The sequence below is a fragment of the Podarcis raffonei genome, chromosome 2 (assembly GCF_027172205.1).
Source record: "Podarcis raffonei isolate rPodRaf1 chromosome 2, rPodRaf1.pri, whole genome shotgun sequence".
Classification (NCBI taxonomy): domain Eukaryota; kingdom Metazoa; phylum Chordata; class Lepidosauria; order Squamata; family Lacertidae; genus Podarcis; species Podarcis raffonei.
Genome location: NC_070603.1, coordinates 125,354,024 through 125,634,246, shown reverse-complemented (window position 1 = coordinate 125,634,246; position 280,223 = coordinate 125,354,024). Strand labels below are relative to the sequence as shown.

At 47.6% G+C, this 280,223-nt stretch overlaps 10 protein-coding genes and 1 long non-coding RNA gene across 32 annotated transcripts in view; 5 read left to right on the top strand and 6 right to left on the bottom strand.

Moving 5' to 3' along the window:
- COL11A2 (collagen type XI alpha 2 chain) overlaps positions 1-42,905 on the top strand; it is a 93,611-nt gene extending 50,706 nt beyond the window's left edge. For all 6 annotated transcript variants that reach the window (XM_053378715.1, XM_053378718.1, XM_053378717.1 and 3 more), the window contains 45 exons: positions 312-365; positions 1,403-1,447; positions 2,135-2,188; positions 3,579-3,623; positions 4,275-4,328; positions 5,463-5,507; positions 6,505-6,558; positions 6,659-6,766; positions 7,079-7,132; positions 7,885-7,938; positions 8,690-8,734; positions 9,475-9,528; positions 9,832-9,876; positions 10,815-10,868; positions 10,968-11,021; positions 12,709-12,762; positions 13,822-13,929; positions 16,214-16,303; positions 18,586-18,639; positions 19,222-19,329; positions 19,730-19,837; positions 19,931-19,984; positions 20,086-20,139; positions 20,568-20,675; positions 20,946-20,999; positions 22,060-22,113; positions 22,231-22,284; positions 22,944-22,997; positions 24,699-24,806; positions 25,515-25,568; positions 25,664-25,717; positions 25,956-26,009; positions 26,171-26,224; positions 30,184-30,291; positions 31,550-31,603; positions 31,773-31,826; positions 33,409-33,516; positions 34,231-34,284; positions 35,069-35,104; positions 35,220-35,273; positions 36,672-36,939; positions 37,768-37,880; positions 38,140-38,208; positions 40,330-40,572; positions 42,409-42,905. In XM_053378715.1, the coding sequence (XP_053234690.1) occupies positions 312-365; positions 1,403-1,447; positions 2,135-2,188; positions 3,579-3,623; positions 4,275-4,328; positions 5,463-5,507; positions 6,505-6,558; positions 6,659-6,766; positions 7,079-7,132; positions 7,885-7,938; positions 8,690-8,734; positions 9,475-9,528; positions 9,832-9,876; positions 10,815-10,868; positions 10,968-11,021; positions 12,709-12,762; positions 13,822-13,929; positions 16,214-16,303; positions 18,586-18,639; positions 19,222-19,329; positions 19,730-19,837; positions 19,931-19,984; positions 20,086-20,139; positions 20,568-20,675; positions 20,946-20,999; positions 22,060-22,113; positions 22,231-22,284; positions 22,944-22,997; positions 24,699-24,806; positions 25,515-25,568; positions 25,664-25,717; positions 25,956-26,009; positions 26,171-26,224; positions 30,184-30,291; positions 31,550-31,603; positions 31,773-31,826; positions 33,409-33,516; positions 34,231-34,284; positions 35,069-35,104; positions 35,220-35,273; positions 36,672-36,939; positions 37,768-37,880; positions 38,140-38,208; positions 40,330-40,572; positions 42,409-42,555 (3,405 nt within the window). In that variant the 3' untranslated portion in view covers positions 42,556-42,905. The remainder of the gene's footprint in view (positions 1-311; positions 366-1,402; positions 1,448-2,134; positions 2,189-3,578; positions 3,624-4,274; positions 4,329-5,462; positions 5,508-6,504; positions 6,559-6,658; positions 6,767-7,078; positions 7,133-7,884; positions 7,939-8,689; positions 8,735-9,474; positions 9,529-9,831; positions 9,877-10,814; positions 10,869-10,967; positions 11,022-12,708; positions 12,763-13,821; positions 13,930-16,213; positions 16,304-18,585; positions 18,640-19,221; positions 19,330-19,729; positions 19,838-19,930; positions 19,985-20,085; positions 20,140-20,567; positions 20,676-20,945; positions 21,000-22,059; positions 22,114-22,230; positions 22,285-22,943; positions 22,998-24,698; positions 24,807-25,514; positions 25,569-25,663; positions 25,718-25,955; positions 26,010-26,170; positions 26,225-30,183; positions 30,292-31,549; positions 31,604-31,772; positions 31,827-33,408; positions 33,517-34,230; positions 34,285-35,068; positions 35,105-35,219; positions 35,274-36,671; positions 36,940-37,767; positions 37,881-38,139; positions 38,209-40,329; positions 40,573-42,408) is intronic.
- A 4,053-nt stretch (positions 42,906-46,958) lies between these two features.
- On the bottom strand, positions 46,959-70,171 carry VPS52 (VPS52 subunit of GARP complex). The gene is made up of 20 exons (XM_053378721.1): positions 69,717-70,171; positions 67,952-68,033; positions 64,016-64,068; positions 63,852-63,927; positions 63,534-63,601; positions 61,466-61,641; positions 61,035-61,185; positions 59,702-59,802; positions 58,859-58,991; positions 57,896-57,953; positions 56,468-56,601; positions 55,086-55,241; positions 53,967-54,085; positions 53,449-53,572; positions 52,120-52,215; positions 51,644-51,751; positions 49,559-49,624; positions 49,145-49,256; positions 47,858-47,976; positions 46,959-47,162 (listed from the first exon to the last, which is right to left on the bottom strand). Exons 1-20 carry the CDS (start codon positions 69,744-69,746, stop codon positions 47,016-47,018), a joined length of 2,109 nt encoding a protein of 702 aa, XP_053234696.1. The 5' UTR covers positions 69,747-70,171; the 3' UTR covers positions 46,959-47,015.
- Positions 70,172-70,296: 125 nt separating this feature from the next.
- Positions 70,297-74,654, top strand: RPS18 (ribosomal protein S18). Its single transcript, XM_053378723.1, has 6 exons — positions 70,297-70,461; positions 71,940-72,038; positions 72,539-72,625; positions 73,180-73,281; positions 74,168-74,259; positions 74,537-74,654. Exons 1-6 carry the CDS (start codon positions 70,312-70,314, stop codon positions 74,610-74,612), a joined length of 606 nt encoding a protein of 201 aa, XP_053234698.1. The 5' UTR covers positions 70,297-70,311; the 3' UTR covers positions 74,613-74,654.
- A 12,588-nt stretch (positions 74,655-87,242) lies between these two features.
- LOC128409351 (zinc finger protein 883-like) lies at positions 87,243-149,174 on the bottom strand. 7 transcript variants are annotated; one of them, XM_053379733.1, is made up of 7 exons: positions 149,104-149,174; positions 103,620-103,676; positions 93,523-93,972; positions 93,246-93,327; positions 92,704-92,783; positions 90,984-91,110; positions 87,243-88,928 (listed from the first exon to the last, which is right to left on the bottom strand). In XM_053379733.1, the coding sequence occupies exons 3-7, from the start codon at positions 93,934-93,936 to the stop codon at positions 87,601-87,603; spliced, it is 2,031 nt and encodes a 676-aa protein (XP_053235708.1). In that variant the 5' UTR covers positions 93,937-93,972; positions 103,620-103,676; positions 149,104-149,174; the 3' UTR covers positions 87,243-87,600. The 7 variants fall into 7 exon arrangements, with proteins under 7 accessions (XP_053235708.1, XP_053235709.1, XP_053235706.1 ...); XM_053379734.1 differs by lacking the exon at positions 149,104-149,174 and adding an exon at positions 120,804-120,882; XM_053379731.1 differs by lacking the exon at positions 149,104-149,174 and adding an exon at positions 104,885-104,997.
- LOC128409343 (zinc finger protein 501-like) lies at positions 98,006-145,932 on the bottom strand. 8 transcript variants are annotated; one of them, XM_053379710.1, is made up of 7 exons: positions 120,804-120,894; positions 118,163-118,668; positions 117,371-117,452; positions 117,019-117,101; positions 115,280-115,406; positions 113,883-114,779; positions 98,006-99,509 (listed from the first exon to the last, which is right to left on the bottom strand). In XM_053379710.1, exons 2-7 carry the CDS (start codon positions 118,574-118,576, stop codon positions 98,407-98,409), a joined length of 2,706 nt encoding a protein of 901 aa, XP_053235685.1. In that variant the 5' UTR covers positions 118,577-118,668; positions 120,804-120,894; the 3' UTR covers positions 98,006-98,406. The 8 variants fall into 8 exon arrangements, with proteins under 8 accessions (XP_053235685.1, XP_053235679.1, XP_053235683.1 ...); XM_053379704.1 differs by lacking the exons at positions 113,883-114,779; positions 115,280-115,406; positions 117,019-117,101; ... (1 more) ...; positions 118,163-118,668; positions 120,804-120,894 and adding exons at positions 101,957-102,083; positions 102,365-102,444; positions 102,913-102,994; positions 103,190-103,613 and having other exon boundaries at positions 98,006-99,650; XM_053379705.1 differs by lacking the exons at positions 98,006-99,509; positions 115,280-115,406; positions 117,019-117,101; ... (1 more) ...; positions 118,163-118,668; positions 120,804-120,894 and adding exons at positions 134,022-134,148; positions 134,432-134,511; positions 134,756-134,837; positions 135,038-135,468 and having other exon boundaries at positions 113,859-114,779.
- Positions 149,175-153,191: 4,017 nt separating the features above from the next.
- On the top strand, positions 153,192-201,591 carry LOC128409501 (zinc finger protein 91-like). Its single transcript, XM_053380026.1, has 4 exons — positions 153,192-153,287; positions 155,747-155,920; positions 174,711-176,199; positions 200,447-201,591. The coding sequence occupies exons 1-4, from the start codon at positions 153,203-153,205 to the stop codon at positions 201,417-201,419; spliced, it is 2,721 nt and encodes a 906-aa protein (XP_053236001.1). The 5' UTR covers positions 153,192-153,202; the 3' UTR covers positions 201,420-201,591.
- Positions 163,548-210,056, bottom strand: LOC128409515 (uncharacterized). Its single transcript, XR_008329238.1, has 3 exons — positions 209,718-210,056; positions 169,744-172,850; positions 163,548-164,246 (listed from the first exon to the last, which is right to left on the bottom strand). It is a non-coding gene; the product is annotated as an uncharacterized LOC128409515 (long non-coding RNA).
- Positions 195,940-222,977, top strand: LOC128409383 (zinc finger protein OZF-like). Of its 2 annotated transcripts, none has more exons than XM_053379813.1 (3): positions 195,940-195,969; positions 209,119-209,292; positions 221,179-222,977. In XM_053379813.1, the coding sequence occupies exons 2-3, from the start codon at positions 209,160-209,162 to the stop codon at positions 222,630-222,632; spliced, it is 1,587 nt and encodes a 528-aa protein (XP_053235788.1). In that variant the 5' UTR covers positions 195,940-195,969; positions 209,119-209,159; the 3' UTR covers positions 222,633-222,977. The 2 variants fall into 2 exon arrangements, with proteins under 2 accessions (XP_053235788.1, XP_053235787.1); XM_053379812.1 differs by lacking the exon at positions 195,940-195,969 and adding an exon at positions 206,195-206,346.
- A 15,799-nt stretch (positions 222,978-238,776) lies between these two features.
- Positions 238,777-257,571, top strand: RGL2 (ral guanine nucleotide dissociation stimulator like 2). 2 transcript variants are annotated; one of them, XM_053379698.1, is made up of 18 exons: positions 238,777-239,026; positions 239,356-239,506; positions 240,781-240,879; positions 241,283-241,518; positions 241,808-241,867; positions 244,334-244,619; positions 245,620-245,835; positions 247,009-247,112; positions 247,569-247,653; positions 249,722-249,799; positions 249,913-249,987; positions 250,500-250,532; positions 250,651-250,772; positions 252,248-252,340; positions 252,785-252,914; positions 253,708-253,953; positions 255,766-255,880; positions 257,022-257,571. In XM_053379698.1, the coding sequence occupies exons 2-18, from the start codon at positions 239,387-239,389 to the stop codon at positions 257,219-257,221; spliced, it is 2,298 nt and encodes a 765-aa protein (XP_053235673.1). In that variant the 5' UTR covers positions 238,777-239,026; positions 239,356-239,386; the 3' UTR covers positions 257,222-257,571. The 2 variants fall into 2 exon arrangements, with proteins under 2 accessions (XP_053235673.1, XP_053235674.1); XM_053379699.1 differs by lacking the exons at positions 238,777-239,026; positions 239,356-239,506 and adding an exon at positions 240,399-240,516.
- A 2,822-nt stretch (positions 257,572-260,393) lies between these two features.
- On the bottom strand, positions 260,394-264,815 carry PFDN6 (prefoldin subunit 6). Of its 2 annotated transcripts, none has more exons than XM_053380011.1 (5): positions 264,710-264,815; positions 264,041-264,153; positions 262,431-262,501; positions 262,221-262,345; positions 260,394-260,619 (listed from the first exon to the last, which is right to left on the bottom strand). In XM_053380011.1, the coding sequence occupies exons 2-5, from the start codon at positions 264,102-264,104 to the stop codon at positions 260,499-260,501; spliced, it is 381 nt and encodes a 126-aa protein (XP_053235986.1). In that variant the 5' UTR covers positions 264,105-264,153; positions 264,710-264,815; the 3' UTR covers positions 260,394-260,498. The 2 variants fall into 2 exon arrangements, with proteins under 2 accessions (XP_053235986.1, XP_053235985.1); XM_053380010.1 differs by having other exon boundaries at positions 264,041-264,225; positions 264,710-264,796.
- A 7,627-nt stretch (positions 264,816-272,442) lies between these two features.
- On the bottom strand, positions 272,443-277,355 carry LOC128409409 (zinc finger protein 420-like). The gene is made up of 3 exons (XM_053379880.1): positions 276,036-277,355; positions 275,895-275,928; positions 272,443-274,005 (listed from the first exon to the last, which is right to left on the bottom strand). Exon 3 carries the CDS (start codon positions 273,815-273,817, stop codon positions 272,480-272,482), a length of 1,338 nt encoding a protein of 445 aa, XP_053235855.1. The 5' UTR covers positions 273,818-274,005; positions 275,895-275,928; positions 276,036-277,355; the 3' UTR covers positions 272,443-272,479.
- Positions 277,356-280,223: the final 2,868 nt, after the last annotated feature.

The following is a 280,223-nucleotide window of genomic DNA, read 5'->3' as shown; positions in this document are numbered from 1 at the left end:
CCAAAGGCCTGGTGGAACAGCTCCGTCTTGCAGGCCCTGTGGAAAGATGTCAAGTCCCGCAGGGCCCTAGTCTCTTGTGACAGAGCGTTCCACTAGATCGGGGCCATAGCCGAAAAGGCCCTGTCTCTGGTTGAGGCCAGCCTGACCTCCTTGTGGTCTGGGACCTCCAAGATGTTTTTGTTTGAAGACCATAAGGTCCTCCGTGGGACATACCAGGAGAGGCGGTCCCGTAGGTACGAGGGTCCTGGGCCATGATGCTCCCCAGTTTTGGACTGTGACAATCTGACTCTGAATCTCTTGTTTTTGACCAGGGACCTCAAGGGGAGCCGGGACCCCCTGGCCAGCAGGGGACACCAGGGACGCAGGTGAGTGAACACGTCAGAGGACCCCCGCTGGATCCGTCCCCAACATCCTCCTTCCTGCTCACCCCCACGGCATGAAGTCCGCAGGCTGACTGGAATGGGGAGATAGAATGCCGCTGAATGGGGAGGTTCTGTACGGCGGCCATCAGGACTGGCTCACAGGCCCCTTTCCCCTCCAGACGCATCGCTTTAAGGAGAAGCTCCAGCCGCCGTTCCTCAACCTGGTGCCCTCCAGATGTGTCAGACTACGATTCCCATCAGCCCCACAGGGTGTAGGGAATGGTGGGAATTGCAGTCCAGGACCTCAGGTTGGGAAAAGCCAATACCAAACACTGCTAGATAGATTCCTAGCCAACCTCGTTTTAGGGGGTTGGACTAGATGACTCCGGGGTCCCTTCCAACGCTATGATTCCTGTGTTTGGTTCAGTCTTTGGCCTAAGATCTGCTCTCGTCCGTTTAATATCAGATATGTCCTCTACTGAATGGATTTTTGGAGCTGGGAGACGGCAGAGGGACTGGCTCCTTCCGCTCCCCATCTGTGGAATGTTTTTGTGGGTTCAAAAAGTAGAGGGAAGCAACATTTGCAAGCTTATCTCTCTATTCAAGAACGGACAACTTCCAAGAAGTGCTCCTTCGAAGCTGCAGCTTGTCTGCTTCTCTGAAAACGGGCCGATTCTCTTTGCTTCAGATGGAAAGGGGAGACAAAAAGGCATCAAATTGGGAGAATTTGCCCGGGAAATAGAAATTCTTCCCGGGTTTGGTGTGGGACCTTTTTGACCGTCTCCAGAAATGTCTCTAGAGGAGGCCTCCGGCCAACAACTGTGAGAGCAGGATGAGACCCTTGGGCCCGATCCCGCAGGTTCTCCTGACCTTCTGGTCCCAAAGGAAGGACCCCGAGCGAGGAAGGGTGCGAAGGGCCGCCAGAGAGAACTGGGAGAGTGGACGTTTTTGTCCTCAGTTGGGGGGCTCAGGAGGGCACCTCCAGGAAGTGGGCTGGGAAGACCCCCTTCACCTGACATTCTCCTCTTTCTTCTTCTCAGGGATTGCCGGGACCTCAAGGTGCAATGGGACCTCACGGGGAGAAGGTGAGCTGCGAGGGGACCCCTGGCTTGCTGACCAAGAGGGGCAGATGCGCCGAACCCCAAAGCAGGGAGGCGGCCACTGGGTTAGGTTGGGTGGGGTTGGCTTTTAGGGTTGGGTTGGGTTTCAGGGTTGGGTTTTAGGGTTGGGTTGGGTTTTTATGGTTGGGTTTTAGGGTTGGGTCAGGGACGCGGGTGGCACTGTGGGTAAAAGCCTCAGCGCCTAGGGCTTGCCGATCGAAAGGTCGGCGGTTCGAATCCCCGCGGCGGGGTGCGCTCCCGTTGTTCGGTCCCAGCGCCTGCCAACCTAGCAGTTCGAAAGCACCACCGGGTGCAAGTAGATAAATAGGGACCGCTTACTGGCGGGAAGGTAAACGGCGTTTCCATGTGCTGCGCTGGCTCGCCAGATGCAGCTTTGTCACGCTGGCCACGTGACCCGGAAGTGTCTCCGGACAGCGCTGGCCCCCGGCCTCTTGAGTGAGATGGGCGCACAACCCCAGAGTCTGTCAAGACTGGCCCGTACGGGCAGGGGTACCTTTACCTTTACCTTTAGGGTTGGGTTGGGTTTTAGGGTTGGGTTGGGTTTTAGGGTTGGGTTGGGTTTTTATGGTTGGGTTTTAGGGTTGGTTTGGAATGGAATGGGTTTTAGGGTTGGGGTGACCATTCTTGGGCTCACGGGATTTTCTCCTTCAGGGCCCCAGAGGGAAACCTGGACTTCCAGGGATGCCTGGTTCCGACGGCCCGCCTGTAAGTACCCGCCCCTCACCACTGCCTCAGGTCTCCCGTGGCTCAGTGGCCCCCAACAAAGACGGGAGCCATGTTTAACAGGAAGTAGCTGGTGGCCGTGTCCTCTACCCTTCTTGGAGTCCCCACTGAAGAGAGAACGCTGAGAAGCCACTGTTTCTGTCAAGGGGAGGACAATGTTAACATGATTATGGTGGGGTTTTCCTAGTTGCCATGCTGGACGCCAGTCCCCGCACCAACACCTTCACCCACCCATGGTCATGACTCTGCAACCATGTTGCAGCAGTTTCGTGGTCAGCCTACCCAGCAAGGCAAGTGGGTTGGGGGCCCTTGCAAAAAAGATCAGGCATCCATAGGGCCCCTGAGATCCCCCCAAAGGGTGGCCCTTCTGTCCTGGTCTTGTCGGCACCACAAAGTGTCACAGATCAGCCTCCCACAGGTTAAACTGTGAAATGTTGGCATGACGGCCACTTTTGGGGCCCACAGGGGGCAGTTTCAAACAGGAAGTGTGCTCTTTGCATTCGCTGGTAGCCATGTTAAACAGGAAGGCAGCCATATTAGACAGGAAGTGAGTTGATGTGGCAGCCTTGTTAAACAGGAAGTGAGTTGATGTGGCAGCCTTGTTAAACAGGAAGTGAGTTGATGTGGCAGCCTTGTTAAACAGGAAGTGAGTTGATGTGGCAGCCTTGTTAAACAGGAAGTGAGTTGATGTGGCAGCCTTGTTAAACAGGAAGTGAGTTGATGTGTGCAGCCTTGTTAAACAGGAAGTGAGTTGATGTGGCAGCCTTGTTAAACAGGAAGTGAGTTGATGTGGCAGCCTTGTTAAACAGGAAGTGAGTTGATGTGGCAGCCTTGTTAAACAGGAAGTGAGTTGATGTGGCAGCCTTGTTAAACAGGAAGTGAGTTGATGTGGCAGCCATATTAGACAGGAAGTGAACTACGGTCAGTAGTAGTAGTAGTAGTAGTAGTTGTTGTTATTATTATTATTTCAATTTACATACGGTAGCACACTTGATCCCAGGGTGGTGTACAACATTCAGGACATAATTTATGCAGTATAATAATAAAAACACAATACAGAGCATAATGATACAATAATCGTCATCATTCCACCCCCCACATTTTACATAGCCTGCTAGTCATATTAGACAGGAAGTCAGCTGGTGCCCCATCCTTTGTGCCTCCTCCTGGCATTTTCCAGCTGAACCATGTCCCCAAACGGCTTTCCCCTGGCCCTGGGCAAAGACGGCCTTGGCAGACTGGCATGGAGATTTGCCCTCTCCCCACACAGTGGGATTCGAAAAGGAGGCAGCGATCCAAGTCCCGTGGATTATTAACTCAACTCCTTCTTGCTCTCTCTCTCCTTCCTTTCACCCCAATCCCTTTCTCTTAGGGCCACCCTGGCAAAGAGGGGCACCCAGGCACCAAAGGAAACCAGGTGAGAAGGGGCAGCCCTATGCCCAGCACGTGGCAGCAGTCTAACCAGGGGGGGATGGGGGAAGTATGGAGTGGCGCCGTGAGGCTCTCCCTGCCCACGAACAGCCGTAGGCGGCAGGTCACCCGGCATGGGAAACGGTTTCTCTGAGCCACTGACATCGTGTGGGTCTCTGCTGACAGCAGTGTGGGTCTTCAAGAGGGAGAACAAGCCTTCCCAGGGTGGGCAGGCAGCTCAGTTTCCAGACCATAAGTGAAAAAATATCCCAGGGAGAGCAAAGTACATAAAAAAAAGATGCTTTTATTTTTGCACTCCTGCTATGCCCTTTCCAGACACTAGGTGGCAGGAGGAATCGACACAGACAGCAGCACCTCCTTTTCCATCCAGCAGGAGGCAGTGCAGTCTCACGCATACAAAGACATGCAGCGCACTGTTAACCTGTGGAACTCCCTCCCACCGGAGGTGGTGATTGACTGCAGCCAACCTAGACAGCCTCAAAACAGGATTAGGCAAATTCACAGAGGAGGAGAGGGCTCTTGATGGCTACTAGCTGGAATGCCTGTTGCTTGAATCCAGAATTTGGGGGGGGGGGTTCCTCCTTGTGATTTCTCCTCTGACCGGCTCCTCCTCTCTCTCTCTGTTCTCCCCTTCCAGGGCCCATCTGGTCCTCAGGGGCCAGTTGGCTACCCAGGGCCTCGCGGGGCGAAGGTAAGCAAGCGCCTGATTGGCTCGCGGGACTTGGCAGGGCCGGATTTCCCACTGTCCTTTGCTTCCGAGGCGCAGGGCTGGCCTTTCCATTTGGAGAAGGGGAGAAGGACGGCCCCTTGGGGAGCCTTAGAGAAGTTGGAAGGGGCCCCTGGGGGTCATCTAGCCCAACCCCTGAAGCCACCCTTGCAGCCTAGGACCCACGTACCTACGGGACCGCCTCTCCCAGTCTGTCCCGCGGAGGACCTTAAGGGCCACAAATGACAACATTTTGGAGGTCCCAGGTCGCAAAGTGGTTAGGTTGGTCTCAACCAGGGCCAGGGCCTTTTCAGTACTGGCCCCAATGTGGTGGAACACTCTGTCCCAAGAGACTAGGGCCCTGCGGGACTTGACATCTTTCTGCAGGGCCTGCAAGACAGAGCTGTTCCGCCTGGTCTTTGGTTTGGACTCAGTCTGACCCTTATGTTTCCCTCCCCTTACGGTTTTGATCTATCGGCTACTTTTAAAATGAGGCTGCATTTTAAATTGAATTTTAACCTGTATTTTTCCTATTATGTTTTTACTGTAATTTTACTGCTGTTAGCTACCCTGAGCCCGGCTCTGGCCGGGGCGGGGAGGGTATAAATAAAATTTATTATATTATTATTATTATATAAGGCGGCATATGCAGTCGGAATGAAATAAATCGAGAGAACCCTTCCCTCGCTCCTGTGCCACAATTTGTATTTTTCTGCAAATATTTCCCCTGCGATCTTCAGATGGTGGGTGGTATTACAAATCTAATAAATAATAGTAATAAGAAGGGTTGCACACCTTGTAAGCGTCCTGGGAAACCGGGGCGGTGGGGGATTTTTTTTTGCATGAGAGAATGGTGGCCATTTTGGGTGCTGTGATCTCGCACCACAATCTTACCCCCCAAAAGTCTCTTTGGTGGTGGTGGTGGGGACATGATTGCACACAAATCACACAAGTTAATTTGGGTGCGTGGCCCGGAAGACACGTGTCTCGGTTTTGGGCCTGGACCTGTTGGGTAGGAGAGACAGGACGGGTATGGCTGGGGCGGGGGGAGGTGGGAGCCTGGAATATAAGACACACCACGGATAATGTCTCCCCCAAAACCCCTCTCTCTCCTCGTAGGGAATGGATGGCATTCGAGGCTTCAACGGCCACAAAGGCGAAAAGGTCGGTTCTTGGGAAGGGAAGTGGCAGTTCAGAAAACAGCAGTGACAACCCCCAAAATCCACATTTCTGTTCAGCTACGGAGAAAGCATGGAATCCCATAACTGTAGGGTTTGGAGGGACCCCCAGGGGTCATCTAGTCCAACCCCCCACAATTGCAGCGAAGGAATCGCCGGTGGCCATTCTTGTAAACAAATAAATCTGCCCTTTTTCCCTTATGGGGTATCCAAGAGCCCATATAGAGTCCTTAAGTGGGTTCCCTATTGGTAGGAGAAAATAACAGAGGCCAACTAGAAAATATTGAGAAGCAAAGCAGCTATTGATCTGTTGCAACGGGGTCCTCACTCACCACACACAGGAGGCAGGAGGAACCTAGAACAGTGGTGTGCAAGCCCTTCTATAGACATTTTAAATTCCCTGCCCTGGAGCTGAAGACCCCCCCCTCCATATATCATACATATATCACAGAAGGAGTGTAACCTAAGACCACCCCCCAGATACATCATACCTACATCACAGAAAAGGCGGTCTACAGCAGAAATCTGAGTGCTTTGTTTACCTCCTGTCTGCCAGGTTACCTGTTTAATGGTCACTTGACTGGATACCCTGGGGAGCCTGGCCAGTCTTTTGCAATGATAAATACTTAGTTCCTAAGCCAGGTCACAGGCTCACCCTATTCAAACACAGACAGACATACCCTTAAGACAGGATTTGTGAAGGAAAAGACAATGGGGAGGCTTTTCCATTTTCCTTTGACCTTGCAGACAAAACATTTGCTCAGTTTGGGAATCAAAAATGGTTTCAGGTCGGTCTTCCTGTGCTGATCTATGTACATGCTTGGTTGGTACATATATGAACATTATCATATATTTAAGACCTCAAAATTCCTACCACACCATCCAACTTGCGGGTGGGGAAAGAGCCTGGGGTCCCTTTGGGGTTCTGAGTCTGGGGGGTCCTGAATCCCTCTTAATGCCACTCCCCCCTTTATTTTCTGCAGGGGGAAGAAGGATTTCCTGGTTTCAAGGGCGACATGGGCGTGAAAGGTGACCGGGTAAGTAAGATAAGCCCCCTCCCCACTTGCACCCACAGCCCCCTCCCCTGTTCCCTCTTCCTGCCTCATTCTCTCTCTCTCTCTCTCCCCCCACGATCAGGGTGAAGTCGGCGTCCCAGGATCCCGAGGCGAAGACGGCCCCGAAGGCCCTAAGGGCCGCACTGGGCCCCACGGGGACCCAGGTCCCATTGGGCTCGTCGGAGAAAAGGTGCGGATTCCGGGTTGGGGGGTGGTGGAGATAAAACCGTAGAGTTGGAGGGCCCCACAGCGGTCATCTAGTCCAACCCCAGGTGGAGGTGGACTGGTCTCACTGTGGTTTTATATATCACTGGGAGCCGTCTGGCAGGGAAACCCAGTCAGATGGGTGGGGTACAATTATTATTATTATTATTATTATTATTATTATTATTATTATTATTAGTTCATCTGGTTTTACTCCTTTTCAGAGTTTCAGGGCATCCTCCCTGGGGGTATAAGGTCTCCTCGATCACTTTATTTTTTACGTCTCTCTTTCTTGCAGGGGAAACTGGGCGTTCCGGGTCTCCCTGGGTATCCCGGCCGACAAGGACCAAAGGTCAGTCAGTATTCCTCCAAATTGGGGACTTGACCTGCCTTACTGTTCAGGGAAGCTTTTAATGTGTGACATTTTAGTGTATTTTTAATCTTTGTTGGAAGCCGCCCAGAGTGGCTGGAGAACCCTAGCCAGATGGGTGGGGTACAAATAAATTATTATTATTATTATTATTATTATTATTATTATTATTATTATTACTACTACTACTACTACTACTAATACTGACTCTGGTTACTTTTGCTCTTGCACCCCCCCAAAAAATATCTTTTCACCAGTGTGTTTCCTTCAGCAAATAACGGCCATAAATCAATTGTGAACATGGAAAACCCCAAATATCCGCAATATTCGGCCATATTCCCCAGATTCTCTGTAAAAAACGGAGCAATCGAAGGATGACGATTTGGGGGTCGTGGGAGCCATTTCCTTCCCCTGCAAAGAAGGGGGGATAATTTTTCCCTACGTGGATCTGTACCGGCCCCCTTGCGGCACCGGTACCCAACTCTGTACCCGCCTAATAATGGGGGTGGAACCGTCCCATCTCCTTGCAGGGAGAGAGGTTGTGTCCGTCCTCCTCCCGCCTCCTTCGTGGCCCCTGCACTCTCTGGGGCCCCCCACTCCGATTTTCATAAAATTGTAGCATTGGAAAGGACACCCTGATGCCATCTAGTCCAACCCCTTGCGATGTCCCGGCCGGTCCATTCCGAAAGCCCCCTCCTGCCTTGTCTTAACCGCCTCTTCCTCCTCCTCTTCAGGGCTCTCAAGGCTTTCCTGGCTTCCCCGGGACGAACGGCGAAAAGGGGGGACGGGTAAGTGGCCCCCTCCTCCTCGCGGAGCTCCCTTCTCTCCCAGCCCCCCCCCAAGCAACTTCTCTTTTGGGTGGGCGGTTTCGGAAAGACGTCGAATTCGTTAAACTAAATAGTTTCGAATCGATTGCTGCTGTTCTGAATTTTTTTTTTATATTATTTTTAAAAAAATTTATTAGATGTTACCCCCCCAAAAAAGAAAAAAATAAATAGAAGCAATACATAACCATACATAAAATCTACACAATTTTCCAGAACGCAGACTAGAAAAGAAGAAAGACGAAAAATAAAAGAAACCAACAAAAACGGAAAAGAACGAAGAGAAAAAATGCTTTTCATGATCAATGATTCCAAATTCACACTTCAAACATTATGATATATAAATCCTAGTTGAAATATTATAAAAGACATCCACCACTGTTCTGAATTTTATGGCAGCGGAGTCTTCCTTGGGGGGTTGTGCAGATGTCTGTTCCAAACAGTGCTTTTTCTAGGGTTAGGGGGAGCTGGGGGTGAGTCTATGGAATTTAGGGCCCCCCAAAAGTGAGTGACTGTTGTAAAGGAAGCCCGAGTTCCAATCCTGCCAAAAGGTGTTGGAGCAGCTGGGGGGGGGGAAACTAAGCCCCTTTTGCAGGATGAAGCCAAACTGTATTGATTAGTCGCACACCTAGAAGGAGGGAGAAGGAGGGGGCGGGGGGGGTTAAATGTTTGTGGGATCCTGCTGTGGATCATCTGCCTTTGTTCCTCCTTGCAGGGGATCTCTGGGAAGCTGGGACCCCGAGGCGAGAGAGGCCCCACGGTGAGTAGCCAAGGAGGAAGGTGGCGTGGGTCAAATCGGGTGGGGGGCAGTTTTTGCCTTCCTATTCACTATCCCCATTTCACTCCCCACATCTTAATGGACAGTTGGGGGTGGGGAGGCGGGACCCACACATACTGTCTTTCCCACCCATGGAAAGGGGTGCCAGGTCAGGATCACCCTAGACCCAAAATTCCAGGGCCCAAGCCTGAGATGTGGGGGGAGGTCCTGGTGATATGCTGGGGGGCAGATGGTGGACCCTAGTGGTTCTTCCTCTGTGTGTGCTCCCTCCTACTGGTGAGGCTTGGAGACGGAGGTTAATTAGGAGAGGGGAAGGGGGAGCGGAGGGGGGCAGAATCCCCTGAGAGCGTCTGCAATAATATTCAGAGACGGAGGTTAATTGGGAGAGGGGAAGTGGGAGCGGAGGGGGGCATAATCCCCTGAGATCATCTGCAATAATTTTCAGAGACAGAGGTTAGTTGGGAGAGCGGAGGAGGGGAGGGGAGGACCCCCCACCCAAGAGGATCTGCGATACTGGCAACCCCCGTATTAGGCGCCACTGATACATACGCGATCATGCGCTGAACCCGGAAATGACCGTAAGGAGGGCGGAACTGGATCCCCTCAGATGGGAGGGAGGCTGCGCTGGGATGAGTTGCCCCCTGGCTCTCCGGATCACTTACTTCTTCTCTCTCTCTCTCTCTCTCTCTCTCTCTCTCTCTCTCTGCCCCCTGTTCTTCTAGGGGCCACGAGGCCAGCGGGGGCCACGAGGGGCCACAGGGAAGTCTGGAGCAAAGGTTGGTTTATGGGATATGGGATATGGGGCTGCTCTCTCTTTGGACTCAGCTATACAGCTGCAAATATAACATTTTAAGTGTGTTTTAAGTGCATTATACAAATGTGACACTAGATGGCGATGTTGAGCTAACTGCAAGTTCAATATATATCTTAAAATGTTTTTTAGAATAGCATTTCCACAGCGTGTTTTATATATGTTTAGGTTCAGCCTCCCTTTCCAGGGGCCTCCTGGGTTCTCTCAGGGCTGGCAGGGGCCATTCTGTGTTTCTAAACAGCTTCCTTTTCATCTCATCCTCATGCAGGGCACATCGGGCAGCGAAGGACCAGCCGGGCCCCCCGGGGAACGGGTGAGTAAACAGGAAGGAAGACGGGGGGTGGTTAAGGAAAGATGGAGGAGGAGGAGGAGGAAGGAGCCCCCAGTGAGAATCTCAGGGAATTAAGAGAGCACCGAGGCTCAAATTTAAAAGCGCACGCCATGTGAACATCCAGTAGCAGGGAGTTCCAAAGGTCACAGCTGCCTTTCCTCAGGCATCGCTGCTCTGGAATCTGGGTGGTGATGGCGCATCCGGATCCAGCACAACATTTATTTATTTTATGTATTTGTTTTGTGACATTTATTTACTGCTTGACTGTAAACAAACAAACAAACAAACAGCAGCCTCAACATGGCTTGCAAAGAAAGAAGAAGATAGAAGAATAAAACTGTCAATGAGAAAAATTCACAGCAATAATTTAGGACAATAATTTAGTTAAACAAGCAGATTAAAACTCACACCACTTTCTAAGCCCCTAAGTATAAAGTTTTGAGCACGGCGAAGGCACCTGCCTGCTATCAAGTGTCAGGGAGTTCCCAAGGGCAGGCCCTGCTCGACTAAAATTTTGAAATTGCCAATGTTTTGTTACACGTTGCCGGTTGCTCTCTGGGTGCTGCTGCTACTTAGGGGTCGGTTTCCCCTGCGTCACCGTCTGCTTAGTCGGTAGAGCATGAGACTCTTAATCTCAGGGTTGTGGGTTCGAGAAACATGTTGGGCAAAAAGGATTCCTGCTTTTAAAATTATTCTTATATATCACATTTGTATACCGCCCTGTGCCCACAGGCCTCAGGGCGGTGACAACATAAAATCACAAAATCCAAAAAGACATAATAAAAAAACCAATAACCCCCCCTCTTACAGGGGGTTTGTCTAGATAACCCTTTGGGGTCCCAATGATTTTAGGAAGCCTTGCGGTTCCTCCTCCACCAGCTGCTTCTCAATGTTTCCTTCTCCTTCTGCGTCTTCCGCAGGGTCAACCGGGACCACAAGGACCAAACGGATTCCCTGGGCCAAAAGGACCTCCGGTGAGTTCCTGTTTATCTGCCACCCCACTCTGCCCACCCCCACCGGTCATTCCCCCCCCTCCGGCCACCCACTGACCCTCTTGTCTTCTTTGCCCACAGGGCCCCTCGGGGAAGGACGGTCTGCCCGGACACCCTGGCCAGCGGGGAGAAGTCGTGAGTTACTCTTTGCTTACTCTTTGCTTATTGCTCCTAGTACTCCTCCTCCCTCTCCTCTCCCCTGCTGACTGGACGACATCGCTGCAAGGCGGATCTGTTGGCTAGCCGAACTCCGAAGAGCAACATTCGTTTCCTTATGAAAGTTCAGCGGTATCTCGGTTTTCGAGCGTCTCGGAAGCCGAACATTTTGGTTTCCGAATGCCGAAAACCCGGAAGTACCATATTTTCCCCATTTTTGAATGTGCCTTCGAAGTCAAATGGCTTCTGCTGCATGTTTTTCAGTTTTCACCATTGAAATTGACGCTCTCCCTTTTCACCTCGGTTGTCGAACGTTTTGGAATCTGAACGGTCTTCCGGAACGGGTTACGTTTGACAACCAAGATAACCGCTGTAATTCCTACCATAGAACTAGTTCACAGCGGTTTGCAATTATATAAAGGTAAAAACCATTTAAAAAGTGAAAGCAAGCCAAAGAATTAAGAATAAACGCTAGCAAACCATCGCAGAAGGACCTATTCGTAATCACCTGGTGGAATCAAAAGGTTTCCAGCAGGCGTTGAAAAGCTGGTAGGTCTCCAGTGGCAGAGAGTTCCACAGGGCTGTGCCGATGACACCGAATCCTTGGCTTCTCATTGTGGTCAAATGAGCCTCACCAACTTGGGGAATGACCAACGGCACTCAGGAATTGAGCTGAGCTATAAAGGTTCAGACAATCCCTTAGGTGACCTAGATCCATTTGCTTCCTCAGGATTCCCCAACAGTTAAGACACTCAGAGTTGAGTGACTCTGAGTGTCTTTTTTTTTTTTTTTTTGCTTTTGCGCTCTGCACACACTCAGGGGTTTTCACGCATTTGACGGCTGGCCCTTGGTGTGTCGAAAACCCTGCTTTCCAACGGATCGCCCTCACTCCTCCATCGCATCTCATCCCACTTCTGACACCATTGTGGACACCAGGTCATTCAGGGGAAACAAGAGAGAGTCGTGTTATAAACAAAATCTGCCCCTTTTCCCTTATGGGGTATCCAAGAGCCCATATAGAGTCCATAAGTGGGTTCAGTATTGGTAGGAGAAAATAACAGAGGCCAACCAGAGAATATTGAGAAGCAAGGCAGCTAGTAAGCTTGATCTTTATTAAAGCTGTTTCAACAGGGTGCTCCCCTCACACACAGGAGGACAGAAGAGGACCCAGAACCAAGGTGTGCCCGCCCTTATAGACATTTTAAATTCCCTGCCCTGGAGCTCCAGACCAGCTCTCCATACATCATACCCACATCACAGAAAGGGCGGTCTACAGCAGAAATCTGAGTGCATTGTTTACCTCCTGTCTGGCAGGTTACTTGTTAATGCTCACTTGATTGGATACCCTGGGGAACCTGGCCAGTCTTTTGTAATGATAAATACTTAGTTCCTGAGCCAGGTCACAGGCTCACCCTATTCAAACACAGACAGACATACCCTTAAGACAGGATTTGTGAAGGGAAAGACAATGGGGAGGCTTTTACATTTTCCTTTGACTTTGCAGAGAAAACATTTGCTCAGTTTGGGAATAAAAAATGGTTTCAGGTCGGTCTTCCTGTGCTGATCTATGTATGTGCTTGGTTAGTACATTTATTATATATCTAAGACTTTAAAATTCTTATCACAGTTGTAACCTTCCCCCCCCCCTTTCTCTCCCTCACCACAGGGATTCCAAGGCAAGACCGGACCCCCTGGAGGACCGGGGGTTGTGGGCCCCCAGGTAAGGAGACGGGGGTGGCTCTGCTCCTCCCCAGCACCAGAGAGCAGCCAAAACACCAGACCCTGGGAGGGGACAGTCAGAAGATGGCAAGGGCGGGGCGTGTTCCGTTTTAATTACCTGTATTTTAACAGATTTTGGTATTTTGTGTTGTTTTAGTTCTGTTTAGAGTTTGATGACTTTAAAACAATTATATTTAATACCTTTCTAGTTTAATTTGATGTCTTTTTTATATAACTTTTTATTAGTTTTTTAACATACCCTTTTCAACAATAATTGAACATACTTTTACATCTTATTCAATTTTTTTGACTTCCATCAGTCCTGTCTGAAAATTTTCCAATCTAATCTCTCAGTATGCATTTCTTATTTTTCCTATTACATTTCAAACTCATAACCAATATCTCTATCTTTTTCTACTTTGTAACACTTTTTATATTTCTCCTTACAAAAACTTCTTGTAGTCCTACTAGCATAATTTGTTGATTACAGTTGCTCTTCAAATAATTCATATACTTCTTCCAATCTTCTGTAAATCTTTGGTCCTGCAGGTTTCGAATACTTCCTGTCATTTTGTCCAATTCTACGTAGTCCGTTAATTTTGTCTGCCATTCTTCTTTCTTCGGAATTTCTTCTTGCTTCCATTTCTGGGCTAACAAAACTCTCCCCAGATTAATTTGATGTCTTAATTGGTTGGAAGCCACTCAGAGGGGCAACCCAGTCAGATGGACAGAATATTATTATTAATATTAATGTTATTTTATCTGTGCAAGTTACATTGAGTCCTGGCTTGGGGAAAAGTCAGGATATAAAAGCAGCAGCAACAATAACAAATAAATCACTAATAATATAAATAATAATAAAATATGCAGGGTGGGGAAGGGCTTGCTTATGGGGGGGTCTCTCCTTGCTCAGGGGATTCAATCCTTGGAGGTTTTTAGGCAGAGCTTGGCTGGCCGCCTGTCATGGACACTTTGGCCTGAGATTCCTGCATTGCTGGGGTTGGTCTAGATGACTCTTGGGGTTCCCTCCACACCCTACAGCTCTCTGATTCCTTGGCAGGGCCCCGCAGGAGAAACAGGCCAGATGGGGGAGAGGGGCCACCCCGGCCCTCCTGGGCCTCCCGGAGAGCAGGGCCTGCCTGGACCCTCTGGGAAAGAAGGCACAAAGGTAAGCCCTGGGCAGGGGGAGTGGGGTCTGGGTGCGAGGGCAAGGGGGGCGGTTTTGGAGGGGGGTCATGGGCAGCCCAGCAGGGGGAGGCGGGGGTGAGGTTACGGGGAAAATCTAGGTGTGAGGCTGCTCAGTCACCCAGCTCATGGGGCAGAGCCCGCGGGTCCCTGCAGAATAATAATAATAATTTTTATTTATACCCCGCCCTCCCCAGCCCAGGGTCAGGGCGGCTAACAACCGATATAAAACAAATTGATTGAAATACAACTTAAAAAACAAGATTAAGCACAACATTAAAATGCAGCCTCATTTCAGTAGAAACTCAAATCAGAAACTTTTTGGGGAGGAAAACGTCAAGTCTTCACCAAGGCCAGCTATCCAGACTGGTCCTACGTGGGCCAGAAAAAATGCCAGGAATAAAGGAAGGAGTCCAGCCACCAAAGTTTATTGCGCAACAGGTTCAAAGAGGAATTTTGAACCCTGAGGATGGGGTGACAAAGACTTTTAAAACTTTCCCACCATATCCCAGAATACAGTTCGTACAGCATCATTGATGCATCATTGCTACATCACTGACATGTCGCAAAAGGGGAGGGGTAGACAGGGGTTAAAGGGACGCGGGTGGCGCTGTGGGTTAAACCACAGAGCCTAGGGCTTGCCGATCAGAAGGTCGGCGGTTCAAATCTCCGCGACGGTGCACTCCCGTTGCTCAGTCCCTGCTCCTGCCAACCTAGCAGTTCGAAAGCACGTCAAAGTGCAAGTAGATAAATAGGTACCACTGCAGCAGGAAGGTAAACGGCGTTTCCGTGCGCTGCTCTGGTTCGCCAGAAGTGGCTTAGTCATGCTGGCCACATGACCCGGAAGCTGTAAGCCGGCTCCCTCGGCCAATAAAGCGAAATGAGCGCCGCAACCCCAGAGTCGGCCACGACTGGACCTAATGGTCAGGGGTCACTTTACCTTTACCTAGACAGGGGTTACATAGTTTAACCTTAGCAAACCTGTCCGGGCAAGTCCTTGGTACAAGATTAGCATAAGCAGACATGTCAGGGCAAGACCCAGGTTTAAGATGAGCATAGGCAAACACCTCTGAAGTCCCACCACCCAAAGTACAATAGAACTTCCTTTGCGTGTCTGGACCCCTTGGCAAGTCTGGTGATGGGATTAGGCTTTCCTTGGCCAACAATCAGCTCAGCAATTGTCACCCCTGGGCACTTCCTGGGGTAGGAGGTGTGCATACAAGTCTTCATGCTTGGGGAAATGGCAGGGAAAAGACGCACCTAGTTTTTAGAGGGGGAAAGCAAGGGAAACAATTTCTGTGCAGAGCATGTAAGCAGCTCTCGCTTTTCTAGCTTTAAACTCTTCCGTCCCTCCTCCCGCTTCGCTGAGAAGCCAGCAGAGCAAGAGCAATAGGTGCGCGGCGCCTCTTCTTCTGGCTTCCCAGCAAAGCGGGATGAGGCACGGAAGGGAGCTCTTACAAGGGAGCGCTGAGCAGAGCCTGGCAGCAGCTCTTTCCGGCTTTTCCAGGAGGTGTGGGAAGGGACAGAGGGCAGCCCGTCAGTCCCTTCTCCCTCCTCGGGGAAAAGCCGCCAAGAGCCACGCGGAGCGTGTGTGTGGCTCTTGGGAGTTTTTCCGGGAGGTGGAAGAAGGGACTGACGGGATGGCCTCCCACCTGCATTCGCTCCATAAGACGCACACACACATTTCCCCTTACTTTTTAGGAGGGGAAAAGTGCATCTTATGGAGTGAAAAATACGGTATTTTTAAAGCCACGTAACTTCCCTGAGCTGTCAAGTCGAAAGGATACATTTATGCATAATATCTGTAACATTTAACAACTTTAAAGATGTGGGGCCCCCCTGTAATTTCCGTAACAGGGGCGAAACAGGCTCCCAAGCTCTCTAAGGGACCCGCTACCTTTCCCGGGGTGAAAACATCCAAAGCGGAACCCCTTTTTGGGGTTCCAAGTACTGCGCTAGTTAGGCTCAAAAGAGGAGGTTGGAAGCTCAAGCTGTGCTTGCAAAGGTCTAGAAAACTTCCTTGGAAATCCCCTTTACCCTCTAAGCCCCGCCCCTGGTATCACAGGCTCCGCCCCTTAGCACCCAGGCCCCACCCAGTGCGCCCCAGAATTCTGAGCCTCAGGATACCTGCCCCTCTTCCCCCTTTGAGGACCCTGCCATGATAGATTCAGGCCCCCCAGCCCAAGAAGAGGGAGGTCCGGGGTTTGGGGGACTCCGGCCAGGATTTTGGGGGGTCAACGTGTCCTTTGCCCCCCTCTATGTTTCAGGGCGACCCCGGCACCCCTGGAGGACCCGGCAAGGACGGCCCGGCTGGACTGCGAGGCTTCCCCGGAGAGCGCGGCCTGCCTGGAACTGCCGTACGTACTTGGGGGGGCTTCTTCCATGGGGTTGGCCTGGGAAACGTAGCCTGGGTGCGGGGGGGGGCACGGCGTTTTGCGGGGCAACAGTCGTGTCTGCTCTGAGGGCTGAGATTAAACTGCCAGGAGCTAAATGTAGGTAGAAAAATACTCAAATGCCACCACGCAGGGTGTAGCCAGGATTTTTGGGTTTTTTTGGTGGGGGGTAAGAACCTCATTTTTATTGATTTTGGGGGGGCAGCTGCCCCTCTCTGCCCCCTCTTGGCTACACCCACGGTGCAACAACACAAATCTAGTCAGTAAGAGCACAACAAGTTAAAAGTTAAAAACAAACCTGGGGGTCTTTTCGGGGGGGGGAGTCCTCTTCATTTGCCTGCGTGGGCCAGGCAGAATAGAAATAATTTCAGCAGGTCTGTGGAAGTTGGCATGGAAAGGGCCCCCTGATTCTCCAGTGGCAGAGAGTTCCGCAGGTTAAACACTTTCTGTTGGAGGAGATGCCAGGAAACAGGGACTTCTGTTCATATGTGGTGGGGATGCAAATATGTACAATTTTTTTTTGTGTGTGTGAAAGGGTGTTTAAGGAGATGACAAAAATCACTGGGTTAAAGCTGACCAAAAGTCCAGAGGTAGCGTTATTATCAATTTATGATGGGACAGAAGGTTCACAGGCTAGGAATTTATTGACAGCTGCACAAATTATTATAGCCAGGAAGTGGAAGGGGCAAGCGGAATATAAAATGGAAGAATGGTATAAAGAGGTCTGGGATATAGCTATTAATGATAAATTAACATGTGCCATTAAGGTAAGATGGGGAATACACAGGAGGAATGGTGTTGAGGAGATACGGAAGGTGTTTGCAGAATCTGTACTGTTAAAATGGAAAGTTCCGCATGCTACAATGACTTAGGGCCAGGCTGTCTGAAAAAACGTATTCCTTCTTATTAGGCTGCCCAGGTTTTGAGATCTTTTTTGGGGGGGCTTTTCTTGGTCCCACCACCCTCCCAGGAAGACTTGGGCAGGACAGGGCCTTCTTGGTGGTGGCTGCTCCCAAGCAACTTTGGAACTCCCTGCCTGGGGAACCCAGACTGGCTTCTGCCTTGTTGTTCTTCTGCTGGCAGCTGAAGGCTGTTTTATTCCCACACTTAAGGTGTGTTATTTTAGGGGCCCCCCAAAGCTTATGTTTTGCAAATTTCTTCAGTGAGGGGTCTTAAAAATATGTTTTGGGGTGTGAGGCATTCAAATCTGCTATTATTTTTGTGACTGGGGAACATTAGATGAAGAAGCCCATAAACTGCTTTTGGGAAACCAAAGAATTTAAATTTTACCTTCTGAAAATGTCAGGTGCTGCTAAATGATTATTATTTATATTATGTATTATTAAATACAAATATTAATATATAATATAACTGCAAGTGCCTGGCAATAATTTTTAATGATTTCTATTCAGTTTTACACACATTTTGCTCACCAAGCAAAACTGAGTCATATTAACTTCACCAAAATAGCTTCTGAATTCCCAAGTTCTGTTGCAACTTTTTAGCACCCCTCATTTTTTGAATGTGAGCATTGAAAAATTCACCACAGGCCTCTGGGAACTGGCTGGGCTTGTTTTCTGCTGTTTTTTTAGGAAAGCGTATTTCAACAATGCTGTGCTGTTTGTTTTCTTAGCAGGTTTGCTTTAATTCTATTAGAGTTTAAACGATTACCTTTTGTATGCTTTTAGCTTTTTGTATTTTACGTGCCTTGAGTCCCAAATAGAATTACTTTGGTTTATTTGGTTTATAATTATTGTCATTATTTGTTAAATTGCTTATACCCTTTTTAGATTCTTTTAGCTTCTTTACTGAAAAATAGAATTATATGGTTGCATCTCGGGGTTGCGGTTCATAGCAAAAAAAGACAAACTAAAACCCCACATTGCCGTCTTCAGCAGTGACTTCAGAACAGAGGGACACCCTGCCACTTGACCTTCACCTCCCGCGCCGCCTTGGCCCTGCTGCCGGCGCTGATCCTTCGTTTGCTCACCTGGCTGTTTATATTTTACTTAGCTGTGATTCCTGCTTCACAAGGGCGGGTTGGACTAGATGACCGCTAGGGTCCCTTCCAATTCTGCTTTTCTCTTATTCTGGCTTATTGCTGAGGTTGTGTAGCCTTTAGAAGTCTCTGCAGCACTTCAAATGAATAAAAGGGGGACGGAAGAAGGACTGGACAAGGGGTGGGTGTTTTGTGCTTGTGTGTCTACTTGTCGGCCTGCCTCAAACTCTTCCCTCCAACCTTGCAGGGCGGGCCTGGACTGAAAGGCAACGAGGGACCCGCTGGACCCCCAGGACCCGCCGTGAGTGTTTCCTCCCCCCCCCGGCCCTGACACACCGACCCAATGCACGCCCTGCAGCCACAACACTGCCCTTCTCCTTGGCACCTCCTGACGTGCCGATGGAGCTCTGTACATGCCCAAGAGACCACATTCACACCCATATCTATTAAGAATTTCAGTTCTTCCCCAGTTTCTCATCGCCCCCCCCCCAGTCTTCCATTCAGCTCTCCACATTTTGCAGCAATTTGTGTGCTTTTTTTAAAAAAAAAGCACAAAAGGTTATCATCAGAGGAATTTTTGTCGCCAGCCTTTTCCCCCCAGCCTACAGAAGAGCACCTGCAATTAAAATAGAGAATAAGGAAGCCCACCAAAACATTTCAATAGTGGAGAGTCAAAGCAGGAGGGGAGGGGAATTGCTGTCTAAATGGGTCTGTCGTCGTCTCCATGTTGGATCTCGCGTTTGGCAAGAGCCTGCGTCAGCTTTGAGCATCCCACTGTGCTGGGGTAGTGCAGTGTGGCTCCAGCAGAGGTGCTCTGGGTACGGGCCCCTTTTCTCCTGTACTCAGCCTCTCTTCAGGACACTCTTTTCATCTTGCCTTCCAGGGATCCCCAGGGGAAAGGGGGGGCCCAGGGCCAGGTGGCCCCATCGGACCCCCAGGAAGACCAGGCCCTCAAGGACCCGCTGGCTCGGCTGGGGAGAAAGGCGTGCCTGTGAGTAGGGGGGAAGGGGCAGGACTCATGGGTCTTTTCGGGAGGAAGGGAGGGTAGAGAAAAGGCAAGCAGAGCGGGGAGAGGGGCAGATGGTGGGGTATGGCAGGGGCCCCCCCAAGTTTTTCTGGAGGGAGGGGGAATGTAATAAGGACCCCTCAACACTCCCCGGATTCCTGGGTCATGTTGATTAGAATCCTAGAATTGTAGACTTGGAAGGGACCCCCAGGGGTCATCCAGCCCAACCCCCTTCAAGGCAAGAATTTGGTGGAAGAGACGCAGAAACTGCAAGTGGCGCTTGGGGTCAAGAACTCTGGGGCGCCCCAGGAAAGGGGGGTGGGTGGTTGAGATTCCGGGGTGAGTCTCGGGGGCCCTCCCCCTCACTTTTTCTTTTCTTCCCCAGGGCGAGAAAGGTCCCATTGGCCCCGCAGGCCGCGATGGCGTCCAGGGCCCCGTCGGGCTGCCTGGCCCCGCAGGGCCTCCGGGGGGCCCAGGTGAGGATGGCGACAAGGTAAGAGTCTGGAGCGCGGCATCTCCCCTGCCCGTTGCCCCGGCCTCTGGGCTGGGACTCCCCGGCTCACTCTCTCGTTCTCTCTCTCCGCAGGGCGAAGTGGGCGATCCCGGCCAGAAGGGAGGCAAAGGAGCGAAAGGGGAGCACGTAAGTCGGGGTCATCTTGAGACCTGTGGGGCAGGGCCACGAAATGCGTTGGGTGGGGCTCTCCATTCATGCCATTCGCCTCTTTCTCTTCCTCCCTGCAGGGGCCACCGGGACCCCCTGGGCCACTGGGTCCTCTCGGGCAACCAGGAGCCGCAGTAAGTCCTCAAGTTCATTTTACAACCTTGTGTCTGGTGTCATTCAGGAATTTTAAGAATGCCCCTCCCAAAAGACCCCCCCAAATCAGCACAGTTATGGTTGGTCATATTCAATATAGCGGCCAGTTTTAGCTGAACAGATGGTTGCCTCCAGCTAAATCTCCAAACTTTTGGGGGCAGCCACACAAGTTCAATAAGCTTCCCACCATACCCTGTCAAAAACATTTTTCAGAAGAGCAGTTTGCACAACCCGCTAAGGAAGAAGCAAGACGAAATTTGAAGAATTGGGTATCTTTCAGAAGAAAAGGAAACTGGTTTAGTTGAGAGTGATTTAGTTGTGATTCCTGCATTGTGTGTGTGTGTGGGGGGGTTCCAGCTTGGGTGACCCTTGGGTGCCCTTTCTATGATTCTTGTCTTTCCCCCTTCAGGGCGCAGACGGAGAGCCTGGAGCGAGGGGCCCCCAAGGCCACTTTGGCGCAAAGGGGGATGAGGGAACCCGAGGGTTTAATGGCCCCCCAGGGCCCATCGGCCTGCAGGTACGCCCAGGGACACCCTGAACGGAGGGTCACACCTCTCTTTCTCCAACCCTCCAACCTGCACCCAATTCCCCACTTGGTCATTCAGCTCCCTGGGTGGCCTTAGACCAGTCACTCTCTCCCCACCTAGCCTACCTCACAGGGCTGTTGTGGGGGTGAAACGGGGGGGGGGGGACACCATGTACTACCCCACCTCAAGCTCTGCAGAGGGATGAAGGCAGGAGAGAGATGTCATGATAAATAACCACGATTGCTCCTGCCTCTTGACAGGGTCTGCCTGGACCATCTGGGGAAAAGGGGGAGAACGGTGATGTGGGCCCCATGGTAAGTTTTTATCTGTTTACAATTTATCTGTAAATATTCAATAAACCATTTCCGCTCTTTTTTAAAAAGTTTGTAATCTTGATTTCTTATTCTTCCGGTAAGTTTTGCTATTTCTTCATAACCCGTAAGTTTTTGTATCCTGGGACTTCTTCTTCTTCTTTCAATTTCTGGGCAAGTAACATTCTTGCCACTGTAGTTGCATACATAAATAAGTTTCTCTACAATTTAGGTAGTTCTGTCCCTATACAGGCACCCCTAATGGTGGTGTTTTGGGGTTCCTTATTCTAACTGCACTGCAGGTTTCCCATTGGGGTACTTGGTTGGCAACTAACCCAGCTGCCAAGCCCTTCTCATCTTCCAGTGGAACCTCCAGGCCCAGAAGCAGTCTATCTCAACTCCTAGGTTCTTTGGAGCATTTGAGCACTATGAGGACAGGAAGGGGGCCTGATGTTTCCTCTTGGGCCTGATCCAGCTGATTTGGAGCTCTTCGGCTCTTTTTACGTACATATCTGCTGGACGGCTGGTTCGCTGCCTTGACCAGGCATGACTGACCTGTGGCCTGCAGGCCAGAGCTGCCCCATGGGAAGTGGCTTCCCAGCCGCTACAGCTTTACCCCCTGATCAGATGCGGACATAAAAGATCCCTCTGCCTGCTCTTGACCGATGCCCATGGCCATCTGCCAGGGATGCTTGAGATTCCTGCCTTGTGGGGGTGGACTAGATGACCCTCGGGTCCCTTTATCATGCTGTGGTTCTATGATCTTAGTATGAAGACCAGAAGGGTGAGATTGGGGACTAAGCCCTCTGCCTGCTCTTTAAGAGGTGAACCTGTGTGTCGCCCCTTTGAGTTTGGGAGCCTAAGAATAAGGGGGGGCATCTTTTTCTGAATATTATGAAAATGAAAACAACGGGCTCTCTTGCTCCCCTCCCTTTACTGCCTGTCAAAAGGAGAGTGTTTGCTAAGAGCAGCACATTGGTCCTTGAGTCCGACTTGAGCATCAATCACCCACAGAGCTACCCATTAGCTCGGGTGCTAATAATAAATACACTTCTCCATGCAGGGACCCCCAGGACCCCCCGGACCACGTGGCCCAGCCGGACCCTCTGGAGCAAATGTGAGTGTATTTCTCCTTCCACAACCCCCAACTGCTACACCACCACCGCCCGTTAACTGATATTCAGCATGGACTTCTAGTCTAACAATTTGGGGTCTCTTTTTCCTTCCCACACAGGGTCCCCAAGGCCCACCAGGCGGCGTAGGAAACCTTGGCCCCCCAGGACAGAAGGTGAGTGGCTGGGAGACAGGACTCCTGGGTCCTCTGGGGAGGTTAGTTGGGAGTGGGGCCTGGGAGCCAGTATCCCTGTGTGTTCTGAAAAGCAAATCTGGTTTCCCTGGAGCAAGAAGGGAACGAGGAGGAAGCAGCTGGAGGGAAAGACTCCTGGTTTCGGTTGTCTCTATACTAATGCACAGAGCATGGGAAATGAACAAGATGAACATCCAACTGTACGATCCTATGATGCAATGAGTAGGGTCTGTGTGTGTGTTTGGGGGTCTGGGGATGAGTGGGTATTGATCTCCTCTTCCTGGTTCTTGGTTCTCTGGATGGCGGATGAGCTGTGAGTCTCTCAAACGGACTCCCCCCCCACACCTTAGGGATCTCACTCCCCAGGTATTCATGATCCCCTCCGAAGCCCCCCAATTGCCCCCACTACCTAGTGAAAGTTCTCTTGAGCCTATTATATTATATTCACTGTTCCCAAGTCTATTTGCAGTGAGGGGCGTGTCCTGGAGAGAACCTCAGGGGCCAGGTTGAGAGGGCTGGAGGGCCTGAAATTCAGAATGAGTAGAAACACACACACTGGCTTGGAGTAAATGAAGAATGGAGGGTGGGAAGAGCTTTGGACCCACACCGACACAGCCCTCAATATCCTTCTGTCGTTTCAGGGTGAGGCAGGAGAGTCGGGAGGTCCTGGTGTCCCTGGAGAACCTGGTGGCAAGGTAAGAGGCCCCCTCCCCCTCCCTCCTTACCTGCCCCATCCACCACCTCTGCCACCACCATTGCGACACCTGTCCTGCCCAGCACCCCTGATGGGATTGATTGACAGGAGTGAAACCCGCGTCCCGGTGAGGGACAGGGGAGAAGAGTTTGATTCTCTCCCCATTTGAAGGCAAATCATTTCAGTTCGGACTCCCCAAAACCATACGAGGACCAAAGCGCAGAAGAAGCACCCTTTGAAATGTTGTGTTGCTTCCAATTGGAAGGGGGAGAAAATGCCATCATTATTAGAATAGCAAAGCAAGCTCTGTGAGTTTGTGGAAACGGCAAAATTGACGGCAATCGTTAGAGGCCATTCAAATCAGAGAATAATTAAAGAGTGGGATGGAGTGAAGGAATACATGAAAAAATATGGTTCCGGAACTGGAATATTAATAGATAATGTGTAAAACATTCAGGGGTAAGCAAGGAAATAATAAAAGAATCAATTGAATAATTATTAAACTAAAACAACACAACAAGATGGAAGAAGTTTTAAAAATATTGAGATCACACATGGGTGAAGGGGAGTGGGGAATTTATAAAAATATCTAATATAATATTTCTAATTGCGTTGCATCTATATATAGCAAAGGGAAGTCTCTAGCAATTAGGTGTATTTTAATCTAGTCAACTATGGAATAGGCTTAAGCTACAAAACGAATATGGATTTTGAAATTGATGTTTGTAATTCTTTTTTGGTTTTGGAATAAAGTTAAAAAAAAAGTAAAAAATGAAATGTTGTGTTGCAACAAGGTGCCCCAACTAACTCATCTACATGAGGGGGCAAAGATCAGTGCAAAACAACAGACAAAAACAGGCAATATTGAAGAAGAAAAAAGTCCAGTGGCACCTTAGAGACCAACTAAGTATGTTCTGGGTATAATCTTTCGTGTGCAGGCACACTTCTTCAGATACCATCTTCTTCAGATACCAACTGTACAGGCACACGAAAGCTTCTACCCAGAACATACTCAGTTCTGGGCAATTGTAGCAATTGCTACTGGGCAATTTTTTTATTTATTTTGACTGCATCAGACCAACATGGCTACCTAACTAGAATGGGCAATATTGTTATCAATCAGTTGAATTTGTGTCCTGCCCTTCCTCACTTTGTGCCGGAGGAAGTCACTTTGCCAAAATGTGTGGGTTAGGCACAAACAGCGTGCAAAAATGCCCGTGGGGGGAGAAATTTGTACTAAAATGCTGATGGGAAGGACTTTGAAAAAAAATAATAAATGTGGGGAAGCAGGCTAAAGATCGGAGAGACGGGAAAACTTGTACATTTGCCTGTCCCTCATCCAGGTTCACCGTACAGAACTTTAATGTCTGACATTTTCCCTCCCAGCCCCCCAAATCCTTCATGGCCCTCCATAGACGCTTCCTTCCCACAGATGCAAACGACCCACTGCCTAACCTCAGTGCGGCCACCTTTTCTCTCTGCCCCTATTCAAGACCCAAATTTAAGGGCTTGGTTGCTGGACAAGGCAAAACAAATCCTTCTGGTGTCTCCTGCAGTGGCCAATCCAGCCCCCCCCCTGCCCTCCCCAGGGACTGGAGTCCCCCTCCCTCCACACAGCCCCTGGCATTTGGAGGGTAGACTGCCCCTGGAGCTGGAAGTCCCATTGAGCCGTTCTGCCTCACCGCCATTCTTCTCCCTTCAGGGCCCACGGGGAGAAAGAGGAGAGAAAGGCGAGACTGGAGCTGCTGGCGTGGCCGGGCCCCCTGGCGGGAAGGGCCCCCCCGGAGACGACGGCCCCAAAGGGAACCCCGTAAGTGGTGCTGCGAGGGGCGAGTCCTGCCTTGCCGGGGGTTGGACTAGATGACCCTCAGGGTCCCTTCCGACTCTACAATTCTGTGATTATCTGTTTCTATCTCCACTTGATTTCATTCCATTCTTGGGCGGAAGTTCCTTAAAATCGGGAAGGGGGCTGTCATTGAATGGGATGGAAAAGGTAAAACGAAGCCATGTGTCTGTTGGGAAGGAAGAGCTGGGCAACCGGGAGGGAGGGAGGGCTTAATCTCTTTTTTTAATTAAATGTATCTTTATTAATTTAAAATAAATACATTTATGAGGAAACAGACGTACATACAAGTAAACAAACATACAATCAAACAAATAAATAACATGAAAAATCAAACAAACCACCACACTATAAGATACAAGATTAATATAATTATCATCCTATATACTCCTGATACTGAACACAATTATAAAACTTACAGAGAAGAAATTTAAAACTGACTTCCAATTAATCTCACTGTACTTTATCTATCCATTACTTTATACCGCACAGTTACATATTTCTTATATTGTATCTTTTTACCTCCCTACGAACTTATATTTATACAAGACAGGGATCAGTCTAATTCTGCCAATTCCTTTTATTCCATAGTTTTCCAAAGATTCTTTAAAGATTCCCCAATCCTTATAGACTTTTTGTTTTGGCTGGCCTAATCTCTGTCTCTCACTTTTTTAGGGTCCAGTCGGTTTCCCTGGAGATCCGGGACCCCCTGGCGAAATGGGACCTCGGGTGAGTCATGGGACCGCTTTCCCTAGCAGTCCCCACAGAAGGGCCAGGATCTGACCTGGGGGCTGACCGTGACTTTGTTCCTCTCTTGCCAACAGGGCCAAGACGGGGCCAAAGGCGACCGGGGAGAAGATGGAGAGCCGGGCGAGGCGGTAAGCGCTCTAGGTCTGGCCGGAAAAAGGTTCCAGGTCATCTTCTGCTGGGTTTGGTTCCAGACATGATGCCTCCTGCGAGTCCACCCTCCTCTTTCCCCAACGGCGAAGGGTCTCCATCACCTTCTTGGCTTCCCAAGATGCCCTTCTTCCAGAGTCGCCTTCCCCTTCTTTGTCTTCTTCCCAATTCCACTCTTCCCTGCCCAGCGTGACCCCCTTCGCTTTCTCCCCTTTCCAGGGCTCTCCAGGACCCACTGGTGAGAACGGACCCCCTGGCCCGCTTGGCAAGAGGGTGAGTGGAGAGGGAGGGGCCTCATCCTGGTTGACCCACGAGTCCAACCTCAAGAGGGTCCAGGCCCTTGGGCATTGGGGGCCAGAGAGAGAGGGGCCCCTGTGCCTGGGGGCTGGCTTGGCATCTCTCTGAGCCCAGTGCCTCCGCTCCTCTCTCCACAGGGTCCGGCTGGCACCCCAGGCCCCGAAGGACGCCAAGGGGAGAAAGGCGCCAAGGTGAGTTGCCTGGTCGCCAGGTAAATGGAAGGGGAAGCCAGACAGGCAGGTGGCTTGGCTACCCTAAAGAAGAAACTATGGGATATCAGAGGGGTACCCAAGAGCCCATATAGAGTCTTTACGTAGGTTCTCTATTGGTAGGAGGAAATAACAGAGGCCAACCAGAGAATATTGAGAAGCAAAGCAGCTCATAAGCCTGATCTTTATTGATCTGTTGCAACAGGGTGCTCCCCTCACACGCAGGAAAGAAGGAGGACCAGAACCAAGGTGTGCCTGCCCTTATATAGACATGTTAAATTCCCTACCCTGGAGCTCAAGACCACCCCCAAAAACATCATGCATACATCACAGAAGGAGTGTAACCCAAGACCACTCCCTCAGATACATCATACCTACATCACAGAAAGGGCGGTCTACAGCAGAAATCTGAGTGCGTTGTTTATCTCCTGTTGTTGTATGTTTCCTGTCTGGCAGGTGCTCTGTTAATGCTCACTTGATTGGATACCCTGGGGAGCCTGGCCAGTCTTGTAATGACAAATACTTAGTTCCTGACCCAGGTCACAGGCTCACACCCTATTCATATCTTAAATGTGCCCTTAAGACAGGATTTGTGAAGGGAAAGACAATGGGGAGGCTTTTCCATTTTCCTTTGATCTTGCAGAGAAAACATTTGGTCAGTTTGGGAATCAAAAATGGTTTCAGGTCGGTCTTCCTGTGCTGATCTATGCACGTGCTTGGTCGGTACATTTATGAACATTTAACATATATCTAAGACCTTAAAATTATTATCACAGGGCAGATTTTTGTTTACAACTCTGTGTGTGTGTGTGTGTGTGTGTGTGTGTGTGTGTGTGTGTGTTGGGGGCTTATACCTTTCTGTTTTCCATGAGCTCCTTTAATATTTGAATTTATTTGCCCTGCACTCTAAGGCCACAGGGCAGGGGTTAGAACAACTGAAATATATTTTTACTGCTCTTTCATTTTTTAAAAAACAGATTTAGTGTTGATTTCTGCATTGCATGACCCCTGTGGTTCCCCTCCAATTCTGCAGTTTTATGATTCGTAACCTCCCTCCCTCCAGGCAAATCCTACTCCCAAAACCCCTTCAAGGACTTGCATTTCCCCAGCCCACTCCACATCCCGGTCGCTCCTCTTTGGCACTCTGCAGGGCAGCACAATCCCAGTGCACGTCTACTCAGGAGTAAGCCCCGAGAGGCCCACGCAGAAGTATCGCATTTTTCGCTCTATAAGACGCACCAGACCACAAGACGCACCTAGTTTTTGGAGGATGGAAAAAAGAAAAAAAATATTCTGAATCTCAGAAGCCAGAACAGCAAGAGGGATCGCTGCGCAGTGAAAGCAGCGATTCCTCTTGCTGTTCTGGCTTCTGGGATAGCTGCGCAGCCTGCATTCGCTCCATAAGACGCACACACATTTCCCCTTACTTTTTAGGAGGGGAAAAGTGAGTCTTATAGAGCAAAAAGTACGCTAATTGCTAGCTGGCAGGATTGTGGCCTGAGGCTGGTCCTCCGCTTCCTCCTGCCCCGGAGGGATTTGTAGCTGGTTTAGGATGGATCTCCCAGCGGCAATTAAAAGAAGAAAACAAAACCCTGGGCTGTAATTTCAAAAGATTACGGGGCGATGGCTGCAAACCGCTTGGGGCTGCGAAAGAACAGAAATAAAATCCCCTGCGGAGATGAAGTTGGAGCCCTCCCTCGCTTAGGCCACCTTGATTATATATTTCATGGGAATGCAGGCTATAAATTCTCGAAACGGATAAACAGCAAAAGAGGGCTTGGAAACCGGGTGCTCTGGTTTTCTGAAATAGAACAACGAAGTTCTGGGATCTTTATCTAGCTGTTAGGACATCAATGCACCAACCTGCACACCTGACGCCATCGCTAAACAGCTGTGGGAGACGGAGGTGTTTTGCTCTTCCCAGAAAGCAGAACTCAAAAGCCCCACAAGGAGCAGTTAGCTGTGATTACACGGGGTTGGGATAGATGACTTTTGGGGTTCCCATTCCAGCCCTACAATTCCGGATCTTCCCTCTCAGGAGACAATTTTTTTTTTGTATATGTTGGAAGCTGCCCAGATTGGCTGGGGTAAAATCATTATCATTATCATTATCATATCTCAATCTGCAAGAGTGACAGTCCGTTTCCAGGAAAACGAGTTGCTTCAGGGACTTTGGTACAGTTTCTTAAAAAACAATTATCATTTGGTTTTACAAATTTGTTCACATTCAAAATCACAAATAATAAAAAATTACACAAGATTCTTCCGAATCTCTGGCCTTCCCTCCTCCCCTCCACGGGTTCTATAATTAACCTTTCCAACTGCATATTGTAAATCACTCTAGTTTGTCAGTTATCCATCATGTCCAAAGTCCATGTAACATTGCAAGAGTTATTTAAGACCTGCTATAGAGTCCAAATGCTTACAGTGGTCTCTCAAGTATAACAGCTTCGGCTGTTCTTTGTTGAAGTTTTGATCCTCCTAGTTTCTGATCTCCCCGGTCATTTTTGCCATCTCTGCATAGTCCAACAGCTTGGTCTGCCATTCCACGCTGGTGGAGATTGACTTGGGTGCAGTTTCAACAGGCTGGGACAGACCCCCCCTCCCACCATAATTTAGATTATTTCTAGATGAAACACAGCCTGGGGAGTTTGTGGCTTTGGAGGGAAGGGGTGTGTGTGTGTGTGTGTGTGTGTGCGCGCGCCTAATTTTCTCCCTGCTGGCTTTCCCCCATGCAAAACCCTCCCCCACCCCACCCAAAATCCCCGGCTGGGGAAACACAGCCAGATGGGTGGAGCGCAAATAATAACTTATTATTTTTATTTCACTGTTGGGGCTCATGCAGAACTGGCAGCGCCAAAACTCCACCCACCCTTTATTCCCTTTCCCACTTACAATAAAGTAGGACACCTCGCCCATCCACATCTTAATTCAAGGACTGTTGGGTGGGGTGGTTTTTTTGGTTTTTTATTGGTAAATATTTTCATTTCCTTTTATAAGTCGTATTAGAACAGATGAAAATCAAAAGATGGAAAATCTGAACTGTGAAATCGGGGGTTGGACTAGATGACCCTCAGGGTCCCTTCCGATGGCACGATTCTATGATTCTTTGATACTGCTGTTCGGGGAATGTATTATTTAGTTGTGAACTACTTTATTTATTTATTTACTTACTTACTTACTTACTTACTTACTTACTTACTTACTTACTTACAGTTAATAATAATAATTGGTATGCTGCCCTTCCTCCACAGATCTGAAGACGGTTCACAACATAAAAATGCAATATAAAAACCACAAAATACAGAATAAATCCTTCTTGCTGGTTATCCATTTGGGGGATCTGTTCAGCCACTGTAAGAATGGGCTGCCAGACTGTGTGAATGAATGAATTTTATTATTACGGTCACAGACCAGTTCCTGCTCACTTACAATATCAGGAAAATCATAAAACGCAACAGGAATACATTGAATTGCATTTGGGTATAACAGAGGCAATTCAGATATAGCGGCAGTTAAAAATCTATATTAAATCTTGATCATTAAAATATAACCTAAAATTGTCATTTAAAACCTTAGTCATTTTGGTAGTACAGCTTGTTCCCTGAGTTTTATGGCAGTCGCACAGAATTTGGCCACCCTTAGTGTGATCTCCAGATCCTTGTCCTCTACCAGGAGTTTTAGATATTGAAGTTTGGACACATTTGGAGATTTTGGTAGAACAGGAGTGATAAATACCGAGCGTATATTCCCGTAGAAACGGCAGCATGGAATAGCAAAAAGGAAAGCAACTGGGTTGTGCATCTGGGCAAATGCAAAAATATTCTGAAACAGAAGTGAGGGGGCGGGGATTGGCCGCTTTGTGGACTTGTCAAGTCAGAAGGGACCCTGAGGGTCATCCAGCCCAACCCCCTGTGACCTTCTTCCCCTTCCCTCTCTAGGGAGAGCCAGGAGCGCTGGGAGCCCCAGGGAAGACGGGGCCCGTGGGCCCTCAGGGACCCCCGGGGAAGCCAGGGACGGACGGACTGAGGGGCCTCCCTGGATCAGTGGTAAGGAGACCGACCCGGACGCCTGGGTTCTCTGGGAGGGGCCGGGCGTGCATGTGTGTGTCCACGGAATTCGGGCTCAGTTGGGGGCCCCTCGTGTGACACCAGGGGAGCCTCAAAGACCCCCAACAGTGGGGCAGGATTGGTATCTTGTGGTCCTCCAACCAAGTCCCGTTGCAGGACCCTGGAGAGTTTGTGGGGGGCGTATGGGGTGTCGGGGGAGGGGTGGGACCTCTGGTGGGGACACGTCTTCTCCTTCTGGGGTGGTTTGTCCACCTTTGGCCCCCACCTTTCACTCCTGGGAGACGTTGGCCTGGGGCAGGGGTCCCGATCCTGGGAAACGGTGAGGGGAGCTGAGGGGTCTCGGACCCTCAGAGTTAGGGGCTCTGGCTGGACCAAGTCCAACCTTCAAGAAGGCAGTGGTGGAGGAGGAAAGAAAATAACATGGTGGCAGGTTGTGAGGAGGTTTTTGTGATTATCAGGAAAGCCGATCCGAGAACCACCTCGTTTTTGTTTTTAATAATGCTGTATTGTTTTTAATATTCAGTTGGAAGCCACCCAGAGCGGCTGGGGAAACCCAGCCAGATGGGCGGGGTACAAATAATAAATTATTATTATTATTATTATGGAGGTGCCAAAATTATGGCTGAAGGTGGTCTCCATGGAGACTGTTACAGTCAATGCTTAGTCTACGGGGTATTTTTATGCTAGTGGATAATCCATTGGTTGTTGGATCGATTCTGATTTTCCTGAAATAAAGCAAAGACCAGAATGGAAGGTGGTTGAAATCTCTGCGCTTCACATGGTTGCTTCTAAAGGCTATAAATAAAGTATGTTCAATCAGGATAAAAAAGAGAAGGGAGTACAGTGGATGCTCAGGTTGTGAACGTGATCCGTGTGGGATGCACGTTTGCAACCTGCAGTGTTCGCAACCCGCAGCGGCACGCACATGCACGGTTGCGATTCAGCACTTCTGCGCATGCGCAACCACCGAAACCCGGAAGTTCCGATACCCTGCTGCAGCGGCCGTTGTGATTCTCTGGCAGTTGAAGTAGATGAGTGGGGGGATGCATTGCAGCAGGAAGGGGAGGGGCCAGGTGGGCGGGGCCAGAGCAAAAGTGGGCGGGGCACTGGGCACTTTGAAGGGTGGGGCTGCATGAGGCCACCGAGGGCCACCTAGAGAGGCTGGGAAGGGCTGCCTTTGGGCACTGAGTTTCCCACCCCGACTGAACGCTTTTGCCCCCCTCCCCGTCTCTTCTAGGGGGCACAGGGCAAGCCAGGAGCGACCGGCCAGGCTGGGCCCCCGGGACCAGTGGTGAGTGTCTGGGGTCTTCTCCATGGCCAGGGGGGTGGGGATGGTGGGTGGTGTGACAGCCTATGGGGAGAGAGCTAATGGTCCCAACCGTTGGGCCTCTTGCAGGGGGTTGAGCTGGATGACCTTTGGGTTCTTTTCTGACTCTACTATTCTGCGGTTCTTCCTGCAGGGCCCCCCCGGCTTGCCTGGGCTGAAAGGCGACTCTGGACCCAAAGGAGAGAAGGTAAGGCGAGGTTTCCCTCCTTGGATAGGGGGCAGTTGCTTCTCTGTTTGCCCCCAAGATGTCCATGCCACATCATCACTTTGGTCTCTTAAGTGGTGAACGTCAAACTCAGCCAATAGAAAAGAGACTGTTGGTCAGGGAGACCTCTGGCTAGGAAGCTTCCCCTCGGTGTTCGATGGGCAAAAATGGACAAATGCAGGCCCAGTTTAATCTGTGGAGAAATGTAGCTTGAGATGGGTGCTTTCCAGGTTTCTCTTGGGGGAGTGAAATTGACTAGACCACAAGTGGCTTGGGATAACCATAAGTTGCGGAAATTGGCTGGACCGTAAGTCACTTGGGATCCTCAGAAACTGACTAGGCTGCAGTTGCATGCTATCTGGAAATGAATTAGACCGTAAGTAACTTGAGATCTAGAAATTGACTAGACCGTAAATGACTTGGGATCTAGAAATTGTCTAGATAGTAAGTGACTTGAGATCTAGAGATTGACTAGACCGTAAGTGACTTGAGATCTAGAGATTGACTAGGCCCTAAGTGACTTGAGATCTAGAGATTGACTAGGCCCTAAGTGACTTGGGATCTAGAAATTGACTAGACCGTAAGTGACTTGGGATCTAGAAATTGACTAGACCGTAAGTGACTTGGGATCTAGAAATTGACTAGACCGTAAGTGACTTGGGATCTAGGAACTGACTAGACCGTAAGTGACTTGAGATCTAGAGATTGACTAGACCGTAAGTGACTTGGGATCTAGAAATTGACTAGACCGTAAGTGACTTGGGATCTAGAAATTGACTAGACCGTAAGTGACTTGGGATCTAGAAATTGACTAGACCGTAAGTGACTTGGGATCTAGAAATTGACTAGACCGTAAGTGACTTGGGATCTAGAAATTGACTAGACCGTAAGTGACTTGGGATCTAGAAATTGACTAGACCGTAAGTGACTTGAGATCTAGAGATTGACTAGACCGTAAGTGACTTGGGATCTAGAGATTGACTAGACCGTAAGTGACTTGGGATCTAGAGATTGACTAGACCGTAAGTGACTTGGGATCTAGAAATTGACTAGACCGTAAGTGACTTGGGATCTAGAAATTGACTAGACCGTAAGTGACTTGGGATCTAGAAATTGACTAGACCGTAAGGGACTTGAGATCTAGAGATTGACTAGACCGTAAGGGACTTGGGATCTAGAGATTGACTAGACCGTAAGTGACTTGGGATCTAGAGATTGACTAGACCGTAAGGGACTTGGGATCTAGAGATTGACTAGACCGTAAGTGACTTGGGATCTAGAAATTGACTAGACCGTAAGTGACTTGGGATCTAGAAATTGACTAGACCGTAAGTGACTTGGGATCTAGAAATTGACTAGACCGTAAGTGACTTGAGATCTAGAGATTGACTAGACCGTAAGTGACTTGAGATCTAGAGATTGACTAGACCCTCAGTGACTTGGGATCTAGAAATTGACTAGACCGTAAGTGACTTGAGATCTAGAGATTGACTAGACCCTCAGTGGTTTGTGAAGTGGTCCAGTCCATTCCCCCCCCTCCAGTAAGTGCCTCCTCCCCCCACAGGGACACCCTGGTCTCATTGGTCTGATCGGACCCCCGGGAGAGCAAGGGGAGAAGGGAGACCGAGGCCTGCCTGGCCCACAAGGCACCGCGGGGCAGAAAGGAGAAACGGTGAGTGTTTGGGGGCAGAGATGTGGGGCGGGCAGGATCCAAATAAAACCAGAACAAAAAATGGAGGACCCTAATCCCTGAGCCATCAGGAAAACACCAACACAGGATAAAGGAGAATTTGTGGCCAGGCCTCCATTCCGGGGACGTTGTCTGCCTGCCTGTCAAGGATTCTTTCGCTGGGATTTCTGCTCTGTGGGGGGTTGGACTAGATGACCCTCGGAGGCCCCTTCCAACTCTAGGATTACACAGAGAAACAACCCTCCGTCCTATGAGATATCGACATCCACTTGAGTCTTCCTCGGAACACACTTTTGCACCACCGCTTGTTTCTTTTTGCTGTTTAATTTGATTTATTTTTTAAATTCTGTATCCTTAGGGTGAGTGAAGGGTGGGCAGTGGATAAACGAACAGGGATAAAAATGCAGATAATTTGTCGTTGTTACCTGTCTGCAGGTTTTATTGCCTTTAAAGGTTTCTCAACGAATAAACAAGACCAAAATCTTCTAGTGAAGCCGATTCCGGTCGCCACAAAGAGGGAGAGAAGGGCAGGGGAGGGGACATGGGGGGGGGGGAGAAGCCGGGGGAGGGATCTTCTGTCACTATAGCATGGGGGGAAGGTTGCAGGCACCGGTGGGGGGCCAGTTAGGACTCCTGGGTTCCCAAGATGGCATGGTCTTGCCCGACTGACCCTTTCTCTCTCTGTTTCCCCCACAGGGAATCCCTGGTCCAACCGGCCCCCTCGGACCCGCAGGACCCCCTGGTCTCCCCGTAAGTGAGCCCCCCTTGCCCTCCCCACACCCCCTCCCTGTGTGGCACCTTCGAACACCTTTAAAAAAAATCATGCTTTTCAGATTTATACATTTCACAAATTTTTCAGTCATTCTGATGTTTCAAAACTTGACTTCCTTCCCCCTCTTTCTGTGGCTCCTTAAATTTATTTCTAATACCTTCTGCATATCCAAATTAACCAAATTTGCTCGTTTATTCGTCCAATTTAAATATATAACCCTTATAAAACCTCAGGTTTTATAACCCTGCCAATGGTTTTATCTGTAAATATTCAATAAACCATTTCCACTCTTTTATTAAAAAGTTTCGGTTTATTAAAAAGTTGTATCGGTTTCTTATTTTTGCGGTAAGTTCCGCCACTTCCGCATATTCTGTAAGTTTTTGTATCCGTTCTTCCTTTGCTGGGACTTCTTTCCGTTTTGTGGGCAAGTAACATATCTAATTGATTTTTTACTTTTATTGTTAATCATGTTTTTATATTGTATTTTATGCTGCTTTTATAATTAAGTATTTTAAAGTGTTTTAAATTTGTTGTTAGCCGCCCTGAACCTGGTTTTTGAACCAGGAAGGGCGGGGTATAAATAAAAAATTATTATTATTGTTATTATTGCCACAGTAGTCGTGTACATGAATAAGTTTCTATACGGTTTGGGTAGTTCTGTCCCTATAATTCCCAAAAGGAAAGCTTCTGGTATTTTTTACAAAGGTTATTTTGAATATCCTTTTTGTTTCATTATATATCATTTCCTCCTCTCTTCCTCAGGGTCCAGGCGGCCCCCCAGGTCCTAAAGGAGCCACGGTAAGAGCCTCCCCACACATTGAGCCCCCCCCCACCCGCTTGGGGGGAGAGGCGGGGCGAGGGCGTGCCCCTCTTTCCCTCGCGTACCACTGACATCGCCAACTTCCTTTTCTAGGGTCAAGCGGGACCCAAAGGTCAGCGCGGAGTCCCTGGTCCCCCTGGACGGCCGGTAAGAAAACCCCACACATTCCCTGCTTCCTCTGATGGTGTTTCCTGCTTGGCAGGGGGTTGGACTCGATGGCCCTTGTGGTCTCTTCCAACTCTATGATTCTGTGATTCTCCCCACACCCCAAGGTCTGCTCCTCCAGCTGGGAAAGCGAAACCCTCCTGACTTGAATGCCCTAGGAAACTGTGTTGTTGTTGTTGTTTTTAAAAAATTATATTCATGGTAAATATTCAGGCAGTAGCGCTCGATACTCTTAATCCCAGGGTTGTGGGTTTGAGTCCCATGTTGGGCAGAAGATGGGTTGGACTAGATGACCCTGGGGGTCCCTTCCAAACCTGTGATTCTCTGGTAATAATAAGAGCAGTGGACATGTTGGATTGGGTTCTGATAACTGGGATTTCCCCACCCAGCCACCCGCACGGCTGCCCTCTGCCTTCTTCAGGGCAGCCGAAAGGAAGCCCCTCTCCAGAGTTAGACTGTGGAACTCCTTGCCACCAGGGAAGTTTTTAATGTGTGACATTTTAATGTATTTTTAATCTTTGTTGGAACCCGCCCAGAGTGGCTGGGGAAACCCAGCCAGATGGACGGGGTACAAATAATAAATTATTATTATTATTATTATTATTATTATTATTATTATTATTACTGGGTGTGGGAATGTTCAGGGATACAGGAGAGGATATATTGTTCGATTATAGCCTTTCCAACTTGTGTTGGAATTTTAGCAGAGTAACATTCCCCATTTTTAAACTTACAGCAGATGCGTTTGCTCAGGCTCGCTAAAGCCTCTATAATAACTGTTCTGGTATTTCCCCCTTATTCCCTCATAAAAGAGAAGACACGACACAGTCTTCTATAAAAGTATAAAAAGGTTTACTCACACATCATTCTGTTCACAATAGGATCCCAGAAGGCAGACTTAGCTTAGAAAAGTAACATACACTTGGAAACTATTCCATAAGAAGACAGTCCCTTTGTCCTTTCTTGGCTGGAGGCCAAGAGAGCATCTTTGGCTAAGCAGATCTTGCTTCTTTGATGCATGTAGTCAAAAAGAGAGAGATGGTTTTGTGCTTTTGTTATTACCTGCACAGGTGAGGCCACGCCCACCTTTAGTCACATGCAGAGGAAGTCTGTCCCAGCCCAGAAGGAAACAGGAAGTTGAGCTGCTGGCTGGACAAACATTCCTCCCCATGTGTAAACATGTCCACTCTAGGAAGGTTGTACTTGACTGCTCTTGTGTTTCACATCCCACACTGAGAGGATTGGGCAAGTTCACGGCTGTGCTCTTGACTCGAAGGGGAACGTGGCCTGAATGGCGGCTGCCGGAAACCAACCGCAGGAGGGGAGAGAGGGCTCTTGAGTTCGAATTCTGACGGGTGGTTCTCACGTTCTCCCGGCCAGGGACCCCCTGGAGAGGTGATCCAGCCGCTGCCCATCCAGAGGCCCAAGAAGAACAAACGTTCGGTGGACGGCAGCCAGCTGGTGGCCGAGGAGCAGCCGCCGTCGGACGGAGCAGGCCAGGCGCCCTCGGAGGGCATGGAGGAGATCTACGGTTCCCTCAACTCCCTGCGGCAGGAGATTGAGCAGATGCGGAAGCCCCTGGGCACCCAGGAAAGCCCCGGGCGAACCTGCCAGGACCTGCTGCTCTGCCACCCGGACCTGCCTGATGGTGGGTTGGGGGGCTCAGGGTCCCCTGGAAGACAGGAGTAATAATAATAGTAATTTTATTCTTTACACCCCACCCATCTGGCTGGGTCAGGGTGGTGGTTGTCCAGCCGCACTTGAGTTCTTCTGCAACTCCCATGAAGCGCAAGGGATGTTGGGAGTTGTAGTCCAATGTCTACAGGTGGGCAAGGCCATTGCAAGGAGTCACAGAGGCCGCTGGGTGAGGCTTTCCGGCCCATCCTGCCCGAGCCACCAAAGCGGCAGCTGGGAGGTGCGATTCCTGTCTCGCAAGGAGGCAGGACAAAGAGCCTTGGGTAACTCGCATAAGTGAGCCCAGCTGCATCCTTTGGGATGAAGGCAGCCCAGGATTCCTAGCCTTGTTGATGCAAGGCGAGCGGCAAAGATAGAAAAGGGGAATTCTTGGAGGCAAAGATGATGAGAAAACCGCAGGAGGGATTTAAAATCTCAAAATGTGCAGCGGTTCAGTGTGGAAATACAGGCCCTTCCAAGTTCCTTTCAAAGTTCCCCTCTTCCCTAAGCGTAGAAGGAGACCATAAATTGGGTAACCTCAAAATTGGTTTACTTACAAACTCTCCAAAGGTCAGGTTCATGTGCTTTTCCGTGCAGCATTCACAAAAAGTTGTGCAGCTGAGAGGAATCCTTTGCTTTAAGGGAACCTGCAGACCCAGAGGTAGTCTATCTCGATTCCTTGTTCTTTGGCCACTGTCAGAATTAGATGGGGGGCCCTATGGCCTCACCCAACTGCTGCTGCAAGGCTTTTCTGATGTTCCTTTCTGCTTTTCTTCCCACCCCCCAAAATAATAATATCCAGGCGAATACTGGGTCGACCCCAACCAGGGCTGCTCACGAGATTCCTTCAAGGTCTACTGTAATTTCACGGCCGGCGGAGAGACCTGTGTCTTCCCCAGCCAGGAGATTCGAGAGGTAAGAGATATGGGATTAGATCTGCCGGGGGGGACGGGACGGATGGACTCGATGACCTCTGGGGGTCCCTTCCCATTCTGCGATTCTTTGAATCTCTGCCCTCCAGATGTTGATTTAATTGATGCTCAACTGGACCGACTGCGATGTTCACGTGACGGAAAGCCTCTTCCGAAATGATGGCTGCTGCCATTCTTATTCTTCTTCTTTACAAATAAAGATTGCATTCCGGTATATTTCCCTCTGTCTCTCCTTTTCCCAGGTGAAAATGTCGACGTGGGAGAAAGAGAAACCTCAAACCTGGTTCAGCCAATTCCAGAAAGGCAGGAAGGTGAGAGAATTGTGAACCAGGGGGCTATTTACATACTGTATAGTGACCCCAACAGCACCTCTGGGGCTCTTCAGACCAAAAGGAATAATAATAATAATAATAATAATAATAATAATAATAATAATAGTAGTAGTAGTAGTAATAATAATAATAATAATAATAATAATAATAATAATAATATAACAAGAAAGGATTTAGTTACACTACTTCTAGATTCCAAAAGTCATACAAGGGAAGGTGAAGTTACTGAAGGGTGCATATAGTATTCTGCTAGAATGGGAAACAAAAGATGAGGAGGTGAAATCAGTCATGATAAAATGGGCACAAGATATAGGTCGTAACATATTATTTGAAGATTGGGAAAAATTGTGGAAAACAGGTTTAAAATTTACAGATTGCTCTCTTTTGAAAGGAAATTATATGAAAATGATGTATAGATGGTATATAACACCAGTATAGCGGTAGGCTAGGCTGAGAGAAGAGGGACTCGCTTCTGTGGCGCCGGAAATCGTGTCTGCGCAGACACAGACGCTGGAAATCGCGGGCATGCACGCTCACGCATGCGCACGATCTGGCCCACGGCGGGATCTCCCCAGGAGTGAACCAGCCCAGGCAAGGTCAGCCTTTCCCACCCCTGTCCCAGCCTGTCTGCAACATCCCACCGGCTCTCCTCCAAACCTCTGCCCACCAGAGACTGGGGAAAACAGCAACAAACCTCTAGTTACGTGAAACATATTCAATAAACACACAAGATGTAACCGGCTGTACGTTTGAAAAAATAATATATATTATTCATTGTATTGAATCGTAGGTTTCAACAAAAGTAGCTCATAAAGTTCAACGGAAAAAGTAGAAGACCCAGTGGATCAGTTCATTCTCTAATCAGTTTATGCATAAGGTCTATATATGTGAAAGGGTCCATTCCACACAAAAGGTTGTTGCAGAATCCTTTCACAGAGTCTAAGACAAGGATTTCTTGAATATTAGCCTTGTTTCGCCGTCTTGGGCTTCGTCAGTAGTAGTAGACTCTGTGACAGGATTCTGTGGAACTGCAACAACCTTTCATGTGGAATAGACACTTTCACATATTTCACATACCGTATGCATAAACTGATTAGAGAATGAACGGATCCATTGGGTCTTCTACTTTTTCCATTGAGCTTTATGAGCTGCCTTTGTTGAAATCTACAATTCAGTACAATGAATTGTATATATTATTTTTCAAACGTGCAGCCGGTTACGTCTTGTGTGTTTATTGAATACAGCAGAGATGAGGAGCAAAAGGGCAGCCCCAGGCAGAGTATGTTGCAGCAGCCTAGCCCTTACTCCTTATGTTGGGATACCCTGTTATTGGGATACTGCCGGGGAGACGGGGGCATCAGGCAGGCCCCCAGCCACCGGCCGGCAGCCAGGCGATCACCGGTCTCTCTTGGAACAGCACCAATCAGCGACACGAGCCTCAGATACGTTTAGAGACCTGTGCACGGTCTGTCAGCAGAGTGAATAAATCTTCTCACAGCAGAAGTGGCGGGCAGAGAAATGTGTAAGCATATTTACAGCATTTATTCAGCATAGTTCAGGAACAAAGGAAAACATGTCTGCTTCCCTTCGTCTCCAGCAAAATAGCAGCAAAGCAAAAGCTACAGTGGTGCCTCGCAAGACGAACGCCTCGCAAGACGAAAAACTCGCAAGACGAAAGAGTTTTTCGTTTTCTGAGTTGCTTCGCAAGACGCATTTCCCTATGGGCTTGCTTCGCAAGACGAAACGAAAACGTCTTGCAAGTTTGTTTCCTTTTTCTTAAAACCGTTACAGAACTGTAACTTCGAGGAGCAACTCTTAGCATGCGGTGTGGTAGCCTTTTTGAGGTTTTTGAAGACTTTGGTGATTTTTGAAGCTTTTCAAAAACTTCATCTGAAACCGTGCTTCGCAAGACGAAAAAACCGCAAGACGAAAAAACTCGCGGAACGAATTAATTTCGTCTTGCGGGGCACCACTGTATATACAAACGGAAGTTCCCAGCGAGTGCTGGAAGTAAACAGGCACATGATGCACAACAGGCAGGCCTGTTCCCTTTTAAGGTGGAACGGAACTATATCCTAACACCTTTCTCCCCCTCACCAGTTCTCCTACTCAGACGCAGACGGCAACCCCCTGGGCATCGTGCAGCTCACCTTCCTGCGCCTCCTGAGCGTCTCAGCCAGGCAGAACTTCACCTACCACTGCCAGCGTTCAGCCGCCTGGCACAGCCGCGGGGAGCCTGCCCCCGGGGGCTACCAGCGCGCCCTCCGCTTCCAGGGCGCCAACGAGGACGAGCTGAGCTACGACAGCAGCCCCTACATCAAGGCTCTGCGGGACGGCTGCGCGGTGAGTCCTCCCAGCAGGGGTGGCATCGGGCGGGAGCCGGGTTCCCTGGGCGGGGGGCACCCAGGGGCCACGCTGTGAGGACAAGAGGCCGGGTCAGATGGGCCCCTTTGGGCAGCTGAGCCGGGAGGGCCCTTTGTACGCCCTGATGGAGCCTCCAGGGACAGAGGCAGTCTATTCAGATTCCTTGGGGGCATTTGACCACTGAGAAAGGGATGCTGGTCTAACTGGGCCATTGGCCTGATCCAGTAGTCCTTATGACAGAGTGGGCTGGTGGGGGGTCACTTTATGGGAATTTGAGGGGAATTTCAAACTTTCACAGAGCTGAATCGAGCCTTTACTGAGCATTCTTGCGGGGAGGCTATCCGACAGCAGGGATCTCCAAACCACAAAAAGTCCAGCTCCTTTTTTTAAAAAAGAGTTATTTGTCATGGATGCTGTAGTAGAAATTCTGGTCATGGCACGGGGTTGGGCTGGATGACCCCCGGGACCCATCCAACTCTGTGATTCTAAAGCAGGTTTTTGGGTTGTTGTTTTTTGTTGTTGTTGTTTTTTAGAAAATCTATTTCTATGCCACTTTTTATTCAAATAAATCCCTAAGCAGCTACACGCAAAAGACAAAAATGACATAATGGAACGTCACGGATACAGCATAAATTGTATAGAATACATAACAAATCATCAGTAAAGCAATCACAAACAAAACAATGACTGCTCTGCTAGATCAGCGGTTCCCCAACTTTTCTGGGGGGAGGCCCTGCCCCCCTGGTTCAGTGAACTTACACTCCACCCAAAACAACAGGCCGTATTTTTTGCTCCATAAGACGCACCTAGTTTTTAAAAGGGGAATGCAAGAAAAAAAATATTCTTTAAAGGGAACGCTGAGCAGAGCCTGTATGCATCCCAGGCTCTGCTCAGCGCTCCCTTTCAGGAGCAGCGAGTAGCGGGTGTGCGGCGCTTGCAGGCTTTTCCCCAGGAGGGAGAAGCCCCCAAGAGTCACACACCCGCTCAGCGCGGCTCGTGAAAAGGAGTGCGGCTCTTGGAGGCTTTTCCAGGAGGTGGGGGAAGGGACTGAGGGGCTGCCTTCTGTCCCTTCCCCCACCTCCCACAAAAGGCAGCAAGAGCCGCGCGCTCTTTAAAGGGTGCACAGCAACTGTGGGCTTTTCTAGAAGGAAGCAGAAGGGACTGACACGGCCAGTCAGTCCCTTCTCCCTCCTGGGGAAAAGTCCGCAAGAACCGCGTGGAGCGTGTGTGCGGCTCTTGGGGGCTTTTCCCACCTGCCTCCCGCCTGCATTCGCTCCATAAGACGCACACATATTTCCCCTTACTTTTTAGGAGGGGAAAAGTGCGTCTTATGGAGCGAAAATATGGCAATTCAGAAAAGCAGTTTGCACGACCCTCTAAGATAATAATGCAACAAAATTCAAAGCAGTAGCGATAAATTGTACATTTGTTCAAAACTCAATTAAAACTACTTATTTTAACTATGTAAAGAAAATGGATGGATTTGACCTTGGTCAAAGACTTTGCCATTAGAAAAAGGAGGGGGCCCCCTTCAAATATAATTGAAGTGGAAGTAGACAATAAGAATGTAGGTTTCGTTTCATTCCCCGAAATATAATTTTCTGTTACGGTTTACCATTGTTTATATTTTGAATTGGATATATACGGGGCACCAAAATGTTTTAGGCGCGTAGGGCCTCTAAAGGTCTTCGTCTCTGCAATGTTTCTGAACGCCAGAGGAAAAGTTCTTCTCGCACTCAGATCCCGCTCGCGGGTTTCCCACCACGTTGGCCAGGTTTGCCCTCACGTTCTCACGCCGTCTCCTCTCCCTCGCAGACACGGAAAGGATCGGACAAGACCGTCCTGGAGGTCCACACCCCCCAGGTGGAGCAGCTGCCTTTGACGGACGTTCGCGTGGCGGACTTTGGGGAGCCCGGCCAGAGGTTCGGGTTCGAGGTGGGGCCGGTCTGCTTCCGAGGCTAAGGCGGCGGGAACACCCTGCGCACTTCACTGAGCCCACCCCCGACCCCGTTTGCCCTTGGTCTCCGGAGGAACCCCCCACCCCACAAGCAGTGACGGAACAGGATCCAGCCTCTCTCCACGCCCCCCCTCAAGACACAGCGGATCCGTCGCCAGCCAATGGGAGACCGAGGAGCATCGGGGGTCCGGGGCATCAATGCAGACCAAAGAGAAGTGGACCGTTTGGGACAAGCCAGATGATATTTTATTGCCATTCCTCCTCCCCACCTCTCCTCCACGAGTAGCGGGTCACAAAGCAAAGCCCCCTCCCCAAACACACAGGGACCCCTCCCCACTGTAGCTCGTTTCCAACTGAACCCCACCCCGTGCCTGATCTCACGGCTATCTCCCCCCCTCAAAAGAAGCACTAAAGCATCCCTTTCCCTATTCCTTCAGGGGTCCTTGGGGAGGAAGCGATTGAGGTGGTGGGGTATATTCAACAATAATCTGCAGAATTTTCCACTTGTAACTCCACAGTCCCAAATCCAGTTGTTGCATTTCCCCCGTGACCCTTGCCCACCCCAGAACAGGGACCCTTTGCCTCCACCCCTAATGGCCACTCCCACCCCTTGCTGGCCCTTGCACCCGTTTTAAGGCCTCACCCACCACCCCGTCCCAGCTCCCCAAAAGGTGAGTGTTTTTTGCAAAAGGGAAGCCACAAGCCTTTTCCGGGCGCTCTAGGGCAATCCCCTCACCCCCTAACGGGCAGCCCCAATTAAGCCCCACATTTACAGGAGGAAATGGGGGGGCAGATACTACAGGAACCTGCCTGTGGGCTGGAAAGAGGCAGCTGGAGTGAACAACTTTGCTTGTCTCTATCCTAATGCACAGAGCATGGGAACCAAGCAAGATGAACTCAAGCTCCCATTACAAGGTGGCAAATGCGATTGAATAAGCACTGCTGAAACCAGAAGGGCTAAACGACGCTGGGTGGGGGCAAACTTGGTACAAAAGCCCCCACCCAGTTCAGAGACCAAGAGCAGAGAGGGCTCCTCTGACTTCCCAATGGAGTCTCCCCCAAACCCTGGTTATCTCCACCCTAGCCACCATTGCCCCAAACATATCTTAACTTTCTTTTTTAATGATTCTAAAACTAGACACTGCCCCCGGGAGAAGGTTTCCCCCTTTTGCACAAATTATAGTGTCCCACTAGGAATTCAGCCCCCCCTCCCCTGCTAAACTTTCAACCCCCTCCCCCATGTTCTGCGTGCTTCTAAGAAGCGTCTTCTGCCTCCCCAACTTCCCTTCGCCCCCAGAGCAGCTCCAAAGACCAGAAAGGAAAACTGTGTGTTTTGTTTTGTTTTTTTTATAAAGAGAAAAAAATTAAATAAATTAATTATATTATTTAAAGGAGTGGATATAAGAAAAAGAGACTATTTTCATCTCCTGCTGCCTTTTTACTTTTACAGAAGATGGAAAAAGGCGAGTTTCACACCCAGTTTTTGGTGCTCGGGAAGTTTAAAAAAATAAATTTATTTTCTCTCGGCCGCCTGCAAAGTTCTTTCCCCCCACCCCTTCTCTCTTGAAAGGGGGTCCCCCCCCCACAAAAGCTCCTCCTTGGCTTTTTTGTTTTCTTAAAAAGCAAGCGAGGGGCCGCCCCCTGGTGCTGGAAGCAGGCGACCCAACCGTGTAATGTTTTGTAATTAATTGTGGAAATTGTATGGTGCCTAATAGATCATCTATAATTTTGCTGCTTTCTTTGGCTCCCTTATTATTTCCTCGCCTTTACCCGTCCGTTGGAGTTTCGCTTTTGTACACCCCAATGTGCAAATAATGCAGCCTCCCGGTTGAGGGTCAACTAAGGCCTTCTGCAGGGAGTTCGAGGGAGGCGACCCCCCCCCAGGGATCTCTGTGGGGCAGGGAGGGGGGGGCCTTGATTCCTAACGCTCCACAACAACCAGCCTCTGGATCCAGCGAACCGGTGGGCAAGCAAGGAAGATGAAGGCTGGGAGATTCGGGACAGATAAAAAGGACTTAGGCACTGTTAACCTGCGGAACCTCTTGCCACAAGGCGATGTGACCAACTTGGATGGCGAAGAGTCCCAGCAAAGGCAGCAAATTCTTCTGAATATCGTTTGCTGGAAACCACAGCAGGGGGAGAGGGGTCTTGTGTTCGATTCCTGCTCGCTGGCTTCCCACGATAGGAATTTATTTTATCACACAATCTCAGGGCAGATTGCAGGGATCTGGCTGGCCACTGTGAGAGCAGGAGTGGCACAAAACAAATGAAATACTGTGGAAATCCCTGAAACGAGAAGTAATCGGCTAGAAATATTATTTCTTGTGGAAATAAACTAAATAATAAAAATAAAAAAGATCAGTCTTTAAGATCAGCAGTAACATCTAGACCATGAGAGCCTTTCAGCCCTGCTCTTGAGTTTGTTTAAAATCTAAAACAGCTCCTCTTGTACTCCTCTTTGAATTTGTGCCATTTAGGTTTTTAAATTTTTTTGTAAAAACAGCACTAGAATTTTCACACTTGAGTCCTCAACCTTTTATTACTGTGCTTTGCTTTCTTCAAGTTGGGTTTTGTCTAAAACTTGCCATTTAGGTGTTCAAACCCCTTTTTTTGTAAATTCAGTATTAGAAACTGTACTTTTGAGTCCTTAATCCTTTCTTACTGCGTTTTGCTTTACCTCGGTCGAGCTAGGATTATAACACTTCAGAATTTTGGGGGTTTCTACCCCTTTTTTTGAATTTTGGTCCTTTAAAGTTTGTGATTTTTCTATTTCCTTCTGAGGAAACCAAATAGTTCGGTGAAACGAGGTTTGCAGCCGGCATCCCGTTAAGGCTTTGTTCAATTCTTAGGTTTTTCTAATTTTTTCCTTAAGCTTTTTGATTTTTTTTTACTTCGTTTATTTCCACAAGATAATATCTATTCGATTACTTCTCATTTCAGGGATTTTCACGGTATTTCATTTGTTTTGCGCAATTTCTCAGTTCCGTGACGGTCTGTTAAGCTGGTAAAATGCGGTCTTGACTATGCTACCACTCAGTGGTAACTGGCTGACTGACCGAACCCAAAGGGTGCTCATCAATGGTTCCTCTTCATCCTGGAGAAGAGTGACTAGTGGGGTGCCACAGGGTTCTGTCTTGGGCCCGGTCTTATTCAACATCTTTATCAACGACTTGGATGATGGACTCAAGGGCATCCTGATCAAATCTGCAGATGACACCAAACTGGGAGGGGTGGCTAACACCCCAGAGGACAGGATCACACTTCAAAACGACCTTGACAGATTAGAGAACTGGGCCAAAACAAACAAGATGAATTTTAACAGGGAGAAATGTAAAGTATTGCACTTGGGCAAAAAAAATGAGAGGCACAAATACAAGATGGGGGACACCTGGCTTGAGAGCAGTACATGTGAAAAGGATCTAGGAGTCTTGGTTGACCACAAACTTGACATGAGCCAACAGTGTGACGCGGCAGCTAAAAAAGCCAATGCAATTCTGGGCTGCATCAATAGGAGTATAGCATCTAGATCAAGGGAAGTAATAGTGCCACTGTATTCTGCTCTGGTCAGACCTCACCTGGAGTACTGTGTCCAGTTCTGGGCATCACAGTTCAAGAAGGACACTGACAAACTGGAACGTGTCCAGAGGAGGGCAACCAAAATGGTCAAAGGCCTGGAAACGATGCCTTATGAGGAACGGCTAAGGGAGCTGGGCATGTTTAGCCTGGAGAAGAGGAGGTTAAGGGGTGATATGATAGCCACGTTCAAATATATAAAAGAATGTCACATAGAGGAGGGAGAAAGGTTGTTTTCTGCTGCTCCAGAGAAGCGGACACGGAGCAATGGATCCAAACTACAAGAAAGAAGATTCCACCTAAACATTAGGAAGAACTTCCTGACAGTAAGAGCTGTTCGACAGTGGAATTTGCTGCCAAGGAGTGTGGTGGAGTCTCCTCCTTTGGAGGTCTTTAAGCAGAGGCTTGATAACCATATGTCAGGAGTGCTGTGATGGTGTTTCCTGCTTGGCAGGGGGTTGGACTCGATGGCCCTTGTGGTCTCTTCCAACTCTATGATTCTATGTTTTCTATTGGTTACTGTGAGAGCAGGAGGCTGAACTGCATGGGCCTGATCCAGGAGCCTATCGTGTCCTCATCCTCCTCACACAAACACGCCTCCCCTCACTCGTTCTCTCGGGGTTGGGCTAGATGACCCCCAGGACCCCTTCCAGCGCTGTGATTCTCTTGCACAGAAATAAACTTCCTGCTCCCTTTTTTTCCTCCTGGCAATGAGGCGAATGATCCCAGGCGTGAGTTGCTAGAGAATTTATTTCCACTGTACAAAGCAAGACGAAGGGACAAACGGGAGATGTGGTCCCAAAACAGGGCTGCCCACCCACCCCGGGGAGCAGTGATATGGCCTCCCCCCAAAAAACCCCACAACCCGCCATGCACAAACCCCACCCCCAGCTCAGAAATTGGGCTTGTGCTTCTTGACTTCGACCATCAGGTGGTGGATGTTGATGAGCTCGGAGCGGACGGGGAGGGCTTTGAGGGGGGGCAGCGCCATGACCTTGTGGAAGCGGTGGTAATACTGGATCAGCTGCGTCAGGGCCCCCTGTGGGGAGAGAGGGGGGTCAGGGGGTGAGATAAGAGACACGGGGTGGGGGTGGGGAGAAGGTCACAGACACTCCCCCCCAGAGAACACACAAGGGCACAGCCAAGAGCCCTCCCCCAGCAACAAATAAACACCCCGTGCTAAGTGCTATGGGGGGTTGAGCTGGATGACCTTTGGGGGGTCCCTTCCGATTCTACAGCTCTGGGATTCTACAAGCAGGAAGCAGCTAGTGGGGGTTGGGGGGGTTACAAGAACCGTTTGAAATTGGGTGGGGAGTGAGCTTGGGGGATTTTAAAGATGATTTCTGGGATCTGCAACTGGGGGACCTCAGCCAAATCCTGCCCTGTTCCCTTGGGGGGGGGCGGATTTAGGGGAATACCTGGGTGCTGCAATAATACACACAATAATAATAATAAATGTTAATTATACCCCGCCCTCCCCAGCCTAGACCGGGCTCAGGGCGGCTAACACTCAATATACAAACAAATGGATGGAAACTTAAAAACAAGATTAAAACACAACATTAAAACACAGCCTCATTTCAACGGAAACTCAAATCCAAAACTTTTTTGGGGATGGAAACGTCAAGTCACACAAGGCTCTTCCTGAATGTGCTCCGGGTGGGGCTTCCACAAGCCAAGGGGCTGCCCCCTTCCTCCCCCCCCCACGGCACCCATTAACCCTTCCGTGTCCACCTGGATGATGGTGGTGCCGTTCTTGAAGTTGGTGAAGGAGCGCATCACGTCCTGGCTGAGAGACTCCACCGCCGCCTTCCAGGTCCCCGCAAAGCCGCGCACCAGCTGCGTCACCCGGGCTGAGAAGGGAAGGGGGGAGATTTGGGTGGGGGGCATTGAAGAGGGACCTCCAGGAGGTTTTTTAAGCAGAGGTCAGGCGGATGCCAACTCCTGCATTGCACGGGGGAGGCGGGGTTGGGCTGGATGATCCTCAGGGGCCCGTAAATCAGCTCCATAAATCACTCCGTCAGTAGCAAATGAGACTCTTAGCCTCAGGGCCGTGGGCAGGGTGGATTTGATCGAAATCGGGGGTCAGTGAAGTTTTTCAGCAGGGGGCCAGTCCACTGTCCCTCAGACCTTGTGGGGGGCCAGACTATATATTTTTTGAGGGGTGTGTGTGGAAATGAACGAATTCCTATGCCCCACAAATAACCCAGAGATGCATTTTAAATAAAAGCACACATTCTGCTCATTCAAAAACACACTGATTTCTGGAACGTCTGCGGGCTGGATTCAGAAGGCAGGCCTTAAGTTTGCCTACCCATAATCTAAATCAAATCAATCACTAGACTTGAAATCTTTTTTTTTCAGAAAGACTCATTCTTGCTGGTATAATCTTAATATTTACAACCAGATGAGGGTTTCCTTTTTGGAAGTCATTTTTACAGTCATATAAAAAACTACTGATTTGGTTATACTATCAGAAATACACAGACCGATAATAACGACATCCTTGTGAGGTTTAGTAAGTTAACTGTTTATATATGGGCAATTTTTCTGCTGTACTTTGTTGGAAGGAGAAAACTAATCATTTCCTTAATAACAATTTATTTAATTAAAGCAATAACATAGCGTTATTGTTTGCTAACTTACATGGTTAAACTTTTTTTAAAAAAACCCTTAGGTTGAGTTTTAGCACACATGAAAAACTTAAAACAAATCCTTGTTTCCTGATGAATAGCCTTTGGACTATAATGCAACTTAAATAGAAAACTATATTTAGAAAGATTTTTCCTCCGAAAGCATTTTATTTCAAAAATCTAATTTAAATGATAATAAAAAAATGTTTTGAACTTTAAAAAACCCGATTTTTAATTTATTTGTAAATTGTTTTTTTATCCACCCTAGGCATGGGTTCAAGTCTCACATTGGGCAAAATATTCCCTGCACTGCAGGGGGTTGGGCTGGATGACCCTTGGGGTCCCAACTCTAGGATTCCTGCCTCCTTGCTCTTGCCAGGCCCCTCACCTTCCTCCCCGCGCAGCCTTTCCATCTGGCCTCGTTCTGCCAGCGCCTCCGCTTCCTTCACGAAGGCAATCATCCCCCCAAAGCCGGGCGCCAGGAGCTCCTCGATGAACTCCTGGAAAGGAGAAAGGGTGGGGGGAGAGAGGGAGAAGGAAGGATGGAAGAGACCCCCCCCCAGAGGAGCCGCCCTCCGTTAGCTAGACTCCATCTCCCAGAAGCCCCGGAAAACGAGGGTGTGCAACCCAGGGGAAAGGAAACTGCGGCCTGGCTCCACGGCTGAAGCCAGCAGCACAGGGCCTTCCTGGAGCCTGCCTCAAACTCGTCTCCCACCCCCAGCACCCAGGAGAGGGGCCACAGGTATGGGTGCAACTGCGCCCTCCTTAGGCGCAGCTCCCTCCGCGCACTCCATTTGCTTACCTGCGTCCGAGCGTTCAGGAGCTGCTGGAATCCCTCGACTTCCTTGCTCTCCTCCACTGCTCGCTCCTGGGAAGGTGGGAAGAGGGGCGTCACGGAGTGGGGTAGGGGGAAAGGGGCCTTTGCTACCCCTGCCCCCTCCGCTCGCGGGCAGAGCCAGGCCTTCCTCTCTCTGCCAGATATATATACACACACACCATATATATATATATATATATATATATATACACACACACACGTATTTTTTGCTCCATAAGATGCACTTTTTTCTTCCTAAAAGTAAGGGGAAATATCTGTGTGTCTTATGGAGTGACTGCATGGTCCCTGGAGCCGAATTGCCCAGGGGAGAAGAGCAGATCATGCTTTTTTTTTTTTTTTTTGAAAGAGGGAAGTGGGTGTTGAAACAAAGCCGCTGATCGTTTGTGGATCGGGGAGAGAGATAAGGGACACTAGAGATAAAGGAGGCTGCCTGGGAGGGGGGAGGCAAAGACAGCAAACTTGCAAAGGGGGGGAACAGGAAGACTAAAGCAATAAGGAGAGAGATTAGAAGAAAAGGAGGAGCAAAAAACTGCTCCAGCTAAGGAAAAGACACTAAGGCAAACGAGGGAAGGGAGTGTTGAAAGGAAGCAGCTGATCGGTGGAATCGGGAGAGAGATAAGGGACTGGGAGGGGGGAGGTAAAAGCCCATGGATCCTCAGGATTTTTGCATTGGGTCACCCCAAATTCACCATCAGATCACATAGCATGACCGCGGCTACAGCCTGCACCAAAAAAAATCACGCATCCACTGTTTCCTGGGGCTGCAATGGTGCAAAAATGTGGTTACAAAGCATGGATCCACATGGATCACATGTCTGTGGCCACAGCATGAACCACAAAAATCATATATCCACTGTTTCATTCAGAATATTTTTTCCCCTTGTTTTCCTCCTCTAAAAACTAGGTGTGTCTTCTGGACCGAAAAATACAGTGTGTGTGTGTGTGTGTGTGTGTGTGTGTGTGTGTATTCAATGACACTGATTGACATCTGTCTGTCTTGGGAGACCATGGAGGAGAGCACCTTTGTTTAGTTTGTTTGTATAATGCCCAATGCCCATAGATCTCACAACATAAGATCACAATGTAAAAAACACAAAATGCATACCGTATTTTTCGCCCTATAGGACGCACTTTTTCCCCTCCAAAAATGAAGGGGAAATCTGTGTGCGTCCTATGGGGCGAATGCAGGCTTTCGCTGAAGCCTGGAGAGCGAGAGGGGTCGGTGTGTACCGACCCCTCTCGCTCTCCAGGCTTCAGGAAGCTATCCGCAAGCCCCCACAAGCTTGGGGGACAGCGGGGAGGCGGAGCGCGCCTTCCCGCTGTTCCCCGACCTGGTTTGGAGGCTGGCAGTGGGGAGAAGTGCGCTTCTCCCCATCGCCAGCCCCATAAGCTTGGGGGACAGCGGGGAGGCGGAGCGCGCCTTCCCGCTGTTCCCCGACCTGGTTTGGAGGCTGGGGGGGAAATAATTTTTTTCTTTATCCCCCCCCCCAAAAAAAAACTAGATGCACCCTATGGGCCGGTGCGCCCTATGGGGTGAAAAATACGGTAATTTATCTGTAAGCCACCTTGAATCCCTGTCAGGGGGGAAAGGCGGGGTATAAATAAATAATAATTATAAATATCAACCCAACAATACCCCTTTGGAGATGAGGTCAATTATAAAAAAGGACGTCAGGGCGGTTCATATGTATACATGGCCTACGTATTTTGTGTTCTATGCTGCAAACCGCACTGCGGTCCCTGGATAAAGGGCGGTACATAAATGTAATAAATCATCGACTAGATGGCCCCTGGGGGTCCCTTTCCAGCCCTGGGAGCCTGTGGCTCCATGTTCTCAAGCTCTCTTGGTTTCAACAGCCTAATTCAGGACAGGAGGAAAAAAGGAACCAAGGCTTCTCATCGCCCAGCCGCCGGGAGCAGGAAATGAAACCCTGGCTGCCCAGCTGCCCGTCAACCGGAGACCCCCCAGGGCTGGAAGATCTTGGCCTCCGCCCCCCCCCCCAAGTGCAGGGGGCTCAGGAGCCCAGGTCCCCGGGACCCACTCTTTACCATGAGGACGCCCAGCATCATGTCGTAGTTGTTGATGAGAAAGATGAGCTGCTCTTTGCGTGAGGAAAACTCGGCCGCCACCCGCAGGACGAAATTCTCCACCTCCGTCTGGAAGAGGGAGAAAGAGGGAGAAAGAAAGGGGGTGGGTGCTTCAAATGGTTCCCCCTCCAAAGAAGAAGCAACAGCATCACAGGGTGGGGCAGGGGCAGGGGCCTGGCCCTCTGAAGGCCCCCCATTTGCCAGGGAGCCATAAGCCAGCGTACACCAACAGGACACCTGTTTACATGCTACTGCCTGAGTTTTAGTTTTTCCTCTTCCCTCCCCGTACCTTTTCCCTTGCATGCTGTTGCTGTTTTTCTTTTCTTCTTTTTTTAAGACTGAGAGCCTACGTGTCTCGTTCTGATTGAACCCAAGTCCCTTTCTGGTGCAAATGCTCTAAATACAAGTAATGGTGACTAAATTAGCCTCCACCTCACCTGCAACTGGCCCAGCAGAGTCAGCGTCCGGTCGTGGGGGAATGTCTGATTGATGCTGACAATGGCCGAGGAGAACTCTGCATACCGCCGGGTGATCTGGGGGTGGAGGGAGAGGGTTAGGAGCTGAGCACGCTTGGGGGGCGGGGAACGTGCACCCCAGAGTGGCTCTGTCAGGCTCTTCCCTCAACTCCCACCCAGAGATGGATGCCTTTTCCAGTTGCATGAAAGGGAGAGAGAGAGGACCAGGGATGCCAACTTGAATAAAATATTGGGGGGGGGGGGCGGTTTGCAGGTAAGCTCATGGGGAAGGGGCAATGGCAAGGCCCAGCAACTTTGAGGGGGCTGCAAGCTGGCATCTGAGCTTGCTTTCCCCCTCATCCCCCCGCAGCTCTTTTTCCTTTTGTGTCGTGTGAGATGTGAGCTTGAGTTGTGTGTGTGTGCAGGGGTTTTGAAGCCACACTGCGAGAGCCTCTTTTGAGCTGGCCAAAATGCTGTCGACAAACGAAATCAGAACTTTTAAGGAAGATAAAGCCAAACCGCCCAGCATCCTCTGAGTTCGCTCTTCCCATGGCCAGGCTCTGAACAGTCAGGAGGGAAGCCTCAAATGGCACTATTGTTATTGTTATTATTGTTATTAATTATTACATTGGTATACCACCCGCTTCAACTGAAGATCTCAGGGCAGCTCGCAGCATAAAAACACAATGTCAGGAACATGGCCCCCCCAGAGTGCAGCGGAAGAGTTGGCCTCAGAAATTGAGCTGAGCAAGGGGCCAACTCTGCAGATGAGAGCTGGTTGTCAGAGTCTGGAAAGGGCGGCCCGGCCCCCCTCCTTCCCAGGGAAGACACTGTTAGCTCTCAAGGAGAGGGAGAGTTGGAAGGTGGCCAGAGCGTTGCCAGGCAGCCAGCAGATAAGCCAGAGTCCAAGACTGTGTCTTCTGGAAGTGGGAAGGAGGCAGACTAGCCCGTCAGTCCCCGTACTAGGAGGTGGGTTAAGCTCAGAGAGCAACAGAAGGGAAGAGGAAGAAAAGCCGGATTGTGGCATTCTTCCTGTTGGGGGAGGGACGATGATTCAGACTGATCAGCAGAGATCAGGCAGAAAGCCGTGCTCTGGGTGTGCTTTTCTTGCAAATAAACGTACATAAAACTGACGGAGAGTCATTACTGCTGATCAGGCTGCTTGCCTGCCAGAGATCAATAGACACAAGACGCAACATACTAAAAGCAAGAACAATCACAAACCAAACCCTGCCCTATATCCCTCATTAAACTGTTCCCGATTCCCTCGGAAGGGATTCGAATGGTGTGGCGCCCCCTCCACAGACTTACGTAGTGGGGCCGGGTGTCGAGGAAGCCCAGCTTCTGGGGGTCGGTGTTCTGGATGCTCTGAATGTTCAGCTCCAGGATGTGCTCAAAGCGCGGCCACAGCATCTCCAGGAGCGTGTCCCAATACCTGCATGTCCGGGGCGGGGAGCAGAGGAGAGCGGGCGGACAGGATTCCTCGCTTAATATTTATATTTGACGGAGATATCCTGAGCTCCAGCACCCTAGGACCCGTCTGCCCCCCGGCCAAAGCTGGAGACCGGAAGTGTCCAGCTGGCCAGGGGGAACATCACCCTCAACCTGGCGGGAGAGCAAGGCTGGGAGAAAGACTTCCGTTGTCAGGCGGGTCCAGGGGGAATCCTGCTCTGCTGGGAGAGCAGTCGAGCAGGAGGGGATGGAGAAGAGGTGCTCAGGCAGAGGTCGGGCAGCCGTCTGCCAGGGATCTTTTGAGCTGAGATCCCCAAACTTCAGGGGGTTGGACTGGTGACCCACACCCCCTGGGAAGGGGCCCCTTCCCCACTCACTTGTCAATGGCGGGGACGTTTCGCTTGGCCATGATGGCTTTGAAGCGGAGGACGATATGGATGCTGAGAAAGACGGCGATGCTGTCGTAGCAGTCGCTCACGTAAGCGTCCATGTGCTTCTGTTGTTGGTTTTTTGGGGGTGGGGGAAGAGGGAGAGACAGACCCAAAGGGCAAACCCACAATTTAGTCATTTGTTCCAACAAATTTATATGCCGCCTGATGGTCCGTGTGTGTGTGTGTGTGTGTGTTTTAAAAAAACCTACTTTAAAGCAGTTCACAAAAAAAAATCAATTAACTTCAATTATAAGATTAAAGGTAAAGGTAAAGGGACCCCTGACCATTAGGTCTAGTCGTGACCAACTCTGGGGTTGCGGTGCTCATCTCGCTTTATTGGCCGAGGGAGCCGGCGTACAGCTTCCGGGTCATGTGGCCAGCATGACTAAGCCACTTATGGTGAACCAGAGCAGCGCATGGAAACGCCGTTTGCCTTCCCACCGGAGCTGTACCTATTTATCTACTTGCACTTTGACGTGCTTTCGAACTGCTAGGTTGGCAGGAGCAGGGACCGAGGAACGGGAGCTCGCCCCGTCGCAGGGATTCGAACCGCCGACCTTCTGATCAGCAAGTCCTAGGCTCTGTGGTTTAACCCACAGCGCCACCCACTTCCCAATTATAAGATTAATTAACTTCAATTATAAGATTAATTAACTTCAGTTATAAGATATCAATCAAATCAGAAGTTAAGAATGGAGTGGAAGTATTTCTCCGAGTCCATATATATTTATTTTTAATCTGCTATGGTTTGTATAAATAGGTTCCACATGCTGCTATATTCCATGCAAAGTGTATGTATACTTTAATAATAATATTACTGTTTATACACCACCCATCTGGCTGGGTTCCCGCAGCCACTCTTTGTGCGGACAAACCCAAATGTTTTCGGCCAGCACCGAATAGCGTGCAGGGAAATCGCCTGCCGTGTATCAAGAGGCAGGGAGTTCCAAAGTCACGCTCCTTGGAAGCATATGCTTCGGGGAGGTGGGGAAATGGAATGTGAAGGAGGTCGTCCCTTCCCCTCCTCCATCCCTGGCAGCCTCCCCTCCCGGCACCCCTACTCACGAGGAACATGGTGAGCGTCTTCCCCATGACGGCGTTGAAGAGGTCCAGGGCAGGGGTCCCCGTCACCAGGAAGAAGTCGCAGAGGAAGAGGTACTCACGGCAGCTGTTGTCCAGGAGGGCAAAGTGCTGGCTGCGGAAGAGGGACTCAAAGGGGTACTGGGGGGGGCGGGAAGAGAAGGGGGTCAGGATCAGGACCAGGACCAGGACCAGGAGAGCAGCAGGCAGAGCTTCTCTGCACCCCGAGGGGGGAGACGCCTGGCACCCCAATCTATTCCTTCTCCAAGAAGACAGCTAGCTCAGGCCTGCAGCCTCTTCTCGTGAGGGCCAAATGAACCTGGGAAACCAGGTAGACTGCCTCTGGGCTGGAGGCTCCATAAGGAGGAGGAGCCCGGCTGCCGGATCTGGCCTGTCCTCAACCGATGTCCCCAAATGGGAAGAAGCCCACGAAAAGGGACATTGTAGGGTTGGGGGAAGGCGACACGATCGGAGTCTGTAAAATCCTGCCCAGCTTGGAGGAGAGCTAACTCTGGAACTGGTGGAGTCGGTACCGATTAAAAGGACATAACCTGTGGAACTGCCTCCCACTGGAGGGCTTCAGAGCATTTATGTTGTGAACCGCCCTGAGATCTATGGATAAAGGGCAGTATACAAATTTACTGAATAATAATGATGATGACGATAAGCCTCAAAAGCAGTGCAAACAGCTGCTCCAAGAATCCCTAATATTTAGATGTTTTTCATAGGGACCAGTACCAAAGGGAGAGACTTTATAAAAGGCACACGAGTATCAACGAAAAGAAAAGAATTCACTCTGAAACTCACCTACAGGTGGTACCTAACACCAAGAAAACTAGCGCTAATACGCCCAGGAACCTCACCAAAATGCTAGAGAGGGTGCACCTCCACAGGCACATACCTCCACATGTGGTGGGAGTGCCCAAAATCCAACTACTCTGGACAACAGCCATACGAGAAATATGTAAAATGACCAAGCAAGTATTAGAAACCACCCCAGAATTGGCCCTACTAAACATCATTCAAGACAATAATGCCCATTTACACCACAAAGAACTCATGAAAGGCACCCGAGACCTAGGAAAACTGAGCAAAAATCACACAGCGGGTTTCTTTATAAAATGTTTCTAACACTTAATGGAGGAAAATATACATCTCTGTTGAAGGGGTTGGACTAGATGACCGTTGGGGGTCCCCTTCCTACTCTATGATTCATAAAAAGAGGAGAAATACACCAAATAATTGGAGAAATCCCCCCCCATACTAAACAAGCCCTTATAAATTCCACAAAATGGCAACAGCAAAGAGAGTGCAAACGGACCCACACCGAGAGCCAGAAAGGAGGGGGTTAAAAGAGGGGGACTCACCCGGACGTCGCTCTTCTGGGCAGAGTGGGGGACGATGATGGGGCCCTCCAGCTCGGCCCCCCCAATGACACTGCCCCGATTCCCCAGCGTGAAAATGGTGTTGCGGTTCCGGAGGGACGGCTTTGAGAAAAAGCGTGGCGGCAGCAAGGAGAGTCAAGGGAGAAATGTGCCCAGGGAGGTGGACCCCCACAGACCCCCACCCAGACCTTGTGGGTGCCCCCCAAAGAAGCACGGGAACAGGGCCTTCTTGGTGGTGGCTCCCCACTAGCGGAGAAATCTCTCCCTGGGAGGCTCACTACATTTAAAGCCCTTTGTGGCTTAGGGCCCTCGTACTTACGGGACTGCCTCTCCTCGTCTGTCCTGCAGAGGACCTTACGGTCCATGAATAATCATAGTTTAGAGGTCCCGGGCCCTAAGGAAGTGGGACTATCCTTCATCAGGGCCAGGGCCTTCTCAGTGATGGCTCCAACCCAGTGGAATGCTCTGTCCCAGGAGACCAGGGCTCTGAAGGATTTAACTTCCTTCCGCAGGGCCTGTAAGACAGAGCTATTCCGCCTGGCTTATCAATTTGAACTTAGCCTAATCTTTTATTCCCCTTCCTTCCCTCCCCCTCCCCTTTTTATGAAGTTTACCTACTCTGAGACCCCACAGCTAATTCTCCCCTGGTCTCCTCGCCGGTCCAAATAGGACTAATCTAGCCAGCTAGCCCTGGGGATCATCTAATGTTTATTGCATGGATTTCCCCCCTAAATTGATTTTTGAATTCTGAATTTATTGTTTTTCATGTTTTATACTGTATTTTATGCTCGTTTTTTTGTTGTATCGATTAAGTGTTTTAAATTTGATGTTAGCCGCTCTGAGCCCAGTTTTCTGAACAAGAAAGGGCGGGGTATAAATTATTACTACTATTATTATTATTATTATTATTATTATCATCATCATCATCATCATCTCCTCAAGCTGCCCAGAGTCGCTGGGGTAACGTAGTCAGATGGGTGGTGTATATAATTAATTTACAATTATCATTATCATCATCATCATTATTATTATTTCATTCCTGTCCAGGCTTTTGGCTGCCAATGGTGGCCTTTGGGAGCAGGTGGGCTGTTTCAAATGCAGTCCCTGCCCAGTTTTAATGGGCGCACCTGTGGCTTTTTCTGAGTTGCAACGGCAAAAAAATGGGACTGATAAATTTAGTAGACGATAATGAGAGTTCTGCTCAGGATCCAAGCCCCTCACAAGAGGGAAATGTTCAATCAAGGCAGCTCTCAAAGCTCCCGTTTGGCAGCCAGCCCAACTGGAGGGGGACCCCAAAGGTCATCTATTCCAACCCCGTTTTCAGGGGCGAGGCTGGGAAAGGGGCAGGGCTGATCCTGCCTTTCTGCCCCTTCAGTGCGAGTGTCGTCCCGCCCCCTGCAAAAAGGATATCCTTCTTGGCCGTGTCCTCTACCCCCATGAGGTCGTCCTTCTCGGCCACTTCCTCATACTGCGGGCAGGGAGAGAGAGAGAGAGAGAGAGAGAGAGAGAGAGAGAGAGAGAGAGAAGGCGTTTGAGGGAATGGTAGCAATGGACGGAGGTCCGTCACCCAAAATTAACACAGAATACTTCTGATGAGACCAGCATAGATATATTGAGCAATCTTGTAATCTTGCCAGCTCAAATATTAATTGCAGTTTGATGGGAAGCACCTCGAAACCTTATGCCACTCACTAGGGAACACTGAAACAACGGAGGAAATGATGCGTAATTTGAGATTTCCATGAGGACTGGCACCTCCAAGCACATTTTACGTGATTTGGCATTCCTTTATGGCATGCACGTTTTCCAGGTGAGCCTGGCACACCTGGAACTAGACTTGATCATCAGGTAACGCTGATGTTACCTCTTTTTGTGAAGGCAACATTTATTCACACTTTTTAACTTGGACTTTTGTTATTCTAGCCCTTGGGCAACCGTACTTAAAATCATGGAATTGCAGAGCTGGACAGGATCCCCAAGCATAGCTGTCAAGGTTTCCCATTTTTTAAGGGAAATTCCCTTATTCTGAATAGGATTCCTCGCAAGAAAAGGGAAAAGCTATGTCCCCAAGGCTCAGCTAGCGCAACCCACATTTCACAGTTTATTTCTCTGACATTTGGTTTTCCTGTTTACTACCGCTGCTTTTAAGACGCGTCACGGGATCTTTACCAAAGCGCTTTTTTAATATAATTTAGCATTCGATTATGACAAAAACAAGAGCAGGTAGTTCTGTCGGCAGAGCATGAGGCTCTTAATCTCTGGGTTGTGGGTTTGAGCCCCACAAATATTCCCACATGGCAGGGGGGTTGGACTAGATGACCTTTGGGTCCTTTCCTGCTCTTCGGTGGCAGGAGTCATCCAAAGGAAAGTCACCTGCACTTTCATGAGGCGGCTGGTGTAGGACTTGAAGTAGCTGAGGTAGATTTTGCTCATGGTCTCAACATACTCGTCCCGGACCTCTTTGGCCACTGAGCGCTCGTGGCCCAGCAGGAACTGGTAGAAGAACCTGCAGAGAGAAGGGGAGAGAAAGAGATGGGGGGGCCCGGCGAGTGGGGAGACTTCGCTTCCAGACCTGGCCCTGAGCAAGGCATGCTGGGAAATTCAGGAGCCAGGATGATGCCAGAGGAATTTGCACACCAGCCCCCCGCCAAGAGCTGACCCGGACCCTGCGTTTGCCATCCAAGGCCCTTCTCTGTGTGTCCCCCTCCCCATGAGGTCCAGAGGGGGGCCTTTTCTGTGGTGGCACCATCATTGCATGTCTCTAGGCGCCAGACAAAAACATTCCCAGGTCTCTGGGCATTGAATAATAATAATAATAATTTATTATTTATACCCTGCCCATCTGGCTGGGCTTCCCCAGCCACTCTGGGCGGCTTCCAACAAAATATTAAAATTCAGTAATGCATCAAACATTAAAAGCTTCCCTAAACAGGGCTGCCTTCAGGTGTCTTCTAAAAGTTTTTCTCTTTGACATCTGGTGGGAGGGCGTTCCACAGGGAGGGCGCCACTACCAAGAAGGCCCTCTGCCTGGTTCCCTGTAACTTGGCTTCTCACAGTGAAGGAACCAACTGAGCAAGGGCTGCTGGGAGTTGCAGTCCACAGCGGGTGGCCACAAAACGAAACTAAGCAGGGGATTGTGGGAGGCTGCTCTCTTATTGGCCCAGCCAGCAGCAGGGAATGCTGGGAGACTCCTGAAGGGGCACCGCCTTTTCCTACCTGTATTTGAGCAGGGCATTCTGGGGGATCTGGTAGTTGGTCATGGGCTTGCGGAAGGAGTAGATCTTTTGTAGGATGAATTCCCGGATCTTGGCCACCGCCTGGCAGGATGGGGAGAGAGGGGAGCAGGTCAGGGAAGAGGACTGAGGGCGGGGGGGGGGGGCTTGTGTCCTGAAGAGCCCCCAGCCTCAGCCTTTCTTCCAGGGCAATGCGGAGCAAGGAGGGGCAGCTCCCCATTCAACCCCCCCCCCCAAATCACTTCAGAATTGACACATTTCTCCACTGGCCGCCAAGTAGTTTCTGGGTCCAATTCATAGGGCAGGTTTTGACCTGTAAAGCCTTAAAAAGCTCAGGACTGCGAGGACAGCCTCTCCCCTTATGAGGTCAATTGCGAAGGGCATGGTTGAAATTTAATAACTAGCGTCTTTTTCGTTCCATAAGGTGCACTTTTTTCCTCCTAAAAAGTAAGGGGAAATGTCTTGGAGAGAATGTGTGGTCGATCACTGGCTCCCTTGCCCAGGCCTCCATTGTTGAATGTTCTGCAGACGGAGGCTGTTTGTTTCCCCAGTGACATGTGACTGGCTGATTAGATTATCTGTCTGGAAACTGTAGAAACGGCTCCCTTTCCTTTCCTAAAGAAGCTGCAGAACTGTGAGTTGAACCCCGTAAAAACAGGATTCCACCCCCCTTTGCAAAGTAAGCTCAACAACTTTGAGCTGATCCTCAAAAAAACCCAGGGCTTTCCCCCTTTCCTCCTCTAAAAACTAGGTGCGTCTTATGGTCAGGTGCATCTTACGGAGCAAAAAATATGGTAATAACAACAGAGGTTTTAGCCGGAGGGAGACAGGTGGGCATAGAATACACATAAAAACAGGAACTTGGCCTCTATGACAACCAAACGGAGACTTTCGGAAGGACAAAAGGAACTGCTCCCCTTGTTGCAGCGCTTGTTAAAAAAAAGACGTTCGTTCAATGTCCCACGTTGGTAAATTTTTGGGACAGGGTGACAGAAATGATTAACTGGACAGGGAAAATGTTATGTTTGCAGAGGAAAAAAACCTTTTGAATTATATCCCCGTCTAGCTAGGGGACGGCATGGATGATAGAATTGAATTTTTATTATTACGGTCACAGACCAGCTTATTTACAATATCAGACGGAACAAATAGACTGGTCTTCATGAACCGGAAGAACAAAAATCCATCCTTCAAGCAATGGATAGAAGATACCTGCCAGGAGCTGCGCTTGACGAGAAAACTAACCAAGGTGCCAACCCTGAATGGGGGGTCATGTGGTGGGGTCTCAGCTGGGGTGGGGTCCCCTCACTCCTCACCTTGGCTTTCAGCTTGTCCAGGATGTCGGTCACGTCCGTACAGGCCATGGTCTCACGGAAAGCCTGCTCCTTGACGGCGTTGATCTTGTTGTTCAGCTCGTGAAGCTGTTCCAGAAAGGCCTGGTCCGTCACGGGCGACTCCAGGATAGTGCTGGGAAGACAACGCGGTGGGGGTGGGGGTGTCACACCCTCACCCCTAAAACTTCCCATCTCCCACCCCCACCCCACCCCCCCAAAAAATGAAAATAAGATTTAAAAAGAGATTGAAACTCAAGTGGCAGGGAGTTCCAGAGTGCATCGTTGCTGCCGCACTGAAAGACTGACTAGCAGCGAATATTGCTTGGATCTGAACTTATGCACTTTTCAGTCTTCGTTTCGGAGGGACACATTCCCGCCTGACGCTTCTCCCACCCTCCACCTGCGCCACTGACCTGATCATGATGTTGGGGACCACCAGCTCGTCCACCAGCTGGGAGAGGCGGCCCCGGACGGCCTGGCGGTTGCGCAGCCGGACGTTCATGGCCACCGACTGCTCCTGCAGGGTCTGGATCTCACAGCTGATGCTGCTCAGGTCAGACTGGAAGGAGCTCAGCATGGCCTCCATGCGCTGCAACATGCAGGGGGTGTGGGAAGAAGGGAAGACAGGGTTATGTCTAGGGCAGGGGTCTGCAACCCGCGGCTCCGGAGCCGCGGCAAAGGTGTAAAAGAGCCACATGCGGCTCCGGATACTAGCAAGGGGAGGAGGCGCATTGTGCGCCCCGACACTCCCCACTGTGGCGGGCGCTGTACTGGCTGTGACGTCGCATGGGGGCGGTGCGTGCGTTAGTCACGCACCGACCCAACGTCACCTTCCCGCCCGCCCGCTACATTGTAAGGGGCATGTACGCTGGTCACTGTTTTGAAGGGGAATGAAGAACACACACACACACACACACAAAAAGTAACTTGTTAATTTAACGTTTATTTCTATGAGGAGGAGTAATTCTGAGGGGTCAAACAAAGAAATAATAAAAAGGGACAAAAAAGTTATTTTTATAAAGACAAGTTTTACGGCTCCCAGTTTTTTTTTCCTTTGGAAACGGGTCCAAGTGGCTCTTTTTGTCTTAAAGGTTGCAGACCCCTGGCCTAGGGAGAAATGGCTGAAGGAAGCAAGGAGTTCACTTGCCCGCTGGCAAGACCTACGTAAGGAGACAGACTCTCTCCCTGGGAATGTCCCTCGGCCAGGATGCCTAAAGCAGAACCTCCTCACTCAGGAGAAGTCTACCTCTGGGAACGATGAGGAGAAGAAACACAAAAACATAATAACACATAATACAGTGGTACCTCTGGTTGTGAACGGGATCCGTTTCGGAGCCCCATTCACAACATGAGCAGAACGCAACCCGCATCTGCGCATCGCGATTCACCGCTTCTGCACATGACGACATTTTGAGCGTTTGCGCATGCGCAAGTGGCGAAACCCGGAAGTAACCTTTTCAGGTACTTCCGGTTCGCCACGGAACACAACCTGAAAAGACGTAAACTGAGCCGAACGTAAGAAGAGGTATGACTGTAATGGAAGGCCATCTGTCGGAAATTCTTTAGCTGAGATGATTGTGTTAAAGGGGGTTAGGCTAGATGACCCCCCAGGGTCCCTTCCAACGACAATCCTATGCATGATTCTGGGAGGGAGGAGCCTCACAGGGATTCAGTGAGAACAGGGTAGGGTCTTGATCCCAGAGATCGGGGCATTGTGAAGAGGGAGAGCAGAGCACGACACCCCACACTGACGCGTGGGTCAAATACAGCTTTGTGACTCTCCCTTTCCCCTTCCCAAGGCAGGCAGGATGAGATTAAAAACAGTTAAGGTGCTGGTTGTGAACTTTAAAGCCCTTTGTGGCTTAGGGCCCTCGTATTTATGGAACCGCCTCTCCTAGTCTGCCCCGCAGAGGACCTTAAGGTCCATGAATAACCATAGTTTTGAGGTCCTGGGCCCTGAGGAAGTCAGACTATCCTCCACCAGGGCCAGGACCTTCTCGGTGGTGGCTCCAGGCTGATGGAATGCTGTGTCCCAGGAGACCAGAGGCCTGCAGGATTTAACTTCCTTCCGCAGGGCCTGTAAGACAGAGCTGTTCCGCCTGGCTTTCAATTTGAACTTAGCCTGATCTTTTATTCCCCTTCCTTCCCTCCCTCTCCCCTTTTTGTGAAGGTTACCCGCTCTGGGATCCCACAGCTAATTCTCCCCTGGTCTCCTCGCTAATAGGACTAATTCAGCCAGCTAGCCCTGGGGATCATCTAATGTTTATTGGATGGATTTCCCCCCTAAATTGATTTTTGGTTTTATTGTTATTCGTGTTTTATACCATATTTTATGCTGTTTTTTGTAGCATCAATTAAGTGTTTTAAATTTGTTTTAAATAGCTGCCCTGAGCCCGGTTTTCTGAACCAGGAAGAGAGGGGTATAAATAAAAATTTATTGTTGTTGTTGTTGTTAGTAGTACAGAGGGCGGCCCTCCTCACCTCCAGGACAGCGTCGCAGGCCGTGATCTGCGTGTGGAGCGACGCAATGTTTTTGCTCTCCTTGATGTCTGGATGAGGCCGCTAAGGAGAACTGCCTGCTGGGAGGGGGCAGCCGACGAAAGCCCCCCCCAAAACATTTGGCTACATGCCCAAAACACAGGCTGCACAGACACACACACCCTCCCCCCCCCGCCCCTGTGCAGAAAGCCAGGCCACGCCAGCTCTGCTCCTGGGCTCTGGTGAGCCCTTTCCACCTTGCACAGGTTCAGCTAGAGGACCTCTGGGTGCCCCGTTCAACCCTTCTGCTTCTGAGGATACAGTCCTTGATGGAGGCGTTCTCGATGTGCTGCAGCTCCAGCTCCACCTGCTTGGAGTAGTGCCTCAGGTCCACCCCCTGCGGGACAGAATGGGGAGGGGTCACCACCTGGGGGGGCACTCTCCCTTCCCCATCTCCCAGCCCTGGCAGACCTCCCCCCTCTCACCGTCTTCAGCGCCTCCTGCACCAGAGCATCTTCCAAGTTGGCCTGGATGTGAACTGGGGGGGGGGGGAGAGAAAGAACAAGGTCAGGAAGGGAGGGGGACACAGCTGCTCTGCCTCTCCCCCCCAAAAAAATTGATGGGGGAGTGACAGAGCAATCGTGCCAAGACGGAAAGGTTTTCCCACTGGTCATGACTCAGAGCAGGGCATGAGCAGGAGCGCGGGGGGGGGGGGGACGCCTTGTTTTGAAGGCAGGTAGCCCCCCCCCAAAAAAAACCCTGCTGCCCCCAAAATGCTGCTTTATATTTTAAAGGGAAAAAATCTCAACGCTGTTTACCACCCATTAAAACATCAAATGGAGCCACCCAGAAAAAAGTCAAGCTCTGAGAGAAACATTTCAGATCCTTCTCGAAGAGTTTGCCTTTCCCTGTATTTATCGACCTGCTTAATTCCCACAGCGGAAGGACTCTAGGAAGCCAGTGGGGTGCAGTGGTTAGAGCAGGGGTCAGCAAACTTTTTCAGCAGGGGGCCGGTCCACTGTCCCTCAGACCTTGTGGGGGGCTGGACTATATTTTGAAGGGGGGGGAATGAACGAATTCCTGTGCCCCACAAATAACCCAGGGATGCATTTTAAATAAAAGGACACATTCTACTCATGTGAAAACACACTGATATAAGGCGGTTGGGCCTGATCCAGCCCCCAGGCCTTAGCTTGTCTACCCATGGGTTAGAGTGTCGGTTTAGGATCTGGGAAATCAGGGTTCAGGACTTCCGGGTTAGCGCCATCGACTAATGGCGTATTCCCTCTGAGCTCCGGAGGGAATTGGCTCCGCAGGATCAGGTCTTGCCGCTGCGGCGATGCGGGGACCCTTAAAAATCACAGGCGGTGAAGCCTGTGAGCATGGTGACTCGGCGGGCACCATTTGCGCCCCCCCCGAGCTGCGAAGGAGCCTTTTTAAAGGCTTCAGAACGGGGACGGGGTGAGCGGCGCGGTGCTGAGAGGCGACTGCTTCTCCTGCGGAGTGAAGCCGCACTGCCGTTGTTGGAGAGCGCTGACTTCTTCTTGTGAGCAATTGGACTTTAAAGTAACAACCCGTGAGTAGTACGGAAATTGGAATTGTAAAGAAATTTTTTATGAATTAGGCACGATCGGGGAAGGTGTAAACAGGAAGTCCGCCTCCCCTCCTTGTAAATAATTTAAAGCAAGGACCTGCTAACTAAGGTCGAGAGAACCCTTCCCCCCCCCTTCTTTGGTAAAAGACTTTAATTTCACGGTTTGGCAGTATAATAAATCTTACTGGAGGATAAAGAGCTAATTTTGGGAGCTGAAGTGCCACCCTCCCGGACCCGGGAGTGCTCCGCGAGAGAGCCTGTTGATGAGGTACTGAAGAGTTTGACAGCTGTCAAATTAGCTGTCAAGACGGAAAAAGAGAACTTTGTTTCTGTTGTTTCTGCTGGTTATATTTGCTACAACTCTGTTACAATTTGTTGAAAACAAGGAAGAGCTGATACAAACTAACTTGATTTTTGGATCTGAACTGGAATGAATATCAAGGAACCAAAATCCCTCTAGAGGGGGTTTTGGGACATTACAAGAATGGCTGGAGGAGGGAAAATTCAGGCTGAATTGGACAGAGTATTTGTTCTCTTGGGAAAGTTACAAGGCCAAATTGATGTTTTGGCTACAAATGTTACAACTCTGGACTCAACTGTAAACAACATCATTGAAGTTGATAAAGACTTGAATCAGGAAGTCTATTCAACTGGACAAAAAGAGAAACTTGAGAGCTTGGAGAATTTGGAGAAGGAGATATATGTTGTCCCTGAAGAAAAGGAAGGAGGAGCTGTAATTTTGCAGATGACAAAGGAGAGCTTGAGGCCTGACATGATGGCAACAAAGGAAAATAAAAACTTGATGTGGAAAATCAGGCCTGAATTGGAGATTGAAAAATGGAGAGATCCCCTTATGTGGAGATCTGAAGACCTAAGGATTACAAATTTGCTTAAGGTGGAAGTTGGAGCTTTGGGGACATTTGGACTTGAAAAGAGTAAGAAACAAGATTCGGGCTCCACTTTTAAGTATGGAGGTCTGGCTGGAAGAAACATGGATCCCGTAGGGCCAGAGCTTCTCCGAGATTTGGTGTTCAATATCAAGGACTATCAAAAAAACCGGCAGAGAGGAATTGAGAGAGAATTAAGAGCCTCGGATGTGAGATCTCCAGGCTAATAGTAGATTAAGACTGATGGACTGGTCGGGGACTGAAACCGGGAAAGGGGGGGGTGGAGTTTGGGAATCCAAAGGGTACATAATTATAATTTGTTCTGTTTTTATTTTGTTTTTGTTATGTGTATGAAAATTGGGAAATTCGTGGAAGGGAATTTGGGTCGACTTTAGAAAAAATGTTTTAAGAATGAGTACTGATGTATAAGTATTGATGTTTAAGTTTGGATAAGGTAAAATTGGTTTTTTAAAATGAACTAAATTAAATGAAAATAAGGTTAGCAAAAATAAATTGAGGAAAGGGATGAAAGAGAAAAAGTAAAATAATAATATGTTAAATTAAGTATAGAAATAGGTTAAAAATTACGGATAAGGATTTGCTGAATTAAAAATTTGAGTTGGAATACAAGAAGGGGAGGTATGAGGAGGTCAGGGAAATATGTTATTGAAAAATAAGTATTGTGAACTTTATGTGTTTTTAAACTTTTTTGCTTTTTCCTTTTTGATTCTTTTTTATTTGTATTAAATTTGAAAACTTTAATAAATATTTTTTTTAAAAAAAAGGAAATCAGGGTTCAAATCCCCGCTCAGACATGATGACGCTCACGGGGTGAGCTGGGAGCCAGTTGTGCAGTCTCGTCACCTACCTCACAGGAGGAGAGGAGTGAACCATGTAAGGTAAAAAAGGTAAAGGAGCCCTGGACGGTTAAGTCAAAGGAGATTATGGGGTTGTGGTGCTCATCTCGCTTTCAGGCTGAGGGAGCCGGCATTTGTCCACAGACAGCTTTCCGGGTCATGTGGCCAGAAGGACTAAACCCCTTCTGGCACAACGGGACACCATGACGGAAACCAGAGCGCATGGAAACGCCATTTACCTTCCCGCCACAGTGGTACCTATTTATCTACTTGCACTGGTGTGCTTTTGAACTGCTAGGTTGGAAGGAGCTGGGACAGAGCAACAGGAGCTCACTCCATTGCAGGGATTCGAACTGCCGACCTTCCGATCGGCAAGCCCATGGGAAAAGTAGTTTAGAGCACAGTGCCACCATGTACTCCTTGGAGAAAAAGGTGGATCTGAAATGCAGTAAATCAGCTCTTCTTCAATACGATACTCTTCATTGTCATTGTCCCATACAGAACAACAGAATTGAAAAATCTACATAAGACATTCAAAACCCAACAAGCCTGCTATCCCAGCTATCCCAACCTGGTTAGCCCCCTAAAAACTCTGATACCCCATTTTTAAATACAATATACTCCCATAGAAACTCCTTACAATGCGTTTAAAACCAAAATCGCATTTGGGTAGAACTGTTTCTCAGGCAGCTGGTCCTAGTCTTTATAACCCTGTACCTTCTTCCAGAAAGCAGAAGCTGAAAGAGATCATTTCCGGGGTGGGCACTATCCTGCGCTATCTCTGCAGCTTTCTTATGGCACCTGGAAGCGTAGATTTGATCCAAATCTGCTGACCTGCTTAAGGAAGCCGGAGGGCTCAGGCAGGTGGAGATGTCAGTCGCCAACCGGGAACCCAGAGATCGTGATTGGACCCGCGCCAGTCACAAAACGCTGATTTTGAACCCTGCTTCCTCTCCAGGAGGAGGTGGAACAGTTTCCTGGCCCTCCCTTGAACAAAGGTCAATCTCCTACCTGTAGCACCTGTCTTGCAGGGACTGGATGACCCCAAGTAGCTCTGAAGGGGAGGGAAGGAAGAGAACTTACTGTCCACTTCATCCAGGATGAACTCATCTGAGGTCAGGTCCAGCTCGCCCAGGTTCAGCTGCAAGGCCTCCTCACTCGGACCCTAAAGGGCAGAGGAAGGAAGGTTAAGGACGCAAGAAAAGAACTCGTCGAGTCCAGTCTTCTGTTCTCACAATGGCCAACCAGGTGCCCATGATGATGATAATAATAATAATAATAAATTTTATTTATACCCCGCCCTCCCCAGGCTCAGGGTGGCTAACAACCGATATAAAAACAAATTGATTGAAATACAACTTAAGGTCCTCCATGGGGCATACCAGGAAGCAGGATCTGAGCACCAGAGCCACTCTCCCCTCGAAGGACTGGCTAATGTTTTCCGCAAGGAGCTCAGAGGGGAGACACAAATGGTCCCACTCCGCACAATTTTAATCCCCCATAAGTCAGACTGAAAGGAAGCCATTAACCGGCAGACACATGGTCAGGGTCCTAACTTTGCTGCCCTGTTGAGTCTGGTGCTGTAACCCAACACGGGCAAAGGCTGCTTCCGTCAAGGGCCAGTTGAGCTGGTGGGGAGTCCAGAGCAATAGAATCAAAGACCCGGGTTCAAATCCCTGCACAGCCATGAGGCTCACTGCGCGACCTTGGGCCAGTTTCTAACCTGCAGGGCTGTCCAGAGGAAAAAACAGTGTTTGTGTGTCAGGGCAGGGAAGGATCACAAGCTCATTGGAGGGAAGGCAGAATATAAGTGCAATTAGCAGAATATAAGCAATGTTTATTTATTTTATGAAAGTTATATACCGCTTGATTGTAGGGAAAAACCTCCAAGTGGTTTAGAAAGAAAGACGAAAACAGTAAAATCATTACTTTAAAAATTGCAGCTGTGACTTTAAAACATATGGAAAATTAAAAGCAGAATAAATTAGATTAAAGACAATAGAAACACATACAGATTTTCTGAACACCTGGACCGGCTTGTTTAAACAAAGGCGACTTTAATTGGCGCTGGAAAAAGTGCAGAGAAGGCGCCTGCCTGGTGTCAAGAGGCAGGGAGTTCCAATGTGCAAAGGTTCTGCCACATGGAATGGACCAGACCCAAAGGCTGCTTTCAAGGGGCAGATCAGAGGCACCTGAACGCAGCCCAGGAGAGGGAAGTCTGCAATGTCTGATGGTTCATTATGTTTCTGTATATGCTGTATATGTTCTCGAAGCTACCAGCATGAGTTTGACTAAACTGCGGGAGGCAGTGGAAGACAGGAGTGCCTGCCGTGTTCTGGTCCAGGGGGTCATGAAGAGGCGGACACGACTAAACGACTAAACAACAACATATGCTGGAAGCTGCCCAGAGGGCGAGGCGACTCAGCCGGATGGGCAGGGTGCAAATAATGTAAAATACTATTATTATTACAGTATTATTATTATTATTATTATTATTATTATTATTCAGCCCGCCTTCCCCGTTATGGCTCGTCCAGCTGCGTTTCTGCCCTGCTTTCCCTCTTTGCAGCCCAAAGGGGCTCCGTCGGCTTAAAAGCGACAGGCAGGAGCCCAACAGGTGCAGAGGGGGAAGCCCCACCGCGCATGCGCACTGGCCAAAGACGTGAAGCTGAGGGGGCCGGGGTCAAAGGTCACCAGAACATTCCCCACCCCCAGCCCAAATATTCTTTTCGCGATTGAAGAGGAAAAAACTAAAGATGGGGAACGAGAGGAGGGTGTCCTTTACTTATGAGACACCGGAAGTCGGGGGCTCAGAGACCGGAAACGGGGGCAGGTCCGTGACCCTCACCGATCCGTCCCCCGCCTCTTCCTCGTCCATGTCTCCCGCCCGGAGCTGCGGCTGCTCCTGCTGCTGTCGCCGCCGCCGCCGCTGTTCTTCGGGCTCCGCTTAGCCCGGGGCCGCTGCCTTCCTCATCCGGGACTTCCAGGGGAACGGCTTCCGGTTTTTCGACCCGAAGAACCACAAGTCCCAGAATGCCCAGCGGCCGCTTTGCGGAAGTGGCCCGATAGGCGACCCCCTTCGTCGGCTGCTGAGGCGGCGGAAGCTTCGAAGGGGTTGGGGGGGTCGTGCACCCCCTTCCTTCTCCCCATAACGCGCCCAAAAGGACGCCTTGTTTCCTCTGGCGAGGAGATAGGCTCTCACGGAACCTTCCACTCCACCTCCTTGTTTCCTACTCGGGCACTGCAAGGCGGAGCACAGCCAACTGAAGGGACTCTTCCCTGGACCATAGATATAGAAAACGTCTTAGCACGTACTTGCATTTCACAGCAGAAATGGGACGGCACCCCACTTTACCCGCTTCACCCCGGACACATTGCGGGACGACCCGATCAACGTCGCTGAGCAAAGGGCTTCCCTATCACAGCTCTACATTTCTATCTCTATGGTTCCGGAAGTGGGTCTGCCCTTAGGCCCCCACCTTCGCCGGAAGTCGTTTTCGCTTCGGTGGGAGGGTCTTATATGCAGGCTGTCGCGCCGGCTCTACTTCCTTTTCCGGCCACAGCAGGAGAGAGAAGCAGGCGCCGCAGCCATGGTGGGTCGGGGGGGGGATCGGGAATCCGCCGCCATCCGCCGCGGGGGGAGCGCCGGGAGCGGGACTGGGGTGTTCCGCGGGGAGGGGGCCGCATGGGCTCCGGTTTCGGGGAGCTATTAAGGGCGCGGGGGGGGTCTTCCCGGTGGGCGAAGGAGGGAGTTCCCCAGATTCGCTTCCAAGTATGGAGATGGGCGAAGCGCTGCACCTGGTGAACGCCTGCCTGCGTGGCCGCAGCTGGGAGCTCCGGTGAAGCTACGAGCCTGCTAGGCAGACCAGTCGTGTGATGGTCATCGCCCCCCCTCCACAATTGGGAAATGGGGGCGAATGGGCCGCTGAGCCTGAGAGTTGCCCTGGTCGAGTTCTTTGGGGGGCAGCCTCCTTGATCCTGGCAGGCTGTGCCCCTCGAGGAGCCTCAATCGCACAGCCCACTTAAGCTTCCTTCACTAATAATAATAATAAATTTTATTTATACCCCTGCCAGAGCCGGGCTCAGGGTGGCTAACACCAATAAAATCACAGTAAAAACATAATTGTTGAAAAAGAGAAGGGGGGAAACCAATTTAAAATACAGGTTAAAAGGCAGTTTAAAATGCAGCCTCATTTTAAAGTAGCCGATAAATCAAGACCATAAGGGGAGGGAAACATAAGGGTCAGACCAAGTCTGAGGGCAAACGGGCCTGGCAGGTTCCTAGTCCTCAAGACGCTCCAGATGCTTTTGGCGACAGCCCTGCAAGGGAGGCGGGAATCGCCGTGCTGAGTCTTGACTTTGCAGAGAGGGAGATGGGGGACATTTGTGGGCAGGGGCTTCATCTGGGGTCAAGCCCTCGTGGGGCTCTGGAGCTTACTGGTTGCAAGCTCGTACTCCAATGATAACAACAATAATACTTTCTTTATACTCTGCCCATCTGGTTGGGTGGCTCCTGCAACTGTTAGACTAGCCTTCCTCACAGGTGGTGGTGAGGCTGAAATAGCTGCTATTATTATCATTACAGTAAATTTATATACCAACCTAGACCCACATGGTGGTTCAAAGAAGTATGTTCTGTCTCAGCGGTCAGAGGCAGCGATGTTGTTTCTGGGAACCGCAGAAGAAATTATTATTATTCTTATTATTACTACTACTACTACCACTTCTAGGTTTCCCTTTCTGGCCGCTGGGAGAAGTGGGATTCTGGATTCTGAGGCTGGAAATGGGCAGCTTGTGGCTCATCTCAGCCTCAGTTTCTCCATCTGTGAAATGGAGGCCTGAAATCGTTTACACCTGCAAACATGTATTTCCCCGACTTCACTTTCTACACACACTCAGGGCGTGGGAAGCCTGGTCTTAAGTCATTCTTAGGGGTCTGGGCCCCCATCTCTGAGCCCTCCAAGCCTCCAGTGTCGGTGGCAATGGGGAGACTGTTTCCTTTGCAGAGCTGCCAGGATTTGTTGCCCTTTCCAGAGCCTCAATAAATCTTTGCTTCTCTCCTCCTCCCAAGTCGCTCGTCATCCCTGAGAAGTTCCAGCACATCCTGCGAGTCCTCAACACCAACATCGACGGGCGGCGGAAGATCGCCTTTGCCATCACCGCCATCAAGGTCTGTAATGGGGCGGTTGTTGCGCGTTTCCTTCAGTTAATTGTAGAATTATAGAGTGGGAAGGGACCCCATGGGTCATCTAGTCCAGCCCGCCCCCTGCAATGCCGCTCTCACAGCAATTGCGACGTTTGAGGCAGCAGTGGCCATTGGGGGACATGCAATGGTCAGTAAACGACATAGTGTTCCTTCGCCTTTACGTAGCTCCTGTGTAGGAACCAAGTCACATTCTCAGGGGAAAGCAGGCCTCTGTGTCCGGGGCTGGGTTTGTGATTTGGTGAAAGCAGAGGGCCTCTTTTCTCCTTCTATCAAACTAGCTCTTCCTGCACAAACTTACTCTTTGCATCTGCAAAAAAAATTATTTGCAGTCATTTCCTAGCACGGTCTTGAGTAAGCAGATTCGGTTAACTACTTCCCTGCTCTCTGTCGCATCCCTTCGTGTGGCCTTTTCTCTGAGTGTCTCTTTGGTCCTGCTCCCCTGATCCTCCCCTCCTTGCTTGCAGGGGGTGGGCAGGCGTTACGCCCACGTGGTGCTGAGGAAGGCGGACATCGACCTGACCAAGAGGGCTGGAGAGCTCACCGAAGATGAGGTGAGTGTGTGTGTGTGTGTGTCCTATCTTCAATGGGTCTTGGGTGTCCCTGCAGAAAGCCTGGAGGGTGAGCTGTGGGTGGAGGCACCCTCTGCTGCACACCTTGTTCAGCTGGTTGTCCTGACTGGCATGGCTTCTGCAGTGGTTCAGGTGCAACGGGTGGCCACTGAAGGGGATGCTGGGCTAAATCCAACAGCCTCCTCTAATGCTCCCCTGCTTTCCTGAATGATTCCATCTGGGGAAACCCAGTCAGATGTGCGGAGTATAAATAAATTATTATTATTATTATTATTATTATTATTTATTATACTTCATTGTTGTTGGGATAAATCTTGGTGTCTTCTCTCTTTTTGGTACTCCTGTTTCCTGAAATATAAAAGAGGATTTTAATTATATATGTACCTTGATCTTTGGTTTACTTAACACAATATGATCATTATTATTTACTTGGGTTTTTGTCTGTTGTAGTTATTATACAATCAATCTGATGTTTAGGATTGATTCAGACGCAACACAGAGCGTATCTCTGACGCTCTTGGCTCTCTCCCTCGCAGGTGGAGCGTGTCATCACCATAATGCAGAACCCTCGTCAGTACAAGATCCCCGACTGGTTCCTGAACAGGCAGAAGGACGTCAAGGATGGGAAGTACAGCCAGGTGAGAGCCAGGAGGACAGCAGCAAGCGAAATGCCTGCCTCCTCTGAGGAGCAGCTGGTGGGCCGTCAATTTGAAACCTTGCCAAAGAGAAATCCATGGGACAGTGGCGACGGTTGGACTTGAAAAGCTGGGAGGGGAGCCTGTTCAGACAAAGAGTTTGACCCACAAATGTTGATAGCTTTGGCTACCAGAGGACTGGACAGATTTGTAGTGAAGGCCGTTTCCGCACTTCCTCCCTGCTCAGAGGCAATGATCCTCCTGCATACTATCTGCTACGAATCTCAGGAGCTGCTCTTCAGCTTGGATCCTGCTTGCGAGTTTCCCTTAACAGGGATCTGGTCAGCTGCTGAGAGTCCAGAAGGGTCCCTTCTGGCCTGGTTCAACCTCAGGGCTCTTCCTAGGTCCTTATGGTTTTAAAATCTGCAAAATGGACTTGAGAAGTGGGCATGAAATTGTCTCTCTTGAGTTCAGCAGGGGCTAGGACCAGGCGCAGTTGCCCAGACCTCTTCCTACACTGAGAGCCAGTGTGGTGTAGTGGTTAAGAGCGGTAGTCTCATAATCTGGTGAACCAGGTTCGCGTCTCGGCTCCTCCACAGGCAGCTGCTGGGTGACCTTGGGCTAGTCACGCTTCTCTGAAGTCTCTCAGCCCCACTCACCTCACAGAGTTTTGTTGCGGGGAAAGAAGGGAAAGGAGAATGTTAGCCGCTTTGAGACTCCCTAATCCAAATTCTTCTTCTCCCATGCGAGCCCAAAAGGCCATGCTAGGTGGACATCTACCTCCAGGGCTGGCGGGTGGCGGCTGTGTATCCTCTGCCCCATGGATACAGGGCCTCTGTTCTGAGAAGGGAACTGCCCCACGGCCAACCCCTTTCCTCTGCCCCAACAGGTCTTGGCCAACGGGCTGGACAACAAGCTCCGCGAGGACCTGGAGCGGCTGAAGAAGATCCGGGCGCATCGGGGCCTGCGCCACTTCTGGGGGTGAGTAGCCGAGAGGGAGGGGGCTAAGAAGAGGGTGTCCGTGCAGGTTCAGACAGCAGCGAGCAGGTGTTGGGGGGCAGCGGGGCGACACTGGGAGGATAAGGAATCTTGCTGGGTGGCAAATCCCTGCCAGTTGATATCTGGCATGCCCCTTACTGTACTCATTTGTAGGTTGAAAAACGGGGTCGTGAGGGCTGAGCAGGGGGGGCATGCCTGTCATCTCTCTCCTCCCCCCACCTTGCTGATATTCCACACTTTTGTTCTCTCCCCACCCCAGCCTGCGTGTCCGTGGCCAGCACACCAAGACCACCGGCCGTCGTGGCAGAACTGTGGGCGTCTCAAAGAAGAAGTAAATCTTTTCCCGTGCAGATAATAATAAAAAAGGGTTTTCTCAATGCTCTTGTCTCCTCCTTTGTCTCTGGTGGGGGGGTTAGGGTGGGGTGCTTGGACAGTGGGTTTCCCATCTCTGCACATTTCCTGGCAAAGGAGGGAGGGGGGTCTTGGCCAGCCCAGGGGGCTCAGAGGGCACAGCATCAACTCTCAGGGGCAACGGCAGAATGTACATGGGCAGGGAATCTCTCTTTTGGGGGGAAGATGTTCCAGTAAATAAAATAATTAAAAAGCACCTGATTAAAAGCAGCACTGCCAGGGACTGGGAGAATCCCTTACAAGGAAAGTCTAAATAGCTTGGGGAATTTTTAGCCAGGAGACAGAAGGCAAAAGGTTTATAAGGTCATGTGCACCCAATTTAAAGCACTTGACTGTGCCCAAGGAATCCTGGGAACTGGTTTATCCCAGTGTTGCAGTTCCCAGCACCTCAACAAACTATAGTTCCCAGGGTTCTTTGGAGAGAGGCTGTGTGCTCCAAAATGCATGGGGCGGGTCTGACTCCCAGCTGAGGGTAAGTTTGGCACTTGCTTCTTTCCCCCCTCTAGGAAAACAGGGTCAAGAATAGAAACTAAAATGGTTTGCCCTTTCGCTAGCGCTGTGGGTTAAACCATAGAGCCTAGGATTTGCTGATGAGAAGGTCGGCGGTTCGAATCCCTGCGAGGGGGTGAGCTCCCGTTGCTCGGTCCCTGCTCCTGCCAACCTAGCAGTTCAAAAGCACGTCAAAGTGCAAGTAGATAAATAGGTACCGCTCTGGTGGGAAGGTAAACGGCGTTTCCATGCGCTGCTCTGGTTCACCAGAAGCGGCTTAGTCCTGCTGGCCACATGACCCGGAAGCTGTACACCGGCTCCCTCGGCCAATAACGCGAGACGAGCGCCGCAACCCCAGAGTCAGCCACGACTGGACCTAATGGTCAGGGGTCCCTTTACCTTTTACACCAGTATATATAATTTTTATTAAATTTTCTAAACAACATTTAAACAACCTTAAATCAATGTCCTCCCTTCTCTTTCGGTGGTTTATTTTACATACCATATATCCCTGCATATTTTACATGAACTAAACCATTCAGTATTCCATTATTGCATCCATCAAAACTTATTTACACTGTTGAATTTATCTTAATGCTACCAGCGTTTTTAAATGAACACATTTTTTACCCATTGTCAGGTGGCAGTGGTGGTTGCTCGTGAGTTAGCAGGCAGGACTCTGACCTGTCTTTTACAGGTTTTATTTTGGTGCAAAACTTTACAGTGCAGAACCCCAAAGTTCATGTCTGCCTCAATCGCTAGCAGTTATCCGGGAGTGGCTCTTTCTGGTTTTTACCCCAACATAAGAGCAACTGAAGATGCGTGTTTCCCTCCTGGCAAGGTGCGGTGCTGGGGCTCCCAGCAGCATCCCCTCCCATCCCTCTTCCCCACCGGAGGCTTGGCCTTCCTCACCACAGGAAAAGGAACTGCTTCGCAAGATCTTTCGGGGCTCCCTGTATCCCAACGGCCTCTCTACCTCCCTTCTCTGTTCCGATGACACTCCCCTGACACCAATATATTCAGTAAACGTTTTCCAGGCTTCTTTAAACGTACATCCTTGCTCTCATTCTATAAATTAAGTCTGCAAGCTGCACATATTTCATCAGTTTAAGTTTCCATTCTTCTTTGGTTGGGACCTCATTTTACTTCTTTGGGCTCACAAGACACAGGCCCCGGTAGTGGCGTACATGAATAGCCTTTTTTGACACCTGGGAATTTCCCTTTGAATTATCTCCAACAAAAATAACACTTGGGTTTGTTTTTGGTTTTTTTTGAAAATGAACTTTTAAACATGTTTTTTTCCAGTTCATGATACAGTGGTACATTGGTTGTCAAATGTTATCCATTCCGGAAGTTCTGAAACATTCGACAACCGGGGCGCAATGGGCAGATGGCAAATTCTATTGAGAAAATTGAAAAATGCCTCGGAAGTAGTTCGATTTCTAAGGTGTGTTTGGAAATGGAAGCATTTACTTCCAGGTTTTTGGCATTCAAAAACCGAAATGTTCAATAACCGAGGCACCACTGTATATAATTTCCCAAAACTCTCTTACCCTTTTACAAGTCCATCACATATGATAAAATGTACCCTCAACTTCATTACATCTCCAGCACTTATTTTAGCAAGTCTGCTCAGAGTTAAATACCATCGGGAAATCATTTTCAGGTAGTTCTCCTTCAAAGAATTACATGCTGTGTACTTCAAATCGCTCTTCCACAGATTTTCCCAGAGGCTCAGATTAATTGTGGCGATCACACAGGGTCCCCGGACGTTTGACGGTCTGTTGACCCTGTGCCACCACTGTGATTGCTTTATTCGCTGCCACCAACCCGTTTCTCACGGGTACACAGAGTCCAGACAGCTGACAACATTAACAAATAATCAAGTTTATTTATAGGCATGAACAAACTTATGGTTACAATTAATTTTTCTTGGCAGTTTCTTAATCTTTGTTCCTTAACTGTCTTACGCGTTTCTAACAACTTCAAACTGATTATTCCAACTATCTATCAGACTCCACCTAACAATTCCTCTCACTCACTCACAACACAACTCGACCAACCCACAGACTTAACCTCCCTCTTCCCTCTTCAACTCCCAACTCTCAACTGACTTCCACACAGCTCCACTCTCACTCCTCCTCTCTCTGGCCAATCACATCTCACTCATTTAACCCTTTCCTTATGACCCACTTGGAGGCAAACGCCACAATTATTATTATTATTATTATTATTATTATTATTATTATTTATCATTTATATCCTTTCTCTATTGCCAGTGTGTCATAGAAGCTTTAACAAGCTCATCTTTTGTTTCCCAATCTAACAACAGTTTGTACATTATAGATAATATTTTTCTTTCTTTTGTAGGTCTTTTACAAATGGTGAGCTTTTTTTTTTTTTTTATAATATTTTTTATTACGTTTCTTTCCAAATTTTATACATTACAAACAAATAAGGAGTTTACAAGAAACCATTTTTTTTTTTTTTAACAAAAATCCCAACTTGGACTTCCCCACCCCTTCCGATTCTGCGTTCTTTATATTAACAATGTCAGCAATTTGTTACCTTATGTCATACCTTATTGTAACTTTTACATGTTATGTATCTATATTCAATGTATTATGTCACAATTTTTATACCTTTAAAATAAACGTAACATGTTCAATTTCATATTATCTCCTTTTCTCTTTTATCACTTAGTTTACTATTTACTTAATCATAATTGCTAAAGCGTATCATTTCCAAATCATGCACCGTCTTAAGATTCATACAGTTTGTAATACTTTTGCAAGTAGTCTTTAAACTTTTTCCAGTCCACCTCAATTGTTTCTACATCCAAATCTCGGATTCTGCCGGTCAGTTCAGCTATCTCCATGTAGTCCATCAACTGCATCTGCCATTCCTCCAGCGTGGGTAAATCTTGTGTCTTCCAGTTCTTTGCGATGAGTATTCTTGCTGCTGTACTAGCATACATAAACAAAGTTCTGTCCTTCTTTAACACTTTCTGGTCTACCATGCCCAACAGGAAGGCCTCTGGTTTCTTGGGAAAGGTATACCTAAATACCTTTTTCAACTCATTGTAAATCATTTCCCAGAAAGCCTTAACCTTTGGGCATGTCCACCAGAGGTGAAAGAAAGTCCCCTCTGCTTCCTTACACTTCCAACATTTATTGTCAGACAGGTGATGTATCTTAGCTAACTTGACTGGGGTCATGTACCACCGGTATATCATTTTCATAATGTTTTCCTTCAAGGCCGTACTGGCCGTGAATTTCATTCCGGTGTTCCATAACCTTTCCCAGTCTTCAAACATAATGTTGTGTCCAACATCCTGTGCCCATTTAATCATAGCAGATTTAACTGTCTCATCCTGTAAATTCCACATAAGCAGCAAGTTATACATTCTAGATAACAGCTTTGTCTTTGGTTCTAACAATTCTGTCTCTAGTTTCGACTTTTCCACCTGGAAACCAACTTTTTTGTCCATTTTGAAAACCTCTTGAATTTGAGCATAATGTAGCCAATCTCGCACCTTATTTTTTAGTTTGTCCTGGCTCTGCAACTTCCAATTGTCTCCAATTTTTTCAGTCAATTCCCAATATTTCGGCCAATAGGCCTCCATATTGGGTCTTTTTCGGGCCTTGGCCTCCACTGGTGATAGCCACCTCGGAGTTTTACTCTCTAGTAAGTCTTTATATTTCATCCAGACTGCAAAAATTGCTTTTCTGACAATGTGGCTTTTAAACAATTTATGTGCTTTAACCTTGTCGTACCATAGGTATGCGTGCCATCCAAAAGCATTATTAAAACCTTCCAGATCTAGGACATCGGTGTTTTCCAACAAAAACCAATCTTTCAGCCAGCAGAAGGCTGCAGCTTCATAATACAACCTCAAGTCCGGCAGGGCAAACCCCCCTCTTTCTTTCGAATCTGTTAATATTTTAAACTTTATTCGGGGCTTTTTGCCCTGCCAGATAAATCTAGATATATCCTTCTGCCATTTTCCAAAGCAATCCACTCTGTCCACGATCTGTAAGGTTTGAAACAAAAATAACATTTTCGGCAACACATTCATTTTTATAGCTGCAATTCTTCCCAACAAGGAAAGTTTCAATCTTGACCAAATTTCTAAATCCTTTTTAACTTCCAACCAACATTTCTCATAATTATCCTTAAATAAATTCAAATTCTTGGAGGACAAATAGATCCCAAGGTATTTCACTTTTTTAACCACATTCAGTTCTGTTTCTCTCTGAAACCCCTCTGTTTCTGTAATTGTTAAATTTTTGGTCAGAACCTTAGTTTTTTGTTTATTCAACCTAAATCCCGCCACCCGACCAAATTCAGATATAAGTTCGAGAACTCTTTTTGTACTGGATTCTGGCTCCTGCAGTGTCAAAACTAGGTCATCTGCAAAAGCTTTCAGTTTATATTGTTTCACTCCGACCTCTATCCCTTGTACCAACCGGTCCTCTCTGATCATATTCAATAGCACCTCCAGGACTGAAATAAATAACAGAGGGGATAGAGGGCACCCTTGTCGTGTCCCTTTTTCAATTTTAAATTCCTCCGTCACCACATTGTTCACTATTAATTTAGCTTTTTGTTCTGAATAGATTGCATGTAATCCATTCTCAAACCCCCGTCCCACTCCCATCCCTTCCAAGTTCTTCTTCATAAACATCCAAGATATGTTGTCAAATGCTTTCTCCGCATCAATAAAGATTAACACCGCCCTTGTGTTCCTGTTAGTCTGCAAAAGTTCTAAAATGTCAATGATGTTTCTAGTGTTCTCATATAAATGTCTACCAGGGAGAAAGCCAGCTTGGTCTTTATGAATTACTTCATTTAAGACTTTTTTAAGTCTATTTGCCAAAATGTCTGCAAATATTTTGTAATCCACATTTAGGAGTGAGATGGGACGGTAGTTTTTAAGCTGAGTCTTTTCAGATTCTGACTTAGGTATCAATGTGATGAAGGCTTCTTTCCACGTTTCTGGTGCCCTCTTCCCATCCATAATCTGGTTACATACCTCCAACAAAGGTTGTATCAAATAGTCCTTCAGAACCTTGTAATATTTGGAGGTAAGTCCATCCGGGCCTGGAGATTTGCCTAGTTGCATATTCTGAATGGCACCTTCAATTTCCTGTGAGGTTATTGTAGAGTTCAAGATTGATCTTTTATCTTGAGTTATTTTTGATAGTCCATTTATCTTTAAAAATTGATCTATCTCTGATTCTTTCTGGGGCCCCTGTGCATACAGTTCTTTGAAGTATCTGTGGAAGCACCTCCTAATTTCTTCTGGTTTCTGTACGATCCTTCCATCAATCTCTAGATTTGTTATCGTGTTTAGCTTTTGTCTTTTTTTCAGCTGCCAAGCTAGCAGCTTTCCACATTTATTTGCTGATTCAAAAGATCTTTGCTTCATCTGTTTTATTTTCCATTCAATCTCCTGATTAATCAATTTTGAGTATTCTGCTTGGTGGAATTTAATTTCTCTCAGCACCTCCTTGGACTTTGGTTTGGTTCTCAGCTTTTTTTCTCCTTGGTGTATTTTCTCCAATATTTTGTCCTTCTTTCCGTTCCAGAGTTTTTTCTTGATTGAATTCTGTTGTATCAGAAACCCTCTCATAAGAGCTTTGCTTGCGTCCCAGATCGTTCTTTTTTCAACTGTAGTATTCAGATTTATCTCAAAATAGTCCTTTAATGTTTTTTGGGCCTTTTTCACAATCTCTTGATCTCTTAGTAGTGTGTCATTCATTCTCCATCTGAAGGAACCGGGTTGAGTTAATCTAAGTTCTATTTTCAAGGCGTTGTGGTCGGAGCATGTTTTTGGGCAGATTTCCACCTTTTTAGTCTTGGGTGCCAGCCCCCTGGAGGTCCAGATTTGGTCGATCCTTGACCAAGACAGGTGGGCCTCAGAGAAAAAAGTTCCTTCTTTACCTAGGGGGTTCTTTGTCCTCCATATGTCGATCAAATCCAGATTGTCAGTCAGTTCGAAAAAAGTTTTGGGCAGTCTGCCGTCTGATGTTAAGTTTTGGTTGTAAGACTTATCCATATGTGTAGACACCACTCCATTCATATCTCCCATCATTATGATGTTAGCATAATCCAGATAGTCCAGCAACGTCTCATGCAGCTTCTTGAAAAATTCTGATTTCCCGTCATTTGGGGCATAAATTCCTAATATCAATATTTTTTCTCCTTGGGTTTGAATTTCAATTGCCAAAATTCTTCCTTGTTCATCCTTAAATAGAAATTTGGGTATCAGGCTCTCCTTAGCGTAGATCACCACTCCTCTTTTCTTTACTTTGTCAGACGAAATAAATTCTTGGCCTAATCTTTTATTTACCAAAACCTTCCTGTGGAGCCTGGTCACATGGGTTTCTTGTAGGCAAATAATGTCCAATTGTTCTTTCTTCAATATGTGAAATAACCTCCTTCTTTTCTCCGGGGAATTTCCGCCATTTATATTCCAACTGAGTAGCCGCAGAGACATCCTGAACTATTCTGCTACACCTAGAGCGGTGTATCTTCTTTCTCCTCTGGTTCCGAAGGTGCAGGTATTGCTCCACCTGGGTTGGGTATAGGCCAATTAGCTGCTGCTTCTTTTTGGAGGTCTTCTCCGTGATCGTGCTGGAACTTTTGTAAGTCCTCTGGTGATCTTATTTTAACCTTCTTCTGTTTGTAAGTGAATGATAGCCCTTGTGGGAACTCCCACCTATAAGGAATTGTGTTGAGTCTCAGCAACTTAGCCAAATCTGAGTAGGTGGCTCTCAAGTCCAATAACTGTTTAGGAATATCTCGGTAAATTTCCACCCTTTTCTCTTGTATCACAATTGAGTTTTTGAAGTGTAGGCCTAGTATTTTGTCTCTCTCCTCCCTTGATCTCAAAGCTATTAAGCAGTCTCTGGATCTATCTTTTCTTACTAATCTTCCCAACCGAAAAGCCGATACAATTTTGAAATCAATTTCTTCTTTTAAGTCCCAGAACTTTGTAAACTCTGTTGTCAAAAGTCCTTTCAAATCTTCTTGTTCAATTTCTGGGACTGCCCTTAGTCTGAGGTTGGTCTCGCGATTTTTCAATTCCACCAACGAGAGATAGGTTTGTTGGTCCCCTATCTGTTTATGAAGAGGCTTGACTTCCGCTTTAACTTCCTCGACTTCTTTTTTAGCTGATGTTGCAATTTGAACGGCTTCCCCTGCCAGTTTACGATTCTCTTCTGTTGCTCCTTGCAATTTTTCAATTGCTTGGGTATGTTGGGAAACCTGATCTGTCAATTTCTGGATCGAGGATGTTGCTTGGTCAATTTTTGTTGATTGGTTATCAATTTTTTGATTTATTGCTGACAATTGTTCCAAAACTTGTTTCAGTACTGCCTCAGCTCCTCCTGCTGCCATATCTTCCTCTTCAGATTTTTCAGGCTTTTCGGTTTCTACTTTTTGTGTCGCAAGCACAGCTGGAACTGATAATCTACGTCCCTGAGTTAAAGTTGTTTGCAAAAGCTGTGCTTGCTTTTTTGCTTTCTCTTTCTCCTTAGCTTCCTTAGCTTTGGCTGCTCTTGTCTTTCCTGTGCCACTCATCAGTCAACGTTCAAGGTCAAGTGTTGTAATCCCATGGGAAAGGCAAGTCCAGAATTAAAAACAGTCTATTGAGAGAAGGTAAACAGAGAAACTTTCCCAGGCCTCTATATTCCCAATGTCCTCTAGGGGGAGTGCCACCAAAGTTTTAGTAAGAAGAAGGTAACTTTCCGCAATTAAAGTCTCTTTGTTCCAACTTTAAAAACAATTTTAAAAGCAAATTAGTTCCAGCACGCTAAAAGAAAGGTCCTGCAGAGCCCTTTTAAACATATAACAAAGTTCCAGCAAGGTGCCTGCAATTGTATCCACTTCAGCTAGGTGAGCTCAAAATTACACTATCCAGTTACAAAAGTATCTGGAAGCTTGCAACAGTTCCGCAGTTTAAACAACTTTACCCGGCCACCCGGGAATTTGGGGTTAGAGTCTTCCCTTGCCCTTGGGGTGTCCGCTCCAGGTCAATTTTATGCTGTATTTATTCTTTAAAAGTAAAATTCAAATGTGCACGAAAGTCCCGATTTAAAGCTTCAAAGCTTCCCTGTTCACAGCGCTTTCCGCTCTTTAGACCGTCTGCTTTGATCTTGAAAGCAGTGTCGGAAGACGGACTTCCTCTTTCTCGTCTCCCGTTTTTAGCCAAATTTTCCGATTTGATTTGTAGAATCTTAGGTCCTTACTCACGGGTTTGATGTTTCAGCCCGATGTTTCTTGGAAGAAAGGTCAGCGCTCATCCGTGACAGCCGCGCGGCTTCGCCTCCGCAGAAAGAGCGATGAACCCACAGCACCGCTCCCCCTCCTTCACTCCGGAGCCCCTTACGGGGTTCCTTTTGTGATTTCGGGGTCGCTCCAGGTGCCCGCCGGGTCCCACGGCCACGGACTCACTCTGCCCGTGGTTTATCTTGATGGGTTGCCGCTGCGCCGTCGCGAGCAACCCTTTTCTGCGGTGCCCCTCTTCAGAGCTCGAAGAGGTCCGCCATCACGGTTTTGCGCCGCCTCCGGAAGTCTACAAATGGTGAGCTTTGGTCCAAAAAATGTTTTCCTGTCTGTTTTAAACATTTCATATAGTTGATGATATTGTAGCCAAGTCAGAACTCTACTCTCAAACTGCAAAGTTATTAAGCTGAATCTCTATCAGGGCTCCGATAGATGCTTAATTTATGTATGATTTGTAACCATTACGCTGAAGACAGCTCATAGGTACAGGCTCTCCAGGGCCCGGGCAGCCCCCACATCCCCCCAATGGAGGGGCTGGGCACCCACACCTTTTGTGCCAGGGCCATGAGTGCCCGATGTCGCTGCCCGCTGATGTCAGACGCACATGCCCCGCAGCATGCACAACCACAAGAGACCTGTCCTCCCTTCTCTGGGAATCCAGCTTAGTTCCTTTTAACCCTTGCCGAACGGAAGGCACCCAGTTCCTCCTTTTACGGAGAGCTGGGGCCCACAGAGAGAGGCTTTCTTCTGGGGAGGGTGGGACCCCCTTGGCAGGCAGAGAGGAGCAGCACCTTGAACAGAGAGGAAGGGGGAGGATGCTCCCTGCCTTGGGGGTCTCCCCCTTCCCTTGAGTATCCTCCCCCTGCAGCCCAGGGCCCTCCCCCTTCTCCCCCAGGCGCCCCAAGGGGGAAGAGAGAGGAGACTCACTGGATCCCAGGAGGGGCCACCGAGGCAGCCTTAGCAGAGGACGAAGGAGGAGGGGCTTCCGCTCTGGAGGACCTGGGACCCCCCCCCCACTTCCTGGCCTCTCTAGGATTCCAGCTCGCCTCCTGTTAACCCTTGGCGAGCCGAGCGCACAGAGGGCAGAGGAGGCTCTGAAGAGCTGCGCATGCTCCATACGGGCGACCCAGGGCCTTCTCTTAAAACAGGAAGCGGGGAAAGGGGGAGGCGGAGGGAGGGCGGGGCAAGGACCTGTGACGAAACAGACCTGGCCCCGCCCCTCCGCCGGGAAGGCGGCTGCTGCTCTGAGAGAAACGGCTTTTCCCGCCTTTTCCCAACTTCCCGCCTTTCGAAATCTGACCCTCCCCTCAGTTTTAGGCGCCAAGGAGGCCGATTCCTGGCAGACCAGGTGGCAGTTTCCCTGGGCTCCCTCGTTTATGGTGGGATTTATTTTCATTCTGCGCAATTTCTGTTCATATCTCTTGCTTTTGGAGCTTCTGCTTCTTTAGAAAGGCATTTTGCTTTATTAAAAAAGACCCTTTCACCACCGCTTTGCCTGCATTCCATCCAGTATTTAAATTCATTTATTCAAATGGATTCCAAAACAGTCCTTTATAGTGCCACCCTCTTCCCTCTCTTTCTCCTCCTCCGCTGCCACTGAGGAGAAATGAAGAGGCTCCTCCACCTCAGGCATTGCATGTGTGTCTGTCTGTGTGGGAGAGAGAAACTGGGTGGAAGAAGGGCCCAAGGATCCTGTAGTGGCCCCAGCAGTAGCCATCCACCATGGACCTGAAGCCCTGCAGGTAGTCCTTGTCCCACTTTTGGATGTGGGGCTCCTCCTCTGGGAACATGGCCATATACTTCCTTTGGTCGATGGCAAAATGGAAGAACTCCTGCCAGTCAAAGAAGTACCTGTACAGGTAGTGAACCCGCTGCATGCCGTTGCAAGAAGTGGCAATCCTGCTTCATCTGGTACAGGATGTGTTGTGTGGGGGCAGGGCAACAAATCCAACTCAGTGGTGTAACATTGGAAAATGTCGACCACTTATAAACACCATCTCCAACTCCTCAAAAGATTCCAACAGTCTCCAAAAAATCTTACGCATCAGGGATCCACAGTCTTCGCAGTTTGTGTAACAGACCTCAGTAGCACAGCATTTTGGCTAATCTACATTTATTTACATATAATACACTCAGAACATTCTGCTTTAGCTCCTTCCTCTTTCTCATCAGACAGCAAAAAGAGAAAGAACAAAGGACAATACTCCTACTTCACAGAACACAGTAATACCAAAACATCCTGTCTCCGCCACTTCCCACACTGTGGAATGAAAACATACACCATCATGTGATAGACAACAATCCCATGACTGCAGGCACAGGGAATGAATCTCCAACAGAACCGTGATCTGCCAGACTCATCTTTGGCAGCAGCAAAGCCCAGCGTCATGGCCTGTCTTTGGACCAATGATCCATCATTTCAGGAACTTCTGAAATGTTTTATTTTTATTTCATGTGGTTGTTTTGACGACTGTGCTATATGCTTGGAATTGTTCACTTTGCAACATAAACAATTGTGCATATTTATTAATTCATTTTGAAGATTACGGGATTGTGTGTCTTATTCAATGGCGCAGGACCTGGGAGATAAGGCAAAAACATAAAACTGAACAATAGCATCACAATTAGTTAAAAACTAGCTAAAAGCCAACATTACAAACAAACAAAACAGAAACTAGCATCGAAAGACGCTTGTAGGGGGTGTCCTCTAAATGGTCTGGCTGAATAGAGCTGTTTCCTTCCATGTATCATATGTGTGCAGATGAGAACTGGATTTAGCTGAAGCAAACAAACTGCTTAGTTCAGAACATGTAATACACAGAGAACTCCTTCTCCCTCATGGATGCAATTCTTTGCTCCTGGCATGTGCTAAGGACTTTGAGGGATCAAAGGAGAAAAGTAGCAAGAGATTCTTAGACCTAACCTTCCCACAGAAAAGTCTGAATTCAACACCTTGGCCATTGACTTCCACCTTGCAGATCTGGATACATAGTATGAATAATATGGGACACCAGGTTTGCACTCCATGGATTTGAGAGGCAAGCCTGACTTCTCTGCTGCGTTGAAGAAGCACAAGAACACTGTTGCGATACAAATTAAAGTCTGCTAAAATACAATCACAACACAGCAATTGCTATGTTTTCTCCCCACGGTGAGTTCTTTGATGGGAAGAGAGAGTGCAGCTGTGACAGAAGCACTTTCCACATTCCAAGCACTGATAGGGTGTCTCCCCTGTATGAATTATTTGATGGGAAATGAGAGTCTTGTTGGAGTGCAAATATCCAGAGATGTAGTGATCAGGTGGGATTGCTATGAAGAATTATAACAAATATAGATCCAGTTACAGAAAGGTAGCCGTGTTGGTCTGCCATAGTCAAAACAAAACAAAACATTTTTTCCCTTCCAGTAGCACCTTAAAGACCAACTAAGTTAGTTCTTGGTATGAGCTTTCGTGTGCATGCACACTTCTTCAGATACACTTGAAACAGAAGTTGCCAGATTTCTGTTTACTATATAGAGGGATCTGGCAACTTCTGTTCACTATATAGAGGGATCTGGCAACTTCTGTTTCAAGTGTATCTGAAGAAGTGTGCATGCACATGAAAGCTCATACCAAGAACTAACTTAGTTGGTCTTTAAGGTGCTACTGGAAGGGAAAAATTTTTTTGTTTTAACAAATATAGAGTAAGCCAACTGTGTCAGCAATGAAAGCATTGCGTTGATTGGGTTTAAACGTTTTGACATGATTCTTCATCAATCTACACCTCTGTTAATCTTGGAGCCAGGAAACAGATCTCACATGAAGGGGATAGTGATCTGGTCTTTCTGGCCATCCTTCTTATCATGTTTATTTCTCACCTCTGGGGTTGCCAGATGCACCCCTTTGTAGTTCTCAACTTATTTACCCCAAAAGTATGCATGGATAACTAGTGTTTATAGGTTAACTTTCTCCCCACGTGGGTTTGTGGAAATGCTCAGAAGAAATATGATTGGTTCTTTTGAACGCTCTGTAAAAAGTTCTTTTGTGAATAAAACGGCCTGGGCTAGGGGCTGTACGATGGACAAGCATAGACACGATTATACGCACCCTTCCCAGAGTCTTGCTGGTTCAAGCCTCTGTGTGTATTCTTATTAATCAGAGTTCAATCCTTCCTTTACTTTGTGAACGCAACAAGTCTTACTGTGACGGAAACTCTTTCCACATTCCAAGCACTGATAGGGTTTCTCTCCTGTATGAACTCTTTGATGATAAGAGAGAGGGCTACTGTGACTGAAGGTCTTTCCACATTCCAAGCACTGATAGGGTTTCTCCCCTGTATGAATTCTTTGATGGGAAGTGAGTTGACCATTCAGACAGAAACTCTTTCCACATTCCAAGCACTGATAGGGTTTCTCCCCTGTATGAATTCTTTTATGGGAAGTGAGATGTGAACTTTGACTAAAGCTCTTTCCACATTCCAAGCACTGATAGGGTTTCTCCCCTGTATGAATTCTTTGATGAGAAGTGAGATCTGAGCTCTTTCTGAAAGTCTTCCCACACTGCAAGCACTGAAAAGGTTTCTCCCCTGTATGAATTCTTTGATGGGAAGGAAGACTGGCTTTGTGACTGAAGCTCTTTCCACATTCTAAGCACTGATAAGGCTTCTCCCCTGTATGATTTCTTTGATGGCAAGTGAGATGAATGCTCTGAGTGAAGTTTTTTCCACATTCCAAGCACTGATAGAGTTTCTCCCCTGTATGAATTCTTTGATGGGAAGTGAGATGGCGACTCAGACGGAAACTCTTTCCACATTCTAAGCACTGATAGAGTTTCTCCCCTGTATGAATTCTTTGATGGTAAGAGAGAGAGGTGCTCCGACTGAAGCTCTTTCCACATTCTAAGCACTGATAGGGTTTCTCCCCTGTATGAATTCTTTGATGGTAAGTGAGACCGTTCCTCTGACTGAAGTTCTTTCCACATTCCAGGCACCGATAGGGTTTCTCCCCTGTATGAATTCTTTGATGGGAAGTGAGATGACTACTCAGACGGAAACTCTTTCCACATTCCAAGCACTGATAGGGTTTCTCCCCTGTATGAATTCTTTGATGGGAAGTGAGATGACTACTCAGACGGAAACTCTTTCCACATTCCAAGCACTGATAGGGTTTCTCCCCTGTATGAATTCTTTGATGGTAAGTGAGATGAATGCTCTGAATGAAGTTTTTTCCACATTCCAAGCACTGATAGGGTTTCTCCCCTGTATGAATTTTTTGATGGGAAGTGAGATGACTACTCAGACAGAAACTCTTTCCACATTCCAAGCACTGATAGGGTTTATTCGTAATGGGATTTATTTGATGAGAAGTGGTCTGGGAGCTCTGACTAAAATTATCTTCACCATCTGAGTATTTATATGGCTTCTCTATGGTGTGGATTCTTTCTTGGTCCCCCTTGTTATTAATTTCCATTTCATCACCCCCTGCAATGAAAAAAACAATTATTTTTTAAATATTAGTATGTTATTGAAAGATTATTCATTCATAAAGAAATTATATGGTAAGAGGACTTTCTGTTTTCGGCGGTTGGGAATGGCTGCCTCCCACAAGATCGGACCCCAGCCGTGCCGATAATTCAGGGTAATTAGCCCTGGCAGCCTCCCCAGGGTAGGGGAGGACTGTCTCAAAGACCCGCGGATTGTCCGAGATTGCCAGCGTGCACTAAGGTGCAGCCGGCAGGACACTGGGTCAAAGACCATGGTCACGGCTGGCACTCTCCGATGTCACTCCTATAGCCAGACACATCTGTTTGGGAATTAAAATAGATTTGAAAAACAAACAGACATGGTCTGAATCGAAGAAGCTGAACAAAAACCCCTGCAGAATGCAGTCTCTGGTGTACAAGCTCGGACTTCAAAGATATCCTCATTGTGGTGTGTGGATTGCGGAGGTGAGTGGTATGCTTTTCTTCTTCTCCTTTCTTAAGATCAATAGTTGGTTTTTCATGCCAAGCCTCATTGAGAACTTAAATTGCTTCTAAAAAAAATGAGTGCAGAAGGACTTCTATTTACAATTGGGACTCATGCACATTTTTTTTTTTAATGACTTGAAATGTTTGTTAAAGAGGAGAACAAAGGATTAAAATGGCGCTCCCCTATTACGCGGTTACGGAAAATTTGAAATCCCTCCCTGACTAAGAGAAACAGGAATTAATTGTTGGCTGACTACAACGGTTTGAGACAATATTTTGGATAATATATAGTGTAGCTGTTTGCAAAAGATTTTTTCCATTATGAACAAGAGAAAAGGCTAAATGGATGTCTAGAAGCCCCCCTCTAGGGCCCGGAGGGGGGACTGGGTGGCTTCCAGGAAGGCTGATCGATCACCAAATGACTGATATATTGCAATACAGCAAACAGTCTGCATAAGAACAACTCAATAAGGCGCAAGATACTGCATTTACAAATCTTGAAAGGTTTTGACAACAGCTGAATGGGAAAGATTAATAATTTGGGAGCTGCCAAGTTACTAAAACTTCAGAGAGCTGAACAAAAGCCCGGAATGGATGGAGCCAGATGACGTGGCGTGAGTAAAAAAAAAAAAACAGTTGAAAGGGTACATTACACAAACAAATCTGCACTTGATGGACAAAGGGTTATCTGTTTTCTGACATGATTGAGGATCACAGAGACAAAGAAGGTTGGAGAGATAAAATCGAGATATGGAAATATCGATGAGATGCTGGACTGAGGTTCAGAATGGGAAGTTGTAAAATAAAAATTACAATTTGGAAGACAAATTGATCTTTTTTATTTTTATTGCATTATGATTTGATATGTTAATTGGATATTTTTTATTGGAAAATTAATAAATGCTCTAACAAAAAAAGAAATTATATGATAAGAGAAAGGAATAAAAAGAGAAAAGAATTTTTAAAGAGGGGGAAATGGTGCAAAAATGCAGTGTAATAGACTAAGTAGGTTATTATAGGCTATAATAGGTTATTATATAGGTATTAAGTAGTATTGTTACACTAATTCAGTATATATAGATAGACTAATTAGAGCCTCAGGAAGAACAACCATTCACAACTGTTCATTCTTCAACGTTGCTAATGAATGGTTGTGAAAGAGGAAGAACTGAAGGGAATTAGATGGGAGTTCTTACTATGGAGTTAACTGCCTTTGTTTGCTGGTATTAGCTGAAACATTTACGGGAACCTGAGATTCAATTAATTTTGTTTGGCCCAATTACGAAATCTTCTCTGTCTCCATTGTCAGTTATCTCTTTAGTCAACCAAAATCAACAGAAGCACAAAAAACAATCTGGCAGAAGCTACTTCAACCTCCCTACCCACTCTGACGGATATTCACAGACAACACCACCAATCACCCTCCATTCCAAGTGATTTCTGGGGGCGTTAGATTTCCAGGTGGTGTAGGTGGCACTATTGAGTTCCATCCAAACCTTGCAGATTCATCACAAGGAGAGAGATATGGAATTTCAAAACAGATATGATGATCCTCAGAGAGCCTTACCCAGAGAATCCAGGAGCCCACGATTCTCCTCCATGACCTCCTCATGCAGAGCTCTCTGGTCAGGATCCAGCAACGCCAACTCCTTGTCCGTGAAATGAACAGCGACATCCTCAAAGCACACCAGACCCTTTAAAAAAAAAGGGAAATGTCCTCCTCTTAGACAGCATAAAGATGATCTACAACACTGCTGTTTTTTCCCCTGCCTGTTAATTGTTGCGTTGATTTAATGGGATTGTTTAGCTCCACATGATATGCTTATTTTAACATCTCGCTAGAATTACTTTATTTTAATGATGGGTCCTAATCTTTGTGTGAATGGGTGGAACTCCACATTTTTTCTTCCAAGCATTCTGGCTGCCCCACCCCTTGGCCTCTCTCCCTACAAGTCTCTTTTTTTTTATTTTTTTATTTTTATTGAACAATTTTTAATATAACAAAAACAAAACATACATAAACAAACATCAGACAATAATAAAACATAAAAACAAGTACCATTTCATAACCCAATTTGTAAACCTTACTTCCTCGACCTCCCCTTACTTCCCGTTTCTGTATTCCAAATTCTTACAGTTATTCAGCGAAATCTTGCCTTATTTTATTATAAATTTATAATATTCACCCTTATTCTCTTTATCATAACCCTTACTGATAGTAACCATTTATTTTAATCCAACATCATTCTAACTGTCACCAATTTTATAATGTTTCTTTAAATACTCCTTAAACTTTTTCCATTCTTCTTCCGCCGCTTCTCTTCCCTGGTCTCGGATTCTGCTCGTCATCTCCGCCAAATTCATATAGTCCATCACCTTCATCTGCCATTCTTCCAGTGTGGGTAGATCCTGTGTCTTCCAGTACTTTGCAATGAGTATTCTAGCTGCTGTTGTAGCATACATAAAAAAGGTTGTATCTGTCTTTAACACCCCCTGGCCGACAATACCCAAGAGAAAGGCCTCTGGTTTCTTGGTGAAAGTATATTTAAATACCTTTTTCAGTTCATTGTAAATCATTTCCCAGAATGCCTTAATCTTCGGGCACGTCCACCAGAGGTGAAAAAAAGTACCTTCCTTTTCTTTACATTTCCAACATTTATTATCAGGCAAATGGTAAATTTTTGCAAGCTTGACTGGGGTTATGTACCACCTATAAATCATTTTCATTATATTTTCCCTTAAGGCGTTACACGCCGTAAACTTCAGCCCGGTGGTCCACAACTTTTCCCAGTCAGCAAACATAATGTTATGACCAATGTCCTGAGCCCATTTAATCATAGTTGATTTAACCATTTCATCTTGTGTGTTCCATTTCAGCAGCAGATTATACATTTTTGACAAATTCTTAGTACTGGATTCTAACAGTTCAGTCTCTAATTTTGATTTTTCCACCTGGAAGCCTGTTTTTCTGTCTAGTTTAAACATTTCATTTATTTGGTGATAATGTAACCAATCTCTCACCTTCCCTTTTAATTTTTCGAAACTCTGCAATCTCAGTTTGTCCCCTTCCTTTTCCAAGATTTCCCAATATCTTGGCCATTTCGACTCCATATTTAGCTTTTTAACTGCCTTAGCTTCCATTGGTGATAACCATCTTGGAGTCTTATTTTCCAGCAAGTCCTTGTATCTAACCCAGACATTCAATAGTGCTTTTCTGACAATATGATTTTTAAAACTTTTATGCGCTTTAACCTTGTCACTCTCCCTACAAGTCTCATGCCCCCTACCTGATCTCCTTCTATAGCCGCTGCTTTTCCTTCTCCACCATGAAAAGACGCACGAGGTCTTGCTGACATCATCCGGTCACCTGCCAGAGACAAAGGGAAGTGGCAAGCCATGGATGTCTGCTTTTCTCTGATGTTCAGGACTGCATCTCTAATTTCAGATGGACCTTTGAAGAAGTCTATCCTAATGAGACATTTGTACAACTTCATATTTTAGTTGTGTAAAAATACATCTCTGCTCCTTTGAGTACTTGGCCCTAACAGCCTCCACTGGTGGAGGATGGGAGGGGCCGGCGAGTGTACCGCCCCCGCACCACCATGCCAGTGGGGTGCCATCACGGCCGCTTCCGGATGTGCGCCATGCACACACACCCCGTGCTGGGCGCCCTGCCCCCAGGATGTGCACCAGCCATGCTCCCGCCTGCTCTCCACCCCCCCTTCCAGAGCCGGCAGCTCCTCCGCAGACAGCAGAAAAGAACTAACAGATTACAGTAGTTTATAAATCCCCACAATGTGACCAAAGAGAGAAATAACTCCCTCCTTACCTAGTGGTCTCTCCCTGGTGTCCATCGGAGTCCTCCTTGCCTCAGAGGAATCAGGACCCATTTCTGCCATCAGATTCTTTCCCTGAAAGAGCAACAGAGATTCAAAAGAGAGAATGGAGAGAAGGATTAGAAAAGGATTTTGCAGAGCTAAACACTTTACCAGATCTCATTCCTTGGATCCTATCCATAAAGGGATCGGGTATCAGTAATGCATTTTGGGATACTCTCCCTCTGGTTTGGAGCCCCTTGGGAAAACCCAGAGGAAAATATATCTCACCTGATGCTCTGCCTGCTTCCTCTCTTCTGCCTGACTCAGGAGGAAACCTTCGGCCAGGGCCACTGCCTGGGAACTGGTCTCTGCTCCACATTCCCTCACCCAGCTTTCTATCTCTGGGGAAAGGACAGCCAGGAACTGCTCCAAGATCACCAGGTCCAGCATCTCAGCTTTCGTGTTCCTTTCTGGCTTCAGCCACTGACAGTCAAGGTGGTAGAGTCGGCTGCAAACCTCTCGAGGTCCTTCAGCCTCCTGGCAGCAGAATTGCTTGGGCTGCTGGCTCTGGACATCTGAGTGGAGGGTGTCCTTCTCACCCAGGATCACCGGCACAGAGTTTTCCCAGAATCCCCCAGTGCTCCCATATTCAATCGCATGGTCTCTTCCTGCTTTAGGGCCAGCCGAGTCTTGCTCATCCATCTATGTTTTCAGGAAGCTCCCAAGCTATCAGAAGGAGTCCCTTTCTTCTTCTGGAAAGTTCTTCCTGTCCGAATTAGATAGAGATGCTGGCAAACCCTACAAAGCAAATGCATTGTTCTGTTATAAAATTGGCACTTTGTCAGGATCAGAAAAATGTCCCCAGACATACGTGGGTGACTTTAGCTAGCAATCAAGGCTGCACTACACTAAAGCCCAGACTCTGAGCTTACTGGGATTGTAAATTGTTTAAAGCTGTTTTTAAACTTGATTACAGCTCCACAAGAGAAAAATAAAGACTCCAGAAAAACAACAACACACCGTCAGAATTTTTCTCAATCTGGCTGGTCCAAATATAAATTTAAGCATAGCAATAGAAATATTATTACTAGTAATATTACTAGTAATAGTACTACTACTACTACTATGCCGCCCATCTGACTGGGTTGCCTCAGTGGCTTCCAATAAGATGAACATCAAACACAGTAAGACATCAAACATTAAAAATTTTCTTCATCAATAGAGCAATTATTCTCCTCCCTTTGAATCCCCCCTCCTCCGAATTCAAATAGACCAAGACTTTATGTTGTTTCATTGGTAGCAGAAGAGGAAAAATGACTCTTACTCACACTTAATCTAAGCACAACCGCAAGGGCTCCTGAGGAGGCGTCTGACTATGGAATGTGGATTCCTAATCTGTTAATTCTTCTCTATCCTGTTTCGCCTTTTTCTTTTCCAGCCAATTCACGAAGCTGGAATTGGCCACTAATATTGAAACATATGTCACAAATATCCCTGCACATTTATTTTGATATTTTGTGATATACAGACGATGGGAGAGGATTTACAATCGGAGAACTATTGAATGGGAAAGGACCCTGCGGACCACATAGTCCAGTCCCCTGCAATGAAGAAATCTTCACCCAACTTGGGCACATACCCATGACCAAGTAACACCCTCCCCTTTCAAGGACGGGGGGGGGCTTTAGCTCTGGTGGACCTCTCCCTCCCCCTTTCTGTCCTCCCTTCTCTAGGAATCCAGCTTAGTTCCTTTTAACCCTTGGCGAACGGAAGGCACCCAGCTCTCCCCTCTATGGAGAGAAGGAGGCCACAGAGAGAGGCTTTCTTCTGGGGAGGGTGGGACCCCCTTGGCAGGCAGAGAGGAGCAGCAGCTTGAACAGAGAGGAAGGGGGAGGATGCTCCCTGCCTTGGGGGTCTCCCCCCCTTGAGTATCCTCCCCCTGCAGCCCCCCTTCTCCCCCAGGCGCCCCAAGGGGGAAGAGAGAGGAGACTCACTGGATCCCAGGAGGGGCCACCGAGGCAGCCTTGGCAGAGGAGGAAGGAGGGGCTTCCGCTCTGGAGGACCTGGGACCCCCGCCCCCCCCACTTTCTGGCCTCTCTAGGATTCCAGCTCGCCTCCTGTTAACCCTTGGCCAGCCGAGGGCACAGAGGAGCTGCGCATGCTTCATGCGGGGGACCCATGGCCTTCTCTCGCGGACTCCTCAGAGAATGAAGCGGGGCGAGGGGGAGGTGGGGGGGGGAGTGCGGGGCAAGGACCCGTGACGAAACAGACGCTGGGAAGGCGGCGGCTGCTGCTCTGAGAGAAACGGCTTTTCCCGCCTTTTCCCAACTTCCCGCCTTTCGAAACCTGACCTTCCCCTCAGTTTTAGGCGCCAAGGAGGCCGATTCCTGGCCGACCAGGCGGCAGTTTCCCTGGGCTCCCTCGTTTATGGTGGGATTTATTTTCATTCTGCGTAATTTCTGTTCATATCTCTTGCTTTTGGAGCTTCTATCTGCTTCTTTAGAAAGGCATTTTGCTTTATTAAAAAAGACCCTTTCACCACTGCTTTGCCTGCATTCCATCCAGTATTTAAATTCATTTATTCAAATGGATTCCGAAATAGACCTTTATAGTGCCACCCTCTTCCTTCTCTCTCTCCTCCTGCGCTGCCACTGAGGAGAAATGAAGAGGCTCCTCCGCCTCAGGCGTTGCACGTGTGTCTGTCTGTGTGGGAGAGAGAAACCGGGTGCAAGAAGGGCCCAAGGATCCTGTAGTGGCCCCATCAGTAGCCATCCACCATGGACCTGAAGCCCTGCAGGTAGTCCTTGTCCCACTTTTGGATGTGGGGCTCCTCCTCTGGGAACATGGCCATATATTTCCCTTGGTCGATGGCAAAATGGAAGAACTCCTGCCAGTCAAAGAAGTACCTGTACAGGTAGTGAACTTGCTGCATGCCGTTGCAAGAAGTGGCAATCCTGCTTCATCTGGTACAGGATGTGTTGTGTGGGGGCAGGGCAACAAATCCAACTCAGTGGTGTAACATTGGAAAATGTCGACCACTTATAAACACCATCTCCAACTCCTCGAAAGATTCCAACAGTGTCTCCAAAAAATCTTATGCATCACTTGGGAAGACAGGTGAACTAAAATCAGTGTACTGGAAGAAGCAAAGATCACCAGTGTTGAAGCAAAGATGCTTAATTTATGTATGATTTGTAACCATTATGCTGAAAACAGACCATAGGCACTGGCTCTCCAGGGCCCTGGTAGCCTCTACATCCCCCCCCAATGGAGGGGCTGGGCACCCACAACCTTTGCGCCAGGGCCATGCATGGCCCAGTGGGGGCATGAGTGCCCGATGTCACTGCACGCTGATGTCAGACGCACATGTCCTGCAGCATGCACAACCCCAGACACCTGCTGCCAGGGCTAAGCCAGCAGGCCTGAGACCAGGAGTAAAAGAATTCTGTCTATACTTGCATGTTTCCTGTAATTTCCTTCCATTCTCTGGACCAGACCTGGGACTCCTGCACACTTGGAAGCTGTGTGTTACTCTGCCAGAAAGGGGCCAAGTGCTAAGGGCGCAGGCTGGTCCCACCTCATAACCACAACAGGTTTTGGTTATGGGGGTTTTCCCCATGGGTTGTGGGTGACTGAAGAGGCTCCCTTTAACCTTTTGAGATGATTCCTGCAATGGTTGTTTAAGTCCAGTTTAGAAGCTGGGTGTCCCAGTCCAGGCACAGGAACCTGTTAGGATCGTCCTACGCTCGTGTAGGCATGCCCGACTGGCATGTTCTCTCCCTCCTGGTTGACCGGGAGCTTCAAAAGCTTTCTCCAACCCGAACATCACAGCGACTGAAGCCTTGGAGACATCAGCACACTCAGGGATGCGTAACAAACTCAGAAGCACAGCATTCTGGCTAATCTACATTTATTTACATATAATACAGTCAGGGCATTCTGCTGTAGCTCCTTCCTCTTTCTATCAGACAGCAAAAAGAGAAAGAACAAAGGACAATAGCCCTACTTCACAGAACACAGTAATGCCAAAACATCCTGTCTCCGCCACTTCCCACACTGTGGAATGAAAACATACACCATCATGTGACAGACAACAATCCCATGACTGCAGGCACAGGGAATGAATCTCCAACAGACCCGTGATCTGCCAGACTCATCTTTGGCAGCAGCAAAGCCCAGCGTCGTGGCCCCTGTCTTTGGACCAATGATCCATCCTTTCAGGAACTTCTGAAATGTTTTATTTTTATTTCACGTGGTTGTTTTGACAACTGTGCTATATGCTTGAAATGTTTCACTTTGCAACATAAACAATTGTGCATATTTATTAATTCATTTTAAAGATTACGGGATTGTGTGTTTTATTCAATGGCGCAGGACCTGGGAGATAATGCAAAAACATAAAACTGAACAATAGCATCACAATTAGTTAAAAAATAGTTAAAAGCCAACATTACAAACAAACAAAACAAAAACTAGCACCGAAAGATGCTTGTAGGGGGTGTCCTCTAAATGGTCTGGCTGAATAACAACAACAATAATAATAATAATTTATTATTTATACCCCGACCATCTGGCTGAGTTTCCCCAGCCACTCTGGGCGGCTTCCAACTGAATATTAAAAACAATACAGCATCAGACATTATAAACTTCCCTAAAGAGGGCTGCCTTCAGTTGTCTTTTAAAAGTAAAATAGTTGGTTTATTGCCTTGACATCTGCTGGGAGCGTGTTCCACATGGCAGACGCCACTACCGAGAAGCCCCTCGGTGTTTCTTTCCATGTATCATATGTGTGCAGATGAGAACTGGATTTGGCTGAAGCAAACAAACAACTTACTGCTGTTCACAACATGTAATACCCAGAGGACTCTTTCTCCCTCATGGATGCAATTCTTTGCTCCTGGCATGCGCTAAGGACTTTGAGGGATCAAAGGAGAAAAGTAGCAAGAGATTCTTAGACCTAACCTTCCCACAGAAAAGTCTGAATTCAACACCTTGGCCATTGACTTCCACCTTGCAGATCTGGATACATAGTATGAATAATATGGGACACCAGGTTTGCACTCCATGGATTTGAGAGGCAAGGCTGACTTCTCTGCTGGGTTGAAGAAGCACAAGAACACTGTTGCGATGCAAATTAAAGTCTCCTAATATACAATCACAACACAGCAATTGCTATGGTATCTCCCCACGGTGAGTTCTTTGATGGGAAGAGAGTGTGCAGCTGTGACGGAAGCACTTTCCACATTCCAGGCACTGATAGGGTGTCTCCCCTGTATGAATTATTTGATGGGAAATGAGAGTCTTACTGTGACGGAAACTCTTTCCACATTCCAAGCACTGATAGGGTTTCTCTCCTGTATGAATTCTTTGATGATAAGAGAGATGGCTACTGTGGCTGAAGGTCTTTCCACATTCCAAGCACTGATAGGGTTTCTCCCCCGTATGACTTCTTTGATGGGAAGTGAGATGACCATTCAGACGGAAAGTCTTTCCACATTCCAAGCACTGATACGGTTTCTCCCCTGTATGAACTCTTTGATGGGAAGTGAGATGTGAACTTTGACTAAAGCTCTTTCCACATTCCAAGCACTGATAGGGTTTCTCCCCTGTATGAATGCGTTGATGGGAAGTGAGATCTGAGCTCTTTCTGAAAGTCTTCCCACATTGCAAGCACTGAAAAGGTTTATCCCCTGTGTGAATTCTTTGATGGGAAGAAAGACTGGCTTTGTGACTGAAGCTCTTTCCACATTCTAAGCACTGATACGGCTTCTCCCCTGTATGATTTCTTTGATGATAAGTGAGATGAATGCTCTGAGTGAAGTTTTTTCCACATTCCAAGCACTGATAGAGTTTCCCCCCCGTATGACTTCTTTGATGGGAAGTTAGATGACGATTCAAACGGAAACTCTCTCCACATTCCAAGCACTGATAGGTTTTCTCCCCTGTATGAATTCTTTGATGCGATGTGAGATGTGCACTTTGACTAAAGCTCTTTCCACATTCTAAGCACTGATAGGGTTTCTCCCCTGTATGAATTCTTTGATGAGACGTGAGAGAAGTGCTCCGACTGAAGCTCTTTCCACATTCCAAGCACTCAAAAGGTTTCTCCTCTGTATGAATTCTTTGATGGGAAGTGAGAGAGCAGCTCTGACTGAAGCTCTTTCCACATTCCAAGCACTGATAGGGTTTCTCCCCTGTATGTATTCTTTGATGGGAAGTGAGATGAATGCTCTGAATGAAGTTTTTTCCACATTCCAAGCACTGATAGGGTTTATTCGTAATGGCATTTATTTGATGGGAAGTAGTCTGGGAGCTCTGAATAAAGTTATCTTCACAATCTGAGTATTTATATGGCTCCTCTAAGGTGTGGATTCTTTCTTGGTCCCCCTTGTTATTAATTTCCATTTCATCACCCCCTGCAATGAAAAAAAACAATTATTTTTTAAATATTAGTATGTTATTGAAAGAATTCATTCGTAAGGAAATTACACGATAAGAGGACTTCCTGTTTCCGGCGGTGGGAAATGGCTGACTCCCACAATATCGGACCCCAGCTGTGCCGATAATTCAGGGCTGATATGGGGGTAATTAGCCCTGGCAGCCTACCCAGGGTAGGGGAGGACTGTCTCAAAGACCCGCGGATTGTCCAAGATTGCCAGCATGCACTAAGGTGCAGCCGGCAGGACACTGGGTCAAAGAGCATGGTCATGGCTGGCACTCTCCGATGTCACTCCTATAGCCAGACACATCTGTTTGGGAATTAAAATAGATTTGAAAAACAAACAGACATGGTCTGAATCGAAGAAGCTGAACAAAAACCCCTGCAGAATGCAGTCTCTGGTGTACAAGCTCGGACTTCAAAGATATCCTCATTGTGGTGTGTGGATTGCGGAGGTGAGTGGTATGCTTTTCTTCTTCTCCTTTCTTAAGATCAATAGTTGGTTTTTCATGCTAAGCCTCATTGAGAACTTAAATTGCTTCTAAAAAAAATGAGTGCAGACAGACTTCTATTTATAATTGGGACTCATGCGCAGCTTTTTTTTTAAAAAAAAAGACTTGAAATGTTTGTTAAAGAGGAGAACAAAGGATTAAAATGGCGCTCCCCTATTACACGGTTACGGAAAATTTGAAATCCCTCCCTGACTAAGAGAAACAGGAATTAATTGTTGGCTGACTACAACGGTTTGAGACAATATTTTGGATAATATACAGTGCAGCTGTTTGCAAAAGATTTTTTCCATTATGAATGAGAGAAAAGGCTAAATGGATGTCTAGCAGGCCCCTTCTAGGGCCCGGAGGGGGGACTGGGTGGCTTCCAGGAAGGCTGATTGATCACCAAATGACTGATATATTGCAATACAGCAAACAGTCTGCTTAAGAACAACTCAATAAGGAGCAAGATGCTGCATTTACAAATCTTAAAAGGAAGGTTTTGACAACAGCTGGACGGCAAAGATTAATGATTTGGGAGCTGCCAAGATAATAAACTTCAGAGAGCTGGACAAAAGCCCGGAATGGATGGAGCGTGAGCAAAAAAAAACAAAAAAAAAAACAAACAGTTGAAAGGGTACATTACACAAACAAATCTGCATTCGACGGACAAAGGGTTATCTGTTTTCTGACATGATTGAGGATCGCAGAGACAAAGAAGGTTGGAGAGATAAAATCGAGATATGGAAATATCGATGAGATGCAGGACTGAGATTTGGATATGCTTCAAGGTTCAGACTGTGGGAAGTCTTAAAATCAAAATTACAATTTGGAAGACAAATTGATCTTTTTTATTTTTACTGGATTATGATTTGATATGTTGATTGGATGTTTTTTATTGGAAAATTAATAAATGCTCTAACAAAAAAAGAAATTATATGATAAGAGAAAGAAATAAAAAGAGAAAATAATTTTTAAAGAGGGAGAAATGGTGGAAAAATGCAGTGTAATAGACTAAGTACCGTATTTTTCGCCCTATAGGACGCACTTTTCCCCCTCCAAAAATGAAGGGGAAATGTGTGTGCGTCCTATGGGGCGAATGCAGGCTTTCGCTGAAGCTTGGAGAGCGAGAAGGGTCGGTGCGCACTGACCCCTCTCGCTCTCCAGGCTTCAGGAAGCTATCCGCAAGCCTGGGGAGCCCGTGGGAGTTCCCGCAAGGCTCCCTAGGCTGCGCAAAGCAGCCTGCTGCACGGAGCATGGGGTGCGCTGAAGCAGAGCGCCCTGCGCTTCGGGCAGATATCCGCAGCCAGATATCGGCGAAAAATACGGTAGGTTATTATATTCTATAGGCTATAATGTTATTATATAGGTATTGAGTAGTATTGTTACACTAATACAGTATATATAGATAGACTAATTAGAGCCTCAGGAAGAACAACCATTCACAACTGTTCATTCTTCAACATTGCTAATGAACAACTGTGAAAGAGGAATAACTGAAGGGAATTACATGGGAATTCTTACTATGGAGTTCACTGCCTTTGTTGGCTGGTATTAGCTGAAATATACAAAAAACAATCAGGCAGAAGCTACTTCAACCTCCCTACCCACTCTGTCAGATATTCACAGACAACACTGCCAATCGCCCTCCATTCCAAGTGATTTCTGGGGGCGTTAGATTTCCAGGTGGTGTAGGTAGTGCTACTGAGTTCCATCCAAACCTTGCAGATTCATCACAAGGAGAGAGATATGGAATTTCAAAAAAGATATGATGATCCTCAGAGAGCCTTACCCAGAGAATCCAGGAGCCCACGATTCTCCTCCATGACCTCCTCATGCAGAGCTCTCTGGTCAGGATCCAGCAACACCAACTCATTGTCCGTGAAATGAACAGCAACATCCTCAAAGCACACCAGACCCTAAAAGAAAAGGGGAAATGTCCTCCTCTTAGACACCATAAAGATGATCTACCAGACATTGCTCTGTTGTTTTCTACCTGTTAATTGTTGTGTTGTTTAAATGGGATTGTTTTGCTCCACATGGTATGAATGCTTATTTTAACATCTCGCTGGAATTACTTTATTATTTTAATGATGGGTCCTAATCTTTGTGTAAATGGGTGGAACTCCACATTTTTTTCTTCCAAGCATTCTGGTTGCCCCAGCCCTCAGTCTCTCCCTACAAGTCTCATGCCCCCTACCTGATCTGCTTCTATAGCCGCTGCTTTTCCTTCTCCACCATGAAAAGACGCACGAGGTCTTGCTGGCATCATCCGGTCACCTGCCAGAGACAAAGGGAAGTGGCAAGCCATGAATGCCTACTTTTCTCCGATGTTCAGGACTGCATCTCTAGTTACAGATGGACCTTTGAAGACGTCTACCCTACTGAGTGCCTTTTGACATTCGTACACCTTTCATATTTTAGTTGTGTAAAAATACATCTCTGCTCCTTTGAGGACTTGGCCCTAACAGCCTCCACTGGTGGAGGACAAGAGGGGCAGGCGAGTGTACCGCCCCCGCACCACCATGCCAGTGGGGTGCCATCGCGGCCACTTCCGGACGTGACCATGCACCACCCTGTGCCCGACGCCCTGCCCCCAGGATGCGCACCAGCCATGCCCCCGCCTGCTCTCCACCCCCCCTTCCAGAGCCGGCAGCTCCTCTGCAGACAGCAGAAAAGAACTAACAGATTACAGTAGTTTATAAATGCCCACAATGTGACCAAAGAGAGAAATAACTCCCTCCTTACCTAGTGGTCTCTCCCTGGTGTCCATCGGAGTCCTCTCTGCCTCAGAGGAATCAGGACCCATTTCTGCCATCAGATTCTTTCCCTGAAAGAGCAACAGAGATTCAAAAGAGAGAATGGAGAGAAGGATTAGAAAAGGATTTTGCAGAGCTAAACACTTTACCAGATCTCATTCCTTGGATCCTATCCATAAAGGGATCGGATATCAGTAATACATTTTGGGATACTTTCCCTCTGGTTTGGAGCCCCTTGGGAAAACCCAGAGGAAAATATATCTCACCTGCTGCTCTGCCTGCTTCCTCTCCTCTGCCTGACTCAGGAGGAAACCTTCGGCCAAGGCCACTGCCTGGGAACTGGTCTCTGCTCCACATTCCCTCACCCAGCTTTCTATCTCTGGGGAAAGGACAGCCAGGAACTGCTCCAAGATCACCAGGTCCAGCATCTCAGCTTTCGTGTTCCTTTCTGGCTTCAGCCACTGACAGTCAAGGTGGTAGAGTCGGCTGCAAACCTCTCGAGGTCCTTCAGCCTCCTGGCAGCAGAATTGCTTGGGCTGCTGGCTCTGGACATCTGAGTGGAGGGTGTCCTTCTCACCCAGGATCACCGGCACAGAGTTTTCCCAGAATCCCCCAGTGCTCCCATATTCAATCGCATGGTCTCTTCCTGCTTTAGGGCCAGCTGAGTCTTGCTCATCCATCTATGTTTTCAGGAAGCTCCCAAGCTTTCTTCTGGAAAGTTCTTCCTGTCCGAATTAGAGATGCTGGCAAACCCTACAAAGCAAATGCATTGTTCTGTTATAAAATTGGCACTGTGTCAGGATCAGAAAAATGTCCCCAGACTTTTGGGTGTCTGGGATAACTTTGGGTGACTTTTGCTAGCAATCAAGGCTGCACTGCACTAAATGCCAGACTCTGAACTCACTGTGATTGTAAGTTGTTTTAATAAAGACTCCAGAAAAACAACAACACACCATCAGAATTTTTCTCAATCTGGCTGGTCTAAACTTAAATATAAGCAGAAATTATTATCTCCAGAAGGGGAAAAAACACACCATCAGAATTTGGCTGAATCTGGCTGGTCTAAATATAAATTTAAGCATAGCAATAGTAATAGTAAAATTATTATTACTACTACCACCACTATTACTATGCTGCCCATCTGACTGGGTTGCCTTAGTGGTTTCCAATAAGAACATCAAACACAGTAAGGCATCAAACATTAAAAACTTTTCTTTATCAATAGAGCAATTATTCTCCTTGCTTAAATCCCCCTCCTTCGAATTCATCAGTAGACCAACACTTTATGCTGTTTCATTGGTAGCAGAAGAGGAAAAATGACTCTTACACTTAATCTAAGCACAACCTGAAGGGCTCCTGACAAGGCATCTGACTATGGGATGTGGATTGCTAATTTGTTAATTCTTCTCTATCCTTTTTTGCCTTTTTCTTTTCCAGCCAATTCACGAACCTGGAACTCATTACAGTGGCCACGAATAATGAAACGTATGTCGCAGACATCGCTGCACATTTATATTTTGTGATATACAAATGATGGGAGAGGATTTACAATCGTCGAATGGGAAGGGACCCTGTGGACCATATATAGCGATGAAGAAATCTTCACCCATGACCAAGTAACACCCTCCCATTTCAAGGGGGGTGGGGCTTTAGCTCTGGTGGACCTCTCCCTCCCCCTTTCTGTCCTCCCTTCTCTAGGAATCCAGCTTAGTTCCTTTTAACCCTTGGCGAACGGAAGGTACCCAGCTTTCCCCTCTATGGAGAGCAGGAGCCCACAGAGAGAGGCTTCTTCTGGGGAGGGTGGGACCCCCTTGGCAGGCAGAGAGGAGCAGCAGCTTGAACAGAGAGGAAGGGGGAGGAGGCTCCCTGCCTTGGGAGTCTCCCCCTTCCCTTGAGTATCCTCCCCCTGCAGCCCCCCTTCTCCCCCAGTTGCCCCAAGGGGGAAGAGAGAGGAGACTCACTGGATCCCAGGAGGGGCCATCGAGGCAGCCTTAGCAGAGGACGAAGGAGGAGGGGCTTCCGCTCTGGAGGACCTGGGACCCCCCCCACTTCCTGGTCTCTCTAGGATTCCAGCTCGGCTCCTGTTAACCCTTGGCGAGCCGAGCGCACAGAGGGGCGAGGAGAATCTGAGGAGCTGCGCATGCTCCATGGGGGCGTCCCAGGGCCTTCTCTCAAAGCAAGAAGCGGGGAAAGGGGGAGGCGGAGGGAGGGCGGGGCAAGGACCCGTGACGAAACAGACCTGGCCCCGCCCCTCCGCCGGGAAGGCGGCGGCTGCTCTGAGGGAAACGGCTTTTCCCGCCTTTTCCCAACTTCCCGCCTTTCGAAACCTGACCTTCCCCTCAGTTTTAGGCGCCAAGGAGGCCGATTCCTGGCAGACCAGGCGGCAGTTTCCCTGGGCTCCCTCGTTTATGGTGGGATTTATTTTCATTCTGCGTAATTTCTGTTCATATCTCTTGCTTTTGGAGCTTCTGTCTGCTTCTTAGAAAGGCATTTTGCTTCATGAAAAAGACCCTTTCACCACTGCTTTGCCTGCATTCCATCCAGTATTTATATTCATTTATTCAAATGGATTTCGAAATAATCCTTTATAGTGCCACCCTCTTCCCTCTCTCTCTCTCCCTCCTCCTCGGGTGTCACTGAGGAGAAATGAAGAGGCTCCTCCGCCTCAGGCGTTGCATGTGTGTCTGTCCATGTGTGTGGGAGAGAGAAACCGGGTGCAAGAAGGGCCCAAGAATCCTGTAGTGGCCCCAGCAGAAGCCATCCACCATGGACTTGAAGCCCTGCAGGTAGTCCTTGTCCCACTTTTGGATGTGGGGCTCCTCCTCTGGGAACATGGGCATATACTTCCCTTGGTCGATGGCGAAATGGAAGAGCTCCTGCCAGTCAAAGAAGTACCTGTACAGGTAGTGAACTCGCTGCATGCCATTGGGAGAAGTGGCAATCCTGCTTCACCTGTACAGGATGTGTTGTGGGGGGGGCAGGGCAAGAAATCCAACTCAATGGTGTAATGTTGGAAAATGTCGACCACTTACAAACACCATCTCCAACTCCTCAAAAGGTTCCAACAGTCTCCAAAAAATCTTACGCATCACTTGGGAAGACAGGTGAACTAAAATCAGTGTACTGCAAGAAGCAAAGATCACCAGTGTTGAAGCAATGATTCTTCAACATCAACTTCGTTGGACTGGTCATGTTGTGCAGATGCCTGATTATTGTCTTCCAAAGCAACTACTCTATTCCAAACTTTAAAATGGAAAGTGTAATGCTGGTGATCAACAGAAAAGGTTTAAGGACCGTCTCAAGGCAAATCTAAAAAAAATTAGTATAAACACTGACAATTGGGAAACACTGGCCTGCGAGTCCTCCTGTTGGAGAACAGCCTTTACCAAAGGTGTCATGGGCTTTGAAGACAAACTCAGGACACAAGGGAGAAACGTGCTAAGAGGAAGGCACGCTTGGCAAATCCACACCGTGATCAACTCTAGCCCGGGAACCAATGTCCCCACTGTTTTTAAAACTTGGCAAAGGAGATTTGGGAGTCTGAGAAAAATAAGATAGTTGAAGTAAGGAGGCATGAGGTGAGGTTGGTGGAAATCCAATGGTGGGTCCTTATCATTGGTGACTCCTTATATTTGAAATGGTCTCCTGAGGTAGGTAGGCATGCCTGATTCTGCCTTATTTTAAAAGAGAAAAAAATTGCTTTATTTTGATACCAAAATAAGCCCAGTTGGTTGAAAAATAAGCATAACGAGCTTTTTTCTAAACTGATGCAAAAATTGCATTAGCCTAAATTGCATGAGGGGATGCGGGTGGCGCTGTGGTTTAAACCACTGACGCTAGGGTTTCTTGATCAGAAGGCTGGAGGTTCGAATCCCCGTGATGGGGTGTGCTCCCGTTGCTCAGTCCCAGCTCCTGCCAACCTAGAAGTCTGAAAGCACATCAAAAGTGCAAGTAGATAAATAGGTACCGCTCCGGTGGGAAGGTAAACGGAGTTTCCGTGTGTTGCTCTGGTTCGCCAGAAGCGGCTTATTCATGTTGACCACATGACCCAGAAAAACTGTCTGCAGACAAACGCCAGCTCCCTTGGCCAGTAAAGTGACATGAACGCCACAACCCAAGTCGTCTGCGACTGGACTTAACCTTTTTTACCTTTTGTAAATGGCATGAAAATAGGAATTTTCAAAAACTTATCCCGCACCAAATTTTGAACCAAAAAAATCTTAAAACATTAATTTGAGGTTATCTCATAGGTATCTCATGGCACCAGATGATTTGGCGTGGAATGACCCCAAACAGACTAGCCAAAATGTTTAGATATAAAAGTGAAACCATACTGGCCCGAATATAAGCCACACCCGAATATAAACCACACCTTTAAAATTCGGGGGCGGGGGGAGAAAAAATAGCAATACCCGAATATAAGTCGCTTCCTTCAAATTCTGCATGCACTCACACCCATAAATGGCAAATATAGAAGACAAGCCTGTGGGTATCATTCCCTGCACTCCTGGGCTGCTTCCGGGGGGGGGGCGTGCCACGTTGCCAGTAGCCCCCCGCCTTTCATTTTGATGGCTCAGGGGAGGCTTGGAAGGAGCGGGTGGGGTGCCTGCCATTGCCTCACACTCCTGGGCTGTTTTCTGGAGGGGGAGCCACACCCCTTTGACAGCAGCCTTCGCTCCTTCCCCATTTTTTTCAGTGGTTCATGGGAGGGTTCGGACAGGTGCCATTGTCATGCACCCCCAATGGCTCTCCTAAGCAGCTGTTTCAACAGTGATATCTTAAGGCAATGGTTCTCAACCTTCCTAATGCCGCGACCCTTTAATACAGTTCCTCATGTTGTGACCCCCAACAATAAAATTATTTTCGTTGATACTTCATAACTGTAATTTTGCTACTGTTATGAATCGTAATGTAAATATCTGATATGCAGGATGTATTTTCATTATTACAAATTGAACATAATTAAAGCATAGTGATTAATCGCAAAAACAATATGTAATTATATATTGTGAAATATTTATTTCTAACTACAAATAAATGAAATTTTGTCTTGAAGCATGGTGTAGCATGGGTAACAGTCTTAATATAACAGTAAACTACATTGCTACATTTTGCAACAGTATGTGTAAAAAGCCAACATCAGTGTGTAGGTTGAGATTGCTTCTTTATCACCAGATCAGAAATTCTCAGGGCCGTCTTTGCAAGAGCACAACGAAGATCATCTTCCACAACAAGTCTACTTCTCTATTTAGACTTGATAACCAACAAGCTGGAAAACCCTGTTTCACAAAGATATGTTGTTGGAAATGGAAGAAGAAGGCGCAACACAGTCTCAGAACAGGATATGACTGCAAACACTTGATCCATAATTTTGTAACTGGCATTGTAGAGAAATCAGTTCTCGCTGCATCACTGTTAATAAGTTCAATGAACTCCTCTTGTGCTGTCTCAGGAACATCTTCAACTTTGACTGTGAATGGGCTTCTGGCAAGTGCAAATGGGGTGTCAGGTAGATTTGGAAAGTACAATGAAATTTCATCTGCAAGCAAGTGCAAGTTTTCTTTCACAGAAATCCTTTTGTCTGGTTCAATGTCATGTTCCTCAAAGAAAGCAGATAAGGTAAGCAACATGTAAATTTTATTTTCATCCAATTTTTTTTTTGCCAAAGCTGAAGTTTCATTTGGAATGATCGGATCTTTTCAGACAAATCGAGGCATGTTGCATTTGGTCCTTGCAATGATAAATTTAACTCATTCAAGATGGCAAAGATGGCAACCAAGTAAGCTATTTTCTGCAGCTCACTTTTATTGCTGAAAAGTGCTTTGAACGGCAGTCTTGCTTTCTGATTTAAAAACGTTTTGAGTTCACTAGGAAGCTCAAAAACATGTTTTAAAACTTTTCCTCTAGACAACCATCTCACTTCAGTGTGAAATAGCAGAGCATTGTTCAGCGCATCCAACTCGTTGCACAGTTGTGAAAACATTGACTGTTTAAAGTGCTCGCCTTTACAAAATTGACAAAACTTATGACGCTTTTCATTACTTCTTGTAACTCTTGCGGCAGCATCTTTGTTGCTAATATTTGCCGATGAATCATACAGTGAGTTCCGGTGACTTTTGGTGACTCAGTACCAAACGTTGAAATCCAGATCGACATCCTAGCATAGCTGGAGCACTATCTGTGCAAACACCACAAACCTTTTCCCAGGAGATCTTATGCTCTTTCAGAAATAAACCAGCTGTTTCAAATACATCATGTGCAGTAGTTGTCATTTCAAGAGGTTTGCAAAAAAGAAACTCATCTTTAAAGTCACCATCATTATATCATTAATATACCTCATGTAAACCAGTAACTGTGAACAGTTTGCAATGTCTGTAGATTCATCAAGCTGGATACTAAATATTGGAAGTGGAGCAGATTCAATTTCCTGGATTACCTGATCAAGAATATCAGCAGACATGTCATCTATAATTCTGCGGACAGTGTCATTAGATAAGGAAATTGTACTCAATTTCATAACAAATTCATCTCCAGTCATAACTCGAACAATGTGAAGTTTCATAGCTCTGGCGATTCTAAGTGCCACCAAATATGAAGCTTCAACAGCTGCTACGTTTTGTTTGTGGTACTTGCCACCAGTGGCAAGTCTGGACTGTGGAACTGAAAAGCTGTAACATTGTGATGTCTAACGTGTTTTTCATTCCAGGTCGAGAAGCCCAGCTGATGCAATGTGGCTGTTATGTTTATGTCAACAAACAGCGTGCGACCATCCAGAAGAATGAAAGCGACATTATAAATTACTTGTTCTTACTATGTTGTAATGTATGGGTCTTCCAGATTGTTGATGTCTGACACAAAGATGGTCAGGTGTACCAGTGCTCAAGACAAAGGAAAAGGGGGAGGCAATACTGAGTCTACTGCTGTTGCTGAAAGTGAGGTGAGTCCCATTGATACAGTGAAGGATGTGCACCTGATGTGCAGATCTGAGACAGCTACCACCAGGTATGCTCAGGAGTTTGCTAACACAGCTGTTGCAGATTTAGCTGTGGCTAGTGGCTCGACACAGGTCTTAGAACCAGAAGTATTGAAAGGGGTACAGGGTTTGTCCTCAAAGGGTGGGAAACCACACCCAAGGACTGTAAGGGTGAACACTGATTCCTCAGAGAGGAACAAGGCTAGGCTTTGAGTCCCAACAAAGCCAGGTGTGAAACTTATTGATAGTCAGGAGAGCTATGACACCAAGACTAGTCAGAAGTGCAAGATGGTAAGGCCCAAGGCTTATCCAGTAGCAGGTAGCTCCAAGGGTGGAACGGGGGATACAGGGATATACTGTGTGTATGACATCTGTATGTTTGTTGCAGTTACACCGATGACTACAACACGGCTCATGAATCAGGGAAGGATGTTGGGGATTCCTGCTCCGTGTCTGCAGTCATGGGATTGTTGTCTATCACATGACAGTGTATGTTTTCATTCCACAGGGTGGGAAGTGGCAGAGACAGGATGTTTTGGTATTACTGTATTCTGTGAAGTGGGACTATTATCCCTTGTTCTTTGTCTTTGCTGTCTGATGAGAAAGAAGAAGGAGCTAAAGCAGAATGCTTCGAGTGTATTATATGTAAATAAATGTAGATTAGCCAAAATGCTGTGCTACTGAGGTCTGTTATGCAAACTGCGAAGACTCTGCGGATCCCTGAGTGTGCTGATGTCTCCAAGGCATCAGTTGCTGTGATGTTCGGGTTGGAGAAAGCTTTTGAAGCTCCCAAACGCTCGACCAGGAGGGAGAGAACATGCCAGTCGGGCATGTGTCTCTGCCAGGGTCCTACATGAGAGTAGGATGCTCCTAACATTCATAAGGGATTTTATTTAGTTTAAGCTTGAATTTTGCTATAAGAAGCTGATGATCTGAGCCACAGTCAGTTCAAGGTCTTGTTTTTGCTGACAGTATCTAGCTTCTCCGTCTTTGGCTGCAGAGAATATAATCAATCTGATTTCAATGCTGCCCATCTGGTGATGTCCATGTGTAGAGCTGTCTCTTGTGTTGTTGGAAAAGTGTGCTTGTTCTCTTGACAGAACTCTATAGGCCTTTGCCCTGCTTCATTTTGAACTGCAAGACCAAACTTGCCAGTTATTCCTTTAATTTCTTGACCTCCTACTTTCATAGTTAACGTAGTTTCCAAGGTTACATTCAGGTGGTTACATAGTTATGAACGTTGTGTTTTTATTACAAAATCATATAGTATACATTCTCATAGGACTTCAACAATGTTATACCATTGGAGAAGGGAATTATGGTGCCTTTATTTAACAATGTCACTGAAACCTCATCTGTAACCACTTTCATTCCATTTATATCAGACTTCTCTAGTGCCACCCCCTTCCCCCTCTCTCTCCCAGGCATTGCCTGTGTCTGTCTGTGTGTGAGAGAAAAGTGGGGTGGAAGAAGGGCCCAAGGCAGCTCGCTTCGGTGACAGCTCATGGGCCTTAGCTTGCCAACCTCTGGATGAATCCATTTTGCATTACTTTCTATGGGAAAGCACACCTTGGTTTTAGAACGCTTTGGTTTTGGAACAGACTTACGGAACAGATTAAATTTGGGATCTAAGGTACTACTCTTCTAACCAATAACAACAACCACAACAACAATAAACAGTTTACATTTATACCCTAATTAAAGTAACCATCAACACCATTAATTATTTGGGGTGAGTGTGGGCTCAGCCCTCAAAGTCAGGTGGAAATTGGTCTTGCAGCAGGAAGCGGTATTCGTTCCAGCACTCAGAGCAGCAGCAATGTTCTCCCATGTCTAGTTTCATACAAAAGGGGAACAAACCCAGAATAAAACATAAGATTGTTTTTGATATGAATGACAGAAGCACAATAACACTGCTGCAATACAAATTAAAATCTCCGAGAATTGACTTCCGGGTTGGCGCCATTGTTTAATGGCGGATTCCCTCCGAGCTCCGGAGGGAATCGGCTCCGTAGCGTCTGGGTCTGGCCGCTGCGGCGAAGCGGGGACCCTTAAAATCACAGGCGCGGATGCCTGTGAACACAGAGACTCGGCGGGCACCATTTGCGCCCCCCCAATCCGCGCCGGAGCCTTTTTAAAGGCTTCGGAACGGAGGCAGGGTGAGGCGTGGTGCTGAGAGTACTCCCTCGCCTACGGAGTGAAGCCGCAAGCCATAGACAGAGAGCGCCAACTTCTTCCAAGACCGACTGGACTCTAAAATATAAACCCGTGAGTAATACGGAGATTGGAACGTTAAAAAACTTAATTCTGGATTTGGAACGAGCGGGAAGGGGCTAAAAAGGAAGTCACCCCCCCCCTCTTTGTAAACAATTTAAAGCAAAGGACTGGGCAACTAAGGTCGAGAGAACCTGTTTTTTAGTGAAAAGATCTTGATTTCACAGTTTTGACACTATAAGGATTTACTGGAGGATAAAAAGAATTTGGGGACTGAAATTTCACCCCCCCCCCGAGACCCGGGAACGTCCTAAGAGAAAGTCTGTTGCATGGAAGATTTTGACAGCTGTCAAGAGAGCTGCGAGTCAGCTAGTTGCCAGCTGGAAAAAGAGAACATTGTTTCTGCTGTTTTTGTTGTTTTATTTGAAAATAATGAGGGCTGATACAAATTAACTGGACTTTTGGTTTTGAGCTGAAAGGAATATTAAGGAACTAAAATCCCCCTAGAGGGGTAATAGGGATACTACATTACAAAAATGGCTGGAGTACGTAAATTTCAAGCAGAACTGGATAGAACACTCGCTCTCTTGGGAAACTTGAAAGATGAATACAATGTTATGTCTACAAAGATATCACTACTACACTGGACAGTGAACAACAGTTTTGAGCCTGATAAGGACTTGAAACAGGAAGCCTACTTAACTGAACAAGTAAATGAAACTGAAAGTGCAGAAATGATGGAGCAAGGTGCTGTCTTTGAAGAAAATGAAGGAGAAGCAGGAGATGTGCAGGAGTTAAAGGAGAGTTACAATATGAGGCCTGACATGATGATAAAAAAGGACAATAAAAATTGGATGTGGAAAGCCTGGTCTGAATGGGAGATTATAAATCTGCGGAAGGTGAAAGCTGGAGCCTTGGGGACATCTGGATCTGCAAGAAATTTGAAACAAGAGTTGGAGCCCCCCATAGGCTTTGCGTTCAAGTATGGAAGACTGGCTGGAAGCAACAAGGATTTTGCTGGGCCGGAGCCCCTCCGAGACTTGGGGTTTAACATTAAGGACCATCAAAGAGACCGGCAGAAAGGAACTGAGAGAGATAAAAGGGCCTCGGACGTGAGGTCTCCAGGCTAAATAAATAACATAAAGACTGATGGACATTGGTTGGGGACTGGAACCGGGAAAAAGGGCGGGCGGAGGTTGGGAATCCAAAGGGTACATAAGGATAATTTGTTTTTCTTTTCATTTTTAATTAGTGGTAAGGAAATTGGGTAAATCGTGGAAGGGAAATTTTGGTCGACTTTAGGGAAAAGGTTTAAGAACAATTAATGAGGTATAAGTATTGATGTGTGTTTTTAATAAGGTAAAATTGGTTTCTTCTTTTTTAAATTAATTGAAAATAAGATTGTAAAAAATAAATGGAGGAAATGGAAAAAAGAAGCAAAGTAAAATAATGGTATGTTAGAATAAATGTATAAATTAAGGTAAAGAAATAAGTTAAGGACTTGCTGAACTGATAATTTAAATTGGAATACAAGAAGGGGAGGTGTGAGGAGGTCTGAGAAATAAGGTTAAGAACAATAAGTATGAATAATTTTATGTGTTTTTTTCTATTTTTTCTTTTTTTGTTGTTTAATTTTGTTATGTATTTTTGTATCTTTCTTTTGTTTTGTTTATTTTTTTGCTCTTGTTTAATTCTTGAAAATGCTAATAAATATTTAATAAAAATAAAAAAAAATCTCCGAGAATTACTACACAGCAATTGCTATTGTTTGTCTCCACTGTGAGTTCTTTGATGGGAAGTGAGAGATGTGTTGTGACGGAAGCTCCTTCCACATTCCAAGCACTGATAGGGTTTTGCCCCTGTATGAATTCTTTGATGGGAAGTGAGAGATGCGTTGTGACTGAAGCTCCTTCCACATTCCAGGCACTGATAGGGTTTCTCTCCGGTATGAATTCTTTGATGGGAAGTGAGACTACTCTTCTGATTGAAGCTCTTTCCACATTCCAAGCACTGATAGGGTTTCTCCCCTGTATGAATTCTTTGATGGGATGTGAGAGAGGCACTGTGACTGAAGCTTCTTCCACATTCCAGGCACTGATAGGGTTTCTCCCCTGTATGAATTCTTTGATGAGAAGTGAGAGATACGTTGTGACTGAAGTTCTTTCCACATTCCAAGCACTGATAGGGTTTCTCACCTTTATGAATTCTTTGATGAGAAGTGAGACTGCTCTTCTGATTGAAGGTCTTTCCACATTCCAAGCACTGATAGGGTTTCTCCCCTGTATGAATTCGTTGATGGGAAGTGAGATGGCTACTGTGTCTGAAGTTCTTTCCACATTCCAAGCACTGATAGGGTTTCTCCCCTGTATGAATTCTTTGATGGGAAGTGAGATCTGAGCTCTTTCTGAAAGTCTTCCCACACTGCAAGCACTGAAAAGGTTTCTCCCCTGTATGAATTCTTTGATGGGAAGAAAGACTGGCTTTGTGACTGAAGCTCTTTCCACATTCTAAGCACTGATAGGGTTTATTCCCAATTGGACTTCTTTGATGAGGAGTGATCTGGGAGCTCTCACTAAAGTTCTTTTCACACTCTGAGTATTTATATGGCTTCTCTACGGTGTGGATTCCTTCTTGGTCCCCCTTGTTATTAATTTCCAATTCATCACCAACTGCAATAAAAAAAACTAATTATTTTTTAAATCTTAATATTTTATTGAAATGAGTTTTGATTATTGAACAGTGCTAATGAATGGTTGTGAAAGAGGAAGAACTGAAGGGAATTAGATGGGAATTCTTACTATGGAGTTCACTGCCTTTGTTGGCTAGTATTAGCTGACATTATTATGAGAACCTGAGATTCAATTAATTTTGTTTGGCCCAATTACGAAATCTTCTCTGTCTCCATTGTCAGTTATCTCTTTGGTCAACCAAAATCAACAGAAGCAAAAACACAAATCTGGCAGAAGCTACTTCAACCTCCCTACCCACTCTGAAGGATATTCACAGACAACACTGCCAATCGCCCTCCATTCCAAGTGATTTCTGGGGGCGTTAGATTTCCAGGTGGTGTAGGTAGTGCTACTGAGTTCCATCCAAACCTTGCAGATTCATCACAAGGAGAGAGATATGGAATTTCAAAACAGATATGATGATCATCAGAGAGCCTTACCCAGAGAATCCAGGAGTCCACGATTCTCTTCCATCACCTCCTCATGCAGAGCTCTCTGGTCAGGATCCAGCAACGCCCACTCCTTGCCCGTGAAATGAACAGCAACATCCTCAAAGCACACCAGACCCTTTAAAAAAAAGGGAAATGTCCTTCTCTTAGACATCATAAAGATGATCTACCACACGTTGCTCCGTTGTTTTCTACTTGTTAATTGTTGTGTTGTTTTAATGGAATTGTTTGGTCCACATGGTATGAATGCTTATTTTAACATCTCACTGGAATTACTTTATTATTTTAATGATGAGTTTTTGTGTAAATGGATGCAACGCCACATTTTGTTCTTTCAAGAATTCTGGCTCCTTCACCCCTCAACCTCTCTCCCTATCTAATATATGAGAAAGTCAAAGTACATAAAGGCTTCCTAGGGCATATAGTCAGAAAGTCTATATCTAAAATATGGGAGAAAGACCTAGAACCGAAAACTCCTTGGTGGGCATCCCCGGCAGAAATTGTCGCAGTGAAAAAAGTAAATATGAAAGAAAATTGGGCTACTTATAAAACTGTATTAAAGGAAGAAAATGGAGAATTGGAATTAAAGGATTATACAGAAATTAAAGCTCATATTAGTGATTGGTTCCAATATATTCAAATTAAGTATAGATTAGCAAAAGGCAAGAAGATAGGATTTGAAAAAGAAATATCAAAATTCGATAAATACTTAATACAAGAAAAAAAAACTAAATTATATAATCTGATCTTAGAGTGGGAAACAAAGGATGAAGTGGTTAAAGCAGCCATGATTAAATGGGCACAAGATATTGGGAAAAATATTATGCTCGAACAATGGGAAAAATTATGGAAAGAAGATATGAAATTTACTATGTGTTATATATTGAAAGAAAATTACCTTAAAATACAACATAGATGGTATTTTAACACCTGAAAGAATAGCAAAAATGAATAAAAATTGTAACAATATCTGCTGGCGATGCAACACTGGAAAAGGTACTATGGTGCATATATGGTGGAATTGTTTAAACATCAGACAATATACAATGAAATGAAAAAAATGTTCAGATGTTCATTTAGGAAAACATCAGAAGGTTTTCTATTGGGAATAGTACCAGGAAGTCTAAAGGAAGAAGACATTATATTTATATGCAACAGTAGCCGCAAGGCTATTGATTGCGAAAAATTGGAAAAGTGGTATTATACCGACATAGTGGCTTGCCAAATTATTGGAGTATTACAATATATCCAAAACAATGGGAGAAATTGGAAGGATCTCAAAAGAGAAGATAGACAAGGACTGGAAAGTGTTTAAAGGATACTTGCAAAACTATGTTGAAAAATCAGAACTATTAGAATAAACAAGTTCCGTTATAAATACTGAAATAATAAGATGGATAACAATGTGTAACAGAAAAAGAAGCAGAAAATTGGTTTGAAAGTGTGTGAAAGAAGGTAATAGAAGTGGAAAGAAATTGCAGTTGAGTAGATTGGAAGTTCAACACAAGAGTGGGGTGAGGGGTAAGGGATGGTGGTGGGAAAAAGAAGTATCTGTGGGATTGTGTGTGGGTATGTATGAATATTTTTAAGGACTGTATGAATATTTTTAAGGATTGTATGAAATGTATGTTTGTATATTCATAACATGTGTGTATTAATGCTGAATTATTCTAACAATAAAAATTTATTTATTTAAAAACCTCTCTCCCTACAAGTTTCCTGCCCCCTACCTGATCTGCTTCCATAGCTGCTGCTTCCCCTTCGCTACCATGAAAAGTTGGATGAGGAGGTCTTGCTGGCATCATCCTGTCACCTGCCAGAGACAAAGGGAAGTGGGAAGCCATGAATGCCTACTTTTCTCCGACGTTCAGGAGTGCACCTCGAACTACAGATGGACCTGTGAAGAAGTCTACCCTACTGAGTGCCTTTTGACATTCATACACCTTTCATCTGTTAGTTGCGTAAAAATACCTCCTCTGGGCTCTTGGCCCCAACAGCCTCCCCACAAAAGAGGAAAAGAACCCAAGATTAATTTCCGAATCTGCAGGATGTGACCAAGGAGAGAAATAACTCCCTCCTTACCTAGTGGTCTCTCCCTGGTGTCCATCGGAGTCCTCTTTGCCTCAGAGGAATCAGGACCCATTTCTGTCAACAGATCTTTAACCTGAAAGAGCAACAAAGATTCAAACCAAAATGGGAAGGGGGATTAGAAAACAATGGCAGAGGCAAACACTTTAGGGCAGGTATAGGCAAACTCCGGCCCTCCAGATGTTTGGGACTACAATTCCCATCATCCCTAGCTAACAGGACCAATGGTCAGGGATGATGGGAATTGTAGTCCCAAACATCTGGAGGGCCGGAGTTTGCCTATGCCTGGTTAAACCACAGAGCCTAGGACTTGCCGATCAGAAGGTCGGCGGTTCGAATCCCCACGATGGTGTGAGCTCCTGTTGCTCGGTCCCTAGGACTTGCTGATCAGAAGGTCGGCGGTTCGAATCCCCGCGATGGGGTGAGCTCCCGTTGCTCGGTCCCTGCTCCTGCCAACCTAGCAGTTCGAAAGTACTGTGAAAGTAGATAAATAGGTACCGCTCTGGCGGAAAGGTAAATGAGGTTTCCGTGCACTGCTCTGGTTCGCCAGAAGTGGCTTAGTCATGCTGGCCACATGACCTGGAAGATGTACGCCGGCTCCCTCGGCCAATAAAGTGACATGAGCGCCACAACCCCAGAGTCGGCCACGACTGGACCTAATGGTCAGGGGTCCCTTTACCTTTACTTATCCTATCCATAAAGCAGTGGGACATTAGTACCGCATTTTGAGATACTCTATCTCTTGTTCAGAGCCCTTGGGAATTTCCAGAGGAAGGTCACACTCACCTGCTGCTCTGCCTGCTTCCTCTCCTCTGCCTGACTCAGGAGGAAACCTTCAGCGAGAGCCACTGCCTGGGAACTGGTCTCCGCTCCACATTCCCTCACCCAGCTCTCCATTTCTGGGGGAAGGACAGCCAGGAACTGCTCCAAGATCACCAGGTCCAGCATTTTAACTTTTGTGTGCCTTTCTGGCTTCAGCCACTGACAGACAAGGTGGTAGAACCGGCTGCAAACTTCTCGGGGTCCTTCAGCCTCCTGGTAGCAGAACTGCCTGAGCTGCTGGCAATGCACATCTGAGTGGAGGGTGTCCTCCTCACCCAGGATCTTCCCCACAGATTTTTCCCAGAATCCCCTACTGCTCCCATCTTCAATGGCATGGCCTCTTCTTGCTTTAGGTCCAGCCAAGTCTTGCTCATCCATCTTTCCTCTCAGGAAGCTCCCAAGAGATTAGAAGGAGTCCCTTTTTTCTTCTGCAAAGTTCTGCTTGTCCAAATTAGAGGTGCTGGCAAACCCTACAAAGCAAATGCATTGTTCTGTTATAAAATTGGCACTCTGTTAGGATCAGAAAAAATGTCCTTTCAGTAAACGTCGAGTTTTGCTAGGAATCAAGGCTGGATTCCACTAAAGCCGACTCTGAACTTATAAATGTGGTTGTAATGAAGTCATAGGAATAAGAGGAATAATAACAACAACAACAACAACAACCAGACCAGCTACAAAATCAAGCCTCAAGCGTGCAGAAAGATAAAACCTTGAGATACACACAGAGCCTTCAGAAACGGAGTGGAGAAAGTTAAAGTCTCTCCACACACACCCCCAACAGCTTGAGATTTTGGTACAACTGAGCACACACACATTGCAGCATCATGAGGGAAAAATAAAGACTGCAGAAAACACACACACCATCAGCATTATTCTCGAAGCTACTAACATGAGTTTGACCAAACTGTGGGAGGCAGTGGAAGATAGGAGTGCCTGGCGTGCTGTGGTCCAGGGCGTCACGAAGAGTCGGACACGACTAAACAACAACAATTATTCTTACTACTACTACTATGCTGCCCATCTGACTGGGTTGCCCCAGCTACTCTGAGCAGCTTCCAACAAAATGAACATCAAAGACAGCAAGGCATCAAACATTGAAATTTTTTCTTCATAAACAGAGCAATTATACTCCTAGCTTTGAATCTCATCCCCCAAGTTCATCAACAGACCAGCACTATGTCTTGTTTCATTTACTTGAAAGAGAAGTTGTTGAATTACAACTTATTACTAAACTTAAAACTATGGAGAGACCTGGTCTGAATAGAGACATTGGATTCTTATCCCATTACACATGCTAAGCTATTTTTGGACATGTCACCCCTTGCTTTTTCCTGTAAGACCAATTGCAGTCCTTAACAGGTTTACCACAGCTATCAGCCAATCACCCATTCCCACCACCCTTCTGAGAAATACCCCTCCCCTCCCTCTCACTATATATAAGCATCTGGCGACTTTTGTTTCAGTCTGTCTGAAGAAGTGTGCATGCACACAAACTCATACCAATAACAAACTTAGTTGATCTGTAAGGTACTACTGGAAGGAATTTTTTAAAATGTTGTCTCGACTATGGCAGACCAACACGGCTTCCTACCTGTTTCATTGGTAGCAGAAGAGGAAAAATCTAAGCACAACCACAAGGGTTCCTGACTAGGCGTTTGACTATGGGATGTGGACAACTAATCTATTAATTCCTCTCTATCCCATTTCCTCTTTTTCTGTTTAAGCCAATTCATGAACAAACTGAGGCCCGGGGGCTGGATCAGACCCAATCGCCTTCTATATCCAGCCTGTGGACGGTCCAGGAATCAGCGTATTTTTACATGAGTAGAATGTGTCCTTTTATTTAAACTGCATCTCTGGGCTATTTGTGGGGCATAGGAATTCGTTCATTTTTTCCCTCCAAAGTATAGTCTAGCCCCCCACAACGTCTGAGGGACAGTGGACCGGCCCCCTACTGAAAAGGTTTGCTGACCCCTGCTCCAAAGAATCATGGGAATCATAGTTTGTTGAGAGTGCAGGGAAAACTTCCTGATTTGGGTTTTTTTGCCTCCCTTATGCATCTTCATCCTACAGCTCTGGGACCTCCCTTATCTCCAAGGCACCTCAAGAGGGAAGAGAGAGGAGACTGCAGATCCCAGAAGGGGCACATAGGCAGCTATGGGCAAAGGAGAGAGAGGAAAGCAACCCCTCCTCTGTCAAGGGGGGGGGGCTTTTGCTCTGGGGGACCCCCTTCTGTCCTCCCTTCTCTAGGGATCCAGCTTAGTTCCTTTTACCCCTTAACAGAGCGCACCCAGTTCCTCCTTTTATGGAGAGCAGGAGCCCACAGAGAGGGGCTTTCTTCTGCGGAGGGTGGGACCCCCTTGGCAGGCAGAGGAGCAGCTTCTAGGGGTAAAGGCTGTGACAGAAGCAAAGGACGGCCTGGTGGGGGCTCTTCCTTCCGAAGAGGGGGGTTTCCAATGGCATGCCACTTTTATCCTCCCCAAAGGGGCAAAGGAAGGGGGGGAGGATGCTCCCTGCCTTGGGGGTCTCCCCCCCTTGAGTATCCTCCCCCTGCAGCCCCCCTTCTCCCCCAGGCGCCCCAAGGGGGAAGAGAGAGGAGACTCACTGGATCCCAGGAGGGGCCACCAGGCAGCATAGGCGGAGGATGAAGGAGGAGGGGGCTTCCGCTCTGGAGGACCTGGGACCCCCGCCCCCACTTCCTGGCCTCTCTAGGATTCCAGCTCGGCTCCTGTTAACCCTTGACGAGCCGAGCGCAGAGGGCAGAGGAAGCTCTGAGGAGTTGCGCATGCTCCCTGCGGGCGACCCAGGGCCTTCTCTCGCGGACGCCTCAGAGCACGAAGCGGGGAAAGGGGGAGGCGGGGCAAGGACCGGTGACGAAACAGCCCTGGCCCCGCCCCTCCGCCGGGAAGGCGGCGGCGTCTGCTCTGAGGGAAACGGCTTTTCCCAACTTCCCGCCCTTCAAAATCTGAGCCTCGCCTCAGTTTTAGGCGTCAAGGAGGCTCATTCCTGGCAGACCAGGCGGCAGTTTCCCTGGGCTCCCTCGTTTATCGGAGGATTTCTTTTCATTCGCCCTGATTTCTGTTCATATCTCTTGCTTTTGGAGCTTCTGCTTCTTTAGAAAGGCATTTTGCTTTATTAAAAAAGTCCCTTTCACCAAGCTTTGCCTGCATGCCATTAAGCATTTAAATCCATTTATTCAAACGGATTCCAAAATAGTCCCTTATAGTGCCACCCTCTTCCCTCCCTCTCTCCTCCTCTGAGGAGAAATGAAGAGGCTCCTCCGCCTCAGGCGTTGCATGTGTGTCTGTCCATGTGTGTGGGAGAGAGAAACCGGGTGCAAGAAGGGCCCAAGGATCCTGTAGTGGCCCCAGCAGAAGCCATCCACCATGGACTTGAAGCCCTGCAGGTAGCCCTTGTCCCACTTTTGGATGTGGGGCTCCTCCTCTGGGAACATGGCCATATACTTCCCTTGGTCGATGGCGAAATGGAAGAGCTCTTGCCAGTCAAAGAAGTACCTGTACAGGTAGTGAACCCACTGCATGCCGTTGGGAGAAGTGGCAACCCTGCTTCATCTGGTACAGGATGTGTTGTGTGGGGGGCAGGAGGGGTGTAAAGGAAGGTCAGGTGTGGGAGGGGAGCGGGAACAGGCAGATACCCTTGCTCCCTCCTGCCATCGTGGCAGGACCCCATCTGCCCCCCACCCCAGCTAAGCATCAACAGTCACATCATGCAGGGTTGCCACCTGCCCTGTTTAATACGTTGGATGGATCAGAGTCATTTATTCCTAGAAACAACATTGTGTGAAGTTTCCAGAAGATGGGTTATTATAATGGGTTATTATAACAGGTACAAGGAAAATAGAGAAAAAAGTGAAATATTTAGGAGTGTGTTGTTGTTTAGTCATTTAGTCGTGTCTGACTCTTCGCGACCCCCTGGACCAGAGCACGCCAGGCACTTCTGTCTTCCACTGCCTCCCGCAGTTTGGTCAAACTCATGCTGGTAGGTTAGAGAACACTGTCTAATCACCTCGTCCTCCGTCGTCCCCTTGTGCCCTCCATCTTTCCCAACATCAGGGTCTTTTCGGCAAATAATCCTAATATCTAAAATGATAATGATGTGAAGATTTGGAAAGAAATATAAAAAGAAATAGAAATAGTGATAAGAATGAAACTATTGTGGATGGTGAGAATCTTGGCGATAAAAATGAATGTAATGATAATTTTGAGACCTGGATTTTTATATCTCACACCCATTTGTCCCCCATGTTGATTCCCCCCCCCCCTTGTCTTTGCTTCGATTGGGAAAAACCACCTTGGTGTTTTGTTTTCAGGCTCACCCAGATTCAATGAATCACTGGCATATATCCTTTCAATGACTGCAAAATTCCCTCCCTTGTCTCCCCATTGTTTGGGTGTGTGCAAGATTTACAGCCTATCATGACCACCTAATTAAAATAGTAAATTCTCCACCACTGTTGACATTTCCCATTCCATGAATTCATCGACCTTCTCTCATACAGTGTAACCTTGGTTTCCAAACTCATTCCATTCCGTGAGTCTGTTAGATTCCTGAAACAGTTCAGGAACCAAGGCGTGGCTTCTGATTGGTTACAGAAGCTTCCTGCAGCCAATCAGAAGATGTGGAAGCCACGCCGTGCATTCATGGCTTCTGATTGGAAGCTCCTGCAGCCAAGCAGAAGCCATGGAAGCAGCACCAAGCATTTGGCTTCCAGAAACTGTTCAAAAACTGGAACAATTACTTCCGGTTTTCATTCATTTGGGAGCTGGAGCGTTCGGCTCCCAAGGCATACAGGAGCTGAGGTTCCACTGTATTTGTGAATTCCCTTTTTGGGTCTTACGTCTTCAACCCTTGACATACTAGTTTTAGCAAGAAAGCCACATCCTGGCCACTTTCAAGACATTAGCTCCCTAGTTCTGTTCTTCTTGCTACATCTTAACCACAATTTGTTCTAAAGATACAACTTCCCTGTAGGTAGCCTAACCACAAGCTATATTAAAAATATGCTAACTGTTGCAACCTACGCCCTAGCTGTTGCAACCTTATGACCTTTATGAAAAAGCAATAAAAGCATCATTTATTCTGGAAAAGCAATCTGAAAAGCTCTAATTATCATTCCTTACATGGGATACCTACAATGATCTGCTAAGACATTTGAGGGAGAAACAAAAATGTAAAAATTAAGAATTTTTTGTATTGGACTGGCCAAGCTATCATCAAATTTGTTTAATAATAATTTTTATCAGTTTTTAATTACACTGTCGCTTAATCACTCTTTAAATAGAAGAAGATAAATAATTGTACACTACAGAACCAAAAATCCTGTCCTGTTTGTTTTTAGGATTTGGTACCAACAAATCCTGCCTAGTTCTTTTAGCCCTTTCAAAGGCTGTTTGAATTAACTCCTGCGGATAGCCTCTATCTCTTAATGAAGAGGAATGACTATTGGAAGAACTCTTTCTTGCAACTGCTCCTACGTTTATGGTTTTGTGCTTCCAGTGAATGACTATTTGCAGAACGATTTGTTTGTTCCAGCCGTGTAATGTAATACTTACCGCATACACATTAGTTACACATTAGCATACACATTAGTTCATTCTATGTTTATGAGTATCTCCAGGCTTTGTTATGCACATTGCACTTTAGTTTGCTTATTGTTTAGTAGGTTTATGAGTTTATATACCTATTCTAGTAAAATTGTCCTTTATATTTGTATTCATAAGCCAGCTTTGGTTTTGTTGGTTTGTTGTATAATTGATGATTTTCTTTACTTAGGCATTCCAAAATCTTTTAAATTTCAATTACATTACAGTCATAATAATAATCCCTTATACAACAACTGCAATATTAATAACTTCTGTTCATGTTGACACATTAAATGATGTATAAGACTACAAATGAAGGATTCAAACTACCTCCTTGTTCTTCTAGTGTGTGGCAATTATTCTGTCCGTAGTGTTCCTTCCTGTCCTTGAAAATGTTATGTCTATCTTTTCCCGGTTGTTGCTGTTACCTAAAGTGGTTGGGAAACCCAGCCAGATGGGCGGGGCATAAATAAATTATCATCATCATCATCAAAAATACCTCATCTGTTGTGATGGACTGATGCTCCATTAACACTGAGGAGCAAAGGGAACAGAGTTACCTGCTCAAGGAATATATGCCAGACACTGACAAAAATGTCCCCGGTCAAGATCTGGTCTCACTCCACAAGCTTACTGCTGTTCCCAACAGCCTTTGATGTATAATACACAGATAATTCTTTCTCCCTCATGGATGCAATTCTTTGCTCCTGGCATGCACTCAGTAAATGGTTTGAAGGATCGAAGGAGAAGAGTAGCAAGAGATTTCTAGACCTAACCTTCCCACAAAGAAAAGCGTGAATTCAACATCTTGACCATTGACTTCCACCATGAAGATCTGGATACATATTTGAAGAATATTGGACACCGGGTTAGTACTTGATAGCCTTGAGAGGCAGGGCTGACTTCTCTGCTGAACTGAAGAAGCACAAGAACACTGTTGGGATAGAAATTAAAGTTTCCTGAAATAAAATTACTACACAGCAATTGCTATGGTTTCTCCCCACTGTGAGTTCTTTGATGGGAAGTGAATTTGTAGCTGTGACTGAAGCTCTTTCCGCATTCCAAACACTGATAGGGTTTCTCTCCACTATGAATTCTTTGATGGGAAGTGAGATTATTCTTCTGAATGAAGCTCTTTCCACATTCCAAGCACTGATAGGGTTTCTCCCCTGTATGAATTCTTTGATGGGAAGTGAGATGGGTGCTCTGACTGAAGTTCTTTCCACATTCAAAGCACTGATAGGGTTTCTCCCCTGTATGACTTCTTTGATGGGAAGTGAGAGAGGTGCTCTGACTGAAGCTCTTTCCACATTCGAAGCACTGATAGCGCTTCTCCCCTGTATGAATTCTTTGGTGGGAAGTGAGATTGTTCTTCCAGGTGAAGCTCTTTCCACATTCTAAGCACTGATAGGGTTTCTCCCCTGTATGAATTCTTTGATGGGAAGTGAGATGGGTGCTCTGACTGAAGTTCTTTCCACATTCAAAGCACTGATAGGGTTTCTCCCCTGTATGACTTCTTTGATGGGAAGTGAGAGAGGCGCTCTGACTGAAGCTCTTTCCACATTCGAAGCACTGATAGCGCTTCTCCCCTGTATGAATTCTTTGATGGGAAGTGAGATTGGTGCTCTGACTGAAGCTCTTTCCACATTCCAAGCACTGATAGGGTTTCTCTCCACTATGAACTCTTTGATGGGAAGTGAGACAGTTGCTCCGACTGAAGCTCTTTCCACATTCCAAGCACTGATAGCGTTTCTCCCCTGTATGAATTCTTTGATGGGAAGTGAGATGGGTGCTCTGACTGAAGCTCTTTCCACATTCCAAGCACTGATAGGGTTTCTCTCCACTATGAACTCTTTGATGGGAAGTGAGAGAGTCACTCCGACTGAAGGTCTTTCCACATTCCAAGCACTGATAGGGTTTCTCTCCTGTATGACTTCTTTGATGGGAAGTGAGAGAGTCGCTCCGACTAAAGGTCTTTCCACATTCCAAGCACTGATAGCGTTTCTCTCCTGTATGACTTCTTTGGTGGGAAGTGAGATTGCTGCTCTGACTGAAGCTCTTTCCACATTCCGAGCACTGATAGGGTTTCTCCCCTGTATGAATTATTTGATGGGAAGTGAGAGAGGCGCTTTGACTGAAGGTCTTTCCACATTCCAAGCACTGATTGCGTTTCTCCTCTATATGAATTGTTTGATGGGAAGCAAGATTGCTACTCTGACTGAAGGACTTTCCACATTCCAAGCACTGATAGGGTTTCTCTCCTGTATGACTTCTTTGATGGGAAGTGAGATGGGTGCTCTGGCTGAAGCACTTTCCACATTCGTAACATGGATAGGGTTTATTCCCAATGGGATTTTTTTGATGAGAAGTGGACTGGGACCTCTGACTAAAGCTCTCTTCACACTTTGAGTATTTATATTGCTTCTCCACTGTGTGGCTTCTGTATTGCTCCCACTTGTTATTAATTTCCATTTCATCACCACCTGCAATTATAAAACCAATTACAGTGGTACCTTGGTTCTCAAACTTAAACTGTTCTGGAATTCTATCCCAAAACCAAAGCGCGCTTTCCCATAGAAAGTACAGTGGTACCTCGAGTTATAAATGTGTCAGGTTACAAATGCTTCAGGTAACAAACTCCGCTAACCTGGAAGTAGTTACCTTGACTTGGGAACTTCGATCCAGGATGAGAATGGAAATTGTGTGCCGGCAGTGTGGTGGCAGCGGGAGGCCCCATTAGCGAAAGCATGCCTCAGGTTAAGAACAGTTTCAGGTTAAGAACGCACCTCCGGAACAAATTAAGTTCGTAACTAGAGGTACCACTGTAATGCGAAATGGATTAATCCGTACCAGACAATTAAAAACAACCCATAAAACAGCAGTTTAACATGAATTTTACTCTCTAATGAGACCGTTGATCCATAAAATGAAAGCAATAAACCAGGGTGCCATCTACTACCCAGTATCAAAAACTGGCAGTGAGTTACCCATTGCCATTGGAGGGACAGGGGTGGAAGAGGGGAGTTTAAGAGGGGGGACTCAAACCGGAGGGACAAGGAGCACACGTGGGGTGCATGTGGGGATGGAGGTGGCTAACTGGATGCGGAAGGGGAGTTTAAGTGGGGGGAAGGAAAAACACTCAAACTGGAGGGAAGAGGAGTGCGTGTAGGATGCGTGTGGGGAAGGAGGTGGCTAACTGGTGTGGAGTTTGGAACTGACAGGGTTAAAACTCCGTGGTGTCCTGTATCTGGGAGGAGCTTGACGCAGAGAAGTGCGTCTCAGTGTGTGTCTGCTTTCAGACTTGCTTTCGCTTCTGACTGAGACGCAGCTCAAGCCTCGGAGGCTGCGTGTGTACTTTTGGAGCACGGAGAGATGTCGGAAAGTTCTGATGGTTTTATTGCTTTGTAAATAAACGCTTCTAGAGATAAGAACCGAACTGTCTCTGGACTTGATTTATCCCTCATCTCACACGGATGCAGGACCGCTGCTACTCTGCTCTCCTGCCAGGTCAGCTCCCAAGCAGAGCCACGCAGGGAAGCCTGACTGGACGCAGGATTTATTTTCCCGCTAAGGTTATGGAAGTTACGCGTTTCCTGACAAGTGTGAGAAGGGAGAAGGCTGCCAGCGTTGAGTTGCTGTGATCTCCTGCCAGGAAGGGCAGTGGGAGATGCTGGAGAGAGGAGCCAAAAGCCAAGAGACACGGCTGCTGCGAAGTCCAGCTTGCTGGCAAACTTGTGAGTACGCTGAAGCCCCGGGGGGAGGAAGATGGCTGCTGCACAGCAGGGCCATGAGAGCTTCAATATCCCCTTCGAAAGACTGAATGGGGCCAATTGGGAGGACTGGAGTAAGCGCATGTATTATTGGCTGGAGGGAAAGCAGCTGTGGGAATGCACGCAGGCCGATCCAGTCCAGGCCCAGCCCAATGCAACACCCGCAGAGGCGGAGAGGGCCTCAGCGGCGGCAAAGAAAGACAAGAAAGCAATGTCCCATGTGGTGATGGCGATCGAAGTGTCACAGCTCCCTCATATTGATGGCTTACGTACCTGTCATCAGATTTGGTCCGCTCTGACTAGAGTACATCAGAGGACCACAGCTGGGGCAAAGATCCATGTGATATGTTCTGTTTGAGAAGAGGCTGTCCCCAGGGGAACCGATAAGGGATCACATTGCTCAGGTGCTGACTATCTTCAGTAAGCTGCGTCAGCTCAATGTGCCCTTCCCAGACGAACTTAAGGCTTATACGCTTTTAAGCTCTTTGGACAGGAGTTATGAGAACTTGGTTCTCACGATGGAAACGATGCCACCGCAGGATCTTACGATCGAATATATTAGCGGACGCTTGATTGACGAAGAATCAAAGCGGCAGAGGGCTGTGAAAGAGGGCACAGGCTGCACCCCAAGAAGGAGTGGGGGGGCAGCAGCCAGGAGTGGCGAGGACTGTGTAAGAGCCTTTGTTTCCAAGAGCTGCTATCGGTGTGGTAGCAACACACATCTGGTCCGCAATTGTCTGCTAGAGGCGCAGGGTGGCGGCAAGGAGACCAGCCGGCGTGGAATGTCAACAAAGCAGGTTCCCAGGGCCAGTTCCCAGCAAAGATGTGGGAAAGCAGCAGGCCAGGAGAAAAACAAAGACAAGGCGCCTTATCACCTCACAGCTGTGATGGTGTCTCTGAGAAAAGGCAAAAGCCTCAGTCGGGGGGAGGCTGTGGCCATGGCAACCGATGGGAGTGCGAGCAACGCCATGGCATCTTTGGAAAACAGCCAGAGACACTCTTTATCTCTTATTATCGACTCAGGAGCTTCCCATTGCCTTGTGACCTCTAGAGGGCTCCTGAGGAACTGCAAGACAGTTGAAACTGAACGTTATGTCACCTTAGCAGACGGGTCTCAAAGACCACTGACTGAATCTGGGTTTCTTTATTGTTCTTTTATAGATCATTGGGTGCAAGCTTATGTGGTCCCCGAGCTTGCTCACTCTCTTTTAAGTGTGCCAGCTCTCATGGCTGCTGGGTTCGATGTTCTGTTCTCTAACAATTTGTGTTCCTTCTACAGGGATGGGAAGAAGATCTACAGTGTCGAGAGAAAAGACAGGCTCTTTCTGGTGGAGATGCCCATTGAAAATGGGACTGGTGGGAAAATGGGGCTGGTGGAAAATGGGACTAGTGGAGAGTCCATTGAAGACGCCCAAGGGCAGTGTGCTAATGTCCCACCACACCATGATTGTATACACTTATGGCACAGGAGGTTTGGGCACGTAGGGTGGTCATATGTGAGGAAAGCCATTGGCAACACAATTGGATGTAGGTTCAAGGCATGTGACAGATACCTAGATTGTCAAGCCTGTAAGCAATCGAAGGTCACAACATGCACATACCCCAGGTCAGAGAGGAGAACCAGCAAACCCTTTGAACTTGTGCATGCAGATTTGTCAGGCCCCATGCTGATACCTTCTTTAGCTGGGTCTAAATGGGTTCTGGTTCTGATTGACGATTTTTCTAAGCATTCTTGGGTCTTTTCGCTTAGACAGAAATCAGAGGCAGCTGCACTGATCAGGGATTGGATCACAGCGGTAGAGCTACGGTTCTCTACCAGGGTGATTTCCTTTCAATCTGATCGGGGGGCGGAGTTCACAGGTTCTGCGCTGCAATTGTTTTTCAGGCAGAAGGGTATCAGTCATCAACTGACGGCCCCCCACTCTCCGCAACAGAATGGGGTTGCAGAGAGAAAATTTCGCACACTACAGGAATCAGCGAATGCTATGTTGGCAGACTCGGGTTTGCCACAGCGCTTTTGGGCTGAGAGTTATAAGACAGCATGTTTTCTGCAGAACAGGGTGTTCAATTCAAGTGTGGGAGACACACCGTACTTTCTGCTTCATGGGAAGCAACCGAAAGTGCACTTTTGGGTCTGAGGCTTGGGTTCTCATTCCAAAGGCCATGAGCAGAAAGGGTGAGCCAAGGTCTAGGAAGATGATCTTTGTAGGCTATGAGCCGGGTTCAAAGGCGTGGCGTTTCGCATACCCTACTGGCAACCAGTCCAAGCTGCTTATTAGCGGCAGTGCTGAGTTTTGCGAGCAGAGTGGGTGGAAGCGTCTTCACGGGAATCCGGATGTTCTGTTAGACTCAGATGAGGAAGAGGAGGAGGACGAGGCTGAACCTGTTGCTGAGGTGCACAGTCCACAGCCACAGAGTCCAGAGCAGGGATCTCCAAGGGAGAGGCTCCGTATCTCTCCAAAAGGGAGTCCCAGGACCCCTCCACTGGTCTCTGTCAAGTCTGAGCTAAGGAGTGAACCATCCTCGCCAGCAGAACCAGCTGTTCGCCCTAAACGGCGCAGCAGGTCAGAGGGGGATGTTTCTGCCACAGAGGATAGTAGGGTTGATCCAGGTGATTCAGGCGCAGTTCCAGAATTCACGCTGAGGAGGTCAGCAAGATCAACCAAAGGGAAGCCACCTGAAAGGTATGAAGCCACGAGTGTCTGGGTTGGTGTGGCTAGATGTGAACCTGAATCCTTTGAGGATGTTCAGAAGTTGCCTCGGGAAGAAGCCAGCAAATGGCATGAGGCGATGCAGAAGGAGATGAACTCAATGGAGTCTCTTGGTGTGTTCTCACTCACTCAGCTGCCGGCCAATAAGCAAGCTGTTAGTTGCAGATGGGTTTACCGACTTAAACCCACAGAAGCAGGAGAACCACAGTATAAAGCGAGGTTAGTGGCCCGAGGATTCACACAGAGGAAGGGTGTCCACTTCACAGAGGTCTATGCGCCGACCTTGAGAGCGGAGACTTTGAGAACGCTTTTGGCGATAGCAGCACAGAGAGGTTGGAAGGTGAACCATTTTGATGTAGATGTCGCCTACCTGAACTCAGATCTCCAGGAGGAATTGTACATGCTTCCTCCTCCAGGGTTTGAAGTCAGTGAGCCAGGCGTCGTGTGGCGATTGCACAAATCCATCTATGGATTACGCCAATCTGCCAGGAATTGGAATATGTGCCTACATGAAGCCTTAGAAGAGCTAGGTTTTAAGAGATCTCTTGCAGACAGTTGTCTTTACATTAGAGATTCAGGCTTGCAACAGCAAGTGGTTCAGGTGTTTGTTGATGATATCTTGCTCATGGCACAGACAGGTGAACAGGTGGAGAAGTTTGCTAAGGAGCTTGGGAAGCGGTTCAAGCTGAAGCAGCTTGGAGATGTCAAATCCTATTTAGGCGTAGAGATCACAAAAGCAAGTGATGGAAGCTTTTTGCTTCGCCAGAAAGGTAAGATTGAACAGTTGCTTGAGAAGTTCAGGATGTCTGATTGTGCAGGTGCCAGATCACCCATGGAGGCTGGATACGTGAAGGAGTGTCAGCAAGTAGAACGCGTGGTGTTCGAAAATACTGAACTCTTTCAGTCAGCTCTGGGTAGTCTGTTGTATCTGTCACAGTGGAGCAGACCAGACATAGCGTTTGCTGTCAATCTGCTCAGTAGAGAGGCTTCAAGTCCTAGTGTGCAGGCCTGGAATGGTATTAAACGGGTGCTACGTTACCTGCAAGATACCAAAGACTTTTGCCTCAAGGTGTCAGCTGAGGGCGATGTCAAGCTGACCGCCTGGTGGATTCGGATTGGGCTAACCTTGAGGACCGGAAATCAGTGTCAGGCCTAGTGGTGAAGTTTGGGGACTCAGTGATTGGGTGGAGGTCCCGGAAGCAAAGTCTCATAGCGCTTTCATCTACTGAAGCTGAGTTCAGTGCGCTATCAGAGGTTTGCAGAGAGCTGGAGTTCTACGTGTGTTTGGTCGAGGAAATCTGTGGAGAGAATTGTCTGCCCGTTGTGGTGCATGAAGACAATCAACCATGCCTCAAATTGGCCGAGACGGGGCAATTCAAGGCGAGGACCAAACATTTGGACATACGTTTCCGGAATGTATGTCAGAGCGTTCATGAGGGGCTAGTTGCTCTGAAATACTGTCCCTCAACCAAGAACCTCGCTGATGGTTTCACAAAACCATTAACCTTCCAGAAGCACGAGGAGTTCTGTGAGGGTCTGTGTATGGGGAAAGCATTGTTGGCTACTGTCCCCAGATGCAGGACAAGAGGGGGTGTGAAGTTTGGAACTGACAGGGTTAAAACTCCGTGGTGTCCTGTATCTGGGAGGAGCTTGACGCAGAGAAGTGCGTCACAGTGTGTGTCTGCTTTCAGACTTGCTTTCGCTTCTGACTGAGACGCAGCTCAAGCCTCGGAGGCTGCGTGTGTGCTTTTGGAGCACGGAGAGATGTCGGAAAGTTCTGATGGTTTTATTGCTTTGTAAATAAACGCTTCTAGAGATAAGAACCGAACTGTCTCTGGACTTGATTTATCCCTCATCTCGCACGGACGCAGGACCGCTGCTACTCTGCTCTCCTGCCAGGTCAGCTCCCAAGCAGAGCCACGCAGGGAAGCCTGACTGGACGCAGGATTTATTTTCCCGCAAAACTGGATGGGGGGGGGAGTTTAAGTGGGGGAAGGAAAGGGAGGCAAAGGTTCTCTCTCGCCAAAGCAGCTTTCTCGCTTGCTTGCTCTCCCCTCTGCATGTTTTCCGGCATCTGCCCATGCTCCCCATTCACCTGGGCGAGTCCCAGGGCTTCTGTCTCCACTTTGGGCAGCATGTCAATGTGCCAGCCAGGGCAGTACTGCCTGCACATCCCTGGCGTGATGGAACAGGAATGCGGCAGCAGCACCAGAGCGCAGAGAGGAGGCGGCAGCTGATGCTCTCCTAGCTGCCAGATACTGAGTCAGGTGGGCTGGAACCTGCGCACAGTGCAAGCGCCCCGATCTCCTGCTCGGGAATGTGGCAGCCACACTGCTTCGCCTGGATCTCGCTTGGGGTTGGGCTTGGGACGAGGGGAGGGAGGGAAGGCGAAGGGATGGGAAGGTCAACCTGCCCAGCATAGTTCCCCCACCGCTGGGGGAGAGTCGCCAGCTTCCAAGTCTCCCTACTCAGGAGTCACTTACATTCTGAGGAGCCGCCCAACTCCACTTTGTAGCAAGGAAAGAGGGAAGGGAAGGTAGTGGCGGCAGTCATTGCTGGGGGCAAGCTGCTTGCTCAAAACAGAAGTGTGCACTCAAAGTGGAGCACGTTCGGCTTCCAAAAAAGGTTCAAAAACTGGAACACTCATTTCTGGGTTTGAAGTGTTCAGGTTCCAAGTAGTTTGAGAACTAAGCTGTTTGAAAACCGAGGTACCACTGCATTTTAAAATATTAATATCTTATTGAAACATATTTCATTCATAAAGATATAATACAAGAGAAAGAGAAAGAGTGCGGAAGAACGATTTTTAAAAGAGGAAAAAAATTGTGATTAAAAATAAATTTCACTTTTATGTTATATAGATGTTAAGTGGTATTGTTACACTAATATCCAGTTGTTCCTTGGTTCTTGAATGGTTTTGTTTCACTCCCAGAACCGATCGAAAACCAAGGCGCTGCTTTCAATTGACTTAGCGTCCTGTACTCAATCGGAAGCCACGCTGACCGTTCAACTTCCAAAAATCGTTCAAAAACCGGAACACTCATTTCGAATTTTCTATTATTCGGGAACCGAAACATACACGTATCAAGGAGTTTGAGTTCCAAGTTATGACTGTATATATAGAGAGAAACTAATTAGAGCCTCAGAAAGAACGACCGTTCACAATTGTTGATTATTGAACATCGCTAATGAAAGGTTGTGAAATAAGAAGAAATGAAGGGAATTAGATGGGAGTTCTTACTACAGAGTTAACTGCCTTTGTTGGCTGGTATTAGCTGACATACTTATGGGAACCTAAGATTCAATTAATTTTGTTTGGCCCAATCACGAAACCTGCTCTGTCTCCATTGTCTGACAGATATTCGCAGACAACACCACCAATCACGCTCCATTCCAAGTGATTTCTGGGGGTGTTAGATTTCCAGGTGGTGTAGGTAGAATAACTGAAGGGAATTACATGGGAATTCTTACTATGGAGTTCACTGCCTTTGTTGGCTGGTATTAGCTGAAATATACAAAAAACAATCAGGCAGAAGCTACTTCAACCTCCCTACCCACTCTGTCAGATATTCACAGACAACACTGCCAATCACCCTCCATTCCAAGTGATTTCTGGGGGCGTTAGATTTCCAGGTGGTGTAGGTAGTGCTACTGAGTTCCATCCAAACCTTGCAGATTCATCACAAGGAGAGAGATATGGAATTTCAAAAAAGATATGATGATCCTCAGAGAGTCTTACCCAGAGAATCCAGGAGTCCATGATTCTCCTCCATGACCTCCTCATGCAGAGCTCTCTGGTCAGGATCCAGCAACGCCCACTCCTTGTCCGTGAAATGAACAGCGACATCCTCAAAGCGCACCACACCCTAAAAGAAAAAGGGAAATGTCCTCCTCTTAGACAGGATAAAGATGACCTACAACATTGCTCTCTTTTCCCCCCTGCCTGTTAATTGTTGCATTGATTTAATGGGATTGTTCTGCTCCACATGGCATGAATGCTTAGTTTAACATCTCGCTGAAATTACTTTATTATTTTAATGATGGATCCTAATCTTTGTGTGAATGGGTGGAACTCCACATTTTTTTCTTCTAAGCATTCTGGTTGCCCCAGCCCTCGGCCTCTCTCCTTACAAGTCTCATGCCCCCTACCTGATCTGCTTCTATAGCCGCTGCTTCCCCTTCTCCACCATGAAAAGATGCATGAGGTCTTGCTGGCATCATCCGGTCACCTGCCAGAGACAAAGGGAAGTGGGAAGCCATGAATGCCTGCTTCTCTCTAATTTCAGATGGACTTTTGAAGAAGTCTACCCTACTGAGACATTCGTACAACTTCATATTTTAGTTGTGCAAAAATATATCTTCTCTTTTGGGCTCTTGGGCCCAACCACATCCCCATAAAAGAGGAAAGGAACCCACAGATTAGTTTACGAATCCCCAGGATGTGACCAAAGATAGAAATAACTCTCTCCTTACCCAGTGGTCTCTCTCTGGTTTCCATCGGAGTCCTCCTTGCCTCTGAGGAATCAGGACCCATTTCTGCCATCAGATCCTTTCCCTGAAAGAGCAACAAAGATTCAAAAGAGATAATTGGGAGGAGGATTAGAAAAGTAACAGAAGAGGCAAACACTCTAGGGGTACCAGATCACATTCCTTGGATCCGATCCATAAAGGGATGGGACATTAGTATCACGTTTTGGGATACTCTCCCTCTGGTTTGGATCCCCTTGGGAGTTTCCAGAGGAAAGTCTCTCTCACCTGCTGCTCTGCCTGCTTCCTCTCCTCTGCTTGACTCAGGAGGAAACCTTCGGCCAGGGCCACCGCCTGGGAACTGGTCTCCGCTCCACATTCCCTCACCCAGCTCTCCATCTCTGGCAGAAGGACAGCCAGGAACTGCTCCAAGATCACCAGGTCCAGAATCTCAGCTTTTGTGTTCTTTTCTGGCTTCAGCCACTGACAGACAAGGTGGTAGAGTTGGCTGCAAACCTCTCGGGGTCCTTTGGCCTCCTGGTAGAATTGCTTGAACTGCTGACTCTGAACATCTGAGTGGAGGGCGTCCTCCTCACCCAGGATCTTCCGCATAGAGTTTTCCCAGATTCTCCCACTGCTCCCATCTTCAATGGCCTGGCCTCTTCCTGCTTTAGGTCCAGCCAAGTCTTGCTCATCCATTTGTGATCTCAGGAAACTTCCAAGAGTCCCTTTTTTTCCTGCAAAGCTGTGTCTGAATTAGAGGTGCTGGCAAACCCTACAAAGCAAATGCATTGTTCTGTTATAAAATTGGCACTGTGTCAGGATCAGAAAAATGTCCCCAGACATATGTGGGTGACTTTAGCTAGCAATCAAGGCTACACTACACTAAAGCCCAGACTCTGAACATATTGTGGTTGTACATTGTTTTAAGCTGTTTTTAAACTCCACAAGAGAAAAATAAGGACTCCAGGGGGGACGGGAGACACACCATCAGAATTTGTCTTAATCTGGCTGGTCTAAATTTAAATATAAGCAGAAGTTACTATCTCTTGGGGGGGGACACACACACCATCAGAATTTGGCTCAGTCTGGCTGGTCTAAATTTAAATTTCAGCATAGTACTATGGAACCTCGACTTACAAACACGTCAGGTTACAAACGATTCAGGTTACAAACTCCGCTAACCTGGAAGAATTACCTTGAGTTGAGAACTCTGCCCCAAGATGAGAACGGAAATCGTGTGCCGGTAGCAAAAGCATGCCTCAGGTTACGAACAGTTTCAGGTTAAGAATGGACCTCTGGAACAAATTACAGTGGTACCTTGGGTTACATACACTTCAGGTTACAGACTCCGCTAACCCAGAAATAGTACTTCGGGTTAAGAACTTTGCTTCAGGATGAGATCAGAAATTGGGCTCCGGTGGCGTGGCAGCAGCAGGAGGCCCCATTAGCTAAAGGTGGTGCTTCAGGTTAAGAACAGTTTCAGGTTAAGTACTGACCTCCGGAACGAATTAAGTTCTTAACCCAAGGTACAACTGTAATAATAATACATAATTATTACTATTACTATTATTACTACTACTACAACTGTTAATGGAAAAATCTGAGGGCTCCCTTGGACGAAAACAAAGACACCAACCAGGATAACTTGGAGCAAAACAGCAGCCTGTAGGCTTGGCCTTTATTGATCTGTTGCAACAGGGTGCTCCCCTCACTTGCAGGAGAGAGGAAGGACCCAGAAAAATGGTGTGCAAGACCTTATAAAGACTTTTGAAAATCCCATCCTGTAGATCAAGACCACCCCCAGAAACATCATACATACATCACAGAAAGGAGGGGTTGAGGGAGGAGTTGTGGTGGTAACCTGAGTGTCCTGTCACCTGGCTGGTTCCCTTCTCCTCCTCCCCATGAGTCATTTTCAGAAAACAAAAGGTAGTCGCAGTTTCCTGCCCCCTGAGGGAAGATCTGATCATTGTCCTTTGTTCCAGTCCATGCTGAATCCACTCCCATATGAAAGTTCTTTGTGATCTTGATGATCTTCTGTCTAGGACCATCAGGGTTGGTATAGCAACTGGGCAGGGCTCCTGTGTATGTGCTGGTATGCTGAAGGGATTGTGGCTGCCCTGTATCAAACCTTCCCCATTTTGTAGTCCTTCCTTCATGGAGTAAAATAAAAGTGGAACAGTGCAAATCCGATGTATGGTTGATTTTCTATGAATTTATAACAGAAGTGTAGCGTATGTAGTGTGCGAGTGTGAGTGTGTGTGAAGTTTGTACAAACTGAATGATGGGGGGGGGGGTTTCCTGCGACACTACTACTTCTGTTATGCTGCCCATCTGACTGGGTTGCCCCAGCTACTCTGAGCAGCTTCCGATAAGATGAACATCAAACACAGTAAGGCATCAAAGATTAAAAGAAGAGGAGGAGGAGTTTGGAAGAAGAAGAAGAAGACTTTGGATTTGATATCCCGCCTTTCACTCCCTTTAAGAGGTCTCAAAGCGGCTAACATTCTCCTTTCCCTTCCTCCCCCACAACAAACACTCTGTGAGGTGAGTGGGGCCGAGAGACTTCAGAGAAGTGTGACTAGCCCAAGGTCACTCAGCAGCTGCATGTGGAGGAGCGGAGACGCGAACCCGGTTCCCCAGATTACAAGACTACCATTCTTAAACACTACACCACACTGGCTCTCTTTTCTTTTCTTCAATAGAAACTTTTCAATAAAAGTTTCAATAAAAACTTTTCTTCAATAGAGCAATTATTCTCCTCGCTTTGAACCCCCACCCCACCCCCAAAATCATCAATAGACCAAGACTTTACGCTGCTTCATTGGTAGCAGAAGAGGAAAAATGACTCTTACTTACACTTAATCTAAGCACAACCACAAGGCCTCTTGACTAGGCATTTGGCTATACGATGTGAACCGCTAATCTGTTAATTATTCTCTATCCTGTTTCCCCTTCTTCTGTTTAAGCTAATTCACAAACCCAGAACTCAATACAATGACCACTAATAACAAAACATGTCACATATATCCCTGCACATTTACAGAGGACCCTCTGGATACGAATGTAATTTGTTCCAGGGGTCCGTACATATCCCAAAAACTCTGCAAGTAGAGGCACTGCTTCTGTGCATGTACATAAAGCATTTGCGCATGCAGCAAAACCCGGGAGAATACACTTCCGGAGTTGCCATGTTCGCAACCCAAAAGAAGGAAACGTAGCCCAAGAGTCCACTATATTACGATATTCTGTGATATACAAATGATGGGAAGGGATTTACAATCAAAGAACCGTCGAATGGGAAGGGACCCTGAGGACCATATAGTCCAGTCCCCTGCGATGAAGAAATCTTCACCCAACTTGGGCACATACTCATGACCAAGTAACACCCTCCCCTTTCAAGGACAGGGGGTGGGGCTTTAGCTCTGGGGGACCTTCCCCCCCCTTCTGTCCTCCCTTCTCTACGAATCCAGCTTAGTTCCTTTTAACCCTTGCCGAACGGAAGGCACCAGCTCTCCCCTCTATGGAGAGCAGGAGCCCACAGAGAGGGGCTTTCTTCTGGGGAGGGTGGGACCCCCTTGGCAGGCAGAGGAGCAGCTTCTAGGGGTAAAGGCTGTGACAGAAGCAAAGGACGGCCTGGTGGGGGCTCTTCCTTCCGAAGGGGGGGTTTCAATGGCATGCCACTTTCTCCCTCCCCAAAGGGGCAAAGGAAGGGGGGCGGAATGCTCCCTGCCTTGGGGGTCTCCATCCCTCCCTTGAGTATTCTCCCCCTGCAGCCCTGGGACCCCCCTTCTCCCCCAGGCGCCCCAAGGGGAAAGAGAGAGGAGACTCACTGGATCTCAGGAGGGGCCATCGAGGCAGCCTAGGCAGAGGACGAAGGAGGAGGGGCTTCCGCTCTGGAGGACCTGGGACCCCCGCCCCCACTTCCTGGCCTCTCTAGGATTCCAGCTCGGCTCCTGTTAACCCTTGGCGAGCCCAGCGCACAGAGGGCAGAGGAGACGCTGACGGACCTGCGCATGCTCCCTGCGGGCGACCCAGGGCCTTCTCTTGTGGACGCCTCAGAGCACGAAGCGGGGAAAGGGGGAGGCGGGGCAGCGGCGGCGTCTGCTCTGAGGGAAACGGCTTTTCCCGCCTTCCTGCCTTTCGAAATCTGAGCCTCGCCTCAGTTTTAGGCGCCAAGGAGGCCGATTCCTGGCAGACCAGGCGGCAGTTTCCCTGGGCTCCCTCGTTTATCGGGGGATTTCTTTTCATTCGCCCTGATTTCTGTTCATATCTCTTGCTTTTGGAGCTTTTGCTTCTTAAGAAAGGCATTTTGCTTTATTAAAAAAGACCCTTTCACCACCGCTTTGCCTGCATTCCATCCAGCATTTAAATCCATTTATTCAAATGGATTTCAAAATAGTCCTTTATAGTGCCACCCTTTTCCCTCCTCCGCTATCACTGAGGAGAAATGAAAAGGCTCCTCTGCCTCAGGCGTTGCACGTGTGTCTGTCTGTGTGGGAGAGAGAAAACTGGTGGAAGGGCCCAAGGATCCTGTAGTGGCCCCAGCAGAAGCCATCCACCATGGACCTGAAGCCCTGCAGGTAGCCCTTGTCCCACTTTTGGATGTGGGGCTCCTCCTCTGGGAACATGGCCATATACTTCCCTTGGCCGATGCCGAAATGGAAGAGCTCCTGCCAGTCAAAGAAGTACCTGTACAGGTAGTGAACCCACTGCATGCCGTTGGGAGAAGTGGCAATCCTGCTTCATCTGGTACAGGATGTGTTGTGTGGGGGGCAGGGGGCCATCAAGGAAGGTCAGGTGGGGAAGGGAACTCTGGGGGGACAGGCACCCCCTGCTCTTTCATGCCAAAGGAGACCCCCCCACTATTGTGGCAGGACCCCATCTGTCCCCCACCCCAGCTAAGCATCAACAGTCACATCATGCAAGGTTGCCACCTGCCCTGTTTAATATGCTGGATTAGATTCATTTATTCAGAGAAACAACACTATGTGAAATTTCCAGAAGATGGGTTATTTACAATAGGTGTAAGGTCACTCCGAAGAATGTTCTACACATGCGTTGCTTCTGGGCTGACCAGAGAGATGCTTAGTCTGACCTCTACTTTTGTAGCGTGAAGATGTAAAGATTGGGTCTGGCAGCTTTTAGGTGAACATTATGTGCTCACCTAGGTTTAGGATTATGTGAATATTGGGGGGGGGAATTAAAAGATTTAGAAATATTGAAAACAATGAAACTATCATTGATGGGGAGAATCTCGGCAATAAAAATGAATATAGTGATAATAAATAATAATTTTTTAATTTACATCCCTCCCATCTGGCTGGGTTTCCACTTATGGTGTTCATGTTGTAGGGTAACAAAAAAATTTGGGAGATGGTGTACAATGAGCTTAGGAAAAGGTTTTTTTAGAAACAGTACCCAATAATCCACAAGCTTTTCTTCTGGGAATGACAAAAATCTATAAAGTAAAATAAAAATTAATTTATGGATGTACGTGATGATATTCACTCGAATTCTAATTACACAAAAATGTCCCATCAAAAGAAGAATGGCATCTCAAAATACTAGATATATATCAAAGTAGCCAATATGACAAACAGGTTAAGAAAGAAATATGATAAAAGACTTAAAGGTGACTGGATCTCATATACAGATTATATAGAAACATATTACACCAAGAATCATAACAGGTGCAGACAGGAAACCATGGAAAGAGTGGAAGGGAAGTAAAAGTAAAGATAAACTGTTTTGTTGTTGTTTAGTCGTGTCCGACTCTTCGTGACCCCATGGACCAGAGCACGCCTCCCGCAGTTTGATCAAACTCATGCTGGTAGCTTCAAGAACACCATCCAACCATCTCATCCTCTGTCGTCCTCTTCTCCTTGTGCCCTCCATCTTTCCCAACATCAGGGTCTTTTCCAGGGAGTCTTCTCTTCTCATGAGGTAGCCAAAGTATTGGAGCCTCAGCTTCACGATCTGTCCTTCCAGCGTGCACTCAGGGCTGATTTCCTTCAGAATGGATACGTTTGATCTTCTTGCAGTCCATGGGACTCTCAAGAGTCTCCTCCAGCACCATAATTCAAAAGCATCAATTCTTCAGCGATCAGCCTTCTTGATGGTCCAGCTCTCACTTCCATACATCACTACTGGGAAAACCATAGCTATACGGACCTTTGTTGGCAAGGTGATGTCTCTACTTTTTAAGACGCTGTCTAGGTTTGTCATTGCTTTTCTCCCAAGAAGCAGGCGTCTTTTAATTTCGTGACTGCTGTCACCAAATAAAGATAAACTGTATAGGATTTAAATAATTTAGAATAATATAGATGTGCCATTATTATTATTAGTAGTAGTAGTATTAGTATTTGTCTATGACGTTAACATAGTATGTTTTGTTGGCGAGATATAAGAGAAAAATAAATAAAAAATTGAAGAAAACAGTAAAAACATTAATATTAAATGTATACTATTAAAACAAATCGATACCTCTATGTCTGGAAAGATTTGTATAACAAAATATTTTACGCAAGGAGCAAAAGAGTACAGTCAAGGTTGCTGCCTGACCTCAACAGGCAGAGAGAAATTTCAATGAAGAAGTAACCCTAAAAATACTTCATCTGTTGTGACGGACTGACACTCCACTAACACTAAGGAGGAAGGGAAACAGGGTGGCCAGTTCAAGGAATTTATGCCACACAATGACAAAAATATCCCCCGGTCAAGATCTGGTGCTCACTCAACAGGAATGGGAAAAGGTCTCAGACGTTGCCACTGGGGTGAATCAAACTGCTCTGAATCTCTGTTCAATCTATGTGTGCAGATGAGAACTGGATTTGGCTGAAGTAAACAAACTGCTTACTGCTGTTCACAACATGTAATACACAGAGAACTCTTTCTCCCTCATGGATGCAATTCTTTGCTCCTGGCATGCGCTAAGGACTTTGAAGGATCAAGGAGAAGAGTAGCAAGATTCTTAGACCTAAACTTCCCACAAAGAAAAGTCTGAATTCAACACCTTGGCCATTGACTTCCACCTTGCAGATCTGGATACACAGTATGAATAATATGGGACACCAGGTTTGCACTCCATGGATTTGAGAGGCAAGGCTGACTTATCTGCTGGGTGGAAGAAGCACAAGAACACTGTTGCGATGCAAATTATAGTCTACTAAAATACAATCACAACCTAGCAATTGCTATGGTTTCTCCCCAAGGTGAGTTCTTTGATGGGAAGAGAGAGTGGAGTTGTGACGGAAGCTCTTTCCACATTCCAAGCAATGATAGGGTTTCTCCCCTGTATGAATTCTTTGATGGGAAATGAGACTATCCTTCCGACTGAACCACTTTCTACATTCCAAGCAATGATATGGTTTCTGCACCATATGAATCTTTTGATGAGATGTGAGACCTGTGCTCTGTGTGAATCTCTTTCCGCACTCTTGACATTTAAATGGTTTCTCCCCTGTATGAATTATTTGATGGGAAGTGAGTTTGTAGCTGTGGCTGAAGCACTTTCCACATTCGAAGCACTGAAAGGGTTTCTCTCCAGTATGAATTCTCTGATGGGAAGTGAGAGAGGAATTGTGACTGAAGCTCCTTCCACATTCCTGGCACTGATAGGGTTTCTCTCCTGTATGAATTCTTTGATGGGAAGTAAGATTGCTGCTACTACTGAAGTTATATCCACATTCCAAGCACTGATATGGTTTTTCGCCTTTATGTATTCTTTGATGAGAAGTGAGACTACTCTTCTGAGTGAAGCTCTTTCCACATTCCAAACATTGATATGGTTTTTCCCCTGTATGAATTCTTCGATGAGAAGTGACATTGTAGCTGTGACGGAAGCTCTTTCCACATTCCAAGCATTGATAGGGTTTCTCCCCTGTATGAAATCTTTGATGGGATGTCAGATGGCTACTCTGGCTGAATCTCTTTCCACATTCCAAGCACTGATAAGGCTTCTCCCCTGTATGAATTCTTTGATGGGAAGTGAGAGAACCGTTGTGACTGAAGCTCTTTCCACATTCCAAGCACTGATAGGGTGTCTCCCCTGTATGAATTCTTTTATGAAAAATGAGACCACACTTCTGAGTGAAGCTCTTTCCACATTCCAAGCACTGATAGGGTTTCTCCCCAGTATGAATTATTTGATGGGAAGTGAGATCTGAGCTCTTTCTGAAAGTTTTTCCACATTCAAAGCACTTATAGGGTTTTTCCCCTGTATGACTTCTTCGATGGGATGTCAGACTGTTTTTGTGACTAAAGCTCTTTCCACATTCAAAGCACTGATAAGGTTTCTCCCCTGTATGACTTCTTTGATGGGAAGTGAGATGGGCATTCTTACTGAAGCTCTTTCCACATTCTAAGCATTGATAGGGTTTCTCACCTGTATGAATTCTTTGATGGGAAGTGAGACTGTGGCTGTGGCTGAAGCTCTTTCCACATTCGAAGCACTGATAGGGTTTCTCCCCTGTATGAATTCTTTGGTGGGAAGTGAGATTGTTCTTCCAGGTGAAGCTCTTTCCACATTCTAAGCACTGATAGGGTTTCTCTCCAGTATGAGTTCTCTGATGGGAAGTGAGAGAGGCGCTCTGACTGAAGCTCTTTCCACATTCTTGGCACTGATAAGGTTTCTCCCCAGTATGAGTTCTCTGATGGGAAGTGAGATGTGTGCTCTGACTGAAGCTTTTTCCACATTCCAAGCACTGATATGGATTCTCCCCTGTATGAATTCTCTGATGAGAAATGAAGCTGACCTTCCATCTGAAGCTCTTTCCACATTCCTTGCACTGGTAGGGTTTCTCCCCAGTATGAATTCTTTTATGGGAAGTGAGATGGGTGCTCTGACTGAAGCTTTTTCCACATTCCAAGCACTGATATGGATTCTCCCCTGTATGAATTCTCTGATGAGAAATGAAACTGATCTTCCATCTGAAGCTTTTTCCACATTCCTTGCACTGGTAGGGTTTCTCCCCAGTATGAATTCTTTGATGAGAAGTGAGATGGGTACTCTGATTGAAGCTCTTTCCACATTCCAAGCACTGATAGGGTTTATTTCCAATGGGATTTCTTTGATGAGAAGTGGACTGGGAACTCTGACTAAAGTTCTCTTTACTCTCCAAGTATTTATATGGCTTCTTCACTGTGTGGATTCTGTCCTGGTCCCCCTTGTTACTAATTTCCAATTCTTCACCCCCTGGAATGTAAAAAACAATTATTTTTAAACATTAACATTTTATTTAAATGTTTTACATTCAAAAAAATATAATATGATAAGAGCAACGAATAAAAAGAGAAAAGTATGGGAGAATAATTTTTGAAAGAGGTAAAGAATTTTGGAAAAATACAGTATAACAGATCAAATAAAATCAGTTTCACTTCTATATGTTATTATATAGATTTTAAGTGGTATTGTAACACTTATATATATATAGACAAAGCGAAACTAATTAGAGCCTCAGGAAGAACAACCGTTCATAACTTTTCATTATTGAACATTGCTAATGAACGGAGCCTGATGTTGGGAAAGATGGAGGGCACAAGGAGAAGGGGACGACATAGGACGAGATGGTTGGATCGTGTTCGTGAAGCTACCAGCATGAGTTTGACCAAACTGTGGGAGGCAGTAGAAGACAGAAGTGTCTGGTGTGCTCTGGTCCATGGGGTCAAGAAGAGTTGGACACGACTAAGCGACTCAACAACAACAACAATGAACGGTTGTGAAAGCGGAAGAACTAAAGGGAATTAGATGGGAATTCTTACTGCGGAGTTGACTGCCTTTGTTGGCTGGTATTAGCTGATAATTTATGGGAACCTGAGATTCAATTCATTATGTTTGACCCAATCATGGAATCTGCTCTGTATCCATTGTCAGTTATCTCTTTAGTCAACCAAAAGCAACAGAAGCAAAAACACAAATCTGACAGAAGCTACTTCAACCTCCCTACCCACTCTGACGGATATTCACAGACAACACCGCCAATCGCCCTCCATTCCAAGTGATTTCTGGGAGCGTTAGATTTCCAGGTGGTGTAGGTAGCGCTATTGAGTTCCATCCAAACCTTGGAGATTCATCGTAAGGAGAGAAATATGGAATTTCAAAACAGATATGATGATCCTCAGAGAGCCTTACCCAGAGAATCCAGGAGCCCACGATTCTCCTCCATGACCTCCTCATGCAGAGCTCTCTGGTTAGGATCCAGCAACGCCAACTCCTTGTCCGTGAAATGAACAGCGACATCCTCAAAGCATACCAAATCCTAAACAAATAAGGGTGATGGGGTTAGTTAGATAAATCCTGGCCCATTTTTATTGTTTGTCAACTGCTTAGAAACCTATTTAGTCTTCAATTGTAAATATAGAAAACAAAACAGCAACTGCTGCTAAATAATACTGGCGACATTGAGAAAGTGATAAGGATGAGGTGGATGTTCCATATTCCCAGCACATAAACCGTCTCGAATGGCATTTCCTCCTTTTCTTCAGGGCACCGTTGACAGGAGCCAGGAGGTAGAGGGAGTCACCCTGCCAGCCCCACCCCTCAGCCTCTCTCCCTATAAGTCTCCTCCCCCCTACCTGATCTGCTTCCATAGCTGCTGCTTCCCCTTTAGCCTCATGAAAAGACAGATGAGGAAGTCTTGTGGGCATCATCCTGTCACCTGCCAGAGACAAAAAGAAGTGGGAAGCCATGAATGCCTGCTTTTTTCCGATGTTCAGGAGTGCAACTCTAATTACAGGTGTACCTTTGAAGAAGTCTACCCTATTGAGTGCCTTTTGACATCCGTACACCTTTTGTCTTTTAGTTATGTAAAAATATATCCCACCTCCTTTGGGCTCTTGGCCCCAACTGCCTCCCCACAAAAGACGGAAAGAACTGACAGATTAATTTCCAAATCCCCAGGATGTGACCAAGGAGAGAAATAACTCGCTCCTTACCTAGTGGTCTCTCTCTGGTGTCCAGAGTTCTCTCTGCCTCAGAGGAATCAGGACCCATTTCTGTCAACAGATCCTGAACCTGAAAGAGCAACAAAGATTCAAAACAGAATGGGAAGGGGGATTAGAAAAGCAATGGCAGAGGCAAACACTTTAGGGGTAGCAGATCTCATTCCCTGGATCCTATCCATAAAGGGTTGGGACATTAGTATCACGTTTTGGGATACTCTCGCACTGGTTTGGAGCCCCTTGGGAGTTTCCAGAGGAAAGTCTCTCTCACCTGATGCTCTGCCTGACTCAGGAGGAAACCTTCAGTGAGAGCCACTGCCTGGGAACTGGTCTCCGCTCCACATTCCCTCACCCAGCTCTCCATCTCTGGGGGAAGGACAGCCAGGAACTGCTGCAAGATCACCATGTCCAGCATCTCAGCTTTCGTGTTCCTTTCTGGCTTCAGCCACTGACAGACAAGGTGGTAGAGTTGGCTGCAAACCTCTCGGGGTCCTTCAGCCTCCTGGCAGCAGAATTGCTTGGGCTGCTGGCTCTGCACATCTGAGCGGAGGGTGTCCTCCTCACACAGGATCTTCCGCATAGCGTTTTCCCAGAATCCCTCAGTGCTCCCATCTTCAGTGGCAGGGCCTATTCCTGCTTTAGGTCCAGCCGAGTCTTGCCCATCCATCTGTGCTCTCAGGAAGCTTCCAAGAGATCAGAAGGAGTCCCTTTTTTCTTCTGCAAAGCTGTGTCTGAATTAGAGGGGCTGGCAAACCCTACAAAGCAAATGCATTGTTCTGTTATAAAATTGGCACTGTGTCAGGATCAGAAAAATGTCCCCAGACAAACGTGGATGGTTTTTGCTAGCAATCAAGGCTGCACTGCACTAAAGCCCAGGCTCTGAAGATATGTGGTTGTACGTTGTTTTAAGCTGTTTTAAAACTTATTACAGCTCCATGAGAGAAAAATAAAGACTCCAGAAAAACAATAACACACCATCAGAATTTGTCTTAATCTGGCTGGTCTAAATTTAAGTATAAGCAGAAGTTATTATCTGCAGAAAACACACACACACAAATCATCAGAATTTGGCTCAGTCTGGCTGGTCTAAATAAAAATTTAAGCATAGTAATACATAATTACTACTACTACTACTATTATGCCGCCCATCTGACTGGGTTATCTCAGCTACTCTGAGCGGCTTCCAATAAGATGAACATCAAACACAGTATGCCATCAAACATTAAAAATGTTTCTGCATCAGTAGTGCAATTATTCTCCTAGCTGGGTCTCAGCGGCTTTTGATACCATCGACCATAACTTCCTTCTGGACCGTGAAGGTCCTGTGTGAGTGTCTGGAGGCAGTTGGAGGAGGGATGGCGGCTAACGGATTGAGGTTGAATCCTGACAAGACAGAAGTTCTGTTTTGGGGGGACAGTGGACGAGTGGGTGTGGGGGACTCCCTTGTCCTGAATGGGGTAACTGTGCCCCTGAAGAACCAGGTGCGCAGCCTGGGAGTCATTTTGGTCTCACAGCTGTCCATGGAGATGCAGGTCAACTCTGTGTCCAGGCCAGCTGTTTATCAGCTCCATCTGGTATGAAGGCTCAGACACTACCTGCCCACAGACTGTCTCACCAGAGTGGTGCATGTTCTAGTTATCTCCCACTTGGACTACTGCAATGCGCTCTACGTGGGGCTACCTTTGAAGGTGACTCGGAAACTGCAATTAATCCAGAATGTGGCAGCTAGACTGGTGACTGGGAGTGGCAGCCAAGACCATATAACACCAGTCCTGAGAGATCTGCATTGGTTCCCAGTACATTTCTGAGCACATTCAAAGTGTTGGTGCTGACCTTTAAAGCCCTAAACGGCCTTGGTCCTGTATACCTGAAGGAGCATCTCCACCCCCATCGTTCTGCCCAGACACTGAGGTCCAGCGCCAAGGGCTTTCTGGCAGTTCCCTCGCTGTGAGAAGTGAGGTTCCAGGGAACCAGGCAGAGGGCCTTCTTGGTGGTGGCGCCTGCCCTGTGGAACATCCTTCTGTCAGATGTCAAGGAAATAAACAACTACCAGACTTTTAGAAGACATCTGAAGGCAGCCCTGTTTAGGGAAGTTTTTAATGTTTAATGCTGTATTGTATTTTTAAATATTCAGTTGGGAGCTGTCCAGAGTGGCTGGGGAAACCAAGCCAGATGGGTGGGGAATGAATGAATGAACTCAGTACAGTGGTACCTCAGGTTACAGATGCTTCAGGTTGCAGACACTTCAGGTTACAGACTCTGCTAACCCAGAAATAGTACCTCAGGTTAAGAACAGAAATCGTGCTCCGGTGGCGCAGCAGCAGCAGGAGGCCTCATTAGCTAAAGTGGTGCTTCAGGTTAAGAACAGTTTCGGCTTAAGAATGGACCTCCGCAACGAATTAAGTACTTAACCCGAGGTACCACTGTACAGTGACCACTAATAATGAAACATATGTTGCAGATATCCCTGCACATTTATTATGATATTTTGTGATACACAAATGACGGGAGAGGATTTACAATCGGAAAGCTATTGAATGGGAAGGGACCCTGAGGACCATCTAGTCCAGTCCCCTGTGATGCAGAAATATTCACCCAACTTGAGGCACAAACCCATGACTAGGGGTTTAAGAGTCTCATGCTTTACTGACCGACTCAGTCTATTCATTTGTATCATTTACTATTCCCATTATCCTTGTTTACACGACCCCATTAAGAGTTATTCCAAAAGAAAGGAAAAAGATAAACACAGCCCCCCCCCCATCTACAAAGCAGGATGAGGCCACGTTAAAGACTCCTGGCTTCCTCCAAAGAATCAGGGGAACCGTAGTTTAATGAGGGTGCAGGGAAAGCTCACTGATTTGGGGGTCTCTGCCCCCACATGCACCTTCCTCCTACAGCCCGGGGACCCCCCTTCCATTCAAGGCATCCCAAGGGGGAAGAGAGGAGACTGCGGATCCCAGAAGGGGGACCCAGGCAGCTCTGGCAAGGAGAGAGAGGAAAGCAACCCCTCCCCTTTCAAGGACGGGGGCGGGGCTTTTGCTCTGAGTGACCCCGCCCCTTGTCTTCCCTTCTCTAGGAATCCAGCTTTTAACCCTTCGTGAGCTGAACGCACCCAGTTCCCCCCTCTATGGAGAGCAGGAGCCCACAGAGAGGGGCTTTCTTCTGGGGAGGGTGGGCACCCCTTGTAAGGCAGCAGCTTGTAGGGGGAAAGGCTGTTCCAGAAGCAAAGGACTCCTCCCTCGGAAGGGGGGTCATTGGCATGCCACTTTTTCCCTCCCCAAAGGGGCAAAGGAAGAAGAAAGAGGAAGGGGGAGGATGCTCCCTGCCTTGGGTATCCTCCCCCTGCAGCCCAGGGCCCTCCCCCTTCTCCCCCGGGCGCCCTAAGGGGAAAGAGAGAGGAGACTCACTGGATCCCAGGAGGGGCCACCGAGGCAGCCTTGGCGGAGGACGAAGGAGGAGGGGCTTCTACTCTGGAGGACCTGGGACCCCGGCCCCACTTCCTGGCCTCTCTAGGATTCCGGCTCGCCTCCTTTTCCTCCCTGTCTCCTGCTTCTGCGCCTGCGCCCTAACCCCCTCGTATGAGGGAGGTCTTGCACCCCTGAGGGTCGCCGTCTCTGACGCGCGAGGGCAGCAGGAAGCCGCGCCTCCTCCGCTCCCTCAATCTAACGGCTCGTGGGTGACGTCATGCCGCCAGGGGATCTCGAAATTCGCCTCGCCCGTGAGCTGAGGGGAACGGAAAAGGCGGGAAAGGGGGGAGAAGAAGGGAAGCGCAGTCTCGGGCCCTGTCCCCTTCACCTGCCCACCAGCAGCTTGAAAGGCCCGAGCAATATTGGGAGGGGACTTGAGGGTTGTGGGTTCGAGCCCCACCTCGGGCAGGAGATGGCAAGGGGTTGGGCTGGATGACCCTGGTGGTCCCTTCTGACTACAAAATACAGAAGAATCAATACATTTCCCAGTTGGGAGTCCTGGAGCGAGACTTACAAAAGGAATTTGAATGGGGCAAAATGTCTGGTTCTGCACTTAGGCAGGCAGAAGCAGATCCACCAATATAGGATGGGGGACTCCTGGCTTACTAGCAGTACATATGAAAAGGATCTAGGGGTCTTGGTAGATCACAAGCTGAGCATGAGTCAACAGGGTGATGCAGAAGCAAAACATAGCATGGGATTCTGAGTTATATTAACACGGAGCGTTGCTGCTCTGCCACCAAGCTCAGAGGGTGTCCTTGGGCAACACAGGATGGTTAGTCAAAATTTATAGACCGTGGTATCTTAAAAACATACCACAGTGATTTACAGCTATAAAGCATATAGAACAATAATAGCAGAAAAGTTTTAGAACTATGGTGGTACCTCGGGTTAAGAACTTAATAAGTTCCAGAGGCCTGTTCTTAACCTGAAACTGTTCTTAACCTGAGGTGCACTTTTGCTAATGGGGCCTCCCGCTGCTGCCACGCCGCCACCACGCGATTTCCATTCTCATCCTGAGGTAAAGTTCTCAACCCGAGGTATTACTTCCGGGTTAGCGGAGTTTGTAACCTGAAGTGTTTGTAACCCGAGGTACCACTGTAGTTAAAAGTAAACACATTAAAGAAGAAGAGGAAGAAGAAGAAAGTATCCATAGACCCTTCTTCGGGAGGTCCTCCTCATGGCCTGCCTATTTGAAGGCACCTGAGTCTGAATCTCTAGTCACTGGGCCCATTACCCTCAAGACACAAGATCAACAATGGTAAAAAGAAAACCACAAAAACTTTCTTGAGCAACTTGCGGGAAAAGTGTCAGACGCTGACAAAAATGTCCCCCTGGTCAAGATCTGGTGCTCTTTCCACATGGCATGGAGAAAGGACTCAGACGCTGCCACTGGGGTGACTCGTGTTGCTCTGAATCTCAGTTCCATCCAAACCTCCTACCTTGTGCTGGATGTGTGCAGATGTGAACTGGATTTGGCTGAAGCAAACTCTTGCTGAAGAACAGCAGCCAGTGAATCCTAGATGTAACCTTGCCACAGAAAAAAGACTGAATTCAACACCTTGGCCAATGCCTTCCACCTCACAGATCCTGTGATTCCCTACAGACCTTTCTGGGTGTTCAGGAACCCACTTGCGTGTTCAGGTTGGCAGAGGGGGCCCTCTTGGTAGTTTCCCCAATCTCAGAGTTTGGGGTGAAGGGAGGGCATCCTGGTGGCGGATCATCCGCTGGGGAATTCCCTCTCCCCACAGAGATGAACCAGGCACTTTCCCCTCTACTCCAACGCCTTGGACACAGGAACACACCCACAAGGACTCCTGACTAGCCATTTGGCTATGCAATGTGTTAACTCTGTTCTGTCCTGTCTCCACTTTTTCTGCTTCTGTTTAATTCACCAACCAAGAACTCATACAGCGACCAGCAATAATGAACTATATGTCATAGATCCTCCTGCTATTTTTGTGATACAAATGGCATGAAAAGACTCAAGTCTATTTATCTGTATCTTTCATTATATGCAAACAGGATCAGGCCACTTTAAAGAGTCCTGTCTTCCTCCAAAGAATCCTGGGGAGCATAGTTTGTTGAGGGTCCTGAGAGTTGCTGGGAGACATCCCCACCTTGAGTGGTTTAGCAACCCCTCCTTTCCAGGGTGGAGGGGACTGGTGAGAAAGGGTCTCACAGTAACAGGTGGGGCTGTCCATAAGGACCTTCTGAGGGAGACTATTCCACTGTCAAACATACCCAGCTCCTTCAACCACTCCTCATAAGGCTTGGCCTTCAGACCCTTGATCATCTTGGTTGCCCTCCTCTGCGCACCTTCTAGCTTGTCAACATCCTTATTAAATTGTGGCGCCCAGAATTGGACACAGTATTCCAAGTGTGGTCTGACCAAGGAAGAACAAAGCAGAACTATGACTTCCCTTGATCTGGGGAGTGTAATAAGAATTTTAAGGTCTTAGATATATAATAAATGTTCATAAATGTACCAAGCAAACATGTACATAAATATATAAACCACATGTCTGAAGCAGCACAGGAAGATAGTCTTGAAACCATCTTGACTCCCAAGCTGACCAAATGTTTTCTCTGCAAGGAGGGAGGGAGTGAAAAAAAACTTCCTTGTTACAGGAATTGAGTATTCACCATTTCAGAGGGTGACAGACTACCAGGAAAGGCAATCGGATAAGGCATTATCAGATAACCTGCCAGACAGGAGATAAACAATACACTCAGATTTCTGTTGTAGAGCTAGGGAACCCACGTAAGGATGCTATAAAGGCTCTTGGATACCCCATAAGGGAAAAAGGGCAGATTTTGTTTACAACAGGAGTATACAGCTTTTTCTGCTAAAGAGCCCCTCTTTAACATAGGCCTAAGTGTGGACAGCTCCTGCTTGTGTTTACTCTAATGGTGACAAAGCAAGCTACTCCGGGTATAAACCGCCCTCCCCCATGTAAGGGTAAAGGGACCCCTGACCATTAGGTCCAGTCGTGGCTGACTCTGGGGCTGCAGTGCAGCTTCTGGGTCATGTGGCTAGCATGACTAAACCGCTTCTGGCGAACCAGGGCAGCGCACGAAAACGCCGTTTACCTTCCCGCTGGAGCGGTACCTATTTATCTACTTGCACTTTGACGTGCTTTAGAACTCCTAGGTTGGCAGGAGCAGGGACTGAGCAACGGGAGCTCACCCCATCGTGGGGATTCGAACTGCCAACCTTCTGATCAGCAAGTCCTAGGCTCTGTGGTTTAACCCACAGCGCCTCCCCCATGAGGGAATCATTAATCTCTGAGGAGATCATGGGCATAGCCAGGATTTTTGTTATGGGGTGCAGGGAGGGTTTGAACCCTGATCACCAGGGAGACCACTCTAACCACTAAGCCATCCCAGCTCTTCGGTCCTGTTAACTCTTCCCTCCCCTCAACAAGCGGCCATTCAGAGGCAGCCTTCCTGCTAGGACCTGATCCTGGATGAGATGCCTCTCCTCCTGGCAGGCGTCCGATACCTAGAGGCTGTGAGTTCCGCAGGTCAGCCCATGCAGCCCCTCCCCTCTCACCTGTTGTAGCCAGTGGTGTAATGCTGGCCGGCCTGCAGGGGGCGCCCGTGTGCGCTCAGCTGCCGGTCCAGGTCATAGCTGAACCTTCCCTATTTTGCGGGAAATTCCCTTATTCCAGCGACCTTTCCTGCTGCTATCCCGGATTGTTAGATATCCCGTAGACTGTCCCTGGGACAGGTGAGGCTGCTGATCCCTTATTTTCAAATCTGAAAGTTGACAGCTATGGTCCGGGTAGCTACGCCAAGCGGTTGGCATCCATCATTCAGCCACCGAAGACATGCGCAGAGATGGAGATTTGGGCTCCTTGGGCAGAGGGGGGAGGGAGGGAGGAAGGGGAGCCCATAAGTGCAGGCGCAGAAACAGGAAAACTGTAGGCAGGGAGAGGGAGGGGTGGTGTCTGTGCCCTCGGCTTGCCAAGGGTTAAAAGGAGCAGAGCTGGATTCCTAGACAGGACAGGAAGTGAAGCGGAGGTCAAGTTCCTCCATGGCTAAATTCCCCCCTCCCACATCCCTTCCTGCAAGCAGAGAGGAGGTTGCTTTGTTTTCTCTCCTTTGCAAAAGCTTCCTCGGTGAGTCCCCTCTCTCTTTCCCCTCAGGGGTCCCAGGGGTGCAGGGAGGGGGCATGGGGGTCCCTGTTCACATCATGCACAGTGGAGGAAGACCCCCAAGTCAGGGAGCAGAGGGTCCTCCCTTGTCCTCTCTGCCAAGCCAGGGAGGGGGCAAGTTCGCAGGAGGTCTGCAGCTCTGCTCTTCCTTGGGATCCAGATGCTGCCTTCATTTTGGGGGAGGGGGCTTTGAGCACAGGGAGTAGAAATGCCCTCCTGCATCTGCAGCAGTACAACTGGACCACTTCCTCTGTCCCAGATGCAACAACACATGTCCCTCTCCTGTCCTCTCTCCACCCACAGCTGGCGCTGTTACCTTCCAACAGCTGGATCTCACTCCCAAAGGCACTCTCTTCCATGGTCTCCCAAGACAGATGGAGGCCAACGAACCAACCAACCATTCCCCCTCCCCTCACAATGCACATTGGGACTTTCCCTCCCCTCTCCTCCCCCTCCTGGTGCCCCTTTAAATTGGCTTGAAGACATTGGGAGGGTCCACCCCACCAGATGATGAGAGAGGAGGTCCTTCCATCTGGAAAATGGGAATGCTTGCGAAGAATTATGTGAAGATGAGTGCCGTATAATCATAATCATAAAATTATTACAATGTGGAATTCCCCCATTCACACAAAGATTAATTGTTGTTTAGTCGTGCCTGACTCTTTGTGACTCCCTGGACCAGAGCACGCCAGGCACTCCTGTCTTCCACTGCCTCCCGCAATTTGGTCAGACTCATGTTGGTAGCTTCGAGAACACTGTCCCACCATCTCATCCTCTGTCGCCCCCTTCTCCTTGTGCACTCCATCTTTCCCAACATCAGGGTCTTTTCCAGGGAGTCTTCTCTTCTCATGAGGTGGCCAAAGTCTTGGAGCCTCAGCTTCAGAATCTGTCCTTCCAATGAGCACTCAGGGCTGATTTCCTTAAGAATGGATAGGTTGGATCTTCTTGCAGTCCATGGGACTCTCAAAAGTCTCCTCCAGCACCATAATTCAAAAGCATCAATTCTTCGGCGATCAGCCTTTTTTATGGTCCAGCTCTCACAAAGATTAATACCCGTCATTAAAATTGTTCCATTACAATGATGAAATAAGCATGCAGGAAAAGAATAGAATTAAAACAGTGCAGCTATTAAAAGGCAGAAAAGAACGGAGCAATGTGTAGAAGATGGTCTTCATTCTCCCTTTCTCTCTTAGGGTCCAGTGTGTTTGGAAGACGTAGCTTTTCGTTTCACACACAAGGACTGGGCGTTGCTGGATCCTGACCAGAGAGCTCTGCAGAAGGAAGTCAAGGAGGAGAAGTGTGGGATCCTGGACACTCTGGTAAGGCTCCCTGCTGGATCATCAGATCAGTTTTGAAATTCTATACAGATCTCTGTAGGACAAACCTCTGCAATTTTGAGGGAGCCCAATAGTGCCAGCTACAGTGTCTGAGATTTTCACACACCCACAACTTTCCTTGAATGGAAAACTATCAATGTGTGTGTGGGGGGGGGAGTATCTCCTGTTTTATCTGGGAATATTCTTCCACCAAAACTTTGTAAAAGCATTGCAGGAGATCCTGGGGTCCCTACCAGGCCCCAATAACTCAGACACCCCAGGGTCCTTGTACTTGAGGAATCTGGGAAATGACCTTATTGACAGAACTGAAAAGACTTTATTACAATCCTTCTGTGCTCTGCCACAAGACACCCAGAATGAAATACTCTCCAGATTTGACCTCTTAAGTTCCTGACTGATAAGTTTGGAGAAGGAGCAAAGGCCTCATGCAAGCAAAACTTGACCCTTTGTGCTCCAGATCCAGCCCACTAGATATACCACTGTGAGTTAGATTTATGGGCTGAAAAGCCACACCCCCCCATAGCAGGTTACTGAACCTTCTTTCCTACCAATTGGAGATGAAAAACCTCCCCAAAGATTTGGTCCCCATGCAACCCCTGACAGAGGCGGGATATAAATAATAAGTTGTTGTTGTTGTTGTTGTTGTTGTTGTTGTTGTTGTTGTTGTTGTTGTTGTTGTTGTTGTTGTTGTTAAATGTGGCCACAACATCTGTCTGGCTTGCAATGAGAGGCTTCTAAAGCGTGTCAACTGTGCTCTCCACACAAAGCACCTAGCATGGGGGCACCTACATGTAATAGTTGCTCTGCTATTTTCTGCCCATGCTCTGGGGTTGCAGTTTTCAGGCTTGGGGACAGGACAGTGAGTGGTTTTTCACCAAGTTCTGTCAGTTATCCCCATTTAGTTCAAAGGGATCTACTGTCAGGTCAGTACTGTGCAGACCATGCCATCCTGGAGAGGTTTAGAAATGGGGCTTCTCTTGGGAAGGGGCTGCCCCATTTGTGCTTCTCAAGGGGCAGGAGAATATCTAGGGCAAGAGAATCCCTGCAGGGCCTCTGAGGCTCCCTTTGCTTCTTTCTCTCTCCCAGGACCCTGCAGCTTGTTGTGGCTCCTTGACTCCTCAGGAAGGATGAGAGAGACAGATCCTGCAAAGCTAGTGAGGATGGAAGGGGGAAGGTGGACGGTTGACCTGGTCAGGTTGTCTCCTGCATCCCTCCCCACAACCACTGAGCGTTCCCTCCCAGGGACCTCTGAGAGATCTGGTGAGGTTTTTTTTTTATATAAGATTTTTTTATTAGGAATTACAACATAACGTTTTATCAATAAAACATATCATCCTCATTCCCCCCTCCATTCCCCCCTCCCCCCTCCCCAAAATAGAACCCCCCTCCCACCACTCCCAGACTTCCCTCACCTCCTCTCTCTGGTTTTTCCATACTCTGCATATTATAAAATTGTAAAAATCCTTAACCTATCTGACTATATGTTCTTAATAATAAAAATGTGAATGTTGATTCAAAACCTGCCAAGGAGTCCAGTTCATTTTGTTGTCTCTTTAAATACTTTGTAAAGGGTTCCAATTCTTCTTTATAGTCACAGTTGTCCTTATCACGTAGTTTTATGTGAATTTCGTCAATTCCGCTTAGTCCATCAGTTTCTCTTGCCAGAGTTCTTTAGTCGGGGTTTTTTCATTCTTCCATCCTTGTGCTATTAAGACTCTTGCCGCCATTGTTGCATACATAAAGATAATATTCTTAAATTTCATTGGCAGGTCTTTCCCTAAAATCCCTAACAAAAATACTTCAGGTTTTTTAACAAATGTTAATTGGAACATTTTCTTCAACTCATTATATATTGTTTCCCAAAATTTTCTAATCTTACTGCAATCCCACCACATATGGAAAAAAGTCCCTTCTTTTTCCTTACATTTCCAACACATGTTTGAACTGGATTTATGCATTCTTCCTGTCTGTACTGGTGTTATATACCACCTGTACATCATTTTCATATAATTTTCTTTCAACAGAGAGCAATCTGTAAATTTTAAATCAGTTTTCCACAATCTTTCCCAGTCTTCAAACATTATATTGTGACCTATATCCTGTGTCCATTTAATCATTACTGTTTTCACCTCTTCATCTTTTGTTTCCCATTCTAACAGAATACTATATGCAGCTTTCAGCAGCTTCCCTTCCCTTCTACGACTTCCTTTTGGAATCTGGATGTCGTATAGCTAAATCCTTTCTTATTATCTTCTTTGTATATTTCATGTAGTTGCCAATAATGTAACCAACTCTGAAAATGGTCTTTTATTTCCTCATAGTCTCTTAATTTCTATTTTCCTTCTTGGTCTTTTAACAGATCAGCATACATAAGCCACTTCCCTTTCTTTCCCAGTGGTTTGAGCAGTAAAGCTTTGTGTGGTGAAAGCCACCAAGGAGTCTTTTGTTCTAACAGATCTTTATCTCTCTCCCATACTCTCATTAATGATTTCCTAATTATGTGATTGTAGAAACTTTTATGTACCTTCCCTTTCCCATACCATAAGTATGTGTGCCAGCCAAATCTGTTGTCATGCCCTTCCAATTCTAATGCTTCTTGCTTTTCCAACTTCATCCAGTCCCTAATCCAAACCAGGCAGGCGGTTTCATAGTATAATTTAAGGTCTGGGAGAGCATAACCGCCTCTATCTTTTATGTCTGTAAGTATCTTATATTTTATCCTTGGCCTTTTGCCCCCCAAGATAAACTTAGAAATTTCTTTCTGCCAGTTTTTAAAACATTCGTCTTTCACAATTATTGGGACTGATTGGAAGATGAATAGCATTTCTGGAAGCACATTCATTTTGGCCGCTGCTATTTTCCCTAACAGTGAGAGATTCATTCTGCTCTATATTTATAAATTTCTTTTTACCTCAAGCCATTTTTCCCCATAATTATCTTTGTATAAATTTATATTTCTTGATGTTAGCCATGTCCCTAAATACTTAACCTTTTTATGGACTTCTATCTCAGTGTTTTGCTCCAATTCCTTTTTTTTTCATCCTTCAAATTTTTAAGTAGTAATTTTGTTTTATTCCTGTTTAATTTAAATCCTGCCACTTCCCCAAAATTCTGGATCTTTTCTATGACTTTAGGGAGTGAAGTTTTTGGGTCTTCCACAGTTATCACTAAATCATCAGAATATGCTTTTAATTTAAATTCGCTTTTCCCAGTTTTTACACCTATAATCTCTTTATCTCCTCTAATATTTCTGGCAAGTACTTCCAGTACCAGAATGAACAACAGTGGTGATAATGGACGTCCATGTCTGGTTCCTTTTTGTATCTTACATTCATCCATTATCACCTGATTTATAATTAATTTTGCTTTTTGCTCTGAGTAAATTGCTGATATTCCTTTTAAAAATTTAGGGCCGCATTTAATTTCTTTTCGTTTTTAACCTCCAGGTATTCTATTGTATTCAGAATATTCCTTATATTCTCCTTCATTTGTCTACGTCCTTCAGAGGACAACCAAATTTAAGCACAAATTCGACCCACAGCTGTGAGGCATTCACGAGCCTTTTTTGTGGAGAAAGTCCTGTTGCTCATCCGTGACCTCCCTGCCAATTTAGATACAGTGACTGAACTGGAGGCCCCTCGACTGACTTAAGGTCCAGTGTTGGACCACTTCGATCAGATACTCCCTGCTGATGTGGATAGATTCCTCCAAGTTAGTAGGCCTGCCTCCTTGATCCGTGCCCATCTTGGCTGATAAGGGCGTGTCCAGATGTCGCGCGGCCCCCCCTGGTTGAAATTATCAATTTGTCCCTTGGCACGGGGACATTCCCAGGGGAACTGAAGGAAGCAGTGGTGTGTCCGCTCTTAAAGAAAACTTCACTAGATCCCTTGTTGTTGTTTAGTCGTTTAGTCGTGTCCGACTCTTTGTGACCCCATGGACCAGAGAACGCCAGGCACCTCTGTCCTCCACTGCCTCCCGCAGTTTGGTCAAACTCATGCTGGTAACCTCGAAAACACTATCCAACCATCTCATCCTCTGTCGCCCCCTTCTCCTTGTGCCCTCCATTTCCCCAATATCAGGGTCTTCTCCAGGGAGTCTTCTCTTCTCATGAGGTGGCCAAAGTACTGGAGCCTCAGCTTCAGGATCAGTCCTTCCAGTGAGCACTCAGGGCTGATTTCCTTCAGAATGGATAGGTTTGATCTTGCAGTCCATGGGACTCTCAAGAGTCTCCTCCAGCACCAGAATTCAAAAGCATTAAGTCTTCGGCAATCAGCCTTCTTTATGGTCCAGCTCTCACTTCCATACATCACTACTGGGAAAACCATAGCTTTTACTATACGAACCTTTGTTGGCAAGGTGATGTCTCTACTTCTCAAGATGCTGTCTAGGCCTGTCATTGCCCTTCTCCCAAGAAGCAGGCATCTTTTAATTTCATGACTGCTGTCACCATCTGCAGTGATCATGGAGCCCAAGAAAGTAAAATCTCTAACTGCCTCCATTTCTTCCCCTTCTATTTGCCAGGAGGTGATGGGACCAGTGGCCATGATCTTCGTTTTTTTGATGTTGAGCTTCAGACCATATTTTGCGCTCTCCTCTTTCACCCTCATTAAAAGGTTCTTTAATTCCGCCTCACTTTCTGCCATCAAGGTTATGTCGTCTGCATATCTGAGGTTGTTGATATTTCTTCCGGCAATCTTAATTCCGGCTAGGGATTCATCCAGCCCAGCCTTTCGCATGATGAATTCTGCATATAAGTTAAATAAGCAGGGAGACAATATACAGCATTGTCGTATTCCTTTCCCAATTTTGAATCAATCAGTTGTTCCATATCCAGTTCTAACTGTAGCTTCTTGTCCCACATAGAGATTTCTCAGGAGACAGATGAGGTGATCAGGCACTCCCATTTCTTTAAGGACTTGCCATAGTTTGCCGTGGTCGACACAGTCAAAGGCTTTTGCATAGTCAATGAAGCAGAAGTAGATGTCTTTCTGGAACTCTCTAGCTTTCTCCATAATCCAGCGCATGTTTGCAATTTCGTCTCTGGTTCTTCTGCCTCTTCTAAATCCAGCTTGCACTTCTGGGAGTTCTCGGTCCACATACTGCTTGAGCCTTCCTTGTAGAATTTTAAGCATAACATTGCTAGCGTGTGAAATGAGTGCAATTGTGCGGTAGTTGGAGCATTCTTTGGCACTGCCCTTCTTTGGGATTGGGATGTAGACTGATCTTCTCCAATCTTCTGGCCACTGCTGAGTTTTCCAAACTTGCTGGCATATTGAGTGTAGCACCTTAACATCATCATCTTTTAAAATTTTAAATAGTTCAGCTGGAATACCATCACTTCCACTGGCCTTGTTATTTGCAGTGCTTTCTAAGGCCCATTTGACTTCACTCTCCAGGATGTCTGGCTCAAGGTCAGCAACCACACTACCTGGGGTATACGAGACATCTATATCTTTCTGGTATAATTCCTCTGTGTATTCTTGCCACCTCTTCTTGATGTCTTCTGCTTCTGTTAGGTCCTTTCCACTTTTGTCCTTTATTATGGTAATCTTTGTACGAAATGTTCCTTTCATATCTCCAATTTTCTTGAACAGATCTCTGGTTCTTCCCATTCTATTGCTTTCCTCTATTTCTTTGCATTGCTCGTTTAAGAAGGTCTTCTTGTCTCTCCTTGCTATTCTTTGGAAATCTGCATTCAGTTTCCTGTATCTTTCACTATCTCCCTCGCATTTTGTTTGCCTTCTCTCCCCCGCTATTTGTAAGGCCTCATTGGACAGCCACTTTGCTTTCCTGCATTTCCTTTTCATTGGGATGGTTTTCGTTGCTGCCTCCTGTATAATGTTGCGAGCCTCCATCCATAGTTCTTCAGGCACTCTGTCCACCAAATCTAAATCCTTAAACCTGTTCCTCACTTCCACTGTGTATTCATAAGGGATTTGATTTAGATTGTATCTTACCGGCCCAGTGGTTTTTCCTACTTTCTTCAGTTTAAGCTTGAATTTTGCTATAAGAAGCTGATGATCTGAGCCACAGTCAGCTCCAGGTCTTGTTTTTGCTGACTGTATAGAGCTTCTCCATCTTTGGCTGCAGAGAATATAATCAATCTGATTTTGATGCTGCCCATCTGGTGATGTCCATGTGTAGAGTCGTCTCTTGTGTTGTTGGAAAAGCGTGTTTGTGATGACCAGCTTGTTCTCTTGACAGAACTCTATTAGCCTTTGCCCTGCTTTGTTTTGATCTCCAAGGCCAAACTTGCCAGTTGTTCCTTTTATCTCTTGACTCCCTACTTTAGCATTCCAATCCCCTATAATGAGAAGAACATCCTTCTTTGGTGTCACTTCTATAAGGTGTTGTAAGTCTTCATAGAATTGGTCAATTTCAGTTTCTTCAGCACCAGTAGTTGGTGCATAAACTTGAATTACTGTGATGTTAAAAGGTCTGCCTTGGATTCGTATCGAGATCATTCTGTCATTTTTGAGATTGCATCCCAGTACAGCTTTCGCCACTCTTTTGTTGACTATGAGGGCCACTTCATTTCTTTTACGGGTTTCTTGCCCACAGTAGTAGATATGATAGTCATCCGAACTGAATTCACCCATTCCCGTCCATTTTAGTTCACTGATGCCCAGGATGTCAATATTTATTCTTGCCATCTCATTTTTTACCACATCCAACTTACCCAGGTCCATGGTTCTTACATTCCAGGTTCCTATGCAATATTTTTCTTTACAGCATTGGACTTTCATTTCGCTTCCATGCATATCCGCAACTGAGGATCCTTTCGGCTTTGGCCCAGCCGCTTCATCAGCTCTGGATCTACTTGTACTTGTCCTCCGCTCTTCCCCAGTAGCATGTTGGACACCTTCCGACCTGAGGGGCTCATCTTCCAGCGTCATAACTTTTATATGCCTGTTGTCTTTGTCCATGGAGTTTTCTTGGCAGGGATACTGGAGTGGCTTGCCGGTTCCTCCTCCAGGTGGATCACGTTCGGTCAAAACTCTCCACTATGACCTGTTCATCTTGGGTGCCCTGCTCGGCATAGTTCATAGCTTCTCTGAGTTCTTCAAGCCCCTTCGCCACGGCAAGGCAGTGATCCATGAAGGGGATCCTAGATCCTTTAGACCTATCCAATTACCGCCCAGTTTCAAATCTTCCATATCTGGGTAAGGTAATTGAGAGAGTGGTTGCTGAACAGCTTGGTAGGTTTCAGGAGGAAACATCGGCTTTAGATCCATTTCAGACCGGTTTCCGTCCTGGTTTTGGGACCGAGACCGCTCTGGTTGCCCTAACAGATGATCTCCGTAGACAACTGGATTGAGGCGGGTCAGGAGTGCTGATCCTTTTAGATTTGTCAGCAGCCTTTGACATGGTCGATCATGATCTTCTGGACCACCGCCTCACCTACGTGGGGATACAGGGCATAGCCCATAAATGGCTGTGCTCTTTTATCTCTGAACAAAAAAAATTTTTTCCTTCCAGTAGCACCTTAAAGACCAACTAAGTTAGTTCTTGGTATGAGCTTTCGTGTGCATGCACACTTCTTCAGATACCCTGAAACAGAAGTTGCCAGATCCTTCTATATAGTGAGAAGGTGGGGAGGGGTATTACTCAGAAGGGTGGTGGGAATGGGTGATTGGCAGATAGCTGTGATGAGCCTGTTGACGACTCTTAACGACTGCAATAGGTCTTACAGGAAAAAGCAAGGGGTGAGAAGGTGAAAAATGGCTTTGTCATGTATAATGAGATAAGAATCCAATGTCTTTGTTCAGACCAGGTCTCTCCATGGTTTTAAGTTTGGTAATGAGTTGCAATTCAGCAGCTTCTCTTTCCAGTCTATTTCTGAAATTCCTTTGTAGTAAAATAGCTACTTTGAGATCTTGTATAGAATGTCCTGGGAGATTGAAGTGTTCTCCTACTGGTTTCTCTGTCTTGTGATTCTTGATGTCCGATTTATGTCCGTTTATTCTTTGGCATAAGGTTTGGCCTGTTTGTCCAATATAGAGAGCTGAAGGACACTGTTGGCATTTGATGGCGTATACAATGTTAGACGATGAGCAATTAAATAGTCCCGAGATGGTATGTGTGATGTTGTTGGGGCCAGTAATGGTGTTGTCCGGGTGTATGTGGCAGCAAAGTTGGCATCTGGGTTTATTGCAGGCTCTGGTGCCAGTGTCCGTGTTACGTCTGGTTGTAGTATTATTGTGGGTTAGGAGTATAATACTACAACCAGTATAATACTACAATAATACTACAACCAGACGTAACCAGACGTAGCTGTTTTACTACAAAGGAATTTCAGAAATAGACTGGAAAGAGAAGCTGCTGAATTGCAACTCATTACCAAACTGGTCTGAACAAAGACATTGGATTCTTATCTCATTATACATGACAAAACAAAACAAAATTTTTCCTTCCAGTAGCACCTTAAAGACCAACTAAGTTAGTTCTTGGTATGAGCTTTCGTGTGCATGCACACTTCTTCAGATACACACGAAAGCTCATACCAAGAACTAAGTTAGTTGGTCTTTAAGGTGCTACTGGAAGGAAAAAAATTTTTTTTGACTATGGCAGACCAACACGGCTACCTATCTGTAACTGGATACATGACAAAGCCATTTTTCACCTTCTCACCCCTTGCTTTTTCCTGTAAGACCTATTGCAGTCGTTATGAGTCGTCAACAGGCTCATCACAGCTATCTGCCAATCACCCATTCCCACCACCCTTCTGAGTAATACCCCTCCCCACCTTCTCACTATATAGAAGGATCTGGCAACTTCTGTTTCGGTGTATCTGAAGAAGTGTGCATGCACACGAAAGCTCATACCAAGAACTAACTTAGTTGGTCTTTAAGGTGCTACTGGAAGGAAAAAATTTTTTTTATTTCCATTTAGATTGATTTTATTTATGGAGTTCCTCTGTTCATTTTTCTTTAACTGCCAAGCTAGCTGTTTCCCCGGTTTATTTCAATGCTCAAAATATTTTTGTTGCACTCTTTTTATTTTCCAACTAATTTCCTCATTAATTATCATTGAGTATTGAGTTCGTAAAGTTTTAATTACCTGTTTCACTGCCTCCTTGTTTGTTTTGTCTGACAGCTGTTTCTCCTTTTCTGTAATTTTCGCTAGGATCTCCTTTTTCCTTTTCTCTCTCAACTTCCTTTTGTATGAATTTTGTTGTAGAAAGAGTCCTTTCATTACTGGCTTACTTTCGTCCCAGACTGTCTGTGATTTTTGTCTGTTCTTGACAGTTTATTTCAAAATAGTCCATCAAGGTCTTTTTTGCTTTTTCCATAAATTTTTGATCATCAAGTAAATCATCTTTTAACCTCCATCTAAAAGAAATTTGACTTTCTTTTTGTAATTCCATAATCAAGGAATTATGATTTGAAAAGGTTCTGGGATTAATTTCATTTTTCTTTGACTTTTGTCTCCAATTCTTTGTAGAGCCATAGGGAATCTATTCTCGAGCTGCTCTCATGTACATAGCTGTAATAAGTGAACTCTTTATCAAACATATGTTTGATTCTCCATATATCTATCAAATTTAAGTTTTGAGCCATATCAAAAAAAGTCTTTGGTAATTTACCTTCTGTGATGGGATGTTGAGCTGCTTGTGCGTAAAGTTCCTAGTCCCTCAGTGTTTGGCTAAGTCCACAAACCACTGTCTGTAACGGAGCGCCATAAACATGGCTCCGTCAGTCGCTGGCAGAATCCGACAGTGGGCGTTTACGGAATTTCTTCCAGCATAAAAGCTCCTTAACGGAAACACGTCTTCTGGACTCTCTGCGTGACAGTTTCCGGCGAGGAGTGGGTGTCCCTATAGGAGGTCCTGAAACCTCCTCGCTGTTCTCGCTGGAATTGTCTCTGAGCCCTCCTTCCGACTCACTATCCCTTGGAACTGCCTCTCTCCCCCTGCTGGTTCCCTCCTCAGCTGACAAGTCTCTGCCAGCCTCTGTGAGCCCCTTCCTCTCCAGTTCTCCCGATGGCAGTTCCCTGACATCCACCTCCCCTCCAGGGCCCCCTTCACCCCCTCCTTTCCCCTCCTCTGCGGGAGGCGAGGGAGCAAAACCCCTGAAAGAACTTCCCTCATCTTCCGAAGTCTCGAACATTTTCCTCCACCGGTTGCTGTTTCGGGTTTCTAAGTACTCATCCTCATCGGAATCTACTCCTTCTTCCAACTCAGACCCCGTGAATCCTTCCAATTCCTCCTCCTCGTCGGTGGTGCCAAAGTACTCCCTCCGGAACCTCGCTACTGACTGAGGTTTCCTGGGGAACCTTTGATGGAACGCTTCAATCAAGACCTCGTCATTGACTTCCTCTGCCGTTACCCAGGTGTTTTCTGACTCCGGTTCCCCTTCCCACGCTACCAAATACTCCACCTGATGACCCTTCCACCTGGAGTCGAGGATTTCCGCCACATGGTTGCTGCTTTCCCTCTCTTCTAAGACTGGTCCCTGTGGGAAAACCCCTTCATTTCCCCCCCTATACGGTGACAGCAATGACCTGTGGAATACTGGGTGCAGTTTCATGTGGTTCGGTAACCGGAGTCTGAAAGCCACGGGGTTAACCTGTTGAATGACCTCAAATGGTCCCAATCTTTTGGGTCTCAATTTCTTACAACCCCCCTTGAACGGCAATCCTTGGGTTGACAGCCACACCTGATCCCCCACCCTTATGGTTTCACCTTCCCTTCTGTTCTTGTCTGCCTGCTTCTTATATTGTTCTTTGGCCCTTTCTAAGTTGAGTTGGAGTTGACGATGGATCGCTTCCATTTCTTCTACAAACTGTTCGGCGGCTGGGACGCTCCATCTCTCCCCTCCTCCCCCTGGAAATGCCCTGGGGTGGTACCCATAATTAGCCAAAAAGGGGCTCATCCCGGTGGACACATTCTCCGCATTATTGTAGGCAAATTCCGCCAGCGCCAACTTTTCCACCCAATCGTTCTCTCTGTCATTGACATAACACCTCAGGTATTGTTGGAGGATACCGTTTGCTCTTTCCGCCTGCCCGTTGGTTTCTGGGTGCCGGGCAGTCGAAAAATTGACCTCCACGTGCAGTAAGCTCATGAGCTTCCTCCAGAACCTGGACGTGAATTGTTTGCTCCGGTCTGAGATCAACCTCAAGGGGGCGCCATGCAGTCTAAAAATATGTTCTACAAACAATTTAGCTGTCTCTTCCGCCGTGACTGCATGTGAGCACGCTACAAAGTGGCCCATCTTAGTTAACAGGTCTACTACGACCAGTATGGCGGTTTTCCCCTTGGATTTCGGCAGATCAGTCATAAAATCTATTGATACCGCCTCCCATGGCCTTTCTGGTGTGGGCAACGGTTCTAATAACCCCGCCGGCGCCCGCCTTTCTCCCTTGGCTCGCTGGCATTGGTCACACCCTCTTACATACTCCCTTACATCTTCCCTCACCCTGGGCCACCAAAATTCCCTAGTAACCAACCACATGGTTTTGTGTTGCCCAAAATGCCCTGCTGTGGGGCTGTCGTGCAGCTGTTTGAGTACTCTCCCTCTCAATTCCCCTTCGGGTATATATAGTGCCCCTTTGTAATACAATGCCCCGTTTCTTTCTTCAAAACCTCCGGAGTTTTCTCCCTCCCTCCTTAGACCTCTGAGCTTATTCTGGGCGTATTCATCATTCTGCGTCTCCTCTACCAGTTCCCTTTGCCCCACCAACGCCGCCCCACACACCCAGCGGTCCTCTGGGATGATATGTCTCTCTTCGGGTGCTCCCTCCCCCTCCAAATACTCTGGTTTGCGTGAGAGAGCGTCCGCCCTGACGTTTTCTGGGCCTGGCACATAGCAAATTTCAAAATAAAATTTGGAGAACTCCTGTGCCCATCTCACTTGCCGTTGGTTGAGCACTCGTGCCGTTCTCCAGTACTCTAAATTCTTGTGGTCTGTGCATACTTGCACCTTGTGTTGTGCACCAATTAGTAAGTGTCTCCATTTCCGGAACGCTTCGTGAATGGCGAGTAGTTCTCGGTCATATACCGTGTAGTTCCTCTCGGATTTGTTTAACTTCCGCGAGAAGAAGGCACACGGTCTCCACTCCGACTTATCCTTCCCCGGCTGAAGAAGCACCGCCCCCACCGCCCGGTCTGATGCGTCAGTTTCCACTCTCATGGGTTTTTGTAAATCCACATGCAGGAGCTGTTCTTCCGAAGCGAAGGCCTTTTTCAATTCTTCGAATGCTTGCTCCGCTTCCGCCGTCCAAACAAACTTCTTCTTGCTGCTGAGATAGTCCGTGATGGGAGCCGTTAAGTGGGCAAAGTTCTTGATGAACTTCCGATAAAAGTTCCCAAACCCTAAGAATCTTTGCACATCTTTTTTCGTTTTCGGTGTCTTCCATTCCAGTACCGCTTGGACCTTGCCTGGATCCATGGCTAATCCCTTGTCTGACAAGCGGTACCCCAGGAATTCCACCTCCTTGGTGTGAAACTGACACTTCTCTAATTTCACCCACAGTTGGTTTGCTTGCAGTCGGCTCAACACTTCTCTGACGTCCTTTACATGCTGCTCCTCATTCTCTGAATAGACTAATACGTCATCTAGGAAGGCCACACAATTCTTGTAGAGCAGAGGTCCCAGGACGTGGTTCATGAACGATTGAAAACATGCTGAGCCTGCTTGTAATCCAAAAGGCATAACGACATATTCGAAAGCCCCTAGAGGGGTGAACATTGTTGTCTTCCATTCATCCCCCTCCCTTATCCGTATCAGGTTGTATGCCCCCCTCAGGTCCAGTTTAGTAAAAATCTTTCCCTTCCTCACCCTGGTCAAAATGTCATCAATCCTGGGCATAGGGAAAGCCACTGGTTCCGACACGGCATTTAGGGCCCGGTAGTCCACGACCAATCTTGGTTTATCCGTGTTTTTTTTGTCCACAAAAAACACTGGGCTGCCCCCCACCGCTCTGGACTCTCTGATGAAACCTCTCTTCAGGTTTTTGTCAATAAACTCCCTCAACTCCTGCATTTCCCTGTCTGACATGGCATACAGCTTGCCCACAGGGAGCTGGGCTCCAGGGACTAGATTGATCTGGCAGTCAAAGGGTCTATGCGGTGGTAGTTTGTCTGCTTCCCTTTCGCTGAAGACATGGCTCAGGTCAGCGTATTGTTTGGGCACCTTTCTTTTGTCCGTTACTTCTGTTCCTGCTAGAAAGGCTCTTGCCCCTTCTGGAGCCTTGCCCTCTTTGCAATGTTCTAGGCAATGTGCTGACCCAAAGGAGACCACTCTCTGATGCCAACCCACTAGCGGATCATGCAACGCTAGCCAGCTCATCCCCAAAATAATGGGAGCCCCTCCCAAGGTGGCCACATTGAACGCTATTCTTTCGGTGTGCCTGGCTACCCTCATTACCATTGGGACGGTCTGTAAGCTGACTTCTCCTCCCAACAGCTCTCTCCCATCGATCGTGGTCACCTGCAAGGGGTTGCTTAATGGGATAGTCTGTATCTGGTGTTCTGCTGCAAACTCCTTGCTCATAAAATTACAGGAGCTGCCTGAGTCCAATAGCGCCCTTATCTTTAAGGGATGTCCGTTTGGCAGCTCTAGCAACACCTCTATCACTAGGGCTGGTCTCGGAGGTTCCGGCGTGGGCACTTTTACTGCTCCTTCGCCTGACTGCTGTGCCCTGATGGTGGCAGTCAGGCGCTGGCTTTTACTTGGTCCTGCCCTTCCTCCTCCTTCCCCCCAACAGCTCCTGCCATCCCTTGCCATTCCTTTCTTTGTGGACAGACCCTGGCAAAATGACCTGGCTGCTGGCAGAGATAACATTTCTTGGGGCTCTTCCCCTCCTTCTTCCGCCCTTCACTGGGATTTGAAACTGCCCGCGTGCGCGCTGTTCCAACTTCCATCGGCTCTGCGGGCGGGAAAGTTGGCTCCGGAATCTCTGGAATGCGGAAATCCCTCCAACGCTCCCCTTTCCCTTCCCGCTTCTCCAAGGCTCTAGCCTCCTGGCGTGCTCCAATGGTCAGCGCTGATTTGGTCAGCTGGTCCATAGACTCCGCCCTGGGCGCCCGGGAAAGTTCATCTTTCACCGCCGAAGAAAGTCCCTCTTCGAAAAGCATTTGAATGGGTTCCGCTGACAGATCCCACCCCAATTTGTGTATCAGCATAGTAAACTCAGTCCAGTACTCACGGACAGATCGGCTCCCCTGTTTACAAGCCATCAACTGTCTGCGCACCACTCTCTGTTCAATCTCGCTGGAAAACATCAGGTCCATGGCGCGAAAAAACTTCCGTGCGTCTTTCAAGACTTCATCATGCCTTGCCATCAGGGGTCTAACCCAGTCTCTCGCCCCTCCTTCGAGATGGCTAACCACAAACCCCACTCGCGATTCCTCGTCGGGAAAGTCATCAAACTGCAGATTAAGAGCATACTGCATCTCTGTCCTAAAGGCTCGATAGTTCCTGGGATCCCCCCCAAACTTCTGCACCAATCCTGGCATCTTTCTTCCTTGTGGGGGGGCCTTTGCCCTTTCTGCATCCTGAGCCCTCCTCTCCTCGAGCCTCGCCGTTTGCAGCGCTAGCTGGACCTCCAACACCCGGTACCTTTCTTCCAGGCTTGGACCGGCTCCAGCTCCTCCTGCAGCTCCGGTTCCGGCTGGGTTGCTCATGATGCTTTCTCTGCACAAGCTGCTTTCAGGGACTGTCGGATTGCTGTGATGGGATGTTGAGCTGCTTGTGCGTAAAGTTCCTAGTCCCTCAGTGTTTGGCTAAGTCCACAAACCACTGTCTGTAACGGAGCGCCATAAACATGGCTCCGTCAGTCGCTGGCAGAATCCGACAGTGGGCGTTTACGGAATTTCTTCCAGCATAAAAGCTCCTTAACGGAAACACGTCTTCTGGACTCTCTGCGTGACAGTTTCCGGCGAGGAGTGGGTGTCCCTATAGGAGGTCCTGAAACCTCCTCGCTGTTCTCGCTGGAATTGTCTCTGAGCCCTCCTTCCGACTCACTATCCCTTGGAACTGCCTCTCTCCCCCTGCTGGTTCCCTCCTCAGCTGACAAGTCTCTGCCAGCCTCTGTGAGCCCCTTCCTCTCCAGTTCTCCCGATGGCAGTTCCCTGACACCTTCCTTTGTCTCTTTTTTCCTGGCTGACCTGTCTTTATCTAGAGATGGAACTCCATTTAAGTCTCCCATTAAGATCATCTTTTGATCTGCAAATTCGAGTAGTTCAGTTTCTAACTTTTTGAAGAAGATTGCTTTTTTGTCATTGGGTGCATAAATACCAACCAATATCACTTCCTCCCCCTGGATTTTAACTTGTATTACTAAGATTCTACCTTTTTCATCCTTCTGAATCAGTTTGGGTTCAAGTGCAGGATTAATGTAAAAAACTCCTCTCTTTTTTGTTTTGTCTGATGAGATGAAGTCCAAACCTAATTTTTTATTAATTAGGAGTTTTTTTGTTTTTTCAATATGTGTTTCTTGGAGACAGATTATATCTAATTTCTGCTTTGCTATTACATGCTGAATGCGTTTGGCTTTACAGTTTAATCCATTAACATTCCAGCTCAATATTTTAAGATTGGTCATTGTCAGAGTCAGTTACAATATCTGTTTTTTGGGGTATTGCCCCTTCCAATGATAGCCGCTCCAAAGCAGCTCTTTGTTCTGCTACTGGATCCCCCCGTCTTGTTTTGGCTCGAAGTCTCTCTTGTATTTTTCAAAGAACTCTCTCGCTTGAAATTCTGATGTTAGCCTGTATCTCTTTTTCATAAATGTAAAAGATATGCCTTCTGGGAATTCCCATTTGTGTCTGATGTCAACTCTCCTAAGTGCTGTTGTTAAAAACCTATATCTGGTCCTTCTAAGTCTCAATTTCAGTGAAATTTCCTGAAAAATATCTACTTTCTGCCCAACAACCATGAGATTGTCTTCAAAACTCTTTTGAAGGATTGCATCCTTCTTTTTTTATATACTAATGTTAATAAAACGATCTCCTGGCTGCCTTCGCTCTCTTGTCCTAATTATGAAACAGCTCTCTGAAAGACCATCCAGCTAATCCCTCCTTTCTCCCATCAAGATTGTCTGTGTAACATGTTTCTAAGTTTGACTCTGTATCATATTATGGGAATCCCCTTAATCTTAATCTCTCTATGTCTTTCCTTTAGCTGCAAAAGAAGAATCTGATCCTCCAATTCATTCTGCTTCCCTTGAACCCCTCCCAAAGTCCCCCTCATCCCTTTTTGTTCCTCTCTCAATTCTCCTGTCTCCTCTTTGGTCTTTTCCAATTTATCTACTGTGGTTTCCAACTTGTTAACCTTATCTCCCAGTATCCCAAATTGTTCTTTCAAAACTCTGTTGGAGTTTTCAATATCTCTATGGACTTGTTCAATCAAGGTTTGATTAGATTTTTCCTTATCACTATGGACCTGTTGTGTAAAGTTTTGCATCGATTGAACCATTTCTTTCCTGAATTCCAAAAGTTGCTGTGCAAGCAAATCTGTCTCTTCTCTTCCCCCCTTATCAGGCAATTCTTCTTGGACACTTGCCCGTCTAGTTGCAGCCGCAGCTGCGGCTTTTCTAGTTATTGCTCCTTCCTTCCCTGCCATCTCTATATCAGTTGGTTCCCAGTGTTATTTAAGCTGTCCAAGGTCACACCTGCCAGTTCCAACTCCGTCTGACCGTGAGATTGTTTCCCCCCTTCCAAAATTATTTTCCAGTTTCTCTTTCGCTTTTGTCTACCTTCTCCCTCCACACAGCAGCAAGTATTACAATCATAAAATATCACAAAAAATAGCAAAGAGGAAGAAGAACATCCAATAAAGTTCAGAAACTTAAAATATACAATTATAAGGGAGAGACAAAAAACAAAATTAAAAGGTCCAATAAAGAGAGGTCAGCACAGTGCTATTTCAGTTTTATGTCTTTAAGGGCAAAGTTGTACTTAATTTGTCCTTATCTGCTTGTATTGTCCCAGACAGTGGTGATTTGCAATAGTTCCAAAAGTTGTGTCTCCACTTTAAGCCTTACTGTAATCCCATGGCAAATTTGATTTGATGTTTAAATCACAGATATGCTGGAGTTCCAGTCGGCAGGTCTTTCTTGGCAGCCGCTGATAATGAGGCAATGAGGTTGCTTTGAGATCTAATCCAGGCTCTTTCCCACTTCCTGAGGTATCCCCTCAATAGTGCCAAGAGTTCCCTGCTAGCTCCCTCTTATACCTCCAAACCCCAAAATTTGGAGTTTCTCCTTTCCCCTTCTTCTGTACCGCCAATTTCCAAAAGACTGTTCAGATTCCTCAAGCTAACATCTTTTAATCCCAAAGGACAGCTGGATACAGTAGTTTTTAACTGGTATCCAAAAGAAGGGAAAAGTTCCCAAAGTCAGAGCCAATTTGTAAGTACGTCTCCATGGCTATAAGCAGTTCCTTATCTCCCATTGTTTTGGCTCCTCAGGAAGGATGAAAGAGACGGATCCTGCAAAGCTAGTGAGGATGGAAGGAGGAAGATGGACAGTTGACCTGGTCAGGTTGTCTCCTGCATCCCTCCCCACAACCTCTGAGCGCTCCCTCCCAGGGACCTCCGAGAGATCTGGTGAGTCCCAGGGGAGTGGAGATGGGGACCTGGATGGACGGAGCCAGAGAGGTATCAGGGCTTGCTCAGTTTGGGGGTGGGAGGAGGCAGGCAGGCGGATGGAGATGGAGAAGGGGAGCACCTTTTCGGGCTCCCCCACCTGCCTGCCTGTGCCTTTGTAATCTGCAGGCATTTTGAGCTAGGAATACAGTCGTATAGTTCTTGAAGTCTCTTCGACTTCCGAGGTGCAACTTTTAATTGGCTCTTGCAATGGGAAGAGCCAAATTGAAGCTGACGCCACATCACTTTCTCTCCCTGGCACCGCTGGACCAGCCCTCTGCTTCCCTTTCCCTCAGGTGAAATCCCCAATGGAGTAAGAATCATGAGCGACCGTGGGTTTTCTTTGGGAAAACAGAGTAGGACTGTCAGAAGATTTGTAAGATTAAAATATCACTTATTTATGCCGAACAATGTTATGAGATAGGTATTGATGTAACTGAAAAAAGAAACAAAATAGAATGCAATTAATTGGTAAACTATTAGACGTGATAGAAGGAAGTCACAAAGCTCCTTCGAGCAGAAGATGTTAAGAAAAAAGATATGATGAGATGTGTCTATATGTTAAAAAAAATCTTTGGGAAAACAGGTTGCAAACAAACCTTATTATAACAGTTCTGTTCTTCCACAGAAATGGAACAAACAGTGCTGTTTATTATTTTCTGTTAACATGAATACGGATTCAAGTTATAGGCTGTATGCTGTTTAGGCTTAAGGTTACTTCCTTGTACACGTTTTCCATGGATCAGGCTTATCCACACACATTTCTGGAACTGAATCCTGATCCTGCGTCCTCCGTGTGTTGCCTTTTTCTTTTCTTTTTGGACTAGCTGTTATTTGCTTTTAAAAACAAGGATCATAGGACCACTAAATGATGCAAATATGTAGACCAGGGGTCGGCAATCTTATGTCCCACCGGCCGCAAGCTGCTCATAGGAGTCATTTAACTGAGCTGCCCCCGAACTGAGCCGTCTGCTCGGTGAGTCCGTGTCTACACACGTGATCCTGCCCACGGAGCGATCTCCGTGAGAGTGAACCAGCCCAGGCGAGGTTAAGCTTGCTGACCCCTGATGTAGACCCAGTCTTCTCATGTCATTTGTATATCTCAAAACTAGCAGAATCTATTTGCAGGAATATCTATAACGTACGATTCATCATTAGTGGTCAGTATGTGAGTTCTGGGTTCATGAAATGTTTTAAAGTGGAACAAAAAATGAGGCAACAGGAGAGAACAGAGAGCATTCAACATTGCATAGCTGAATGCCTAGTCAGGAGCTCTTGCGGCTGTTGTGTTTAGATTAAGTGTGAGTTATAGTCATTTTTCCTCTTCTGTTACCAATGAAATAATACGGAGTTGGTCTCCTCATGAACACAGGACAGGGGTTCAAACTGAAGTGATTTATGTATAAGTTTAAATTTAGACCAGTCAGATTGAGGCAACTGCTGATGGGGTGTAGGTTTCACAGACAAGGCATGGACGTTAATGGATCCTGACCAAAGAGTTCTGCATAAGGAAGTAAAGGAGGAGAATCGTGGGATCATGGACAGTCTGACCCCCTCTCTCCTTCTGTAATCTTCATAGAACTCTAACCCAATGGTTGCCATTAATTTCATTCTGAATTGATTCTAGAATGTATTTTAATTACTGTATTTTTTGCTCCATAAGACACACTTTTTTCTTCCTAAAAAGTAAGGGGAAATGTCTGTGTGTCTTATGGGGCGAATGCGTGGTCCTTGGAGACGAATTGCCCAGGGGCAAAAAGCAGATCATGTTTTTCTTTTTCTTTTTTGAAAGAGGGAAGTGGGTGTTGAAACAAAGCCACTGATCAGCAAGCGATCGGGAGCGAGATAAGGGACACTAGCAGTGAAGGCTGCCTGGAAGGGGGGAGGTAAAGACAGCAAACTTGCAAGGAGAGGAGACAGGAAGACTAAAGCAATGAGGAGAGTAATTAGAAGAAAGGGAGGAGCAAAGAACTGCTCCAGCTAAGGAAAAGAATTTTTTAATTCATTAACATCGTTCAGTAATCTGGTGCTTCATTTCTTCCTGAGGCTCTAATTAGCTTCTCTCTGTTGGCTATTTGCAGTATGGTAGCGCTGCAGAGAGCTTGCTGGGGAGACCATGCATTAAAAAGGGACTCAAAAATAACTTAAACAAGGTTTTAATAAGAAAAACAAAAACTCCATTTACACTAAATACATCAACAAACAAACATGACCCAACCACCAACCCATCCCCCAGGGTGATGGGAGAGTTAGGTGCTGCTCCTTATATACTACACCCAATTGCTAACACAGCTTAATCAATACAACTCAGCAGCACCTGCTGTGTTTCACAGCTGTAAAGCTGGGTCTCGTTATTTTGCTCTGGCCCTTGCTCTGGCCCCTTAAAGTCATACACATCGGGTGGAACAATGATGAACCTTTACATTTAAAGTAACCATTCAACACTCTCTTCATTGCAGATGGTGCTGAATTGGAAGGGAAGAACAAAGGAGATCACAACAGAATCCACATGGTGGAGAAGTCAAATAAATATTCAGGGTGTGGAGAGAACATCCGTCAGACCTCCCAGTCCACCTCCCATCAAGGAAACAGCTTCATTCAGAGGGATAGCCTTACTTCACACGAAAGAACTCACAGTGGAGAGAAATTGCATCAGTGCTTGGAATGTGGAAAGGGCTTCCGTCGGAAGGATACTCTCATTTCCCATCAAAGAATTCATACAGGAGAGAAACCCTATCCGTGCTTGGAATGCGGAAAGAACTTCAGTCAGAGGAGCAATCTGACAACCCATCAAAGGATTCATACAGGGGAGACACCCTATAAGTGCTTGGAATGTGGAAAGGGATTCAGACAGAGCTCAGAGCTCACTTACCATCATAGAATTCATACAGGGGAGAAACCCTATCAGTGCTTGGAATGTGGAAAGAGATTCAGACTGAGGTCAGAGCTCACTTCCCATCACAGAATTCATACAGGGGAGAAACCCTATCAGTGCTTGGAATGTGGAAAGGGATTCAGACAGAGCTCAGAGCTCACTTCCCATCACATAACTCATACAGGGGAGAAGCCCTATCAGTGCTTGGAATGTGGAAAGAGCTTCAGACAGAGTAGTATTCTGACAACCCATCAAAGATTTCATACAGGGGAGAAACCCTATCAGTGCTTGGAATGTGGAAAGAGCTTTCGTGAGAGTCGATTACTCGCTTCCCATCGAAGAATTCATACAGGGGAGAAACCCTATCAGTGCTTGGAATGTGGAAAGAGCTTTAGTGAGAGTCGATTACTCACTTCCCATCGAAGAATTCATACAGGGGAGAAACCTTTTCAGTGCTATGAATGTGGAAAGAGCTTCGCTCATAGGGCCAATCTCACTAAACATCAAAGCATTCATACAGGGGAGAAACCTTTTCAGTGCTATGAATGTGGAAAGAGCTTCACTCAGAGGGCCAATCTCACTTCCCATCAAAGAATTCATACAGGTCAGAAACCATATAAATGCTTCGAATGTGGAAAGAGCTTCAGTCAGAACTACAGTTTCAATATGCATCAAAGAATTCATACAGGTGAGAAACCCTATCAGTGCCAGGAATGTGGAAAGAGCTTTCGTGGGAGGGGAAAACTTGCTGTTCATCAAAGAATTCATACAGGGGAGAAACCCTATCAATGCTTGGAATGTGGAAAGAGCTTCACCCAAAGGGCCCATCTCCTGATGCATCAAAAAACTCATACAGATCAGAAACCCTATCAGTGCCAGGAATGTGGAAATAGCTTTCGTGAGAGGGGAAAACTTGCTGCTCATCAAAGAATTCATACAGGGGAGAAACCCTATCAATGCTTGGAATGTAGAAAGAGCTTCAGTCGGAAGGATGCTCTCACTTCCCATCAAAGAATTCATACAGGGGAGAAACCCTATAAATGCTTGAAATGTAGAAAGAACTTCAGTCAGAGGCACAGTCTCACTTCCCATCAAAGAATTCATAAAGGGGAGAAACCCTAACCGTACTTGGAATGTTTAAAGAACTAATAATAATAACAACAGATACAGGTAGGTAGCCGTGCTGGTCTGCCATAATCAAAACAAAATTTAAAAAATTCTTAACGCTGGGCAGCTCCCAACAGACTATTGAAAACATGATAAAAAATCAAGTATTGTTGTTGTTTAGTCGTTTAGTCATGTCAACTCTTCGTGACCCCAAACTCATGTTGGTAGCTTTGAGAACACTGTCCAACCATCTCGTCCTCTGTCGCCCCCTTCTCCTTGTGCCTGCAATCTTTCCCAACATCAGGGTCTTTTCCAGGGAGTCTTCTCTTCTCATGAGGTGGCCAAAGTCTTGGAGCCTCAGCTTCAGGATCTGTCCTTCCAGTGAGCACTCAGGGCTGATTTCCTTCAGAATGGAGAGGTTTGATCTTCTTGCAGTCCATGGGACTCTCAAGAGTCTCCTCCAGCACCAGAATTCAAAAGCATCAATTCTTCGGCCATTAGCCTTCTTGATGGTCCAGCTCTCACTTCCATACATCACTACTGGGAAAACCACAGCTTTAACTATACGGAACTTTGTTGGCAAGGTGATGTCTCTGCTTTTTAAGATGCTGTCTAGGTTTGTCATTGCTTTTCTCCCAAGAAGCAGGCGTCTTTTAATTTCGTGACTACTGTCATCACCATCTGCAGTGATCATGGAACCCAAGGAAGTAAAATCTCTCACTGCCTCCATTTCTTCCCCTTCTATTTGCCAGGAGGTGATGGGACCAGTGGCCATGATCTTAGTTTTGTTGTTGTTGAGCTTCAGACCATATTTTTCACTCTCCTCTTTCACCCTCATTAAAAGGTTCTTCAATTCCTCCTCACTTTCTGCCATCAAGGTTGTGTCATCTGTATATGTGAGGTTGTTGATATTGCTTCCGGCAATCTTTATTCCGGCTAGGGATTCATCCAGCCCAGCCTTTCGCATGATGAATTCTGCATATAAGTTAAATAAGCAGGGAGACAATATACAGCCTTGTCGTATTCCTTTCCCAAATTTGAACCAATCAGTTGTTTCATATCCTGTTCTAACTGTAGCTTCTTGTCCCACGTAGAGATTTCTCAGGAGACAGATGAGGTGATCAGGTACTCCCATTTCTTTAAGAACTTGCTATAGTTTGCTGTGGTTGACACAGTCAAAGGCTTTTGCATAGTCAATGAAGCAGAACTAGATGTCTTTCTGGAACTCTCTAGCTTTCTCCATAATCCAGCGCATGTTTGCAATTTAGTCTCTGGTTCCTCTGCCTCTTCTAAATCCAGCTTGCACTTCTGGGAGTTCTCGATCCACATACTGCTTGAGCCTTCCTTGTAGAATTTTAAGCATAACCTTGCTAGCATGTGAAATGAGCGCAATTGTGCGGTAGTTGGAGCATTCTTTGGCACTTCCCTTCTTTGGGATTGGGATGTAGACTGACCTTCTCCAATCCTCTGGCCACTGCTGAGTTTTCCATACTTGCTGGCATATTGAGTGTAGCACCTTAACAGAATCATCGTTTAAAATTTTAAATAGTTCAGCTGGAATATCATCACTTCCACTGGCTTTGTTATTAGCAGTGCTTTCTAAGGCCCATTTGACTTCACTCTCCAGGATGTCTGGCTCAAGGTCAGCAACCACACTACCTGGGGTGTACGAGACCTCCATATCTTTTTGGAATAATTCCTCTGTGTATTCTTGCCACCTCTTCTTGGTGTCTTCTGCTTATGTTAGGTCCTTACCACTTTGGTCCTTTATTTCCCCCATTTCCCTAACTCAGGCGATGGGACTTCTTCCTCCCAGTTCCCTCCATGGAAACTTAGGGAATGGGATCCGTTCCTGCTCAGTCTCTGCCCCAGAGATTAAACGGAAACAAGAACACTCAGAAGCAGTCATAAATCCAAGCTTCTGTGTTCAAGCTACTTGGCAGCTGCACAAACGTTCCAGGCAGCCTACTTTCACTTTTAGGCAGCCGCTGTGCTCACAGTCTATCTGCTTTTTCTCTTCCGTCTCTGAAGAGGCTTGCTTCACGGTGCCGGTTCCAGGAAACTCCAACCGGGACAAAAACAGCCCCCAGTCTTTTCTAGCTGGGATTCTTTTATGGGATTCTTGCCCACATTAGTAGATACGATGGTCATCCGAACTGAATTTGCCCGTTCCCGTCCATTTTAGTTCAGTGATGCCCAGGATGTCAATATTTATTATTCCTATCTCATTTTTGACCACATCCAGCTTACCAAGGTTGGTGGTTCTTACATTTCAGGTTCCTAGCTCATAGTTTCTCTGAGTTATTTAAGCCCCTTCGCCACGACAAGGCACTGATCCGTGAAGAAGCATCAAGCACTACTGAGAAGGTCCTCTGCCTGGTTCCATGTAACTGCACTTCTCGCAGTGAGGGAAATGTACTAGGAGCCAATGTAGGTCTTTCAGGACCGGTCTTATATGGCGGCAACTCCCAGTCACCAGCCCACCTGCCACATTCTGGATTAGTTGTATTTTCCAGGTTACCTTCAAAGGTAGCCCCACACAGAGCGCATTGCAGTAGTCCAAGAGGGAGATAACCAGAGCATGCAGCAATCTGGCGAGACAGTCTGCGGGCAGGTAGGGTCTCAGCCTGCATACCAGGTGGAGCTGGTAAACAGCTGCCCTGGGCACAGAATTGACCTGCATCCGCATGGACAGCTGTGAGTCCAAAATGAATCCCAGGCTGTACACCTGGTCCCTGAGGGGCAATTACCCCATTTAGGACCAGGGAGTCCCCCACACCTGCCTGCTCCCTGTCCCCCCAAAACAGTACTTCTGTCTTGTCAGGATTTAGCCTCAATCTGTTAAGTGCCATCCATCCTCCAACCGTCTCCAGACACTGCCACTGCTTGTCCACCAGGTTTCTCTTACGCATAGCAACCCAGGCCTTGCAGTGATTTTTAGGAAGTCACTAGTTTGCACCAGGCGTCCTATTGGGAAGACCCAGTTCTCTGAGTGCATGTTCTGGAGGTTGGGCAATAGGGGCAGTACAGGATTCCTTTTGGTGTATTGACCTCCACGCTGCACCAAGGATTGTCTGCCTGAGCTACTTCAGGTCATGGCGGATGTTCTCCTGGAGACACCTAGTTTGGTTGTCCTAGGGGATTTTAACATCCATGCCAACATGACCTTACAAGGGGCTGCTTGGGACTTCGTGGAAAGCATGGCCTCCATGGGGCTGTCCCTGAATACGTCTGGCCCAACCCATAGCCGCGGACATGCCTTGGACCTGTTGTTTACCTCTATGGATGTTGGTGATCTGACACTAAGTAAAAGCGAAATGAAAGAAGTCAGATCACTTCCTTGTGCAACTGGACTTCTCCAGGGAAGGGTCACGGAGTACTTTTGTCTTGTCAGGATTCAACCTCAATCTGTTAGCCGCCATCCATCCTCCAACTGCCTCCAGACACTCACACAGACCATTCACTGCCTTCATTGGTTCTGATGTAAAAGAGAGGTAGAGCTGGGTATTATCTGCATACTGATGAACACCCTGCCCTAATCCCCTGATGATCTCTCCCAGTGACTTCATATAGATGTTGAAAAGCATGGGGGAGAGGATGGAACCCTGAGGCACCCCACAAGTGAGAGCCAAGGATCCCAACACCACTTTCTGGACACGGCCCAGGAGGACGGAGCAGAACTACTGTATAATATTGCTCCCAGCTCCTCTAGGTGGTTGAGAAGCATGTGATGGTCGATGGTATCAAAGGCCGCTGATAGATCCAGCAGAACTAGGAAACAGCTTTCACCTTTGTCCCTAGTATGTCGGACATCATCGACCAACACGACCAAGGTAGTTTCAGTTCCATGATGAGGCCTGAATCCCTGGTTGGAAGGGATCCAAATGGTTCACATCCTCTATGCGTGCCTGGATTTGTCCAGCAAACACCTGCTCTATCACTTTGCCCAAGAATAGAAGATCTGAGACTGGGCGATAGTTGGCCATATTGGCCAGGTCTAAAGATGTTTTTTAAAGAAGCGATTTAATAACTGCCCCTTTCAGTGGATCTGGGAAGGCTCCCTCGCAGAGGGAAGCATTCACCACCCCACAGAGCTCATCGCCCAGCCCTTCCTGGCTAGCTTTCATGAGCTAGGATGGTCAAGGATGAAGGAGACATGTGGTTGCTTTCACTCGTCCAAGCGGCCTGTCTGCATCCTCAGAGGTAACAGGTTGGAATCGATCCCATGCAACTTGACTAGACAGGACTTTAGCACTCTCTCACCCTGTCCCTGCTCCCACAGCGGAGTCTACCTCCTTCTGAATCTGAGTGACTTTACCTGCAAAAAAACTTTGCAAAATAATAACAGGAGATCCTGGGGGCCTTTTCAGGTCCCAATGGCGCAGGTGGTTCTGTTAAATTACGAACCACCTGAAAGAGTCTCCTGCTGCTGTTTTCTGCAGATGCAATAGAGGCGGTCCCTTTTACCGTCGCTATTGCCACTTGGTAGGCTTGGCATTGAGCTGTAAACCGTGTCTATTCTGATTCAGAATGAGTTTTCTGCCACTTGTGCTCTAGAGGTCTCAACCATTCTTACATTGCCCTCAGCTCTGAGGAAAACCACAGGGCTGTCCGGGCTCCATTCAATCAGATAGGGCGCTTCAGAGCCAGACAGTCAACAGCTGTGGTTATCTCCACATTCCAGTGGGCCACCAGGGAATCAGCTGAAAGGGTTGCTGTGCGTAAGAGAAACCCGATGGACAAGCAGCGGCAAGGTCAGGTCCATCTGCTTCAACCAACCAAGTCTCTGTCACGGATGCCAAGTCAAGTCCACGATCAAGTCGTGGGTGACTGCTGTCTTGTGAATCGTTGACCTGGCATTGCACAGCAGCACCTTCAGGTCATGTGGATCTCTCTTGTTGATTCCAGTATCCTTCCAGTCAAGACCAGACCCGGAGGTAGGGATACTCTTCAAACAACGACTAAACCTGCCTCCTTGGTAAGGACATGGTCTGGTCTTAGTGTAACTCCTCCTCCTATCCGTAATCACTGAGATCAGGTGTCCCAGTGCATCTCCTCCCACCCATGGAACCTGCCCCAGCCATTCTGTTGGTTGGTCCCCACTTCCAGGCTGCCCTGATCTTCTCCCCTTCAGTGCAGAAAACAAACTATACAGTAAACCAATAAGACAGTAGAATTTTTTTTTTTTAAATCAACAGTATACTAAAATTAAACTAATCCGCTGCCACAATTAAACTTTCATCCCACCCCCAACAGAGCAAAAACAGAACAAAAAAACACCAAAATTTAAAACACCACAGATTGAAAACTATTTTAAAACATTTAAAAACATTTTAGACATTTGCCCCAACCCCAGAGTTTGTTCCAGTGAGTTTGAGCTCTTCAGGACTCACAGCAGGGCAGTTTCCCTCCGGCCTCCCAGGAGTCTCTTATGCGGAACATCAAATGGTCCATCAAATAATTCATGCCATGGGAGGAAGCATATCAGTGTTTGGAAAGTGGAAGAAGCTTCAGCTAGAGAAACAGTCTCACTGCCCAATCATAGAATTGTAGAGTTGCAAGTAAAAGGTAAAGGACCCCTGGACGTTTAAGTCAAAGGCGACTGTGTGGCAGCGCTCAGCTCGCTTTCAGGCCGAGGGAGCTGTCGTTTGTCCACACACAGCTTTCCGAGTCATGTGGCCAGCATGACTAACCCGCTACTGGCACACGGAGGACCGTGACGAGTGCCAGAGCACACAGAAAGCACCGTTTACCTTCCCACTGCTGTGGTACCTATTTATCTACTTGCACTGGTGTGCTTTCGAACTGCTAGGTTGGCAGGAGCTGGGACAGAGCAACGGGAGCTCACCCCATCATGGGGATTTGAACCGCTGACCTTCCAATCAGGAAGCCCAAGAGGCTCAGTGGTTTAGACCACAGCGCCACCCGCGTCCCTACAAGAGTTGCAAGTACCCTGGGGTCATCTAGTCCAACCCTCTGCAACACAGGAATCTCATTTCAAGCATCCCTGAGAGATAGCCATCCACCCTCTTCTCAAAAACTGCCAGTGAAGGAGAGACCACAAACTCCAGAGGGAGACCAGTCCATTCAGAAATGATTTTGGCCACGTAGAAGAAGAGTTTGTATTTGATATACCGCTTTATCACTACCCTAAGGAGTCTCAAAGCGACTAACATTCTCCCTTCCCTTCCTCCCCCACAACAAACACTCTGTGAGGTGAGTGGGACTGAGAGACTTCAAAGAAGTGTGACTAGCCCAAGGTCACCCAGCAGCTGCATGTGGAAGAGCGGAGACGCGAACCCGGTTCCCCAGATTACGAGTCTATCGCTCTTAACCACTACACCACACTGGCTCTTGTAGTAAACAACAGCATTTTTCTTTCCAAATTCAATGAGTAGGAAATCTCCAACATTTATATTTTCAGGATTGGGAACATCAATAATTGTACACTAGCAGGGCACCTCTATACGTATCAATGTGCCCCATGTCTTAGTGTATCAAAGTGCCCCAATGGACATTTTCAAGAAACTAACATTTATTAATAAAACCACTGAATTTATTTAAAAATCACATGTAATCTTGATTACTGAGTGGAATAACTTACTTGGTCTTAATAAATCTTAAGGATTTAAAACAGCGTTGGAACACTTTTACATTTCTCATAATTGTTCATTTGGCTGCACTAAAAACACACCTACTCTTGTCAAACGCCAACAGCTAACTGGTGGGCAGCGTGGTCACAACTGTTGTACTCACACATCTATAGACATGTTTCTCGAAATTGAAATATTGTTGGTGTATCAATGTGCCCCTTGCATCAATGTGCCCCCCTCCCCCCTACATGCCACAGAAGCTGCTCCCCTGGGCAAGGAAGGAGCAGGAATCCCTAAAGGGGAGGATCTGTATGTGATCCCATCTCTAGAGCTCACATAAACACCAGAGGGAAGGTGGCCGGGGCGTAAAAGGCAAAAGCATTGGCCTCGAATGCAGGCCTCAGGGATGCTTCTCCCCGTTCCCCCCATAGAGACCTGGGACCCCTTCTCCAGAAGGGACCTCTGAGAATCATAGAATCATAGAGTTGGAATAGACCACAAGGGCCATCGAGTCCAACCCCCTGCCAAGCAGGAAACACCATCAGAGCACTCCTGACATATGGTTGTCAAGCCTCTGCTTAAAGACCTCCAAAGAAGGAGACTCCACCACACTCCTTGGCAGCAAATTCCACTGTCGAACAGCTCTTACTGTCGGGAAGTTCTTCCTAATGTTTAGGTGGAATCTTCTTTCTTGTAGTTTGGATCCATTGCTCCGTGTCCGCTTCTCTGGAGCAGCAGAAAACAACCTTTCTCCCTCCTCTATGTGACATCCTTTTATATATTTGAACATGGCTATCATATCACCCCTTAACCTCCTCTTCTCCAGGCTAAACATGCCCAGCTCCCTTAGCCGTTCCTCATAAGGCATCGTTTCCAGACCTTTGACCATTTTGGTTGCCCTCCTCTGGACACGTTCCAGTTTGTCAGTGTCCTTCTTGAGCTGTGGTGCCCAGAACTGGACACAGTACTCCAGGTGAGGTCTGACTAGAGCAGAATACAGTGGCACTATTACTTCCCTTGATCTAGATGCTATACTGCTATTGATGCAGCCCAGAATTACATTGGCTTTTTTAGCTGCCGCGTCACACTGTTGGCTCATGTCAAGTTTGTGGTCAACCAAGACTCCTAGATCCTTTTCACATGTACTGCTCTCAAGCCAGGTGTCACCCATCTTGTATTTGTGCCTCTCATTTTTTTTGCCCAAGTGCAATACTTTACATTTCTCCCTGTAAAAGTTCATCTTGTTTGTTTTGGCCCAGTTCTCTAATCTGTCAAGGTCATTTTGAAGTGTGATCCTGTCCTCTGGGGTGTTAGCCACCCCTCCCAGTTTGGTGTCATCTGCAAATTTGATCAGGATGCTCTTGAGTCCATCATCCAAGTCGTTGATAAAGATGCTGAATAAGACCGGGCCCAAGACAGAACCCTGTGGCACCCCACTAGTCACTCTTCTCCAGGATGAAGAGGAACCATTGATGAGCACCCTTTGGGTTCGGTCAGTCAGCCAGTTACAAATCCACTGAGTGGTAGCATAGTCAAGACCGCATTTTACCAGCTTCTTTACAAGAATATCATGGGGCACCTTGTCGAATGCCTTGCTGAAATCAAGGTAGGCTACATCCACTGCGTTCCCTTCATCAACAAGGCTTGTAGTTCTGTCAAAAAACGAGATCAGGTTAGTCTGACATGCCTTATTTTTCAGAAATCCATGCTGACTATTGGTGATCACAGCATTCCTTTCTAGGTGCTCACAGAGAAGGAGGAAGCCAGGGCGGACCAGTCCCTGGACCTTGGAGGCAATGCCTGGACTCCTCTGGAAATATGCAATATAATGTTCCTTTCCCCATTGGCCAGGAACCTAAGCTCCTTTTGGGGTTGTCATTCCGCACCCCAAGGTTCCTCCAAGGCCTTGGGGAAGGAAACTGAGGCAGGCTTAGCCATGACAAGAGATCTGGCAGCCCCCCAGGGCCCTGCAGGGGATTCAGGGTGGGGGGCTGCCTCTTCCTCTGGCCATGGCAGCCCCCTTGAAGCCTGGAAGAAAGGCAGGAGACCCTCAGCAGAGAGCAGCCAAGTCCGGTTCTTCTCCGCAGTGGCTTCCTCTTCTGAGAACTCCCTCTCTTTCTTGTCTGGGCTGGACTGGGAGGACCCCAGTTGAGCCAGTTCCCCTCAGTCTCCCCACTGGGCTCCAGTGGCCCCCTGAGACCTGCAGGGATCTGGAGTGGAAGCGACTTCTCCTGTTGAACTACCGGCTGAGGGGGAAGAACAAGCGAGGGCCGTTCAGAAAGGGCTCCTGGGACCCTGAGGAGCCAGAAGGGGTCTGGTGAGGAGCAAGGTGTTCAGTTTCTGTTAACTGATTCTCATGAAAACTTACAGATTCTGGCTTCACACAATTAACTCAAGGCAGTGTCAATTTACTCTTGGCAGAAAGCCAAGGTCTGCTTGACCTAGAAACTACTTACTCTGATTGGTTAACGACCAGCACTCAACTCTGTTATCTAGGAATGCTAGCACAGTTTGGGTTAGGTGTGTTAGGTGTGTTAGGAGTTAGGAGTAGGAGTGGGAGTGTTGTGTATGGTTAAGAGAGAGAGAGAGAAAGAAAGGATTTATTTTGCTTTGTTTTGTATGCAGAAACTCTGCTGGTTTTATTTTTCCTTTTAATAAATCCTGTAAATAGTTATTCTGAGTCTAGCTGACTAGTCATTTCCACCTCAACTAGCTTCTTCGCTGTGCAGGAAAACTCTGCTACGTTTGGGCTAAAGCCATTAGAGCTATGCCTGACACTTCAAAGTTCCATGACAAGGCTGCTCTGCGGAGGCAAAGCCATCATGGCAGGAAGGCGGCTGAGGACGCCCCATGTGCGCTTGCGCCCGAAGCTGCTGCCCTCCTTCGCTGGGAGGAGAGACCCCCGAGAGCGTGGGACCCCTGAGGTCCTCAGGGAGGCATGATGTCTCTGCGAGCAGCTGGGGCATGCAGAAGAAACAAAATGGCGTTCCCGCCTTTTTCAGAAAAGGGCGGGAAATGCCATCTCCTGGCCCTGCTGCCTCCGTGGGTTCCTGCCTGGCCTGCTTGGCCATGAGGGGGGAATGCAGCTGCCCCCAAACTCTTCCCTTCCCCAGACATTGAGGGTGGAGAGGAACATTAAGAGAAGGAGAAATGAAGGAGAAGCTGGGAGGGGGAGCAGCCAAGAGGGAAACTCAGGAGGAAACTCCCTCAGGAAACCTGGCAAAGGAGAGGACGAGGCCCAGGGGAATCTGAAAGGGGATTGGCCAGCTCTCAAATGGAGAGGCTTCTGATTGGTCCTGCTCTGGGGTGAGAAATGGGGTCAAATGGTTCTGAGAGCCCAGTATAAACCTTTCCTGCCTGTGGTGCTTTTACACGAGTAAAAGCACGAGTATCAGTGGGCCCTTCAGCAATAAAATAGATATGTCCTAGATAATATTTCAGTCACCATTGATCACATGGAAACAATGATAGCCAGGAACCCGCTGAAAACTACAGGAGGTGATCTATGGGGTTGGTTGTATTCCTGGCTCCCTGATGGCAGTTGGCTCAGGAATGTTATAGTATTATTAGCAGGACCGCTATTAATCCTTTTGCTTCTTTGCCTCTGTATCCCCTGCTTATTGCAATGCTTGCAGCAAATGATGCAAAGACTCCTGTCACGGAAGCTAGGACCCACAGTCATCGCTGTGATGAGGGAGTATAGGCCCATACCCCAGAACGAACCTAAGTATTAGGTTGTTCAGAAGAAGAGGAGGGAGTGAAGGGAGAGGGGAACGGTTAATCATTAATATTATCTACACATAGTAAATTCCGGCACTCTGCTAGGATGGCTACACAAGCTCAAACTCAAAAATGCAGTTATTTGCAAAGCCTAAATCAGACAGGTCAGGAGGCCGTTTTCTGTCTAACCAGCTATCTGAAACTGCTGATGCTAGCTACAGGTCAGAAGGTCGTTTCCTGCCTAGCCAAAAAACTGCTGTCAACTAAAAACCACTAGCAAGATGTTTCCTGCTTTGCTTCTGCTTTAAGTAATGCAAGATAAGAAGAGATACGAAGGGAATGCTTAGCTAGCAAAAGAAAGACACGTGTACAAGAAGGTGGGAGGGGGTGCTTACTGAGCAGAGAAAATGCTTAACCAGCAGAGGAAGTGCTTAGCTAGCAGCCTTAGCCAGCAAATATTGGGGGGAAGGTATGGGAGGAGGGTGAATGCTTTCAGGTATAAAAATGCTTGCTGAACATGGTAACAACACAGTCAGATTTCAGAAACTATATTCTGCTGGCTGTCTCTGTGCACAGATTTGCAATAAAACTCTTTTCTCCAAAGAAGAAACTTTCCTGGAATTTTTTATTCTCTTCTCGGTCCTGGGGACGCGGGTAAGCAATTCTCTGGCAAAGTAAAGGGCCTAAGCCTACAGCTTGGTGCATTGGCCGGGAAATCTGCCCCACCCCAGGGGGGCCGGGAAGAGCCAGGCTCGACCAGGTGAACAGCTCGGACCGGAGTTTGCAGGCTTCAGCGCGCACCCTACTGATTCGTGGGGGAAGCCGGCCACACCGCTCCTGAGTAGGGACCTCGGTCGAGGGAGGAAAGAGGACTGGCCAGGAGGGAATCCGCAGCGGAAAACGGTAAGCCCAAGGGAAAGGGCGTGGGCCCCAAGGAAAAGGGGGGCGAGGTCTGATCAAGCCTCACCTGGTTGTGCAGAGGGCCGCCAGGAAGGGAACTGGCCGATTGCAGTAGTTTGCCGCCAGTAAGGTTGGGTAAAAGGGAAACAGAGGGGAAATTGTATTGGTGTGTTTTGTGTGTTGCATGTTGAAATTATAATGGTGTGATTTGTATGTTATATGTTGCATGTCGGATACCCCAGTGACTGAATTGTTGTCAAGTGTGGGTCGGGGCCTAGCGTTCCCCTTGGCCGAGCGATTGCAGGGTTGTGCATTTTCTGCCAGGGCGACCTCGGCAGGTCACAATCTGTAGTGCGTGGAGTGTGAAAGAATTTACAGCCCATTAGGTGCGGGGTATCTGAAAAAAAAAAAAAATGGGGTCTGGGGCAAGCCAATGTAGTCCTCTGGAATGTTTTTTTAAAGAACTGGAAAGCGGCCACAAAGCATGATGATTGGGGGTTCAAATTGAGAAGACAGAGGATGAGGACATTGTGTGAAGTTGATTGGCCCCAACAAACTAACTGGCCCTCGGAGGGGAGCTTTGATTTGCAACTAATCAGCCCACTATATCAAAATATCTTGAACGTCCACCCAGACCAGATCCCTTATATTTCTACTTGGAAAACCAATGTAGAAAAGAATCCACCGTGGTTGAAAGCCTGCCAAGGCGACGCCCCACGAAATACAATCTGTACAGTTCGACCGGCAGGGAAGGCAGAAAAGCCCCCGGTGATACCAGACCCAGAAGATAAGGAGGGGGGAATCATCAAACCGCCACCACCCTATGCTCCACCAACTGCCCCTCTAGCGAATCCCCCAGGCCCAGGGCCCCAGGACCAGGGAGGAGCCGGCCCTCAGCCTGAACCCTCCAAGGTTGATGAATTAGAGAGCAAAGAGGAAGAGGATGATGAGGAGTTTATGAAGGGACTAATTGAGTTAGCAAAGAAAGGAAAAATGTGGACACAGTATCAGACATTGAGATTGCAACAGTATGTACAACCCTATGCGAAAGAAGTGGATGTTAGTTCCCATTTGTTGGCAGCAGCAAGATGTTTCCCAACACAAGGGAAGTAATGGCAGAAGGAATGGATAGAAGCAGCAACCAGTGCGTCCCTCTATAAGTCCCATAAGGCACAGAAAAAGGGTGGGACTGCAATGATGCCTCTATGCAGAGTGTATGACCCACCAGCCCCCCAGGACAGGGTGGGGAAGCACCACCACGCACTTATACAGTCCAACATGTGCCTTTTTCAAGTGCTGATGTGTGCAATTGGAGAAATTAGAACCCTACCTTTGAGGAGAACCCAGATGATATTGCCAACGCCCCATTATAAAGGCTGCCTTTGTAGCTCAAGCAGCGTCCAATATTCGCCAAAAGAAAAAATCCAGAAGCATGAGGGGTGCATCGGCCATGGGCTGGAATAGATGTTGGAAATAGCTCAAACCACTTACAATCAGAGAGATGAGGAGGCCCAGAGAAAAAAGGAGAAGTATCAAACAAGGAAGTTGATGACATTACAGGCAGCCGCCCCCCACCCCTCAGAAAAGAGGAAGTGCCCGGGGAGGAGGGCGAAGCCGTCTGGGGAGGAATCAGTGCGCCATCTGCCGACAGGAAGGGCACTGGAAGAGAGAATGCCCTATTCTATTATTAGGAAGAGATTTGTTGGTAAAGTTGCAAGCCCAAATTACCTTTAAGCCATCGGGAGAAGCCACAATGTCCACTATGTCACTTGGGGAACTGGTTGTGGAGGCACCCCTGAGGGAGTACTGGCACCTCATGATGGTAAAAGAAGAGGAGGGACCCATCCCCGCCAGTATTCTGGAACAAGTGAACCCCCTAGGAATGGCAAAGAATATCCCACCAATAATTGTGAAGCCCAAGCCATTTGTCAATCCTGTTGCAGTAAATAAGTATCCTATCCCACGAAGGGCGACTGAAGGAGTGTGGGTGCATCTAGAGCGACTGCTCCAACATAGGATCTTGAGGCAATGCCAATCACAGTGGAACACCCTTTTGTTACCAGTGAAGAAAGGAAGCAGGCTATTATCCTGATACCAGAGGCAAAGAACTGCAGAGAACTCTGTGGCTTTCTGGGGTCTGCAGGATTTTGTAGGATATGGATATTTAATTACAGCATCATTGCCAAGCCTCTACATGAGTCAACCAGAGGAACTGAGAGAGACCCCTTTGTTTGAAGCACAGAACAACAGCAAGCCTTCGTGGATTTGAAGAGGGCACTACAGCAAGCCCCAGCGCTTGGCATCCCAAACCCTGAGAAACCCTTTACTCTATTCGTGGATGAGGACCAAGGGACAGCGGAAAGGCGTTTTGTGCCAAAAATTGGGAAGCTGGCAACAGCCAGTGGCATACCTATCTGAGCGCCTGACGCCTACAGAACAAGGCTTACCGCCGTGCATGAGAGCAGTTGTGGCAGTAGCCACCCTACTGAACAAAGCAGACAAATTTATTTTTGGCCAAGACACTGTTTGTGTGACCCCGCATGCAGTCCCAGCTCTGCTTGACATGAAGGGTACCTATTTTCTCTCCCAAGCGAAGATGAGAAAGTGCCAGATGTTACTGCTGCATCCGCGTTTGAAGTTTCAGGTCACCACCGCCCTCAACCCAGCTACCCTGTCCCCGGTAGGAGAAGATGAGGAGCAGATGCACGATTGCATTGAAGTAATGGATGAAGAATATTTTAGCAGGCCTGACCTCAAAGATGAAGCAAACCCCCACTGGCCTTCATGGTTTGTGGATGGAAGCAGCTTTGTTAAGGCTGGACAGCGGAAGGCAGGCTATGCAGTAGTAGCCTTGGAAGACCAAGTGATTGAAGCGCAGCCACTCCCGCCTGGAACGTCGGCCCGGCTGGCATAAATAACAGCGCTCACCAGAGCCCTGACCCTAGCAAAGGGACAGAAGATAAACATTTATACTCTAAGTATGCCTTTCTGACTTTACTTGCCCATGGAGCCTTATGGAAGGAAAGAGGTTTGCTTACCTCCAGAGGAAACCAGGTGGCCCACCCACAAGCCTTATTGAACCTTCTGGATGTTGTATGGGAGCCCAAGGCAGTGGCAGTTATCCATTGTTATGGACACAAAACTGGACTAGGAGAAGTGGCCAGAGGAAACCGACTAGCAGACAGAGTGGCCAAGGAAGCAGCCAGGGAACCAGCTCCCGCGTCAGTTATTGGAGCACTGGTCCCTGGAAGGATCTTGAACACCGCTGATAAGCCAATATACACCAAAAGGAGAGGGACACTGCAGATGCCCAGGGGCTGACTATGTCCAAAGAAGGATGTTACCTTACTCATGATGACAGAATATGGATTCCAGAGTCCCTTTCTCAGCAGATTACTCAGAGATACCATGAGTCCACCTACATGGGACCAGATGCCACAACCAGACAGCTGAAGCAGTGCTTCTATATAGCCCACCTTTATCAACTGGCAGCCCAGATCTCCAGGAAATGCCTGCTGTGTCAAAAGAATAATCCTAGAACCGGACCCTTGGCTCCCCCGGGGATTCAGCATAGTGGAACTGCACCCATGGAAGACCTTGTTGTGGATTTCACTGAATTGCCCCGCTGTGGACCATACCGCTACCTGTTCGTGGCGATCTGCACGTATACAGAATGGGTTGAAGCCTGGCCCACCAGAACTGAAAAGGCATTTGAAGTAACCAGGTGCCTGTTACGGAAGATCATTCCCCGCTATGGACTACCTAGGTCAATAGGATCTGACAATGGACCAGCCTTTGTCCACTCAGTTTTGCAATAACCCCCCCCCCCATGCTAGTCAAAATGTGCAGTTTAATAATTATGTGCAGTAATTCTCCCGAGATTTTCTCTCTGTCTTAACAGGTGGACCCAGGCCCACTGCTGTTGAAGTTGCTGACCTCACCCCTTGGGTCCACCACACTTAAGTGAAGAAGGCTATTTTAGACTGGACAGTTACACCAAATCCTGATGATCCTCTGAAGCTAACCATCTCCAGAAGAGCGCCAGACGGCTGGACAAGTGGATGGGAGGGACGCCCGCGGGCAGCGTCCCCAACGTAGAGACTTTTTTTCCCCAGCAAATTTTAAGGCACCGCCAGGACTTTTGATATTGGGGCCAGAACTCTTTGATATGGTCACTCCGTGTGTCAGGCCTCTGCAAGGGTGGATATATATATTCCTGTGGGTATATGTTAATATATGTAGAGGGAGAAGCCCCTTTCGGATACAGTGTGTTGGGAAGAAATCATGAGAGTATTAAGCATCCACAAGGACAGGTGGGAAGATTGGTTAAGATAATAGGCTCCTCCTCAGAGAGGTGGGACACAACCTCCCAAAAAGCAAGGCAGCTGATAAAGCACGAGTATCAGTGGGCCCTTCAGCAATAAAATAGATATGTCCTAGATAATATTTCAGTCACCATTGATCACATGGAAACAATGATAGCCAGGAACCCGCTGAAAACTACAGGAGGTGATCTATGGGGTTGGTTGTATTCCTGGCTCCCTGATGGCAGTTGGCTCAGGAATGTTATAGTATTATTAGCAGGACCGCTATTAATCCTTTTGCTTCTTTGCCTCTGTATCCCCTGCTTATTGCAATGCTTGCAGCAAATGATGCAAAGACTCCTGTCACGGAAGCTAGGACCCACAGTCATCGCTGTGATGAGGGAGTATAGGCCCATACCCCAGAACGAACCTAAGTATTAGGTTGTTCAGAAGAAGAGGAGGGAGTGAAGGGAGAGGGGAACGGTTAATCATTAATATTATCTACACATAGTAAATTCCGGCACTCTGCTAGGATGGCTACACAAGCTCAAACTCAAAAATGCAGTTATTTGCAAAGCCTAAATCAGACAGGTCAGGAGGCCGTTTTCTGTCTAACCAGCTATCTGAAACTGCTGATGCTAGCTACAGGTCAGAAGGTCGTTTCCTGCCTAGCCAAAAAACTGCTGTCAACTAAAAACCACTAGCAAGATGTTTCCTGCTTTGCTTCTGCTTTAAGTAATGCAAGATAAGAAGAGATACGAAGGGAATGCTTAGCTAGCAAAAGAAAGACACGTGTACAAGAAGGTGGGAGGGGGTGCTTACTGAGCAGAGAAAATGCTTAACCAGCAGAGGAAGTGCTTAGCTAGCAGCCTTAGCCAGCAAATATTGGGGGGAAGGTATGGGAGGAGGGTGAATGCTTTCAGGTATAAAAATGCTTGCTGAACATGGTAACAACACAGTCAGATTTCAGAAACTATATTCTGCTGGCTGTCTCTGTGCACAGATTTGCAATAAAACTCTTTTCTCCAAAGAAGAAACTTTCCTGGAATTTGTTATTCTCTTCTCGGTCCTGGGGACGCGGGTAAGCAATTCTCTGGCAAAGTAAAGGGCCTAAGCCTACAAGCCCAGTATAAACTGGTTTTCTGACAGGAAACACGGGGAAAGGATGGAGTTGGGGGGGAAGAGTCCCAGAGTGGGGGGGGCTGCCCCCTGAGCAGCATGTGCCCCTCTCTCTCCCTCCCTCTCCTGGGCTTCGCCTTTCCTGCCTGTGGTGCTTTTACGGCGGGGGGGGGCTTCCACACCTGCCCCCCCCCCAGGATCGCGTCTGCGTTGCATTCCTCGCATGGGACACTTCCTCGTCTGTCTCTTTTCCTGGGCTGCAGAAGCAGGAAATTCCGCTTGGCTGGGGGGGGGGAGATTATTTTCGGAAGGGGGAGGGATCTCCTCCATTATTCCCCACACTCGCTGATCGTGGGGGCGTTGAAAGGGTGTCTTGATGAAGCCATTTCTTAGCCTCTTCTCCATCCCAGCCTTTCTTTGGGATCCAGGAGCCTCTATGTTGGAGGAGGGGGAGAGCCAAGGTAACCCCCCCTCATTGCTATCCCCGTCTTTGGTACAGAGGGGGGAGGGGAGCAGCCCCGTGAGCGCAGAAGCAGGAAAAATGCAGGAAGGGAGAGGGAGGGGTTGCCCTCGGCTTTGCAAGGGTTAAAAGGAGCAAAGCCGGATTCCTATAGAGGGCAGGAAGTGAAGGGGGAGGGGGGTGAATGTCCTCCATGCCAAAATCCTTCTCTCCCACCTCCCTTCCTGCGGCAGAGAGGAGGTTGCTGTTTTCTCTCCTTTGCAAAAGCTTCCTCGGTGAGTCCCCTCTCTCTTTCCCCTCAGAGGCCCCATGGGTGCAGGGAGGGAAAATGGGGGTCCCTGCTCAGATCATGCGCGGTGGGGGGAGACCCCCAAGTCAGGGAGCAGTGGGTCCTCTTTGTCCTCTCTGCCAAGCCAGGGAGGGGGCCAGTTCTCAGGAGGTCTGCAGCTCTGCTCTTCCTTGGGATCCAGATGCTGCCTTCATTTTTGGGGAGGGGGCTTTGAGCACAGGGAGTAGAAATGCCCTCCTGCATCTGCAGCAGCACAACTGGACCACTTCCTCTGTCCCAGATGCAACAACACATGTCCCTCTCCTGTCCTCTCTCCACCCACAGCTGGCGCTGTTACCTTCCAACAGCTGGATCTCACTCCCAAAGGCACTCTCTTCCATGGTCTCCCAAGACAGATGGAGGCCAACGAACCAACCAACCATTCCCCCTCCCCTCACAATGCACATTGGGACTTTCCCTCCCCTCCCCTCCCCCTCCTGATGCCTTGAGGACGTTGGGGGGGGGGAGTCCACCCCACCAGATGCTGAGAGAGGAGGTCCTTCCATCTGGAAAATGGGAACACTTTGAAGAATTATGTAAAGATGAGTGCCGTATAATCATAATAATAAAATTATTACAATGTGGAATTCCATTTACACAAAGAATAATACCCGTCATTAAAATTGTTCCATTACAATGATGAAATAAGCATGCAGGAAAAGAATAGAATTAAAACAGTGCAGCTATTAAGAGGCAGAAAAGAACAGAGCAATGTGTAGAAGATGGTCTTCTTTCTCCCTTTCTCTCTTAGGGTCCAGTGTGTTTGGAAGACATAGCGTATTTTTCGCCCTATAGGACGCACTTTTCCTCCTCCAAAAATGAAGGGGAAATGTGTGTGCGTCCTATGGGGCAAATGCAGGCTTTCGCTGAAGCCTAGAGAGCGAGAGGGGTCGGTGCGCACCGACCCCTCTCCCTCTCCAAGCTTCAGGAAGCTATCCGCAAGCCGTGGGAGCCCGTGGGAGTTTCCCCCGGGCTCCCCTGGCTTGCGCAGAGCTGCCTGCACCCTGAAGCCCCGGCGCGCTGAGCAGTCACGCTGGGGCTTCGGGTAACTCTCCGCAAGGCGCAGGAGCCCGGTGCCGGGCTTGCGGAGAGTTACGTGCACGCTGAAGCCTGCGCGCACTGAGCTCAGCGTGCCCAGGCTTGGCGCAGCTGTCCACAAGGCGCGGGAGCCCGACGCTGGGCTCCCGCGGCTTACGGAGAGTTGCCTCTTCTGGGGGCTGGGGTCGGGGGAAGCTCGGGCTTCCCCCGTCCCAGCCCCGTGCCTCGGGGGGAAATAATTCCCCCCTTTATTTCCCCCCCCAAAAAAACTAGGTGCGCCTTATGGGACGTTGCGTCCTATAGGGCGAAAAATATGGTAGCTTTTCGTTTCACACACAAGGACTGGGCGTTGCTGGATCCTGACCAGAGAGCTCTGCAGAAGGAAGTCAAGGGGGTGAAGTGTGGGATCCTGGACTCTCTGGTAAGGCTCCCTGCTGGATCATCAGATCAGTTTTGAAATTCCATACAGATCTCTGTAGGACAAACCTCCGCAATTTTGAGGGAGCCCAATAGCGCCAGCTACAGCGTCTGAGATTTTAAGACACCCACAACACTTCTTGAATGGAAAACTATCAATGTGGGCGGGTATCTCCTGTTTTATCTGGGAATATTCTTCCACCAAAACTTTGTAAAAGCATTGCAGGAGATCCTGGGGTCCCTATCAGGCCCCAATAACTCAGACACCCCAGGGTCCTTGTACTTGAGGAATCTGGGAAATGACCTTATTGACAGAACTGAAAAGACTTTATTACAATCCTTCTGTGCTCTGCCACAAGACGCCCAGAATGAAATACTCTCCAGATTTGACCTCTTACGTTCCTGACTGATAAGTCTGAAGAAGGAGCAAAGGCCTCATGCAAGCAAAACTTGACCCTTTGTGCTCCAGATCCAGCCCACTAGATATACCACCGTGAGTTAAATTCTCGCTTTCGGGGAATAACCAAAGCTTAGAAGCTGGGAACTCCAAGGCCATAAACTAGAACAAGTCTTAAACTAAAAGTACTTAGGAATGGTGATCCAGGCTTCAGGATCCAATAAACTACACATAAATTCCATCAGGAGCTCTGGGGGAAAACAGCAAATTGTATCCTCAAATCTTCCCCAAAGATTTGGTCCCCATGAAACCCCTGACAGAGGCGGGATATAAATAATAAATTATTATTATTATTATTATTAAATATGGCCACAACATCTGTCTGGCTTGCAATTAGAGGCTTCTAAAGCGTGTCAACTGTGCTCTCCACACAAAGCACCTAGCATGGGGGCACCTACATGTAATAGTTGCTCTGCTATTTTCTGCCCATGCTCTGGGGTTGCAGTTTTCAGGCTTGGGGACAGGACAGTGAGTGGTTTTTCACCAGGTTCTGTCAGTTATCCCCATTGAGTTCAAAGGGATCTACTGTCAGGTCACTAGTGTGCAGACAATGCCATCCTAGGGATGTTTAGAAATGTGGCTTCTCTTGGGAAGGGGTTGCCCCATTTGTGCATGTCCAGGGGCAGGGGAATATCTAGGGCAAGAGAATCCCTGCAGGGCCTCTGAGGCTCCCTTTGCTTATTCCTCTCTCCCAGGACCCTGCAGCTTCTTTTGGCTCCTTGACTCCTCAGGAAGGATGAAAGAGACGGATCCTGCAAAGCTATCGAGGATGGAAGGGGGAAGATGGACGATTGACCTGGTCAGGTTGTCTCCTGCATCCCTCCCCACAACCTCTGAGCGCTCCCTCCCAGGGACCTCCGAGAGATCTGGTGAGTCCCAAGGGAGTGGAGATGGGGACGTGGATGGATGGAGCCAGAGAGGTATCAGGGCTTGCTCAGTTTGGGGGTGGGAGGAGGCAGGCAGGCGGATGGAGATGGAGAAGGAGCACTTTTTTGGGCTCCTCCACCTGCTTCCTGCCTGCGCCTTTGTCTCCTGCAGGCATTTTGAGCTAGGAATACAGTTGAACCTCAGAAGTCGAACAGAATCCGTTCTGGAAGTCGGTTCAACTTCCAAGGCGTGACTTTTGATTGGCTCTTGAAATGGGAAGAGCCGATCGGAAGCTGCAGTGATACAACGTCACTTTCTCTTCCTGGCACTGCTGGGCCAGCGACCGTGGGTTTTCTTTGGGAAACACGTTGCAAACAAACTTTATTATAACAGATGTAAACAATGAGTTTTGGTTCTTCTTCCACAGAAATGGAACAAACAGTGCTGTTTATTATTTTCTGTTAACATGAATACGGATTCAAGTTATAGGCTGTATGCTGTTTAGGCTTAAGGTTACTTCCTTGTACACGTTTTCCATGGATCAGGCTTATCCACACACATTTCTGGAACTCAATCCTGATCCTGCGTCCTCCGTGTGTTGCCTTTTTCTTTTCTTTTTGGACTAGCTGTTATTTGCTTTTAAAAACAAGGATCATAGGACCACTAAATGATGCAAATATGTAGACCAGGGGTCGGCAATCTTATGTCCCACCGGCCGCAAGCGGCTCATAGGGGTCATTTAACTGAGCTGCCCCCGAACTGAGCCGTCTGCTCGGTGAGTCCGTGTCTACACACGTGATCCTGCCCACGGAGCGATCTCCGTGAGAGTGAACCAGCCCAGGCGAGGTTAAGCTTGCCGACCCCTGATGTAGACCCAGTCTTCTCATGTCATTTGTAGATCTCAAAACTAGCAGAATCTATTTGCAGGAATATCTATAACATACGATTCATCGTTAGTGGTCAGTGTGTGAGTTCTGGGTTCTTGAAATGTTTTTTTTTTTTAAATGATATTTATTAAGAATTTTAAAATTACAAAGAAATAGAGAGGAAAAGAAGAAGAAAAAAATAAAAACAATAGAAAGATAAACAGCAGTCAAACAATACAAATCGATAAAAGTCAAAATCAAAAAACAAAAACAAAACACATAACACATCAAAATCACAAAACAAGAATAAACCACAAAAATTTAAAAACAGATCCAATATTCCCAAATCCTTAACTGCCATGACCTTATTTCATCGACCTCCTCACACCTCCCTTTTTTGTATTCTAGTTGTTAATTATAACAGCAAATCCTTTCCATTTTTCATAATATCCTGTCGTTAAATTACCTTGATCTATTTTGACCTATATTACATAAAAAACCCTAAAATTTAAAACTTAAATCTTATTTATACCAATTTCTCCTAACCTTAGCATATTCTTGCAAAGTTCTTTTTAACATTTCTGCTAAAGCCAAATAATTTCGTTCCAACATTTTTCTAATATTCATTAATTTTTCAAAACAATCCTAAATAAATTTTTTAAAAAACTTTCTTCCAATCTTCATCCAACGTCTCTTCCTCCTGGTACCGGGTTTAGTCAGTCCTTTCTATCCCATCCATCTAGTTCATTAACCTGGTAATCTTATGTCCGAGGCCCTTAAGTCTCTTCCATGTCCCTTCCACAGATCTTCTTCATATTTATACCTGTACTTTACTTTGTCTCCTGCTCCTTTCACTCGTGGAAACTCCAACTTAACAATATTTTTGTCCCTTCTTGACAGATCAGCCCCTTTTCCATAGTCCACACTGAACTCCATGTGATTTTTAAAGACATGTTTCAAACCCCCTCCAGAGTTGAGGACCCCCACATCCCCAAACTCCTCACGGCCCATTGCCAGACTTGAAAAGTCAAAACATCCCTGCATAGGGGGGTCTATCCAGCCCCCCATCTCCAAGCCAAATACAACTCTATCTCTCCAAATCTGGCTTTTTCCAAGTTCATTTGTCAGATCCAACAACTCATGTTCCTGCTGGGCCACAGCTCCCTCCATCTCTGCCACCCGAGGTCCAACAACAACCTCCTCCCTCATCTGATCTGTCAGAGCACAAGTTGGTTCATGGGTGGGTTCTATATAGATACCCACTGCCTGTCCAAAATTTCTAATCGCAACAGTCATCAAATCCGTCTTCTCATGTAACTGTTCCAGTAAAGCACTTGTCTTGCAGAAAGCACGCACCAGAGCCTCTGAGTACATTGTTATGCAAGGTCAGAAGTCTGTTCCCACAGTCTTAATCTATTTGCAGCTGCAAAGCTCCCCAGTTCAAATTCAATAACAGTTTCACAAGCTCCCTCTAGGGGAAAAACTTCTATTTGTATCCATCTCTCTCTCTTTTTTTCAAAAGCAGATCTAACAACAGTTTCCTTTTTCAGATATTTTGTCAATATTTGTTCCTTTAAAATGCGAAGGAGAACAATGGAATCATTATGTTTCTCTTCTTTTGACTGTCTGTCAAAAAAGTTTGTCTGCAGTCAATGAACTTCCCAAAAGCTTCTGTCCTGACACCCCGCTCCCAGGTTCAAGACGGTGGAGAATTACTTTTCTTTACACTCTCTTCTGCAGGTTTAAACAATCCAGAAAAAATCCCCCCTCTTCTCCTGCTTCCGAAGGGGGTTCGGTACTTTTAAATGATGAAAGTTGATCCTTTGCGAACGATTTTTTGAACTCTAGTTTACCATGTCTTTGCTTTAATCTATCTACAAGAAACGGAAGGCTGACTTCCTGTTTAGACCTTCCCACTTCAGTGCCAATTTAAGAAGAATTTCTCAATCCAATTTTCCGTTCTACTCACTGGTCGTTGTTTAAAGTCCAATTGTCCAAATTTAGTCTACTCACGGGTAGTTGTTTTTGTAGCCAAATTGTCCCAGGAAAAAGGTAGCGCTCTCTGGCAACGGCTGTGCGGCTTCGCTCCACGGAAGAAGCAGTTGACTCTCAGCACCGAACCACTTGCCCCTCTTCGCTCCGGAACACATAATTGGGTTCCTTTACGGATTGGGGGCGCGCGAAAGGTGCCCGCCGAGTCCCATGGTCACAGGCTTCATCCGCCTGTGATTTTTTTAAGGGTTCCCGCTTCGCCGTAGCGGAACAGACCCGTTTTCCATGGAGCCAGTCCCTCCGGATCAGAGGGAATCCGCCATTACCGATGGCGCCACCCCGGAAGTCCCATGAAATGTTTTAAACTGGAACAAAAAATGGGGAAACAGGAGAGAACAGAGAGCATTCAACATTGCATAGCCGAATGCCTAGTCAGGAGTTCTTGTGGCTGTTGTATTAGGTTAAGTGTGATTAATAGTCATTTTTCCTCTTCTGTTACCAATGAAACAATACGGAGTTGGTCTCCTCATGAACACAGGACAGGGGTTCAAACTGAAGAAAGTGATTTACGTATAAATTTAAATTTAGACCAATCAGATTGAGGCATCTGCTGATGGGGTGTAGGTTTCACAGACAAGGCATGGACGTTAATGGATCCTGACCAAAGAGTTCTGCATAAGGAAGTAAAGGAGGAGAATCGTGGGATCATGGACAGTCTGACCCCCTCTCTCCTTCTGTAATCTTCATAGAACTCTAACCCAATGGTTGCCATTAATTTCATTCTGAATTGATTCTAGAATGTATTTTAATTACCTTATTTTTTGCTTCATAAGACGAAAGAACTCACAGTGGTGAGAAATTGCATCAGTGCTTGGAATGTGGAAAGAGCTTCAGTCGGAAGGATACTCTCACTTCCCATCGAAGAATTCATACAGGGGAGAAACCCTATCAATGCTTGGAATGTAGAAAGAGCTTCACCCAAAGGGCCCATCTCCTGATGCATCAAAAAACTCATACAGATCAGAAACCCTATCAATGCTTGGAATGTGGAAAGAGCTTCAGTCGGAAGGATACTCTCACTTCCCATCACAGAATTCATACAGGGGAGAAACCCTATCAGTGCTTGGAATGCGGAAAGAAATTCAGACTGAGCTCACAGCTCACTTCCCATCACAGAATTCATACAGGGGAGAAACCCTATCAGTGCTTGGAATGTGGAAAGAGCTTCAGTCACAACATATCTCTCACTTCCCATCAAAGAATTCATACAGGGGAGAAACCCTATCAGTGCTTGGAATGCGGAAAGAAATTCAGTCACAGAGTCTCTCTCACGTTCCATCAAAGAATTCATACAGGGGAGAAACCATACCAGTGCTTGGAATGTAGAAAGACCTTCAGTCATAGTAGGATTCTGACAACCCATCAAAGATTTCATACAGGGGAAAAACCCTATCAGTGCTTGGAATGTGGAAGGAGCTTTAGTGAGAGTGGAAAACTCACTTCCCATCGAAGAATTCATACAGGGGAGAAACCCTATCAGTGTTTGCAATGCGGAAAGTGCTTCAGTCAGAGGAGAAGTCTCACTTCCCATCAAAGAATTCATACAGGGGAAAAACCTTTTCAGTGCTATGAGTGTGGAAAGAGCTTCACTCAGAGGGCCAATCTCACTTCCCATCAAAGAATTCATACAGGTCAGAAACCCTATCAATGCTTCGAATGTGGAAAGAGCTTTAGTCGGAGCAACTCTCTCACTTCCCATCAAAGAATTCATACAGGTGAGAAACCCTATCAGTGCCAGGAATGTGGAAAGAGCTTTCGTGAGGGGGGAAAACTCGCTTCTCATCGAAGAATTCATACAGGGGAGAAACCCTATCAATGCTTGGAATGTGGAAAGAGCTTTCATGAGGGGGGAAAACTCGCTTCTCATCGAAGAATTCATACAGGTGAGAAACCCTATCAATGTTTGGAATGTGGAAAGAGCTTTCGTGAGAGGGGAAAACTCGCTTCTCATCGAAGAATTCATACAGGGGAGAAACCCTATCAATGCTTGGAATGTAGAAAGAGCTTCAGTCGGAGGGATAGTCTTACTTCCCATCAAAGAATTCATACAGGGGAGAAACCCTAACAGTGCTTGGAATGTTTAAAGAAGAAACAATAATAACAACAGATATAGGTAGGTAGCCATGTTGATCTGCCATAATCGAAACAAAATAAAAAAGTTTGCTATTGGTATGAACTTTCGTGTGCATGTACACTACTTCAGATACCATGCATGAATAAACTTAGTTGGTCTTTAAGGTGCTACTGGAAGAATTTTTTTTAAAAAATAATAATTTATTACTTGTACCCTCCACATCTGGCTGGTGTTCCACAGATACGCTGGGCAGCTCCCAACAGAATATTGAAAACATGATAAAACATCAAGCGTTGTTGTTGTTTAGTCGTTTAGTCGTTTCTGCCTCTTCGTGACCCCCTGGACCAGAGCACGCCAGGCACTCCTGTCTTCCACTGCCTCCCGCACTTTGGTCAGACTCATGCTGGCAGCTTTGAGAACACTGTCCAACCATCTCATCCTCTGTCGTCCCCTTCTCCTTGTGCCTGCAATCTTTCCCAACATCAGGGTCTTTTCCAGGGAGTCTTCTCTTCTCATGAGGTGGCCCAAGTACTGGAGCCTCAGCTTCATGATCTGACCTTCCAATGAGCACTCAGGGCTGATTTCCTTCAGAATGGAGAGGTTTGATCTTCTTGCAGTAGAATTGTAGAGTTGCAAGTAAAAGTAAAAGGTAAAGGACCTCTGGACGTTTAAGTCAAAGTTACAGCGCTCATCTCGCTTTCAGGCTGAGGGAGCTGTCGTTTGTCCACAGAGAGCTTTCTGAGTCATGTGGACAGCATGACTAAACCGCTACTGGCACACGGAGGACCGTGACGAGTGCCAAAGCGCACATAAACACCGTTTACCTTCCCACTGCTGTGGTACCTATTTATCTACTTGCACTGGTGTGCTTTCGAACTGCTATGTTGGCAGGAGCTGGGACAGAGCAATGGGAGCTCACCCCGTCATGCAGATTCATACTGCCGACCTTCCGATCAGCAAGCCCAAGAGGCTCAGTGGTTTAGACCACAGCGCCACCCGCGTCCCTACAAGAGTTGCAAGTACCCTGGGGTCATCCAGTCCAACCCTCTGCAACACAGGAATCTCATTTCAAGCATCCCTGAGAGATGGCCATCCACCCTCTTCTCAAAAACTGCCAGTGAAGGAGAGACCACAAACTCCAGAGGGAGACCAGTCCACTGTCAAACAACTCTAATCACCAGGAAGATGAACCCTTCAAAACAACATACAAGATCCTGGTTTTTCCCTGAGATATGACACTTGAAAATCGGCCATATTATATTTAGAAATGATTTTGGCCACGTAGAAGAAGAGTTTGGATTTGATATCCTGCTTTATCATTACCCGAAGGAGTCTCAAAGCGACTAACATTCTCCCTTCCCTTCCTCCCCCACAACAAACACTCTGTGAGGTGAGTGAGGCTGAGAGATTTCAGAGAAGTGTGACTAGCCCAAGGTCACCAAGCTGCTGCATGTGGAAGAGCGGAGACGCGAACCCGGTTCCCCAGATTACAAGTCTATCGCTCTTAACCAGTACACCACAGTGGCTCTTGTAGTAAACAACAGTATTTTTCTTTCCAAATTTAATGATTAGGAAATCTCCAACATTTATATTTTCAGGATTGGGAACATCAAAAATTGTACACTAGCACTTCTATACGTATCAATGTGCCCCATGTCTTAGTGTATCAAAGTGCCCGAAACAGACATTTTCAAAAAATTAACATTTATTAATAAAACCACTGAATTTATTTAAAAAGCACGTGTAATCTTGATTACTGAGTGGAATAACTTACTTGGTCTTAATAAATCTTAAGGATTTAAAACTGTTGGAGCACTTTTACATTTCTCATAATTGTTCATTTGGCTGCACTAAAAACACACCTACTCTTGTCGAACGCCAACAGCTAACTGGTGGGCAGCGTGGTCACAACTGTTGTACTCACACATCTATAGACATGTTTCTCGAAATTGAAATATTGTTGGTGTATCAATGTGCCCCTTGCATTAATGTGCCCCCCTCCCCCCTACATGCCACAGAGGCTGTTCCCCTGGGCAAGGAAGGAGCAGGAATCCCTAAAGAGGAGGATCTGTATGTGATCCCATCTCTAGAGCTCACATAAACACCAGAGGGAAGGTGGCCGGGGCGTAAAAGGCAAAAGCATTGGCCTCGAATGCAGGCCTCAGGGATGCTTCTCCCCGTTCCCCCCATAGAGACCTGGGACCCCTTCTCCAGAAGGGACCTCCGAGGAGGAGGAAGCCAGGGCGGATCAGTCCCTGGACCTTGGAGGCAATGCCTGGACTCCTCTGGAAAGATGCAATATAATGTTCCTTTCCCCACTGGCCAGGAACCTAAGCTCCTTTTGGGGTTGGCATTCCTCACCCCAAGGTTCCTCCAAGGCCTTGGGGAAGGAAACTGAGGCAGGCCTGGTCATGACAAGAGGAAGAGCTCTGGCTGCCCCCCAGGGCCCTGCAAGGGATTCAGGGTGGGGGGCCTGCCTCTTCCTCTGGCCATGGCAGCCCCCTTGAAGCCTGGAAGAAAGGCAGGAGACCCGCAGCAGGGAGCAGCCAAGTCTGGTTCTTCTCCGAAATGGCTTCCTCTTCTGAGAGCTCCCTCTCTTTCTTGTCTGGGCTGGACTGGGAGGACCCCAGTTCAGCCCGTTCCCCTCAGTCTCCCCACTGGGGTCCAGTGGCCCCATGAGACCTGCAGGGATCCGGAGTGGAAGCGACTGAGGATGCCCCATGAGTGCTGGCCCCCAAAGCTGCCGCCCTCCTTCACTGGAAGGAGAGACCCCCGAGAGCGTGGGACCCCCGAGGTCCACAGGGGAGCCATGACGTCTCTGGGAGCGGCTGGGGCCTCCAGATGAAACAAAATGGCGTTCCCGCCTTTTTCGGAAAAGAGCGGGAAACGCCATCTCCTGGCCCGGTCGCCTCCATGGGTTCCTGCTTGGCCTGCTTGGCCATGAGGGGGGAATGCAGCTGCCCCCAATCTCTTCCCTTCCCCAGACATTGAGGGGGGGGCATTAAGAGAAGGAGAAATGAAGGAGAAGCTGGGAGGGGGAGCAGCCAAGAGGGAAACTCAGGGGGAAAACTCCCTCAGGAAACCTGGCAAAGGAGAGGACGAGGCCCAGGGGAAGCTGAAGGGGGATTGGCCAGCTCTCAAATGGAGAGGCTTCTGATTGGTCCTGCTCTGGGGTGAGAAATGGGGTCAAATGGTTCTGAGAGCCCAGTATAAACTGGTTTTCTGACAGGAAACACAGGGAAAGGATGGAGTTGGGAGGGGGGGAAAAGTCCTAGAGTGGGGGTCTTTCACCTTTGGTGGACGTGCCCAAGGATTAAGGCTTTCTGGGAGACGATATATAATGAACTGAAAAAGGTATTTAAATATACCTTCTTGAAGAAACCAGAGGCCTTTCTTCTGGGCATAGTTGACCAATCGGTGTTAAAGAAGGACAGAACTTTCTTTATGTATGCCACAACAGCAGCAAGAATACTTATCGCAAAATATTGGAAGACACAAGATCTACCCATCCTGGAAGAATGGCAGATGAAGGTGATGGACTATATGGAATTAGCGGAAATGACCGGCAGGATCCGAGATCAGGGGGAAGAGTCAGTGGAAGAAGATTGGAAGAAATTTAAAGATTATTTACAGAGACATTGTAAAATTAATGAACTTTAGAATAATGTTGGATTAAAATTAAGAGGTTTCTAGCTGTAATGGGTTAAAAGAATATGAAAAAATGGGTTTATAAAAGTAAAACTTTAAGATTACAACAATTTAAGAATAAAGATTTGGGTAAAATAAAGAGGGAAACAAATTGCTGAGCTAATAAACTGAATTGGAATACAAAAAAGAGAGGTATGAGGAGGTCCAAGAAACAAGTAAATGAAAAATAATGTGATGGAAAGATTGATTGTTTTTATTCTGTATTTTTTCTTTTTTTTTGTTTGTTTGCTTTATTTTTTGTAATGTAAAAATCTTAATAATTTTTTTATAAATAAATAAATAAATAAATAAAAGGGGAAAAAAAGGAAAAAAAAGAGTCCTAGAGTGGGGGGCTGCCCCCTGAGCAGCATGTGCCCCTCTCCCTCCCTCCCCAATAGTGGGGGAAAACCAAGAGGGAAACTCAGGGGGGAAACTCCCCCTGAAAGGAGAGAGGCCCAGGGGAATCTGAAAGGGGATTGGCCAGCTCTCAAATGGAGAGGCTTCTGATTGGTCCTGCTCTGGGTTGAGAAATGGGGTCAAATGGTTCTGAGAGCCCAGTATAAACCTTTCCTGCCTGTGGTGCTTTTACGGGGGGGGGGGCTTCCACACCTGCCCGCCCCAGGATCGTGTCTGCGTTTCATTTCTCGCATGAGACACTTCCTCATCTGTCTCTCTTCCTGGGCTGCAGAAGCAGTAAAGTCCGCTTGGCGGGGGGGGGGGGGCGGAGATTATTTTCGGAGGGGGAGGGATCTCATGGCTGGGAAGCCCCCCCCCCATTCTTCCCCCCACTCGCTGATCGGGAGGGTGTGGGGTTTTTTTGAGGGGTGTCTTGATGAAGCCATTTCTTAGCCTCTTCTCCCTCCCAGCCTTTCTTTGGGATCCAGGAGCCTCTGTGTTGGAGGAGGGGGAGAGCCAAGGTCACCCCCCCATGGCCACCCCGTCTCCCTTTCGGTTAGTCTGGATCATGTGTGCTCCTTGGGGCAGAGTCCTTGGCACAGACGGGGCAGCCCCTTGAGCGCAGGCGCAGAAGCAGGAAACCTGCAGAGAGGGAGGAGGTGCACGAGTTAAAAGGAGCAAAGCTGGATTCCTAGAGAGGACAGGAAGTGAAGGGGGGTCAAGGTCCTCCATGGCTAAATTCCCTCCCTCCCACATCCCTTCCTACAAGCCGAGAGGAGATTGCTTTGTTTTCTCTCCTTTGCAAAAGCTTCCTTGGGGCCCCTCCTGGACTCGGGTGAGTCTCCTCTCTCTTCCCCCTGAGGGTGCAATGGGGAGAAGGGGGTCCTAGAGGTGCAGGGAGGGGGCATGGGGGCCCCTGTTCAGATCATGCACGGTGGGGGGAGAAGAGAGAAGAAGAGGAGGAGTTTGGATTTGATATCCCGCCTTTCACTCCCCTTCAGGAGTCTCAAAGCGGCTAACATTCTCCCTTCCCTTCCTCCCCCACAACAAACACTCTGTGAGGTGAGTGGGGCTGAGAGACTTCAGAGAAGTGTGACTGGCCCAAGGTCACCCAGCAGCTGCAGGTGGAGGAGCGGAGACGCGAACCCGGTTCCCCAGATTACGAGTCCACCGCTCTTAACCACTACACCACACTGGTCCTCCCTTGTCCTCTCCGCCAAGCCAGGGAGGGGGCCAGTTCGCAGGAGGTCTGCAGCTCTGTTCTTCCTTGGGATCCAGATGCTGCCTTCCTTTTGGGGGAGGGGGCTTTGGGTCAAGAAAAACGGGGCATGCAAAGAAACCCCCTTCAGACTGAGGAGTAAATCACATTTGTGAAGAGAGGCTGCAGCCACCGGGGAACATTTGGACGTGGGGGGAGCACAGGGAGAAGAAATGTCCTCCTGTATTTGCAGCAACACAACCGGACCACTTCCTCTGTCCCAGATGCAACAACACATGTCTCTCCCCTATTCAGGCTAAACAAGTAGACGAACTAATGTGAAAGCAAATTTCAGATGTATTTTCAGGAAATGCTAAAGGAAGGATAAAAGACTCCTTCTCCCAACATTCTGGGACAAATGAGGAGCGGTTATCAGTCACTGGGTGGCTTGTGCTACTAACAGAGGACATGGAATGCATAAAATCCTTTTCCCCCCTGACTCTGATAAAATTCTTACTATCCTGATAGGTACTTGTAAAACCTTTTGGGAGAAAATCTAGCAGAGGGTCTGTGGGTTTTGATAAACAAGAAATGGAAATTGGTGTTATCTCAAAATAGACTAGTTCTGTCAAGCTACCCTAAGCCTTTGGGAATCTTGTCAGAAGAGGAGTGTAAAGCTCACCTCAGGAGTTTTTTTAAAGGGTATACATGCCTGGTGTCTTAAGAACAGAAGAGATTTAGGACATGTGAAAGATCTATACTTTGATGGCTTCCATGCCAGGGTGGGGGCCACATTTTGGGACTGGAGACTTGTGAAGATGGTGTATAAACACAGATAATATCTAAGGAGGAGGGGTGTATTAGTCTCAAGATATTTCAAAAATGTGTCATCGCCATCTCCTCTGCTTCCACGTACAGATTTGGTCACCATGCAACCCCAGACAGAGGCAAATATGGCCACAACATCTGGCTTGTGATGAGAGAGCTCAAAGATTGTGAACAGGGCTCTCCACACAAAGCACCTAGCATGGGAGCACCTACATCACGGGTGTCAGACACAAGGCCCGCGGGCCGAATCCGGCCCGCGAGACCTCGTCATGTGGCCCGTGTAGCCTGGTCTATATATATCTGTGAGGGAAGCTTGGGCTGCGGCGTGCGCGCAGGGCGCCTCGGGTCCCTTCTGCGCAGGCGCAGACCTCCCCCTCCTCCAGCTACCTAGCCGAGACTTATTTGACATGGCGAGGGCGGGGTTGGATATGGGAGGCTGCCGCTGCTGCTCTCAACTTCTTTTCGGGCTCGCCGGGGTGAAATAAGTCCCGGCGGGAGCGCAGCGTGCCTGCGCGAGGTGGAACGCGGAGAAGGGCAGAGCCGGCTTTGCGCGCGTTGGAGAGAGGGAGACTGAGAGCGCGCTTGTGTTTCAGGAGCGCGCCCTGTGAATACTCGGGGCAGCGTGCTTTTGCTTTGCTTTTCTTTATTTATTTCTTTAGGCGCGTTTCCGCGCTGCCCAATGAACAGCATCCTCTGCCTCTGGGGATTCGCGATTCAAAAGCAAATTCGATACGTAAATAACGTCAGGTGCAGCTTCCGCAGGGTGCGTGTTGCAAAAATTTATATAAGGAAAAAAAGCTGATAAGGAATTGGTTTATATTGGTTTATATATGGGAAAAAAGCTGATAAGGAATTGGTTTATTTCATGCAATTTTTTCCTCAATGTTATTACAGGGCCCGGCCATCAGTTCCCGCCCTCCTCAAAGGTTTAGGGTAGGTAGCAAAGGGGAAAAAATCCAAACAAATGCTCGATTAAAATTTGGGGAATGAGAAAAATTAAAACCTGCACATCTTGTGTAACTTAAACACCAAGCCAAACAGGAAACAATTTTTATATTCATATATGTATTCAAATGAAATCAAGGTGTAGTGTTCCATGAGCCAGAAGCTCTGCATTACTTAATCCAGCTGTTAAAGGTGTCATGGGCTTGGAAGACACTCGAACTCGAACCGGCCCTTTGAGGGTGACCAAACTGCTGATGCGGCCCCCGATGAATTTGAATTTGACACCCCTGACCTACATGTAATATCTACTCTGCTGTTTTCTGCCCATGCTCTGGGGTTGCAGTTTTCAGGCTTGGAGACAGGATGGTGACTGGTTTTTGCCCCAAGTTCTGTCAGTTATCCCCATTGAGTTCAATGAGATCTACTCTCAGATCACTACTGTGCAGACCATGCCAGCCTTACGAAGTGGGGTGAGGACTATACAGAGGAAATGGAATCACTGGAGATGTTTAGAAATGGGGCTTCTCTTGGGAAGGGGCTGCCCCATTTGTGCTTCTCAAGGGGCAGGAGAATATCTAGGGCAAGAGAATCCCTGCAGGGCCTCTGAGGCTCACTTTGCTTCTTCCTCTCTCCCAGGACCCTGCAGCTCGTTGTGGCTCCTTGACTCCTCAGGAAGGATGAGAGAGACAGATCCTGCAAACCTAAGGAAGATGGAAGGGGGAAGATGGACTGTTGACCTGGTCAGGTTGTCTCCTGCATCCCTTCCCACAACCTCTGAGCGCTCCCTCCCAGGGACCTCCGAGAGATCTGGTGAGTCCCAGGGGAGTGGAGATGGGGACCTGGATGGACGGAGCCGGAGAGGTATCAGGGCTTGCTCAGCTTGGGGGTGGGAGGAGGCAAGCAGGCGGATGGAGATGGAGAAGGGGAGCACTTTTTTGGGCTCCTCCACCTGCTTCCTGCCTGCGCCTTTGTCTCCTGCAGGCATTTTGAGCTAGGAATACAGTCGTATAGTCGGAATCCGTTCTTGAAGTCTCTTCGACTTCCGAGGCGTGACTTTTGATTGGCTCTTGCAATGGGAAGAGCCGATCGGAAGCTGCAATGACGCAACGTCACTTTCTCTCCCTGGCACTGCTGGGCCAGCCCTCTGCTTCCCTTTCCCTCAGGCGAAATCCCCAGTGGAGTATGAATCACGAGCGACTGTGGGATTTCTTTGGGAAAACAGGTTGCAAACAAACCTTATTATAACAGATGTAAACAAGGAGTTTTGGTTCTTCTTCCACAGAAATGGAACAAACAGTGCTGTTGTTTTTTTCTATTAACTTGAATACGGATTCAAGTTATAAGCTGTATGCTGTTTAGGTTTAAGGTTACTTCCTTTTACACATTTTCCATGGATCAGGCTTATCCACACACATTTCTGGGACTGAATACTAATCCTGCATCCTCCGTGTGTTGCCTTTTTATTTTCTTTTTGGAATAACTTTTATTTCCTTTTAAAAACAAGGATCATAGGACCACTAAATGATGAAATATGTAGACCAAGAGTCAGCAATCTACCATCCTCGGGCCGCAAGCGACTCACGGGGGTCATTTAACCGGCCCCTGAGCTGCCCCCAAGCCGTCCGCTCGGTGAGTCCCGTGTCTACACATGTGATCCTGCCCATGGAGTGATCTCCGTGAGAGTGAACCAGCCCAGGCGAGGTAAAGCTTGCCGACCCCTGATGTAGACCGAGTCTTCTCATGTCATTTGTACATCTCAAAACTAGCAGAATCTATTTGCAGGAATATCTATAACATACGATTCATCATTAGTGGTCAGTGTGTGAGTTCTGGGTTCATGAAATGTTTTAAACTGGAACAAAAAATGGGGAAACAGGAGAGAACAGAGAGCATTCAACATTGCATAGCTGAATGCCTAGTCAGGAGCTCTTGTGGCCATTGTGTTTAGATTTAGTGTGAGTTATAGTCACTCTTCCTCTTCTATTACCAATGAAACAATACAGAGTTGGTCTCCTCATGAACATGGGAGGGGGGTTCAAAATGAAGAAAGTGATTTATGTATAAATTTAAATTTAGACCAGTCAGATTGAGGCAACTGCTGATGGGGTGTAGGTTTCACAGACAAGGTATGGATCCTGTCCAAAGAGCTCTGCATAAGGAAGTAAAGGAGGGGAATCGTGGGATCATGGACCCTCTCAGTAAAACTCCCTGTTGGATCATAAAATCAGTTTTGAAATTCCATACATACCTCTATGTCAGGGGTCAGCAACCTGCAGCCCATGGGGGGTCGTTTAAACGGGCCACAAGCCACCCCCGAACCAAGCCGCCCGCTCAGCGAGTCCCTGCGTGCTGCACTAAACTGGCGCAGTGCAGGGCGGGAACTCGCTTCCGTGGTGCCGGAAATCAGACGCAGACACGTGAGCGATCTGCCCCATAGCAGGATCTCCGCAGGGCTGAACCGGCCTGGACAAGGTAAACTTTCCTGACCCCTGCTCTATGTGATGAACCTTCACTATTTTGATGGAGATGAAAAGCTAAGCAGTTGGCTCCTTCTGACCTAGCTACTGTGATCCACACGACAGACACCTCCAGGCTTGATTATTGTAACTCACTCTATGTGGGGATGCCCTTGAGACTGACCCAGAAACTCCAGCAGGTACAGAATGCTAAGGCAGGACTCTGTGGTGGGTCTGGAAGCCTTTCGCAAGAAATACCTCTGCTCACTCAGAGATATATTTACAGTCTTTAGTTACATACATATTTACAAGGTACAGGATATAGCTTCATGCATCTGAATCCTCGGTAGCAGATCCAGGAAGTGGAAGCTTTTGGTTCCTCCTCCAGCAGAGGAGCTTGGGAAGCCCCAAGCACCTCCTTTGTTCCCTACATTTTAACCCCCTTCAGTCCTGTGCTGAAGGAGTGGGCATTGACTCTCTCTCTGTCCTCCCTCTGAACTGGTTGAGTGGTGTTGATGGTCTCCAGCATCCGGGAGCGTCCTTGCTGCTTGAGTTCCTTCCGCTTGCTTGTCCTCCTCTCCCTCTCTTGTCTTTTCTAACGGCTCTGGTTCTTCCCCCTCCCTCAGCTCCGGGGCATTCCCTGGCAGCCCCGTGACAGACTCCTTACGGGGTCCTCACTGCAGGATCACATTCACCCAGTTCTGTACCAGCTGCACTGGCTCCTGGTGGAGTACAGGGTCAGGTTTAAGGTGCTGGTTTTAACCTTTAAAGCCCTATACGGCCTAGGACCCTCGTACCTACGGGGCCGCCTCCCCTGGTCTGCCCCACAGAGGACCTTACGGTCTTCAAGCAAAAACATCTTCAATGTCCCGGGCCACAGGGAAGTTAGGCTGGCCTCAACCAAAGCCAGGGCTTTTTTAGTAGTGGCTCCGATCTGGTGGAATGCTCTGTCACAAGAGACTAGGGCCCTGCGGGACTTGACATCTTTCCTCAGGGCCTGCAAGACAGAGCTGTTCCGCCTGGCCTTTGGGCAGGGCACAGTCTGACCCCTCTCTCCTTCTGTAATCTTCATAGAACTCTAACCTGGTGGTTGCTATTAATATGATTCTGAATTAATTCTAAAATGTATTTTAATTAATTGTGTGATTTTATGAATTTTTTACCTATTGTTAGCCACTCTGACCGTGGCTTTGGTCGGGAAGGGCGGGATACAAATAAAAATTTATCATCATTATCATCTGGGATTCCAACATCCTCACCGTGAATCCTGAATGGAGGGATATCAACAGTTTGTGAATATTCTTCATTACGTCAAGCTTTTTAAAGCAATGACCAGGCTTTTTTGAACTACCCAGGCCTTTTTAAATGTCATCTTCATATTTTTTAGGGTAGTTGAAGTAAGTTCTATCAGGTTTGTTGTTTTTGTTTTTGCTTTTGTCTGCATTTTATTGACCAAAGAGATGACTGACCTTGGAGATGAAGATAATTCCATGACTGAGCCAAACATTATCTATCCCAGATAAAAGCCAAGTAATATATCAGTAAATATCAGCCAACAAAGTGTCAGGACTGGTCGTTGTCCTCTTCAGATCACCACACAAATGCTTCTTGTTCTTTTATAAAACTTTTTATTGCATATTAACAAAACATTCTTATAAACAGTTCTTAAATATTATTCCTCAGAGTCACTTCTTTCAGATACCTTCTGAGCTCTGCTTCTCCATGACCAGCCACTCTCAAAATGGCGAAGGCGCCCTTCCCTTCCCTTTCCCGCTCTTTTTTCCAACCTCCTGGCTAGAGCTGGCTTGTATCTCCCCTCCTCCGAATCTGAGCTAGAACTTAACCCTTGCCTTTCCTGGGAACAGCCGGTCCCTCCCTGTTGTTCCTCTTGCTCTCTTCTCGTCAATTCACTGCTCTCCTCCCCCCCTTGGGGAATGCTTTCTCCCTCTGGGAAACTGGAATCTTCTAACTCTAACTCTTCCCTGACTTCACCCCCTCCCCTAAGCCCCCCTTCCTCCTCCTCGCTCTCCTCTGTTTCTGAAGGACCGAACCCTATGAACTCCTCTTGCTCGCTATCTGTCTCTTCAAAAATTTCTTGAAGATGCCAGTTATGGGGTTTTGGCTTGTGGGGATATTTTCTATGAAATTCTCTCTGCAATACCGGAACGTTAATTTTTTCTGTTGGTTCCCATGAGTTCTCAGACTCATCTAACCCTTTCCATGCAACCAAATACTGTAATTTCCTCCTACTTATTCTCGAGTCTAATATCTCTTCCACTTCAGCCTCCTCTTCCCCCATCATGGTGGGAAAAGGAGGTGGTTCCCTTGAACTTTGATACTTATGCGCTGGTACAAACACTGACAATAAAGATCTATGAAATACAGGGTGTATTCTCATATTTTCAGGTAAATGAAGCTTGAAAGCAACTGGGTTAGTTTGAACCTTTACTTGGAAAGGTCCCAATCTCCTTGGTTCTAGCTTTTTACACCTCCCTCGTATTGGTAGTCCCTTGGTAGACAGCCATACCCAGCTCCCTACTTGGATTTCTTCCCCAACTCACCGGTGCCTGTCTGCAGCTCTCTTGTAAGCCTCTTTAGCTTCTTCCAAATCCTCTTTCAATATCTCATGAATGCACCTCAACTCCTCTGTCATTTGTTCTGCTGCTGGTGCTGCTAACTGCTCCTCTTGACCTGGGAATGCCCTTGGGTGCAAGCCATAGTTTGCCACAAATGGGGCTCTGCCCGTAGACACATGCAGTGCATTATTATACGCAAACTCTGCTAGACTCAACTTCTCTAACCACCCGCTTTGCTGATAACCAGCATAACACCTCAGATATTGTTGTAGTGTTGCATTCGTTCTTTCAGCTTCCCCATTGGTTTGCGGGTGTCTCGCCGACGTGAGGCTTAGCTCCACATCTAGTAACTGCATTAACCTTCTCCAAAATTGTGATGTAAATTGGGCCCCTCTATCTGAAATGATTTGTGATGGCATACCATGCAACCTAAAAATATTATCTAAAAACATCTTTGCAGTTTCCTGCGCGGTCGGAATTTTGGCACATGGTATGAAATGCGCCATCTTTGTTAGCATGTCAACCACCACAAAGATCACTGTTTGCCTATGCGATGATGGTAGATCCGTTATAAAATCCATAGACACCACATCCCAAGGCCTTCCCGGCGTGGGCATAGGTTGCAACAACCCTGCGGGAGCTGCTCTGGGTGCCTTGGCTCGTTGACATACTTCACAACCTCTTACATATTGCGTTACCTCCTCCCTCAACTTTGGCCACCAGAACTGCCGTGTTATCTGATACAGGGTTTTTCTCTACCAAAATGTCCTGCAGTCGGGTTATCATGATGTTGCCTCAACACTTTACCTCTTAATTCACCTGCAGGTACATACAGCATCCCTCTCTTGTACAACAATCCACCTTTTTCCTTGAAACCTTCCTCTTCCCTTCTACCTTTTCTCAGTTCCTCCATTTTCTTTTGTGCAAACTCATCTGTTACTGTCAACTGCTGGAATTCCCTGCCGTCCACTACTACGGCTGCACACCCCCACTGATCCGATCTCAGCATTTCTCACAACTTGGGAGGTGCTTCCCCTTCCATATACTCAGGTTTGCGCGATAGCGCGTCTGCACGAACATTTTGATGCCCAGGTATATACTCAATCCTAAAATTAAACCCAGCAAAAAACTCCGCCCACCTAATTTGCCTTTGGTTTAGCTGTCTAGCAGTTCTCCAATACTCTAAATTCTTATGATCTGTTTGTACCACCACCTGATGTGACGCCCCTTCCAAAAAATGTCTCCACTTTAAAGGCAGCATGCACAGCTAAAAGTTCCTTATCAAATATGGTGTAGTTTTGTTCTGATTGATTTAATTTTCTAGAGTAGAATGCACAGGGTCTCCAGTCCCCTTCCTTGTCCTGTTGCAGCAGAATGGCCCCAATAGCCCTATCAGAGGCATCAGTTTCTACCTTCATACGTTTACTTGGATCTAGGTGCATAAGATATATATATATATTTTAAAATAAATGTTTATTGAAATTTTACAAATCAAAAAGTTCATCATTTCACATATATCAATCCATTAGATAAAGCCCACAGAAAAAACAAAAAACAAGAATACATAACAAAAAAGAGGAAAGAAGAAAAGAAAAAAGAAAAATCCACTTTTTAAATTACAAAATTCCATGTCCCTCTGTCCTGACCTCCTCACATCTCTCTTTTTTGTGTTCCTCTTTATTCTGATCAAATTCAGCAAGTTCAAACCCTTATTCAAACCATACTTAAAATTATATTTTTCTAGTTATTATGTCCCAAATTTCCCTTATCTTAGCCCATTCCTCATCTTATATATTATGACATAATATTATTCTGTTCATAACCCCCTTCTCCTTATTAAAATTCTTCTTTTCATTCACTTTTAACCAAATCCCACATGCCCTGTTACCTTCACTTCCCACATCATGTTAACACTCAAACATTTTGCAATATTTTTGTAAATAGTCCTTAAACTTTTTCCAGTCCTGTTCCATCAATTCTTCTCCCTGGTCACGGATTCTGCCGGTCATTTCTGCCATCTCCATGTAGTCGATCACTTGCATCTGCCACTCTTCCATGGTGGGTAGATCTTGCGTCTTCCAATACTTGGCAAGAAGTATTCTTGCTGCTGTTGTTGCATACATAAAAAATGTTCTGTCTTTCTTTGGCACCAATTGGCCAACTATGCCCAAAAGGAAGGCCTCTGGTTTCTTAGGAAAGGTAAGTTTAAATACCTTCTTCAGTTCATTATATATCATTTCCCAGTAAGCCTTAACCCTTGGGCATGTCCACCAAAGGTGAAAGAATGTTCCCTCAGCTTCTTTACATTTCCAGCACTTGTTGTCAGGCAGGTGATAAATTTTTGCAAGCTTAACCACCTGTTTTTGCAAGTCATGTACCACCTGTAAATCATTTTCATAATATTCTCCTTTAAGGCAATACATGCCGTAAACTTCATACCGGTGGTCCACAACTGCTCCCAGTCAGCAAACATAATATTATGACCTATGTCCTGCGCCCATTTACCGTATTTTTCCCTCTATTACACGCAGATTTTTTCTCCTAAAAAGTAAGGGGAAATGTCTGTGCGTGTTATTGAGCGAATGTGTGGTCCCTGGAGCTGACAAGCGCGAGTGAAGGCAAAAATCAGGCAAATATCAAATCGTCCGGAGAAGGGAGGAAAGTAGGAAGCTGCTGCTTTCCTGCATTCTGCCTCAGGGTCTTACTGCCCACCCGCTTCTGTTTCCTTACTGTGTTTGCTCAAACGGAACAAAGAGCAGAGAAAACCCCTCCCCTCCAGGCAAGCAGAGCCTCTAATTCCTCTCCGTGCGTCTGGGACTCGAAGGCAACATGCAGGTTGGGGGGGGGGGGAGAGAGAAAGAGAGAGAGCTGGCTGGCTTGTGTGTGGGGGGGACGACTTTTGCCTGCCTTTCCTCCCTCCAGTAAAACCCCTCTCCTGCATTCTTAGCCAGCTGCTTCTCTGCACACCCCTCTCCTTGTCGCTTCTATGTTTTTCCTTCCCTCCCTACTTAAAACGTGGTTCCAATCACGGATCCACATGGATCCTCAGGATCTTTGCATTGAGTCACCCCAAATTCACCATCAGATCACATAGCAATGATCTGATGCAAAAACAGGGCTGCAATGGTGCAAAAACATGGTTACAAAGCACGGATCCACATGGATCCTCAGGATCTTTGCATTGGGTCACCCCAAATTCACCATCAGATCACACAGCATGTCCATGGCTACAGCCTGCACCAAAAAAATCACGCACCCACTGTTGCCTGGGGCTGCAATGGTGCAAAAACGTGGTTACAAAGCATGGATCCACATGGATCCTCAGGATCTTTGCATTGGGCTACCCCAAACTCACCGTCAAATCACATGTCTGTGGCCGCAGCATGAAGCACAAAAATGATACATCCACTGTTTCATTCAGAATTTTTTTTTCTTGTTTTCCTCCTCTAAAAACTATGTGCGTGTTATGGTCTGGTGCGTGTTATAGAGCGAAAAATACGGTAATCATCGCTGATTTAACCGTTTCATCCTGTGTATTCCATTTTAACAGCAAGTTATACATCTTTGACAAAATCTTAGTTTTTGGTTCCAACAGTTCTGTTTCCAATTTTGATTTCTCCACCTGGAAGCCAATTTTTTTGTCCAAATTGTAGGCCTCTCTTATTTGGTAATAATGAAGCCAATCTCGCACTTTGTCTTTTAGTTTCTCAAAACTCTGCAGTTTCAATCTGTCACCTTCTTGCTCCAAAATTTCCCAATATTTTGGCCATTTGGCCTCCATATTGAGCTTTTTCTGGGACTTAGCTTCCATAGGTGACAGCCACCTTGGGGTTTTACTTTCCAACAAATCTTTATATCTTGTCCAGACATGCATAAGATATTTTTCTGAAGCGAACACCGCCTTTAATTTATCAAAGGCCTTCTGTGCTTCCTCAGACCATCTGAATGTCCCCTTGCCTCTTAGACAATCAGTCAGTGGTGTTGTGATTTTGGAGTAATTACCTATGAATTTACGATAGAAATTAGCAAATCCTAAAAACCTCTGTAGATCTTTCTTAGTTTTAGGTGCCTCCCATTCCACCACTGCCTGAACTTTACTGGGGTCCATGTGCACCCCTTTGTGGGAAATGCAATATCCCAGGAACTCCACCTTTTGTGTGTGGAACTTACACTTCTCTAACTTCACATATAACCTGTTGGTCCTCAATCTCTCTAACACCTGCGTGACATGTTTTACGTGTTCCTCCATACTTTCACTATATATTAAGAGGTCATCTAAATAAGAGACACAGAACTGATCCAGTATACCTGCTAAGACGTGATTGATGAAGGTTTGAAATACCCCTGAGCCATTTTGTAAGCCAAAAGGCATTACCAAGAATTCAAATGCACCATACTTAGTACAAAAACTGGTTTTCCACTCATCCCCTTCTCTGACCCTTATCAGATTATATGCTCCTCGTAGATCAAGCTTGGTAAAGACTTTGGCTGACCTTACTCTTTCTAAGAGGTCATCTATACGTGGCAATGGGCACACGCGAGGCTTCATTTGGCTGTTAAGGATTCTGAAGTCACATACTAATCTCGGTGCCCCTTCCTCCCCTTTCTTTTTGACAAAAAAGACAGGAGCACCCCCCGAGGCCGTGGATTCTCTAATAAAACCTCTCTGCAAATTCTTTTGCAGGAACTCCCTCAATGCTGCAGATTCTACTTCCGACATGGCATATATCTTGCTTGGTGGCAACTGTGCCCCAGGGACCAGATCTATCTTGCAATCATAGGGCCTATGTGGCGGAAGTTTATCCGCTTCTTTTTCACAAAAAACATCCCGATAAGCAATATATTGTGACGGAATCTCACTTTCATTCCCCATCAACTTCCCTTCCACCTCTGTTCCCATTACTTCCACTGAGATTTTTCCCTTTCCCCCCAATGTGTCATACAATAGATTGAACCAAAAACCAAAGACCTTTGATGCCAGGCAATCACCGGATTGTGACGATTGAGCCAACTCATGCCCAGCACCATTGGGTGCCCAGCTAGTTTGGTCACATGAAATGCCCTGGTCTCTGAGTGATGACCCATATCCATTCTCATTGGTGGAGTCTCGTAAGTCACTTCTCCTGACAGTAGCGGTCTGCCGTCGATTGTTTTCACTCGCAGTGGGAAATTCAAAGGTAACAAAGCGATTTTGTGTTCCTGTACCAATTTTTAGTCTATGAAATCTGCTGACGCTCCTGAGTCTAACAGCGCCTCTACCTGGACCCTATGTCCATTGGGTAGTTGTAGTTGCACCTTCACCGTTAGTCCTGGGATAGGTGGTTCCGCGTGAGAGCCTTCTATTGTTCCTCCACCCGGCTGCAAGCTCCCATTTCCAGCCGGGGACATTCGTTTCCCTGATGCAGTTCCTTCGAGCAATTTTCTTCTCTCATGTCTGCTCCAGATAGAGCCTCCCATCCTTTACGATTGCGACATTGTCGTGCTAGATGTCCTGGTTTTCCACAGACGAAGCAACGTCTTGTGTCTCTTCCTGCATTTCCTCTTACTATGGAAGTGGTAGCCACTGGGAGGGGTCTGGCTGCTCCTAATTCCATGGACTCTGGCCACTCTCGTCCTGTCATGTTGCCCGCTCTGCTCTCTGTACTTTCAATAATATTGTTTTCCCGCCACCGTGCTCGCCATTGTTCCTTCTTTTCACTAGCCCTCCGTTCCACGCGTAGGCTCAATTGCAGGCAAGTTCGGACCAGAGAGTCCAAGGAACTAGGTTCTGGCATTTGGGCCAAATGGTCTAAAATCTCATTATTCAGTCCTTCCCTAAAAAGGGCTGCAACTGTTGGGGAATTCAGATCCCATTTTAATTTCTGCACCAGCAAACTAAAGTTGGACCAATAAACTCCCACAGTGTCCTTTCCTTGTCTCATTCTCAACAGCTGCCTAGCTGTGGTTGTTTCATGCGCAGGGTCTAAGAAAATCGTGTCTAGATACTGCAGAAAAATTTGTAGATTTCCTAGGGCAGCATCCCTCCTAGATATTAGGGGTATAACACAGTCCTTAGCCCTCCCTTCCAAGAAATTAATCACATAAGCAACCTTCTCTTGCTCAGATTGAAATTCTTTATCCTTTATCTCTATTATGTAAGAAATTTCTGTCTTGAAAGCCATGTATTCAGAGCTTTCTCCCTTGAAGTTACGCGGACGTACAGTAAATGTTTTACTCACTCTATCTCCCTGCGTCGCTTGCAACATGGCTCTATGTTCTCCCAATGCTGCTGATAGTATGTCGACTTGACTTTTCAACTCTAAGTTCTGTTACCATAAGTCCTGTAATGTTAGCTGGAGCGCTGGGGTTTCTCCTTGCCCAACTGGCGCCACAGCTCCCTCCATTTTGGCTTCTTCTTTACTTATAGTGAAGAGGCGCAGAGCAGAAGGTATTCTGTCAGGACTGGTCGTTGTCCTCTTCAGATCACCACACAAACGCTTCTTGTTCTTTTATAAAACTTTTTATTGCGTATTAACAAAACATTCTTATAAACGGTTCTTAAATATTATTCCTCAGAGTCACTTCTTTCAGATACCTTCTGAGCTCTGCTTCTCCATGACCAGCCACTCTCAAAATGACGAAGGCGCCCTTCCCTTCCCTTTCCCGCTCTTTTTTCTAACCTCCTGGCTAGAGCTGGCTTGTATCTCCCCTCCTCCGAATCTGAGCTAGAACTTAACCCTTGCCTTTCCTGGGAACAGCCGGTCCCTCCCTGTTGTTCCTGTTGCTCTCTTCTCTTCAATTCACTGCTCTCCTCCCCCCCTTGGGGAATGCTTTCTCCCTCTGGGAAACTGGAATCTTCTAACTCTAACTCTTCCCTGACACAAAGGTAGTAAAAATAATAGTAAGGCCTCATAACTAATTATTTTCAGTTCTTCCTCTATCACAAGCATTCATTAACATTCTTAATTACTGGCCTCAAGAACATCAAAAATACCATCTCAGGACTATTTAATTGCTCATCTTCTAACATTATGTATGCCATCAAATGCCAACAATGCCCTTCAGCTCTCTATATTGGACAAACAGGCCAAACCCTACGCCAAAGGATAAATGGACATAAATCTGATATCAGGAATCACAAGACAGAGAAACCAGTAGGAGAACACTTCAGTCTTCCAGGACATTCTAAACAAGATCTCAAAGTAGCTGTCTTATTACAAAAGAATTTCAGAAATAGACTGGAAAAAGAAGTTGCTGAATTACAACTTATTACCAAACTTAAAGCCCTGGAGAGACCTGGTCTGAATACAGACATTGGATTCTTATCTCATTATACATGGTATATGTAGCTATTTTTAGCCATCTCACCCCTTGCTTTTTCCTGTAAGACCAATTGCAGTCTTTAACAGTCTTCAACAGATTTACCACACCTATCAGCCAATCACACATTCCCACCACCCTTCTGAGTAATACCTCTCCCCACCCTCTCACAATATATAAGGCTCTGGTGACTTCTGTTTCAGTGTATCTGAAAAAGTGTGCATGCACACAAAAGCGCATACCAATAACAAACTTAGTTGATCTCTAAGGTGCTACTGGAAGGAATTTTTTAATTCATTAACATCGTTCAATAATCTGGGGAATAATCTTCCTGAGGCTCTAATTAGCTTCTCTCTTCATTGCAGATGGTGATGAATTGGAAGGGAAGGAAAAGGGGGAGCACAACAGAATCCACATAGCGGAGAAGTCAAATAAATATTCAGGGTGTGGAGAGAACATCCGTCAGAGCTCCCAGTCCACCTCCCATCAAGGAAACAGCTTCATTCAGAGGGATAGCCTTACTTCACACGAAAGAACTCACAGTGGAGAGAAATTGTATCAGTGCTTGGAATGTAGAAAGAGCTTCAGTCGGAAGGATTCTCTCATTTCCCATCAAAGAATTCATACAGGAGAGAAACCCTATCAGTGTTTGCAGTGTGGAAAGTGCTTCAGTCAGAGGAGCAATCTGACAACCCATCAAAGGATTCATACAGGGGAGACACCCTATAAGTGCTTGGAATGTGGAAAGAGATTCAGACAGAGTTCAGAGCTCACTTCCCATCACAGAATTCATACGGGGGAGAAACCCTATCAGTGCTTGGAATGTGGAAAGAGCTTCAGACTGAGCTCAGAGCTCACTTCCCATCACAGAATTCATACAGGGGAGAAGCCTTATCAGTGCTTGGAATGCGGAAAGAGCTTCAGTCAGAGCCACAGCCTCACTTCCCACCAAATAAAACATACAGGGGAGAAACCCTATCAGTGCCTGGAATGTGGAAAGAGCTTCAGACAGAGGAACGGTCTCACTTACCATCAAAGAATTCATACAGGGGAGAAACCCTATCAGTGCTTGGAATGTGGAAAGAGCTTCGGTAACCGCCAAATTCTCACTTCCCATCAAAGAATTCATACAGGGGAGAAACCCTATCAGTGCTTGGAATGCGGAAAGAGCTTCAATTTTAGGACTAGTCTTACTTGCCATCAAAGAATTCATACAGGGGAGAAACCCTATCAGTGCTTGGAATGCGGAAAGAGCTTCAATTGTAGGTCTAGTCTCACTTCCCATCAAAGAATTCATACAGGTCAGAAACCATATAAATGCTTCCAATGTGGAAGGAGCTTCAGTCACAGCCACGACCTCACCATCCATCAAAGGATGCATACAGGTGAGAAACCCTATCAGTGCCAGGAATGTGGAAAGAGCTTTCGTGAGACGGGAAAACTCGCTGCCCATCGAAGAATTCATACAGGGGAGAAACCCTATCAATGCTTGGAATGTGGAAAGAGCTTCACCCAAAGGGCCCATCTCCTAACCCATCAAAAAACTCATACAGGTCAGAAACCCTATCAATGCTTGGAATGTGGAAAGAGCTTTCGTGATAGGGGTAAACTCACTTCCCATCAAAGAATTCATACTGGGGAGAAACCCTATCAATGCTTGGAATGTAGAAAGAGCTTCAGTCGGAGGGATAGTCTTACTTCCCATCAAAGAATTCATAAAGGGGAGAAACCCTATCAGTGCTTGGAATGTGGAAAGAGCTTCAGATGGAGAGTTAGTTTCACCTCCCATCAAAGATTTCATACAGGAGAGAAACCATAAGTGTTAGAGGGGTTTTTTTCTCTGGTGGCAGATGACAGAAGACTGACACCACGAGACTGGTGTAAAACCAAACCAAATAACGATTTATGACAAAACAACAAACAGCAAAGCTTGTGGGTGTTTTTCCTGCAGGCAGAGTTCAAACTGCAACTTTTCCTTCCTAATCATGACCAGCTGTAACCAATCTGCCCAAAGCTCACAGAAACAGTTCTTAAAGGTACAAACATCCTTACTGTTTCTTTGAAGAATGACTCCCAACACTAACAGTGCTTGGAATGTTTAAAGAACTAATAATAATAACAGATACAGGGAGGTAGCTGTGTTGGTCTGCCATAATAATAATAATAATAATAATAATAATAATAATAATATCTTTATTGTCATTGCCCCCTCTCAGGGACAACGAAATTACTTGACTGCTCCATAAAAACACTAATTAAAACAATACAGTATAGTACAGCAAGGAAGATTAGATGACTTTCAAAGTCCAGGCTTCCCATTCAGGGCTGAGATCGCTCTGGAGAAGAAGCTGTTCTTAAGACAGCTTGTTCTTGTCTTCATCGTCCTGTATCTCCGTCCCGACGGCAGGAGATCGAAGAGACAGTGACCAGGATGCGATGGATCTTTTACTATGTCCAGTGCCTTCCTATGGCACCTTGTGGCATAAATCTGCTCTAAGGTGGAGAGTGGGCAGCCAACAATGCTTTCTGCTGCCTTAACAACTCTGCACAACCCCATCCTGTCCTGGGTAGTACAGCTTCCGTACCACACACATAAGCCATAAGTGAGCATGCTCTCAATGGCACAGTGATAGAAGGCAAGCAGCAGTTTCTGCGGAAGATGGTTTTTCCTTAGAATTCTCAAAAAGTACAGTCTCTGCTGCACCTTCTTCACAAGCCCCCTTGTGTTGACACTCCAGGACAGATCCTCTTGTAATTCAATGCCCAAAAATCTGAACGTTGTTACCCTCTCCACACAGACCCCATCAATCAAAAGTGGCTGGATATTGCTCTTCTGTCTCCTGAAGTCCACCACAAGCTCCTTTGTCTTCCTTGTATTTATGAGCAAGTTGTTAGCTCTGCACCACTCTTGTCAGCCGCTCCACCTCATCTCTATAATCCGTTTCACCCTCCCTTTCAGGGATGAGCCCAATCACGGTTGTGTCATCTGCAAATTTGACAACCCTATAACTAGGGTGAGCAGCGACACAATCGTACGTGTAGAGAATATAAAGGAGCGGACTGAGTACGCATCCCTGTGGTGTTCCTATGTTAGTCTTAAGCATATTAGAAGTATAAGGGCCCAACCGAACCCTCTGGGGGCGATCTGACAAAAAGTCCAGTATCCACCCACAAAGTGATAACGGAAGCCCCAGATCTTCCAGTTTAGACATCAGACGTTGTGGTAGAATGGTATTAAATGCCGAGCTGAAATCTAAAAAAAGCAGTCTGGCATAACCCGCCCGCTGCTCCAAATGTGCAAGGACGGCATGGAGGGCAATCGCCACAGGGTCCTCTGTCGATCTTTTCGTTTTATAAGCAAATTGGAATGTGTCCAGTCCCTCTGGTAGGCAGGCAATGACATGATTTCGTACCAGCTTTTCAAAGCACTTCATGATTATAGGTGTGAGTGCTACTGGACGAAAGTCATTCAGATCTTCCGGGTTAGGTTTTTTTGCTATTGGAACGATAATAGAGGACTTTAGGCAGGATGGAACAATAGCCTGGGCTAGGGATCGATTTAAAATCCCAGTGAAAACTCCTGCTAGTTGATCTGCACAGTCTCTCAATACCCTTCCAGCTACCACATCTGGCCCTGTGGCCTTCCTTGGGTTGATTCCCTTCAACACCTGACTTAGATTTCTGACTTAGCTCCATCCTCTTTCTCATCAGACAGCAAAGATAAAGAACAAAGGACTATAGTCCCACTTCATGGAACACAGTAACATAAATATCCTGTCTCCGTCACTTCCCACTCTGTGGAATGAAAACATACACCGTCATGTGATAGACAACAATCTCATGACTGCAGACATGGAGCAGGAATCACAACAAAAAGGTCTGCCTTGGAATTGTATCAAGATCATTCTACCATTTTTGAGATTTTATCCCAGTACAGCTTTCGCCACTCTTTTGTTGGGCTTTTATGGGATTATTTTATGGGATTCTTGCCCACAGTAGGAGACACGATGGTCATCCAAACTGAATTTGCCCATTCCCATCCATTTTAGTTCACTGATGCCCAGGATGTCAATATTTATTCTTGCCATCTCATTTTTGACCACATCCAGCTTACCTAGGTTGATGGTTCTTACATTCCAGGTTCCTATGCAATCTTTTTCTTTACAGCATTGGACTTTCCTTTCGCTTCCAGGCATATCCGCAACTGAGCAACCTTTTGGCTTTGGCCCAGCTGCTTCATCAGCTCTGAATCTACTTGTACTTGTCCTCCGCTCTTCCTCAGTAGCATGTTGGACGCCTTCCGACCTGAGGGGCTCATCTTCCAGCACCATAAATTTTATATGCCTGTTGTCTTTGTCTATGGAGTTTTCTTGGCAGGGATACTGGAATGGCTTGCCGGTTCCTCCTCCAGGTGGATCACGTTTAGTCAAAACTCTCCACTATTACCTGTCCAACTTGGGAGCTTGCACGGCATAGCTCATAGCTTCTCTGAGTTATTCAAGCCCCTTTGCCACGACAAGGCAGTGATCCGTGAAGAAGCATCAAGCATTAAATAGTTTACTTCCTTGACATCTGATGGGAGGGCGTTCCACAGGCCAGGGCCACTACCGAGAAGGCCCTCTGCCTGGTTCCATGTAACTGCACTTCTCGCAGTGAGGGACCACCAGAGGGAAATGTACTAGGAGCCAATCTAGGTCTTTCAGGACCAGTGTTATATGGCAGCAACTCCCAGTCACCAGTCCAGATGCCACATTTTGGATTAGTTGTATTTTCCAGGTCACCTTCAAAGGTAGCCCCACGCAAAGCACATTGCAGTAGTCCAAGCGGGAGATAACCAGAGCATGCACCAATCTGGTGAGACAGTCTGCAGGCAGGTAGGGTCTCAGCCTGCATACCAGATGGAGCTGGTAAACAGTTGCCCTGGGCACAGAATGGATCTGCATCCCCATGGACAGTTGTGCGTCCAAAATGACTCCCAGGCTGTGCACCTGGTCCTTGAGGGGCAATTACTCCATTTAGGACCAGAGAGGCCCCCACACCTGCCTGCTCCCTGTCCCCCCAAAACACTACTTCTGTCTTGTCAGGATTTAGCCTCAATCTGTTAACTGCCATCCATTCTCCAACCGCCTCCAGACACTCACACAGGCCATTCACTGCCTTCACTGGTTCTGATTTGAAAGAGAGGTAGAGCTGGGTATTATCTGCATACTGATGAACACCCAGCCCACATCCCCCGATGATCTCTCCCAGTGACTTCATATAGATATTGAAAAGCATGGGGGAGAGGATGGAACCCTGAGGCAGCCACATTGCCACTTGGTAGGCTTGGCATTGAGCTGTAAACCGTGTCTGGTCCGATTCAGAATGAGATTTACACCACTAGTGCTCTAGAGGTCTCAGCCATTCTTACATTGCCCTCAGCTCTGAGGAAAACCACGGGGCTGTCCAGGCTCCATTCAATCAGATAGGGCGCTTCAGAGCCAGACAGTCAACAGCCGTGGTTATCTCCACATTCCAGTGGACCACCAGGGAATCAGCTGAAAGGGTTGCTGTGCATAAGAGAAACCCGATGGACAAGCAGCAGCAAGGACAGGTCCATCTGCTTCAACCAACCAAGTCTCTGTCACGGAGGCCAAGTCAAGCCATCCATCCACAATCAAGTCGTGGATGACCGCTGTCTTGTGAATCGTTGACCTGGCATTGCACAGCAGCACCTTCAGGTCATGTGGATCTCTCTTGTTGATTCCAGTATCCTTCCAGTCAAGACCAGACCTGGAGGCAGGGATAGTCTTCAAACAACGACTAAACCTGCCTCCTTGGTAAGGACATGGTCTGGTCTTAGTGTAACTCCTCCTCCTATCCGTAATCACTGAGATCAGGTGTCCCAGTGCATCTCCTCCCACCCATGGAACCTGCCCCAGCCATTCTGTTGGTTGGTCCCCACTTCCAGGCTGCCCTGATCTTCTCCCCTTCAGTGCAGAAAACAAACTATACAATAAACCAATAAGACAGTAGAAACTAATTTTAATTACCGTATTTTTTGCTCTATAAGACTCACTTTTCCCCTCCTAAAAAGTAAGGGGAAATGTGTGTGCATCTTATGGAGCGAATGCAGGCTGCACAGCTATCCCAGAAGCCAGAACAGCAGCGAAAGCAGCGATCCCTCTTGCTGTTCTGGTTTCTGGGATTCAGAATATTTTTTAAAATTGTTTTCCTCTTCAAAACTAGGTGCATCTTATAGAGCGAAAAATACGGTAAACTATACCCCAGCCACAATTAAACGTTTATCCCACCCCCAACAGAGCAAAAACGGGGGGGGGGGGCGGACATTTGCCCCAACCCCAGAGTTTGTTCCAGTGAGTTTGAGCTCTTCAGGACTCACAGCAGGGCAATGTCTCTCTGCCCTGCCAGGAGTCTCTTATGCGGAACATGAAATGGTCCATCAAATAATTCATGCCAGGGGAGGAAGCATATCAGTGTTTGGAAAGTGGAAGAATTGTAGAGTTGGAAGTAAAAGTAAAAGGTAAAGGACCCCTGGACGTTTAAGTCAAAGGCGACTATGTTGTGGCACTCATCTCATTTTCAGGCCGAGGGAGCTGTTGTTTGTCCACAGACAGCTTTCCGAGTCATGTGGCCAGCATGACTAAACCACTACTGGAACATGGAGGACTGTGGCGAGTGCCAGAGCGCACGGAAAGCACCGTTTACCTTCCCGCTGGAGCAGTATCTATCTACTTGCACTGGTGTTCTTTTGAATGGCTAGGTTGGCAGGAGCTGGGACAGAGCAACAGGAGTTCACCCCGTCGTGGGGATTCGAACCGCCAACCTTCCGATCAGCAAGCCTAAGAGGCTCAGTGGTTTAGACCACAGCACCACCTGCGTCCCTACAAGAGTTGCAAGTACCCTGGGGTCATCCAGTCCAACCCTCTGCAACACAGGAATCTCATTTCAAGCATCCCTGAGAGATGGCCATCCCAACTCTTCTCAAAAGCCGCCGGTGAAGGAGAGACCACAAATTCCAGAGGGAGACCAGTCCACTATCAAACAACTCTAATCACCAGGAAGTTCGTATCTGAAGAAGTGTGCATGCACACGAAAGCTCATACCAAGAACTAACTTAGTTGGTCTTTAAGGTGCTACTGGAAGGAAAAAATTTTTTTGTTTTGACTATGGCAGACCAACACGGCTACCTATCTGTCACCAGGAAGTTCTTTCTGATTTTTAGTCAGAATCTAATTTTTTGCAATTTGAATCCACTGGTTTAAGTGTGTCCCTCTGGAGCAAGAGGAGCTAGTTTGCTCCATCTTCCATGTGTCAGCCCCTGACATATTGGAAGATGGCTTTCATATATCCTCTTTTCCAGGCTCAACATACCCAGCTCCTTCAACTGTTCCCCATAAGGCTTTGTTTTCATACACTTGAGGATCTTTGTCGCTTTCCTCCTCACAAAGCAGATACTGCCTCAGCAGAAAAGAACAGAACCTTCCAGAAGGAACCAGTATTTTCCAGTTTCTGCCCTCTAAGACTTTAGCCATGACCTTCTGCCCCATTGCCAGAAGCATCTTTAGCTCCCTAGTTTCTGTGGCAACACTGGCCCAAGTTTCCATCACAGAATCGTAGAATGGGAGAGTCGGAAGGGGTCCTCAGTGTCACCTGGTCCAGCCCCCTGCAAGGCAGGAATCTCAGGATCTCCTCCAAGACAGATGACCATCCAACCTCCGCTTCAAAAACTCCAATGAAGGAGAGTCCACCACCTTCCAAGGCGGTCTGTTCCACTCTGAAATAACTCTTCCTGTCCTAAAGTACTTCCTGATACACAGTTGGAATCTCCTTTCTTGTAACTTGAAGCCATTGTCTCAGGTCTTACCCTCTGGAGAAGGTACCATCTTGCTCCATCCTGCAGGTGACAGCCCTTTTCATAACATGCATACGTTGGAGAAAATAACAATTTCATGAAACCGCATTTGGGTGGTTCCATTTTCTTTTTAGCCTATTGCCTAGTTAAACTGAAAGGGCCTGTGCCTGCCTACCTTTTACATTACAGAACCAGCTGCTTTTAGGTCCTGTACGTAGCAAATGTCGGTTCCGGAATTCTGAAAAGTATTAAGTGTTGGACTCTATGGGGACCGTTGAATGCATGAAAGGAGAATCTGCTAGGCATGGCAATTGTGATTCATCTTGAACTGTTTTGTAGATGGATGAAAGAGGACATTGGAAGACACTTAGTGAATAGGAATATTAGCCAAAGTCTTAATAAAGGAAAACACTGAAAATAGTTATATGTAATCACATGATTTATTATGAGGAGGGCTGATCTGAAGAGCCAAATGATTATTGTGACATTGGATTGCAACTATTAAGATTGCTGTGATTCTGTGATTGGTTAATAGGAATGACATGTGCAATTTGGAAGTGTATTTTATAAAAAACCCCACTGTTTTGGATGTGGTTATTTGTATTTCAATAAAAGCCTCTATTTCCACTTGGAGACTGCATCCTTTTCTTTTGGGTTTTTATGCGTGGGTAATCTCTTTTTGAATTTCTCCTACATATATATTTGAAATGACTGGATTTTAAAAATAAACAAATCTGAATGTGATTTATAATGAGACTGAAACACTAACATTATTGGTAGAAACAACTCTTTAAAACAATCAAAAAATGAATCAAAAATAATTTTTAAGCAGAATATTTTCTTACCCTGAAGTTCAGTTTACAGAGACAGGCAGGGTCTTCAACTTGCAGTGCCCTCTGCAGAGGGGGGAGTCATCCCTCTTAACGCCTCCACCTTAAACAGGTGTCTGTATGCCAGCCACATCACCAGAGGAGTCCTGGAAAGGCAAGACACTCGTACACAAAGCAGGTGGCTAAACAGCATGCCAAAGGTAGGGCCCCATAAGTTCCTCCCCATGTCAATGTATAAACCAACAGCCGCCTCCACTGGAGGCAACAAATGCTGCAATGCACTGAAGCAGAGGAAGATAGAAGAGGGTGTCGTCCCCCCATCTGTAAACTGAAATTCATGGTAAGAAAAAATGTATGTTTTTACTAGGCGGAGGGGGGCGCCATTCCTGATAGGGATCTACCAGAGCAGTATCCCGGATTGGGGAGGGCTTCCTCTGCCTCCAGATCCCTGTGGAACTCCTCTCTGCAGCATCCGAAGAAGTTTGTACCTACGGGACCGCCTCTCCCGGTCTGCCCCACGGAGGACCTTAAGGTCCATAAACAACAACACCCTAGAGGTCCTGGGCCCTAAGGATGTCAGATTAGCCTCAACCAGAGCCAGGGCCTTTTTAGTGCTGGCTCCGGCCAGGTGGAACGCTCTGTCTCATGAGACCAGGGCCCTGCGGGATCTGATTTCTTTCCGCAGGGCCTGTAAGACAGAGTTGTTCCGCCTGGCCTTTGGCTTGGAGCCAATTTGATTCCCTCCCCCTCTTTCTTTTTTTTCTTTTCTTTCTCCTCCTGTGATGAGGCTACATTTTAATATTTCATTTTATTTTATTTTAAATGATATTTATTAAGATTTTTCCATTATCAAAAAATCAAAGAAAAACACAAAAAAGAAAACGAAACAAAAAAAAATTTAAAAACACATAAAATTCAAAGTCTTCACTTTCAATAACATATTTTCCTGACTTCCCCCCACCTCCCCCTCTTGTATTCCAGTTCAAATTGTTGGCTCAACAAGTTCTTGTCCCCAATTTTTAACCTTTTTACATTTCAGTCATTTTAGAAAAACCAATTTTAACTTTTAAACTTTTAACTTATAAATTTATAATTTATAACTTATGAACATCAATAATTACACATCTGTTCTCATTCTTAAAGCCTTTTTCTAAAGTCGACCTAAATTCCCTTCCACGATTTCCCCAATTCTCATAGAGATAACAAAACAAAATAAAAGCAAAACAAATTATAATTATGCCCCCTTTGGATTCCCAAACTCCACCCCCCCCTTTCCCGGTTCCAATCCCAATAATCGTCCATCAGTAAATCTACTCTCAGCCTGGGGATCTCACGTCCGAGGCTCTCAATTCTCTCAGTTCCTCTCTGCTGGCTTTTTGGATAGTCCTTAGTATTAAACACCAAATCTCGGAGAAGCTCTATTCCAATAAAGTCCATATTTCTTCCAACCAGATCTCCATACTCAAAAGTGGAGCCTAAGTCTTGTTTCTTACTCTTTTTAAATCCAAATGTCCCGAAAGCTCCAACTTCCATCTTAATCATATTTGTAATCCATAGGTCTTCAGATCTCCACACAAGAAGATCTCTCCATTCTTCAGTCTCCAATTCAAACCAAATTTTCACCATCGAGTTCTTATTTTCCTTTGCAGCCATCATGCCAGGCCTCTGGCTCTCCTTTACCATCTGTAAAATTACAGCTCCTCCTTCCTTTTTCTCAGGAACACCATATATCTCTTTCTTCCCACTCTCAAAGCTCTCAAGTTTCTCTTCTTGTTCAGCTGCATGAGCTTCCTGAGTCGGTTCCTTGTCAGATTCAATGAATTTGTTTACTGTTAAGTCCAGAGTTGTAACATTTGTAGCCAAAACATCAATTTGGCCTTGTAACTTTCCCAAGAGAACAAAGACTCTGTCCAGTTCAGCTTGAATTTCCCCTCCTTCAGCCATTCTTGTAATGTCCCAAAACCCCCTCTAGAGGGATTTTGGTTACTTAGTGTTCTTTCCAGTTCAAATCCAAAAATCAAATAAGTTTGTATCAGTTCTTCCTTATTTTCAACAAAATATAGTCAAATTGTAACAAGTATAGCCAGCAGAAGCAACAGAAACAAAGTTCTCTCTTTCCGTCTGACAGCTAATTTGACAGCTGTCAAACTCTTCCAATACCTTCAACAGGCTCTCTCGCGGATCACTCCCGGGTCCGGGGAGGTGGCACTTCAACTCCCAAAATTAGCTCTTATCCTCCAGTAAGATTTCTTCTAGTGCCAAATCGTGAAATTAATGTCTTTTGCCAAATGATATAAGAAAAAAAATTCTCTCGACCTTAGTTAGCAGGTCCTTGCTTTAGATTATTTACAGGAGGAGGAGGCTGACTTCCTGTTTACACCTCCCCCGATCGTACCTAATTCATAAAAAAAAATTCTTTAAAAATCCAATTTCCGTACTACTCACGGGTTGTTATTTTGGAGTCCAAATCACAAGAAGAAGTCAGCGCTCTCCAGCCATGGCAGCGCGGCTTCACTCCACAGGAGAAGCAGACGACTCACAGCACCGCGCCGCTCACCCCGTTCCCCGTTCCGGAGCCTTTAAAAAGGCTCCTTCGCAGGTCGGGGGGCGCAAATGGTGCCCGCCGAGTCACCAGGTTCACAGGCTTCTCTGCCTGTGATTTTTAAGGGTCTCCGCGTCGCCGCAGCGGTACGACCCTAATCCTGTGGAGCCGATTCCCTCCGGAGCTCGGAGGGAATCCGCCATTAGCCGTTGGCGCTAACCCGGAAGTCTACATTTTAATATTTTAATGTTTCAATATTTTAATGTATTTTAATCTTGTTTTTAAGTTGTATTCATTCAACTTGTTTTTATTGTTGCTTGTTAGCTGCCCTGAGTCTGGCCTTGGCTGGGGAGGGCGGGGTATAAATAAAAATTATTATTATTATTATTATTATTATTATTATTATTATTATTATTATTATTGGAAAACCTTCCTTAGGGAGAAGCGGGGCAGACTGATGCAGAAAAATTCAATCTCGTATTTTATGTAACAAAAACGAGTCAAATATTATTTTTTTTGCTTTATGCATGGCATAACTAATCAATATTATAATAGCAATCAAAAGAACAATTAGAAGATAATGAGAATATGACGACTTGAGTAAAAAATGGGTTTTGTATCTTAGCCCGTTTTGGGGGCAAGTGAGGGCCATCTACAAAAGGGCTCCTGGTGTAGCCTTATGAGGCTTTGCCCTCGGGTGGGGGAAAATATTGCGCCCGGGAAAGGGAGTGGGAGTCAAACAGACACTCAAGGAATAGTTTCGGAGAAAAAGCTTTATTTCTACCATCCATGAACTGGTAGAAGGAGCAAGTGTGATAGTTCACAAACAAGCACAGGTTTGCACAGAGCATATATTCCCCTTCCAGTTCCCTCCCCTTGGGACTCTTCCCAGGAAAGGGGGTGAGAAGCCAAGGGGTCGAGGAGCCTTGTGGTTCAGCATGTCCAAGATGTTGCAACTGAATGAGATAAGATTCAGTTCTCAGACCTGCTCTGACAGAGTCTATTCATTAGCCTTTTTGAAGCTCTCTTGTACTGATAAAAGTAACGGTTTGCCCTTGCACAGCATCTTGTGAGAAAACAGAGGAAAACTTTAGCTGTGGATTTTTTTAGAAGAGAGAAAAGGAATTTTGGACAGTTTTGAGGCCTGGGGTAATTATTATTATTTTTTAAATAAATTTTTATTAACCGGATGTCAGAGGCTCAGGAGCAGAAGCACAGGGGAGAGAGCAAATAGAGAGCAGAGGAGAGGAATCCGAGGGGAGCGTAGGGGAATATGACAGTGACCCGAGAGATTCCATGAGCTTCTCCAGCGAATCAGAAGATTACCCAGAATGGTAAGGGCGAGGGGGGTCCCAGGGGGGACGCTCCATAAACAAGGGACCAGAGGGGACTCCCAAGGGAGCAGTGGAGGATCAGGACCAGTTCCCCCACCAGAGCACAGTGGGGGGGAAGAGTCACATGAGTCAGGACCAGCCTCTCCTCCAGCGGGGAGAGAAGATGAGTCAGGGGTAACCACGCCCCCATCGGGAAGTGGGGGAACGGAGGGAAGGCCAGGTCCAGCTAGCCTCCCTGAAAGAGGGAGCAGTGACACAAGTGTAACGGTCAGAAGGAAAGTGGGAGGCTGCGCGCGCACGCCAAGTTCAAATGTGGAGGAACGCGGGACAGCAGAAAACCCGGATTGGGAGCCAGGTCCAAAAGCCCGAAGGAGGGAGGGGGAAGAGTCAGGGGACTCAGCGTCAGAGGAGTCTAGGAGGGCTGAGACTCCGACTAGCAGGAGGACCCAGAGAAGGAAGGAACAGAGGAAGAGGTGGAGTAAGGCTAGAATCTTAAACTGGTGTCAGGGGGGAGGAGATTCAGATGGAACTTCGACGGTCTAAAGTATAGACGTAGCGTTGCGCGCTGCGCGTCTGGAAATGAAACTGAACTTCAATAAAGACTTTTTTACTTGAGGAAGAAGCAGCGTTGGTCTTGTGTGAGCTGGGACCTTGGGCAGCGCTGACACCGGCCAATCACATCAAATCAAACCACATCACATAAATTCCAAATTACAGAGCCGAATTTTTAAATTTTGTTGGGGGGTCCCATACTTCCAGATCCGAGGAAGGATTCTGATCTAATTGTTGCTTCTGCATTAATGTCCAAATCAGTCCAGATAGATGTTCAAACAGTCCAAACACATATTCGAGTTCTTTCCAATCTTCTCTTGCTGTTTCCACATCACTTCTTATTCATATATTTTCTCTTTGTCCTTTATGGTCTCTTCTGATGGTCTCCTTAAGCCGTTAAACATCAATGATACTCCTGTGTGGATTTCCCGTCGTCAATCCTGAATTCCAGATGGGTCCCATAAATCATCACCTTCGGAGATAAGATCGCCTTTTCCATCGTAAATTTATAGCTCTGTCGCTCTTAAAACCTCTTTGAGGAGTTTCTCCCACAATATAGAAGCGCTCTCTTTCACTTTCTCCTCCCGGGCTTAATCCTCCGACAGAGCTTCCCAAAATGGCGTCGGCATTTTTGACTGTGTCATAACAAAGCTCTTATACATTCCACAGTCTTCTAAAAACATGCTTTGGTTCGAAAGTTTATCTCCACACAGCCTTAAATTCACAGCTTAAGTCCTTAAAAAGTCATTTCTGGCTTTTGACTCTTGAAGGGAGGGGATTCTTGGGTTATCACATAAGTAGGAAAAAGAAACATTCCCCCCCTCCCCCATCCGTCATTTGCCATACCGTATCTTGACGTGTCTTCTCATAATTTAACTCTTGTTTTTCCAGAGACCTCTTCTGTTGCAGTCTTTCACTCCTTCCTCATTTCCTGAAGTATGTGCATTTCCTTCGTGCCAAATTGTTTCTTTTGAAGTTCTTGCAGCTAGTGGCGCAAATCAGAGACAGCGTCCAGGAGTGCCAAAATCCCACAGGAGGGTTTTTGTGCCTAATGTCCCCATCCCCCTCAAAAATTTGGGGGTGTTATCGGGCACAGCAGGCAGACGGCCCCACTCACCATCTTGAGTGGGTTTGGGAGGCTAATTACTCCCAACATAGCCTTCAAATTACCTCCTGTGGGTCGGAGAGATGTTATTGTCGGCCATCTTCCTATGCGCCCCCTAGTGGGCCCCCGAGGCCTGGGGTGATTATTGAAGGGGGTGACTTCGGGCCCTCGGTGGGGTCACCTGTCCTCACCTCCTTCACTGGGACCCTGAGGGGCCAGAAAAGGAGTCTCCAGCCTTGTCTGGGAAGAGCCCCCCTTTCCCCTAGGCCGGCAGGTGGAGCCCTTCTCCTAGCGCTGACTCTTGGGGTGACGAAGGAAGCTGGTCTGGGGGTCAATCCCCCCTGAGGGAACCCTCCACCTCTGAGGAGATAAAGCCCTTCTCCTTATTCTTCTTCTTGGGCCTCCAAGACAGAGAGGGGCTTTCCCTCCTTGCTGCCTGTCCTGGCGCAGAACCTGGCGGATCCCCCAAGGCTGCCAGCCTGGCATCTCCCAATGGGGAGGCATCCTCCTCCGTGGGGCCAACATGGCGAGGAGAGAGGCTGCCCTGTGGAGGCCAAGCCATCATGGCAGGAAGGCGGCTGAGGACCAAAGGTCCCACCCTCCTTCATCTGGGAGGAGAGACCCTGAGAGCGTGGGGCCCCCAAGGCCCACAGGGGAGCCATGGCATCTCTGGGAGCCACTGGGGCCTCTGGAAGAAACAAAATGGCGTTCCCGCCTTTTTGGGTAAAAGGCGGGAAACGCCAACTCCTGGCCCTGCTGCCTCCTGGGCTCCTCTTGGGCCTGCCTGGCTGAGGGGGGGGGGAATCCAGCTGGCCCCAAACAATGGGGGGGGGGAGAGAGAAACACGGAGAGAAGGCAGGAGAAATGAAGGAGAAGCTGGGAGGGGGAGCAGCCATGAGGGAAACTCAGGGGGAAAACTCCCTCAGGAAACGGCAAAGGAGAGGGCAAGGGGAAATCCTCACAAAACTGGCCCTCCAGCAAGCATTTCTCTCTCTCTCTCTCTCTCTCTCTCTCTCTCTCTCTCTCTCACACACACACACACACACACACACACACACACACAAAGACCCAGCCATTCCTGCCTCCCTTCCCTCTGGAAATGACTTTGCAAGTGGAAGGCCCTGCCTCCTCCAGGAGGGGAGTCCTTCCTGTCAGCAATGGCTTCCCCCTCCATCTGGCAAACATTTCCATCCTCAAGAAATTCTTTCTTTCTCATGGCATCTCAGCATATTCTTCCGCCATCTTCATAAGCCTTTCCCCCCTTTCGTCAGGGCAAGGGCTCCTTTCCATTTTTGCACGTGGAGAAAGGCTGGCTCCTGCCCCTCTCTCTGGCCAGGGGCCCATGGGCTTTCAGGTGCCCCACAGGGCCTGCGTCTCTGGAGAAAAAGCCCAAACCTCGCCAAGATGGCTCTCTGCCTCTCTCCCCCTTTTCCTTACCCAAACCCCTTGCCCTCCCCTGGAGCAATTAACCTGCAACCTCCCAAATCCCCCCCCCCCCCGTCTCTGGTCACACCTGGGGCAAGAAGTCTTGCTGAGGACCTTCAATGGGTCTCTGCTGTCCGCTTAACAGCCCTAGTTTGGCCAGGCTGTCCACGAATCCCTTTGCATTTTATATTTCGCCCTCTCCAAACCACAAATAATCCCAATCCTAGCATTTCTTGATTCCATGTTTCTCCCAAATCTTATATCCCTCTTGCCACCGCTGCCCTAGGATACACAAACAAATGAAACAATTCCTTCTGGAGCTCTGGTCCGGTTGCACCGAACATGCTTTTTTAAAATAAAGGATGGCCAAGATGGCCTGCGAGGCATTACTGGAACCTGGTGGGATGAGACTCAGGACAGAAAGGAGTTTTGGTGACTTTAAAGTCGCCCGTGCAGGTGGAAGTTCAAGAGGGGAAGCTTCAGCCTGGTCCAGAGTCCTGTTCTCACAATCAGGGCCCGGGTGCAAGAGGACTTCCCCCTGGGGGTTTCCAGCAACTGGGATCCAGAACCTGCAACCTTGGACTCCCATCTCGTCCTCCGTGGATTTGTCTGAGCCTCTTCTCAAGCCACCCCTGCCTCCTGCTCCAGCGAACTCCGCACGTTAGCTGCGTGAAGAAGCAGAATGATGCCAGCAGGAACTATACCGATGGGACTCCTGCCTGTCACGCAGCTCTCAGCCAGCAGGGCATGCTGGCCATCCCTATTCATATGGGCCAGAGCTTTTCAAACTTTTCCTGCTGGCGACACACTTTTTGGACGTGCATCATTTTGCAACACAGTCATTCAGTTTTACAATAATAATAATAATAGTAATAATTTATTATTTGTACCCCACCCACCTGGCTGGGTTTCTCCAGTCACTCTGGGCGGCTTCCAACAAGGATTAAAAATGAGCATTCACAGGACACACCTACGCACTGCAGCCAACACACAGTTTGGAAAGCTCTGGTCTAGGGAAAGGTGCACTTTGATACTAGGATCAGAGGAGTTAATCAGCAAGGGAGGGAGGGAGAGGCTGAAGGAAGCCCCTCCCTGCTTGGGTGACGCAACCCCTTCCTGGAGACAGGAAACTGGGTTTCCAGGCCCCCATTGTGCTCCTTCCTGCTCTGGGGGAGAAGGAAGGAGTCCTGGGGGAGGGGGAGAGGCCAAATCCTGCTGTGGGGCGAAGGGAAAATGCAGAACACAACAGAATCTCTCTCCCCAGGGGAATATATTTTCGAAGCTGCAGCCAAAGGCTGGGCAATGGAGACTGGATTTCTCCTGTGCCCTCGCAACCAGAATCCTTGGCCTCAGTTCCCTTTGTAGATTTGCAAAGGGCCTCCCAAGGCCCAACCCCGTCTTGGCAGGCCATTTCTCCATTGTTAAGAGAAAGGGGCCAGGCTGCTGTTCCCCAGAAATTGTGGACTACTGTATTTATTTATTAGATGTGTGTACTGCAACTCCCATCAGCCCTGGCCAGCCAGTGGGCATACTGTTCCACAACCGTTGGAGGGCACCAGGTTGGCAAACGCTGGATCTGCACATTACTGGGGTCTGCATGGACCCCAATGCACCTGCTTTGCGACTTTGATCGGTGCAATTGGCAGTGCTGCTGGTGCCACGTAATTCCATTTCTGCGTCTGTAAGAAAACGGAGCTTTGGAACTCCCTGCCTATTGACACCCAGGCAGGCTCCTTCACAGCTTTTGGCACCTGCTGAAAACATTATTGCTTGGCTGAGATGCGTAGGATGTTGACATATTCTTCCCTTGTTTAAAATAGCTCTCAACAGCGTCCATCCTTGTATTTCTGAATTCCACATCCTCAGTTCAAGGGGTGTGTCCACACCATCTGTGGAGTCACACACACAGGCGGCAGTCTCCGCCTGTTCCAGCAATTTGCACACCTCTCCAGCTTCCCTGCCCGAGCCGGTTCCACGTTTTCCACCCTCCCTCTCCTGTCAAGTCAGAGGACCAATCCCTCTCTCAGCACTGGGGCTCCACACTCAGAAGCCAGTTCTGCGTTTGGCATAATTCACACCAGCCCAATCCTCCTTGCGCTCCACCCCAGGCTTTCGCTGAAGCTGACCTCGTTTGCATCGACTTCCCCTCTGGGCTCTGCACCTGCCACTCTCAGTCCGTGAAGTCCGGTTCCAGGTTTTCCTTCTGCTTCCTGGCTCCCATTCCAGATCTCCCCTAGCCGTTCCTGGGGAAACTCCAGTTCCGTGGCTTGGGGCTGCTCAGGGCTTCCTCTACTCGGCGCTCCGCTCTGCCAGCCTCTCCCGCTCCCTTCCCGAGGCGGAATCCAGTCCCGGGCTTTCCCCAGTCCCCTGGCTCCGCTCCCAGGGAGTCCGGCTCCGGTTTCCCCTTCCTTCACTTTGTCCCTGGCTCCGCTCCCAGCTCGCTCCGCTTCCGGACTTTCCATCCTGCCCCCTCCCTTGGCCGGCGCCTGGGAAAGCAACGGGGCACTCCTGGGTCCCTGCCCTGCAGCCCAGCAGCAGCAGCCCATGGGGTCCTGCCCTCCAGCACCCAGGTGAGACCCAGCAGGGAGAGGCTGGCCCCCATGGGAGGGGGGGGGGCGAGGCATCATCATCAGGAGCTGGAGTGGAGTTGGAGGGAGGGGACCCCAGGGGTCATCCATTCCAACCCCGTGCAAGTTTTCGGAAGGAAGGAGGCAAGAGTTTCTTGCAAGCGGTTTAGGGACAAAGTTTTGGGGTGGGATTCTTGCCCGTGGGACCCTCGTCGCAAGCACCCTTAAGAGGAGGCGGGTTTGCAGTTAGGGTTTGGGGTGAAAACGGGCAATAGGGTGGGAGACCTCCCCCCCAAAAAACACCCCCTCCCCTGCTTCTCTCCCCCCCTCAGCTGCCCTCGGGCGTGAGGGGAGGGGGTCCGGATGTTCCCCCGCTCTCTTCGCCACCTGCTGGACGGGGGAGGCGACGCCGGTGTGACCCTCAGCGCTTTCCGGAGCAGGACCCCCGAGTCGGAGCGCGGAGGACCCCCACCTCCTGAGCAGGTCAGTAGCAGCAGAGAGGTGTTTGTTGGGGGGGGGGACGCACGCAGGAGTTACTCTCTTGGCAGGTGCTGGGTTCAAGAGTTCCCTCGCCCGTGCCCACGAGTCATCCAGCCCAGCCCTAGCCATGCAGGAACCACAGTCCCTTACAAAGCCCAGCATTTAAAATCCCAGCATTGCCCAGGGTCATCTAATCCAACCCCACCGGCTGCTTCCAGAGGTGACCCCCCTTTGCAGACAGGAGTCCCGCCCGCCTCCTTGTGTGGGGCTGGTCTACTTGGGGGTCGTGATCGCTCTGCCCCCCTCCTCCTCCGGCCTGCACTGCAGGGTTGGCGCAGTGCGTCTGTTTGCATTGCCGGTGTGCAGGCTGGGACAGGTGCGTGTGTGTGTGTGTGTGTGCATGTTTGCGTGTCTGCCTGCTGCTCTCTATTGACCCACTGTGTGGCTGCGTTGCCCGGGTGACAAAGCTGCGTCTCTGGAGGCGAGCACCTTTGATCCGGTGCTCTGGGCTCGCCTTCCCAGCTGGCAGCTGCACCTGTTGGACTCCGGCCTGCCTGCTGCCTAGGTGTGCATGTGTATCGCGGGGCTTCCAGGCAAAGGGCCTGTTGTTGTTGTGGGGGGGGGGGGTTGGCTGAGAGAGAGAAGTGGAATCTGGTTCGGCCTGTTTTTGGGGAAGTCCTCTGCAGGGCGGGGAAGGGGCCGGGCCCAATCCTGCGAAGCGGAAGGAGAGGAACCGACACCACCGAAAGGGAGGCAGGAGAGAAACACACACGAGGCCTGGGTGGGGGGCCGGGAGTTCAGCCTAGGCCCCCCCATCCCAACCCTCCTCCTGCCCATCTTCTGCAGCTAAGAGGAACCACACCTCCACTTTCTCCAGGAGGGGTGCAAAGGGGGGGTGATCTGCCACCCCCATGAAGGTCTTCCTCCGCCTGGGGGGCTGCCTGGAGCCGGGAGGGGGCTCCGCAGAGGGGGGGATCCTCACCCGCACCCGTTGGTACTGTCTGCCTGTGAAGGTAAGGCTCAGAGGGTTTTATGGGGGGGGGTCAGAAGCCAAGGTGGTGCCGTGGCTTGAGGACTTGGGTTCAAATCCTGGCAGGCTGCCTTCTCCCAGCCTGGCCTCCCTCTCGGGGTTGTTGAGCGGGAGGCTTGAGGGACGGAAATGCCGCAGACCCACAAATAAATAGGCATAAATGAAGGCGCACTCTGGTGGCAAATTGGGGGGTGGGCAGGAATTGCACACGGGCTAAAATGTCATTTTTTTTCTCCCCCCACCGCAGCCCCCAGTGACCTTGTGGGAGGAGAAGGAGGAAGGCGCCATCTACACCGTCAGCTCTCGTCTGCCAGGGGGCGCCAACAAAGCCAGCCTGTTCTCTGGGGTAAGTCGTGCCCCATGCCTGGGGTGGGGTGGGGGGTATATATTGCCAAAGGAAGAGAAGCGTCGTTAAAAGGCGCATCACTCACATTGCTGCTTTTTCGTGGCATTTGGCGAAACATCACCTGTTGAATTTCTGCCTGCTGTGCAACAGTTAGAGGCCCTGGTGGTGCGCAAGCCAGGCAAGGGAATGACCTGCCACAGGCCAGATTAGGACAAGGAGGAGGAGGCTGCCTCTGTTTACATAAAATTGAAAAATCGGGAGGCACCCCCAGAGGTCATCCAGCCCAACCCGCTGGCCGTGGAGGGAACCGCTGCTAAGAAATCCACAACTTACAGCTCACAAACCGAGCCTCCTTCCTTGTCATTGGAGCCCCCCCCTTTCTATTTCTCGCCCCCCCCTGCAGGGCGAGGACCCGCCAAGCGCCTCTGGTCACCCGGGGGCTGCTGATGCCTCGGCGCTGGGGGTGTCGGGGTCCCCGGCCGGCCGCTCTCGGGTGTTGAAGGCTGGATTGCTGCCCCGCCTGGTCAGGCACCTTCTGGAAGCCCCTTCCCTCGGGGACACCTGCTACGTGCCGGCCTTCCTGGCCACCTACCGGACGTTCGCCACGACCGGCCTGGTCCTGGGGCTGCTGCTTGAGAGGTTTGCAATGGGGGGGGGGAGATGGTCTGGGGGGCGGGTGGAAACGTTGGCAGTGCTGTTTGTTTGGTCCGCAGGCGGAAACCCAGCAGGTGTAGTTTGTGTGGCATTGTTAACATTGCTGAGTTTTCATGGTAAGAACAGAACGTCACCGGTTGGGTTTCTGTTTGCTGGGCAGCCGCCTGAGGCTGTGGAGAGGTGGCGGGTCGCTGGCTGGGCTAGAGAGTAGAAGGATTACTTAATTTATTGAGTCCCTTGGTATTCTCACCTCTCCCCCCCCCCCCCCCCGCAGGCTGCAGGCGGTTGTGGGTTCAAGTTCAGACGCTACCCCGGAAACAGCAGACCTTCAGCGGTGAGTGGGTGCCTGCTTCCTTTTCCCTGCTCCCCTGAGCACTTAATAACAGCCCCCCGAAAAGAAATATCCCCCTTCCGCAGCCTAAATCCCATTTTCCGAGCTAATTCCTAAGATGCTTCTGGACTCTCTCCTCTCTCTACCAGAAGAATGGCTGCCTGTGTTGGTGTTATGATTACGAACTGGGTAAGGTCATTGAATCGTAGCACTGCAAGGCCCCCTGGCGGTCATCTAGCCCAACCCCATGCCGTGCAGGAACCTCAGAGGCCCCTGAACTCGGCACATGCTCAGAGGCACAGTGGTCGGGTTCCGGGTTTGAGCTCCGTCTCCAGCCTTGCTTCTGAACGGCCTCACGTTAGTGCAATCCCATACGCAGAAACAGAGAAGGGTAGAGTTGGAAGGGGTCCCCCTGTGGTCATCTAGTCCAGCCCCCGACAGGCAGGGATCTCAGCGAAAGCATCCAGGACAGGTGGCCCTGCAACCTCCCAAAGAGGCTCTCGCGTGTCTACTCGGGAGTAAATCCCGCTTGTTTACGCCTTGGTGAAAATATTTGTCCAGCTTTGTGTCATATAAAAAAGATAATCAAAGCCGTTTATAGCAATAAAACCATAAAGCCTTCTTCCCCACAAGACCATGTTAAAAAGCTACCTTGTTATCTTGTAAACCTCTTTTTTTTAATGATAGGTCGGTATACATATTTTTAATAAATAAATAAAAAACCAGCTCACCACTGACGAAGGATTTACATCTATTCCATTATTAGGATTATTATTAATAATAATAATAATAATAATAATAATAATAATATCTTTATTGTCATTGCCCCCTCTCGGGGACAACGAAATTAATTAGGATTTCTTTTTCATCCATCGAAAGCTTTCAGGGCAATTCACTAGATAAAAATACAAGATTAAAACACAAATAAGTGGTTTAAGCAAAATAACCCAAACAAACACAAAAATAGCCAGTCATTCCCCCCTCTCCTCCCGGCTAGCAGAATATAGATATTTTCTGCTGGCCTGGGAGACTGTCCTCCTGGGCTGTCCCCTTTCGGAGACAGGACATTAGGTCAGGAGAGGGTCAAGCAGGGCTGCTCCTTTGAGCCTTCAGTGGGAAGCGGGTGCGGGAGACGACACCCTCTCTGAAATGCCCTCCGGAGAGACGAGGCGCTTGCCGGCTGCGTCTGGTCTTGCCGTGGGCTCCCAGGAGGGATTGGCAGTGAGGCACGTGGACTGGGGTGGGGGGCGGGGGCGAGGCCGGGCCACGTGGGCTTGGCTCCCTTGCACGAGTGAGTCACCAGAGACTCCCTGATCTGGGAGGCTGCACCTGCTGTCTGGGGTAGGGTGTCTCTGAGACGGGTTCAGAACAGGGCAACCGGAAAGGTCATAGAGCCATAGAATGGGAGAGTTTGGAGGGACACCAGAGGGATCCAATCAAATAATAATAATAGTAAATATTATTATTATTATTATTATTATTATTATTATTATTATTATTTATACCCCGCCCATCTGGCTGGGTTTCCCCAGCCACTCTGGGCTGCTTTCAAAAGAGCATTAAAAACAGAATAAAACGTCAAAACTTCCCTGAACAAGGCTGCCTTCAGATGTCTTCTGAAAGTCAGATAGTTGTTTATTTCCTTGACATCTGATGGGAGGGCGTTCCACAGGACAGGCGCCACCACTGAGAAGGCCCTCTGCCTGGTTCCCTGCAACCTCACTTCTTGCAGGGAGGGAACCGCCAGAAGGCCCTTGGAGCTGGACCCAGGTGTCAGGGGTGGAGATGCTCCTTCAGGTCTACTGGGCCATTTAGGGCTTTAAAGGTCAGCACCAACACTTTGAATTGTGCCTGGAAACGTACTGGGAGCCAGTGTAGGTCTTTCAAGACCGGTGTTATGTGGTCCCAGCGGCCGCTCCCAGTCACCAGTCTGGCTGCCGCATTCTGGATTAGTTGTAGTTTCCGGGTCACCTTCAAAGGGAGCCCCACAGAGAGCGCATGGCAGTAGTCCAAGCGGGAGAGAACCAGGGCATGCACCACTCTGGCCAGACAGTCAGCGGGCAGGTAGGGTCTCATCCTGCGTATCAGATGGAGCTGGGAGACAGCTGCCCTGGATACAGAATTGACCTGCGCCTCTCTGCAATGTAGTCAAATGCAATTCAGGAATCTTTCCCCCTTGGTGGGAACTCACGACTCAGAGCTACGGACTGAGCCATCTCTTTGGGGCTTTTTCATTCAGAGGGAAGGCAAAGAAGAGGCCGATACACCTGGAGAGAAACGGGGTTAGACTAGATGACCAGCAGGCCCCTTCTATGCTGGAAACCACAGAAAGGGAGAGAGGGCTCTTGGGTTTGAACCCCACTTGTCAGTTTCCCATAATGGGCCTCTCTGACTGGCTGTTGTGCTGGGGTGGGTGGGCCTTCCTGGGATCCCAGCAGTCACAGACTCCCCCCTTTCCCCTCCCCACAGGGCCCTGGGGTCTCTGCTGTGCTCCTGGCTGGACGGGTACCCGGAGGACTTTTTGGGGTTGGACGCTGGCCTGAAGGAGCAGCTGCGAGCCTGGCTGCGCTGGGCGCTGGGTAGCGGATCGGACCCCGAGAAGACCCTCCTGGCAGCCGGCCAAGAGGGAGCCTTCAAGGGCCAGGAGGACCCCCGGGAGGACGAGGGCGTCACGGACGAAGGGCCCCCAGACCCCCACTACATCCTGGGGCTCCAGGCGGAAGACGTGGCTGCTCATCTCACCGCGCAGGATGCTGTGAGTGTGACGGGGGGGGCAGGGGAGAGGGCCTGGGGGGATCCTGCAGGGGGTCTGGATGAGCTCCCCAACCCTCTTTCTGCCCTCTGTCACGGCCCACCCTCCACCTCTTCGGGCATGAGGACTGGAGATTTAGGAGATTTTGCTTTCCGTCAACGAAAGCTGTTCTTGGTCAGTGAGAAAGAGGAGGATTGGTCTGAGAAGATGTTGAATTATTGGGGCAATTAAAAAGTTAAATAAACCTTGTGGAGGGAGGAGTGTTAATGTGTATAGTAGTGTACATATGGTTGATTTGAATATGTTATTATTGAGTACAGTGGTACCTCGGGTTACATACGCTTCAGGTTACAGACTCTGCTAACCCAGAAATAGTACCTTGGGTTAAGAACTTTGCTTCAATATGAGAACAGAAACCGTGCTCCGGCGGTGCAGCGGCAGCAGGAAGCCCCATTAGCTAAAGTGGTGTTTCAGGTTAAGAACAGTTTCAGGTTAAGAACAGACCTCCAGAACGAATTAAGTACTTAACCCGAGGTACCACTGTATTATTGAATATGTTGAGAAGATATTGAATTATTTGGGTAGGATTGAACCATTTGGGGCAATTAAAATGTTAAAAGTTAAATAAACCTTGTGGATGGAGGAGTGTTAAGGTATTTAGAAGTGCACATATGGTTGATTTGAATATGTTATCATTGAATATTATTGAATATGTATATTAGTGAATATTTTATACCCAATGTATCAGCCGCCTGGCAGTTTTCACTGTTTGTGTTTGGGTGGTTGGTAAAAAATTATTATTATTATTAATAATAATAATAATAATAAAAGAACAGAAACTGTTCTTCCAGGTCAGAGAATCCCTCGCCATTCACCTAGCCTGTGTTTGAGGGGCACAGGTTTTGGGTTCCTTTTAAGCCAGCCTGCCAGGGATTGGGGGCTTTTTGGGGTGGGCTCTCCTCTTTTCCTCCCCCCTTCAGTTTCTTCTCTCCCATTCCCGCAGGAGCTCTTCCTGCGCCTGGTGCCCCACGAGTGCCAGGGCCAGTTGTGGTCGCAGCGGGACAAGAGAGGCCACGAGGGGGCCTGCCCCTCCGTCCGCGCCACCGTGGCCCAGTTCAACCGCGTGGCCAACGCTGTCGTCTCCTCCTGCCTGGGCGACACGGAGCTGCGGGCGGCGCAGAGGGCGCGGCTGCTGGAGAAGTGGATCCGCGTGGCAGAGGTGAGTCCTCCTCGCAAGGAGGGAGTCGCGGTTCCTTCTGCCCCTTTCCGGCTTCGTGCTGGATTAAGCGTTGTGGGTAGGCTGAAATTGTAACAGAATAATGGAATTCATAGAGCCATCAAACGGTTATGGTTGGAAGGGGCCACCCGAGGGTCATCCAGCCCAACCCTCTGCTGTAGCGTTCCCAAAGCAAGGAAGGATTGGACTCTGATTAATAAAATACACACGAGGCTTGACCAGCAAGACTCTGGGAGGAGGTGTCAATAATAATAATTCTCCTCTGTCCACCCCTTGGCCCAGGTCGTTTTATTCACAAAAGAACTTTTTACACAGTGTTCATAAGAATCAATCAGATTTCCTCTGAGCATTTCAAAACCCCCACGTGGGACAGATCAGAAGAAATTCTTTTAACTACAAAGGCTACTTTGAGCATGCATACATATCTGAGAGTAAATAAAACAGGACTAGAGGAATGCATTCAGCAAAACCCCGGAGGTCATAAACAGGAGTTGGGATGGCAGTATTTGCCATCTCCTTGTGAACCCTCTTCCTGGCCCTTAAGATCTATCTAAAGATTAAACTACATCAAAGTAAGCTACTATCTTTATGTGCTGAGGATGCCTGAGGAAGCAACTGGCCTGTGTTTCAGAATGCTTATATGTGCCTGTCAGGCGTAGAGAAAGTAAATGGCCGAGGTGGAGAGGCCTGGGGGATTTGATCAGAAACGATTGTCAATGAATCAAACGCAATCAACGCAATGCTGACACGATGGCTTGCTCCATATTTCATAATTCCTCATAGCAATCCCACCGGACCCCCCCACTCTGGATATTTGCACCCCTACACTCTGCAATGCAGGAATCTTTTGCCCAACGCGGCACTCGAACGCATGACCCTCAGATTCTCAGAGTCTTGTGCTCTACCGACTGAGCAATCCAGAATGCAGTCGTGGAGTTGGAATGGGAAGGCAGGAATAATAATAACAATAAACAAACAACAGCAACGTTTCTGGGTCCATGGTGCAGTGTTTGCCAACTGCTGCTTTATCTATTTGTTTGGAATGTTTGTAAGCTGCATTTGTCGTTGTTGTTTAGATTTAAACATGTAGCCTTTGCATAAAAACCTCCCAGGAAGGCGGTTGACAGACCCTTTTCTTCTTTTCTCTTTTCCCAGGAGTGTTTTCTCCTCCGCAACTTCTCCTCCCTCTATGCCGTCGTCTCTGCCCTGAAGTCGACCCCTTTGCATCGCCTCAAGAGGACCTGGGAGGAGACATCCAGGTGGGCCCCGATCCTCTGCTTCAGAGCTCCTTCCCCTCGCAGAAACACCCACACACACCCGTCTCTCAGACCCTGAGCTTCTTCCTGGCAGCAACAAAAACCAGGCAGCCATCCGCCCCGGCCATTCCCCTCTCCTTGCCCAGGTCCTTAGGTCCCCCTCCCAAAGTGCCTCTCTTCCCTGCCAGGCACCCTCTGGAATTGTAGGGTTGGGTGAGACACGTCTGGGTCATCTAGTCCAACCCCAGAATCACAGCTAACCAATGCAGCAGAGGTGTCTAGGGAGGTCCCTAGAAACACACAAGCCTGATCCCTCTTAGGCAGGGCGAAGCCCATTAAATATCTAAAGGTGGCCTCGCTGACCTTTTGTCTCTGTCGTATTTTAGTGCTGGGGTGCGGTTGAGGGAGGGGTTCCCTTTTGAGACTGCCCTACTCAGCTTCTCTCTCCCCGCCCCCCAGGGACTCCCTCCGCTGCTATGAGGAGCTGAGCGCTGTCTGCTCAGAGGAGGACAACTACAGCCAGAGCCGGAGGCTCCTCTTCCAGGTGTTTATTCCACGTTCTCCGCAGAAGACAGAATCGGGATCCAAAATGACCGTAACAGATTGGAGTACTTGGCCCAGGCTAACAAATTGAATTTCAACAGGGACAAATATCAGGCTCTGCACTTAGGCAGGAAGAACCGGATGCACAAATATAGGATGGGGAACACTTGGCTTACTCGTAGTACATGTGAAAAGGATTTCGGGGTCTTGGTGGACCACAAGCTGAACTTGAGTCCACAGGGTGATGCAGCAGCAGAAAAAGCTAATGCGATTCTAGGCTGCATCAAGTCTAGTGTCCAGATCAAGGGAAGTGAGAGTCCCATTCTATTCTGCCTTACTCAGACCACACTTGGCGTACAGTGTCCAATTCTGGGCACCACAGTTTAAGGATGTTGACAAGCTGGGATGTGTGCTGAGGAGGGCAACCAAGATGATCAAGGGTCTGGAAGCCAAGCCTTATGAGGAACAGTTGAAGGAGCTGGGTATGTTTAGCCTGGGAAAGAGGAGACTTGAGGGGAAACTATATCTTAAGGGCTGTCCCATGGAGGAGGGAGCATGCTTGTTTTCTCCTGCTCCGGAGGGTAGGACTCGAACCCATGGCTTCAGGTTACAAGAAAGGAGATTCCAATATACGAAAAAACTTTCTGACAGTAAGAGCTGATTGACAGTGCAGCAGACTGCCATGAGAGGTGGTGGACTCTCCTTCCTTGGAGATTTTAAAGCAGAGGTTGGGTGGCCATCTGCCATGGATGCTTTAACTGAGACTCCCGCGTTGCAAGGGGTTGGACTAGATGACCCTAGGTACCTTCCAGCTCTAAGTTTCTATGATTCTCTCCCAGGTTGCATTCTGCCACTCTAAACACTGCACTACCCTGGCTCTCAATGTCTAGAAAGTGGTTGACTTTTAAATGCACACACACCAGCTTTCCCCTTGCATAAAAATGTTCAGGGCTTAGACTTTTTGCAGTTCCTAATCTATTGCATATCCTATCCTGAGGCAATCCCTTGCATCTCTGAGCCAACCTTCTCGCTCGGCTTGTTTGTTTTTGCACCATCAGTGCTTACAGTCCTCACTTTCTGGGCAACAAACTCTTCCGAGGCGGCTCACGAGCGGAAAGGGAACACAGGAAAGAAAACGGCCTGTGAAAACAAACATTGAAGTTCAGGTGCCGAAGCAAAACCGGATGGGGTGTGTCAAGTGTTCCTCTGCATGTCTCCGAAATCCGGGACATGGCCTGAGACTCAGGGCTTTGTAGGAATTGCAGCGAAAGAGTCCCTGGCAGACGGCCATCCAGCCTCTATAATAATAATAATAATAAAATTTATTTATACCCTGCCCTCCGCAGCCAAGACCGGGCTCAGGTCAGCTAACACCAGGTATAAAAACAATTGAATAAAATACAACTTAAAAACAAGATTAAAATACAACATTAAAATGCAGCCTCATTTCAGTAGGAACTCAAATCAAAGACTCTTGGGGGGATGAAAACGTCAAGTCTTCACCAAGGCCAACTATCCAGACTGGTCCTACGTGGGCCAGAAAAAAGCCAGGGAAGTCCCCAAATAGGAGTTCCATCACAGAAGGAGAAAGGAAAGAGGGGAAGGGGATCAAGTTGATTCCAAGCCAAAGGCCAGGCGGAACAACTCTGTCTTACAGGCCCTGCAGGAAGAAACCAGATCCTGCAGGGCCCTGGTCTCATGAGGCAGAGCGTTCCACCAGGCCGGAGCCAGTGCTGAGAAGGCCCTGGCTCTGGTTGAGGCTAATCGGAATTCCTTAGGGCCCAGGACCTCTAGGGTGTTGCTGTTTATGGATACCAGGAGAGGCGGTCCCGTAGGTACGAGGGTCCTAGGCCTCTGCTTGAAAACCTCCAATGGGGGAGAGACGTTCGCCTTTCGAGGGAGTCTCCTGATATCCTCCCACTGAACACGTTTTTGAATGCAATTTGGACCGATTTGCACATTTCGCCATGCAATTATCCTAAAATGATGCAGTTCTGAATTGCAACGTTCACCGATAGGTTCCTATTTTTAAAGCCCACCCCTCTCTTCTCTTCTCCTGCTCCCCACAGGATGGCTACCCTCGAGGGGCTGGGGCAGACCCGATCCAGCGCAGGCAGCAGCGGAGATCTTTGGAGCATCGCCCTGTGGTACCCAAGAGGAGGGGAGGCGGGCTAGGGCTGAGGGGTGGACTGCAGGCGGGGCCAGGAATGTGGGGGTCCCCGTCTCTGACCTCCTTCCTCCCTCGATCTCTTCCCCGCAGGGCGTGGTCCCCTACCTGGGCACTTTCCTCAAGGACTTGGTGATGCTGGACGCAGCGACACGGAACAGGCTGCAGGTGAGGACAGTGTGGCAGGCAGGAGACGCCAACCCAGGGCAGGCCGTTCGGTAGGGAAGCAGACTTGCAGAACTACAGAATTTTGGGTTTTGAAGGGACCCCCGGGGGTCATCCAGTCCAACCCCTTGCCATGCAGGAATCTCTATCGGAAGGCGCTGGGCTCTCCTTCCTTGGAGGTTTCATCAGACGTTGGATGGCCATCTGTCAGAGAGGCTTTGGGGGAGATTGCTGCCTTGTAGGGTGGGCTGGATGACCTTGGAAGGTCCCTTCTGTGATTCTACGGCGAAGTGACCCAGCTGCCTCCAAATGCAGAGGTGGGTTGGCAGGAGGATGACGGAACGGCAACTCGCACAGAGAGACAACTAGGGAGTCCCTTCCGTGGGAGAGAACTTTGGGGTGGGAATCCCAGCAGGCATGAATGAATGAATGAGCGAATAATTTACATCTCTCGTCCCCCCCAAGTTGCTCGGGGTCCGACTAAATTACAATTCTGTGACTCTGTCTCTTTGCAGAATGGTTACATCAACTTTGAGAAGCACCGCAAGGTACGTGCCGCATTGGGAGAGGGTAGGAGCATGCAATGGGCACCCCCTTAAAAACGGGGGGTGCGCCTTCTATTATTAATGCCCATTTTTCTTTGTGACTCCCCCCCCAAAAAAATAGGAATTCGAGATCCTCACCCAGCTGCGACTCCTGCAGGCCAACTGCCGCAACTATGCCCTGAGCCCTGACCGGCACCTCCAGCGATGGCTGCAGCGCTTGCCCCGACTCAGCGAGGGCCAGAGGTGGGTCTCAGGATCCCACCCGAAACCCAGTCTGCTCTTTGGCCCTAGAATCCTAAATCGGTTGGAAGGGGGTTCCCGGAGGTCACGCGGCCCACCCCCCTGACATGCCCTGAGCCCCTCTGTTTCTGCAAATGTCATGCAGACTGATATCATTTGTGACTCCCCCAGATATCATGCAGACTGACCCCTCAAAAGCCCATCAAAGTTTGTATACTGCTCTTTATTTGTAAACCTCAGAGCGGTTCACATTGCAGTGAAATAATAATAATAATAATAATAATAATAATAATAATAATAATAATAATAATAATAAATTTATTATTTATACCCCGCCCATCTGGCTGGGTTTCCCCAGCCACTCTGGGCGGCTTCCAACAAAGTATTAAAATACAGTGGTCTGTTAAACATTAAAAGCTTCCCTAAACAGGGCTGCCTTCAGATGTCTTCTAAAAGTCTGGTGGTTGTTCTTCTCTTTGACATCTGGTGGGAGGGCGTTCCACAGGGCAGGCGCCACCACCGAGAAGGCCCTCTGCCTGGTTCCCTGTAACTTGGCTTCTCACAGCGAGGGAACCGCCAGAAGGCCCTCGGCGCTGGAGCTCAGTGTCTGGGCAGAATGATGGGGCAGAACGATGGGCCAGTGTCTGGGCAGAACGACGCTCCTTCAGGTCTACTGAGCCAAGCTTAGGGCTTGAAAGGTCAGCACCAACACTTTGAATTGTGCTCGGAAACATCCTGGAAGCCAATGTAGGTCTTTCAAGACCGGTGTTATGTGGTCTCGGTGGCTGCTTCCAGTCACCAGTCTAGCTGCCGCATTCTGGATTAGTTGCAGTTTGGTCACCTTCAGTAGTCCAGACGGGAGATAACTGCAGACAGTGAAGCGGTCTCCCCCGAGAGGCGGTGAGCTCTCCTTCCTTGCCTCTGTCGTGGAGGCTGGAGCCGAGATTCCTGCAAGGCAGGGGTTGGACTGGATGACCCCTGGGTCCCTTCTGACTCGGAGGGTTCTATGATTTTATGACCCTGTCCTTCAGAAACTCCTGATGAATTTTCCACAACAGTCCATGGCATCTTGATTCCAGAAAAAAGGGGTCAAGCTTTCAAGATGCCGCAAGACCCTGGGCAGTGGTCAACCAAAGTGTCCTGTCAGTGCCAAGATTTCCGCAGGGCCATCCAGCCCCCTTGCAATGCAGGAAACTCAGCTATAGAATCCTTGGCAGACAGCTTCAAAATCTCCAAGGAAGGTTTTCCTGGCCCCTCTCCTTCCCAGTCTGGTCCGGAGGTTTGGAACAGATTTAGGGGGTTTATGGGGGGGGCAGGGTGCATCTCTGTCCTGTAGTTTTTGCTGCAACAGACTGAAACACAGCTGCTGTTTTCTCTTCTGGGAATTTATTATTATTATTATTATTATTATTATTATTATTATTATTATTAAAAGTAAAATATTTAAAGCGGACATTCTCCCTCTTTCTCTCTGCCAGCTACCAGCTCTCCTGCACGATCGAGCCGCCTGCGGAAGCAGCGACCCCTGGCCGCCCCGTGAAGCCCACCCTGGTGATCACCCACTGCGCAGAGTGAGAGGCGGGAAGGGCCCGGGAGAGATGGGAGGGACCCCCAAGGGACATCTAGCCCAACCCCTTGCCAGAAAAGAATCCATGACAGCTGGCCACCCGTCCTCTGCTTGAGAAACCTCCAGCGAAAGAGGAAGTCCAGCCCCACCTCTTCTCTCCCCCCGCCCTCTAAGTTCGAAGCTTTCTTTTCAAATAATAGAATTGTAGAGCTGGAAGGGGGACCCCTGAGGGACATCTAGCCCAACCCGCTGCAATGCGGAAATCTCAGCTCAAGCACCGCTGGTGCTCAAATGGCCACCCAACCTCTGCTCCCATGAAGGAGAGTCCAAATCGCAGGTGTCCAGCTGGAATCTTAAAACCCTAGCGCGGTAGAGCTGGGTCTCACCTGCTGAAACGTCTTCTCCTAGTCCTTTCCCAACCACCAGATGTTTCTCCTTTCTCCTCCAGCCTGGCCACCTCGATTGGGATGAGCACCCTTGTCTCCTGGGACACGCCCAGCTCCCCACAAGCCCCGCCAGACCTCCTGCTGCCTCCACCTGCTTCCCCCACCCCCCATGGGCAACCGCACCAGACCCAGGTGAGTTGGGGGGCCGGGACGATGTCCTTTCCCAGCTGCGATTTGTGAGCTCTGCGGGAATTTTCACTTCGTAACCAGAACAAGGGTCCTGCTTAGTATCAGTTTTTAAAGAAAGGGCTGGTGCTATGCTGCTTTTACTGTGATTTCCTGTACCTTTAATCTCTCATCTGGTTTCTATCTTAGGGCTGCCATACCTCCAGGGTTTCCCAGACACTTCCGGGATTTGGGTCTGGAAAATGGCGTCCGGGGGTGGGGGGATTTTCCTGAAACCAGCAAAATGTCGGGGGAAACCCGGAAGTATGGCAAAAGGAATGAAAACTGCAAAAAAAGCTGCAGAAAAAAGCTCCAGAAAATCAGCAGCTCTGTCCGGATGTTCACTTTTGGAAATATGGCAACCCTAATGTATCTTATCTACCTATTTTTGTTCAATTGCTTTTTCACAATTGTCTTTCCTATGACGCTTTTACCTGTTTCCATTTTATCCATAATCCACCTTCAAAAGTACCTGGGTTTGGAATGAGACCACTTTACCCTCCCAGCGGCTGCCTGTTGGTGCTTTTATGTTGCATTTTTTTCCATGTTGTTAACAGCCCTGGGATCTGTGGAAATTTAACAAATAAATGAGGTACCTACTGAGGACCCGTAAGAAGCAACTGTGCCAAAAGGGGCATCGTTGTGAATATTAGAACCGTGGGGACAGATTTCTCGAAGTCCCCTGCTGCTGCCGGCCCGTGTAGACAGCACTGAGCAGGACGCATCCCTCGCTAACCCTTGCCTCCCGCTGCCTCCCCAGCGTATGAAGTGGCCCTCCGTCTCCTCGCTGGACACGGCCCCGGAGAACTCCTCTCCCTCCTCCCCGGAGGGCTTGGCCCCACCCCCTGCCATGGGGGGCACCTTCGTCCGTGGCCACCGGCGCTCGGCATCCTGTGGGTCGGCCTACCCCACGGCCCCCGCCCCGGACAGCGGACTCCCCTCGGACTGCCGCATCATCCGCGTCAGCATGGCTCTGCACAACGGCACCCTCTACAAGAGCATCTTGGTGAGCGAAGGGGGCAGGACCCCTGGGGAAGAGGGGCCCTGGCCGGGGAGGGGGGCGCAGAAACAGCCCTTAGCTGTCCCCCGTGCGCGGCAGGAGGTTGGTCTGGACCAGGCACCCCCCAAACTCGGCCCTCCAGATGTTTCGGGACTACAGTGGAATGAATTTTGTTATTACAGTCACAGACCAGTTCCGGGTCACTTACAGTATCAGGAAAATCATAAAACACAACAGGGATACATTGAATTGCAATTGGGTACAACAGAGACAATTCAGATACAGTGATACCTTGGGTTAAGTACTTAATTCGTTCCAGAGGTCCATTCTTAGCCTGAAACTGTTCTTAACCTGAAGCACCACTTTAGCTAATGGGGCCTCCTGCTGCCGCTGTGCTGCCGGAGCACGATTTCTGTTCTCATCCTGAAGCAAAGTTCTTAACTCGAGGTACTATTTCTGGGTTAGCAGAGTCTGTAACCTGAAGCATCTGTAACCCGAGGTACCACTGTATAGCGGCAGTGTATGTGTGTGTGTGTGTGTGTGTGTGTGTATATATATATATATATATATATATATAGAAAATCTTGATCACTAAAATATAACCTAAAATTATCATTTAAAACCTGAATCATTTTGGTTGTACAGTTTGTTCCCTAAGTTTTATGGCAGTCGCACAGAATTTGGCCACCCTTAGCGTAATCTTCAGGTCCTTGCCCTCTACCAGGAGTTTTAGACATTGAAATTTGGACCCATTTGGAGATTTCTGTATAACAGGAGTGATAAATACCGAGAGACTACTATTCCCATCATCCCTGACCACTGGTCCTGTTAGCTAGGGATGATGGGAGTTGTAGTCCCAGCACATCTGGAGGGCTGAGTTTGGGGGTACCTGGCCTAGATGGCCCTAGGGCAGCCTTTCTCAACCTGTGGGTCCCCAGATGTTGTTGAACTACAACTCCCATCACTCCTAGCTAGCAAGGCCAGGGATGATGGGAGTTGTAGTCCAACAATATCTGGGGACCCACAGGTTGAGAACCACCGCCCTTCCCGGGCTGCAGCTCTACGGTTCCCCAGCCAGGTGCCTGCCAGCTCTTTCGCGCTATGACGCGGGACCAGGTTATCTGTGTCATGGCCTGACCCCACATGCAGCCACTCAGCTGCTTAGACTGCAAGGGCTGGGCTGGATGACCCTCAGGGGTCCCTTCCCACTAACTCAATATGATTCTGTGATTGGCTGAACTGGCCCATTCTCAGGGGCTATGTAACACCCGTTCTGCATCTGTAATAAAATGGATTTTCCGGCATGGCAGCTCCTGACTGTGGAACTCCCTGCTGAGTGACACCAAGCAGATACCATAGAATCAGAAGGGACCCCAAAAATCATCTAGTCCAGCCCCCTGCAATGCAAGAATCTCAGCTCAAGTGCCCCTGACAGATGGGCACCCAACCTTTGCTGTGATCTTAACAGCGCCTCCTAAAACGTTTTTTATTTTGGACAGACCTACCCAGATAACGTAGAACGTTGGTGTGTTTTAATCTGTTGTCAGTTTGCCGCAAAGATTTTTGTTTCATTTTTAAGGTTTTACATAGTTATTTACACACCGTTTCTGCCAATAGTTTCATTGTTTTTCAAAACGGCTTTGAGGCTTGTTTGTTTTGTTACAATCCAGTGGCCTGTAAGTTTTATGAAATAAACTCACAATCGGCCCTGGTCCCAAAAATCCTGAGGGGCACCCAATTGGCAAAGGCTGAAAATCCTGTTTCTTCTCTCTCTCTCTCTCTCTCTCTCCCTGTGCTATTGCTGCCTGCCCTCTGCAGGTCACGAGCCAAGACAAGGCGCCGGTTGTGATCGCGAAGGCGCTGGAGAAGCACAACCAGGATCGGGTCCTGGCCCCCAACTACGAACTGGTGCAGCTCCTGCCGGAAGGCCGAGGTGAGGCCCATCTCTGTGCTTTATAGTGGGGAGGGGGGAATCTGAGGGGATGTGAATCCTGCACTGCAAAGGGGGTTAGACTAGATGAGCTCTGGGGGATCCCTTCCAACTCTACAATTCTGTTGCAAGCATTTACGCCACTGGTTTTAACTGCTGCCCGCGGGATTTTGCGGTGCGTCAAATTGCTTTTAGGTTACAATTAGCTTTCCGGTGCTTCCCTGGCAGCTTATACAGTGGTACCTCGGGTTAAGAACTTAATTCGTTCTGGAGGTCTGTTCTTAACCTGAAACTGTTCTTAACCTGAAGCACCACTTTAGCTAATAGGGCCTCCTGCTGCCGCTGCACGATTTCTGTTCTCATCCTGAAGCAAAGTTCTTAACCCGGTACTATTTCTGGGTTAGTGGAGTCTGTAACCTGAAGCGCCTGTAACCTGAAGGGTCTGTAACCCAAGGTACCACTGTAAATGTTTCCTTAAAAAACATTTTTCCAACACAGCAGCACAGAGGATGATGTCTTTTAAACATTTCCCCTGCTTCAAGGCTGCCCAATGGACTTCAAAGTCTTTATTATCCTCCCCTTGTTTGTCAGCAGATTCTAATCAAGCCGTCTTCGGATGTTGACAAAGTGGCAAAAATCTTGCGGCTTTGTACAGTGGTAACTCGGGATGCGAATGGGATGCGTTCTGGAGCCCCATTCGCATCCTGAATAGAACGTAAGACGCGTCTGCGCGTTGCATTTCACCGCTTCTGCGCATGCGCGTGATGTCATTTTGACCGTCTGTGCATGCACGAACGGTGAAGCCCAGAAGTAACGCGCTTTGTTACTTCCGGGTTGCTGCAGAGCGCAATCTGAAAATACTTATCCTGAAGCATATTTATCCCGAGGTATGACTGTATTTGGGTTTTTAAGAAAATGGCAGCTCAGGTTCTGCAAAGCTGCAGAGCAACAGAGGTTTGGGAAAGCAATGCTAATAGAGGTGTGGTTTTTTTAAGACGGGAGATGAGCTGCACCCCCAGGAGTCCCTGGTTCTGGCTTTGGGCGCGCCATTCCTTTTCCACAAGGGAACTCCAAAAATGAGCCGTTCCTCTCATTCTTCCACCTTGACCCCTCCTCGCCCTTTCTCTTCCTACCACCCCTGCAGAGCTGGCCTTCCCGACCACGGCAAACGTCTTCTACGCGATGAGCAGCACCTGCCTGGACTTCATGCTGCGACCCAAGCGCCCGCGGGAGAAGCCGCCCCCTCCGCCGCCCCCGCCCAAGCCGCCCAAGGGGGTGGAGATCAGCGCCACCTTCCCGAAGATTAAGGCCACCGGGCGGAAGATAGCCAGGGCCCTCTTTTGAGTTGGGCGGCAGGAGGACAGAGCGGTGCCTCGGTTTCCGCTCGCTCAGGGCTGGCAGCCCACGCTGCCCTTGAGACTGTGGACAGCACAGGGTTGCCAGAGGGCAACGCGGTGTCAGAAGTGGCAAAATGTTGGCAGAGCTGCGTTGGCAGGCCTGGCTGGCGGAGAACCCTAGTTTTCCAGAGTCTTTGAGGAACTCAATGTCCTTAACTGCTTGGACCCGGGGAAAGGGAAACCAGAGCGCAGGACCCGATCCGACGGATGCAAACGACGAGAAAGGAGATTCCGGCTAAACGTTATGAAGAACGTCCCGTTTGATGGTGGAACCGGAGGTGGCAGAGTCTCCTTCATTTTTTAGCTATGATTCCGCCATCTCAGGGGGCTGGACTAGATGATCCTTGCGGGCCCCTCCTGATCTTCCGTTGTCTGAGTCTGTTGTCCAATTTCCAGTGTCAGCACCTTTCCTTTCCTTCATCATGCCGTTCACAGCTCAGTCGGGTAGAGCGTGGGGCCGATAAGGTTTGAGTCCCACCTTGGACCGCTGGGGTTGGACTGGATGATCCTCAGGTGCCTTCGAACTCTGCGATTCTAGTGAAATCCCTCCCCTCTAGCTCAGGGGGAAAGAAAGGCTGCGCTGTCGACAACACAGATGTTGTGTCGCACTTGGAAGAGTTTCCATCTGCGTTGTGCACTTCCTGTTGCCGTCGCCACCGGCTTCCTGTTTCTTTGCCATGGGCGCCTTCTCCTCTTGCTCTGGGCTCCTCCCACCCACCCCCACCTGCCCCAAGTGCCTTGACTGTCAATGGGAGGGTTGCCAAGTGGCCCTGAGGCGCTTCGCTTCCTGCTGCGGGGAGGGAAGGCTTGGCGGATTGCCCTGATGACGGCTCCCTCTTTTTGGACCGGTGGCAAAGCAGAGCAATTCTGTGCCTGTCGGAGGCTGTTCCTCACAGATCCCAGATGCAAACTGCCCCCTCTGCTAAGCTCAGCTGCCCCATATCTCAGGGAGGGTGTGTGTGACTCTAAGATGCACTTGGCACTGCGCCGAGTGCAAATTAACACTAATTTTTTAAAAAAAGACAGCGCTATGTTGTGAGGCTGTGGGGAAGGGTTCGGCCTGACCCACGGCCAAATCTGTCCTTCCTAAGGCGAGGGGGAAATGTCACCTGTGAATCCTGATGCTGGTGGGAAGACAGTGACTTTTCGCGGCCGTTTTACACGGACAGCCACTTTGCAAATTCCGCTCCAGCCACCCTCAGGTTGGGATCTCCTCCAGGGGTTTTCCACTGAATTTCCCATCAGCCCCAACCGATGGCTTCAAGTTACAAGAAAAGAGGTTCCGCGTAAATGTGTTTCTGAACCGCCTTCTCCTTCCTCGGAGGTTTTTAAGCCAAGGTTGGGTGGCTGTCTGTCATGGGGTTAGGCTAGATGGCCCTTGGGGGTCCCTTCCAACACTTGAATTCTATGATTCATTGGAGGTTGGGCGGGCTTCTGTCAGGTATCATTGAGCTCTGGTTCCTGAATTGCAGGGGGTTGGACTAGATGACCCTGGGTGTCCCCTCCCAATGTCACAGTTCTGAGATTCCAGGGCTTTTGGACTACAGTTCCCACCAGCACCCGATGGGGAGTTGTAGTTTAAAACCCCAGAGGAGATTGCAGTTTCCCCACTTTTTGCACTCCTGCAGGCTGCTCCTTCTCACCGTGCAGCTAACATTTTATATAAGATCCTAAATAGCTTGCAAATCGGCTCTCGTCTTTCGTGTATTGTCTGAAACTCTGCAGAGTCCCCAATATATTTTTATACTATTTAAGTTTCAGCCCAAGAAATGCCTTCTTCACGGGAGCCTTTTAACACCTCTGTGGGCCGAGCTGCACCGGTTGGGCTGCTGCCTGCCCCTGGCCACCGTCTCACAGCTGCCCACGGGCAACCAGCACTTTCTACCTGATGCCTATAACTTTCCCCCCCCTCTTTCTCTGGAGGAGAAACGATGTTTTGAATGTTAAAAACATTTGTACTCGGCTGCATCAGGGACACTGAAACTTTCTATAAAATATTATTATAAAAACCAGCTTTGTGGTATGGAAAGCTTTGTGCGTGGGGACCCAGACTGAGATGGGAGTACCTCTGAGGACGTGAAGAGTGCACTAAACAAAATGGCAATATTTGGGCCATCTTCACAAAGTGCTCAGAGGTTCTGTTTACAAGCAAGAGTCCTTAGGTGCCTTTTGGACGTGTCCCAAGGATCTCCTCTGCCAGCTTCTAGGTGGCTCTCGCCTCTTCTTGCCTACAGCAGCAAAGTTGGAAACATTCCCAGGCACCTGTCCCTGGCGGGGAGGTGAGCCTGACGTAGGGGGCAACACAGGGCTCTTTGCCAGCCCCAGAGAAGCCGGCAGGCAGCTGCAGCCTGGCCCTAGAGACCCGAGAAGGGGCAAGACCTCTCCAAGCCTGGAGATGTGAGATATGATAGCCGTCTTCAGATATCTTGAGGGCTGTCACATGGAAGAGGGAGCAAGCTGGTTTTCTCCTGCTTTGGAGGGGAGGACTCGAACACAGGGCTTCAGGTCACGATAAAAGAGGATTTTTGACAGGAAGAGCTGTTCCACAGCGGGCTCTCCTTCCTTGGAGGTTTTTAAGCAGAGGTTGGGTGGTCATCCACGAGGGATGCTTTAGCTGAGATTCCTGCCTTAGCAGGGGGTTGGAATGGATGACCCCCCGAGGTCCCACTGAACTCTGCATTTCCATCCTTTCCCTAGAGAGCAAACCGGATGTCCCTGCTCCCTAGAAAGCTCTCCCAGTGCAGCGGGAGTTGCCAGAAACCCCATCCTTCTCGGCTTTTCTGCAGTCCTTGTGGAAGTGGCTGTCGGCTGAAGGAGGGTCTCATCCGAAGAACATGCTCTGCTCCCACCTTGGCAGGGGGCTGGACTAGATGGCCCTGGGGGTCCCCCATTCCAACTCTACCGTTCCAGGATCCCAGACCAGCCACCCTTCGAAGCTGCCGCAGCCTGACCCTAGAGAGAGCTCCTCGCGAGGCAGTGATGGGGTCAAGACGCCCCACGGGTACCAGGCCACAGGGACAGATTTTGTGTGTCGGCTTCGTGTTGGGGGGATGTCTCCTTTCCAGGGGCCTCCCCCTCCCCATTGCGCATGGTGAGGTCCGAGTGCGAAAGAGAGAGAGTTGGGAGACTTGGCCCTAGCTTTTATTTCTGCCCAGCGGAGCAGGCCTCGCAACGGTGTCCCCATGCCTCCCCCCACAGTCCAGGAACAGCCCCCCCAACTCCCCTCAGGCCTTGACGGCCCCCTTGGCCTGGGCCTTCTGGAACTCCTGCTGCAGCCGTGCCAGCGTCTCCCGCTGCTGGTCCGACTTCTTCTCGTAATCCTGCATCTGGCCCTCGTAGCGCTTGCTGAAACGACAGGACACAGTGGAAGCGGCGTCAGCGCTTGTGGCTTCACAACCCCCGGGGAGGCTGAGAACACCGCGAGCCCCGCACTGCAAGGGGGTTCGGCTAGATGACACCCAGGGAGCCCTCCCAACACTACATTTCGAAGAACCCCAGCAACACGTGTTCAGAGAAGTGACCCCTCTGACAGCAGAGCTCATCTCCTCCTCCTCCCCAAGGTGGCTAGCCAGCTGTCCTTGTATCTTATTTTTAGTTTTTAATTGGTTATAATAATTTATTATTTGTACCCCACCCATCTGGCTGGGTTTCCCCAGCCACTCTGGGCGGCTTCCAACAAAGATTAAAAATACATTAAAATGTCACACATTAAAAACTTCCCTGAACAGGGCTGCCTTCAGATGTCTTCTAAATGTCAGGTAGTTGTTTATCTCTTTGACATCTGGTCCGGTCCTGGGTCTGTACAAACCACCCCAATTAGTGGCCACAACTGCTCCCTGTGGCACCCTGGCATGGGCCCCCCCTTGCAGAGGTAACTCCACAGCAGCCTGTCTCTGAACCTGAAGGTCCCACAGACGTTAAAGAATCGCAAAGGGGTCCCCCAGGGCCATCTAGTCCCACCCCCCGCAATGCAGGAATCACAGCTGCTTAAGTCCTCGTCACGAACAGCTAGTGAGCCATAGCAACCCACGGATTCACATACACTTAATATAGTTTTGTAGCCTTGATTATATTTCATGGCCATTTTTTTTTCATTATTGCCGTATTCTTCTGCTTTTAAAATGTTTTTTTACATACAATCATACCTCGGGTTACAGACGCTTCAGGCTGCGTTTTTTCAGGTTACGGACGCTCTGAAACCCAGGTTACTTCCGGGTTTTGGAAGTTGCATATGCGCAGAAGCGGTAAATCACACTTTGCGCATAAGTGCGGCTGCAAGTTGTGAACACTGCGGGTTGCGAACGTGCATCCCGCACAAATTACATTCTTAACCCGAGTGTCCACTGTATTTTCATTCATATATATATATATATATATATATAATTTTGCATAACACAAATCCCTTCTACTTCTACACAAATCCCTACACATTTTACATAAACTAAACAATTCAGTTTTCCATTATCGCATCCATCAAAACTTATTTACACTGTTGAATTTATCTTAAAGCTCCCCACATTTTCAAGTGCACACAATTTCCCCTATTCTCTTCCCCCCTTTTTTTCTCCTTCCCTTTACTAGAATAATCCCAATAAAATTATGTATACATACAATGGTACCTCTGGATACGAACGGGATCCTGAAGCGAATGCAACCCGCATTCGCACGACAATTCGCCACTGCCGTGCGTGTGTGTGACGTCATTTTGACCGTCTGCGCATGCGCGAGCGGCAAAACTCGGAAGTATGCATTCCGTTACTTCCGGGTCACCACGAAGCGCAACCCAAAAGTGCTCAACCTAAAGCAACTTCAACCCAAGGTATGACTCTGTGTGTGTGTGTGTGTGTGTGTGTGTGTGCGCGCGCACACACACACACACACACACATATATATATATGAAAAACGGCAGTAGCAGAGCCTCCCCGCGGGATGGAGGCAGCACTCACATCTCCCCTGCGATGTAGTCCAGCCGTTTCGCGACCGTGGCTTTGGCCTCGTCTGTGTCCTGCTTCACCAAGACGGGCCCAATCAGCTTGTAGACGGTGTTGGACGAATCCAACAGGTCCAGCTCCTGCAGAGGAAGGAAAGGTCAGCAGGGAGGGAGGGAGGGGGCTCAAGGGGCGGCTTCTGCAAAGGCTGGGGGGGCGGGGGCTCACCTCCTTCACCACGTTGTTCTCGGTCAGCTGAGCCTCCAGCTTCTGCCGGGCCGTCATGCACTTGCTGATATCTGGAAGCGGGGAAGAAGAACGGGCACAGTAATTGATGGACTATGCAGAACGGGCAACGCTCACCAAAATAATAAGAAGAATCAAGAAGATCAAGTTTGTAAGGAAGAATGGAAATCATTTATAGAGCATTTGCAAAATTACTGTAAACAAATAAAGATGTTAGCAGGCTTAATATAAATAATGTGCAGTATAAATTTTACACACACACACACACACACATTTGTGTATGTATAAGAGATTGTAAATAACAATTTCATTTAATTGGGAAATGCAGGAAATAATATAAAATATAGGGAACTCAAGAAGGGGGGAAGGGAGTCATGATGAGAAGAATATGGAATATCATTTGTGTTTTAAATTTTTGGATATTTTTTCCTTTTTCTGTACTTTGTAAAAGCTCATAAAATTATTATTATTATTATTATTTTTAAAAAGCGGGGACGAGGAAGAGTTCCCCCCTGTAAAACAAACAAAAAAAGGAAATCCACAGAGTTAAAAGTGTAAAACACACATGGAAAAATATTAGAACCAACACAACATAGACCGGCAGTCCACAGGAATGAATGGCATCCAACCCAAAAGTATAGTATTGGAAGGGACCCGAGGGTCATCTAGTCCAACCCCCTGCAATGCAGGAATCTCTACTAAAGCATCCATGAGAGGTGGCCACCCAACTTGTGCTTCAAAACTTCCAAGAACTTAACTTTTAAGTGGGCCCAGCTACTTCTTGGTGGGAGGTCGAGGCGTGACAGGTGTCTAGACAGCACATATAAGAAATGGCGGGGGGGGGGGAGACTCCCACATTTTAAACGCTAAGCCCAGAACTGAGAGATGCTGCTATAACGTTCTGGTGCAGGGAAATGGGATTCTGAGGTGGTCTTCTGACTCACTTCCTGAGCCAGGTTCAAGGGCCTTCTGGCGGTTCCCTCATTGCGAGAAGTGAGATTACAGGGAACCAGACAGAGGGCCTTCTGGGTAGTGGTGCTCGCCCTGTGGAACACCCTCCCTTCAGATGTGAAGGAATTAAGCAGCTATCCTATTTTTAAAAGATATCTGAAGACAGCCCTGTTTAGGGAAGTTTTTAATATTTAATGCTGTATTGTTTTTAATAAATTATTTAATAAAATAATAAATAAATAATAAAAATTATTTAATAAATAATAATAATAACAATAATAATAATTATGTCCTTGCATTAATTTACAAAGCCCTGGGCAACTTGGGTCCAGGGTGCTTCAGGGACCGCCTGAACCCCAATTTCCCACTCAGGTCACCTGCAGGAGTGTCGCTGTTCATTCCCCAAGTTGGTGAGGCCCATTTGGCAACAAGGAGAATCCGAGCCTTTTGAGTTATTGGCCCCGTCCTGCGGAACCCCCTGCCACTGGAGTTCGGCCAGCTTTCAAAGGCCTGATGAGAGCTTTTCTGCTGTCTGATTTCAACTTTTAGAACTGTTTCATGTACAGCTATTCTAAGGCGCTCTGATACTTTCTTATGAATAGTTGTGTGTGTGTATAATGAGAGGTGGTGGTGGAATTTACCTTTCTGCAGCTGCTGGTATTTCTCCAGCTCTCCCTGGAGCTTCTTCTGCAGGGCTTCAGCCATCGCCTCCTCCTCTCAGGCGGCTCAGGAGCAGGGGTGCGGGTGGCACTCTCTGCAGAAAAAGCAAGGAATTGCCAGTGCAGCTTTGCTGGCAGAAAAGCCAAGAGCCCCCAGGAAGCTGCAGCTAGGAGAAAACACAGGGCAGATCCAGCTGTCAAAGGGCTCTGCTTACGTCCCCCTCAGGGCTCCAATTTGGAGCAGCCCCTCGCCACCAGCTCCTGGGGGGGGGTCTCTATCCTCAGAACAAAAGCCCGTGTGGGAGGACTGAACCCGGGGGGGGGGTTCTGCATGGTGAAGCTGCCCTCTGCCTATGGGTCACCCCAGGGGCTGCCCCAACTCCCAGGGGCATCTTCTGGCCCCCTCCCCATCTCCCCTCTGGGTGTGTGGAGACGGGGAAGGGGGCAGCCACTCCGCAGGGTCCCTCCCCCCCTCCTCCTCCAATGGATCCCCACAGGCACCCCTGGAGCCCCCTCCCCACCCAAGCCCCCTCCCCCCATTGATCCCCCCCCAGCACCCATGGCGCCCTCTCCTCGCCCCTTGGTGCCCCCACCCACCTGCCCCTCTTTTTCTGCCCCCACCCCCACCCCCACCCCCTGCCCCCGACTCACGTTCCGCTAAAGCTCCTCCTCCCGACCCCTAACCCGAGAAACTTCCGCCCGCAGCACGTCCGCGTCACCCAGGATCCCCCGCGGTCTCGCTCCTTCCCGCACAGGCGCAGACGGGCCGCCAGCGCCTTTGTATGCGTCACTTCCGTCCCCCCGCCAAGATGGCGGCTTAACACCGGACGACGAGCGTAGTCCTAGAGCGGTCGCCTCGAAGTCCCGGGGGCTACGAACACTTCCCCGCCGCAAAGGATACCGGGAAATGTAGTTTGTCCCCCAGCGGAGCTCCAGCTCCCGGAGCCCTTGACAAACTACAGTTCCCAGGAGGGGATTTTTTTTTTGTGGTCGGGGGGAAGGGTTGGGTGGAGAAAAGTAAGTTTGCGCGCTTTTGCCATTGGTTTTTCCCTTTTTTCTTATTTTTCTCTTTCTATTTTGTATTTTCATGCTGTGAGCTTCCCTGGGATCTTTGAGGACGGGCAGCGTCCAAATTTACTAATGCTAAATAAATAAATAAATGGGCTGTAGCTACGTGTGTGTGTGTGTGTGTGTGTGTAAACTTTGGGGACCCACACTGCCTCCTGTCTGTCGATAAATAAATAAGCATATAAGAAATTCTCAATGGACTGAGGACTGTTTTTCTAACATGTCAAATAATTTTTAAACTTCCCTTTCTGGTTATGACTTTCCACCAAAAAACAGGATACTGAGTTGGCCCTTGGACAGTCAGAAGGAGGGAAGGCACAAGGGCGCATGGGCGGAAGTGGGCAGGGCAGAGATTCAAGAGATCCACAGGGTAACCTGCCACTTTGACTCAGAAGTCAAGGTTTCCTCTGAATTAAGTGGCCAGGATTAAGATCCTGCTGCAGGAAAGAACACCCTCAGGAGGGATATCAGCCGGAACCGAAATCAAGCTTTGATTTGAGGCTGCAATAGCTCCGTTGGTTAGAGCGTGGTGCTCATCATGCCAAGGTTGCGGGTTTAATCCCCGTAAAGGACAGCTGAATATTCCTGCAATGCTGGGGGTTGGACTAGATGACCCTTGGGGAACTTTTGGAGGTGTTACGGAATGAATGATGGTGGAGGAATATTTTTGTAGAGCAGGCATAGGCAACCTTCGGCTCTCCAGATGTTTTGGACTACAGTTCCCATCATCCTTAGCTAATAGGACCATTGGTCAGGGATGATGGGAATTGTAGTCCAAAACATCTGGAGGGCTGAAGGTTGCCTATGCCTATTGTAGAGGTTTCAGCTTTTCTTAACACAGGCAAAAAGGCACTGTTAGTAGTGATTACATAACTGATTACAAACTTTTTTTATAAGTGATGTGATTCAAGGACTGAGAAAACATAGGCATTGGCACAACCTGTGACCTGCTTCCCAGAGGGAAGGCAATGTTAAAAAGCATGGGGAGAGGACGGAGCCCTAAGGCACCCCACAAGTGAGCGCCCAGGGGTCCCCCAACATCACTTTCTGGACACGGCCCAGGAGGAAGGAGCGGAACCACTGCATAACCCTGCCCCTAACTCCCTACCGTCCTAGACCGTCCAGGAGGATGTGTTAGTATTTGTATTGTCATTTCATTGGGAATGTACCGTATTTTTCGCTCTATAAGACACACCTAGTTTTCAGAGGAGCAAAACAAGGGGAAAAAACATTCTGAATGAAATGTTGTTGAAGAGGCTTCACGTGGCTATGAGAGCCAGTGTGGTGTAGTGGTTAAGAGCGGGAGACTTGTAATCCGGTGAACCGGGTTCGCGTCTCCGCTCCTCCACATGCAGCTACTGGGTGATCTTGGATTAGTCACACTTCTCTGAAGTCTCTCAGCCCCACTCACGCCACAGAGTGTTTGTTGTGGGGGAGGAAGGGAAAGGAGAATGTTAGCCGCTTTGAGACTCCTTTGGGTAGTGATAAAGCGGAATATCAAATCCAAATTCTTCTTCTGCTTCTATCTCTGAAGCCAGAACAAACAGCTGCGAAAGCAATGCAAAGCCTCTTCAGTGCAGCGGGAGGAATGCTCCTGCTGCACTGAAGAGGCTTCGTGCGGCTATCACTGAAGCCAGCGATAGCTGTGCAGTCTGCATTAGCTCCATAAGACGCACACACATTTCCCCTTATAGAGCGAAAAATACGGTATTTCAGAAAGCAGAGGTGGCATTGGGGAAATGAAATGGAATTCAGTTTGCTGTGTCTTGACTGCTGAGAGGTGAAGCTGAGAGGTGTGGGGACTTCATGTACATGCTGTCTGGAGGGGTTTGTAAATAATACTAGTGTTTCAACAGTTGCCAGCCTGACAAGTAAATATTTATTTTCAACAAATTGGGTAAGGCATATATTTTTATCACAAACAGCTATCCAGATACTGTGGTCGATTGTATTAAAAGCCACTAAGAGATCCAGCAGAACCAGGAAACAGCTTTTACCTCTGTCCCTAGCCCGCCAGAGATAATCAACCAGCGCCACCAGGGTGGTCTCAGTCCAAGAGAAGGGCCTAAAACTCAATTGGGACAAATGCAGTCTAAATGGTCCACATCCTCCAGATATGCCTGGATTTATTCTGCAACCAAACATACATTTAAATTGTTTTTCCCATGTGAGTTCCTTCCTGGAGGAGTGAACCCAGGAGGTAGCACTGAGTGACTCGTGTTCCATACGTTGGCCATTTTCCTGCAGCGTGCCTCTGGGGTCTGTTCTGCGCCCCATGCTATTCAACATGTGTGTCCAGGGCAGCTGTTTACCAGCTCCATCTGGTACATAGGCTGAGACGCTACCTGCCTGCGAACTGTCTTGCCAGAGTGGTGTATGCTCTGGTTATCACCCGCTTAGACTACTGTAATGAGCTCTATGTGGGGCTACCTTTAAAGGTGACCCGGAAACTGCAACTAATCCAGAATGCAGCAGCTAGAGTGGTGACTGGGAGCGGCCGCTGAGACCACATAACACCAGTCTTGAAAGACCTACATTGGTCCCAGAATGTTTCCGAGCACAATTCAAAGTGTTGGTGCTGACCTTTAAAGCCTTGGCCCAGTATACCTGAAGGAGCGTCTCCACCCCCATCGTTCTGCCCAGACCCTTCTGGCGGTTCCCTCGCTGCGAGAAGCCAAGTTACAGGGAACCAAGCAGAGGGCCTTCCCGGTAGTGGCACCCGCCCTGTGGAATGCCCTCCCACCAGATGTCAAAGAGAAAAATAACTACCAAACTTTTAGAAGATATCTGAAGGCAGCCCTGTTTAGGGAAGCTTTTAATGTTTAATAGGTTATTGTATTTTAGTGTTTTGTTGGAAGCTGCCCAGAGTGGCTAGGGAAACCCAGCCAGATGGGCGGGGTATAAATAAATTATTATTATTATTATTAACATTTACATGAAAACAGTGGGAAAGCTTGTCCAGAATTTTGGGTTTTGGTGGCACCCGTATGATGGTTTTCTTATGTTTTTAGCAGTTCTTAATTGCCTTAAGTCCCATCAGGGAATAAGATGGGATAATAATAATAAAAAATAATAATAAAAATAATAAAAATAAATAGTGTAGTCTGCTGGCAGGAGGACTCCCTAGCAGCATGACTGTAGAATAACATTTGGGATTATAGAAAAGCCCAATCTTCTCCAAACCCCAAAAGCAGGAGCCATGGGGTTGCCACATGGGGACGATGTGGGAAAATGGGGCCACCAAGAGCCTGCCCTGGAGCTCCTCCTTTCCCCTGTTGGAAGTAGACTTTGATAAAAGTATCCCATTATTCAGCTGCATTATGAGGGAGGCTGAAAAAGAAAATTTAAGGTCTTATATATATCGATAATAAAGGAGCATGATCAATTAAGTGGTTTCTCACAGGAAAGGGAACTGCTCTGTCTATGTACATGCCCTCTGTTCCTAATTACTTTTAAAAAAATCTCTGCATAATAATCCTCCACCCCATGAGCCACATTTCCCACCCCCTTTGACCTTGAGAAATTTATGAATCAACTGCACAGTCCCTTTGGCTGAAGGAGGTCCATACTGACCATTTTTGGAGACGCACGTCTGAGTTGTTTCTGGGGTCAGGGGTTTGTCAGAGAACTAGTGACAAGACTGCAAGCTGATGATGTGGACTCTGTACCAGGAAAGCTCAAACCACCATTCACCTGTGGTTCTCTTCATAGATTTTGCAGTTATTTTGGAATTTGTACCGCAATTTCATCTCATGAAAAGTTACAGACGGGAAAATATAACAGGGTTGCTGTGACCTATAATTCATCCACTAACTCAGGGGACGGCAAGCTTATCAGCCGACGGGCCGGTCCACGCTCCGCCAGTCAGAGGATGGGCTGGAGCGTGTGCGCATGCGCACTCTTCTGGGTTGGTGTGCACGGAAATAGCGAGTACGCATGCACACGGGTGCATCTCCGTCCCGCACATGTGTGATCACATTACTTCCTGCACACATCCGGGTCAGAGGAGTGCCTGTGCACATGCGCAAATGCGCCACCAACCCATGTCGGTCCCCACGCCGTGTCGTGTCAGTAAGAGTGGGTGGCAGCGGGTAGCAGGGGTCATCACGAGCCGGTCGGGCGACCTCTACAGGCCGCTACCAGCCCATGGGCCATAGGTTGCCAACCTCTGCACTCTTACTTGTGTACAGCCTGTAAATTTGGCAAACTCACCCACCTTGCCTATAATACTGGCAATCTTTGGCCTGAATATGCACACCTGTGTGTAGAGCTTCCAGCCACAGGTATTGTCTATCATGAAAATGGGTCCTTTGCCCAGGAAGCACCCAAGCTGGAAAAGTTCATGCATTTACCATCTTTGGATGCGGATGGATTGGGTCTCAGCACATGGGGGGCAGGGAGGGGCAGCTGCCAGGGTGGCAGGGGAGGGGCTGATCCAGGCAAGCCAGCCGCAAAGTTGGGTTTCCCACCCCCACCCAGGTGTGCACTGCAAGACCCTATGTGAAGCCCAGAGATGGATCCAGCTTATTGAATCTAATTTCTGCTTTCTTAATACATGTGTTATCTTATTGCCTTTGGATTTCGTATTTAGTCCATTCACATTCCATGTTATTACACTCATCTGCATGGTTTCTCCCCTGTCTGTTATTCAGGGAATAGAAAGATATTCAAGCTCACAGTGAAGCATTTTGCACAAACCTGTGTCAACACCCTCCACCCTGGCACATTCCTTCGAGATGCTCAGGCACTGCCTCCTCTTCATTGTGCCACCTCCCCTCCTCATGCAAGTTGTGCAGAGATAACGTTTTATCTGGACACTTCACGTAGCGGAGTATGAGGTGGTGTGGCGAAACAATTAATTTATAAAATATAAAGAATATATGTGGTTTGCAATATTACCTTGGGGATGTAAGAAGATTCACACTCTCCCCCTCCCTATGTAACATTACAGTACATTAAATCTTACATTATGCTTACTATTGTGAGACGCTCCCTTCATGTCTATACATTAAAGACTGAAACTTTGAATGAAACTCTAATTATATTCCTGACATTTACATGATTTCACCCTTGTCTGAGCTTCTTGAGGTCTTCTTAAGTTTTCCACTACAGTATCAATAAACTCCTTTCCTCACTGCATACATTGAAATGGTCTCTCCCCTTTGAAAGTCCATTGATGTTGTCTGAGGTTTCCACTACTACTGAAGTTCTTTCCACACACCATGCATTTAAATGCTTTCTCCTCGCTGTGGGTCCATTGATGCATATCAAGCTCTGTACTCTGCCTGAAGCTTTTTCTTTATACATTTAAATGGTTTTTCCCACGTGAGTTCCTTGATGTTTTCTAAGGTTTCAAGTCTCAGTGAAGCTCTTTCCACACTCCACGCATTTATATGGTTTCTCCCGTGTGAATCTGTTGATGAATTCTGTTTTCCTCTCTTTTTCTGGAAATCTATTTATTAAATTTTCCAAATTATTATTTAAATTCACATGCCAATTTGGCACAGTCCATCAACTTAATCTGCCATTCTTCTCTGGTAGGGACTTTGTCTTTTTTCCATCTCTGGGCTAATACCATCTGCGCAGCCATCGTTGTGTACATAAATAACCTATCCTGCTCACTTGAAATTTCACCACCTACGAGTCGTAAAAGAGAAGCTTCGGTTTTTTTATAAAAGTTATTTTAAACATTTTTTTTCAATTCACTATATATCATTTTCCAAAATGCTTTTACTATCATGCATGTCCACCACATATGACAAATTTAATGTGTTCATCTTTGTAAATCCTTCTAGAAATAATTTATACATTTTAGAAAGTAATTTCATAGTATTCTGTCAAACATAATGCGTTCCGGAAGTCTGCTTGGCTTCCAAAATGTTCGGATACAAAGCACAGCATCTGGTAAGCTGCAGGAAGCTCCTGCAACCTACTGGAAGCTGCAGAAGCCGCATCGGATGTTCAGTTCCAAAGAACACTCACAAATCGGAAAAATTACTTCCGGGTTTGTGGCGTTCGAGAGCCACGACGTTCAACTTGCAAGGCGTTCAGGATCCAAGATACGACTGTATATGGTTTCTCCCTTGTGTGAATCCATTGATGAATTCTAAATTTACCATCAGAAGTGCAAGCTGGATTTCGAAGGGGCAGAGGAACCAGAGACCAAATTGCAAACATGCGCTGGATTATGGAGAAAGCTAGAGAGTTCCAGAAAGACATCTACTTCTGCTTCATTGACTATGCAAAAGCCTTTGACTGTGTCGACCACAGCAAAGTATGGCAAGTTCTTAAAGAAATGGGAGTGCCTGATCACCTCATCTGTCTCCTGAGAAATCTCTATGTGGGACAAGAAGCTACAGTTAGAACTGGATATGGAACAACTGACTGGTTCAAAATTGGGAAAGGAGTACAGCAAGGCTGTATATTGTCTCCCTGCTTATTTAACTTATATGCAGAATTCATCATGCGAAAGGCTGGACTGGATGAATCCCAAGCCGGAATTAAGATCGCCGGAAGAAATATCAACAACCTCAGATATGCACATGACACAACCTTGATGGCAGAAAGTGAGGAGAAATTAAAGAACCTTTTAATGAGGGTGAAAGAGGAGAGCGCAAATTATGGTTTGAAGCTCAACATCAAAAAAACAAAGTTCATGGCCACTGGTCCCATCACCTCCTGGCAAATAGAAGGGGAAGAAATGGAGGCAGTGAGAGATTTTACTTTCTTGGGCTCCATGATCACTGCAGATGGTGACAGCAGTCACGAAATTAAAAGACGCCTGCTCCTTGGGAGAAAGGCGATGGCAAACCTAGACAACATCTTAAAAAGCAGAGACATCACCTTGCTGACAAAGGTCCGTATAGTTAAAGCCATGGCTTTCCCAGTAGTGATGTATGGAAGTGAGAGCTGGACCATTAAGAAGGCTGATCGCCGAAGAATTGATGCTTTTGAATTATGGTGCTGGAGGAGACTCTTGAGAGTCCCATGGACTGCAAGAAGATCAAACACATCCATTCTTAAGGAAATCAGCCCTGAGTGCTCACTGGAAGGACAGATCGTGAAGCTGAGGCTCCAATACTTTGGCCACCTCATGAGAAGAGAAGACTCCCTGGAAAAGACCCTGATGTTGGGAAAGATTGAGGGCACAAGGAGAAGGGGACGACAGAGGACAAGATGGTTGGACAGTGTTCTCGAAGCTACAAACATGAGTCTGACCAACTGTGGGAGGCAGTAGAAGACAGGAGTGCCTGGCGTGCTCTGGTCCATGGGGTCACGAAGAGTCGGACACGACTAAATGACTAAACAACAAATTTACCATTGTCACTGAAGATCTTTCCGCACTCCATACATTTACATGGTTTCTTCCATGTGAATTCGTTGGTGTGTTTTAAGTGTTCTATTATAAGTGAAGCTCTTTCCACACTCTGTACATTTATATGGTTTCTCCCCTGTGTGAATTCGTTGATGAATTCTAAGTGTTCCACTGTCACTGAAGCTCTTTCCACACTCCATACATTTAAATGGTTTTTCCCCTGTGTGAGTTCGATGATGGATTCTAAGTGTTTCACTCCGATTAAACCTCTTTCCGCACTCCATGCATTCAAATGGTTTCTCCCCTGTGTGAGTTCTATGATGTACACGAAGGTGTGAAATGTCCCTGAAGTTCTTTCCACAATCCATGCATTTAAGTGGTTTCTCAACTATGTGAGTTCGTTCATGTGAACGAAGCTGTGAAATGTCCCTGAAGTTCTTTCCACACTCCATGCATTTAAATGGTTTCTCCCCTGTGTGAGTTCGTTCATGTGACCGAAGGTGTGAACTATTAGTGAAGTTCATTCCACACTGCATGCATTTAAATGGTTTCTCCCCTGTGTGGGTCCTTTGATGGTTTCTATAGCTTGAACTCTGGCTGAAGCTCTTTCCACACTCCATACATTCATATGGTTTCTCCCCTGTGTGAATCCGTTGATGTTTTCTAAGTGTTCTATTATCAGTGAAGCTCTTTCCACACTCCGTACATTTATATGGTTTCTCCCCTGTGTGAATCCGTTGATGAACTCTAAGAGTTCCACCATCACTGAAGCTCTTTCCACACTCCATACATTTATATGGTTTCTCCCCCGTGTGAATTCGTTGGTGAGCATGAAGGTGCGACCTCTCTCTGAAGCTCTTTCCACATTCCATACATTCAAATGGTTTCTCCCCTGTATGAATCCGTTGATGTTTTTTAAGTGTTCTATAATCACTGAAGCTCTTTCCACACACCATACATTTATATGGTTTCTCTCCTGTGTGAATCCGTTGATGAACTCTAAGCGTTCCACTGTCACTGAAGCTCTTTCCACACTCCATGCATTGAAAGGCTTTCTCCCCTGTGTGAGTTCGCTGATGCACCTGAAGGTGTGGCCTCTGTCTGAAGCTCTTTTCACACTCCATACACTCAAATGCTTTCTCCCCTGTGTGAGTTTGTTGATGTGCATGAAGGTGTGATCTCTGTGCGAAGTTCTTACCACACTCCATACATTTAAACGGTTTCTCTCCTGTGTGAGTTCGTTGATGTCTTCTAAGTGTTCCGCTACCAGTGAAGCTTTTCCCACACTCCACACATTTAAATGGTTTCTTCCCTGTGTTAGTCTGTTGATGTTTTCTAGGTGTTCCACTATCATTTAAGCTTTTTCCATGCTCCATAGCCTGAAATGGTTTCTCCACTCTTTGAGTTCATTGATGTGAAGTTTGTGTGTTCATTGACTGAATCACATACCACTTTCAATGCATTTAAATAGTTTCTTTGTTAATCCTAAGGAAATTTCAGATGTCCCCCAGAATTCTGACTGTCTTCTCCACTTCATTCTTTGGAGTGCCTGGAACATAAACTCCTGTTCGTGTTTCAAGGAAGAAAACAAAAGAATATGAAACACATAAAGTTCAATTAGCACCTTCTCCTATTTTAACATCTTGTACATCCTTCCATGTTCCCCCCCATGCCATAGAATCATAGAACTGAAGAGTTGGAAGACACCCTGGGGGCCATCTAGTCCAACCCCCAGCAGTGCAGAAATGTCCATGAACATGCCTTCTACTAGCCTGGTTCATAGTTTCCAATGACATATTTCATCCTCTGCATACTAATCCTCCATCTCCGGGCCATATTTTTCCTCACTCAACCTCTATATGTTTGTTTTTCTTTTTTCCTTTTTAAATTGAATTTTATTAAGCAAAACAAATCTTAAAATGCACACAGAACATACAGTACTAACATACATCCCATACAATCTGTACAATATAAAGATTGTGAAAAGTATAAATAAATAAAAGAAAATACAAAGTACAGACAAAAAGACAAGAAGTACTAAAAGTATAAGCAGAAAAGGAACTCATTTACATCTGAATCAAAAGAAAAGAAACTTCTGACTAAACCCGTTGTACTATTTTACATTTAAACTATTATTTACAGTTTCCTAAAGTTATTTCTCTTTGTCTTAAATCTTAACCTTTTCCAACAATTACTTTCTATTACATGCCTCATTCGATATCTGCCAGGAAGCTTCCATTACTGCAGTACCCTTTGCGACATTCCTTAATAATTATCCATTCCTTATTGACTTCTTGAGTTGAATTTCCTCTCACTGTTCCCATTCTCTTTGCTAATTGTAAGTATTCTATCAATTTGGCTTGCAATTCAATCTTTGAAGGGATGATTTCGCTTTTCCAATTTCTTGCTATTATCCTCTGCATACTAATCCTCCACCCCCGGGCCATATTTTTCCTCATTCAACTTCTATATGTTTCTTAATCATCTTCACAGTCTGTTGGTCCTCAGGAGGTTCATATTGACCATTTTGGGAGTCTTTTTTTAGGGACTGTGGTATGGGCCTGTCAGAGAAAGAGTGACAAGCTTGCTGTCAGCTGAAGGAGTGCTCAGGAAGGAGAATGTTCTTTGATCTATACCTCCATCTGTCAGCCTTGTTGGGGCGAGTGAGTGTTCAATCTTTCCAGAACTAGAAAGTTCCAGAAAGTTTTAGAAAGCTCCAGAACACATTTTAGGTTTATCTGGCAGGACAAGAAACAAAGATTTTCATCTTTACTGTGAGGCAGTATGCCTCTGCTAGTTAAGTAGTGGTTATACTGAAAGACACTAAGCTGTTGCATTTACAAGGTCATGAGAATATGTTTGTTTGGTACGCTTATTTAGGGTATGATAAAACTAAACACACAAGAGCTTTATGAATCATGTTATTAGGAAAATCCCTTTTGCAGTGTGGGATAAATATAAGAATCGGCTGGAAGGAAAGACACTTATTTGGCTTTCACCCACAGAAGCAATAGCTTTTTAAAAAATGCAATACAGAAGGACAATGGGCAACTTACAGAGATATTTTGGAATTTTCGGAAGAAGAAATAAAATTGAATAAACAGGATGAGATGGGACGTGTGGTGGCGGATTGGTTTCAATACCATCAAATCAGTTTTTTAACTCAAAGTTTGAAAGAGCTGTTATTGCGAGTAAAGAGAAAGTGATTTCCAAAATGCACAAGATGCTATTGGAATGGGAAACAAAGGACAAACTGGTAAAATCAGAAATGATGCACTGGTCAGAAATATAGGTCATGATTAGAGCTGGGCGATATATTGGTATATTGTCTAAGACTGGCTTGAAGTTTACATCGTGATAACTGCTTCCTAATACTGAGCTGGCAATATATTACGAATCACGATTTGTGCAAGGGCTAGGCGATACTTGCTTTTCAACATTGTGATAACTTACCAGCTAAACGCTGTAATGTTAGTAGCAGCCAAACCTCGCAATATCACCTGCTAAATATTGCAGTGCTATTAGCAGATAACGATCGTAATGTTATCATTACCAAAACGCACAATATCACTTGTGGTTTATCACCAGCTAAACCTCACAATATCACCTGCTAAACGTTGCCATGTTATCAGCAGCTAAACATTTAAATCAGCCACAAGGTCTGAAATAGGGGCGGAACTGTACAGAGGAGAGCAGCACAATGTCCTTGCAATTGCTACTACTTAGGGGTCTAAAACGGATAAAGGACAATATTATCAATCATCATCTCAGTGGGACTTTTGGGTTTGGGCTTGGCTAGCAAATGGTGGTATTCAGGACAATCCAAAGTATGGAGATGAGTCCTAGTGAATACAGATAACCTGGTAGTGTCATCAGGGAAGGGGGGGAGAAGGGGGGTCAGGGGTGCTGGAAGGGGAGGGGTCTCTGTCGAGGCTCCTCCCCTTCCTTTAACCCTTCCCTTGACTCCCTCTCTCCGTTTCCCCAGCCAGGCGCCCCACGACCCCAGGGATTCCTGGGGACAAACTGGTAAAATCAGCAATGATACACTGGGTCAGAAATATAGGTCATGATTAGAGCTGGGCGATATATTGGTATATTGCCCAAGACTGGCTTGAAGTTTACATTGTGATAACTGTTTCCTAATACTGAGCTGGCAATATATTACGAATCACAATGTGTGCAAGGGCTAGGCAACACCTGCTTTTCAACATTGCGATAACTTACCAGCTAAACGCTGCAATGTTAGTAGCAGCTAAACCTCACAATATCACCTGCTAAATATTGCAGGGCTATTAGCAGATAAAGATCGTAATGTTATCATTACCAAAACTCACAATACCACTTGTGGTTTATTACCAGCTAAACCTCACAATATCACCTGCTAAATATTGCAGGGCTATTAGCAGATAAAGATCGTAATGTTATCATTACCAAAACGCACAATATCACTTGTGGTTTATCACCAGCTAAACCTCACAATATCACCTGCTAAACGTTGCCATGTTATCAGCAGCTAAACATTTAAATCAGCCACAAGGCCTGAAATAGGGGTGGAACTGTACAGAGGAGAGCAGCACAATGTCCTTGCAATTGCTACTATTTAGGGGTCTAAAACGGATAAAGGACAATATTATCAATCAACATCTCAGTGGGACTTTTGGGTTTGGGCTTGGCTAGCAAATGGTGGTATTCAGGACAATTCTGTATGGCAATGATGGTCTGGGACTGCCAGCAGGGAGACTGGGAATAAGTGGTGATGGAAGGGGAGGGGTCTCTGTCGAGGCTCCTCCCCTTCCTTTAACCCTTCCCTGGACTCCCTCTCTCCGTTTCCCCAGCCAGGCGCCCCAGGACCCCAGGGATTCCTGCCAGGGGGAAGCCGGGAGAATGGGGGGCCTCAGCCCCACCCCCAGCCCTGCTTGGGGTCCTCATTCTCCTTCCCACCAAGGCGTCCCGGGGGGGCAGGGCAGCTGAGCATCTCTCGGCCCCCCAGGAAAGAGGAAGGGGAGTCTGGCGGTGCTGCTGCTGCCCAGGAGATCTTGCAAGGCCAGCCCTGCAGGTGTTGGGTCCCCCCTTCCCACCTGGGTCGCCTGGATCGGGGCCCCTGTCGACGGGCCCCAGGGAGGGCGTTTTCTTGGGGGGGTGTAGGAGGGTCTCTTTGTCCTGTCCTCCCCCTCTTATCCCCCCCTCTATTTTCCCACTCTCCCTCTTTACCTCTTGGTCCTCTCTGGTCCTCCGCCTCCCTGGCTCGAGATTATTCCGCTATCCTTGTCTGCAATAGAAAGGGGTTTTTTTTGGGGGGGGGTTCTTCACTGACGCCCCTCCTCCCTATTCCGAATTTACACTTTTGGCGGCACATTTAGCAGCGACACTTCCGGTTCCTTTTGGGATGCGCTTGCACCTAGAGCTACTTAGCAGAGAGCAGCCCCTTGCTGTGTCCGGATGGGAAGTGGACGGGACGGCGCTGCCTTTAGCCTCCTGCTCTTGGGGCTCCGTCTCTCCCCCCCCCCCCAGTTGCCTCTCCTCCCCACAGCAGAGGGTGGAGATGGATGCGGGAGGGGCATCATATCTGGGGGGGGGGGTGATCTGCGTTTGCGGGGAGAGAAGGACGTGGTTTTCAATCTACAAACAGAACGGTTGGGAGGGGAGAGGATGGGGGTGAAAAGGAAGGGGCCCCCCAACTTCTTTCTTAGGATCTGAAGAGTGGGGGAGGGGCTGATCCAGGGAAGTCAAGCGGGGGGGGGGGGAAAGTCCAGAGATGGACCCAGCCTCTGGGGGTGGGAAGAGTCATGGGGTTGCCTGAGAGAGAGGGGTCTCCTTTCTCCCCCCTCCCTCCCCACAGAGAGAGGGGAGAGGATGGAGCTTCCGGGAAGGCCTGGGGGGCAGTGGATCTCCAGGGATCCTTTTAACGGACCCCACATAATATCCCTGGGCAGGAGAAGCCCAGGCAGCCCCTTGGGGGGGGGCGGTTGCTAAGGGGTGGGGAGGCGGGTCGGCTTAAAAATATGTCCATAAAAATGTCTATGAAGAAAAATACCGAGTATTACCTCATAAGTAAAGGTTTTTAATAGAGGGTGAATTAAATGGGTGGAGGGGTTTGGGGTTGGAAGAGAGGCAGAAAGTCCGACGAAAGAAGAATGGCAAACAAAATTAATGGACTACGCAGAATTAGACAAAATGACAGGAAGGATTCCAAACCTGCGGGATCAGAGATTTACAGAAGAAATATACGAATTATTTGAAGTGCAGCTGTAACCAACAAATGACGCTCGTAGGACTACAAGAAGTGTGTAAGGAGAAATGTATGAAGCATTGCAAGTTAGAGAAAGAGGAGTGATAATTAGTTATGAACTAAACATAATGGAAGAAGTGGGAAATGTGTATTTAGAGATTAGATAATTTTCAGATGAGGTTGATGGAAGTCAAAAAATTGTATAAGATGTTAAAATATGTTTAATTGCTGTTGAAAATATGTTGAAAATTAATAAAAAAATTATATATATAAAAAGGAAGAGAGGCAGAAAAAAGAGCTAAGGTAAAGGTAAAAAGGTAAAGGACCCTGGATGGTTAAGTCCAGTCAAAAGCGACTATGGGGTCTGGCGCTCATCTCTCTTCCAGGCTGAGGGAGCTGGTGTTTGAATTGAATTGAATTTTATTATTACGGTCACATACCAGTTCCAGCACACTTAGAATATCAGGAAAATCATAAAACACAACAGGAATACATTGAAGCCGGTGTTTGTCCACAGACAGCTTTCTGGGTCATGTGGCCAGCAAGACTAAACAGTTTCTGGTGGTGCAATGGAACAGCGTGACAAAAACCAGAGCACACAGAAACACTGTTTACCTCCCTGCCACAGCAGTCCTATTTATCTACTTGCACTGGCGTGCTTTCGAACTGCTAGGTTGGCAGGAGCTAGGACAGAGCAACGGGAGCTCATCGCAGGGATTTGAACTGCCAACCTTCCTGGCAAGTTCAAGAGGCTCAGTGGTTTAGACCACCTGCTTCCTTAGAAAGAAGAGCTCATTTGTCCATGGCTGGGGGGCGCAATCTGAACGGTTCTGCCAGGGGCACAAGATTAAAGCTGTGGGACGGAGACCTCCCTCTGCCTCTCTCTGCCGCCCTGGCAATGCTGGGCTGGGCTTCACTCCCCTAGGGATGATGCTTCCTTTCCTCCCTCAGCCCCCCAACTTCCTCTGCCCCCCTCCCTCCGTACAGGCTCAGAGGTTTCCTGCAGGTCCCAGTGAGTCTTCCCCTCCCTGAAAACCTGCTGAACCATTTCCCCCCTAGGTATATTATTGTGGGTCTGACATACATCTGGATTTTCCTGAGATTTCAAAGGTGAAATTGACGTCCGGGGGGGGGGGGGGATTTCCAAAAGATGGCACTTTGTCCTGGATTTAAGAAAAGTCAACTGAAAACTCATGGGTTTTTTTGGCATTTTGGGGTCTTGTCTGAAAAAAGAAAAAGAAAAAGTTCTGCAATTTTGGGGGTGTCCTGGTTTTTACTTTTTGAAATACAGTGGTGCCCCGCAAGACGAATGCCTCGCAAGACGGAAAACCTGCTAGACGAAAGGGTTTTCCGTTTTGGAGGTGCTTCGCAAAATGAATTTCCTATGGGCTTGCTTCGCAAGACGAAAATGTCTTGCGAGTTCCTGCAGGGTTTTTTTCCTTCCCCCCCTTTTCCCCAAGCCGCTAAGCCGCTTATCAGCTGATCCGCTAACAGCTGATCGCTAAGCCGCTTAACAGCTGATCCGCTAAGCCACTTATCAGCTGATCCGCTAG

What these genes read in the sequence shown, in the direction of transcription:
- LOC128409383 (XM_053379813.1), top strand. Translation starts at nt 209,160, where the DNA reads ATGAGAGAGACAGATCCTGCAAACCTAAGGAAGATGGAAGGGGGAAGA. An exon ending in AGGGACCTCCGAGAGATCTG is followed by an intron (nt 209,293 to 221,178) that starts GTGAGTCCCAGG and finishes TCTTCATTGCAG; the next exon opens with ATGGTGATGAATTGGAAGGG.
- VPS52 (XM_053378721.1), bottom strand. Translation starts at nt 69,746, where the DNA reads ATGGACGAGGAAGAGGCGGGGGACGGATCG. An exon ending in CTCTGCTGGGCCAGTTGCAG is followed by an intron (nt 51,752 to 52,119) that starts GTGAGGTGGAGG and finishes TCCCTCTTCCAG; the next exon opens with ACGGAGGTGGAGAATTTCGT. An exon ending in ACGGCACCACCATCATCCAG is followed by an intron (nt 47,163 to 47,857) that starts GTGGACACGGAA and finishes CTCTCCCCACAG; the next exon opens with GGGGCCCTGACGCAGCTGAT.
- LOC128409351 (XM_053379733.1), bottom strand. Translation starts at nt 93,936, where the DNA reads ATGGATGAGCAAGACTCGGCTGGCCCTAAAGCAGGAAGAGACCATGCG. An exon ending in CGGCTATAGAAGGAGATCAG is followed by an intron (nt 91,111 to 92,703) that starts GTAGGGGGCATG and finishes TTTTTTTTAAAG; the next exon opens with GGTCTGGTGTGCTTTGAGGA. An exon ending in TGGGCTCCTGGATTCTCTGG is followed by an intron (nt 88,929 to 90,983) that starts GTAAGGCTCTCT and finishes TTTTCATTGCAG; the next exon opens with GGGGTGATGAAATGGAAATT.
- LOC128409343 (XM_053379710.1), bottom strand. Translation starts at nt 118,576, where the DNA reads ATGGATGAGCAAGACTTGGCTGGACCTAAAGCAAGAAGAGGCCATGCC. An exon ending in CACCAGGGAGAGACCACTAG is followed by an intron (nt 117,102 to 117,370) that starts GTAAGGAGGGAG and finishes TGTCTCTGGCAG; the next exon opens with GTGACAGGATGATGCCAGCA. An exon ending in TCAAAGAACTCACAGTGGAG is followed by an intron (nt 99,510 to 113,882) that starts ACAAACAATAGC and finishes ATGCCATTACGA; the next exon opens with ATAAACCCTATCAGTGCTTG.
- LOC128409409 (XM_053379880.1), bottom strand. Translation starts at nt 273,817, where the DNA reads ATGGAGCATGGAAAAAGCTTAAATGATAGTGGAACACCTAGAAAACAT.
- PFDN6 (XM_053380011.1), bottom strand. Translation starts at nt 264,104, where the DNA reads ATGGCTGAAGCCCTGCAGAAGAAGCTCCAGGGAGAGCTGGAGAAATAC. An exon ending in ATACCAGCAGCTGCAGAAAG is followed by an intron (nt 262,502 to 264,040) that starts GTAAATTCCACC and finishes CCCCGCTTCCAG; the next exon opens with ATATCAGCAAGTGCATGACG. An exon ending in GACTACATCGCAGGGGAGAT is followed by an intron (nt 260,620 to 262,220) that starts GTGAGTGCTGCC and finishes CTGTCGTTTCAG; the next exon opens with CAAGCGCTACGAGGGCCAGA.
- RGL2 (XM_053379698.1), top strand. Translation starts at nt 239,387, where the DNA reads ATGTTCCCCCGCTCTCTTCGCCACCTGCTGGACGGGGGAGGCGACGCC. An exon ending in GAAACAGCAGACCTTCAGCG is followed by an intron (nt 241,868 to 244,333) that starts GTGAGTGGGTGC and finishes CCCTCCCCACAG; the next exon opens with GGCCCTGGGGTCTCTGCTGT. An exon ending in GGCAACCGCACCAGACCCAG is followed by an intron (nt 252,915 to 253,707) that starts GTGAGTTGGGGG and finishes CTGCCTCCCCAG; the next exon opens with CGTATGAAGTGGCCCTCCGT.
- RPS18 (XM_053378723.1), top strand. Translation starts at nt 70,312, where the DNA reads ATGGTTCCGGAAGTGGGTCTGCCCTTAGGCCCCCACCTTCGCCGGAAG. An exon ending in GAGAGCTCACCGAAGATGAG is followed by an intron (nt 72,626 to 73,179) that starts GTGAGTGTGTGT and finishes TCTCCCTCGCAG; the next exon opens with GTGGAGCGTGTCATCACCAT. An exon ending in GGCCTGCGCCACTTCTGGGG is followed by an intron (nt 74,260 to 74,536) that starts GTGAGTAGCCGA and finishes TCCCCACCCCAG; the next exon opens with CCTGCGTGTCCGTGGCCAGC.
- LOC128409501 (XM_053380026.1), top strand. Translation starts at nt 153,203, where the DNA reads ATGGCTAAATTCCCCCCTCCCACATCCCTTCCTGCAAGCAGAGAGGAG. An exon ending in CCTTTGCAAAAGCTTCCTCG is followed by an intron (nt 153,288 to 155,746) that starts GTGAGTCCCCTC and finishes TCTCTCTCCCAG; the next exon opens with GACCCTGCAGCTTGTTGTGG. An exon ending in AGGGACCTCTGAGAGATCTG is followed by an intron (nt 155,921 to 174,710) that starts GTGAGGTTTTTT and finishes TCTTCATTGCAG; the next exon opens with ATGGTGCTGAATTGGAAGGG.